The sequence below is a fragment of the Lasioglossum baleicum genome, chromosome 10 (genome assembly GCF_051020765.1).
Source record: "Lasioglossum baleicum chromosome 10, iyLasBale1, whole genome shotgun sequence".
Lineage (NCBI taxonomy): Eukaryota > Metazoa > Arthropoda > Insecta > Hymenoptera > Halictidae > Lasioglossum > Lasioglossum baleicum.
In genome coordinates this window covers 13567426-13855783 of record NC_134938.1, presented here as the reverse complement: position 1 = coordinate 13855783, position 288358 = coordinate 13567426, and the positions used below count along the sequence as shown (strand labels likewise).

Genomic DNA, 288358 nt, shown 5'->3' with positions numbered 1-288358 from the left:
CTTGCAGCGTGTAATAGATTGCATCCGCTCCTACGCAGTATGGATTCTTGATTTTTTGGGATATGGAGGTCATTTATGGCGGTAAAACGTTTTGGTCGGAACATAGCGTTGATGCGGGGGAAGAAGGAGTCGGAGTCTCGGAAGTCTATTTTTTTTGTCATGTTGGTCCAGTATTGTTCAGTCGATTTTCGAAGTTCAGATTGGAGTTCTGTGGTGGTTGTTTTCAATAAGGATTTGGTTATCTTAGAAAGCGGTTGTTTGAGGTGTGGGTCCTGTCTGCGTTGATCATGTAGTAGGGAAACGAGGGAACTTTTTGTTTTTTGGAGTTTTCTGATTCTATTGTTTAGGTATTTTTGGATGCTGTTGCACGGTTTAATTTTAGGGGTGTTCTTGGAGATGGCTTGGGAAATTGCATTAGTGATTGTTTCGAGATGATTGTCTATTTCCGGTATTGTTAGGTTGCGGTTGGTCGGGATTGGGTGTTTGTAGGCTTTGGCGAGCTTCTCGGTGAAGCGAGACCAGTTGGTGGCTTTATAGTTAAATCTGAGAGACTCATGGATCGGTGGCCAAAGGGGGGTGTCGGCGGTGGGTATCTGGAAGATCAGTGATAGGGCAGAGTGATCGCTGTCATATGGGAGGGTTTGAGCTTTACCATTGATGTCATTAACTAAGGTGAGTCTGGCGTCGGCAATGCATATGTCCAGGAAGGATTGGGCCGGCTTGAATGTTGGGAGAGAAGGGGTTATTATTTTAGCTTTATATTTTGTGGAAGAGTCGTCTTCCCATTGACGCATATACTTGCCTCTCTGGTTGTCGACTCGGTCTCCCCAGGCTTTTCTTCTAGCATTTAGGTCACCCGCGGTAATAAAAAAGTTGTTTGCAGAATGGAGTTTTAGTTGATCGAATAGTTTATTTATTTCTGTGATAAATAATTTTCTATTGTCAGTGTGTGCGTATGTACTTATTAAGAATAGGTTATTGTTGTTGCTGAGCCTAATTTTAATGGCTGTGCACTCTAGTATTTCAATTGATGATGGCAGTTTGATGATTTCTATTGGTATGTTTCTTTTGATTATAATGGCGGTACCACCACCTTGCTTGGAGTTGGGTCTGTCTGTTCGGATTATATTGTAGTCTTTGAAGGAGAGTTTGTGTATGGGAGTGAGTTTTGTTTCTGAAAGGAAGACCGCGTCGTGGTTGTGGGTCTGTAGAAAGTGAAGAAGTTCGAGTCTCCTATGGTTTGAGACTATAGAGTTAACATTTATAGCTGCTATCCTGATATGATTTGGTGGGTTGTTGAGGGGAGCGTGTTTTATTTAGCGCAGATGGAGTTTAATATAAACTCTATTTTTTGAGTATTGGCCGCGACTTGGGTTGCTAACGTCTGGAATTGGTTGTTGAATAGATTTATAATTTCACCTTTGAATTCCTGCACCCATGTTGGAGGTTGGGCGTCTTGGTGAGCGTGGAATTGATGGTCGGTTTTTGGACCAGTCCGCTGAGTACCTCTGGGCAATGGGACGGTGCGGTCGGTGGGGAAAGCCTGGTAGTCTTCTGTTGTGAGCGGCCTTGAATTCCTGGTGGCTTGTGCGTAGGAGAAGTTGGTTCTCACTGCTGCAGCTAGGGTGTTAATCCTGGATGTATTGATTAGGTGACGTGTAGAGATTTGCTCTTTTTTCTTTTGGAGGGCAAACTTGATGAAGGGGCAGCCTTTGTATGAGGCAGGGTGTCCTTCTTGGTTGCAATTGGCGCACTTGAGAGCTACCCTTTTCTCATTTTGTTGGATTGCACAGTTCCCTGGTTCGTGTGATTGAGCACATTTCACGCACCTGAACTGTAGGAAACAATTCTTGCTAGAGTGTCCGAGTCGTTGGCATTTTCTGCACTGGAAAATGGGGGGTTTTCTTAGTTGTTCCCATCTGACTCGCTGGTGGGCCAGCACTTTAATTTTGTATAATTCCTTGGGATTACTTTCAGGAGTAATTTGTATAAGATGGTGGTGACGGTCAGGTTGGTTTCTGTCGAATTGGAACCGGGACAGCTTTATTATTTCTATATTAGGAATATTTAGCTCCGAAATTTCCTTCAGGATCTCATTTTCGGTGAAATCGCCTTTGATCCCTTTTATGATGATTGATCTGGGTCTTAGCGATTTTGGTGTGTATGTATAGTGGGGTATTTTCATTTCTACTAAGTGATTGATTGTTGGTTGGTGGTGTTCAATGTTGCTGAGGTATATGGTGTGGTTTTCCTTGTCAACTTCTTTGACGGTAAAATTAGTAACCGGGATGTTAATCGCTTTGAGGGTGGTGATTAGGGTGCCCAGATTGGAGTTGGTTGTGTAGATGGGTGGTGGTCTGAGATGTTCCCACTTGACTCTTTGATGCACCAGGGTTTTGATTTTAAAGAGATCTGCCGGTCTGCTGTCGGCTGAGATCTGAATGAGGTGGTGGAACCTTTCTGGATGTGCTTTGTTGTATGTAAACTTTGTGAGCTTCAAGATCTTTACGTTTTGTAAATTAAGCTCGTTGATCTCAGTTGTGATTTCATCCAGTGTGAAGTCTCCTTTTATCCCTTTGATAAGGATGGATTTCGGTTTCAGGTGTTTCGGGGTGAAAGTATAATGCTGGATGTTGATTTCTTTCAGTTTGCTGATAATTGCCTGATGCTGTTCGGTGAGGTTTGCGTAAATGGTATGGCTGCTATTGTTTATCTCCTTGACTGCATAATCGGTTTTGGGGATATTAAGGTTTTTGACGGTGGTTATGATGGTTTCCAGATCTGAGTTGACCACAAATATCGGAAGAGGTTTAGGCGATCTTTTTGTGACCGATCCCTGGGTTCCGGGTTCTTGATTCTTTGTTTTTTGGTTTTTTGCCCCAGGAGCGTTGTCTGAAGTGTTTGCTTGCTGTTCATCTGTCAAAAACTGAAATGGGTTTTGACTCCAGTTTATTTCTGTTCCTGATGATGATTGCTGTTCCTCCTCCTTGGGTTAAGTTGGGACGGTCTGTTCTATATATGACGTGGTTTTGGAATGTTATCTTGTATTTTTCGGTCAGTTTGGTTTCAGACAATAGAAGTACATCGTGGTCGTGAGCTTGGAGGAATTGTAGGAGATCCAGTCGTCTTGCATTCGTGATGATGGAATTGACGTTGATGGCGCCAATTCTGATTTCGTTTACTTGTGATGTTAAGAGAGCCATTTAGTTAGCGCATATAGAATTAAGGATGAATTCGATCTTGCCTGTGTTGACCTTTGTTTCGGCACCGACCAACGTGGTCGGAAGATGCCGGCGGCCGAAACCACCCAGAAGTGAGCGCGCGATGGTAAATCCACGAGGAATGAGGTGTGAGAAGAGAATAGAGCGAGACGCAGTTTATATTCCTTCTTTCACACCCACCTTGGGCACTGCACTTTATTCCAAAGAGTCGTGGTGAAGACATGCGAGTCAGTGAAACACGCAATACGATATGAGCGTGGATCGATCGCGCACGAGGATTATGAGACGCGTGTATCTGTGTTTGTTTCGCGTAGTTTCGACTGTATACGTTTGACAATGTATCGCGTGTAAAAGGAGAGAGCACGCTGTCGTACGGTTTCACCGAGCGTCGGACTAGACTTTAACGTTTGGTGTAGAACAATGATTGACTGACCAAAATGTCGAAGAAGAGAAACGAAGGCACCGCGGATGCCTTAAATAACACGGACAGGCGAATGTGGAGCATCGTGATTGGAGCTCACGAATCGGATGATCCATGTTTTCGTACATTTGAAGGATTCAAGCTGGAGAATTTCGGCCAATGATAGTGATCCGTGTTGCTAAGCGCCGCCGAACTACGGCGATCCGTGATCCATCCGCGTGTTTACGTATGTGGCAAAAACGGGTGACAATGCGAGCACCGGTATAGCTAACCGAGACCGAATTCCACGGCTTGACAGGTTGCCGAGTTTGTTTATGGCTGATTGATGACGGGTTGTCGCTTCATCCTTCTTTTTCCGTAAGGCAGTTAACGCTTGTTTGCAGTTAACGCATTTCAGCACTTGTCTGTTTTCGTTTTGTGTGATAGTGCATTTTCTTGGTTCGTGGGATTGGACGCACTTGACACATCGGTATTGAAGGAAGCAGTTCTTGCTGTAGTGTTCCACTCTTTGGCACTTCCTGCATTGGAAAACGGGAGGTTTTCTTAATTGCTCCCATTTGACTTTCTGGTGTGCTGGGACTTTGATTTTGTATAGATCTTTTGCATTGCTGTCTGACTTTACTAAGGCTAGGGGTTAGGCTGATTGGTCTATAACTGGCAGGGTTTGTAGGGGTTTTTTCTTTTTTTATTATTGGTAATACTTTGGCTTTCTTCCATATTTTTGGAAAGTAGTTGTTATTTATGGCATTATTAAATAATACTGCTAAGTTTGTAATCATATTGTCGGGTATGTGTTTTAATGCGATGGGTGGAATACCATCTAGACCGTGTGATGTTTTATTGGGGAGTTTTTTTTAATATGTATTCTACGCAATAAGGGCTACAGAAGGGCGGAATTTTATCATCGGTTGGGGTTGGGATTTTTGCATTGTTTTCACTGTTAAAGTGTGTGATGGTTGCGTTGTTTTGTCTTTGTGTTATGAATTCTTGTATTATATTATTAGCTATACTCTATCTACAATGGCTTTAAGGCGTGTTCCCTCGTTTAGGTAGCGTGGAGAATTAATATATTCGTAGTGTGCTCCAATTGCGTTAAGTTCGTCAGTTGGGGTGGTGAGAATGTAGGTGTCATTATGGGTTTTGCTTGTTGCGCAAGGGAAGAAAATGAGTAACAAGAAGAGCATAAACACTGGTTATTCGAAAAAAAAGAAAATAACCCGGGGGACCGGAGAAAAAAAAATATATATAATATAATAACATAAAAAATAAAATATAATAATAAATAAAATTAGAAACAGAAGGGAGAGGGAGGAAAGCATATTTATAAACAAAAGAACAATAAAGGATGCGGTCCACGGCATGGGGCGGGGTGGAGCCCCCTGCCCCCTCCCTTTCTGGGAGGGGATATGATTTATGCTCTTCAACCAGGTACTCGTACGAACTGCATAATTGACACTACAGATGGACAAAACAAGGGGCAGAAATTTATAAAATTTTAAAGAGTGAATACGATATATTTGTTATCAGATAACAAGATTAAATACATTACGCGCAGACAGGGTCAGTAGTCAGGGACAATAGAACCATGATTGGCTCTCGCGAATTCCCGAAACTTACATGTAAGGAGCAACAAAGATAGGTATCGTAAAATACATAAGAATAAACAATAACAGAATAAGAATAAATAGAGAAATCATCTTAATCAATAAACAGAAATATAAGGTAAACATGGGGCCGCGAAGCATGCTCATTAGAAGCTATATCAATTCATTTATCTGTACATATTGGTAGGATCAACAATGGATTCCGGATTAGGGAGCCAGGGAGGGGAGCTGGAGTCAGGTGTGGAAAAGGTTAATGAGAGGGCTGAGCGTTGCGCGTGCAAAAATGTGGCATATCGCCATTCTCCCGCGATGGTCGTTATCAGGCAAGCCACCTTCCTTCGAGCTTCCGTGTACGATACGTACAACACTGGACAGATGCAGAGAGATTATTAAATATTGACGTGGACAAAAAAATGATATCGCCCAACGTGGGGCTCGAACCCACGACCCTGAGATTAAGAGTCTCATGCTCTACCGACTGAGCTAGCCGGGCGAGTTGGAAACTCGTTGAACATCGTCATAGAACAATCTCACGATCCCCTGCCAAGATCTAGAATAAAATTTTTTTTTTACTCATTTTTGCATTGTTTCGATTCAACTTTTGTTAGAATATTCGTGACATTTTCCTGATTAAACGGAGCCCAAGCACGATACAATTCGAAATAATATATTAGCATGCTGAATCCACGACACAGTAGAACCTCCATTATCCGAATTGCTGATATCTTTGGTTTTCAAACTATTATAACTTTGGAGCAAAATATCGTAGAACGATGGGACTGGTCTCATCTTAAAGCTTGAAACCTCTACTTTCAGATGGCTATAGCAATTTTTCCAAAATGTTTCGTAAATATTAGTAAAAATCGAGAGTGTGCATCGCAGTACAACAATCCAAGACTAAAATTTGTACGAATTCAAATGAGTCTGCACAGGCCACAAAATATTTTTTTAGAGATTGAAACTACCACGATTTTGAAGATCGAATCTTTCTCTTTCCAACGATCCCAGGAAATTTCGTGTCCAATTTTTTTTTATGGAGTTATCGAGCTTTGAATGGAAGGTGGAGAAGGGTATTTATAATATATATTCTATCGAATGAAACTGATTGTAAATACCTATTCTCTTGTTACAGGTAAGACAGCAATTCCAAGAACCAGTCATAAACGATGCATTTTGTCGTAAGTAATTATTCGTGAAATTTTTAGAATTTCATTTGCTATATCGTGCAAATCTGTGTGTAAGACAACAATTCGAAATGTGTCCAAGTTTATCGGAGTACTATTTTTCCTGAGGAAGTTATGACTAGACAGCGGATGTGATGCAATTATAATAAAATAAATAAAAAAAAAATAAAATAAAAATGAGTAGGTGTAATTTAAAACAATACAAACATTCGAGGAATTTACAAAATACTTTTATCAGTCGAGTTGCAATTCAGGTAAAAAATTATTGTTTTACAATAAAGACCCGCTTGTCTGGTTATGACAATTTGAGCATAGGCTTCAGATACTGGGGGTTTTACACTGCACTTGAATTTCTCATGACCGAACCTGAAGCCTGTAAGATCCCTCCTGTTCAAAGGGCCGGGAATTTGGTGCTCGCAAGACATCGTTCGAGATGAATATTGTACGGCCTGTTTACTTTGTCTGTGATTCATTATCCGATTCACCTACCAGCCCGAAAAGGGCCTCGCAAGGGGATTCATTTTTCGTCTTATGGTAACCCCGACAGTGTTCCCTGTCTCTTTAATAAATAATGCGCCTTTGTAGGCGCTAATCCTATCAGTTGTTCGACCCTTTGCTCCGCGAGCTTAGCTTAGATCAGGCATCGGATAGTAGCGAGGCCATCAACACTGGTTATAGAATACATCAATAGAAGATTCAGTCCCTTCCCGTTACAAAAGGATTCATTTCTCATGTAACATTTAACAGATTCCACGCGAACACCTTATAAAGCTTCTAACTAGAAAGGGTGAATCGTTCGTCGCATCTCCCTCTCAATCTGAACCTCCGATCTTCCAAGATTCAACACGTTCACTGTCATCCTGGTCATTAGACTACGAGTCTTTATGCATTTATGAAGAAATTGGGCGAAATATAAAACAGTAAAAGATTTTAAAATATCAAAAATGTTGTGATGTTGCTTTCAATGTAACAAAGTCGTTAAGGGATGAAATCAATTTTTATGTTATTCCTGATTCTTACGATCAATGCAAAATAAAAATTTTCTTCGTTAATTACAGTACACAGACAAGAATTCGCTTTATCAAGCTTCAAGAATGAAAGAGGTTAACAAAAGTGGTTAACAAAGCGTCAACAAATGTTGATACTGTTCGGACCATAGCACAGTGGTCGATTTACTCCAAAACGTGGCCAAAAATTTAAAAAATGAATTTTCAAATCAAGAGTTTTGTATACGTGGGTTGGCTTCCCTGATAGTTGGGCTATTGGATGGTTAATGGGAAAAGGGCCTGTGACCTTTCCACCTGAGCGAGAAATTCAGTCTGAAAGTGATCATCGTTCAAGTAGCACAGTAAATCGTTGAGTGAGAAAAGTGCCCAGTAGTGAATATATTTGTATTATATCCTACTAATTTTTATTCTACAATATGCAGGGTGTCCCTGGAGATAAGTAAACCATGTTTATACATTATATAAAATGCAAGTAACAATGGATAATGTAACATACAGTGACTCCCACTATTATTCGGACACTCTTAAAAACACCATAACTTTTTTAATATTGGTCTATACAATTTGAATTTTTTTGGGAAGCTAGAGCAATTAGTTTACTACAGAATGCGAAAAGAAATTTTTTTTAAAATTTCATTTGGTCACAATTGTAAAAAAAAACTAAAAGCTGCATTTTGTAACTTTTTTATGCAGGCCTATATTGAAATTTTAAAACATACGTTTTGTAGATCTGTGTCAATTATATGCACTGTGAAAGTTTCATAGAAATCGGTAGATGCGGGAATAAACGACACGCATTGAAAGATGTATGAAACCTTAGAATTACTGCAGTTGGAGGCCGAAAATCGTGATAAACTGCATCAATGGCTGAACGGTTCCCTGACATTTGATCTAATTTATAACCTTCCATTCTTCAAAACACATATTTAAAACAAGAATTTCTTCTTCTACAATTCAATAATTAGCCGGCTACTTGTGTTCTTTATATAATTTGATATTAGATTCACATTTAACAAGACAAAAAATCTTGACGTATCAAATTTCAGCTGTATTTAATACTTTCTTACTACGTACATCCGCCATATTGGTTCCGCCATTTTGTTTTCTGTTCTTTTAATTCCAGTTTCATAATTAACGACTTCAGGAACCCCAAAACACCAAGTTTTGTCCCATTCTGACAGTTTTCATAGGTTCAATCTCGATTTTACAGCCGCCATTTTACTTTTTTGCGATTTTGATTTTAGATTCGTAATCAGCGACCTCGAAAACCCCGAGATACCTAGTTTCGTATAAATCAAAGAAAGATTTGATTTTTGGCCACGTTTTGGAGTAAATCGACCACTGTGAATAGGTACTCGGGTAATCCCTGATGCAGTGGAACCTCGATTATCCGAACTGCCCGATTTGGGAATTTTTGTGAAGAATTCGGACGACTCTTTCGCAGTCAGATTTTGTGTACATATTTTCTACTATTTGGATTGTGTGCTAACATTTTTTGAACTCGAAATTCTTCGAATTTTCGGAGTTATGGTACCTCGAAGTGTGCGACATATATTCGTACTCTTAAATTCGGTTCACATGTTATGTATTTATATTCTTTTGTACACTTTAGCAGAGTCATGTTTAATCATTTTCGAGGGCCCAGCGTATTTTTGTCATTTGGTGTGAGGCTAGCATTAACCGCCTATATTTGCAATTCGCCGGTGCTGGCGCGTTTCCAAGGGATGCGAGCTAGCACGATGAGATTTTTAGAAACAGCCTGCTTCCCCTTCCTCATCCCAGCTCTTTCTCTGTCTTTTGTGAGAGCCTGTGCATGGGTCGATGCACGATCATCGGGCTTTCTGGGTTAATCACCGAGCATTTCGACGTACGCATAGAATCGTGTTCTACGCTCCCGTATCATCGACGCTTCTCGATTCTATCTTGATAAACGCCTCCACTGTTCTTTGCTCCCATTTTATCGAAATGTGTTTCTCACGCATAAACACTCGTGTTGCATTCGCGATTTTTACTATGAACAAGAAATTTTTTAGGAAAAATTACTCTAGCTATCTGAAAGTATAGATTTCAAGCTTTAAAATGAGACCAGTCTCATTGTTCTACGATATTTTGTTCCAAAGTTATAGCAGTTTGAAGTTCGAAGATATCGCCAGTTCGGATTATCGAGGCTCTAGAATTATCGTGGATTAAACAAGTAAATACAATCCAGATGGTATCGTGTTTAGGCTCGTTTTAATCGGAGAAGTGCTCCCGATATCCCACCCACGGAAAATACTATTGTCAACGTGTTTTCAATCATGTTTCGTTGCTTTTTAGCAATAAATTATTAGTTAGAGGACAAGAAAGCAGGTTCGTTCGTTACGATGCAAGATGTCAACGTTTTGCTCTCGACTGTAAGCACAGGAAAAGGGAGTGAAAGCTCACGACAAAGATTCTCCGCGTTCGTGCGTGACTTCTAATATTGAGAACTTGACACATCGGGAAGTTAGTGGCTAGCTGCCAAGAATCTTTGCTTCGGGGAAGCCCCCCACGCTCGTTCGCTGGACGACGACCCTGAATCACTCGTATCGTAATGCTCCATCCACAACGATACCACTTGCCTTCGATCTCGTTTTCTGTTCGGGCTTGGATGGACTGGAAAATCGATCTGAAAACTGTCATTGTAAACTGTAACTTACTACCAAACCGCGAATACTATACAGTGGTAGATCACCTTGGCTATCTAAAAATTTCCAGTCTCCGGAAATTTTCTTAGGGATAATTTATTAGCGAAAAAATCTGGTTCTTTACAGTGACATTTTTTGCGACCAAGTTATTCGCCATTTTTGTTACCTAACCTAGATCTTGACTGTCCAAAAATGTGCCGCTTCCGGAAATTTTTTTTGGGATAATTAATCGGTGGAAAAATCTGATTTTTTACAGTGATGTTAGCACAATTCTTTACTTTATTCTCCATTTTTTTCAAAAGAAAATATTTCAAAATGACTAAGTTATTTACCATTTTTTGTAACCTAACTCAGATCTTGACAGTCCAAAAATGTGTAGTTTTCGGAAATATTTTTTGGGGGGATAATTATTGAGTGAAACAATCTCATGTTTTATAGATGATGATTACTGAAATATTAAAAAATAGTAGAGAAAAATTACGCACAACGATGGAAACGTACTAAATGAACAATTCTTTTAACACTCGATCATTCGCAGGGATGGCAGCTAAATATCAATAGTTATTTCATTAGCGATAGAATTATATTAATTCTAGTTATCAAAGTTTTTCAATGTTGTTTACATAATAAATTCTCCGCTTTGTCGTCGAAGCGTAGATAAAACAGTAGCACAACATCCTAACGAGCACAATATTAATTCTTTTCGACTTTTATAACCTATTTGTCTTCACTTCGCAAGCCTTCAGGCTAAAAAATCACAATTTTTCCTTCATTATGGTGACACTGATATTATCCTTGCACTTTGACTCGTGGGTAACACTGAAATTCTGCTGCTCCTATGAGACTGTATCAAAATTAGGACTAGTCCAATGAAACGTGACAATGTGTACGTAAAATTTACAAAATTTGACTATAAAAATGTTTAACTATCCATAAAATTGATTCATCCATTTTATTCAATTGATTATTTTTATAATCTAATAATTGCAAATTAAAAAATTCGGGACCCGTGATTTAGACAGGTCCTGTAGCTGTGGTGAGAACATTTTGATTATCACATATATGCACAACGGTTAAACGACAATTTAGTTAAGCCGAAGCAAGCATGTGATGACGCAAAACTTGTAATCTTTACAACAGCCGAATGTTTTCGGTGAGCCGAGCAAATTTTCCGTCATCGACCTACGATTAGAGTGTCTCGATATTCGTCACGGAAATAATGCCGGTTCATCATTCGTCGAACACTGTCTCCGAACAGTGAAAGCGAAAGGAGATTACGCATTTAATTAACCGACGATAATTCGTGGATCGAGCGACACTAATTCTTTACAGCACGAGGAGTCCCGTGTCAAGGTTGCGCTTATCGCAACTTTCCCCACCTCGAATGTTTCATTTTCCCTTTTTTTTTGCTTTTAGTTATTTTTTTATGAAACTCTTCATAATATATTCGTGACAGTTTTCTGATTGAAATAAGCCCAAGCACGACACAATTCGAAGCATATTTCGTTGATTAATCCACGACTCAGTAGAACCTCGATTATCCGAATTGCTGATATCTTTGATTTTCAAACAATTATTACTTTGGAACAAAATATGGTAGAACGATGGCATTGGTCTCATTTTAAAGCTTGAAAGCTCTACTCTCAGATAGCTATAGCAGTATTTTCCAAAATATTTTGTAAATATTAGTAAAACCCGAGAGTACACATCGTAGTAAAACAATCGAAGACTAAAATTTGTGCAAATTCAAATGAGTCTGCAGGCATCAAAAAATTTTTTGAGAGATTGTAACCACCACGATTTTGAACATCGAATCTTCCTCTTTACAACAATCCCAGGAAATTTCATGTCCGATATTTTTTAGTCGACTTATCGAGCTTAGAATGGAAGTTATTCCAGCGTTTTACTTCATCGTAATCTGGAATTGTAATCATAAGAGAGAGAAACTTGTTACAAAACAAATGGTTTGATTACGAAGTATGAAAAGACCACAATTGACTAGAAACTAGTTGATTTCAAACTCTGTTATCAGCACGTTGCCGCCGTGCCGGGAGCAGCGATAAAAATCGATCGCACGCGTATTAATATTTTACTACAAAACTCTATGACGCTTGCAGCTGCGTCTTCGATAGACAACCTTGGTTTTTATTATTCGCGGTCGCTTCTCGTACAAAACGAGTCGAACGATTGATGTTATAAATTATCGTTCGGTTTATAATTATCTTGGGCTCGGTTGACGTTAATTTTCTACTGACAATCCTGCGCGTGATGTGTTACAGCTCGCTGAGTAATCCAAACAAAAGACATTGAATAATATTTAAGATCGACGGTGTCAAATCTGCTATTGTCATTATGCCGTGATCAGCTTTAAAATAATTCCGTTAACAATAATAACAATCACGTCCTAATCCAATGATTCTGTACGTACAGAGTCGATAACATCTCTGAGAGAATAACAACAAATTGTACCTACAAATAGTAACATTATTTGAAACGAAATTAGTTTAATATGATTTTTTATCTTCCATGGAAGAAATATATGAGCTAGACCACTTTCATAATTATGGGCACATAAGGGAATAGTTAAACAACTGATTGTGAGTTGAATGACATTAAACACACAGTTGAATTGAATAATATGGAGCAATAGAATAATATTCATATCCGAGAAATCCAGTGCTGAACACCACCAGTTAATGAATAATTTGCAAAAACAGCACACCGAATATTATAACACATTATAACAACAAATTATAACAAAAAATTATAACAACACATTATAACAACATGATATAACAACAAATTATAACATCACATTGTAACAACATGATATAACAACACATTATAACAACCGAATATTATTGTAATTGAAGTAATGAGTAATGGAGAAATTTGTACGTAGTGATTTACGGAACGATGATGTACTGCCCGTATTGCCTTGGTCTTCAGTGCCCGGATAGCTCAGTCGGTAGAGCATCAGACTTTTAATCTGAGGGTCCAGGGTTCGAGTCCCTGTTCGGGCGATTTCTTTTTTTTCTCCGGAATATATATTTTTTACGTATGCTCTCTTGAACTGTTACGCAGTGGACAATGATTTTTAATATTTCGGACAATATATGCGCATATATAATGAATTTATTTAATTTTTCTCAGCTCGAAGTTCGCACATGCAACACGGATAACGATGCATTTCTGTTTTATAGTATATTCCGCTTTCTAATACTAGCTCGTACACAATCTTAATATTTTAAAATATACATGTACACACATATGTATATATATATATATATATATAAATTTATTTATTTTTTTCCGGCTAGAAACTCGTACATAGGATACAGGTGATTGTAGGCCGCTATCATAACCTCGCTAAATGCCATAATACTTGAAAGCCTTTCTCGTGTATTTGCTACGGTAATACGGAATATAATTGCACACCACTTTCCACTCGGTCAGCGAACATATGAACAATATGCCAGCTGCTCCGTATGCGAGCGCTGAAACTTTCCTGTGTAGGGCAAAGTAATCGATTATGCGAGATGGGCGAGTTGTTATGTGATACGGTAAACATTTTCTTTTTACACATGGATTTTAATGAAACCTATTCATATAATTATCAGACAGTGGATTTTATGCATTCATGGAGACATTATTCTCAAACAATTACAATTATCTACAAAAGAAGTAAATTTTTATTGAGCTCCATTCCATAAAGATCCGCTGTCTAATAATTATATAGAATTACGTAGAATATAATTTACCAGACAGCAGCTCGTTCCTTAATGATTGGCCATTTCCCGTAATATGATAATTTCTTTCCGTATTTAGCATACATTATTTATTGTTTACACATTTGACGTGAATAAATATATGGTGCTACCGTAGCTGCGAATGTGAAACAATTATAAATCGCGATTCATGCTGCTTGCGGAATGTTCAGTATCATACTGAAATAAATAGATTTATATAATAAATAGATTAGAAATAAATAGAAACTCCATAAATAGATTTTTTGGAATTTTCGAGGCTACGAATCATTTCGTATATAGTGACAGTTTACTCTGGCAAATTAATTACAGTTGTGTAGTGTGCGATATTGTTCGCGTTGGGACGGGGCCCCATCGGCGTGCTGTACGAGCCTAGCGAGCAATCGTGGCTTGTTGTTGATTCGGACGTCCTCTTGTTCTGTGATGGCAGCCATTAGTTCTTTTAGTTTGTATTAAATTCCGTCAAAACACTCCAACAGTTCAGCTAATTCATTTTTATTTCAATAAATATTTGACGTAGTACTTTGAACGGTTCGGTCGGAGTATACTTTTTTTTTGGTTCTATCTCAATCATGAAATGTAAATACGTACGGCTATTTCTACGATCCGTAATCTCGCTGTTCAGGTTTTATTTATTCCATCGAGCAACATCTTGATTAACGATGACGCGCAGGAACCGCCGACGACTATTATCGTGATACTTATTCAGAGTGTTTTCCACCGTTCGTGACGCGCTCTTATCGAAAACACCCCACGATGGTGACGCAATAATTCCACTCTCGCATGTAATCGTATCAATTTCGCGCTCAATTTCGGTTTCCGAATTCCCATTGAAAAAAAAAACCACGAACGAATATAACGTTCGTGACTAGACTAAGGATTTTATGGATTTATGACGAAAGTAGGTGCAATTTGAAATGGTGAACACTTGGAAAAATCTTTAGAGTATTGACATATTATTTTTAAATCATTATATTAATTTAATATAATTTCATATTTCGACTTACGATTTTGCATAAAGATTTTCAGCGAAGGTCCTCTGTTATTTGGCGATTTTAATTGTTAACTAGGGAAGACAATTAATTTTTCTTGAGTTTCTGAACGTTTGTGTAAATTGTTCATTTTAAGTGAAATCCCATTTCCTCTTTCTCGAGGAAACATTATTATCGCAAACTTTATTCGATTCTATTGAACTTTATACTATCCGTTAAAAACTTTTATGAGGCTATAAATGTTAAAAAATCGGCGATCTAGTAATCAGATTATGACAATTACCTTAGCACTGTGTGCTTATACAGCGGATTCTCAGAATCGATTATGTCGAAGGTCGAATAAAAAACTCCTTTTACATTTCATTCTATTTTGCATTCCTCTGAATAATTTAAAATATCAATTAAAATATATGTAGTAATGTATGAAATGATTTAAAAGCTGATATATGAAACAAATGTATAAATTTTATATTATACATGTATTTTATATATGTATCTATCATACATCAATTTTATATACATATATATCTACTATTCATGTATTTTACATATGTTTCTCTTATACATGTATTTTGTATATGTATTTCTTATACATGTATTTTATATATTTCTATAAATATTTTATATATTTCTATGACGTATGTACTTCAGAGAAATATCGAAACACAACTACAGGCAGTGGTAACCTATAATAAACAGGTGAACCCCAGCTTCCACTCGGGACCACTGATTAATCCAATCAGAAAATTCGTTTGATTCAATCGCACGCAGCTCAAATGAGATTTCCTGCTTGTCTCCGCGTGTTAGACAACTTTCGACCGATTTTAACACTGGAACAAGTTATGCACCCTGTCGAAAAAAATCCATGTGATAGCTTCGCCCGCAATCGCCGATCACTGTCGACAGTTTCGAATCGGCGAAGCATAAACGAACGTTCCAGTCTCCGAACTTTTCACGTAACGAGCCGATACGCTCCGTGGGAAAAAATTCGCGACACGATTGCGCAACGAGCACACCAACGCGATTTTGCTAAAACGCACAGTTTTCCTTTTTCCCTGTATGTAGAACAGTCTAGTCAATCATTCGAACGATTGAATAGACTTTCTTAATAAAAATTGGTTTTTTTTTACAAACATTGCTATAGCCGTCCGAAAGTAGAGGTTCCAAGCTTTAAAACGAGACCAGTCTCATCGTTCTACGATATTTTGTTCCAAAGTTATAGCCGTTTGAAGATCGAAGAGATCGGCGGTTCGGATAATCGAGGCTCTAGATTATCGTGGATTAAACAAGTAAATACAATCCAAATGGTATCGTGTTTGGGCTCATTTTAATTAGGAAAGTGCCCCCGATATTCCACCCACGGAAAATACTATTGTCAACGTGTTTTCAATAATGTTTTGTTGCATTTTAACAATAAACGATTCGATAGAGTACAAGAACTACAATTTTGGGGTGCACGTAAACGCTCGAGTTGCTGACAAATGATCAGCGAAAAATCTTCCAGTGTAAAGAGTACTTTAATGTTTACGAGAGCATCACATACATCACAATACTCTTCAAAAGGTCGTACTATGCTCCGGTGAAACAAGAAAGAACAACGCAAGTGTTAGGTATTGAGAAAACGACTCTCTATTAACGAACGATAAAACCACCTTCTATGAATAAGTATAGGGCACGTGGAGGATGACTGTGCGCGTCTCGACGAATGCATTTATTTTTCCTTCCAGGAATTTCGTAATCGCACCCCCTACTATGGTTTGGGACCCCGTATTTATTGTCACAGGGCCGGCTATTTTTCCCATCTTTGTTTTTAACGACGCCGCTTGCTCGTAAACCCATTCGCTTTGTAACGGGCGCACATTTCCCGAGCTTTTTCCGGCACGTGCTCTCCCGAGAAATCATTTCGACCTCGTAAATCCAGCTAGGTGAACCTGCTCCCACAGTCGCCAGATTAAGACTCGTCCGCCCCCCCCCCCACGCTTCCGCCCGTCACGTGACGCGTTCCGCGTCTGGTGCGCATGTGTCACAATGTCACGTGACTGAAAACTAATTTGAGCCCTGGAACGTCGCAAAATTCCTCCTGGAATATATTCCAAAATTTGGAATACTCACTTTTTCAACGCCATTTGAAATTTATTTTGGAACCTATATGATCCTATCATATAGTATGATCTTCCAGCTTTAATTTGAGCCATCGAACATCCCAAAATTCCTACGGGAACACATTCTAAAATCGTCTCGAAGATCCTCCTCAAACCGATACAATTTCATCTGATCTAGATTTTAATTTTCCAATTTTTTTCCTACACGATTTCCAATTTCTTTTCAAATCTATGTGACCCTATCGTAAAGTATGATCTTTCACCTTGAATTTGAGCCATGGAACGTCCGAAAATTCCTACGGGAACACATTCTAAAATCGTCTCGAAGAACTCCTTGACAATTTCGGCCGACCTAGTTCGGATAATCGAGGCTCCACTAAGTCGTAAATTAAACAAGCAAATCCAAAGCAAAGTGCATCGTGTGGGGTATCATTTTAATCGGAAAAATGTCACGGATACGTTCCTAAAATGTCACAAAGAAATAATTAGAACCAAGGAAGTGCTACGGTGAAATTAGTGTCGTACAACTTTCGTCTGAAATAATTCTGTCGTGTCACTTAGAATTTTCCAGTGATGAAATTTTGTCGAGTAAACGGCCATTGTGGCACGTGTCTATTGTCTCCAGTGGTGTGTCAGAGTATTTTTCCATTATTCTCGAAGGGACTTCGTAGGAATTGCGATGAGCTCATCAGATCGTAGGTGTGATAGTTCTCTGATGCAACATGTACCAGCCGGAGAGCTCGTGTCCTTGGCAGAGAACCTGTGAGGACCGCTCGAGGACACGAATCTTAGAAGCGCTCGATTACGATCAATCAGAGCCGACAACCGGCCGGCTGTCATCATTGTCTCGGTCCCTTCACTGACGAGATTATTGATTAGTCACCGGCCTGGACACTTCTCCATTCCTCTCGTGACTCCGCGACGTGACGAGTTCGCTTTTTTCCGGTTTTTGCAGCACCCCACTCCCCGGCATTCTTTCCGCGTTGCACCAGGTGCGATCTTGCAACAAAAATCGAACAGTTCCATTGTTCTTGTTGTTACAAAATCGGATAAAACATTTCACGACTGCACTGTGTTTGGACACCCTATTCTCGAGAAATTGTTGATATGATCCAGAATAATTAAATAAAATAAGATTTAAAGAAATTAAATTAAATAGTTGGTAAAGAAGCAGGATATATGATTAATGAATATACAAAATTATACCAGAATATACTAGAATGTAACACAAATTACCAGAATATACTATACTATATTTCTATATAAAGAGTGAAATAATTAGTAAAAACCAGGATAGAGATAAATAAAATTAAATTTAGAACATATGAAATATTTGGTAAAAACCAGGATAGTTAAATACAATAAAAAGAAATTAAATAGTAGAAAAAAATGTTTCGCGAAACTTCATTGTCAATCTCCCAATTGTATTCTCGGCGAGAACGAGGAAGAACGTGCTAAGTTGAAGGCTGAGAAACAGTCCTCTTTGAAGATAAGACCGCGGGTCAAGTACTGCCATAATCGCTGGCAAACAAAAACGCACGTCGCGTTAGATTAGAGTGAAGATGTTGTGCCGGGGGGCTGAGCTATTATAGTTTTTTAGTTTGCCATAAGACGAAGAGAATATATATAGCATTACCAATTAGCCTGCGGATATTTATGCAAAATAAAAATTCAAATGGCAACTAATCGCAACGAAAAATAAATACACAAAATATTCTTTGTTTCTTCAATAATTTTAATAAATAACGTCCTAAATTCCGTCAGTCTGCTTACTATTGCAAATTGTGTTTTTATCAGAACTGCATAAGATATGCATTGTAAAAATCTGTTCTGAATAAATTGAAAGTAACAAAATTGGTGGCGAGGAATGTTATTTAGGTGAATTGCACGTGTCCACCGTAGGTGTGTACACAACGACAGCGAAAAGGCAGATAAGAAAGTTAAAAAACATAAATATGCCCGATAACACGTTTGGAAATCGCACGATAAACAACCGTACGTCACGGAATAGAGGCTCATTCAAGAGACCAGCGCAGAGATCATGCATTAACTTATGATCGGTATTCACCGTGCGCTCTGTTTATTTGACCGGAGGCATTTAAATGCATCCGAGCACTTCCGAGAAGACACTCCCGCGATTGAATCTATTCAAGAGTTTGCCATTCGCCTGCCTCTGCACCTTAAGTCGGTCTCACACTGCATTCTATCGCCTTCGCCATGTTCAATTGAAAGGAACTCTCAATTTTCCTTCCTTCGATCCTCTTAACTTTAAAACGAATTACTTATTGCGTATGCAGCACAGAAATTTCCATTTGTTCGGTACTTTTTTATACGACACCCTGTATATTTTCTTTCATATTCTTGTAGAGCATGAGAAGACCAATCCAACGAGTACCATTATGATAGTTCATCCTCGAGATATCCAGTCTCAAAGGTAACATTTTTAATTAGGTTTGTTTCTCCCAGATACGAATATCTCGAGATCGAATGATCGCAGTGGTATGGTCATTATACTCGTTGGATTCGTCTTTGTATGATGTACAAGAATATCCAAGAAAATATATAGGGTGTCAAATAAAAGTCAATCAAGACATGTTTGATCGAGCTAATCGGAGGCTGAGTTTCTCGGGACACACAGCTGACTAAAAAATCGTAAAACTCGTTGCCCCATAAGCCACGATGCCTTGAAAACTGAAACTCGTCACGTCCCGAGCATGATTTACGCTCGCGCCTGAAGAAACCGTAGCAAACGTACTACGCTGAAATTTATCGAGTCGTCGAGCACCGTTCGACCGGACCCTCTTGTGTATTCAGTTTCCTATGCTCCGTGACGGAGGCCGTGCACCGATTTACGTTTCCGCTCGCTCGTAAACCGACTTCCGGCGACACCTGTGCCCGAAACTTGCTATCCGTGTGCTCGAGCTCGCGAATTATGCGTAAATCGCTCGGCGATTCCTTCCATTCCGGTCCATTTGACACCCGGCCGCGAAACTTTTCATCGGGACGAGAATCTCGCGAGTGCGAAACTTCCGATTTCATAGTCGAACAAGCGAGCGAACTGGCGAAGGACTTGATTACAAAATCCTTAGCCATGGACTTTGAAAAACTACGAAATAATTGCGTAAGTACATTATGTATTTATTTCATTCAGAAAACGAAACTACAGCACTGTCTCTGAATGCTAATTACATAACAAAATGTTCTTATTTTCAATTTTTCCTCTACGGAACATTCGTTAGCTTATTCCTGACACTTTTCCGGATGAAATGATCCCAAACACGATACAATTCGGATCTCATTTGCTCGTTCAATTCACGATTTAATGGAACCTTGCTTATCCGCACTCTTCGTGCTTCAGCCCAAAGCGACTTCTCCTGTAGAACACAATTTTAAAAATGGAGAATGGTCTTCAGAAGCAAATACAGAAAAATGGTGGGCAACCAGCCTGCCTCTGCCAACGTCGAGCAACTGCGGGAACCGACGAAAATATATCAGCGAGGACAGCCAGATGAGTGGGCCAGTAGTCGCGTGGAACGTAAACAGGAAGGAAATTAGAACGAAGCGTATACACGGCTAGCCCATTACAAACAATGAACTGTCTGTGTCTTCGACCGAGTCTCTTTCTGCTCTCCCCATGTTTTCTAGTGCTCTTTACGACTACTAAGCGACCGTCCCTACTTCGTGGTCTCTGACCAAATTTAGAATCGAGTCGTATCTCACCAGTCCCCCTTGCCTTTTCGACGTCTCTTCAACCTTCTAGGTTTCTGAATTCTTTTTTATTCGTCGGATTAAACGGAATCACCGATCAATGATGGCTCGGAGGATTCTCCTCGCAGAGATATATTCATTGGTTGCGAAATTGAAATGGAACGGACGAAGACACAATCTTCCTGATAGGAAGAACTGCTTTGTGAATCGAATATACAGGATGTCTCCTCTCGAAGTCATTCTTCTCGTATTACCTTCCGAAATCAATAAACATAACGTCCTACGGACCTCAAGAACGAAGAAATTAATTAAATTGAATAATTATTTTGGTTGCAATAATTATTCGACTATTTTTTTTACACGACACCCTGTATATTTTCTTCGATATTGTTATAGAGCGTCAAAAGACGAATCCAACGAGTACCATGACCATACCATTACGATCATTCAATCTCGAAATATTCAATCCGAAAGCTATTTGATCATCACCTTGATCATCACCTTAATCTCGAGATTGAATGATCGCAATGGTATGGTCATGGTACTCGTTGGATGCGTCTCTTCACGCTCTACAAGAATGTTCACGAAAATATATAGGGTGTCGTATAAAAAAAAGTACCAATCACCTTGAGACAGACATTTTAGATTTAGTTTGGGCACCCTGTACATTTGAAACGGCATATTGGTTTCTTTGAGAGACGCGAGTTCTCGATCGACGCCGGATTAAATTCGCCATCCGGTATCGAGGGAAGGCTCATTTCGCGGACAGGAGGATTTAATATCGAGCGTGCGTCAACGCCGCCAGACAGCGTCGCGAAAAACTAGAAGCTGTCGTGTCTCTAGTGAACTTCAATATCGGTTTTGCCCGGAGGCCGCGAGACCTTATTTCGCGATACGAAAAGGAAGACTGGATTTTAATATGGAAGTGATACCTTCCGCCTGTTTCCATCAATTTTATTTACCACCGTTTCGTTGATGTCAGAACAAACGTCTCCATAGAAGTTGGAAAGTGTACCGGAATTCACCTGGGTGAAATTTAGAAGTCACTGTCCCTCCGTTTTACTGCTCGCCACTGCACAGTTTCGCTGTACAACCACAAATTGAGTCCGCGAACGAAGCACAGAGACCGTGAAGCTTCTTTACGAGGAAAGCAATAACCGAAGTAGCATCGTGGAAACAAAACTCGACGGTAGTTTACCGAAAATTTCGCCTATTCCGCGAGCGTTTGAAAGTCTCGTGAAAATTCGTCGTACGAGAAACTCTTGGGCGAACGCTGTAGAAAGGTTCCAGAAGGGTGGAAGAGAGGGGTAAGGGTATATTCTTCGAGGAAATGTGTCCGCTTTCAACTCCGGAATACGTTTCCCTCGTCGATGAAGACACGACACCACCTGAATTTAGTCTCTTTTATTCAACAAAACTTTGTTGTTTTCAATTATTTCTTTATGACACTTTTATCGGTGTAATTGTGACGTCCTCCTGATGAAAACGAGCCCAAACACGACACCATTTGGATTCTATTTACTCGTTTAATCCACGGATTAGTAAAATCTCGATTGTCCGAACTGCTGATATCTTTGATCTTCAAACTGTTATAATTTCGCGACAAAGCAACGTAGAACGACAAGACTGGTCTCGTTTTCCAGCTTGAATTCTCCGCTTTCAGATAGCAATTTTTGTCAATAAATAAATATTGTCTCGGGGATACGATTTTTGCAAAAATACAATTTTGTACGAAGCATAGAAGATTTCTCAAAGATGATCGCGCGAGTGGACAGCGTTGTGTTGCTAGCTCCGTCGACGCACTCGTGTGTGCATTGTACGTACGCTTCGTGCGTGTTCGTGAACGCTCGTGTTCGCACGAGTCAAGTACCGAGTAGCAATCTCGGCTGGCATTGCTCGCGGGAATACCGAGGTGAGCGGAGCAGACTGCTTGGAGCCAGCAGTCATACGAATCCCTCTGTCTCTGTCTCCTCTCCTCTTCTCTCTCTCTCTCTCCTTCTTCTTCTCTCTCTCCCCGCCCTTCTTCTCTTCGCTTACCGGTTTTCCTTGTGCTCCACCTCCTTTTCCATTGTGCATCTATCTGTTCCTCCTTTTCGGGCCCGTCTTCGCTCGACTCCGAGGTCAGGAGCTAGAACAGCCAAACTTGAAGCTTTACGTAATCTTATCGGCCGACGTAATTGCTGCAATCGTTGCACGATCCACGTGCCGGCTACCGACGATCACTCCTTATTCCTGGAACACGGAAATATACCGAGCATCGTTCCCATATGAAATACGCTTTCCAAAGTATTCAATGCAGTCGACATCAACACTCAAGGTTGGGCAAAAATTTTATTTTTGTTTATTAGAAATATCTATTTTTATTGAAATAAAATTTTTGCCCAACTCTGTTTACACTGAATCTACCACGAGGGGTCAAATGACCCATTTTAGATTTTTTATTTGACAATTATTTTTTGAAATTGTAAAAATTTTATTTAAATGAAATTAAATTTAAATTAAATTTTATTGGAATACAGTTTTGCCCAACTCTCTGTTAACACTGTATCTACCATGAGGGGTCAAATGAAATTGTAAAGGTGTTTCCATGGGAATTTATCGAATAGATTTTTTGACTCCAGTATACATTAGTAGAAAAATCGCACAAAATATAAATAGATTTAATCTTGTTATTTTTATAATACTATACACATCAGCCACTTTTGATGGTCGGCAGGTTTAGTGTTAAAGAATTAATAAAACTGATAACTAGACTCCGTATGTTTATGCAATTTGCAATTTGAGTAACCGAATTTTAAGAATCTCGAATCAAATGAAATCTTTTTTCCTACGGTAGTAGTCTTTTTAGATCTGAAATAAATTCAAATCGTACTAAATTCTGTCGTAGTTTATATCTCAGCATTTTTTGAAAATTTTCAAAAGCGATAATAACAATAACAATAATTACATGCCAATTAACACGAGCCACAGTTCGGAGCATATTTATTCGTGACCTGTTTTAAATAATAGACGTTAAATATTTCTTTTTTTATGAAACATTGACCAAGATTTCTACATTATGCTGATTAAAACGAGTCCAACCGTAGCATAATACGGACCAAGTGTTTCACAGACCAGTTCGGATAGTCGAGGTTCCAGTTCCTTGTGGATTAAACGAGATCCGAACAGTGTCGTGTTTGGGCTCGTTTTAATCAGAAAAAGGTGACGAGAATGTGTTGGTAAAAGATCCATGCTCAATAAACAACAATAAATGTTTCCACTAAACAAAATAATGAAATTCCTAATCGAACACGGTTCAGCACAGATGCTCCCAAACGAGAGCAACGGGGATCTATTTTGAAAATTTGGAACGCGCGATCAGGACACGTGGAAAATTTCACTCTTTCTCTTTCCCGGCATGTGCACGCGTCATGCCAGCAATCGACGCGTTAGAAAATTGCGATTTCCCCGGGCGATCGGGGGTCCAAGCGGAATGTTTATTCTCGAAAAGTTTCGACGGACGTAAATCAGTCGAAACGAGATGTGGAAAGTGAGAGGGTGGGGAGAGGAGAGGGGATTCGCGCCTGGTAACAGAACGAAAGACAGAACACGAAGCTAATTTTGCAGCGCGGCGTTCATATACGCTTAGGGGAGATACCGGGCCGACCTAAATGCATGTGCATACATCGGACCGGTCGCATGTGGAACGTGTACACAATGCTTGCTACCCGTGCATAACATGAATACAGGAGTGACCAACCTGGTAGGACGATCTTGATGCCGCGGATCGCATGACTGCCAATAAACGATCGACGCTCCGCCGCGCCACTCTGCCATCATTGTCGTGATTTATGAGTCGATCGTTATACTTATCGCCGCCAGTTTCCCGGCGTGCAAAGCCTCTGTTCCGTTCGTCCTTTACCAGTGGCAGCTCAAGTCAAGTGGAGGCCCCAACCGGTAAAAATTTTGGGGCCCCCAAACTCAAGTTAGAAACAGAAGCAGAACCGCTTTGCGAATCGAATAAACAGGGTGTCTCCTCTCGAAGTCATTCTTCTCGTATTATCTTCCGAAATCGATAAACATAACGTCCTACGGACCTCAAGAACGAAGTAATTAATGAAATTGAATAAATATTTTGGTTGCAATAATTATTCGACTATTTTTATACACGACACCCTGTATATTTTCTGCGATATTGTTATAGAGCGTCAAAAGACGAATCCAACGAATACTATGACCATACCATTACGATCATTCAATCTCGAGATATTCAATCCGAAAGCTATTTGATCATCACCTTAACCATACTTTATTTTATAAACAAGGATATCTCGAGATTGAATGATCGTAATGGTATGGTCATGGTACTCGTTGGATTCGTCTCTTCACGCTCTACAAGAATGTCCAAGAAAATATATAGGGTGTCGTATAAAAAAAGTACCAATCACCTCGATATTTCGTTAATAAATGTAAAAAGTCAGAGACAGAGACATTTTAGATTTAGTCTGATCTACATGCTGAAAATTTCATCGAAAATCGATTAACGTACCCAAGAGCCACAAGTGGTTAAATGTGGTGAAAGTTTTAGTTTTTCGCAACATTTGGTCAGTTTGTTAAATCAATTTTTCTAATTGCTCAGGAGAAGTCAGGTCGTTTGGTCCGATCATAAGAAAGTTATATGTACAGTGTTAAAGTGCGTTCAAATACTTTCGTGGTTCACTGTATATTCACGTTTTTCCAGAAAGTTTCCCAACATGTGCGCACTCGAGTTTTCCTTGTAGCAGCTACGGTTTCCGGTAGCGGCGACGAGTTCTTTGTATTCAATTCGAGTTATGCAGTCCGGTGACATATTACCGTATGGAAATCCGGAGTTTCGGTGTCTCGATCGTCCCGGGGAATTCATTTTCCGTTCGGCGACCTCGATGAATATTTTTATGAGGCGCGCGGATCCGTTGACTACAGGTGTGCGACTGTATCGCGTTTCGTTCGACGCAACGATAATCGCGGCACATTGTCTTCCGCGGAAACGATCGGGCCCCCACACTCGTAGTTCACCACCTTTGCATCTATTTCTCTCTCATTAACAATATCGAGCCTGCAGCTATACAACTATTCGATAGAAACGTGCGTACAGGGTGTCTCAACTGACTAGAGTCACCTAAACAACTTGTAATTGATACTTTTTTATACGACACCCTGTACATTTACCTCGATATTGTTATAGAGCGTAAAAAGACCAATCCAACGAGTACCATGACCATACCATTACGATCACTCAATCTCGAGATATTCGTATCTGGGAGAAACAAACCTAGTTAAAAACCTGACCTTTGAGAGTGGATATCTCGAGTTTGAATTATCGTGACAGTATGGTCATGGTACTCGTTGGATTGGTCTTTTTGCGCTCTATAACAATACAGAAGAAAATATATAGGGTGTCGTACGAAAATAATAATTGAACATCCTTAGTAACTGGAATATTTATTAGATTTCATTAGTTCCAGATTTATTTGAAGCTTTCATAATTGTTACAGATTAAGTATATTCATTTTATGCGTTCCGGGTTACTTTATTCGGCAGAGCGATAAATCCTCTCGATAAAAGTGATTATTACATTATTCAACACTCTGTAATCTCGATTTTACGTATCATCCGGAGATTATTTGTCCGTCGACTATCGCCTCTCAGCGATCGTTTTCACATAATTTAGCATGGCAATTTAGCAACGGCGATCATCGCTATGCGAAAGTCTCGAAGATTTATCAGTGTTTTATGATTTGATTAAAGCCGAGGGTACTTCCGCCGGGTTCCTAACAATATTTACGATCCGCGGAACTAACTGCTGGCAATAATTTTCAATAACAATACGCGACCGTAGTTTACAGGCATTAAAGACCTCGCTAAGCAAACGGAACGATCCCCGGGCGATTATAAAGAATAATAAGTGAACGATGATAATTACAGCGTTCGCGAGCCGGTAGCGAAAACAATGGCGGGCGGGATGGGTTCAATAAATAATTTCCTACAGAACTAACCTACTCCTGCGAAGAAGAAAAGGAGATTGTTGAGAACCGGCGCTCTCATCTATCCATCGAGAGCACATTAATCAGCCGGTGTGATTGCTTGTTATTTTTCTCGTCCCATTGTGCCTGCCGGAAGCGGAGAGATAAACGTTCCCCACCACGTGTTAACGAAATATGGAAAATCCATGTCCGTTCGTTTATATCGCTCTATTTTTACTCGAGCAACAATCCATCGCCCTGAAACTATAGGTAGTACTCACGATTGTTATTGCAAGACTGCGGATCTTTATGCAAAATAAACATTTTCTTCGTCACTTGCAAGATGCAGAAGTCGTATAAAAATTTCTTCTTGTCCTTTAACAATTGTGATAAATTGAAAATAATGTTCGAAAGAAAATTGTCTCAATGTTTTCACTGCTTTAAATCGATTTCCAGAGAAAATATGGCGGCCAGATTTTGCTCCAGATTGTGAATTTTCATTGTAGATTTAAGAATTCATCAAATCGGCCAGTTCAAGCCGCTTTCTTTAATTAATTAAACATGTGTAAACGTTCATAACGTTGCGTAAAAAAATTACCATTATATTCAGGAAAGTCTACAGAATAATTCCATGTAAGAATCGTTCGCATAGCTTTCACCGTTAGTTCGTAAAAAATTCTTAAAGTTGGAAACGTGCGAGGAAGGTGTCCCACAATTTTTTAAATAAAAATTGTCTTCATAGATTGTAAGAAACAGGATCGATATACAAATATCTTGCACACTTTAAAAATTGTATAGAGTTGAAAATAATATATCGACATCCTTAAATGTTTGTAATCTCTTCACTGTTTTAATCTTTACCGACACTCATGTTTCCCATAAATGCATAAAATCCGCAATCTATTTATGATGTTAGAGAAAATACAGTGAAGCGTCCGGCGCAGTCTACAAAACTGTTCGAGTACAGAATAAATGTTTAAAAATGAACATTTTTGTTTAACAGATACCGGTCACGAACTTATTGTACCCTTAAAAATTGTTTAATTGCACGCGAGTCGAGCCCGGGTAACGGGAACGCTAATATATTTGCATTAATTGCAGCTACGCGTTGCGAACTGTATAATCGAAATGCGAGCGCTTAGGGGAACGCGTCGCGTGAACGAATCGCTTTATTGTTCGAATAGAATCGTGTTACGTTTCGTTGCGCGAAACATGAAAAGGGTTTCGTCAGAGAAAGTACCGTTGTATTTGCACACCGAAACAAAAAAAAAAAAAAGAGAAGAAGATGGAAAAATCGTGACGCACGAGTTGCATCAGTGTAGTAGACGTTTCTCCGATAACGATGACTCACGGTTATCTGGGCCTTGGGCTTTGAAATTCCGGGAAGCCTTTTTGTCCGAACGATTTTCTTAACGAGAAACAGAAACGATCGAACTAGAATAAGATCAATGGTTAATTTCAATGATCTTGAAATATGTTGTCAAGGTCAACATTTTCAAGAACATTTCGCTCTCTTACTTTTCGCAGAAATGGAGGTGGAACACGTAAAATTGAGAGGTATAATTAAATCAGAACCTAATTCATTTAGAATGATTTAACGAGTGCTTTCGTGTTTTAACCCCTTCCCTTACAACATTGTGTCTGAAACGTGATGAAGATTCTGAACAGAGTCTAATAAATATACAGGGTGAACATTACAGACGTATATCTCCAAAAATATTGATTATACGCAAAAATGTTTCAGATGAAAGTTGTTCAGTACCGAGGGGGACATCACGTGGTGGGATTTTTATCTTTCCCGATGCACACTCCAAGGTGATGTGAAGCCACCTTGATTTTTAACTTCCCGATTTTATAGGGAAGTTATTGTAATGACCCCGAAAATCGAAAATCGATTTTTTAGCAGATCTTCACGTTTCATGGTCATTGCAGTCATTTTAGACTATTTTCAGCAAAATGTTCGTATGTGTGTGTGTGTGTGTGTGTGTGTGTGTGCGCGTATGGCCGTTTCTATGTAATCAAATTTTTCGTTAACGTTTTCAGAAAAAGTAACAACGCGATCTGGATGATGAATGATGCAATCGATGTGCCCCGCTGTAACTTAGAGCTGATTAGATTTTGGTCCATTTTGGTCAAGTAGTTTTTTAGTTTTTTTAGTTTTTTTCGAAAGAAGTTCATTCAACAATGCAATTTATACGAGAGAACGGAAAGTTTCCACCGTAGAAACAAACGTAATTACACAAAAAATTTTTTTTCGATTTTTTTAAAATTAAAAAAAAAAATTTTTTTTTAATTTTAAATTGAAAATTAATATAAACTATATGATAACTATTAATAACATTGATGTTGAAAACGGATTGGTTAATGGAGCACACACATGCGGAATATTAAAATTCATTACTTTTCAAGAAAATACTAAAATTCCGTCTATATTGTGGTTAGATTTTCAATTGGCCAGAGTAGGAGTGAAAGTAAGAACTCGTTATCGTGATTATATGAAAAATGCAAATATTCATCAAAATTTAACACCAATAATAAAAATATCGAATCAAGTAAATATGTCGAGTGAGGGAAAATATCAAATCACACGTAGTCAATTTCCAGTGGTTACTGCTGAAGCGATTACGATTCATAAAAGTCAGGGACAAACATACGAGAAAGTATGTTTGGATTTTAAAAAATCAGAAAGACGAACTTTACAAATGTTGTATGTAGCACTGAGCAGAGTTTCAAAATTGAGCGCGGTTTATATATTTTGGGACAATTTAAATTAACAGTATCGAAGAAAACCAAGATCAATACTGCAAACCCGGATAATGATGAGTTGTATCGTTTGCGAAAAACTAATTAAGACAATTTATTTTGCAACATTAGTATGCTATAACAAGGAACCAAGCGAGCAACGAGCTTACGATGTTGGTTTAATGCGACGCCATATAGCAAACATTTTGATAAGTAGAAAACTATTGAATTTCCCTGAAAACGTATAATCTACTTAAAATGTACACTTAATAATGATAATAATATACTACAACTAACTAATCGGGAAGTTCTTTGTGTGACTCTTGGAGAGTCACACACCAAATAACATCCGTACCACTAACCCTCTCGCGAGCTCGCAAAGCGAGCGAGCTACGACAACCCTACTTGCGAAGCTCGCGAAGCGAGCGAGCAACAACACCCCTCTAGTTTAAAATGGAAACACCTACTTTCTGTATCATGAATCGATAGACTATCGAATTCTGAGTAAAAATGTATTGACCTCCATATGTCCTAAATCTAACAGTTAACGAGATATTATCGAAACAATTTTCTTTCTCCTTTGGATAATATCTCGTTAACTATTAGGTTTAGGACATATGAAGGTCAACACTTTTATACTCAGAATTTGATAGTCTATCGATCTATGGTATAAAAAATAGGACATTCCATTTACAAAACGAAAGTTGACCTTCACCTCACTTTGGAGTGTCCACCGGGAAAAATAAAAGTCACACCACATGATGTCCCCCTCGGTACTGAACAACTTTCATCTAAGACAATTTTGCGTATGATCAATATTTTTGGAGATATTCGTCTGTAACGCTTTGTAATGTTCACCCTGTACCTACCAAGTTTTCTCCTTCTTTAGAAAATTACACGAACTACAAAAAAGTTCCAATCACTGAAACCGTAAAATAAATCGTAAGGCAGGGGATTAAGTAACATTTTGGAGATTTGAGCATACTTAAAGGATGTGCGAAGGATCAAGGGATAAATGAAAATGCAAACGTATAAAAATGGAGGATAATTAAAGAAAGCTGTGATCCCAGCAGGAGGTCTTGCAGAAAGCAGTTTCGTCTTCGAACGTTCACAGATGAAACCGGGAAGGTTTCGAATGGCCAAGAATGGTTGAGATGTTTCTCTCTCGGATAATCGGTGCTGGGGAAACGTGTTCGTCTCTCCGGATCGCCTTTCCAGGTTAATTTCTACCTCGACGTTCGCCTTGGAAAATTCCACCAGGCTTTTTGTTCGTCCGAAGAATGAACGCTGCCTTGAGGAAAGACCCTTCTTCGCTATACTATATGCTCATAAACTGCGCCCCTTCTTAGGGGACCGAGGGTACAGGTAGAGGAAATCCTCTATCGAGAACCTTCTGGAAAACCCGATCGACCAAACCAGCATCCTGACTGGCATCTTTTATCTTTGAATTTTTGTCGATGTCCATTTTGACCCAGAATACCACAATTGTCGTCCACTTATATAGTTCACCTGGCGAATTAATTAAATAAATATTTCTGGTGCTTTTGTGGACCAATAAATAAATTAAAAAATTCTAACAAATGTCTAGTAGAAGCAGAACAATTTATGTCGACCTCAGAATACCAAAATTGTCATACGAAATTGTATAGTTCACCTGACCAATTAATTAAATAAATATTTCTGGTGCTTTTGTGGACCAATAAATAAATTAAAAAATTCTAACAAATGTCTAGAAGAAGCAGAACAATTTATGTCGACCTCAGAATACCAAAATTGTCATACGAAATTGTATAGTTCACCTGACCAATTAATTAAATAAATATTTCTGGTGCTTTTGTGGACCAATAAATAAATTAAAAAATTCTAACAAATATCTACAAGAATCGGAACATTTTTTGTTGATCTCAGAGTACCAAAACTGTGATCAAAAATTGTATGGTTCACCTGACTTATTAATTAAATAAATATTTCTGTTGCTTTCGTGGATCAATAAGTAAATTAAAAAATTCCAACCAATGTGTACACGAAGCAGCTTCAGAAATACGTTTGAAAAATTGCTAAATAAATGGTGAATGATCCTCGACATCATTAACTATATATGTAGTCATAAAAATGGCCCAATTGGTTTGCAAAACTGAGAGGTTTCTGGAGTATACGAGTCTATATGGTTCTGTCTGCTGGGTTAGGTTAATGGAGAAGTATAAAAGCAGAGGAACGCGCGTCGTGCGATAAGATAAGAATTTGTTGAACAATGGTATCGCGATTCCGTCGACGTTTATTTAAAGACAGCGTCCCCCCTGATTTTGCATAAATTGTCCGAGAGAACGAAGCAAGCCGGAGACGTTGTTAAATCAACCGGATCAGTTTTCGAGAAAGGTTCTGGTAACGATAACGGGGACGAGGATCCCCGGAAGAGCTTTTCTCCATTACCGAGACTCCCGACTTTTACGGGAAACGAGCTCTCGTACGGTTACGGAGACTTTATCTACCCGGGCAAAATAATGTAAGGGAGAATGGAGCCTCTGCGCGATCTTCGCTGGCGTGGCTCGATTCCTCGGGTTGCACAACATTTCCACATAGTCGTGCAACAATGAGAAACAGTGCACAGTAGGCTGTGGACACGTGTCGGAAACGCAGACACGAAGTAAAAACAAATTTTATTTTCAATTATTATTTAATGCAACTCTCACCAACATATTCGTGACATTTTTCTGATTAAGATAATACCCAACACGATATAGGTTGTGCCATTTAAGCCACGGTAAAATAGAACCTATGGAATTCGGATATCTCGGTTCGAATGGCAGAGGTTCTACTAAATCGTGGATTACACGAACACTGGACCTCCGAATTAGGTCGTATTGGGTGTCATTTCACGCGGAAAAGAGTCACCTAGAGGCTTGTGCAAGTTTCATGAAGATATAATCAAAAACAACAAATGTATGTTAGCTTTTTTAATGGTACTATGGTTTATGTACTTCTTTAAGGCCTGGTTTACGTTGTATTTTTGTCCAGAAGAGTTTAAAAGTTGTTGTATACGTCTTGTTGTTACTGGGAGCTCCAATTCAGCTCGAAATTGTGCTGCATTTTTCCTTTCCTCAGCTGCAGACCTCATTAATATTGAATGCTGTCTCTTTGACTATTTTTTATTACTACCTTTAAGATGATTTTTTCCGTAATTTTCACGTAAATTGATATAATTATTAATCACAGTATATGACCGATTAGTTTTCTTAGCAATTGCGCGATTAGAGCAGCCCATATCTTTTATAAGCATCGATTGATGCTATTTCTTCACTTGTTAGTACTTTTCCTCTCGGCATTCTCATACACGTGAATCAAATTATAACAAACAGGATTTCTGTGAGTTCTAAAACTAATACTTTTAGAATATTCGCAGTTTTCCGTAGTTCTCTGCTCAGAATACAGAGAAACACTAAGTGACTTTATAGAAATCAACAAACATGGTGACATTTTTAAAATATCTATGAAAAAGAAGATGACTTTATAGAAATTTCGACCACTGTATTGTAGCCTGTTAAATGTTTATTTACTCGATACACTTTATGAACTGAAAAGTGTGCTGTATTCCGTTTGAAAAAATGTGCGGCCTGGATATCAGGCTCTGAAACGAAGAAAGCGAAAAGCGTACCATACGTCATCCGACTGCTGCATAAAACATGCGTTCGCGCGATGAATAATTAAAGAGGAGTTATTTAAAATAAATAGTTAGGTGAATCAGCGTGTGCACGCGAGGCGTTTATTTTTCGAGGCTGGACAAAGCCGAGGTATCGCGACGAAACCGAACGAGAAAATTTGTCAATAAATCACACCGGCGCTTTTTAGTTTTCACTGAAAACACGCGAAGGAGCGCCGCGTTTCGTAGAAAGCACGCCTAGATTCTCGCGGAAACTCATCCGCAGGCCGGTGAAAGTTTTCTAGACTGATCGTACGGTCTGACAGGCGTTGTATGTGGAACACCCGGTACATCTGGTCGGGAACGTATTAATCACCGTCCCCGTAATCGTGCAACGGTCACGCCGGAGATCAGAAGCCGAAACTACTTGTCCTTTCGTCGTCCACCGGCACGTGGATACAATTGCCTGGTGATTTTATTGCATCCTCGGTAAGGCTTGGCCACGTACAAGACCGGTTTCGCAAAGTGACTTTAACGCCTCGCATAATCTGGGATCACGGCTACTGACTTCTCGAGCCTCGCAGAAAAATTCGCCGGCTGGTGTCGGTTAACCGCGACTCGATCGTTACGCGCCACAATAATCTCGCTACAACGTCAAAACGAAAAATTTCGGCATCGAAATGTCACTTGATACCTTTACCGACGTAATCCTGGCGTTTTTCTTATTAAAACGAGCCGACACACCGCATAATTTACATAAAATCGAGCCTTGCGGAATTCAGATATCTCGGTTCGGATATGAGAGGCTCTACTAAATCGTGGATTACACGAGCACTGGTCCTCCGAATTAGGTCGTGTTAGGTATCATTTCACGCGGAAAAGAGTCACCTATATGCCTATGCAAGTTTCACCAAGGTATAATTAATAACAACACAGTTGTGTTAGCTTTTTTGTTGCTACCACATGCCAAACTTGTAAGAGGTCGAACTTCTAGGCTTCGGGAATGAAAAATCAAGCAAGCCTGGGTTAGTAGAGATACATTCTCCACAAATATCATCAGTGCACATCTTGTTTACATATATGGTAGCATATTATTGTTCATAAACATCTCTCTCGGAAAGCATTCAGCGTTCTATAAGCCATCCTGCACGTTCCACTAATTTCCTCGGCTTGTCTGTCGGCGAAGTTTCTTCTCGATGGGTTAGGGGGTCAGAAAGGAGAAATCGATGGTCGGTGTCCCGCTGGGCAAGGGCGAGGGACCTCCAAAGGGTTTGTGGAAAACGACCCTCGACGAAAGAGGGTGGACCCAACCATTTGAATGCTTTGAAAGGGACGGAGTTCGATTTTTTTTTTGGCGAGGACGCCGAACATCTTGGCACATCTCCGGTGTTATTCGAGATCGACAGTCTGCTGGCTGGAGGTTTATTATTAACAAACAGCGGATTCGATGCATTTGTGACAAATAAAACATTAGACCATTTTAAAAATACTTTCATATCAGTTTCAACCTATTGAACGTTTCAAGAGAGAAGATAAATTTCTACGTCACTCCGGTTTGTTGTAATTCAGCTGGAAAATTGTTATTTTGCATAATCCGCTGTCTAATTATTAAACATTTCTCCAGGACTTGAGATTGTACACTTTCCGAGGCAACATTGCAATAGGTGCTTTGACAATCAAATTTGCAGTAAACAAATTGCAACAAAAAACGCAATCCGAACACATTCGATAGATACTGGCAGATGTTCCTCCGGAATTCGATAGAATTCGCAGCACTGATTCCGGATTCGTCAGAACGATGACGCGTTCGCAAGTTCCTGCAGCGACAGCGAACAAATTGCAGATCAACTTTGTTATGACGTGCAGCAACCACGTAACCCTCTTGCCAAGCCAGCGGGAGAAGGATAGAAAAATCAAAAGACTACATTTCAATTTGAATCACTCGTCCCCACCCCCCCTCACCCCAACAATGGACTGTTCTTCGAGTGCTCGCGAGAAGAGTGGGAAACCAAGGGGGAATAATCACCCTAACTGCGAATATGGGTCACGATAGAAGCGTCGGACAGGCTGCATGCTGACCGAACATGCATAAAATAAGAATTTTTGTGTATTCCATCACTCGATCGAATTATAACTTGCTTGTTAATGGAGACAGAAAATAATTGATCAGTGACGTATTCGACAGTTTTCCCAACTGTCCTGTAATGTTGATTTTTGCAAAAATGCATTAAATTCAATATTTCGAAAAATAATTAGTTTTCTACAGTTTTATATAAAAATTACAAGACCGAACTTATTTAGATATTTCACAATTTTTACAATAATACGTGATTGAATAAAGAGATTTATTGAATAATTTCTGACGGAAGCATCTTCATAATTTCAATAATTAAAAAATAAAAAATTTGAAACCTTGAAAGAATTTGTGTGGTTCATGTTTTGTAACGTATCGGAGAACAGTTTATTTATTGAAGGGTGCTCTCGATCCGATGATCGTCAGAGGCTCACGATCATTATCCATCTGGTACAACCCCGCAAAAATGCACAATTACGGCCGATTCTGTCTATGTACAATCTTGTATAGTCTATTTACAGCTGCTGACGAAACTCGCTTCCGTGTTGCATCAGGCGACCGATAACCGGCTTTGTTGTTTACCGATCGTCGATAATTATGCTTGTGTTTCTCTCTTTCCCTCGATCCTCCCGCCCCTCCCGCCCCTCCCGGCCCCGTAAGCTGCAAAGTCAAATCTCTCTTGTGAAAACACTGATACCCTCGATTACTAGCCGAAGAACCCCGCCATCTTCCGTCGAATTCTTCCTTGTCGTGCACACTACCGATATCATCTACTGTTCACTGAATCACAAAAAGACACAATTTATACATGTAATATATATATATATATATATATATATTATATATTATATATATATATATATATATGATCGACACAGTTTTTATACGACAGCCTGTATGTTCTCTTCGATATTCTTGTAGAGCATGAAAAGACGAATCCAACGAGTACCATGACCATACCATTACGATCATTCAAATTCGAGATAACCGTGTTGATAAAACAAAGTATGGTTAGGGTGATGATCAAATCCTTACGGACTGAATATCTCGAGATTGAATGATCGTAATGACATGGTCATGGTACTCGTTGGATTAGTCTTTTCACGCTCTATAAATATATCGAGGAAAATATACAGGGTGTCGTGTAAAGAAATAATTATTTATTATTATTTCTTCGTTGTTGAGCTCCGAACCAATTAGGTAAGCATTGAGATGAACAGAAAAAAAAAGTAATAAATATTCTCACCAGTGAAAACAGCGACGAACGATTGAAAAACCCGAGGCCCTAATGGTACCAAACACTTATTGAATTAGGCAACCGACGGGCGCGTTTAACGAACCCGAAATCTGTGAGTTATAATCCGTTGTCCCTGCCATAAATAACGTGTGTTCGCAGTCGTTCAGTCAGTCAATTTCTCTTTTTGAGGGCCATAAAAGCCAGCCGTAGACCGGCTGTGTTCCTTTCCGACCGAAGTATTATTGCTCATGATCCTCGCGCAATTTCGGCAGGACCTTCGTCAGGGTCCTTTTATTATGCCGTTGACACATGGCCTACGATCTCGCACCCTTTCGTCGCTCCTAACTTTTCGACGAACCATAGACGTGTTTAGAATTGTTGTAGGGAGTATGGTCTCTGTTTACGAGCAACCCGAAACCCGGCTTTCATCATCGTGTATCGATTTATCGAGGAATTCGCGCGAGCGATTGTGCCTCGCGTCGATTATTGCCTTTCAACTTTTCTATCCCGGCTCGATTCACAAAGATCGAAATAATGATACTTCGAGAAAAGATCGGAAAAGCAACTTTTACGTTCAATGGTTTAGCAAACGGCTTCCAGGGTTGGAGGTGATGCTCTTTGTTCAGAATTTTTTAAACATTTGACAAAACATTTTTAAACATTTTAAATAATGTTTTTGGGCTTGTTGAAGTAACCAATAATCTCTTTGTTATTTGAACCGCCAAGTAACAAATAAAATTTTATTTATACGAGTAACCAAAAGTTGATTTTATTTTGTGTAATCCAATGGGGGTCGAACGTAAAACGTTCGAGATTTAATCGTTTCCACGAACTTCTTCTTAAATGTCGTATTTTTATCTGGATTTAGGGTTAGAGATAATGCTGAAATTATTTTCAGAATTTTTTAAACAATTTCGCCCGCTGAAAAATTTGGGTTACTTTAATTATTTCAGTAATGTATGGACCTGTTCAAGTAGCCAATAATTTACTTCTGTTTATTGTTCGACCCCCAAAGTAACAAATTTTATTTGAGAATTGATTTTATTTTGTTTAATCTGGGGTTGAACGTGAAACGTTCGAGGCCGAAACGTTCCCACGAACGTCGACGAATAAAATTCATCGAATTACATCGTATCGCGTAGTGATCAGTCTATGGCGTACCCCACCATCCCTATTCCTTTGTCGGCCGAGACACCCTTAAACCGAGCGACTTTTATGCGACAGTAAATTAAGGAGAGTTTTTGGTGGAAACGCCGTGAAACTGCGCGACGGTGGCGAAAAAGTTGCCGGCACGGAGGCATAAACTTCGAGATATATTTTCGTAATGTCCTTTCACCCCTGCGCCAAAACTGTTCCTCCTGCTGGATACGATCTACGATCCATGGGCGGATCGAGCGGGGAACGAGCGCGTGACGATCTTTTACGATCCGAGCATAAAACTGTGTCAAACAATGTATCGCGTCCCTCCGCTCATTTTCCTACGATCGTAACGCACCGAGACCGAACGATCGCGTTATCTCCCTTTTCTCTTTGTTCCGTGGAAAAAGGGCGGGCCCCGGGGAACGTCATTAGCCGACACAGTTCGCCGCGTTCATGCTCGTAAATCGGAAAACTGCGAAAAGTATAAGCGGCATTTATGTTGAAAAATCGGCACCTTTTCTTCATTGTTACCGCTTTGCAATGCCCCACGAACCATAACGATGAAGAAACTAATGGAATGTACCAAATATTTTGGTCACTATCGATGTTCAGTTATTTTTTTGTACGACACCGTATATAGTTCCTTAAGTATTGTTGTAGAGCGTGAAAAGACCAATCCAACGAGTACCATGAACATACCATTACGATTATTCAATCTCGAAATATTCGTATGTGAATACTGAAGTATGGTTACCTTAACTTTCAAACAGGAATATGTCGGGATTGAATGATCGTAATTGTACGTTCATGGTACTCGTTGGACTCGTCTCTTCGCGCTCTACAATAATGTCCAAGAAAATATGTAGGGTGTCGTGTAAAAAAAAAGTGTCGAGACGGATATTTTTTAATTATTACTTTGGTTGAACTATTTTCACGTGGAGGGTAGGTAGCCGTGCGAAAACGGCTTGTTACATAATTCCCATCGGAACACCAGCGAGTAGACAAGCATAATCTGTTTACGAATATTGGCTGGGCCGTTTAATTGCCGTGCTTTCGCTTGATAACCACCGAAACATCTGATAGCGACGCCGATTAACACGAGAGAGCCATGAACCACCGAGACGACGCGTTGCCTAACGCAATTATTGTTGTTGCAGTTCCATCTGTTTTCTCGTCGAAGCGATTTCCTTCTTCCCTCCTTTGCCTCGTTTCGCCGAAATTGGATCGCTGCCAAGCAGATTGGTAAACAGAATATTTTTCGATCCACAAGGAACGCGACTGTGACTGATAACGCGACAGCCAAATGATTCACGGTGCCCTATCTGATTGGTCGCGAGACTCTTTTATCCGGATGTAAATTTATCAAGGCTTTCTTCAAACATTGACTGAAGCGCCGAAGCACGATAGCTGCATAACAAGTTCTTGTTGTATATTTATGCGTTATATGTAGAAATGGATGGTCTGAAAGGTCGCGTTACGTTTGAACAGAGAGATTGAAATTGTTGAGACACCGTTGCGTCACTTGTGTGCGAGTGACGTTATTTCGATTGTTTATTATTGCAGGCCCAAGGTCAACGGACGATTATGATTTACAGTTATTTGTCTCGACTCGTCCCGTCAGTAATAACATATTTATTTGACCAGACTTGATACTTCATTCATTTTTTGCGTTCGAATGTCGAATAACAATTGCAAAGTAAAGAACAGCTTCCAGTCGAAAAATTACCAGTCTTTTGCGAAGTGGTTTCAAAACGATTCCAGACGGATTCCAATAAAAGGCACGGTTTTTTTAATATGCCCCTCTTTAAAGAACTGTAATTCCTACAATTTTAAGTATTTCGAATTCAGAAAATTATATATCGTACAGTCCAAATAGTAGCAAACATTCGTGCAAAACCTCGTTTCTAAATGACTGTCTGATTTCTGTACAAGCATCTTTAAACGAGACCTAGTAAACGACGCTTCAGACAGTTCGGATAATCGAGGCTCCACTATATCGTGGATTACACGAGTAATTACGGGACAAACTGTATCGTGCTTGGGCTCATTTTAATCAGCAAAGTATGGCGACCATGTTCGTGATAATCGTCATAGAGCAATCACTTTTGTTAGAAAGAAAATTCTCGTCGAAAATCCTCGCCTAGAAAGTGTGTGTAAATTGGCGAGTAGGTGGACATACTAGTTTTACCACTTTGTCTAGAGAAAATAATAATTTTGTTTAAACACAGATTTCAATAATAGTTTAATTTTATTCACCGTGCCATTTAACAACTTCTACAGATTTCCAGCCGGAAAAATTTATTTCCCCGGATCGAGATCGACTCGGGATCGATCGATCAAGCCGAGCAGAAAGTCTTCCGCGTAAACCGTGTGGCCCCGGCGGCGGATTACCGCGAATCCCGTCGCATAATGTTTCACTCGAGGCTTTAGTCGGATTTCGGATAACGAGATTTTGAAGCGGGCGCGCCTCGCGTTAACTCCGACGCTCACGGGACACGATAATGCCTAAGAAGTTGTTTGTACAAGCTGTCGCGTTTCATTCGGCCTAACAGAGAGCTTTATTTGCCGGGCGTGATAATCGAGAAACGATTAGAGCCTGTCGGAAAGTGAGATCTTGTATCTGCCGGACCGCGATTGGACTTGGTAGCCGTCCAAGTCTGCGAGCACGGCCGTTCCTCGATGACGTAAAACGTGTCGGAAATAACGATCTCCGAAGTATCGCGAATCAAACATTTTTCTGAAAAACTTGCGTGCCACATACTTGTGTCCCCACCCTTGCCTTCCCCCTCCACGACCATTCCCCCACGCTTCCGGCGCGGCCAGTCACGTGACGCCTTCCGCCACGGCCCAGTCACGTGACGCCCTCAATCACGGCCCAGTCACGTGATGCCTTCAATCCCGGATCAGTGGCCCAGTCACGTAACGCTTTCTGCCGCGGCTCGGTTACAGAGGACACAGCGTGTGTCACAATGTCACGTGACTAATCCCGTACTGGAAGAGAGGGGGTAACTTCTTCCCCTGAATCCGAGTCAACTCCCCTGATCTGGCAACTCCGCGTACCACCTTGAGGAGCAACTTGGGCGAAATTATTATCGGTTACACAGAGCGGTTTCCACGTTTATCGCGACTGATCCGACGCAAACAACCGACGAATTTCGTAAACACTGATACCGGGGACGAACAAATACCATTCTTGCAACATTTTCTAGCCGAATCACTTCCGATTGCGCTCGAGAAATCCACGCGTCTCTGTTGCCCCTACGCGATATCGATGTTTGCACGCTTATCGCCGCCGGTTCGATCCTCTCATTGTTACATCCTGTTCCGAAGGACAATGGGATGTTATACAGGGTGTTTCGGTTAAGAGGGATTACCTGTGTCACTGTTGTAAGGAGAAACTACCTGGCGATGAACGTTGTACTTGTGGGAGTAGAAGGAATCTTTGTTTGAGGTAGTCCATGAAGATTTCGAAAATGATCGTTGCTTTTCTGCACGACACCCTGTAGATTTTATTGGATATTTTTGTAGAGCATGAAGAGACGAGTGCAACGAGTACCATGACTATACCATTATGATCACTCAATCTCGAGATATTCATGGAAGCTAAGGTTTTGCGTTAGGTTTGTTCCTTTTAAACCGGAATATCTCGAAATTGAGTGATCGTAATGGTATGCTCATGGTACTCGTTGGATTCGTCTTTTCATGCTCTGTAACAATATCGAAGAAAATATACAGTGTGTCGTGTAACAAATTCACGGTAACAAAAATATTCATTCAATTTCAATAACTTCGTTCATTGAAGTATATAAGATTTATATAGGTTAACAATGTAGAATTAATGGCAGTTTGAATTGAATCGATGTTCGCGCGAACTGGATTAATTACGATCTAGCAAAGTATCGTTTACCCTCGACCGCTATCGTGTTATTGTCTCCCGACCAATAAGATTCCCCGTGCATTTTCGTTTTCTATTATTGATGCTCGGTCGTCACTAGAGTAGCAGATAATGTGGTCGCGTGTTCGCTGCCGCGATAATGCTCGATGTTTTCATCAAACAAAATGGCCGATGGGATGCCGGGATGACACGGGTATTTGCACTTTATCAGCCACGCGTGTATTGTTATTGTACGCAGTGGCGCACCCAGGGGGGAGCCAGGGGGCCAAGTCCCCCACCAAGAAAAAAAATATTCAGCTTCCAAAATTAAAATCGCGGAATAGCCCTGGGTACCGTTGATAGATATTTTGGTTTAAAAAAAAAGGTCATCACGCAAAACCTAGGGCTGGGTTCAACTCGGCCCCCCCCCCCAAGATTACATCCTGGGTGCCCCACTGATTGTACGAGTCTGTCACACACGGAATCGCGAATTGGATCGATCATCGTGCTCGGAATATCGATGATCGATTGAAACTATCGCTCGGAATCCATTGTTCGATTTCGGGCTATTACACCCAATATTAAGATGTCCGACGCTCATAAATCAATTTCAAAATGTCGTAGACAGTGGAGAATTCAGAAAGCGGTTCGGATAATAGAGGCGCTGCTAAATCGTGGATTACAGAAGGAAATAAGCTTGGATTTGTATCGCGCTTGGACTCATTTTATCCGAAAAAATGTCACGAATATGTTTTCAAAAGTTTCGTAAAAAAAATAATTAAAAACAACAAAGTTATGTTAATATTTCTTCGGTTAGAACATGTTTGTGGGCTCAAAAATGATTATTAGACTGCGGATCTTTATGCATTTATAGGGAAATTGAGTAGATGAAATTCAAAATTGTTGGAAAATTGAAAAAAATTGAAAATATCAATAATTCTCCTCTATTAAAATCATTAAGGGAAGAAATAACATTCAATTTGGTTTTTATTTATAATTCTCTGATGATTATATTCGCAGTGGTGGGGATAAATTCCTGGCGAATATCGTGTACATACATCTCTTTGACATATGTCGAGGCATTACTGAACTCGTTTAGCGATCCGCTGGGGCGCCATTTTGGCCGTTTGGGCCAATTTATTAGTTTCCCCTTTTAACCTCAGTTGTGTTAGGCGGCACATAGTAGACTATTATATTTCGGCCCTAAATTGGAACAATGGCGATACTGTGTATCGGCACGGAACGTGTTACAGAAAATCTTTGTACCACGGCTGTTTGCCGTGATAATGCGAGCCGTGTCGTTCTTGGCTCTTGGTCCGCGAGCACTCGTCGCTGGATCGATCGACAAACAATGCCCGTATCGCAGCCTTTCGATTCGACTTTATTTCAACAGCGAAGGAACAGCCCAATGTCACGTGGTCACCGGCGGCGATAGCCGCGTGGTTATCCTCCTTATTGACACCGAATTTAGGCGATCTAATCGGGGACGCGTGGACACTTTTAGACAAACTGCGATAGAATTGTTCAAAACTTTTGAACAGTTCGAATAATTATTTAACGACATCCCGGGCCACACAAAAATGTTAGCAAAGCTCCATCACACCATACCGAGAAACTCACACATTAACTTGAAATTATTTAAAAATGATTATGCAATTAACAAATTTATCTCGTACAATATTCTTTTTTTATAACAAATATTAACTTGAAATTATTATTAAGAAAAATGATTTATCATTGGACAGCGGATCTTAATGCAAAATAAAAATTTTCCATCTAAATTCCAACTATATAGCTGGAGTGAAATACAAATTTATTTTCTTTCTAAATGTTTCATAATATAATATTATTTTTAAATTCTTCTAATATGTTTACTGTCTTCAATTGTACCAATTCATTTTATCAATAAAGATTTATCATATTTATTGTAATTTGCAATTTGTGAATTGCACGGGGACAGTATAGTTAATTTAATAAAATAAAATTAAATTTCAGTAAACAGAAAATATTATTAAAATGATACCACGTGTCAAGTGAAGACAATGGAATAAATTAGCAAAAATTCAGTGATCCGTAGAACGATGTAAAGACGTTAAAAAAGCGTCGGTTTGTTATCGATTTCGCAAATAAAAAATCGATTGGAGGCGCCGGGCATCGATCCCGGTACCTCTCGCATGCTAAGCGAGCGCTCTACCATCTGAGCTACGCCCCCCGACGAGCGAGACTGGAATTCCGCGAAACTTCGATAACACGTCCCAATTTCCCGACTATCAGTCCTTCTTTTTTGACAGATTCAAAACCGCTAATTGACAGTCGGCGTCGATTAACGAACCGGTTGCATCCGCCACGCCGCAAGAATCGAACTATTGTCCTTCGCGAAATTCGTTTATCGCCAATCTCTCTCTCTCTCTCTCTTTCTTCGTATTACTCACTGTTGAATCATCGTCTATGTGTGTCAGATCGTTGCACCGAACGACTTGTTAAGCCGCGGCAGCTCTTGCAATCGTACGGATCACGGTAATCATCGATCGAAAACGGTCTCGGTCTTTTTATTTCTCGATCAACACTGTTTCCGTAACTTTTTTTATTCTCTAACCTTTCACTTTTATCGGCCCGGTGTTACGATAATTGTTGCGAATAGCTGACTGTTTTATTTAAATGAATTACAGCGAAATTACAAGAATTTTTCTCTCGGTTCGGATAGTCGAGGTTCCAATAAATCGTGGATTACTCGGGCAAATACGAACCGAACTGTACCGCGTTTCGGATCATTTTAAGCACGAAAGTGTGACGAACACGCCAGTGAAAGAAATAATGAAAAACAACTGTGTTATGTCAATTTTTGTTGATGGCAATATGTGATGTACGAACTTGGCACGCGACCTTGAAACAAGAAAACGATACAAACTGTGTGCGATATCTAGCAGGAAGTTTTCTACTATTGAACGCGTGGAAGCATGCTAACAGTAGCATCAATAGATTCGCATATGCATCCGTCCTGTTCAACAATTCTGTTGAAACCGTCGCATAATAGACAGTTAGTCATGCCTCTTCTAGGTATTTCGTATCAAGGTTCGTTCTTTTGTGTCTTCCTTCTCCCTGTAATTTTCGACACAATTTTCAATAGATAATACCGGTCGCATTGTTTCGAGTGTGGTTACAGGGATGCGTCATTAGCGAGGGAATATAAAGATGATCCGGAACACGGGCGCGCGCCATAAAAGCGGGCAGATAACGTGCCAGGCGAGAAATAAAGTCGGTTAGTTGGCAGACTTGAGTCATACCTCGGACAAAGGTACTTTCGATCGGTCGAAATGCCTCCACACAGGTCGAATCGTGCAACAAGTGTGCGCACGTAGCTCTCGGAACCGTGTGTCACCTATGAACGCGATGCTTTTTATAGGAATCCTTTGTCCGCGAGCTATCTGGTCCAACATCTGCAGCGTACAGAATTAGCTCTGGCAAAGACTACAATGCATTTCAAAAATTCACAGTTCAATGTAAAAGAAATGTTTTCTCGTAGGGTGTCCCAAAAATGTTGCACGACGATTGCTGAGGTCCTCTGAAGCAATTTTTTCCTTTTCGAAAATGTTCTCCGTGGCTTCGTTAAGGAGTTATTAGGGCGTGGCTAGTGGAGAGACTCCGCCCCGGCGCTGAGCGGCGCGTTGCCGTTGGCCGAGAGGCGGGGCTAGTCGCCGAGGCGGAACCTTTCGCGTTTTTCATTCATAACTCCTGAACGGAGCCCCGGAGAACATTTTCGCAAAGGAAAAAGTTATTCGAAATGACGCCAGGTAATAGGAAATATATAACATACATATGTTATACATATAATATGTACATACTATTATGTATCGTCGAAATAGTTACTACGGGACGTCCGTAGCCCATCACAAAATGGCAGAGAACCTTACGACCATCGATCCCCCCGCATATGGCGCCGCTATTCCGAAAGGGAGAAAGTGTCGCTCTTGTCTGCAACTTTACGAGCACTCTGAATGGCCAGCGCTAGTTCTCGGTCCGACGATCAACATTGTGCCAGCAACAAAGGGTCGGCAAGCGTCGAGCGGAACGCGGATCCCGCGATTTACTATGACGGACCCCCGAAACCGTTCCCGGCTTCCGGTCGCGTTAGTTTTTCCCTATTATCGGTGGATCGCGTGCCTTCGGCACGTGCACGTCGATCATCCGCCATGACAGCCGTCGAACCAGCAGTCGGGATCGCTCACTCCCGCTATAGTGATTTCGTGACCCCCTTTGCTTTCCGTCCCGAGGAACGGACGTCGTTATCTTTCGCGCCGTGACGAGAGACGCGACGACTTCTCTCTGACTCACCCCTCGCGACTCAAGACACGTACTTAGGCAATTTTCTGTGCGCAATGCCGCGAAATTTATGTACAGGGTGACCTGCCATGCTTGGGTCTCTTGAATGTCCGACTGATGACGAGAGTGACAGAGGAAACATGACTGGGAAGAGAATATGACAAATTTTGCTGTGGGGCTAATTAGTTATAGACGTCGATTAAGTTCTTCTGGGGCTAGGGCAATGTCTTGATGCGTGCGTAGAGAGATACGAAGGTCCTTAAGTTGGTTAGGTATTTTTTTGATATAACTAGTTTGTTTTGAAACATTTCTTTGTAAAACTTTGACCAGCGTGTGCCTGGCACTTTTCTGATTGAAATGATACCAAACACGATGCCATTCTGAGCATGCTGAGGTAGGACCTCTAGTATCCGAACGCTCGGGAAGTTCTGCTTCCTGGTGAATTGAACGAGTACATCGTAACTGTGTCGTGTCTGAGCTCGTTTCAATCAGAGAAATGCCAGCAATACGTTAGTAAAAATTTTACAACAAAAAAAAATGGTTACATTTGTCTCGTTGGTGAAAGTCTTAAAAAAATAAATCTCTTTTGTTTCAGGTAAGACAATCCATTCCCTCATTCGAGATCGTTACCTCTGCGATGGGTAAGTCCGAAGAAAACATACATTTTTCGAAACCATTTCGCTGTGCAACATACCACAGCTCCGAATAATAGATTAACGTTATCTGTCCGATACTATTTGTTTACTCGCTGTCCTCCTCTACTTTCACTCTAACGATAAGAGATCAATGAATAGTGGCTGCACACGATACGAGAGCATGATGCGCGTGCCCTGTTTGGACAACAGAGGATCCACTAAATCGTGTATTAAACGTGTAAATAACTAGTTTGTTTTTAAACATTTCTTCGTGAAATTTTTACCAGCGTGTGCCTGGCACTTTCCTGATTAAAATGATACCAAACACGATGCCATTCTGAGCATGCTTGCCTGTGTAATGCACGGTTCGATAGGACCTCTAGTATCCGAACGCTCGGGATGTTCTACTTCCTGGTGAATTGAACGATTAAATCGTAACTGTATCGTGTCCGGTGTCGTTTTAATCGGCAAGAAGTCCCCTACAAAGCTAGTAAAACTTCCATAAAGAAATAACAATAAACAACGAAAATTTTCCACAAATTCGAACGGAACGTACAGTGAACCAGCCAAGGGTTCTGTACGAGGGTCCGGAAAGGATTCAAGAACATTTTCCTGAAGATTCGGACTTGAACGCGAGAAATAAAGGAAGGAAAAAGACCGATTAGAGGGGATCGCTGGAGCCGAGGGTCGTCGATCAATCATTCTGCGACTCGTCCGGTGTACATTCTTGCCCAACTCTCATTTTTATCGACCGCTTCCTCCTCGGGCCGATCCCACTGACCGAAAGACCGATCGTGTGTAATCGGATTCAGCCATTCGTGGCGAGGAAACGACGAAGAGGGGGAGCGGAGCGCCGGTTTTCATAACTCTCTGGTTCCGAAAACTGTCGGATGATTTCGCTGACCGTTGTAACTGCAAGTAAACTGTGTATGTGTGAGAGAGAGAGAAGGAAAGGCAGTTCTCTCCGTTATAACGGCACAATGCGTGCGACCGGCTGAAAGCTACAGCTGGTCTAGAGGGAGCGGAACAAGCTGAAGTGAAACCAGGACGGAAAACGAGCCCCGCGATCTGCGAAGAGGGAGAGGGGCGGGAAAGTGGGAGGGCAGGGGAGAAAAAGGCGGAAAACCAGAGAAAGAACAAAACGAAGCGACCGTGTTGCACGGTGGCGGCTACAGTACGCGCTGAAGGAGGGGGGATGGGTGGCAAAGGGGAAGAGGGACAAAGGGTTGAAATCTCAGACCATACATGTAAACTTATAGACCCGGCATAGGTACAGCATGTGTACAGGCAGAGTTGGACAAAAATTTTATTTTATCTCTTATATGTATATTTTATATTATTTATTTTATATATAAATATTTAAGCGTCGGTTTGTTGTATTAGGAATTATCTTGTGATGTTACATTTCCACTGGAGTTGGGCAAAAATTTTATTGAAATAAAAATTTTAATAAAACCCACTTAGAAAAACCCCACTTTATTCGAAATTTTTATTTAAATAAAACTTTTGCCCAACTCTATGTATAGGAAAGCCGAGAATCCAGTGAGAAAAAGATCAGGGAAAATGTGACATCACAAGACACTTCCTGATACGACAGACCGACGCTTAAAATGTTGTAAACGTGATCGATTTATATAAAAAAAAATTCTATAACCTACTACATATATTCTGATTCCTAAAATAGTTAATACATAATACGATTATTACTTTATACTTCATCGTAATACCTTAATAAAATATATAGAATAAACATTTGTATCTCAAATATACTTTATACATTGATTAGTTCGTGATAAAATGTCAAATTCTTCGAATTTGAATTCTGTCCATTCTGGAAAAGTGAAGGTCACGATTTTTACATTTTTTTATCTGCGCCTGCAATGAAAAATCAGTTATGTACATGTACAAAGTTTCATCGAGATCGGTTGACGCATGAAGAAAGTATAGGATGTAAAAATCATCGAATTTAGGGTTTGCATCGCAGAATCTTACAATTTTTGCTATTTTCGAACAATCATATCTCGTAGGAACCTTGATCAATATCGGTGAAACTTTGTTAACCGACTTAGATCTACAAAACACATGTTTGAAGTTTTTGTTACAGGCACAGATAAACAATTTTTAAAAAATCGTGACCTTTACTTTCTCCTCCGCAATTTCGACCAATAATAATTAAATAAAAAATATTATTTACACATTTTTTTAGCTGGTAAACCAATTCTTTCTGACGTCTGAAAAGAAACTCGAGCTGTATGGTCCAATTTTGAAAAAGTTATTCGTTTTAAAATGTGTACGAATACACCTTTGGTACATCTTTGGAAAATGTGACGTCACAAATTCAGCTCATCTTTTCTTCAAGGAAATTTATCCGTGCCGTATCTGTAGGTTTATATCGTCTAAGGTTGAAACGGCCAGAGAGGAACAGAGAGAGAGAGAGAGAGACAGAGAGGGAGACTGGTGTTGGTGTAGGGCGTGGAAACGGATAAAAAGCCGCGGATATCACGGGGGCACTGAATAAGAGAAAGCTGTGCGAGAGAGAAAAAGAGAGAGAGGAGAGAGAGAGGCCGTAAGAAGAGAGACAGAAAGCAAGGAGGATGGGGGAGAGCAGCGATGAAAAAGAGGTGGAAAATTCATCGTGAAGGAGAACGACGAGGGTAGGGGGGATCTCCGAGCGACGGGGCCTATAATATCGTATGGCAGTGCCGTAACGAGAGGCGCTTTCCCGAGCGTTGACCTCTTCGCGCTTCCAATACTAACCTCGCCCAAACCCTCCTGCTCCCGGGAATACGAAATAATAGAAACTTCGCCACCGGTGTTATTCGCGCGAACGTCGCGAGACCGAACGGAACTCTCGAGAGGAGAGCACGCGGATCTTCGTGGAACATGCGATCGAGACTAGAGAGATGATGAGAGTGAGCGAGAGAGAGAGAGAGGAGTTCTGAAGCTGTTCAACTAGCTCTGCTGGGCTATATCGGGCTTCCGCGGCTGTTTCCGGGCCCGCAAGCTGCTCCCCGGAGCCCTGCAAATCACCTCCTTCTGGGAAACCGGCAGAGTCAGCCTGGAATCCTCCAGAAAAAATCGGAACCCTCGGAACAGCTTTGCTGACCAATTTTTTTTCGCCTGGGGGTTGCCTTGAAAGAGGTTTTTTTTGGTTGGGGAACCTCGTCCGTGTTGGGTTAGGGTAGTTTTGCCACATGCTGCTAGAGACACGTAGCTCTCCATGGCAGTCGGTGATCACTTCACGCATGATCGAATACGTTCATCTGCAATTTTTAATGTTATACCTTTGCTAACATATCGGCGACGTTTTTCTGATTAAAACGAGTCCAAACACGGCATAATTCAGAGCATATTTATTCGAGTAATCCACGAAAAAATAAAACCTCGGTTATCCGAACCAAAATAGAAATGGCGTTGAACCGATGTTAAAAAAGCGAATGGGATCCGAAGTGTATCGTGTTTGGGCTCGTTTTAATCGGAAAAATGTCACGAACGGATCCATAACGATGTCATGGAAAAATAAGGATGAACAACATAGTTTAATTAAACGGGTTAGGGTAGTTTGCGACACGCTGTTAGAGCCACGTAGCTGTTCATGGCAGTCGGTGATCGGTGCTCGCGTGATCTAAGACTTTCCGAAGTCCCGTTGTTTATCAACGCTGATGAAAAGGCTCGGGACAGCAGGAGAGACTATCGCGATGGCGGTGTAAACGCGAGGATGCTGTGAATGTTCATCGTGGCGAGCATTCGTCGCAACTATTCGGATCAATGAAAGAGAGAAAGAGGGAGTTGGGTTTCTTTGTAACGACGGGGGAGAGATGATGAAGAGCCATTCAGGGCCTTTAAGGTTCCTTTGTCTTCCAAGGACAACGCGATAGAAAGCCTCCGAAGGAAGGGCTCTCTCGCTCTCCCTTTCCGTTTCATTTCCGCAAAACACCGCCTTTGTAACAGCCACGAGTAGAGAACGTGAAGAAACGCGTGGCGGCGGCGGCTAGAGGTCTCTTGAAGGTAGAACCGGAATCTTCTCGCGAAATTTTCCTCGGATGGAGAGACGCGTGACTATACATAGTCGACGATGACTTTAATCGCTATATTTAAAACGACGAAACTTCAACGTTACTGCTGACTTTGGTTACCTTCAGGACTGTGACGCAATCGCTGCCACGGCTGAACGTTTTACTTCTAATTATGCAATCGATCGTTATCTTCGACTGCAACGCCTATCTATTTCTGGGAAAATTCTGATACGTTCCCAGATTCCATTTCGGCGAGCTTAGACTTGGACGGGATCAATCCTCGGTGGATGGGTCTGCACGACCCACAACGTGACTCTGCACCAGAGTTGGGCAAAAGTTTTATTCAAATAAAAATTTCGAACAAAGTGAGTTTAAAAGCTACTTGGAAAAAACCCATTTTATTCGAAATTTTTTTTTAAATAAAATTTTTGCCCAACTGTGCACTGCCAAAAGGTAATCTCCAATACGAAAATATTGAATGCAAAAATTTCTCTGTGGGGTCGCCATATACATTGAAAGGTGCACGAATTCTCAGATTTATTTCAGGCTTAAAATGGTGAAAAACTGCCATCTTTAAACGATTGTAGCTTGTTTGAACGTTGATCTATTGTAATGAAATTTTCAGAATATGTACAATTGACACAGATCTACAAAATGTATTTTTTCAATTTTAAGAATAGGCCCCTATAATGCTTTATAATTCCGATCAATTGCAATTTCTCCAAAATCTCTTTTCCACGTAATGTAGGAAATCAATTGCTGTAACTCCTCAAAAAATATCCAGGTCGTATAATCCGATATTAAAACAGTTATCGTCCTTTCAAAAGTGTCCGAATATTACCGTGGTTCACTGTGTACTATACACTATATACATATACAACTATATACATACTATACAGAGTGTCAGCTGAAGAAGGCCACCTAAATATCTCCCTCATTTTTAATGGCAGAAAAGATATTTATGGCATAATTTAAATAGTATCGAAGGAGGAATATCATAGAAGAACAATTTCTTTTGTCCGGTCATTTTTTCCTAATTTTTCCACGGTCATCGTTATTTTTTCATTGGGAGAACTTATTTTTTCTATTCCATTTTATAGCGGCTGAAAAAATACATGTGAATATGCTTAAGTCACTAACAAGATGGAATAAGAAAAAATAAGTTGTCCCGATAAAAAAATAACGATGACCTTGAAAAAAATTTGAAAAAATAACCGGACAAATAAAAATTGTTATTCCATGATATTCCTCCTTCGATACCATTTAAATTATGCCATAAATACCTGTGTTTGATGGCATTAAAAATACAGTAGATATTTAGGTAGCCTCCTTCAGCTGACACACCCTGTATATGTATACCCTCGGTATCAAAAAACGTCTCCACCAAGCCTTGAAGAAGTTGCATCACTTCATGGCGTCTGGAGACTCTGGCGACCAGCCGTACGCTCGAAATCCGACCAATTTAAAGAAATATTTCAACGACCATTCGAAACTCCCAGCTGTGGTTATTGAAAGGTCGCCAGCTTTAAAGGGACGAGGGGTTCCGTCCATTTAAATGGTCAGGCAGCATTTTTGCCGAAGAGGCAGGCGGAAGATCCCAGGTAAACGACCACAGGGACGCAGGTAAATTTCCTGGGCTTGTAAAACTGCCGAATGTTTCCATTTTCCTGTTGGGCACGACCAGCTGTGAAAAACTCAGAGAGGCCTGTTCCTCCCAGCGACAAGCCGGCGCGGCGTGTTCGTTTACTTTTACCGGCTATGCACCGGCCGTATAATCATCTGGGATCGATATTTTTAGAACGGTTCGTACTCCTGTTGCTAAGGCATCAGCTGATCAAGCCGGCCGCCTGGTCTCGTCCCCAGCCTCGTATCAACAATTTTCCACATTTTCCACATCCCCTCGTCCGCCGCCTAAGACAAACCTATTGCGCAACGCGATGCATTCGCGAAATGTCACGAATGACTCAGAAAGAGAGAGAGATAGAGAGAGAGAGAGAGAGAGAGAGAGAGGGACGCGGCGTTCGCACGATTTTTCACGAAGTTTCTATGAAAATTTTCACCGGCGTTCGCGTCTCGGGTCGGTGGCCGCTGTTGCTACGGCCCTGCCGGCCAATCGCGTGCACGTACGGCCGGCGAGTCTCCCCACCGGCCGCTCTCGCTTCCCCCACTGCGCGCGCCGCGATCAGATGATCGCTCAGCTTGGCTATCGAGGCGCTAGTTATCGTCAGTTAGCAACCGGCTCTCTTTCCGTGCACATCGCTCACCGTAACAAACTCCCCTTGCACGTAATGTCCAGTGTAACCTGATTCGTGTGGATCTTCTCTTCTCCCAGTTCGATTTTATTCAATTATTATATTAATTCTCGAAAGTGGCCGGTGTTTCTACGTGAACGATTTATCATTTGCACATTCACCGCCGTCGTGATCGTCTCAACGTCACCTTCTTCTTCTATCATTTCAAAGCCGGGCTCGTCGTCTATGCCTAATTCATATACCCGCTCGCAGCAAAGGGTACCAGCAATACTTCTGTGATATATTGTATATATTATGACTGGTCATTTCTCGCCGGTGTACCACGAGTGTGACAACTCACGGACGTTCGTAGCCGAAGGAAAACCCACCGTTCAGACTAACCGGTGAAACGGAAACAAGGAGTTTCATCATCTGAGAAGTTGTTCTCACGAATTTTTCTACGAGACAGAGAGAGCTTTAACGAGAAGAAGGGACTTTTTTCTGAAAAAAAGAGGCCCCGAAAGAACTGCCATCTTTTTTTGTATTCAACTCGTATACACACTACCGAAAGTCTTTCATATAACTTTCTACGTATATACATATACATAAAGATAGATTGATATTATATATATATATAGTGTATTTATTATAAATCGTCCAAAATTCCTGTGGCTAACGTGACCGAGTCTTGCCCGAGGGCGGATACAATCGCGAATCGTGGTGGTGCCGCCAACATGGGTCAGATTGGAAATGACGTAAGTTTTTACCATTTTTTTTTTTCTATATTATTGTTTCTCGTTTTCATAATTTCAGTCGCGAGGATCGTCGAGCATTTTCGAGCGTATCGCTGTACGGAGAGTATACATAGTTTGGTATAGTACGCGCTCGCCTGGTAACAGCGAGATCGACCGGCTTTCCAGGCTTTACACGCGTTTCTAGCAATTATGTACGACTCGGTTACGTACACGTGCATACTCTGTTTCTCCATACTGGCATGCGACCGGCGCGTTCGGAAAGTCACCGAGACCTTACGACTCGTTCGGCAGAAATAGAGGAAGAAACTATATGTCGGACAGGGATCACACTATGCTCGAAAGAATTGATAGGTGTTGCGCGAGACGCGTTCGTCACCGCGCGATTTAAAACCTCCGAAAGCTGATTTTTCAAATTCTACTGTGACATGTACGACGCTGAAGACACTGGACAGTGTCGGTTGTCTTTATTTATTGCACCGTGAAGAGATTTCTCAGTCTAAACTTGTGCAAACTACAAATTTCTTAATTAGATTTCAAGGCCATTAGTTTGTCTCGAACGACAACCTATGTTTTTTCTTCGATATTCTCGTAGAGCGTGAAGAGACGAATCCAACGAGTACCATGAACGTGTCATTGCGATCATTCGATCTCGAGATATTCGATTTTGAAATATGAATATCTCGAAATCAATATTATGAATATCTCGAGATTGAATGATCGCAATGGCATGTTCATGGTACTCGTTGGACTCGTTTTCTTACGCTTTGTGATAATACCGAGGAAAATATATGCGGTGTGCCGTGTAAAAAATAGTTTAGCGGTAGTAGCGATAGAAACTGATTTGAATATAATGAATAGAAGAGGTCTGAAATTCATAGTAGCCGTCTATTCCATTTCCGGAACGCATTTATCATTAGTTTGCCGTGATTGGAGTGGGGTAGATTTCTATTACGACCATCAACCGGGCATCGCCGGGTCTCTTCAAATAAGAGACTGCAATAAATCAAATGTCAATGATATAAGTTGTACTAATCGGCTATCACAACGCTATTAACCCTTCACCGACCACTTGCTGTCTGCGAGACTTGCAAATCCTCTGGCAATTCACATAGTCTTCTCAAACTGTTCGCCCATTAACGCATCACTACACACGAGATATCTTCGTCTATACTGGGTGAATAAATTAATTGGTGGCTCTCAATTCGTATTTTTTCCCACCTCATTAATTAATTGTAAAATAGAGTAATGATCAACAGATTAGTGGAGGGAAGGGTTCGAACCTCTCGCGAAAGAACAGCTGAGGATTTGAAAAATTCTTGAAAATGTCGCCGGGGTGTCTGCAAATGATCAACAGATCAGTGGAGGGAAGGCTTCGAACTGCTCGCGAAAGAACAAATGACGATTTGAGAAATTCTTGAAAATGTCGCCGGAGTGTCTGCAAATGATCAACAGATCAGTGGAGGGAAGGCTTCGAAGTGCTCGCGAAAGCACAAATAACAGTTTAAAAAATTTCGTGAACATTTCTGTGAATAATCGATAGATTCGTGGAGGAAGGGCTTCGAACCACTCGCGAGAGAACAAATGACAATTTGAAAAATCCTAAAAAACTTGTAAATTTGTCGTTCGACAGATTCGTGGAGGAAAGGCTTCGAATCACTCGCGAAAACAAATGTTCAATTTGAGAAATACTAAAATATTTCGTGAACACGTTTGTAAATCTACAGATTCGTGGAGGGAAGGCTTCGAACTGCTCGCGAAAGAACAAATGCTGAATGTAAAATATTCTCAATATCAGTACATACCAGCGTTACCGTGCATAGTAATTATAGTCGAGCAAACAAGTAGCAGTTGCACGAATCTGTTTCGTCCGGTTAACAGGTTAATCATTCTCGATGAGTAATCTGCCACTTCCCGTGGTATCGGTGTCCCCAAGGCAATCGAGAGAGAGAGAGAGAGAGAGAGAGAGAGAGAGAGAGAGAGAGAGAGAGAGAGAGACCACGTTGATATCGATTGATAACTTCGAGTGGAGGATGTTATTTGAAACTTTTGATCCAGATAAGGATTGCTCCCAATCTACAGTTCTCTCTCTTTCTGGTTTACGTTCGCACACCTGTCGTGTCCGGTCTGATCTATCACGTTGTTTCGAACCTGTTCGAACGAAACTAACCGAGGGGAACAAAATGTAAGAAAAATGGAAAAACTTGCTTGTGGTGAGATAGGTCACGGTTTCCGAGAACAGGGACCGGTTACACATTCTGGCAAATCGTGCGCGTTCTATTTCCGTGCGTGTTCCGAAAGGTTTCATAACACAGCAAAACGGTTTCCTTCCTTTGACACAGGTAGAGGTACAGTTTAGGATGTCACGTAGAGTGTCCCCTGTTGCGTCAGAATTTTACCCTAACTCCTCCATTATTGACGAGTTTCGTCGTTCACAGACATTTTGTTCTTTTCTAAATAATTTTTCTTTTACAATTTTCTTGTTGTAAACACTCTTACATACCATCCTCTTGCGTATGCACCGATTTAAATTAAACTGTCAAGCTTGCAACTCATAATGGAGAGTTCGGATAAGCGAGGTTCTACTAAATCGTGTATTAAACGAGTATCTGAGGCCCGAATCGCATCGAGTTTGGTCTCATTTTAATCGAGAAACTCTCGCGGACACGTTGCTAGAAGTTTCACAAAGAAATGGTTAATCTCAAAAGTACCACATTAAAATGATGCCATCGACGTTATCCCTTTGCCAATTTTCTCGACGCGTTTCGTCACCCCTCTCGCGAAATCTCTTGCAACTTGTGAACGGCGTTGTACACCTGTGAATCATGCTCTCTTTAGAGCGCTATCAATGTTCATTTAAGCCCGCAATCTCATAAACAATGCGTGCAACATCGTCAGTGTAATTTCTCGAGGTGCTCCCTCAAGCTCGGTGAAACGGTGAAACAAGGTGAGCTCGCAATAATTGTTATTTTGTTACCGTTCGGTGTTATCGCGCGATGCATTGTTCGGTTTTGTCGAATGTATAATTGGCCACGCGCGGGGGACCATTACTAAACAGAAGAAATGAGACACTTAGTTGCCAACTCACGCTATTTATATTGTCGTTCGCATTGACGCGGTTCATAACCTTGCGCGCGTACCCCGACGGCCGGGGGTGCCATTTTCGTCGATCTGCCCGGCTAAATAAACAATCCAGCAGCATTGTCATCAATCAGAATCGGCTGACAAGCTTGTACAATGGTTTTCTTTTTCATTGCAATTCTTCGTAGCCACACTAACTATTAAATCATAGCTATTTACACTCCTGTCCATTCATCACCGGTCACTTATCTTCGACAAAATGGTAATTGAAGAGTACAAGCTTCCAGCCTGACTTCATAGTTTTATTTTGATTAGGTTTATTTTTATGTGAATGCAAAATTAAATATATACACAACAATTAATATTTTCTATCTTTACTTGAAATGTTTACAAACAGCTGTTTGTTTATTAAACAATTCACATTTGTGATTTCTAATCTGTTCTAATCAGTTCTTTTTTTCCGATCCATATTTTCTATTTTTAATTAAAGGGTCTACAGGTAGTTGTCTGTTTAGTAAACAATTCACATTTACAATCTGTAAACTGTTCTAATCAGTTCTTTTTTTCCAATCAATATTTTCTATTTTTTAATTGAAGGGTCTGCAAACAGTTGTCTGTTTAGTAAACAATTCGCATTAACAATCTTTAAACTGTTTTAATCAGTTCTTTTTTTCCAATCAATATTTTCTATTTCTAATTAAAAGGTCTACAGATAGTTGTCTGTTTATTAAACAATTCACATTTACAATCTGTAAACTGTTCTAATCAGTTCTTTCTTTCCAATCAATATTTTCTAATTTTAATTAAAAGGTCTACAAATAGTTGTCTGTTTATTAAACAATTCACATTTGTAATTTCTAATCTGTTCTAATCAGACTGCTTATATTTATGACTTATTTTACAATGAATCTGGAATCTCTCTTATCTCTTACAATCAGAACAATGTTGCTGTTCTATCCTTCGTAAATTGCAGAGCATCATAGCCGTCGGCGTAGCTCGCCTAATCAGAATCAACGGCGAGTAACGCAATTAACGTTCCCGGCTCGTGTCACTTTTATGTAACAATTTCAACATGGTAAGTAGCAGCGACGGCACTACGCTCCTCTTTATCCCTGCTACCTGAATAAACGAAACTCTATATATTTTTCAACGATGTGGCAGACAACCCGCGCACTCAACATACCGCGTATTCACATAAATAACACGTGGAGCACGTCGCTGGCCCTCGTTTATGTTGATTCGTTCCCTCTGTAGAGCTGCCAATGAACGTCATCTGTTTATCGCCGGCTATCTATGCAACTTTATTCTTGATGATTACGCCCTTCCATCGACTCCATTACGCGAACCGAACGTGACTTCTCGCTCGGGATCATTAAAAACATTATTAATTATTCGAGAATCTCGGTTCGGCTGAACGAGCTCCGAGAATTTTCTTTCTTCTCAGTCTGGAGCTATTCGAGCAAGAATGATTTTACAATCTAATAAAATAAACAAAACATAATAAAAATATTTGTATAAATATTTATTAATCAATTTTCTCGTCTTTATAAAATTTGATTTATCATCGTTTTATCATTTGTAAAATTTGATTTCTTATCGTTTTAGTATATGCAAAATCTGATTTATCATTTTGTTGTTTATAAAATTTCATTTGTTATCATCTCAGTATCTGTAAAATTTGATTTAATATCATTTTAGCGTTTGCAAAATTTGATTCATCACAGCATTTGTAAAATTTGATTTATCATTTTGTTGTTTATAAAATTTTATTTGTTATCGTTCCAGTATCTGTAAAATTTGATTTAATATCATTTTAGCGTTTGCAAAATTTGATTCATCACAGCATTTGTAAAATTTGATTTATCATTTTGTTGTTTATAAAATTTTATTTGTTATCGTTCCAGTATCTGTAAAATTTAATTTAATATCATTTTAGTGTTTGTAAAATTTGATTCATCACAGTATTTGAAAATTATATTTAGCATTTTATTATTTGTAAAAATTTGATTGATTGCGTTCCGCGTGCAATCTCGAGATATTTTTCCGCCCCCCTCGGATGTCACGTGTAGCTTCCGTTTTTCTCGTTTAATCGCGCATGCGTGATTAACGATACTTTGTTGCTAATTTTTGCGAGTTCGAGAAGGCGGGGAGATAAGCAGATCGAGAGACGCATTCGAATAATATCAAAGTTCATTCGTCGCAGTGGATCTACCATACGTGGCTCTCTCTCTATCTGTTATGGTAATCGAATACACTATGCCTGTCGATAGATTGATATGAATGCTCTTCGATCGGGAATTGTTGGACGGTTTTTTTCTATTTTGTCGTAAAACTGAGATATCGACAGGACTTAATTTATTAGTTTAAAAATAGTGGCAGAATACATCCATACGTCCATACAAAATAAGTGTTTTATCTTAAGATTAAGTTAATGAGAAACATAATGCACACTTATGAAAGTCAATAGAATTCACAGTTGATAAAACAGTTATATAGAATTTGTAATGTTTAATGATCGAATTTTCAAATGAAATCTTCACTAACATATCGGCGACGTTTTCCTGATTAAAACGAGTCCGAACATGGCATAATTCGGAGTATATTTATTCGAGTAATCCACGAAAAAATAAAAGCTCGGTTATCCGAACCAAAATAGTGGCTTCATTGAATTGACGTTAAAAAAGCAAACGAGATCCGAAGCGTATCGTGTTTGGGTTCGTTTTAATCAGAAAAGTGTCGCGAACGCATCCATAACAATATTATAAAAAATAGGATGAATAACAAAGTTCAATTATTATTAAACAAATCTGTAAACTAGCCGTTACACCAGACGATGTTCTCCGTCATACTGAAGGAACATCGACAAGATATCTCGCACTCGAACTTATCTACTGTTGTCCATAAGCTTGCGACAATGTCGCAAATGGTCACGTGTGTCTGTCCGTGCATCGATTCTCACGACTCGACGAACTCATTGACAGACTGAATGCTCCGAAATCGCAGCGATTATGCTACTGCACAGTCAAGCTCTTGGTAAAGCAATCTGCCGGCCATTACGAGACAAGTTTGCGGTGCCTGTCCGCCGACTTGCCTGTCCCGCAGTTTTGCATTTCTAATGTTTTTCTCCGGCGCACCGCGTTACGCAATCCCATCGGCCACCGGGAGCCAGTTTCAATTCTTACACCAGTCTCGGACTTTTATTATCTCCGCGACTGGAGAATCTCGAGCCTTTTGAAGTCGCTTTAACCCTTGTGCAGTCAACCGGGTATCCATGTACTATATTTCTTTCAACAATTTGTTAATGATCCTCTAAAAATATTACAAAATTTGTCCGAATGTCCATTCCTTTACTCGCTAATATCTGTGGTTGTCAAATTTGAGCTTACTTATTAATTGTAGTGTTTGTGAAAGTCATGAAAAAATAATGCAATCTAACAATTAAAAATTTTAACCACAGATATCTCAATTTATAGCGCTACAATGAGAATTTGTGCAAACATGTGTTAAATACAGAAAGGTTTTAAATAATCTATACATTCCGGTTGACTACGTAAGGGTTAAAACGACCAGCGAAAGAGGGAGTTAAACCCAAGAGAAAGAAAAGAAGAAAGGCTAACGAAAGATCGCTCTCCGGATTATTTTTAACCGGGGGAATCGTGATGCCACACATTGTCCCATTCTTTCTCGCTCTTCCCCTATCTCGTTGTCTCTGTTTTCCCCTCCACCCCTCTTGGATCCTCTTCCTATTCGGCTGATGAGGATATACGCTCCCATCTGGGCACGGTGGCTCGTTGAGACATACGCTCTCGTCGAATCTCTCCACTTCTCTCCCCCTGCTGTTTTCTGTCCTGCCAACACTGTCTGTCCCCCTTCTCTCTCCCTCCCCCCCCTCTCTCTCTCTCTCTGTCCAATTCCCCCGAGATCGAAAAATTGTTTTCCAAGCCGAGAACCGGTTCTGGAGATCTCGGCTCTGGCTCTCAATGTTGTTACAAGCGGTCATAGGCCGCCTTCGCTTCTCGAAGACCTCGAAAAACGGGTCCGGAGAGCTTGTGCACACGAGGCCACAGCTTTTTCTTTTTGCTCGTTTTCGTGTCATCGGGACACATCGGACCTCTGAATGAACCTAACATCAACCTCTTTTGCTCCCCGGTTGTTCAAACCCTGCCAGAGTCCTGGTTCTTAGCGTACTTTCGTTTGGGTACTCATTTTAGCTACTGATGATCATCAGTTTCGGGTCATTGTCCAGTTTTTAATGGGTCCTCGGCGGCAATAACGACTTCAATTGGGAAACGACGAGTCATCTCCGGAGATTGCTCAGCTTCCTTTTGATACATCATTATTGAAAATCTTATTAGTAGGCTTCCGGTAGCCAAGGTGTTGTTTATGGTTGCCCCCCACTAGGTGTATGGATGTTCTGTGGGTTTATGGTTGCCCACTGGGTTCATGTTTTTCCACTAGGTCTATGCTTGTCCAGCAGGTGTATGATTTTCCCCTAACTCTATGATTTGCTCTCTACGTCTATGATAGTCCACTAGGACCATGACTGTCCACTAGATCCACGATTGGGCGACGGTGAAGTGAAAAGTCTCTTAGTCCACTGATGATTAAAACTGCTCCTCCACTTTGTTTGGAAGAAAGGGTCAAACCAGGAATCAGTAAGACTGATAACAGGTTAGGGTTATTCAGGTAGTGCCCTAACCAGTTCGACAAGACTCCCCAGGGGGACGGAGCGTGGGTTATTTTGATCCTGTTCCACCAGTCGAGGGCTGAACCCGGTAGCCGACTTTATCCGGGAGCAGCGCAACACCCTAAGCAACCATAAATTCATGCGCCATGTGCGTACCGGCTGTAATTAGAAATCCAGGTACGGGAAAGCGTGGGATCCTGGGGATAAGGGGAAAGTGATTGATACCTTATTTATGTCGGAGGGACTTGGCAAGCCTAACACCGGATTTATGGACCAGTACTCGTTTTACATTGCAGAGGTTCAACATTAAAATTTTACAGTAATATTTGAAATTACTTGTTTGTTGAAGCAAACAAAATTTTGAACTTGAATTTTCGTCCATGGTTTTGTTTGCACGATGTTACAGTTTTCACGTAACAGACACGTGCTTGCTGAGGAGGTTGTTTAATAGCTCCTCGAAGAATGTTTAAACGATTCCCGAGCCGAAGGCGGTGCGATTATTGCCGGTTGATTGCGCGTGACTCACCGTGGACAGTCCGGTCTTCAACACTGAACGCGAATTTTCAACGATTGTTTTTCTTGGGTAATAGAATTATCGCTTACGCGACGGCTAATCACATATTCAATGGCGATCAGTCGATAGCTGCGCGACTGAAAAATATTTGTCGTTCGCGTGTTGTTGTCGATGTTCGAACACATGTCTAGGTTGTTGAAGGTCATCCGAATATCGAACTTATTGTTTTGATACTCGTCCCGTTCAGCACATACTATATTTATTCAGATCACACTGTATCAAGGAGTATCAAGGAGTAGCTCTGCAGATCAGCATTTTTAATAACCCACCACACAAAGCTTGATCGCAGGATGCTGTAAACAAATTCTCACATTGCCAACGTCAAGGCAGCAGATCATGTTCGAACCCGTCCTGCCACCATATACTATTCTCCACCAGTACAGCCACACTAAATGACTCCCATCACAACCGAGAAGCGGATCCCCGAAGCTCAACATTTAAAACGCCTCTGTATCTTATCGGTCACTCGTTCATTTCCCAGAAGGCACATGCGAAAGGTTAAACGCGAGATCGACTGGCTCTCTCTCGTGTGTGTTCACCCCGTTCCTCTCTCGGTTTTCTCTTCGTTCTTCGGTTGTTCTCGACGTTTTTATGCCCTCGACCCGGACCATACTTCACGACCCCGTTACATACCAACATCTGGAATCTATCAACTCCCTACGATACCACAACCTCGCCCGGGGTCCATGGTTCCAGTCCGGTTAGAAAGTCATTGTTTATGGTGCCACTCGGTGACCGGTCCTCTTCTCTTTCGAGTAGCTGGCCCAGCTGAAGATGTTTCTCTGTCTTGAAGGACTCGCCTTCGTCTTTGTTAGGGCCTCCATATCTTTGCCTTTGTCTGATGAAAGCTGTGGCTTTCTTCGGTTGAGCTAGATCTTCATCTGAGTTAGACCTTCTTCTTCTGAGCTAGACCTCCTTTAGCTGAGCTAGACCTTCTTCTTCTTCGTCTTCACTTGAGCTAGACCTTCTCCATCTGAGTTAAGACCTTCTTCAGCTGAGCTAGATTTTCTCCACCTTAGTTAAGACCTTCTTCAGCTGAGGTAGACCTTCTTCTTGTAAGCTAGACCTTCTTCTGAGCTAGACCTTCTTCTTCTTCTAAGCTAGACCTTCTTCTTCTTCTAAGCCAGACCTTCTCCGTCATCATCCCCGACCGTGTCAGGTCTGCTTCGTTTTTGAATTCATTTAAACTAGACCCTCTTCATATTCGCCTGACTTAGTAAAGACTACGAAGACCTAAATCAGGCGAATACGAAGATCAAGACGACGAACAAGAGCTAAGTCAGGTAAAGACAAAGAAGACCTGACTTAGCTCTTGTTCATCGTCTTGATCTTCGCCTTCGCCGTGTCCTCCTCACCTTCGTCGTCATCTGAGTCAGCCCGGGCGTTAGGTATCTCGAAATAGTAGCAGGCAGACTCGGCAGCATAATTCGCGTCCTTGAAGTCCTATCGAAAACAAGATAAGCAGTTCACACTCGGCTTCCTTCGCGGCCTTGTGCTCTACCCGGTTCAGAATCCGCTGTTCTCTCTTGTCGTTTTATCGCTACCATGTTATCACCTCCAGATATACTCGCATGTACAACAAAAAAAAAAGAATCATTTAAATTCCTCTCGATCCACCAGCTCCACAGAGAGAGAGAGAGAGAGAGAACCTCCTCGACAATTGCGTAATTTCTTCGCGGAAACGGGCCAACAGTTTCCAGATTTTACAATAGAGAAAAGACCTCCAGGTCTGCTAAACTTGTGGCGCCTTTCACGCATGTGCTACGCCACACACTCCCGTCGTCTATGCTCGATAAGGCCAGTGACACTCGAGCCTCGTGGCGCTGTGTTGTTTTAGGCCACGCAAACATGTGCTCCGGTCCCCCAACAGAGCCGAGCCTTATGCTCCCCCCACAGAATAAAGATAAGCGGTTTAAAAGGATGCGAAATCTAGCGTGCTCTCTGATTTCCCGACGCTTTATCGAATTCACACGGTTCGTCTCGATTTTACGAGCCCCTTTCTCAGACCCGACCGACAAATTAACGCTGTCCAACGCTGCCATTCGTTCGTCTACATTCCTCCTGTATCTACCATTGTAATTCCGAGCACATTTGTTCTAAACACAATACGGTCAATTAATTTCTGTGAAACATTGATCAACACATTCCTGGCATTTTTCCGAGTAAAACGAGCCCAAACTTGGCACAATTCGAAGCACATTTGTTTTAAACGTAACACTGAAAATTATGAAGTATTTTTTTTATGAAACATTGATTAATATATTCCTGACATTTTTTAGAGTAAAACGAGTCCAAGCACGACATAATTCGGATCCAGGTGACCATTCTATCATCGAAAAACTGATAGTTCGGATAGCAGAGGTTCTAGTTTATCGTGGATTACACAGACAAATACAAACCGAACTGTATCGTGCTTGGGCTCATTTGAACCGGAAAAATTTGACGAATGCACTGCTAGAAGTTCCATAGACAAATAATTATAAAAAAAGTTATGTCACTTTTTCCCGTTCGACTCGAGGAGCAAGTGATGTAAGCTACTTATATGTTAATTTTGTTGGAGATATCGTTAGTGTGCACCACCACGTTCCTGCGGGGAAGATTGTAGGGAAAAATAGAGAACGTCGGAGGTGTTAATGGCAGAGAAGCGAGAGTTGTCGATTGTTGGTAACGGACGTTGCACGATGCTATTGAGAACACGCGAGCTCCTCGTGGGCTGTTCGAGAATTGATTACCGAGTCGTGAGACCACTTGTTAACTCCTAGATACCTATTCAATAATCTGGTGAACACTTTGTAAGAGGGTCTATCTTGCCTCTTCGTACACCGGACTCGACCATGACTAAACAGACGCCATGACTCCAATACATTTTTGTCATAAATGCATAAATCGAGGCAAGAGAAAATTTATCACTAGACTGCGGATCTCTATGCATTTATGAAGAAACTGGTTGGGTGAAATATAAAACGGTAAAGGATTAGAAAAATTTCAGAATATTGTAATGTGATTAAGGGATGAAATCAATTTTTATTTCATTTTTACCACGCTTATATTAGCTTGCCGAGTTGTCGTCGTCGTCGTTGTTGTTGTTCTTGTTTGCGTCAAATCTTGTAATCGAATTTTAAACCACTTCCCGATGAGCTAGAGACTTGAAACTTTAAACATAGCTCAGAACTGGATGACAAGGCAATATTAAAAAACAAATTTAAAAAAAGAACTGTGCATTCAGGAGAAAAAAATTTTAATATTAACCGTCACACCTCGTCGCGCGACGCTCGGTAGTACGTAATCGCGTTCAACAATCCCCACTCCGCGCGCCAGAGCTCCCTACTCCACTAAGCGAATCATCCCCACTCCAAAGACCCACTTCGCACCGAAGGAGCTGAGTTTCGTTCATTCAGTTTCATTTCGGACAATTTCGGACTCCATCAAGAGTCGTCGTCTCTCGGAATAATCCCTTCATTCTATCTCGCGTATTTCCATATCTTCCGTTTCTATATACATCTTACTATTTCATACCAGTATTACTATATCTGGCGTTCCATTTAAAAAAGACTGAAAAGTAGAAAATAAAAAAATATATAAAAAGAACTTTTAAAATGCACTAAAAAGGAGAAAATAATCTTTTTAGACATTAGTCACTATAAATAAAAGCATGGAGCGCTAAAATATATTGACGTAATCTTCGTGGGCGCTCCACGATTTTATTTATAGTCACTAATGTCTAAAAAAATTATTTTCTCCTTTTTAGTGCATGTTAATATAAGCGTGGTTTTCAAAAAGTCTTTTTTATATATTTTTTATTTTTACCACTGTTCATTTTACGTCGCACAGCTTCACAGTGGGTCAATAATTTTTCATTAAAATTGAGTTGCAATTACTTTCGCATCGTGACCGCAACCATGCAAGTTTAGGTTTCGCTAATTAAATCTGTTTCGTGCGATTTGTCATGGTTTGGCAGTCAACGCGTTAATCATCGTTGCTCGAACCGACCATTTCGCAATGGTCGTTCCTTTCTCCTCGATCGGGAACTTCCAGGCCTCGTTGCAATTAAAGAATCGGTTCGTGGAAACACGCTTTTATGGTCGTTCGAGTGTCGTAAACGTCTCCTCCCCCCTCGGGATCCGACGATCGTTGACCCGCGAAAACAACTGCCGAGGGGGAGAATCGTCTTGTCGCGAAGAACATGTAATACGTCAATTATCATCGTGGAGCGTAAATGGGAAGCAGCCTGTCTCTGGTAAAAGCGAGTTCATACGTTTTACAGTCTCTACGTGACTGAGTAGACTCGCGAGGAGCGGAAGGGGACGATAGAATAATATTAAGACGGCACCCCCACGCATAGCGTTAATCATCATCGTTTGCGGAGAGATACAAATCATCCAGAAATGCGTCCATATACGTGAAAACTCTGAAACTGCTATGTCAATTATTTATGATATTTACTGTTAAACTAATGATTTTGAAATGAAACTTTTACTAGTACATCCACGATGTTTCTCCGAGTAAAATGAGCCCAAGCACGACACAGTTTGGATCGCGTTTGTCTGCGTAATCCACGATAAACTAGATCCTCGACTATCCGAACTAGCCCGTGGAGCATCAGTTTTTTTATGATAGAATGGTCACCTGGCTCCGAATTATGTCGTGCGTGGACTCGTTTCACTCAGAAAAATGTCGGAAATATCGTGGGTACAAAAATTGTAATTCAAAAAGTTTTTCGAAAAATTTTTTTATTTATCGACATATCTCCCCGCAGCCGGGTTCAATAAATTCTGTGTTGAGGGGCGCTATTAAGGTTTAATAACACGAGAGGAACGAGCTGTCGCGACACCATCTGCGTGGGAGTGATATACACGAAATAATATGTTACAAGGTTCCCGGGTGTGTTACCCTGCTCGTTGTTTGTCGCGTTAGGCGCCTTTCTATCCAATTTTTTCGCTCTCGAGGGCTATCTCGCTCGACGATATAACATTGCGACGATCGTGGAACCTTGGGCGCTTCAATTCAGCGATTATTCTATCGCGGCGATTCTCGAACGGCGGAGATCGTTCCGATCGCAAAAATAGCGAAAACGTTTCGGAACGGGACCGAGTAAGAAACCACTCTGGAACGTCAACACGAGAATCAATAATACGTTTGTCGAGCCACAAACATGTCAGATTAATATAGCAGCGGGCGCGTTAACGCATTTCTCGATCCGAACGATCTCTCCGTCGATTTTTCCGTCAAGGTCTTGAATATTCTCGGGGGAACAGCTTTCTGAAACGATCATGCGTATAAATAGAGCGCCATAGCGTTAGCGATCATAAGAATAAGGTTATTAGACATTTTATGCGAAACCAACATTTCTTCATCTCATCATTCCAGCTCCACCAATACCAATATGGCAAATCTCACTGTTATTGCAAATTGCGCTGGTTTTGGCGGAAACCATTTTGTGTGAAATCGGTCCACCATTTCGATACGATGACGTCAAAATCAGAATTTTTTATCCTAATAATTTCAGCGTCACCAAAATTGCCACAAATGCGAAAATCCGTCTGATAATTACAACGAGGGCCATTTTGTGTAAAATCGGTCCACCATTTCGAAACGATGACGCCGAACGAGCAGCATCGCGCGAGCATCGATATTTTATACGACAGCAATTATTCAGACGGGACGTTGTCGATCGATAATCGACTTTTCCGATGATCCCAGGCAAATTTTCCAGCCGGGAGATTCAAATGGCCGTCACCGGGGACATCTCTTCGTTACCGGGGATGAATAATGCAGCGAACGGCGTTAAAACAATCTATATATTCTCCGCACGATGTGTGTGTGTGTGAGTTGTTCACTATAACGGAATCCGTGTATTCGGAACACCGACAATTTCCGGGGAAACACAAAGCCGTATGAAACCTCTAATGGCTCCTTTGTCTGGCCATAGCCACGCGCGATTCGCTAATAAAGTAAACAACGTCCGTGGAACTTCTGCCTTAATAACCATCTTGGATCATTGAACCGAAACTCGGATCGTAATTTCATTTTCGTGCCGGAACAGCTCGACTAAGCGCCAAAAGAAACGGAAAAACGAGGGAAAAAAGTACAGCAGTGCCTCGGTGTGTGTAAAATAAAAGTGTGCAATTTTGTTTTTAATGATATTTTCGTGAAAAATCTTATATTACCAAATTTCTGGCATATTTCCGAGTGAAACGAGTCCAAGCACGACACAATCCGGAGCCCAGGTGATCATCCTATCGTTCAAAAGCTGACGCTCCACAGATCAGTTCAGATAAGCGAGGCTCTAATTTATCGTGGATTAAACGAGCAAGCGTGAACCGAACTATATCGTGTGGGCTATCGTTTCAAGCGGAAAAATGTCAGGAATATGATGGTAAAGGTATAATAAAAAAAATCGTTAAAGACAAGACAGATTTATCGTTAAATAAACATTGTCTGACAATTTCTCGACACTCGACGCCAGCGTTGCGAATGTTAAACACGAGACTGCTTTAGCATACATGTCCCCATGACTCACTACAAATTCTCCCACTCGACGATAAACAATCCATTTGCATAAACAAACGCGCACGGTGTAAAAGTGGGGAGACAGACCTAATGACATGTATCGACTTGGTGTGCAGCAGACGCAGCAGAAATCCGAGAGTCCAAACAACACCATTTTGAGAAGCAATATTTCGTTGGTCAGCGAGTGGGATTAGGTTTGCGTGGCATCGTCGATCAATAAAGAAGATTTACCGGTTCGTCGGACGTGTCGTTTCGCAACGTGTTATCCTAATACGAATCAATAGCGATTCCTCATCCCATTATGCAAGAGAACACACGGAATAGGCGAGGCGTTCGCATAATGCAGGCCTCCGTCCACTATGTTCACACGTGTCCCGAGATTTTCGCGCACACGCCCACGCACGCGGATTCCGTGCTATTCCGGTTCGCCTAATCTTGTTTGTCCGACACGCGAGTTCCTTTTGGAGGACGATCTATATCTCATTCTTGATCTTCTCTCGTGCGAGAGGCACATACGTTGTTGGATCATCTCGTGTGCCGATTGTAATTAGAGGATTACACGTTATTAACCACTCGCACGTTGTTATTTACGGCAGTCGGAACTTCGATGATTGACAACGACTTCTTTGATCTTTCAGCTGGACGGCTTTTTCCTTTGACGTCTCTTTGAAATTTTGTCAAAATCGTTTGATGATCATATATATATATAATATATTTTTACAACGATGTTGGAGAGTTGCGACATGGCTCGATAGTGGTATCTAAATTACAAGTGTTGCGCTGGAAATGTTATTCACAGTTTTCAAAAGCGGGTCTCAAGGTTAGAGTATACTAGTCCCGTTACACACGTGGTGTGTGGAAGCCTGCCATGTTGGACAGATTATGGTCGATGCAAATATGGCGGGATTAGGAAGAGTGGGGGCAGGATTTGTGGACTATTTCTGGAGTGATCGTTGTTAGATCTTTATGTAGAAGAAAAATCGTCCTCGTCGATTGTGGGACACTCGGTAGATCAATTCTGATCGGTGGAAGAAATGTGTCTTACGAAGTTGCAGCAGGTGTCGAAAGACCTTAGGGTATGAGATTAGCATAGTTTTGTGGACTATTTCTGGAGTGATCGTTGTTAGATCTTTATGTACAAGAAAAATCGTCTTCGTCGATTGTGGGACACTCGATAGATCAATTCTGATCGGTGGTAGAAATGTGTCTTACTTACAAGGGAAGGACTCCAAGTGTCCGACTTCGATTTTGATAATTTTTCGAGAGATGATGGTATATGGATCCCCAATTATATATGCAAAATATTAGGTGCAGTTACCCAATAGTTTTAAAGATATAAACAATTAAAGTTTCATACCTTTCCATTAGCCGTGTAAGCAGGTTACGTGATTCACAGGTATGAAAGTTAATTGTTCATATCTTTAAAACTATTGAGTAACTACACCTAATATTTTGCATACATAATTAGGTATCCATATGCCATCACCTCACAAAAAATTATCAAAATCGAAGTCGGACACTTGGGGGGTTCTTCCCTTGTTAGGGTATGCGATTAGCATTTAGGTGATTAGTAGACTGCAGATTTAGTTGTGTACATTTGTGTGTGTGGATTTAATAGTATTTTAATATTGGACGTTCCACGACTTCTGTAAAACGTTTGAGGAAGTCGAAAATTCGGTTTCGTTGCATACGTGCAAGGGACAGTGTGTCATTAGCGAGACGAGGTTGCACTTAAGCTGTTCGAAGATAAGGTACCAATCATCCTAAGTCACCTTCAAATTCTGGTATCTCTGGAAAAGAGGTCGAGTCCGATTCAATCCGAGGAACGCATTTAGGCGAACGATAATGCGTCGTTATCAGAGTTTTAGAAAGCTGTGAGAGACGATTAATGGTTTCCCTTTGGTCAGATGGCGCCTCCAGAAATCCTGGCCGTTCAGCACTGTGCTATAGATCATGCAAGGCTACTATTACAAATGTTTTAAAAATATTATTTAAAACTGGAAAGATTGCAATGATTTTACCATTGAACAATTAACAATTAATTGTTCTCCAAATATATTATAGGATTATGTGTGTCGATGGTCGATTGCAATAGGCCAACAACGCTCCAAAATTAGTCGACCTCAGAAGAAAGGAATTCGTTGGATCCTTATTTAAAAGCCTGTCGGCTCGAATATAGCGGCCACAAATTGTCGCGAAAATTGAGTAAACATAAATACGCGGCATTAAGTAAAATTAGAAACACTATGATTCTCTGAAACAAACCTGTTACCGACTTCGTTATTATAGTCTTCTCTCATCTGGCAAACGACGTTACTGTCAGCACCTATCCCACGCCGTCCCAAATTATTTTGCTCGCATTATCAATTGCGAAGCAGCTTCGAACAATCATTTCAAAACCTAGAACAGTGAGACATTAAGAAATTGATGACCTCAATGTATCAATTGTATAAGCAGAAATTCACAAAATTTCTTGCACCAAACAATCAGGAAGTTCTGCTTCACTAACGTCGGTTCGGATAAGAGAGGTTCCAGTTCATCGTGGATTACACTACCAAATACATACCGAACTGTATCGTGCTTGGGCTCGCTTTAATCGCAAAAATGTCGCGCATCCACTGGTAAAATTTGTATTAGAAAATCATTTGGTTAAACATTAAGAATTATAAATAATTGCCCCTTCGGTCAATGGATTTTCACGGTTTCTGAAGTCTTCGGTTCCACTGTGCTATATTGAAGAAGATGAGGAATTAGATTAAAGAGGGAAAATTGAACTAGTGGAAGTGAACAAAAGAGGAAAAGAAGCAGAGAAAGGAGAGGACTTGTGGCACGAGCAGGAGAGAGGCTCGTCACGAAGTCTCGGGGAGCTGTTTCTCGGGCTCGGTGCCAGCGGATTCTGCCAAAAGAAAAAGAGTTCTCGGAAGGAGGATCTTCGGGAGGGTCTCACCGGGACAATCCGACGGGATCTTGCCAAACCCCGCGTACCGGTTAATTTAGTAATGCTTTTGCCGAGGCTGATGACGCGAATCGGCTATTCTTGAGCCGGGAGCAGCTGATCGACGACCACGTTTCACCCTTTGACTTCCATCGATGACCTCGAATCACTTCTACAAAAACATTCGCTATCGATAGACCGATTTTATGCAGTTCCGACAAAAACTGGGCGTTGGGCAATTTAAAACAGTACGAATGTTCCAACACTCTCGGAACATTAATAAACATTAATAAAACTGCAAAAAAGAACAATTAATTCCTACTGTGGTCTCGTGTCCTGCAAATGAATGGAAATCGCTTCTGTTTTTCCTGAAGATCCAATTATTAGATCAATTTCATAATTATCCACTTTCATAATTACGAGAGAACACGTAATGATTGACAGTTGAATTCGATTTTAGATTTAAATTGGGTTGCTGAGAGCTGAATTTGAATTTAGATTTAAATATAATGTGATTGAAAGTTGAATTTGAATTTAGATTCAAATATAATGAGATTGAAAGTTGAATTTCGTGCATCGATTGACTCCTGGGGGCATTTGGGTATCACTGTTGTTCACGTTAGTTGCCCCCCTCCCACCGCCACGCCGACCACTTCGGACTCAAAACATCTGTACAGTCTTCTGGTTCGACAAACAAGATAATGCTTAAAAATGGCAATATCACGCTATCCGGATTTGCAAATCGGCGTGAGATCAACATCGAGAAAGTGTCGGACAGTGTCAAGCCTCTTCGTGTCTCCCTTATCGGCGTTCGATATCGCGTTATCGATTGCATACGAGCGATTCAGCGATATTTAGTGGGGCCCTTATCGAGAAAGTTCGGTCAGACGGTGATCAGCTTTCGTCAGAGGAACGCGTCACATTCGCTCGGAGGTCTGTTTCGAGGCATAGTATTACATACAGTCTGACAAAAACAGCAACAGTCATCAACATTGTACTTATAAGCCACGAATCTCATAAGTCGTTCGAGGACTCGATAAACACTGTTCTCCAGTTCCAAAGTTTAAAGGCTACCGTTTATCGGTGATCGAGATTTCTCAGGTATGAAGGCTCTCTTGTTCAGCGATTAAAACTGTCTACTGTTGCTATAAAACAGTGCCGCACACTACAACATAGTACACTGCACGTTAATTAACAATCTATCTCGGTTACACTTCGATTTACCAAAGTATGTATAGACCTCGAAGGTGTTTGAAAGAATTGCAGGATGGTAAAAAATTAGTTACGTCTTCGGTAAAACTTGTTTGTTTACAATAAAAGTGGTCCGAGCACATCCGCGACATTTCTCCGATTAAAACGATACCTCACAAGACACAATTCGAATTCCGTTTACTCGTGTGGTGCACGATAAACTGGAACCTCGCTTATCCGAACTGGTCAGTGTAGCTTCGGCGATTGGAACTGAATCGTGGATCGGGAAAGACCGATTTCAATCGGAGAAATGTCACGAATAAGTTAATGAAAATAAATGATTATAAAAAGTATCGTCAGTAAATATTCCGGGTAATTGTTCTCTCGTTTTCGCCACGAGATAGCGTCGTTGTCGCGAAATACTCGAAAACACCTGTTTCAACGAGCGGCAATCCATCGCGTGCTACCCGTGGCATTGCAAAGGCGGCGTTTAGTATAATGCAAACACGGTTCTGCGTGAGCACGAGTACAATATCGATGGGAACTGTTGCCGGGAGGTCGACGACCGGTGCGTACAAATTAAATGGGAAAGGCATTTCATTCCTGGCTTTCGCCATGTGGGGAATATCAATTTATACACGTGCTGATCTAATGGTAATCCGAGGAAGATCATACGGCGAGGTCAGGATGAACGATGAACGTCCACAAAAGGCTGGGAACGTTGGCAAACCATCATTCATCATTATTAATTCTGCACGTAGAACAAAAATAAATAGTTTACAACGTAATAATAATTTTTTAATCATTTAAGTAATTCTCTCTCTCAGCATTTTAACAATAAAAGTGTCGGGAATATGTGTTAATTAAGAGCGGCTTGTGCATCTTTCGTGGGCACCAACGAATCATCCAGAAATGTGTCCATATACGTGAAAACTCTGAAACTGCTATGTCAATTATTTATGATATTTAATGTTAAACTAATGATTTTGAAATGAAACTATTACTAGTACATCCACGATGTTTCTCCGAGTAAAATGAGCCCAAGCACGACACAGTTCGGATCGCTTTTGTCTGCGTAATCCACGATAAACTAGAGCCTCGACTATCCGAACTAGCCCGTGGAGTATGTATCAGTTTTTTTACGATAGAATGATCACCTGGCTCCGAATTATGTCGTGCTTGGACTCGTTTGACTAGGAAAATTGTCGGGAATATCGTGGGTACAAAAATTGTGATTCAAAAAATTTTTCAAAAGATTTTTTTATTTATCGACATCCTCGTGGCCGGGTTCAATAAATCCTGTGTTAAGGACGCTGGGGAATATTAATTTATACACGTGCTGATCTAATGGTAATCCGAGAAAGATTCACAAAAGGCTGGGAACGTTGGCAAACCATCCTCCATCATTATTAATTCTGCACTTAGAACAAAAATAAATAGTTTACAACGTAATAATAATTTTTAAATCATTTAAATAATTCATCATTTTAACAATAAAAGTGCTGGGAATATGTTGGAAAAAGTTCCATCAAGAAATCTAGCTCCACGATCCAAGAACTCTCGCTTCCTCCGAGCAGTTCGAATAAACGAGGTTCCAGTTTATCGCGTATTACAGACGCAAATCAAGTCAAAAGTGTATCGTGTCAGGTATCGTTTTACTCGCAAAAGTGTCACGGATATGATAGTAAAATGATCATGAAGACACAGTGTTGAGAACAGTGCAGTATCAAGAAATATCGGATCCCTGATGTGGCACGACTCGGTCGAAGTAAAAGCTGAAAAGACGTTGAAGTATCGTTTAAATAGGCCAGGTCGCAGCTGTACGAAAGCAGTGATCCCCACGGGATCGAAAAGAAAAACGAGCAAGCGTCGAAAGGGTGTCGCGATGCAAGATCTAAGTATAGCGCGGTGTCGCATCTGCGTTACGAGAACGCCGAAGAGACAAAGAAGAGTAAGACGACGACGCCAACTTGTCTATCGGTTTCACGGCTTTCCACCGCGCATCGTTTCGCCTAACACCGACGACTATCGGCGCGGCACATTCAAAGTCGAAGACAACGAGCGTGTGCTCGGCCGGCTCGTATGACGCAACGCAAACACCTGATTTCGAGGATCTCTTCCGAGTGACCCAGTTGCTCGGTTTCGCGACCGGAGGGCTGGCGAACGCGATTATGTGATCAACGTTTACGCTTGTTACGTGGCCAGACGAACGGTAGGTTATGGCAACGAGACTCGGAAATTCACGCAAAGAGAATTCAGCATCTTCGTGTAAACACCTGGCAAGTTCGTTGTTTTCATAAAAAGACATTCATTTTCTAAATCTGACTTTGGTTTTCGCTCCAACTGTTGAAACCTTAATGTTAGAAAATTCGGGGATACATTGCAATACGATTAAAAAATTCTTGAGGTCATTTGAAGCAGATTTTTCCTTTACGAAAATATTCTCCGCGCCTTAGTTTTGGAGATATTAATGAAAAACACCGACCGGAATCGGAGCGCAGGGGCGGAGTTAACAAAAGACCCGACCCCTTCTTTCGTTTTTCGTTAATATGTATCTCCTAAACTAAGGCGCGGAGAATATTTTCGTAAAGAAAAAATCTGCTTGAAGTGACTTCAGGAATTTTTTAATCCTATTGCAATATATCCCCAAATTTTCTAACATTAAGGTTTCAACAATTGAGCACGTTGGAACGAAAACCAAAGTCAGATTTTAGAAAATTAATTTTTTCTCGCTGCTGTAACCACTGGTCACAAGCTTCTCCGAGATTTTCGGGACACCCTGTGTATGGAGGTCCTCGTAAAGCAACACGTGTGCCAGTCTGTTTTAGATGTCAGTGGGTTTAGTGCTACAGCCGAGAGAGGCAAAGGTTTCAGGTTCTCTTGTTGTTGAACCGATTTTAGGGAGCTCTGGCCAACGACCCAGCCAAAGGCCGGATGAAAATCGGCCGCGGAGATAGAAACTTTCTAATGCTGAAATTTATGGCGTGCGTCGGGAAGCGGAGAGTCCGAAACACGTGAAAGCAATTTAGACGTTAACGATCGCCGAGAAACCCACGCCACACGATCCCTCGAAATAGTTCCACAAAAGATCGACACCGGTGATGTTTCATCCATGTTCATTTTACGCGTTGATCGACGAAACTGTTTTATTCATGATCAACTACTAAGTGGGGACACCATTAGAGAGAAATCGGACGTGTTATTTTTACTGCGTTCGAAAACCCGTGCGTGACACTTGGGAAAAAGTGAACCTTTTGATTTTCGAAGACTTTTTTGTGAAACTTTTACCAGCATATTGGTGGTATTTCTCCGATTAGAATGAGCCCATACACGATACCATTCAGCACGTATGTTTAAAACACGATTGTGTGGAACCTCTACTATCCGAATTCTCGATATTATTGTTTAGTATTTTAATCGGAAACGTGTTACGAGTACGTCTGTAAAAGTGTCATCTCAAAACCCAGCTAGATAACTGTTCTATTATCCGAAAACTTGTATTCTATCGACCAGTTCGGATAACAGAGGTTCTAGTTTAACTCGTATTGTACGAGCAGATGAGATCCAAACTGCGTCGTGTTTCGGCTCGTTTTAACCAGCAAAGTGTCAGGAATGTTTTGACAAACGTTTCATAAAAGAATAATTAAAGACTTTGTTGTTACAGCTGATTTTGTGTACCGAATTTTTCAAATGTGTGCGATTTGTCGTCGATTTCTCGCAATTTTTCTTGTTTTTCTCGCGGGTGTGTCCAGGTTTCTGACTAACCATAATCTTTTTGTGTTTCCAGACTCATAATTTGTTGATGGACGCGTTCCTTCAAAACAACAGACTGGATCATGTCTCCAGAGTGATGGCCTCGCATCCCTCGTACTTGGAACACTTCCTACGTACTCAACATTTCATCCTGAGAGGCGATGGCCCGCTCCCATACGACTACAGACATCTGATCGCTATCATGGTGAGTGCCCTGTCCCCCATTCTTGACATTATACCTCCTCTGTTATTTATGTAATTCGCTCGCAATGGCGAATCTAGTTTTCGCAGAGCGCGATAATTTATTATAGATATAAAAATCCGTCCACGCGGATAATATTATCTCGTAATAGTAAATGTAATGTGCGTCATTGTGATACGTTTTCATCTGTTTTCATTTCTTTGCTGACGGGTCGGGCCACTGGTCTCGATATATGACGAACTGTTAGTGCACACGTGTTCACTGATAACAGACGAAACGATAGCGCTGGCGTGTGGATGCTTCTGGCTCTTGCGTTCTCATAATTAATTTAGCTTTGTTTAGGGAAACTAGGCTCGAAGTTATTCATACATTTTGGTGTTGCTGCAGAAATTAAAATTTAGAGATTTTGCGTGCTCTAGAAATTCAAATTTATATTTACATTTTGGATGCTCTAGAAATTCAAATTTATACATTTTGGATGCTCTAGAAATTCAAATTTATACATTTTGTTGCTGTAGAAATTCAGATTTATAGGTTTTGGTTGCTCTAGAAATTCAAATTTAGAGATTTTCGGGGTGCTTTAGAAATCCAAATTTAGAGTATTTTGCGTGCTCTAGAAATTCAAATTTATACAGTTTGTTGCTGTAGAAATTCAGATTTATAGGTTTTGGTTGCTCTAGAAATTCAAATTTAGAGATTTTCGGGGTGCTTTAGAAATCCAAATTTAGAGATTTTCGGGGTGCTTTAGAAATCCAAATTTAGAGATTTTCGGGGTGCTTTAGAAATCCAAATTTAGAGATTTTCGGGGTGCTTTAGAAATTCAAATTTAGAGATTTTGCGTGCTCTAGAAATTCAAATTAATACTTACATTTTGGATGCTCTAGAAATTGAAGGTTATAGGTTATGGTTACTCAAAAAATTTAAATTTATACATTTTGTTGCTTTATGAATTCATATTTATAGGTTTTGATTGCTCTAGAAATTCAAATTTAGATATTTTCGGGATGCTTTAGAAATCCAAATTTAGAGATTTTCGGGGTGCTTTAGAAATTCAAATTTAGAGATTTTGCGTGCTCTAGAAATTCAAATTTATACTCACATTTTGGATGCTCTAGAAATTGAAGGTTATAGGTTATTGTTATTCAAAAAATTTAAATTTACACATTTTGTTGCTCTATAAAGTCAAATTTATAGATTTTGATTGCTCCAGAAATTCAAATCTATAGGTTTTGGTTGCTCTAAAAATTTGAATCTATACATTTTCACTTACTTGACTCATTCCTTATAATGAATCATGTTCACCAAGCACATACACATTTTCCCTTTCCCCCACATGTTTCTAATCCCTAGCTTTTCATTTCCCAACACGTTTTCATCGAGAGTCCATGCATATTTATCACCTACCACTAATTTACTAGTAGTAAATTAGTGACGAAACGACACGCTCTGACTGACATAGTTACACGTGTACAGCCACCAATTTTATCCGTGTCGCCACCGTGTATACATATAATTGAAGCTACATAATTCGTGTTCCTTCTCACTTACTTTCATATATCTTTACTGTAATTCTTGTTTTCAACTGATTATTTCAGACGAACTGATTATAAAATTTATTGAACTATTTCAGATCTTTTATTTATAGTAACGTTATATTGAATAATCAATTAGATGGGATTTTCTATCCATTAAACTTCTTTATGCATCCATTCGAAATCTCATAAATAATGATTACCTCACTTTTTGCTAATCTTCATCGCATTGAATGTGTATTATACATGTCGAGTCATGATAATCTCTGTACCATCAACAGCTTCTTTCATATATTTTTTAAAAAACAGAATGTACATCTTGTTGCTTCTAGACAGGACGTAAACATAATTGCCTCCCAACATTTTACATATCTATACATCTAATTAAGATGTTATTACAACATCGCTTTTCGTTTTTATCCATTTGTCTTTATGCTGTTTTCATTGCAAGCCTGTCTAGTTATGTATTCATCTTTTTTCTGTGATCATTCTTCTCTTTGCCTACACACATTCCACTAAACAAAACATTAAACATTACCTCTTTACGCAACATATGCCTGGCATTTTTCTGATTAAAACGAGTCCAAGCACGACCTAATTCGATGCCAGGTAACCATTCTATCATCAAAAGACGGGTCAGTTCGGATAAGCGAGGTTCTAGTTTTTCGTGGATTAAACGAGTAAATAAAATCCGAATGGTATCGTGCTTGGGCTCATTTTGCGCAGAAAAATATCGCGATTCTGTTGCTAGCAGTTCCGCAAAAAAATAATTAAAAACCAAAGACTTACCATTAAATTAACATTATCTAAAAATTTAGCATACCCCTCAGACCTGTATGATACAACACAAAACGACATCGTTTACTTTGGGGAATGAAAAATTACTTATAAACACTACATTGTACTACTTTTGCGACCAACCAGCTCTCTGTAAAACAGCATTTAATTAAAAAATAATTACGACTGCGGAAGTGTTGGAGCTGTTACCAAACCACAAACACATTAATTAAACGTGCTCGGGTGAAATACTAGTCTAGCAGGTCTGCGGAGAGGCTCGAAAAATCTTGTTTCCAGATAAGGATGATAAGTTCTGGTCCTCGACAGCTCGGAGATAATGTGCACAGTTGTTCGAAGCCACGTGCGCGTCCGTTAACATCGTTTCTACCGAGTTCCGCAACGGTGAAATCCGACAATACTATTTTCTCGACATGTATATATTGCGTCACACGATCCTGATTTATTTCGGCAAGTATAGTCCGCGAAATCGAATCCAGACGCGGCAGAACCTCGCCAGATGGAATGTTTACCGGCAGGAAAGCTGTTTTCCCAGATATCTTATCGCTTTATCGCGCTGCTTGCCTGGCAATCACTCTCCCAATTCTAGCTTGCTTTCGACGATCGCGACCATAACCCCCCCCCTCCCCCGCGCTCTCGCACACCCGCGGCCATCTGTCTTTTATCGTGTCCGATAACGTGTTTTCGGTCGATCATTTCGTTGCGACAATATTTCGTCTATCGAGCACCGGCGGCACGTTGCGAGCCGATAGCGGGCCAGACGGATCGGATGGCACCGCGATTAGGCGATTCGCGACCTTCCGGGCTACCGCAATTCCAAATCCGAAAAACGGGAAAAATCGTAGAAATGCTGAAAACACTGTTCATTTTTTTTTGGAGATTTTTAATATTTTTTTACGAAGGTGTCGACGCGAAGGGCTGACGCGTGGGGTAACAGCGTCGTAGCGAGGGAAGGGTAGAGTGGGAGACTTAAGTCTTAATTCAACGACTCTGCGACCAGATCGATTTTCCAGTGTGGTTCACGTAATTTTCATATTTCGTAATAACGTCAGTTACGACACCCGGCGCACTTATTCGGTTTCCTTGATAATCTTTGGCCCAACGACCCGCTCGGTGTCGGGGAACTCGATCGAAAACTGTGACGATACCGTGTAAGCCACATTCCAATTTATTACTCACATTGAGAGATTACAACGACGACCATGTACCACCAAGTTCTGCATCAAAATATAGTATATAAACACAGTGTTCCGATTCCTCAGCGCTGGCGAAAACTTGTAAAAAAAGTGCCACAACATTTTTTTTGTTTTTTCATTATTTTTTCGTGAAACTATTACCGACGCATCCCTGACATTTTCCTGATTAGAACGAGCCCAAACACGATATACTTCCGGTCGAATTTACCCGTTTGATCCACAAAAAAACTAGAACCTCGACTATCCGAACGCACCAGTTTTGCACTCCGAAGTACATCGTGTGGGGTATTGTTTTACTCGGAAAAATGTCACGAATGCGCCGGTGGAAGTGTCACAAAGGTATAATTCAGTACACAGTGTTGCGCGACTGAATTAGTATGTCGTACTCGTGGATGGATCTTCTGGGCTGTTCGAGTACGCTTGTCACGTACATCAAGTCATCCCAGCGGTGTTGTACGTCTTCCTGTAGTACGGTTTTAGGACCCTCCCCCACTGCTTGTTTGCCCAATTCTCTGTAGACCGTGTCCCACAAAACATCTCGTTGCCGGAATTCGCAGACATCTGTCTACCGCTTATCGCGATCCTCGAGCCCGATCGATCCGGGTGCCGCATGGTAAACACGTGTATTGTTTACGCTCGTTGGATCGCGTGTCTCCTGTCCCCTGTCCCCCTCTCCCTTTCTTTCTTCCCCGGCGATAGAAATCCCAGGGCATTTGAATTTCTGATGTAATTCCGGTGCGATCACAACAAACCATTAAGAGAAGATCGAGTTCCAACGTGTCCCGGCCTCCATTATCCCCTCCCCTCTGCGACTGGCGCCACCTCGGCCCGCGACCCACCTCCTCTTGCGATTAATCAGCGATCCGCTGCCCCCGTACGCGAGACTATGTCCCATCGCGTTGTTTTTCAACGTCGAGTCTCTTCTTTGTCCCCAGCGAGCTCTAAGCAGACCCTGAAGACGGAAACATCCTCTGAGTCAGTCGTGAAGGACGGAAAACAGATGAAAATACTTCGTTTAATAATTTCAACAATTCTGAACACTAACCGTACCGCGACTGAAATTACAAAGATGCTTCCATTAGAAATTATTTAATAAACTTCTTTATTCGAGCACGTGTATCATTATAAAAATTGTGAAGAATCTAAATAAATTCGGTGTTGTAATTTTTATAAAACAATATAGAGAGTGAATGGTCTTCTTTCGTTTTGCAGGCTGCAGGCAGACATCAGTGCAGCTACCTGATCAATCTGCAGAAGGAGGAGTTCATGCAGGGTGGCGACCCTTCGTGGCTCCGAGGCTTGAAGTCGATCCCAGGGAAGCTGCAAGACCTCTACGAGATCAACAAGATTTTAGCCCACAGGCCGTGGCTGTTGAACAAAACGCACATAGAGGTAAGCAGTTTCGAACATGTCGGGTCTACTTCATGGGAGATGCGAATGGTAAATAATGGTAAATAATGATTATTGCAGAAACTGACTAAGGGCGCAGACAACTGGTCCCTAGCCGAAGTGGTTCACGCGATAGTACTCTTGGCTCACTTCCACTCCCTTTCGTCTTTCGTTTTCTCCTGCGGAATCAACGAGGAGCTGGACAACGTCAGCGGACACCATTACAAAGAGAATGTCCAGGATAATAGCAATAACCTACCAACTGCCAAAGACAAGCTTTCCAGTAGTCCCAAGAAGATCCCCAATGGCGATGGCAAGACTGGTAAAGCCCTGAACTTCATTTACTGCCATCGCTAACCCTCCATTCAAGAAGCACTATCACATTTGTTAAAAATTCACCTTCGACTGTGATGATTTTCTTGTGAAACTCTCGTTGTCTTATTCGTGACATTCCCCCGATTAAAATGAGCCCAAACACGATACTACTCGCCTGATATTTGCTCGAGTAATCCACGATTCAATGTAACCTCTGCTATCCGAACCGACGAAGCCTCAATTCTTATTAAATGCAAGCACAGTTCAATCTCGAGTGACCTACATATAGAACTCGATAACTATTCTTATTCAACAACGAAAAATTGAGATGTCGGTTCGAATAATAGAGGTTCCACTAAATCGTGGATTAAACTAGCAAATGTGCTCCGATTTATGTCCAGTTTGGACTCATTTTACTCAGAAAAGTGTCACAAGTGAACCGGTAAAAGTTTCTAACCCGGCCCGACCCAGGCTCGACCTGCCATTTTCGATTTTCCACACACGCAACGTGCATTTCTGATTGTAACTGTTTGTGAATCGTGCAGAAAACATGCCATCTCCGCCATCCTCGCCAAGCATAGTCGGCGAGCAAGAGGTCGGCGTGGAGGCGCTGATGGAGCGCATGAAGCGCCTCTCCGAGAAGTCCGAATCCTACCAGATCACTCAGGAGGAATTGTCGAAGAGATTCGAGACCGTGGAGACGCAATCCGCGGAGCTGGCAGCGGCGCCGCAAAGGAGTTCAGTTCTCGATTCTGACATCGGTCACTTCATAGAGGACCCCACCTTCATCTACCAGGACTTCGCTAAGGTAGCTATCGCGGAGACATGTTCCGCGCAGATAGAACCGGGAAAATCCGGGAAAATGGATAGAGATCGAAGCGACTCGATTAGAATTTTCATGTTGTTCGATTGGCCAGAACGTACAGTGCCCGAGGTTTACAAGCTCGATTCGAAAGTAGATTTCAAGGCGACGCGAAGCTCACCGATGAATATTTAAGTCCGTCGATTCGAACGCCGTTGCCACTGTGGTCCCATGAATATTTACGACGACAAACGCGCGATGACACGTGTGCGAGTGTCCCGTGGAATCGAGGCTTGTCTTGAGCAAGATTAACCCTTTGGCTTCCAACGCCGAATTAATTAATAATAGTATCGACAGGATTTTTAAGAACACTGTTTCCTTGAAGAAATGTTAAGTGCATATTTTTACGGTTCATTTTGTTCTTGTTGCAGCGTGGTCAGCTGAACGACATACCAACGTTCCGCGTGCAGGACTACTCCTGGGACGATCACGGTTACTCGCTCGTCAACCGACTCTACAACGACGTCGGCTATCTCCTCGACGACAAGTTCAAGACGGCTTACAACCTGACGTACTACACGATGGGCACGCACAGCAAAGTGGACACGTCGCGTTTCAGACGGGCCATCTGGAATTACATTCAGTGCATGTTCGGCATCCGACACGACGATTACGACTACAACGAGGTCAATCAGCTTCTCGAGCGAAGCCTGAAGACGTTCATCAAGAGCGCCGTCTGCTATCCCGAACGTGTCACCAAAAGGGACTATGATCGCGTCATGAGGGAGTTCAAGCATAGCGAGAAGGTTAGTCTTTTTATACGACACCCTATATATTTTCTTTGATATTCTTGTAGAGCGTGAAAAGACGAATCCAACGAGTACCATGACCGTGCCATTACGATCAGTCAATCTCGAGATATTCATGGGAGCGAAGGTTTTGAGTTAGGTGTGTTCCTTTCAAGCGCGAATATTTCGAGATTTAGTGATCGTAATGGTATGGTCATGGTACTCGTTGGATTCGTCTTTTCATACTCTACAAGAACGGCTAATCGAAACACATAAGTTTTCGTTAAAAAAAAAAGTATCAATGACCAGATTTTAGTGGAAACACAATTAACGTAGCTTAAAGCGCGTTTCTATAAGTGCAATTGAGAGTTTTTTTAGCAAAATTGTTCACCATGTTAACGACTTCACCAGTGGCAAAACACATCAAGGACAACAGGCCATTAGTTAAGCCGATAGACAGTATTGTACCAAGCGTTTCGAATAACTTCATCACGAGCCCGAATGAAAAATGTTTTCATCATGAAGCCCCAGCATTTTCTAATTTGTCCAGAGATCCATCGGATTGCGAACAGTCATTAATTCTAACTCATTGGCGGTGATCTCACCGTTACAGAACACAGCATAAAGAAACCGTAGATCCAGAAAACGTTGTTTGTCGCATCGTCGCAAAGACTAATCGCGCTCTCGCGGTGACAACGGACTGCCAAGCAAATATCCACGACCTTGTTTGCGTATGACTTATTTCCATATTTGTACACGTTTTTCAATTTCACGTGTACCGGAAATCTCGTGAGTTGGAGTTGGACAACGGAGTACTGTGCAATCTAATCGTTAATCTAGATCGTGTCACTGTTTCATCCAGATGATGTATAATTAAATCTTATTTTTCTCCGGCAATAATGTGGACTGATCGATCAAGAATTTATTTATTTATCCGGCGATAGCTCCTATCAGGGCAGGAATATAATTGCTCGTATCTCGCTCGATAAGTCTAAGTATATTCCGTTGCCTTTTATTACTTTTCGCTGTATTTCCTGTTCTTTCTTAATAATAGTAATAATGATACAATTGCGGACATGTACAGGGTGATTCACTTAACTGCACTACCTGAAGTTAGCTGAAGTAGGTTACGAGTAGACTGCGGATCTTTATAAAGAATTCGGTTGGGTGAAATATAAAACAGAAAAGATTAGAAAAGTTTAAGGATACTGCAATGTTGTTTTTAATGTAACGAAGTCATTAAGGGATGAAATCAATCTTTATTTTATTCCTGCTTCCCACGTTAAATACAGAACATTTTAAGTTTATTTTTTACATTAAATTCATTTAATCCTCCCATCATGTTCAGTTTCATCTACCTACCTCTGCCATAAATGTGCCAAACCCATGATCTAGCTTCCGGAAGACATAACCTAGGCTACAGCTCCAACAATTAGTTAAAACCGAAGCTAAGCAATCCGATGGATCACTTTGAAATAACACCTGCCCACTTTTCCACCTACTAATTTCTTGCTCTTCTTCTTCTTCCAGGTCCACGTGAATCTGATGATCCTCGAGGCCCGCATGCAAGCCGAGCTGTTATACGCTCTCCGCGCAGTGATGCGGTACATGACCTAAGCGAGCGACGCGCCGCTCCCTTCGTCAACTTGCTGTCAGTCGTCAGCTTGTCGTCAGTTTTTGTTTCGATCGTATCAACTCGCTACACGGACTCGCGGCAGAGTACGGGCGTCGATAGAACGAGCGAACGCGACACCGATGTATCCTCTCTCTTTCTCTCTTCCACCAGCACGCATACACAGCCACACGAGAACACACACCCACACGTGAGGATCGTAGCATTATTAATCGATGTATGTATATCTCCGACACTAGCACACATCTACAGAGATCTACGAAGGAGATCGGGACAAGAAGATTTACTTCCGACGTTGCACTGGGTTGCGCTGGGGAAGAGAAGGGAAGAAACATCAGAGAAGGAAGAATCAAATGAAAGACAGAGGAGGATGAAAAGGATGGTCGAGAACTTAACTCTCTGTGTCCTCTTGCAATTGTCATCCGTGTGACCTGTTGGCAAGGTGTCCGCCGTTTGCTCGTTGTACGTAGCGTTAAATGCGAGAAATCTCTTTGACGAGCTGACCAGAACGAGTCGTCTCTTCGATCAGCCGACTTCGATTAGCTAACTTCCGTCTGTTGACTTCGACGAGCTAGCCTTCCGACGAGTCCTGACGGAGGAACAGCAAAGAAGAAGCTAGGCGAAGAGGATGAAGCTGTGCAAGACGTAGACGAGGATGTGCGTAGACGAAGAACTGAACGAATTCGACGAAGACTCGGACAACGAACGTTGTTCGATCACGAAGAAGCAAAGAGAAACGTCTGGGATGAAGGTGTTAACCTGGAACGAAGATTTTGAAAGGAGACCCCATCGGTCGGGACCGTTTTATTCAGAGAGAAAGAGAGACAGAGACGCGATGATGATGGAGGAGCTTTTCTTTTGTAAATAGACACTCGTATTTTTCTATGTTCGCGGTCGATATCGTAGCAGACTGTTACTCGCGCGTTTTATTCACCGTTTCAGATCTATATTTGTCCCCTCTCCACCCCTAATACGTCTAATCCCCGTTGCGTAAACGGGATTCATCGAGTTTGTTCTCTTCAGTCTCCCCCATTTATTTTTTAATTTTTCTAACGAGACGGGCTATATATTCGGGTTCGCGTTCGCTTTATCCGAAGAGGAGGAAGAAGAAGAGGATGAAAACGTGTTGCGTCCGTTTTTGCGTCATCATGGTTGCAATGAATCAAAGGTGCAATCACACGCGAGTCCACGCCGAGATGACCAAGTCATTGGTTGTTCATTCGCGTCGCGATTCACAAGCGCGGGAAAATTCGAAATTTTGTCCATGTACGACGCGCGCGTGTCTATACATGTACTTTTGTGTACACACGTGTGTGTCCCGTATCGATCTCGTTCAATCCAACGACGACTATCGTCCAACGAGAGGAAGAACGCTATAATATTAACTGACAAAGAGTACCTTCGTTTGTTTTCGCGCGGTATCCGCGCGGACGATCCACCGATCTAGACCCTGAAGAGCGGGTCCGTTTCAGAGAACGGGAACGGGGGAAAGACGGAACGAGTCGTTCGCGAGATCCTTGACCCTCCCAGGATCTAAATGATCTCGCGGGAGACTGGGTTGGAGCAGGAGCGACTCGTTTGGTGTTTTCGATGTTGGGAATGATCGCGTGCGAGAGTGATTGTACTGTCGAAACTGCACAAACATTTTCGGTGAGCCGGGTAGAGGGACCGGAAGTGAGAATCGGCGAGGACCAAGCGAAGGGGCGAAGAGAGATAACCGCGGGAAAGAGGTTAGGGGAGTTCTCCTCCTGAGGTTTCGCGGAGAATCGTCGACGCCTCTCGCCGTGGATTATGACAAGTATAACGTGATCGTCGATCGGGATTGATTGGGATCGCGGTTCGCCCCTTCTTCAGACGACCAACATTGTAGATCAGCGGTGGGCGCGTTTGCTTGCCGCGGGCGAGAAGCTTCCCACGCCAACGTCTTTTTCGTGGTACGCTACGGAACAGTGGTGGGATATAGTGCGAAACAGTAACGTATCTATGTTATGATAACGAGGTAGTGGAGCTCTGGGTCAGTAACATCTGTGGTGTTGCCACGAAGAACGCCGCATATCGCATACTCTCACTTTCGAGACATTGCCGTCTCAAATTTTGATTGTTAATGCTTTGACATAGGACATTGATTGAATTGCATTATTCTTTTCAATACAATATCTCACCACTGCCTATACCGTGCCCATCGCTGTAGTAGATGCTCGCCGTGTACGAGCGCGAGCAGATCAGAGAGGCTGTTTAAACAAATCAAATCCATTTTAAGCCGTCGCGGTACGCGAGGAACGTGGCACAAAGGCGGAGAGAATGAAAGAAAGAGAGAGAAAGCTCTATTACACGCGGAATACACGTGTCCTGTGATCGCATATTATTATATAAAGAATGTCGATGTGTACGCACGTATACGTATACACCTTGGAACATATAAAATACGGATGTGTATTTATACGTATGTACGGGTCGCGGAGACGAAAGGGAGGAGAAGCAAATTGTAAGAATGAATTGTCGAATATATTGTATAAATATATACATACACACGGATGACGCTGACTTATACATTTAAATAGACATATTTGGTATATATATATACACGCGGTCACGTCACGTGGCATATGTTTAAATGAATGTATACGCACAGGAGACATCGCGACGTGTATATTTAAATGAATATATGCAACACACACGTACACAGGCATCTAGACCGTGACATCGCGATGTATATGTTTACATAATATATCAAAAAAAATTATATATATATATATCTGTATGTACACACGGTACATACAAACGCAGAAAAGCGGGAGACCGAAGGGGGGGGGGGGGAAATGCGGACGACAAACAAAAAGCTAAAGCATATAAACAAACGAAATGAACCGCGAACCGGCGGCGGGGGGTGCAGATATTACGTGTAGCGTTTCTAATTACAGTGTCTCTTTATTATGTAACTGTGTATGTGCGCGATCTGGAATTTATTGTATATTCGTATATATGATGCGGAGAGAGAGAGCGAGCGAGCGAGCGAGAGAAAGAGAGAGCCACGCGCGTGTTCCTTTATCAGACGATCGCGATCCGGCTGCTTACATCGCACTGTGTAATAATAACGATTTCTGAGAATTGATTGAATTAATGATCATTGTGAGGCGATTCGAGTCGCTGGATCGCGATCGGAGGTGGGAACGTCGAATTACACGTAGAATCAAGGCGGATACGAGGTGTAGTCGAACACTGTTGTACACAATCTACATACAAACACACACTAGTATACGGGCGTACACTTTTACACACTTGTACGCAGTTGTACACACTTTTATACAGTTGTATACAGTTGTACATTGTTGTGCACAGTTGTAAACAACTGTATACACTTTGATATAGTTGTATACAGTTGTGCATAGAGTTGTACACAGTTGTAAACAGTTGTCCATACTTGTACACAGCTGTATACACTCGTTCACAGTGTTACACGCTTGTACACAGCTGTATATACTCGTTCATAGTGTTACACACTTGTATACAATAATTGTATACAATTGTATGCGGTCGTACACACTTGTTTACGGTTGTACACGCTTGTACACGGTCGTACATACTTGTACACACTTGTACACAATTGTGCACACTCGTACACAATTGTACACAATTGTACACACCTTGTACACAACATTACATGCTTGCACACGCTCGTACACAACTGTACACACTTGTATACTTGTTATGCACACTTTTATACACTTGTACACATTTGTACACACTTGGATACACGTGCATACGGCTCGTGCACACTAGACACAGTTCCACAGACACGTACACACAGACAGGGAGACTTTTCGACCAACAGCGACGCGTTTGCGCAAAACGACGTCCCCACATATCACTTTAAAGAATTTATAGCGGTCTCACGCGTTCTTTTTCGCGTTCAGAGCGAGATCGCCCGGCATCTTTTCGTTCTCCTCTCGTTTCTTCTTCACGTGTTCTCCATTCAGCAACTCGAGGGGTCACCTTACACACACGTTCAAGGTTGCGAGGAGTTGCGCGCGAATCACAGTATTCCATTTTTTTTCTTCGACGTTCATTTCCTCTCAGGACTCCACTTCGACACTTTTCTTTTTTCTACTTCTTTACGGTTTCTTCTTCATCATCATCTCTTCTTCTTCTTGATTGTCTTCTTTCTTTATCTTCTACTTCGCTGAGTCTCTTCTTTCTTCTGGCGGAAGATTAACCGTTTACAGAGCCGCATAAACGCGATTTTTGTAAGTTGTACACCCGCAAGTTTATCGTGTCTCGTAGCATGGAAGCGATCGTCCTTGAGGAGCCTTGCGTTTAGTACGAGTATAGTTGATGTAGACGATATATTTAATTGTATTTAATTGTTTCCGACGTGTGTCGATCCGGCGTGTAAACGGTTAAAAGCGGATTTTCTGTGGATCAGAGGTCTCTCGTTTTCACGATGATTTTAGCTCTGGTTCCGCTGAAAGATGGCGCCTTTGTTCTCTCCGGAGCCACGTTTTTACTGATAAATCATTTTTAGTAGAGAAATCGCGAGAATTAGTTGAAATTTGAACGTGCGGGGTATTTGGAATTAATCATAGCTCATGGACATTTTTATATTTTTATAGCGCAAATTTTTGCAAAGATTTTATTCATTTTAGTCGTTTTATTCTGCTTTTGACGACGAAATAGCGCGGTTGAATAATATTGTTGTATTCAGACAGCGAATTTTATGCAGCTATAACGAAAACAAGCTAGTGTAATTTAATACGGTGAAAACATTAATATAATTTAATACTAACCGACCCAATTATTGAAATTATAAAAATGTTCCCATTAGAAGTGATTACATAAATTTATTTATTCAAGCACATATATGCTTATCAAAATTCTGGGAGATCTAAATTAATTTCTATTCCACTCCAGTTTGTTATAAATCAAGTAAAACATTTTTATTCTGCATGAAGATTCGCTGTCTGGTTGTATTAATCGACGGTCGCCGTTTTGTGATCCACACATAAGTCATGTACACGTAGACAGCGGGTTTGATGCGTTCACGACAAAAATGAGTAGGTGGAAAACTCAAAAACAGTGAAAACATTAGAAGAATTTAAAAAGACTGTCAATACTATGTTGAACCTATTAAACGTATTAAGTGAGAAAAGAATTTTCTATTTCACTCGAGTTTGTTGCAAATCTGGTGGAACATATTTATTTTGCATAAAGATCCGCTGTCTAATTATTAGTTGCTTGGCAACGAGGTTCGCCTAACCGACTCTCTCTTTCTCTCTCATTTCTCTCGCAGTCTGTTCCACCTCTATATCCTCCTCAGTCTTTTCTTTTCATCTTGAGTGATCGCAATTCGCAATTCAGGATCGCAAACAGAATCGATCGGAGCAACGATGGAGAACACTTGGTGAACGTTTATGCGAAAGAAAAAAAGAAGAAAATATCGCGGTGTCCGCGGCGCCAATGTGTGCCCGGACTGATCTCATAATTAATAAGCATTCTAGTAATCAGACAAAGAGGGGGAGAAGAGAGCTTTCTTAGAGTAGCGAAAATAACGGAAAGAAGGAAAGGGTCGGTTCTATCGGAACGGAGAGAAAAGAGCAAGAAAGAGAGAATAATAGTATGCGTGTGTGTGTGTGTGTGTGCGCGAGTAAGAAATCAGTGAGCGCGGCCAAAAGACGATCTTAACAAATTAATTGAAACTTCTTTTTAATGAATTGTTTAATGAATTCTCGAAGCTGAGCCTCGCACGGTAGCAAACAGTTAGAAGCTTTTTTCTTTTTATCGAACTGTCCTCTGTTATCGAATCCGAAGGGAGGCGTGATTGTTTATAATAATGATAACTAGACTGCGGATCTTTATGCGTTTATAGCATCTGAAAGGTTTCAACAAAATGCTAGAACGTCAAGTTCGATGGAATTTATTTATTCGAGATCTGAGAAGGCTACGACCAGTGAAAATAACATTTCATTTAGTTCCATTTTCTTAAAATTTAGAAAACATTGAAATCTCCGTAAACATCCGCAGTCTAATGATAACGATAGAAGCTAAGACGTTATGGCAGAGCTTCTGGCTTTCCGCGCTTTTGTTCGTTTCTGCGAATCTTTTGAAGAAAGTGGGAAACCCTGGAGGTGGTTTAACAAGACACACACACACACTCAGGCATTTGTTCTATACACACAATGCACACACACATACGATTACAATACATTACACGACCATGTATCTTTGTACTCTTTTGTTTTACCAGTTTATTGTTTAACGAGTTCTGGCGAGCTCGAGCCACCTCCAAGTGTCACAAAGCATATTACAAAGAGAGAAAGAGAGAGAGAGAGAGAGAGAGAGAGAGCGAGAGAGAGAGAGAGAGAGAGAAAAGAGTATGATAGAAGAGAGAATTAATAATGAAACAATGTTCGAGGAGCAGAATATTTACATGCCGCCGCGTCGAATACGATCGTGTGATAATTACAAGTGATTTGACTAGGCCCTTCCAAATGGATTCAGTCGGTTATATATTATTATTAATTATTGTGTCAAGCGAAGACATAGGCACGGACGTTTGCCAGCCTCGAATCCGCTAACTCGCGGGCGAACTCGACTTTTCAAACTGTTTTATCCGGTAATTTTTGGTTTCCCTGTGAACGCAACACTTGAACATCCGGGCCCGGAGGATCTCCAGAAGTCCTCGAGGAACTTCTTATCTATTCGTTCTAGAACATCACGGTCACGTTGATTCGATTAAGCAATGCGGTCGACGCCTAATCTTATCATGGGCCGAGGCGAATAGCTCCCAGCCTCATTTATGGGGCTCTTGATTATGGAATTCTCCGGGTCTTGTTGCGTGTAATAGTACGTGGTCTTCTCTGTAATTTGTTGTACCTTTCATGGATGGTTTTTCTTCGGCGGATAGACCAACCGTCTTTTAGGCGTTCGTTTAAATTTCCCAGCCGGCGAGTTAGCAGTGTGTAGATTCGAGCTCGAACGAACGACGGCGTTACGTGAAGGGTCGTATGTGATGTGATTTCTTTTATATCATAACGAATGATGAACACTCTAAGAAATGTTATAGTTTCATATAAGTGATATGTTATTTGTCATTTATTTTATCCCTTAATAAATGATGTTATATAAAAGATTGTCGTCGCTGATTTACGCCCATTTTTCTTCCCATTTTTCTTCCCATTGTAGTAGTTACAATTTTCATCCTAATGTTCCCAAGTCCTCTCGGTTTCTATACTTTAAATTGTGATTGCCCATGTTTCCTACATATAAATCTGCTCCGTAAAATCTCAAAATAGCTGTCCCGCACTGTCAACTTTGAAACCCACCTTAATAAACTGTTAGGAACAACAGAATTTATATTGTCGTTGAGTTGCACTACTGAATATCGAATACCTCCTTCGACATCATGTTCTCCTAATACAAAACTCAATTTTCGAGATTTTCGAAAATTTTCACTAATTTTCGACCGTCTGACCTGTCGCTGAGTTATACTACTGAATTTCGAATACCTTCTTCGACATCATGTGCTCCTAATACAAAACTCAATTTTCGGCATTTTTCGGCCGTCTGACTTGTGGTTGAGTTGTACTACTGAATTTCGAATACCTTCTTCGACATCATGTGCTCCTAATACAAAACTCAATTTTCGACATTTTTCGGCCGTCTGACTTGTGGTTGAGTTGTACTACTGAATTTCGAATACCTCCTTCGACATCATGTTCTCCTAATACAAAACTCAATTTTCGAGATTCTTTAAAATTTTGGCCACATTTTCGACCGTCTGACTTGTCGCTGACTTGTACTACTGAATTTCGAAAATTTTCGAGCGTCTGACTTGTCGTTGAGTTGTACTACTGAATTTCGAAAATTTTTGGGCGTCTCAATTCAGTAGTACAAGTCAGCGACAAGTCAGACGCTCGAAATTTTCGAAATTCAGTAGTACAACTCAACGACAAGTCAGACACTCGGAAATTTTCGAAATTCAGTAGTACAAGTCAGCGACAAGTAAGACGCTCGAAATTTTCGAAATTCAGTAGTACAACTCAACGACAAGTCAGACACTCGGAAATTTTCGAAATTCAGTAGTACAAGTCAGCGACAAGTAAGACGGTCGGAAATTTTCGAAATTCAGTAGTACAAGTCAACGACAGGTCAGACGCTCGGAAATTTTCGAAATTCAGTAGTACAAGTCAGCGACAAGTCAGACGGTCGGGAATTTTCGAAAATCTCGAAAATTGAACTTTGTATTAGGAGAACATGATGTCGATGGAGGTATTCGAAATTCAGTAGTACGACTCAACGTCAAGTCAGGTGGCGGAAGAATTGAATTTCTGTCCAATTTGCAAAATGTTCATATACAGGGTAGGGAAGAAAGAACATTGTAACAGTTATAATTAATATTCTTTATTTTTCATCAAAAAGATTACAATATTAAACGTGTATCGTTAGATACACAGGGACAGAGACTATCTAGTCTGTGTCTGTAATCGTGGATCTCTTCGGTGATCGTGGATCTCGTCGGTGATCATGGTGAGTTTAGAAGAAGTACCCTTGCAGGATCTCGTGGCGTAAAATTCTATTTTGTCAAAATAGGAAGTTACTGCTAGGGCTCGATTTAAACCCTCGATTTCGCACTTCCTGTCAGGGAAGTTGATCCTCAGATTCTATTAAAAGTCATCTTACCTTGAACAGGTGATCGGCCGAAATGAACGAACAACAGTAACTAATCGAGTATCTTTTTATTCCTCGTTTAAATTTATGCAGAATACAGTACTAATCATACACGAGGTGTATTTATACTTTGTGTTTATACGTTTTGTATTTAATATATTCTCCCGTTTTTTTTTTGTTGTTCTTCACGTCTTTTTGTTGTTTTTTTTTTGTTTAATTACATCACATCAAACGGACACGGTGCTGAGAAGTTTTATTTGATTATGTACACATCATCTTTTACGTTTTTTTAACGGTAAATTGTGCTGAGACGAGACACAGCACACGGTTTTATCGTGTACGTACATACGTACCATACGGAATTTCGGAAGAGAAACCAAAAACGGAAATATTCGGTTTTTTCATTTTGTTGTATCCTCGCGTTACATATTTCATTTGTTATTCAACGAGAGTAGTCTTGGTTATCGATCGGTGCTTAGATCCACCATGAGAAACAACGAATGATAATATTGAACGTGTATAATGCTTTTAGGGGGGGGGGTAGGGTGGGGGGATAGGGGCTCAGGGACGTAAGAAGTGTTTTTATCTCCATCTTGTTTCTCGCTTGTATAGTATACAAGTGTATTGTATATATATATATATATGTATATCTGTATGTCCTGCGCGTACCATTTTTTGTTTCTGAGTTGACTTATCTTACGAATTACGATTATTGGTCGAGTATTCTTATCCGAAGCCTCTGTTATCAGTGTAACATTAATTCGATCGAGTCGTCGTGTCACCTTCACAACAATTTCCCTCTCCCTCTTTTGGATACTTTCGAGGAGGAAATCTGTGTTGAGAGGACCATTGTCACACGTTTCCCTGATACAAAGTACGATCACGGACTCGATACGCACCCGTTCGATCTACGAGGAAAGGCCAGTGTTTGTCCAAAGAGAGATCTAAACGATTACAGTGACGGCGAGCGAAGACGACCGGCATGAATCACCAGAAAATAAAGTTTGATGCACGAAGATTAATCAATTTTAGAAGCATCCTACACGACTTTAGCGGAGACCAGGCCTGGGCGTCTTCGTTCGCGCGAGTTCTATCCAGACATGGGCAAAAATGTTATTTAAATAAAAACTTCGAATCAAGTGGGTTTAAAACCCGCTTGGCTGCTCTTTACTTTAACGGACTCAAAATTTCTGCCTTCCTCCTATAAATTATGATGTCTTTCCGATTATGATGAAGTTTCGATTCTGTAGGATCAGTGGTTCAGGAGTTATGCTTGCTTAAAGTTGAGCAATCTGCAGTGTTTTTGACTGTTTGGTTTGTAGTGACGGTCGCGCGCCGCTTACCGAGTTGGTTGGGATTAGGTCGAAGGGGTGACGGCAAGGACTGGCGGTTCGGCTCGGTAAGCGGCTCGCGATCGTCACTACGAACCAATATGGCGGCGCCCTTACCTGTCAAAAACACTGCAGCTTGCTGAAATTTAAGCAAGCATAACTCCTGAACCATTGATCCTACAGGATCGAAACTTCGATCTACAGTCGCCCCGCGTACAAATCTACTGGATTGCATATCAAATACATCATAATTTATAGGAGAAAGGCAAAAATTTTGAGTCCGGTAAAGTAAAGTTCACCCAGCCACTTTATTCGAAATTTTTACTGAAATAAAATTTTGCCCAACTCTGGTTCTATCGAAAAAATGTTCTCCTAAACGCGACACCATGGTTTCAATGTAAATTCTATCACGCGTTTGGCCCCTCGTCCGCTGCAGAAAGTAAAACGTAAATTCGTGCCGGGCACGCGGCGAACGCGCAAAAAAATCAACCGTGAAAAATCGTATGTATTTGTTTGTTCCTGTGTTGCGCGGCAGGCGATCGCCATCGAAACAAAACAAAAAAGGAAACAAATATTCATTGTAATAAAAACAAAAAACAAAAACGGCCGGCTGTCGAACCTTGTGCACAGTCTTATCGGAGTATGACGCCAACGGAATATTATACTTGAATTGTTTGAAACAGGCTCTTCACCCCCGCCCATTCAACACATCTTTTTTATATGTACAGTTAACTTACTCGTAATGAAACAAGGACCGTTTGCCTCGGGACGCTGAACAGGTGTTCTCAAAATTAAAATGATTCAACCCTTAATGATTTCGTCGCGTTAAAAACCACATTACAATATTTATTAGAGAAAGTCTGGGTTAGGTCTGGCTAGGAGTTTGTGCGGGAAACGAATTAATTGAATTAGTTATAGACTGCGGATCTCTGTATGGAAAATAAAATTTTTGTACATCAATTGCAAGCTATAGGAGCTAAGTAAAAATTGATTTTCTTCATTAATGATTTTTATATGTTCAAGATAGTATATCGGCATTGTTAAACTCCTTTAATCTTTCTCCTGTTTTGAATTACACCTACTCACTTTTGTCATAAATGGATAAAATCCGCAGTCCAGTTATAGAGTCGGTAAGGTAGAGAGTGACATCGAAATGGTAAACATTTTTTTTCCGAGTCGCCAAAAATCCTTCTGGCAATCATCATTTTAGTCAAAAAGGAACCCATTCTTAAAATTTCATGCAATTCTGAGCATGGACGTCTTTGGAAGTTCAGCCATGTTCTCATTATTCGAACAAGATTGTAAATTGAAAGTAAAGGTATGTACTTGAATTCGGTAATTTCTGTCTGCCTTTCGGGCCACTTGTTCAGCGTCTCAACACGTACGAGTAAAATCCGAAAGAGATAATATGAAGAGATATTGAACGAAATAAATACAGGACGGATATGTTTAACTTCAGAGTTAGAGACGTGTTAGATCCTATACGTCCTCTACGACGATAAAATATCTTTTTTCATCTTCCCGATAACGCGCGCTTAAAGCTACATGCTTCAGCATCTAATTCTCTGCACATTTTTTTAATCGATGCAAATGATCTGGTATACGCAGGTGATTCGCATAAATTCGCATTATCGTGACACGTTCTCCTCTCTCCTCTCCCTCGTTCTCTCTTCCCTGACAATCGTATATCTACATATACACGTAGCGTACATCGAGTAAACATTTTTGTGATATCTCCATTACATTACATTTACATACATTAAAGCTGCACCTTGGTGTGTATACGAATACACGGTTAAAGTAAGTATGTACAGTGACGTAGCGACCCTTTCTGGCCGGGCAGGTCCGATTTCTCCTGTCCCGATCCTTGCTGACGTAAATAATTTGTTTCCTTTTTAGTCTTCTGGCTTTCTAGTGTTACTTTTTGGAGACTGTGTTATGTTTTTTTTAAAATTAATATTTCGCAAAATTGTTGTAGAAACGTTCTGATTGAAATAGTTGCGGAGAATTTTTATTTCCTTTAACTGTGGCGTGAAGTATCTTTGGCAAATTTTTCGGCAGCATTCGAATCATTTAGGAGAAATCGGACCTTGGAAAAGAAGCGATTGTTGGTCTTTCTTCTAGGTTTCTCTAGCTGGTCGAAGTTTTGAAGAAGCGAATGGAAGCTTCTTGCGCGGTAATCGGCTTCCATTACGCGTGCGCGTTGAGAATGGAACTTGGTGTTACGGGGACTTTCGAAGTCTCTGCAGCACTGTTTTGAAAATCTCATTGTACAATTCCCCTGCCAATACAGAGCATTAAATAAACACCAAAGGATGCTCCAATAAAATCAGTTCGTACAACTCAATTTTTAACGAGATTTCAAATACATTAATACTTTCTTACACGACACCCTATACATTTCCTTTGATTCTCTTGTAGAGCATGAAAAGACGAATCCAACGAGTACAATGACCATACCATTTCGATCATCCGATCTCGAGATATCCCGGTTTCAAAGAAACAAACCTAATTGTAACACTTCTTCACACACGAATATCTCGAGATTGAATGATCGTAATGGTATGTTCATGGTACTCGTTGAACTCGTCTTTTCAAGCTCTACAAGAATACCCAAGCGAATATATATATGGTGTCGTACAGAAAAGTACAAATTCGAGTTTGGTTACGTTTTCAATAGTCGTTTCTGCACAACGAAAGTCTCCGTAGACTATGGAGAAATGTATGCTCGCAAATACACACTAATTGTAAGAAAAACAGGTACGGATAAAGACAGCGTTCCAATGGCAGAACACTATGATGAATCCTCGCCAACATAGTGTCCCCTCACTCACTAGCACTTCGTCGAGGACAGTATTGTGCTCTAAGTACGTTCATATGTTTCTCTCGCTCGTGCGTGCTCGGTTTTCCACTATTCTCTGTTAATTTTAGGCTACGTGTACGTTTTTGGGAGCCTGGCGAAAAAACTATATTTTCACTATGGTTCTCTTGGTGATAGTTACGCAGTAACATGTAGCTATTCGAGATGCCGAGAACAAGCGGAAATCGACGCCTCTGCGATCAACATTGTTCCTATGAGTTTCAATCTACAGTAGATCTTCTATAAACGCAAAAAGGCCGTACACGATAAACGCAAAACCAAAAGGTCCCCTCCACTGTAATAATATGATCTCAGCTCGGGTATATCGGTGTGAACCACTACTAATGCGACGCGGAGAGTCGCAGTCGTCGGCACAGTTGTAACACCAATATTTAATTTTTCTCTCTTGTATATATATTATAACTTATTTTTTTATGAAACTTTCACCAATATATTTGTGGTGCTTTTCTGATTAAAATAAGACCAAACACGCTATAATTTTAACTGTATTTAGTGGTTTAATTCGCGATGAACGTTTCGGGCGCAAGGAAGGACAGCGTATAGGAAAGAAAGCGCGGTCTCTCTTTACACGCGCTGTCCTTCTCTACGGTCGGCCTTTGAAGCACAAGAAAATGGTGTCTCGTCCACGATAAATGCAAACGAATTCCCCCGAGGCTTTTGCGTTTATAGAGGATTTACTGTACTGGACTCGAATTTGTTAATTCGTGGTAAAAATCAGCTCAAGTGCAGCAGTATAATTACAGCAGGCCATTTTGACAGGTCGAGGGCCATTTCCCGGAGCCAGGGCGTCGCAGCAAAGGCGTCGACTTCGCGGCACATTGGAAACAAAACGCGACTGATCGTTGACGAAAGCGTAAGAAAAAACCGGAAAGCATCTATGTACAAATCCGCAAGCGTTGTGCGAAAATCGGAAGATCATGCTAATCAGCGGGTAGACGTTTCGTCGTCTGATGAGGGACACTGATCGGACACGCGAAGGTACATCGATGAGAAAGCGATCAATTGTCGGTGGCGAGATGAATGGAACGTCAGACGGTGACGATGGAACAGGATCACACGTGACAAAAAACACACGGTTCGTGTCGAAATAAGTCGTGGTTCTGTGGACTTGTTGATCGTATGCTTGACCTTCGACGTTCGCTCGAGCATCGGGAAAATACCGGTATCATTTCGGATCATGCAACACGGCTACTCATGTTACCGCCGTAGCCTAAAATTACATATGTTCTTGAAAAACAGAACGGCCCTCCGGATTTTTCATTCCTCGGACACCACTTGCTGCGCTGTGTCACCGTCCTCGCGGTTTTCACTCGCTTTTTGTTGTTCCTGTTCCTTCTGCGCCCTCGCTTCGGCATCTGGAAAATTGTTTATTCTCGCATGAAAAATTGTACAGTACATGCCGGAACGCTATAGCACACGTTAATTAATCATTCTTCTCGGTTACACCACGATTTACCGGGTTACAGTGCTTCGGACAGCTTGAAACTCGAGCGACGAGAAGTGCAGCTCGATAGAAAATTAGTTATATCTTCTGTTAAATATTTTTGTTTTTCATGAAACAGATACTAGCTCATTGGTGATGTGTTTTTGATTAAAATGATACGTCACACGATACAGTTCGGTTCGTATTAACGCGTGTGATGCACGATAAAGTGGAACCTCTACCATCCGAACCGGATCAGACGATGTTTTTGGAAACGATTGTAGAATGTGTTCCCGTAGGACGTTTTGGACGTTTGAGGGCTTGAATTAAAGGTGAATGATCGTACTTTATGTTAGGGGCGATTTGGTTTAAGAGGAATGAAGAATTAATCGTGTAATTACCTCGAACAGCTTGTTCCTTCCAGATTTTCTTGTTTTCAGCCAGGCAAGGGATCCAGGGCTTTCCAATTTTGAATCTCCTGGCCTCCGGATTCGATCCTGGGAATGATTTATCGGTTAAATTGGTTTGAATTAATGATCGCATTTTATAATACCATTAAACCGTGACAGAGACACTCACCATTGTTGGATTCATCTACGCCCTCTTTAGTGTTCAGCGGTGTGAGAACCGTCTCCAACATGTCGCTGCACACTTGCATGCTGGGTTCGACGATAAACTCGATGAATCCTATTTGCGATTCCGCCACCAGAGTATTGTTACGATCGCACAACGGGGAAAATGGCAATCCTAGTGCACCCTCCTTGTCACCCTGACGGAAGAACTCTTCCAACAGCTGCATGGTCCATCTGCATATCAGACAGAGAAGTGACGTTTTCTACAGGCTCATTTTAAACTAAATTCATACAAAATGATGGCACGTTAAAACAAACGGAGTCGTTCAAATTAAAAATTAAAAAATAATTTTAAAAATAACTGGATTGAGTTCGTGCAAGTTGTTCACAATTTGTAGTACAATGACAGCTGAATAAATAAATTCACTGTATTATTTCCGCCGAGAAAATAATTTGAAAATGTAAACAATTGTAGACTAGAAAATGTGAAATCGTTCATTTGAGTGCTGTTTATTGTTTGAACAATTTTGAAGGTTTAAGAAATTGATTATAATGTTTTACCTGTGATGAAGGTCCCATCGTTTGGCCGGATGTGAAATATCGCAACAATGGAGGACAAGGCTGACTGCTTTGCTTTTGTCGACGCTAGGTTCCGCCAGGCTTAGAATATTCTTCATATTCTTCAATTGTTGGAAATGAAAACTCATGTCAGTTGCAAGGACCATGTCGATGACGAGCGAACGGAATTCCCTGAACTCCTCCCTCGACAAATTTTGCAGTATGTTGCATTCGTCCTCCTTCAATATCCTGGAAAATGTCGAGTCGGTTGTACACGACACCGTTGAATTTTCAGTTGCAAGATTTTTATTTTTTCCCCATCACTTTAGTCGGTGGAAAATCATAATACAGACAATTCTAAATATTTTTAATTTTTTATCGAACATACGAGATACTATGCTTCATTATACCATAATATACTATACCATACCATACTTTGCTACATTATACTGTACTTTGCTGTGCTTTACTATACTTTACTGTGCTATGCTTTACTATACCATACTTTACTATACTTTACTGTGCTATGCTTTACTATACCATACTTTACTATACTTTACTGTGCTATGCTTTACTATACCATACTTTACTATACTTTACTGTGCTATGCTTTACTATACCATACTTTACTATACTTTACTATATTTTACTATATTTTACTATACTTACTATACTTACTATACTTACTATACTTACTATACTTACTATACTTTACTATACATTACTACATTTTACTATACTTTACTATAATTCACTATACTTTACGTTACTACACTTTATTTTACTATAGTTTACTTTACTATACTTTATTTTACTATACTTTACAATACTACACTCTACTATATTATACCTTTATATACTATACTTTGCTACAATTTACTAGACTATATTATACTTTTACTATACTTTACTATACTTTACTATACTTTACTATATTTTACTATACTTTACTATACTTTACAATACTATACTCTACTATACTATACCTTTCTATACTATACTTTGCTACAATTTACTATACTGTAGTATACTTTCAACAAATATGTTATACATATACTATTGAATACAACATTAATAGTGAACATTGAATCGTGAAACTCGAAAGAAAATAGGCCATGCCTACGCTAGGACAGCCAATAACCAGCATCGAAATCAAATCACGGCAACGCGACAGCGGCTGTCAACGGGATTAATGCGAGATTGAAGAGTCGGTTAATTTTCCAATGGAAACAGGGTCAGTAATGTACAATTAGCAGCGGGCAAATCGAAAGGAAAATGGCCGGCAGGGAAATTGTAGGCCTTTTCGACGTTGTTCGCACGTACCGGAAACTTGCGGAGATGTGGTGATTTTCCAGCACAGCCCTGTCATTGTATAGAAGCGCCGTATCGCTGCCGGACATTACGTGGAAATTGTTTGTGGTCCCAGTGTGCTCGTAATCGTGAATAAGCGCCGCCACCAGGGTCGCGAAAATCTCCAAGTCGGTCAGCCAATTCTGCGAACGAACGTATCTCAATACACTGTGCATAATTCGAGAGAGAAAGAGCGAGACAGAGAGAGAAGCGATGATTTTGAACAAGAGCACACGGTACATAGTGATAACGGAGAGACACAAAACACCCGGGGATTAACTAAAACTTATTTCTCAGCTTCTGATCCCCGGAGGGGTTTCGCACGATCTCGCGAAACGTTTCGCGCGAAATCGAGAATGGTTGCGGTGGTCGCGGAACTTTTAAGCGAAAAAGTTATCACGACTCTTCTTTTTTTGAACGCGCTGAAAGATCGCGCGCGACGGAATGTCGATGGAGGAAAGGATTTTTCGAGTTTGAACGGAGTTCGTGAATTAGAGGATTAATCGAGAGGTTTGCTTGATTGGTTTACTCTCTAATTCTCCGAGCGATGGAGCTCCGAGATTTATACCAGGAATCTCAAAAATATATTTCCTTGAAAGAGAAGATTCCTCAGATGATTTGAAGCAACATTTTCCTTTACGAAAATGCTCTCCGTGGCTTCGTTAAGGAGTTATCGACGAGCTAACACGGACAAATTAGGGCGTGGCTAGTGGAGGGACTCCGCCTCGGCGCTGAACGGCGCGTTGCCGTTGGCCGAGAGGTGGGGCCTGTCACCGAGACGGAGTCTTTCGCGTTTTTCGCGAATAACTTTTGAACGGAGCCACGAAGAACATTTTCGTAAATGAAAAAGTTGCTTGGAGTCACCTCAGGAATCTCTTCTATGAAGGAGATATATTTTTGGGGCCCCTATATCAATGATGGCATAATTTTGTTTGACAGCTTACCATGAGACCTGTTTGACACAAGATGTAGTGCATCGTTTGTGCGACGTCCGCAGCATGGAGATTATTGTGATAAGGGTTCCGATGCCTGCAATAACCCTCCTCGACTCTTCCCAGAAAGCACTCCAACACTGCAGGAGGTACTTTGAATTTGTGGATCATGCCGTATCGATTCAGTAGATCGTAGCCGAGATACTTCACTGGAGCTCCCATTGCAGCTTCGCTTAGGGAGAACACGTCGAAGGACCAGTCGTCCAGAGTCTTAAACAAATAAATTCAAGTTAAGTTAACAAACAAGTTAATTCAATCTTTGCTGGAATACATTTAGCGTTTCCAAACGACTTAACATGACTATAGCTATGAAATAACTCTGGAGTGCTTTGGAAGAAGCCCAAGATTACAGAGGTTCAAGGGTTCACAGTATAGTTGCGAAGTTCTCGAGGATTCATTATGTCTAAGTACACCGATGGGGACCGAGGTTACAAGTGTTTCAATCTCTTGAGATCCATAACTTCCTCAAATCTCTCGGGACGTTGAGGATCAAGAACCTCCTGATCCCATTAGGTCCGCTAGGACTACTCCGAGTTTCGTAATTTTCCATTTTCAACATGCTACGTCAGCCCTCCAAGGTTGTCGATACTATTTTATACGACACCCTGTATATCCGCTGGGATATTCTTGTAGAGTGTCAAAAGACGAATCCGACGAGTATAATGACCGTACTGTTCCGATCATTTAATCTCGAGATATTCGTATTTGAAAAGAACAAACCTAATCCAAAAGATCTTTCAGATACGGGTGTCTCGAGATTCAATGATCGAAATGGTATGTTCATGGTACTCGTTGGACTCGTCTTTTCATGCTCTACACGAATATCCAAGAACATCTATAGGGAGTACTACAAAAAAAGTATCGACCACCGAGTAAATTGTTGAATGAAGATTCTGCTGTGTTCTACCTTAAGTACTTTGACCACTTCCTGCGGGAACTGCATCATCGCAGTGTTGGTGACCCGTCTGTAGATCCGATCGACGAAGATCCCAGCCCTGATGGCGTGCGCCACCGAACGGAACTTAGGCTTCTCATCAGCCTTCCGTCTGGTGGTCGCAAGTTGCCTAGTGAATGTCGATGCCAGCCATTCCCGTACTTCCGGCGGTACAGCATCCGGTTGAACCTCGGACAGTTCATCGTCTTCGTCGGCCAACCTCCTATGAAAAATCGTTCGCTCGTTATTTATCTGTTCATCGAATAAAACACCGACGCGCGAACAGTCCAATCACGATCAACATTCCTACCTTCGAAAGCTACGCTTTTAAAAGAACAGAGTCGGGTTACTTCCGCTAAGCATTCGTCACCCTTCCGTCTCAAAATCTCATAATCGAGCACAACAGAAAATACACGCATCATGGATCCCTAGGGGCTACGTACTACCCTTGTCTTTCGAAATGAGGATCGAACGGTGAGTGAAACAGCGAGATCCGATTTTTAAAAGTCGTTTCATTCTTTAATTCAAGTATTTGAACAATCCCATTCTCCAGAAATTGCCAACATTTCGACTACGATAACATCGTGAACAAATATACCACGAAAATCAGTTTGGTCTCATTTTAAAGCTTGAAACCTCTATTTTCTCCACCCATCGCTCATTTTTGTTTAAGATATTTTCTCAATACACAGCGACTGGAAAACTGTAGACCCCTTTTTGGTCGAAAATGTTACGGATTGAAACGCCTGCAAAACCATTGAAAAATTTTTCTCGTTACTGAAACCACCGCGGATTTCAAGACCGAATCTTCTCCTTTACGACGACCCCTTAAAAATTGACATACGATTTTTCCTAGTCGATTTATCGACCTTCGAGTGAAGGCCTCATACGACCACGAACTTGTCCCTCATTTTTGTACTATAAAACAGCGGGAAATAATCGTAGAGCAATTTGTTTGGACTCGTTGGAAAGGGGAAGCTTCGATTTTCAAATTCGCTGTGGATCCATTTCCAAAATAAATTTATCAAAGATTTCACAGGCGTTTCAATTTGTGACATTTTGGACCCAAAAGGCGCCTTCAGTTTTCCCGTCTTTGTGTCTGGAAGAAATAACGTAGATAAAAATGATCGATGGGTGGTGAAAGTAGAGGCTTCGAGCTTTGAAATGAGACCAAATTTATCGCCGTTCTATGTTTATTAACGAAGTTATCGTAGGTCAAATATTGACAATTTCCCGAGAATCGAACTGTTCAAACACTGCTCGGTCTCGCTGTGCATGATCGCCGATGGGAGTCCTGTGTGCAAACTGTCAACGGTAAAATATAATTTATTTCTCTTTGATGAAGAGTTTGGACACTCCGTCGCAGACAGGTTAGCGAAAGGTAGAATTTTTATACGCGATCGTCTCGTTGCTTTTTCTTCAATCTCGTTGGGACTTTGCTTTTTACTGTTTTTCTCGTTGGTTGGAGTTGATCTTTATGGCTCGTAATCCATTTGCGGAATTGCGCGGCTGTTCCCCGCGACTTGTTGTACGCGAGAAAAATTGATTGGCTTTTTTTCTGTGACTTGTTGTACACGAGAAAAAATTGATTGGTTTCGATTGGCATTAAAGGATCAGTCGGAGGATTCCGCGTCCGTCATACTAGCAAGATTATATTCTAATCGTGTAGACAGGTTCAACGTGTTTTCGTGAGTGTTGTGATATTTTTTCGTGTACAGTGAAACGTGTGGTCTTAATGTGTTCGATGCAGTGAAGAGCATGGTGCTGAAGCGATGCAGATAGACACACTACGTTCGATAGTGAAAGAATACAGAATACTATAGACAGGGTGTCCCAAAAATGTTCTACTTGAAGACAGCGATTACTGAGAGTATTTGAAGCAACTTTTTCCTTTGCGAGAATGTTCTCCGTCGCTCCTTTCAGGAGTTATTCGCGAAAAACATGGACCAATTAGGGCGTGGCTAGTGGAGAGACTCCGCCTCGGTGCTGAGTGGCGCGTTGGCCGAGAGGCGGGACCTGTCGCTAAGGCGGAGTCACTAGCCACGCCCTAATTCGTCCGTGTTTTTCGTGAATAACTCCTGAACGGAGCGACGGAGAACATTTTCGCAAAGGAAAAAGTTGCTTCAATTAACCTTAGGCATCACCTCTTTCAAGAAACTACATTTTTGGGACACCCAAATGAGTAATGCAACTAAAAGTTTGTTATACTAGATGAAATTTTTACCGTGAATGAATAAGTATGAATGTGAGTGAATGTTTACAGGAGGATCATTAGTTCACGCATCGATTGCAATCTGATCTCGGTATTAATGTTCATTTTCTCGTAATAATAGACAGGTTTTCTTCAATGTCAAGATTGGCATAGTGGGGGCCATGGGAGATTGTACACATTTATGTTGGTCGTATTATTTCAATGCGTTTGGATTCTAAAGTGCGAGTTATGGGGTTCATGGGGTCCGTCGTGGAATTATCAAACAGTTGTGGACTACACAAATTGAACGCTGGGCACAGAGAAAGTATAGTCGATGTTTAATCCTAATATTTATGACAGTACTTTTACTGTTCAATCAGTTTTTTGTTAATTTTAATCACGCGTTTCACAGAGGGAAGTGACCAAAGGCGAAATAGAGCCATTTCCATGAGAATGTTTAAAAATGTCTCACAGTCGATTTTCAAAATGGCACAGCTCAATGGCGTTCCGCATTTGGCTACTTCCTCGAACCTTTTCGAAGGTATTGGATCCAGAAAGATTATTCCTCCCTCCCAGATGTCCAAATTAGGTTAGAAAATCGATACGGGATATTGGTTAGCTTCTTTTCAGACTTCAAGGTTGACCCAGAGAAAAGGAGACAGCCACGAGAGAAATCTGCGACGTCATATATGTACAGATCACTATAGCGCCGGATAATAGATATTACACTATCGACCTAGATGTATAGCGAAGCTACCATCTCTGGATCCAGCGTTTCATTTTTTTGAGTGGCGATTTCAATTACTTTTGCATCCAATTGGCACGAAATTGTAAAGTCGGAATCAATGGGACTCCACTCGACAATAAACGAGGTCGGTGAATTCATTTTTCTCCTTGCTACGGCCATTGTGATTGGTTCAAGCAACATTAACCCATCCAAAAACAGTAGTTGCACACCACATCTTTCGATTGTTCAAGTGGAATGTATCTACATGCGTGTGTGTGTGTGTGTGTGTTAATAAACAATCATGAAAACGATAGAAACAATTGGATAGGTGGTCAGTAACAACGATATAACATGTACTTACTGTATCGTCGAGATATTTGTATATGTATCTTTGCGGAAAGTTTCGAATAGATACGCGGAATTATGTTTGTTTTGTGGTGATTAATGTTCCATGCGGTACACGATGTGAATTGTAAATTCGTTTTAGTAAGCAACGCGAGACTGTAAACACGCGAGCTAGGCGAATTTCGTTTATTGACTTCGCGTGGACTATGGTGGCTCGTGTGGTCAATGGATCATGCTAACCTCTTCACTGGGTGACCGTAAATTATGAATATTTATGAAAATGTAAACGAGTAGAACAAGTAGTATTAGAATATCTTTCTTCATTTTGACAATGTAAAGAATTTTTTGAATTTCTTTTTCGTAAACGTTGTTTCTTGTGGTATGTTCAAGGTCATTGATGTTTTTTTAAAATAACTACTACACAGAATATGTTCTGTGACGTGATCTTCAAATGACCTTGAGCTACGAAGATGAAGGTCAACCTTAAAGTAAATGGGAGACACGTAGTGTTAGAATATCTTCCTTAATTTTGATAAAGTAAATATTTTTTAAAATTCGTTTTCTTTAAAATGTCGTTTCTCGTAGTTTGCAAGGTCACCGACGTTTTTTATTGGAAATAATAACCTTCAATTCCGCAGACGAAGGTCAACCTTAAACTTCGTTTTAAGGAGAGTTAGCAGACTTTGCTAACACCTGTAAATGCGAGACAACCTGTATGACACTGCTGCGAGTGAAGCAAAAATGCGTTGAACAATTTCAAGAAAACAATTTTTCACAGGAAAATTGAGACAGAGTACAAATTCAATTATCTTCTCGGACTGAACCCGTGCAGCTGCGGCTCAAGTAATTCCGTTAAGCGATTGTTGTTAAAAACATGATCACGATATGGACCACCAAAGAAAAAAGAATCTGAGAAAATTCAATCCCCGAATCGATGTGGAAAGACCAGTGTGTTAAACCTCTATGCCGGTCGATCAGACTCGTAATCATTTCAGCGGCGACGGTTTTATCTAATAAATCAAGCAAGCGGCTTTTGCGCAAACCGTCGAAAAATCCAATTGTCGGATCGTTCAGGAAAAACAGTCTCGCGTTGCGCCGAGCCGTGAATTCAAAACGCGATCTCGTTCGTGAGCAAACAAAAGGTTGCTGCCAAAACGAAAAAAAACACCCCAAAGAAGAACGAATACAGGGTGTCTCAAAATTCCTTCAACATCCGGAAACGGGAGGTTCCCGAGATCATTTGAAGCAACATTATCCTTTGCGAAAATGGCGTCCGCGGCTTTGTTCAGGAGTTATTAACAAAAAACACCGGCGGAGTTAACGAGACCCGACATCTTCTATCGTTTTTCGTTAATATCTCGTAAACGAAGGCACGGAGATATATTTTCGTGAAGAAAAAAGTTGCTTCTAATGACAGCAGGAATTTTTTAAGATTTCAACAATTGAGCACCTTGGGGCGAAAATCAAGGTCAGATTTTGAAAAATTAATTTTTTCTCGTTGCTGTCCTATCAGAGCGCGACCTAGACGCGTGTTGGCACAGGCGTGTTTTTCGTTAATAACTCCTAAGGGAAGGGGTGATTCCCTGCGTGATTTGCAGTAACTTTTTCCTTTGCGAAAATGCTGTCCGCGACTCCGCTAAGAAGATATTAACGAAAAACACCGACCAATCAGAGCGGGGTGGGCGGAGTCTGGCCAATGCCAATGGCCCATGTTTTTCGTTCACAACTCCTCAACAAAGCCGCGGACGCCATTTCTGCAAAGGAGAGAGTTGCTTCAAATGATCTCGGGAATCCCCCATTCCCGGATGTTGGAGGAATTTCGAAGACACCTTGTAAGTATATGAATAGGAGAGACAGTGTCGTAGCGATGGGAACACGGTTCGCGAGAACGTGAACGACATTTGCAATGGTATTTATTCAAACAATTTGAACGAACCTACGGCGCACACCCTGACGGCAGGTAGCAGCAGACTCGGCCCGCTCGGCGTCTCTATAATCCGAAACATCAAGAAAAAGGTGTGTCACATTAACGATAGTACACATCGACAGTGCTGTATCTAAAGCAAGAGAGAGAGAGAGAGAGAGAGAGAGATAGATAGAGATAGATAGATAGAGAGAAAGAGAGAGAGATAGAGGTCTGCCCGCGTGTCAAAAATGCTCGAGAAAGTGTTCTCTAGAGAAGAGAAACGTGTTTGTCCGAGGGTATTACACGTGTTCTCTGTTTTCATTCGTTATTTGTTTTGCTTGATTTTCTCTTTTTTTCCGTACGTGTCGCCCGGCTTCACACGTCGTGTTTTCAAGGTCGAGGCTCGAGGATGTTATTATTATTATTATTGTTATTGTTACGGCGATGCTCAAGCGTTCCATGTAAACACCTCGTTCCGAAACAATGCAACTTGTTCGGCGTACACAACCCTAGACGCATGCAGTTGTTGTCGTTTCTTTTTTTGTTTGTTTGTTTGTATAGACGCAGGAAACACAAATAGAGGGACAGTCGACGATCAAGAAGTTATGGCATTCAGCTGGCAAACAGGCAGTCATCCAAGAATGGAGGCAGGTTACACCTAGAATGATCTAAAAAGAGGCTAAGAAGAGGATTTGACAGGCCAGGCAGGTCAAGAGAGTCGTCATGCTGTGTCGGATGTGTTCTGGCGCACTCTAATCGTCCATTTTCTCGTGTTTCTATATATATATATATCATGGAATATTTCGTTCAAGCTCTCGAGGTTCGTTCAACGGTTGAACTTGTACAGAAAAAGTTCACGAACACGCGTCGACTGTGTTTCATTCGTCTTTTGTTGCGGATCATTATGGTTCTGTAATTGTCGCTGTCGCATACTCTTGCCTGCGGTCTTGGAGTCGTTACGATCGTGCACTAGAACCATGTGCGAAATTACGGTACTGGGGGGGGGGGGGAGGCAAAAATCTCGAAGTTCACTATACAGAGTTGTGGCGAACGATCGATATACAGCGTGTACACTACAAGACGTGTTAATTCCTGTGCAATTGGGTCTCTACGACTACACATATCGGTATAACGCTAGAAACTACGGTATTGACAAGAAGAAAACGTATTGTTCCGAAGAATTTTCCGTTCACGACCTTCGGCGGGCGTCCACTTTCGGAGAGCGATAATGTACGGAATTATTTTCGCGTGTAATTTTCACGGACGCTAACGACGCAACTCGACCAATCGTGTTTTAGGTCTCTGAAGTATAATCGAGTTTAATGGAAACCGAATATTCGCGATTCGGTCCGTTGTACATTTTCATAGCTCACCGCACCCGCGTCTCATTATAGTAATTGTTTAATTATATCGTTAAACGAGCACTCGATAATTTACGTTAACGAGCCACGCAAAAATAAATCATACACAACAGTTCAAGGATACTTTTTTACACGACACCCTGTATATCGGCTTCGATATTTTTATAGATATTTTTATAGAGCGTCGAAAGCCGAATCCAACGAGTACAATCACCGTACTGTTCCGATCACTCGATCTCGAGATATCCGTATCCGAGAAGGACAAACCTAATCCAAAACCTCACCGTTCGGACACGAATATCTCCGGATTGAGTGATCGCAATGGTACGTTCATGGTAGTCGTTGAACTCGTCTTTCCAAGCCCTACAAGGATATCCAAGAGAATCTATAGGGTGTCGCGCAAGAAAAATATAATTGTTACACGAATACGAATGTTGCGTTGAGAAAGTTCCGATTTTCGCTCTCCGCTCCGGCCGCACCAAAAGTCTTTCAATTCGTCGAACCAGTTCGCAACCCTCAAACTGTTATCCGGCGACCACGGAAGAAGGTTCGACTCCTCGGTGTGCAATGATCTAGCAAACGACGCATGATCCTGACAGAGACGATGATCACGAGAGAGAAAGAGAGAGAGACAGAGACAGAGCGAGAGATGTATTCGACAGAAACAAAGGGTTGGAGAGAGAATTATACTTGTGTGTGTGGGATGACGAATCGGAGAGCGACAGATGTCGGGGTGGGCGGGTTTGATATTGAGGGGTGGTGATGGTGGGGGGGGGGTGAGAACAGTCGCGTAAGGTCGGAAATCATGAATGTTTCGCAACCTTGCCCATACGGGGGTGCGAAGCTTCCGTTTCTGGGTTACCACCGCATGGCCCTGTGGTCCGTCCGAGTCCAAGGTGCTCCCAAGGGATGATGATGACAGGCCCGCACCCCTACGCGATGACCGAGAGCACTCAACCCCGCCTGAATTCACCCTGCGGTACTGCTTGTTAGTGCACGTGTCAAGTAGAGAACAGAACAGTAGATCATTACAGTTTTTTTTTTTCTTTATATCATTATCATTATCATTTCGGAACACATCACGTGGTACATTCTCTCAGGGCCGCGCTGGTCGCATCGAGGTCTCCTTCAACCCTGTCTTCGGGGGAATCAGGTTCAAAAAAGAAAGGTTAGCACACGTATTCGCTACTGGAAAAAAATAATGTTTCTAGGAACCCTAGACACACAGCTTACTTTCACTAAGATTGTTTCTGATTAATTGGCTATCGGAGACACACGTCGGAATTATAGGCGAGAGTGGATGCACCGCTGCATTTCGCCTGGAAAGTCGGAAGAACGTGCCGGCGACATACGTTTATGTGTGCTACGTATAAACAAAGTATTTCAGAGCATTTTTAAATCAGTATAGGCGTGGTATTTGTTGCTATGGCGGTTGGTCGTGGCTATGGACAAGTGATATATGCAGGCTCTCGTTAAATTGTTGCAGAATAAATAATAGCGAATTAATACAGGACAGGTGGCAAATGGCTTAGATTACTGTCGACATTGGACTTCCTACTTAATTTTATATAATCATATTTTAAATAATTGTCAGTGTTAGAATTGGCACAAATTGTGATTAAATGATTATTACAAACATTAGGAGACTCGGTACCTAAGTATAATTAAATAATTGTCAGAATTAGAATTGGTACAGACCGTAAAATTTTATATCGAAAATATAATCTTATTTTATATAGAAAATACAATTTTATTTAATATAGAAAATAGAATTAAATTATTGTCAGAATTTGAGCTGGCACAGATTCTGATTAAATCATTTTCAGAGTTGTGCCGGTCGTAAAATATTTCAGGAGAACGTGTGTTTGTTGAATACAGTAATAAATTTGTGAAGACCGAATATGGCAGAAGACTATGGTTGTTCGGGGGAGTACAAGAACGTTCTTTGCATGCAGTGGTTTTATCAGTTAACTTCGGCGTGTGTTCTGATCCGTGGAGAATTGAAAATCGATATATTGTCACTCTCGCTTCGTCAATTTTCACGAAAACTGTGAGAAAACTTGCAAGAGAGTTGTATCGTAAAACGAAGGCAGTGGAGTGTGTTCAACTTCTATTTCGTCGCTTTGAGAAAACAATTCTCGTAATGTAAACCGACGTTTGTACGTGAGAAACGTTGCAAGAAAATTCTATTGTAAAATGGAAGCAGTGGAACATATTAATCTTGAGAGAAGAGATCTCTTGTTGTAAGAACTCGTAAGAAAAATTGTATTATAATATGTAAGCAGTAGAATATATTGACCTCGTAAGAAAATAATTTCTCGTTGCAAAACTTGCGACGAAAGTTGTATTGTAAAATGGAAGCAGTAGAATATATTGACACCGCGTAAGAAAATAATTTTTCGTTGCAAAAGAATAATGTTGGTACGTAGGAAAACTTGCAAGAGTAACATATACAATATTATAGTATTACTATATATTTAATAAATAATTACTAATAAATAATACAGTAATAATATAATAATAAAACTTGTGTTATTAGCAAAAATCAAAAGATTAATTCGACATCAAGAATGAAAAATGTCAAGGATATAAATCGTAAGTGTACATATCTACTGTAAAAGAAATACTGTTTTTACATGAGAGAACTAGCAGGGGAGTTATATTACAAAACGGAGGCATTCGAATGTACAAACTTGATCATGTAACAAAATAATTTAGTGTAGCACAAGAATGAATGTTTCCACGTAGGAGAACTTGCAGTCGTATTGGAAAACGAAAACAGCGAACAAGTGTAATCAGTCTTTCATCGTTTTGGAAAAGAATAATTTTGTATTGTGGAAAGAGTTCGATATAACGTTAATATGATACGTTTTGACAGATAATTGCATTTCATCACGAAATAGAATGATCGTGAATTGTATCGTGGAGAAATACGTCCGCGCACGCTCGTCGACTGACAAGCTAAATTTCCACGAAATATTTATCTGAACAATAATGCACGATGCTCGTGGTTTATAGAGGCGAATGTTATTGACAAAATCGAAGCGTAATCGAGACGAAAAAAAAACGAAAAAAAAAACTGAATTGCCTCCTGTGAGGATTGAACTCACGACCCCTGGTTTACGAGACCAGTGCTCTACCACTGAGCTAAAGAGGCGCTCTTGAGGTACGTACGGTTCGAATTCGAGGTCATAATGAACGAGGAGATCAACCTCGCAACGATCCCTATAAACACTATTTTCGAGGCAGTTCACACGACAAATTTGATTTCGCCAAATTAACGATTCGTAGGCCTCGTATGAAAATTGCCCAAGTCCAAGAAAAGTAAATTTTACAGGAGAGGTGAACAAAAACAATTTAACCCCCGAACGACGGACCGTTTTCGCAATTTTACAATTGAGCTTCTTAAGACCATTCTCGGACTTGGGCAATTTTCATACGACGCCGACGATTTTTTCAAATGCAATTCGAAGATTTTCGTGTCTGTTCGCGTTCCCAAGAGTCGTGAGCCCTACAGAAATTGCTTATTAGTATAAAACCTGGCTATCGATTAATTACTAAAACAACGACAATCACACAGCAATATTTTTAACAATATCTCTAAAAGTTATTCGTACATCTTAACGTGTGGATTATATACGGTAAGAAGGGTTTTAATCTTTCGTTTTAGCTGTGGAAATGTTTAATAAATATTTCATGTAGTAATAATGGCTAATTAATATGCATATATAGATACGTATAATAGTGGGTTTGGAATTTGTTGAATGGGGGGATTGCATATCCTATAATATTAAAACATATTTCATCGGCTCTCTGTGACTGGCTATAATAGAAACAACTGAGAGAACGTTATTTAATCGACCGTCAACAGTTATGTTAATTAATGTTGCGGGAAGAACTTACTTGGTTTCATCGAGAAAGACTGCTTCGAGCACGCGTGCTGCGTAGTGCAAGTTTCGTTGGAGCAATTCCGCCGATATTTCGCCATGCTGAAGCTGCCTCAGTAAGCATCGCAATCTGAAATAATAATTATTACATATTCGATTAATAATCGTGTAGCAGTTTCAACAATAACGAAGAGAATTGCATAAAAATTGTACCGCGTTATCTTGGAACATAGTCGAACATTTATAGAAACTTGTAAAACGCTTATACCACGTTAAATATTCTGTATTTTATTAATTGGCTAATATATACTCAGCTCTGAATGTAAAACATTTTTATTTTGCCCAAAGATTCCCAGTCTGATACAGTATACAGTGACTCCCATTAATATTCAGACGCTCTAAAAAACGCGATAATCTTTTTAATATTGTACTATACGATTCAAACTTTTTTCGGAAGCTAGAGCACTTAGTTCACTACAGGATGTGAAAAGAAATTTTTTCGAAAATTGCAATTGGTCGGATTGTAAAGAACAATAGAGTACAATTGTAGAGAAAATACGAAAAGATCCATTTTACAACTTTTTTATGTGGACCTATATTGAAAATTTAAAAAATACGTTTTGTAGATCTGTTTCAATTAAACATATCCTGAAAATTTCGTCAAAATCGGTCGACGTTGCAATGAGCTACAAGCGTTTAAAGATGGTAAAAATTGCAGATTTTCACGATTTTCGGCCTATAACAGCAGTAAATCGAAGAATTCTTACATCTTTCAATGACTGTCATTTTTTCCCCGCATCAACCGTTTTCGATGAAACTTTCACAATGCGTATAACCCACACAGATCTACAAAACATATTTTTTAAAATTTCAATATAGGCCCGCATAAAAAAGTTGTAAAATGCAACATTTAATATTTCCTCTACAATTCCGGTTAAATGCAATTTTTGAAAAAATTTCTTTTCACATCCTGTAGTAAACTAATTGCTCTAGCTTTCCAAAAAAGTTCAAATCGCATAGTCCAATATTTGAAAAGTTACGGTGTTTTTAAGAGTGTCCGAATATTAGTGGGAGTCACTGTATCTCCGTAACTGTCGCACAGTAACAGTTATAGTGGAGGTGCTACATTTCTTTGTTTTGTGCGGAACGTAGAGAAGGACAGCGATTGAGAACGAAGGAGAAATTGAGGTTCGCCCCCCCTGCTTCTCTTTCTGTCCCATTCGCCGACCCTTTTCATCCCTTATTACACGAGTAAAATTATGGTCGTAACTATACCGTGTTTGGTGTCATTTTAATCAGAAAAACGAGACGAATACGATAGGATAGTTTCATTAAAGAAATTGAAAATTATAGAAGTTGCAAATTGCTTCATTTGCTCTCGCTGGCCGGGTAGTCGAGCGTGTGTACCGTTTGAGTGGTTCCAAGGGCCATCCCCCGGTGGTGGGGAGGCCCCTTATTACACGAGTAAAATTATGGTCGTAACTATACCGTGTTTGGTGTCATTTTAATCGAAAAAACGAGACGAATGGTAAAGTTTCATTTTAAAAACTCGAGAGTTATAAATAGACTGCAGATCTTGATGCATTTACAGCAAAATTGAGTAGATATAATACGAAATTGTCGGAAAATTTTTAGAAGATGTATATATGATTTCTTCTCTATTAAAATCATTAAGGGAAGAAATTCAATTTAGTTTCTATTTCTTGCAATCGACTATTTTTATTTTGCATAAAGATCCGGAATAGTTATAAAAGCTGCAATTTTTTATACTCTACCCCTCGCTCGTTTGTACCGCTTGACTGGGTCCAAAGCAGAGTTGGGCAAAAATCAACTAATATTTAAAAATGACTAATAGTCTGATTGATTGTTAGTCAAAACTTAAAAAAGGTCAGTTAAAACTTTTTGATTAGTTAGTCATAACTACATGGCACTAGTTAGTCACAACTCTAAGTAATCGTTAGTTATTGCTTATTAGTTATGATTAATCATTAGTTAGTTTAACTGATCAGTCATCAATCTTTAGACATCAGTCACTATTGTGCGATTAACATACCCTAATATGTATACTTAACCTATATCGGAATTAGCAGTGACCAAACGTGCCATAATCTGTAGTTTATATGTTTATAAACTAATAGGCTATTTTTTTGTTATTATTATGTCTTATTTTAACTTATAACCATTTTTAGTCATTAGTCACAGTGAAATTCTGATTGCGTATTTAGTCATTAGTTATGCCATTATAGTCAGTGGTCAATATTCATCCTTAACAAAAATTTAGTCATTATTCATTAGTCATTACGCTCAAATACTTATGTAGTCATTACTCATAGTCACGCTCAAGTATTTACTTAGTCATTAATTATTAGTCACTTTTGTAGAGCTTATGTAGTTATTAGTCGATAATCATAATTGTGACTAGCGTTTGCCCAACTCTGGTCCAAACGCGACCACACAGTGGTGTGAATAGAATGGTTACAGTTACGGAGATAATGCTGTAACGAATTGATTCGCAGGGATTAATTACCTGAGGGCAGCTTTGTCGCAAGCATCGGGGGTGTCAACAGCAGGAAGCGTGTCTGTCGTTAGATCGACATTGTCAAGGATCTCGTCGAGATCGACGGACTGGCTGGACGAGAGAGCATCGGGGCTGAGCTGGGGCGAAGATCCTTCGAAACTTCCGCCGATACTCTTATTCTTGCCAGAACTTCGGCGTACTATCGTTAGCGTGCCTTGTTCTGCAACACAAACAACACAGAAAACATTTAAGCTGCCACTAGAAAATTCCTCTTCGCTATATTCCCTCTCCTTCCCTTCCCTCTTCACTTCACCGTACACCCTCGACAAATTAATTAATTGAATGAATTTATGTTTTACAAACTGAAATACGTTCCAATAATCTCTCTCATTTCGTATGCACTTTCGCCATCTTGTAATTAATTAATTAATTGTGAGAGCCAGGAATTAATTTGTGCACACTAGGGTGCTCCTTATTTTTCGACCATGAAATTTTCGGCACGCCCCCCCCCCTTAAAATTGTGTTATTGGGTAAGAATCAACTTCATCTTTTGCAGGACTTATTTTCTTACCCAATGGCACAATTTTAGGGAGGGGGGGATGGCGTGAAAAATATCTCGCAAAAAAATTTTACCAGGTATAGCTAAGGTCTACCCTAGTGCACACTCAGTACTGAATATCAATGTTATTATTTTTTTTTAAATTGAAATGGAATAAACAAAACAATATTCGAGGACTAATGCAAACGGGAACATTATTTCACTCAAAGAGGTTCTAATTATTCCAACAGAGAATAGAACAATACAGGAAGTGATTAACGAGACGATAAAAGTAAACAAGTTCGTAATAATTCATGCGTAATATAGTAGACAGAAGAGATAAAAGTTACCGCAAGCGTTTAAATTAATGACCCGAGGAGTAGTGTTGGTTTTAAAAAATGGTTTTCAGAAGTAAGCTAATGTTATCTTATCGGAAAAGTTATTGTTGACACAACAATCATACTCGTTTCGCGTTTATTTTCTACATATATCGCGTTAGTTGAAATTCTAACCCAGGATATACAGTGTTCCCGCGATTGATGTGACTTTCGGGTACGCGGATGATGTGACTTTTTATCCCCACTACTAGGGGGTTCCCCCTTGGGCAGTCGATCGCGCTACAAAAAAATTAAGGTATTGGGGTATTTAAATTGGGGTTTTATGATACTCGATGTGTGTATCATTCTCAAGTATGGAATAGCATTAGTGCAATACAATACAACAATTTCCCGCTTAGCACCGTTGTTTACCCAGGATCGTCGTTTATATTTTGGAAAGGTTATCCAAGAAATCTATGTTCGGCACACACACGTAAAAAAACGTAGTACCATTTCGTTTCCCGAGATTCGATACCCCCGAGGTTCTCACAACAATCGCGGGAACACTGTACATATGTTTAGAGAGACGAACTTTGGGACCAACCTAATTATAATCAATGTTTTTAGCGTTTGTTGTAGGTTTTAAACATTTGTGTCACTTCTGTTTTCTAATTTAATATTTAATATTAATTTAATATTGATACTGATATTAACATATCAATATTAATATAATGGTATTAACATATTGATTTTGATATATTGATATTGATATTAATATATTATGATATTGATATTAACATACATATTATGATATTGATATTAACATATATATTATGACATTGATATTGTATTCTTAATTTTTAATATTAATTTAATATTGATATTGATTACTATATCAATATTAATTTTAAATTTTATAGTGCTACTTACTTGGTAGCTGGCCATTTCGACCAGGCGAGGAAGGATTGTGCGATCTGGGAGACGCTGTACCAGTGCAGCTCGTAGTTGCATTGACGTTTGGAGATGCACCGGGCGAGGACACCGCAATATCATCTTTCGTAGCTCTGCGATCCGGCGGAGATGCAACTGCAATTGAAAGAAGAGATCAAATTAGAAGTTTATATAAGAAAATACGTATCGAAATACACTTGTACAATCAGTCACATAACTCACGTAATGTAAAAATCGCCGAATAATAGCATAAAAAGATTGCAGAAATAATTTTGTCATCATTTTTAATCATTTATATGAATACCTAATTTATATCAAGCCTGTCCAATTTCTGCAACGTCGCGAGCCACACGGTCCCTATCAATCGGCCGTTCCCCCACTACTGAAGCCACTTCTAGTAGTACGACCGTCGACCGAGTCGAATAGTGGGTATTTTCACCACCCCAGCGTAAGGAAGAAGTGGGGGAACGGGCCACATGTGGCTCGCGGGCCGCGAATCGGACAGGCAAGCTATTTTTTGTTGCGCATGTGGTTTGTGTTTACTGTCCTTCTCTATGTTCGGGTAGGTCGCAAAAAATATTGGGTTGGCGAGGAAGTAACTTCTGTATTTTAACCCTTTACACTCGAGCGGCGCACAGTGGGAACTTTCGACCAAACTCGATTCAAAATCAAAGAACTTTCGATATAAATGAGGTAGAGAGATGAAATTTTTAAAAAATTAAAGCTGAAACTTGGCAGAATATGGGAAAAATAGGGAGATTATGGTACGAACGTTTTTTAACCTTGAGAAAATTCGTTAAACTTTCACAATTTCAAGAAAATGTGGTTTCTCCGTTATCACGCGCGGAAAAATTTTTTTTTAACATGCTATATATAATTTCCCGTAGATTTTTTCACGCTGATTTCAAATCTGGTCTCAAAATTTGTCTACGACCTCAGGATTTTGCAAGAAATCGATTTTTTTGAACAGAACTAATGTAATCATTTTTCGTTGAAATGATTTGATAACCCATTAGTTTGAAGGAATATTGTATTCTCATATATAAAACACAATAAAATTAAACATGATGAAGGATTTGAACGTTTATTTGACGTATATCACTTGACGAACGATCACCCGACGTATCGCTGCGATTGTCGCTGGCACTCCTTGTAGGCTATGTGTGACTGTAATGTAATTTAAATTAGATATCTATTTTCCGTGATTATATTTTCATTTACACAGGAACTGAGGTAAGTATTTCATCTTTTTAAGGTGAAATAAACCGAATTTCTTTGTTCAAACGATGAACTTTAATCAATAAAATATTTCCTTGTTTATTCGTTTTGGCAAAAGATCATCGAACAAAAGGGAAAATATTCTGAATCTACAAAACACATTTGAAATTTTTGTCGCTGGCATCAATAAAATCATTGCAGATAGTATAATTTCGACTATTTTTCTCGTGAATTGGATTTACGAAACATAAATAATTTATACGATAGAAAATATTTAGTGAAACTGGATTTATAAAATATTCTGGTTCGAAACGAGTGTTATCAATTATGCGACCGCTCATCAGTTTACTAATGAGCATATTTTACGCGTTTGCGACAAAAAAGTGAGCGCAAAGAAGCGTTGGAAAATGATTTAGTGCTTTCCCTTGCGAAGTAAAAATTGAAAGCTTCATTATAATTGCTCCTGGGGGAGGGGGATATATATACGGCATGGCGTTGTTAAAGGTTTAAGTGGTCCCTCGAGGGCTCGGGGCACGGGAATTACATCGTTTGTCGTTTTTTGAACACTTCTGCGCGGTTAGTTGGCGAAAGTATACCTAAACTCCGCGTTTCCAGCGGAGTTATGCTACTAAAGTAAAGCTAATTTCACTCGACGAATTATTACAGCACCGGTGGCCACTCTTTTTTCAAACATTCATCATGTTCACGACGTTACAGAAAAATACACCATTATTTTCAGGAGAGTCTCCAGAATCGTTCTGGTCAGAAATTATTCGTACAATTATTCGTCAATTAGAAATATACAGGGTGAGTCACTTAATGTTGCCACCTCAAATATCTTTGTTGTTTTTAAAGATACGTCAAATGTCTGAAGGACAAAGTTGAATGGCAAAATGGGCTTATGCGATACAAAAAAATTGTTTGTTTTTATGTCATTTTTTCCAGAGATGTGAACGTCACCTTCATTTTTTTTTTAATGAAATGAGGTATTTTTTAATTAAACAATATAATTAAAAAATATCTCATTTCATTTAAAAAAATGAAGGTGACCTTCACATCTCTGAAAAAAATTACATGAAAACCAATTTTTTTAGTATCGTATGAGCCCCATTTTACCATTCATCTTTGTCCCTCAGACATTTGACGTATTTTTAAAAAGAACAAAGATATTTGAGGTGGCATCGTTAGGTGGCTCACCTTGTATAAACATCCATAATGTTACCAAAAAAAAATACCATTACATCCGCGAGAGTTTAAGGAATCGTTCTATCCAAGAATCATTCCCGTATCTGTCACGATCCAGCCTCATAAAATTGCCAAATTATAAAATCCGATTTTGAAAATGAAAACGATAATGAAAAACGGTTTGAAAATTCTTAATCAGCACACACACATGTGTCACAGGCGCTCGCGCCGTGACCACGGGAACTGTTAAGAAAGTTTCAAAGTGAATACCTACTCCGCGGATCCTCCAGGATTTTACAATAGCCTTCAAGACTTTCGAGACTCCGTAGCCGGGGGGATCCCGAACTTTTCCCTTCGTCGGGTTAACTATCTGATTACAATTTATATTACCCGAGTTCCACCGAGCAGACCGCACTGGGACGCAGCCCCGTGATTAAACATATTCACTGAAACGGAACCGCCAAGGTCACCCAATGAAAAGCTGACCATTGTCAGAACGGATGACAGTCGTAGCCCCGCGTTCAGCCGGCGGCGCGGCGGTGATCTATAGTTTCGTATTCGATTTGCCGAATCGTAAACTCGATTATAATTGCCCGACGGGTATCGTGTGTCTGGATTATGCTCGTATTGACGGTGGTCGCGGGCCACGAAGATTTATCGTTCCATAAAATCGCATTAATAGACTGCCCGCGATCACACTGTACCTTAGGCCAATATTTCCGAACCGGAGGTATCAACGTTTTAACATTGGACATATCGACCAAGTAATACACAGGCAATCAAGAAACAAAAAATAAAATAAATAATGTTAGAAAATAATAAAATAGAAAAATATTTTTATGTGTACTTTTAAAGGTACCTACACATTTTAAATATTTCCGAACCGGAGGTATGAACGTTTTCACAGCGGAAATATCGAGCAAATAATACACAGGCAATCAAGAAACAGAAGATAAAATAATGTTAGAAAATAATAAAATAGGAAAAAAATTTTTATGTGTTTCTTTAAAGGTATCTACACATTTTAAATATTTCCGAAGCGGAGGTATGAATGTTTTCACAGTGGAAATATCGAACATGTAATACACAGTCAATCAAGAAATAGAAGATAAATATAAAGGAAATAATAAAATAGAACAAGATTTTGATGTGTGCACCTTTAAAGAAAATTTGAAATCAGAGCCCCAAAAATGTCGTAGTTCCTTCACAGGGTTCATCAGATCATTTGAAACAACTTTTTCCTTTGCGAAAATCTTCCCCGCGGCTCCGTTCAAGAATTATTAGCGAAAAACACGAACCAATCAGAGCGCAGCTACTAGCGGACCATTTCCGGCACGGCGATTGGTCCAGCGTAACGGCGGGAGTGATTGGTCCGCGTTTTTCATTAGTAACTCATTAACGGGGGGTCAGAGAAGATTTTTGTAAAGGAAAAAGTTGCTTCAAATGACATTAGGAATCTCACATTACAAGCAAGTTAAAAATGGTGAAAATTTTAAATTTTTTGCAGTTTTATTGTATAATTCTCGCTAAAAATAGTTTAATTGTTTTCGACACACGTACATATCTTTGAATGGCCACGTGAATGTCCTTGTCGATGGCAAAGAACACGGGAGGCGAGCCTTTGAGGCTCGCGGAGCATTATACGAGAATGAATTCATTATTAAATTTCCCCGCAACTTGGAAAATTGGATTTTTAGAAGCGCAGGCTCGCTGGAATCTCGTTAGTCCGGTCGCCGAAATAGTTATGCATTTTTATTCCACTATGCCAATTTTTTCGAAAATTTTTGTAACCCACTAATTCTAAAAAAAAAAACAATTCAAGTCGCTGCAGTTTCAGAAAAGGTGTACTGTTACCGATGCCTATAAATAAATAATGGTACAACGTAATACCTTTCCAATTTTTTCAAAAATTTTTCTAACCCAGTATATAATACCCCCCCAAAAAAATTCAAGTCGCTGTAATTTTCAAAAAGTTGCACAATTATTGAGTTGCAATATAAATAAATGATGTTCATTTTGAAGCTATGAATTGTCACGGAGGCTGTGGGAACGTTTACGTGAACTTCAGCTGTGTTTGTATGGTATGCCATGGAGGTCGCGTGGCGTACTGACAGATCATTGTCTCCGCGTTATCACGCGCCGCCATCGATGACCGAAAATTGCGTACGCTGATTGGCCGACGTTACTCCTCCAGTTGGAAAACAACGATTCTTCCTGGATAAGCCACTCATTGGAGTTGTTTGACCTAATTACTCCACCGCTGATTGTGCGAATCGGTACACGCCGATCGCGAAACCTGTCTCTCGGAGGTCATGGTATATAAAGCCATTGTTCCCGGCTTTTGGCACTGCGGGACCGACGCATGCGTTAATTACCCCGTTAATTAAATGCTTGGCCGTTTCAGCCAGGTGACGCGTACGATCCATCCAAATTGTCTACATTTACACTGCGATAATGTGTTAAAAACCGGTCGTACGACAATAAATTTTAACTGATTTTAAAGCTGGAAGTTTCTACTTTCATAATACAGCATCCAATTTATCCTAAGTAAGTGAAGGTCGATGTGAAAAGTTTCGAAGTACCGCGGTGTGTTGGTCCTGCGGGAAGTAAGATTTTCTCCGGCAATGCATTCAAACGCCTGTGAAAACTTTGGAAAATTTTTCTTGGAACTGGGTCCACCACGGATTTAAAGATCGAAGCTTTCTCTTTACAGCGACAGCTCGGAAATTGTAGTACGATTTTTTCCAGCCGTTTTATTAAGGTTTAAATGAGGGGTGTGAACGATTTGGTGCACCGCGTTGGTTCCATAAAATTTTTCTTCTCGAACTTGATTATCCTTTTGGTCCTATAGAACGGTGAAAAGAAATCGTAGATCACTTTTTAAGATCTCGTTGTGAAGAGGAAGCTTCGATCTTCAAATCTGTGGAAGATTCATCTCCGAGACAAATTTTTTAATGTTTTTACAGAGGTTTCAAACGTACCAGTTTTTAAGAAAAGTGGGTCTTCGATTTTCCACCTGTGTAAAGAATTGAAATGAGCTTGGGTTTATTGTTTACTATTTTTTCAAAGAAAATTATCATCATGTCGTTTACAAATAAATTAAATGTTTCCGAAGACAATCTGAGGAGCCTAAATCCGCGTAATGCAGGAAGCGCGCGTCACTAAATCAGTTTAAATAAATCATGGCGGTTAGATTCTCGCTATTTTCGTCGAAAAGGCACACGTACGGTTGTTTAGTGAGCGCGCACCGTGTTGAATCGTTAGTTCTGCTTATTAATTCAAGCGCCAGCAGGTTTTGCCGTTGTTCATTTATGAAATTCATAAAGAATGCCGCGAGACCTCAGGCTCCGGCTAAATTTACCCCGGGAGCTTTTGAGCTTTAAGGTATTTAACTTTCATACGATAAGACTGCACAGAGCCCTTTTGCACCGATGACTTTGTTAAAAATAGTCGGCGAGGAGCGACCGTGCCGTATAATTTTAAATTGCAAATAAATATCGTCCCAGCGTCGACGCTGTTTCATCAATCGACGAGGAGATTTCTTGACGCCCGAATGCAATTCATCACTCGAGTCATTGTTTGCGAATCAGAAATATTGCTTTTGCAGTTTGGTAAATGGCAGCAGAAAATCCCAAACTTTTTTAAAAAAGAATTTGTTTGTTTATGGGAGGTCTAATTATACTGTACACGTACATATAACATATGATTTATCTGTCATCGATTCCTGAAGTCATTTCAAGCAACTTTTTCCTTTGCGAAAATGTTCTCAGTGGCTTCGTTACGGAGTTATTAAAGAAAAACCCGGGCCAATCAGAGCGAGGCTACTAGCGGCTGAGAGGCGGAGCCTGTCGCCGAGGCGGAATCCGCCCGCAGTAGCCACGCCCTCGTTGGTCCATGTTTTTCGCTCATAACTCTTGAACGGAACCACGGAGACTATTTTCGCGAAGGAAAAAGTTACTTCGAATGATCTCAGACATCACCCCTTTGAAGGAAGTTCATTTTTTGGACACTCTGTATAAAGAATCTTGTAACAAACAAATTTATATGTACAAAATATAAATTTTCTTGACTTTCGCAATATTCTTTCTTGTCCCCAGAGTAAAGTGCATTCTGTCATTGTGGTAATTATGTGTAAACTAATTACCCTAACGACAGACCTCGATAGCATGAGTTATCGTAGTTCGACGATGTCTTATGAAGGTGAGTGCTTTGTTAGCAGGCAATTATAAAATTCATAATTTTCTTTGTAATTTACTGCATATTTCTCATGCCAAGTTACTGTATGATAGTCAGGCCTGCAAGTCGACATTTGTCAAATACTATTATCACCTGTCGCGGAATATTTTCGCCAAACGCAAAACCCGACTTCTCCTCAAGTATAAAAAGACGACGGTGTGATCAGGTTCGGCAGAAGACGTGACAACGTTGGTGTGGGTGGTAATTTATACTAATTGGACTGCAAACGCAAGGTAATCAAAGGAAGCTTTGAGATCGTTCAAGCTCGCATGCTGATCGATCGCGAGTTTCCTCCATCAAGATTCTGAAAGTGGTTTCTGCCGAGACCAATTTCTCTGTGTTTGATATAGCAAATAAGCGAGTCACATAGCACTTAAAAAAATTTTTTATATTGCGAATTCCGATCACCATAATTGCCAGAGTGGTTCTTGAAGTAAAATTTCTGTTCGCTTTTCTTTGCCACTTTCCACTGAAGCAGGGATTAAAAAATTCGTAAAGTTTGTGTTTAAAAATTTTTAGAATTTGTGTATGTAAGAATTTTTCAAACATTTGTATACAAAAATTTTTAGAATTTGTATGTAAGAATTTTTCAAACATTAGTATTTAAAAATTTTTAGAATTTGTATTTAAGAATTTTTCAAAAATCTGTATTAACAATTTTTCGAATTTTTATTTCACAATTTTTCAAAAATTTGTAAAATTTATATTCAAAAATTTGAAAAACTTGTATTCAAAAATTGTTCAACATTGTCACTGGTTTTGCGTTGAAACGGGGCGTTTTGTGTGTTTAGGAAAGATGAAGGCGACGATACTGTTTTGTGTACTGTCATTGTACGCAATGACAGTGGATGCTAAGGGGGAATGGTGGAGGTCGATGTCTCTGTACCAGGTGTACCCCAGGAGCTATAAAGACAGCAACGGTGATGGCGTCGGTGATTTGGAAGGTTAGTATAGCACATTCTTCTACGCCATCTTCTTCCACCATTGACATTTCCTTTTACGTTTCTCGAAAGAAGATAGCCGAAGTCGTAATAACTGTCCATTTCATTCCCATGACATGGACCTTCTAACACGGGAGTGGTGTGGACAGCTATTATGATATTAGCTACCATTTTTTAGAGAGCAGCTGGAAGCATTGTGACGCGGCATGTTTACCCTAGTGGATGGGGTAGGCGAACTGACAAAGATCGTACAGCTGGGACTTAGATGAAGAATTACTGTAAATGTCTTCGTATTCTGTTTCTAACGAAGGGTTTTATGATCACAGGTATCACCAGCAGGCTGGATCATATGTCTGAATCCAAGATCGACGCATTCTGGGTGTCTCCATTTTACCCTAGTCCTATGGTCGATTTCGGCTATGACATCTCCGACTATCGTAACATCCATCCACTCTTTGGAACACTGACAGATTTCGAGAGAATGGTGAAGGTTGCTCACAGCAAGAACCTGAAGGTGATCATCGACTTTGTTCCAAACCATACTTCGGACCAGCACGAATGGTTCCAGAAGAGCTTGAAGAATATCCCACCGTACAACGATTACTATGTCTGGCACGAGGGCCGCAAGCTCGACAATGGCACCAGGGCGCCACCAAACAACTGGGTGAGTTCATCATTCTTGACTTTTTTTATGGCGGGAAAATTGCAAAAATTGTCAAAAATGTACGATCCCTGAGGTCATTTCGAGTAACTCGTTAAGGAGTTATTAACAAAAAACGCGGACCAACGAGGGCGTGGCTAAAGCGAATGGACTCCGCCTCGGGACAGGTCCCGCTGAGCGCGGCGTTGTCATTGCCATCCGCCCGCTGTGGGCGTACCCCGATTGGCCACAGTTTTTCGTTAATAACTTAATGAAGCCGCGGAGAATATTTTCGCAAATAAAAATGTTACTTGAAATGACCTCAGAGATCGCCCTTCTAAGAGAAAAAATTCTAATCCTCGCAAATTCTGTAAAATATTCAGAGAGTAATGAAAAGATTATACTACTTGCAAAATGTTCAAACTCCCATTATCAAAGAATAAGTAAACAGTCGTTTCGTTATAATAGAGGATACTGTACCGGAATATTTTAAAGAATATTTTATTGAATAATATGTACACCGTTGGAACGTTTCCACATTTCTGGTTCATACCGATGATTAACTTCAACCTCGCGCGCACGCATTTCAGTTCGTAATTTCCATGCATATCCCGCGAAAAAGAATGCTACTGAATTTTATAAAGCATTCGATTTACGTCGAACATTGAAACGAGTCCAACGTATGGGTATTAAAACGCATATTCGTTGAATTTATTTTTCATCGGAGTACGACTGTAGGGAAATGTGGAAACGCGTTTATTTCAACGAGGTATCGTTATTGCTGCCATATTATTGTCCATTGGGATTATTAACAACCTGTATTCGTCAAACTGTCATTGTGATTTGCAGTACACTGTTTAATATACGTGATTGCATTTTCAGTTGTCTGTGACTTTATATCACAGAAACTTTCTATACAGGGAGTCCGAAAAATGTTCTTTAAAAAGGGTGATTCCTGCGGTCATTTCAAGTAATTTTTTCCTTTGCGAAAATGTTCTCCGTCGGACCGTTAACGAGTTATTAACGAAAAACGCGGACCATCGAGGGCGTGGTTACTGCGTACGGACTCCGCCTCGGCGACAGGCCCCGCCTCTTGGCCAACGGCAACACGCGCAACACGTCGGCTAGGCGGAGTCCGTACGCTGTTTCTTTTCTGATTGGTCCGTGTTTTTCGTTAATAACTCTCCAACAAATCCACGGAGAACATTTTCGCGAAGGGAAAAGTTACTTGAGATGACCTCAGGAGTCACCCCTCTCGAGTACAACATTTTTTCGAGTACAACATTTGTCGAGAACAATTCTTTCCTTAAGCATTTTAACATGTTTAATTTTTTACGCAGCTCAGTATATTCGGCGGATCAGCGTGGACATACCGGCCCGAACGGGATGCTTATTACTACCATCAGTACGTGGAACAGCAACCAGATCTTAACTACGAAAACGAAAAAGTGGTAGAGGAGATACAGGTATGCGATATTAAAAAGATAACATCCAAAAAATATTTTCAATCAGATATTTCCTGATTAAATAACTTTTTCGACTTCCTCCTACACTCCACAGGGGTGTGGTGGGGAGGGGAATTGTCCCGGCCTGCTTTAGTTAACAGTGTCGGTTTATTTGCAGGAAGTTCTGAGATTCTGGTTAGACAAAGGAGTCGATGGAGTTCGAATCGATGCTGTTCCTCGACTTTGCGAGAATCAAACGTTCGCGGACGAGCCACTGTCAGGCGCCACCGACAATCCTAATAAATTTGCGTACTTGACTCATATATATACAAAGGACCAGCCCCGAACTTATGACATCGTGAGAGGATGGAGAAAGACCCTCGACGAATACAAAGGCGACAGAGTGATGATGATCGAGGCGTACACGGACTTACACCACACGATGCAGTTCTATGATGCCGGAGCTAGCTTCCCTTTCAACTTTGGAATGGTCACTGGTCTGAAATCCAATGCGACAGCATCGGATTTCAAGAATATGATCGACGGGTGGATCGAAAACATGCCGCAGGGTGCCACGGCTAACTGGGTGGTAAGTGTCGCCGGAAAAGGTTAGTTAGTAAAAGGTAGGTGTGTCAACTGTGTGTGACTGGCCGTGGCGGAGGCGTGGCGGTACAGCGTCGTAGAAGGGGGCGGGTAGACTGAGCGTGAACAGCTGAAAGTTAACTAGGGCATTTTCCAATTTTTTAATGGTCAGAAACACGTAAATTGGATTTCAGCGTTTAATATAGCAGTATAAGTATAAGTATAATTAGTGTAAGCAGCGCTTGGAATTACTTACTCGCGATGGCCGAGTTTCGAAGGATACTCGATCCGGCCGCGCATCTCGCTCCCCGTGACGGCCCTAGTTCTCTTAGGCGCCACGAATAGCGAATATGGAACGCGCCTGAGGAGCTCCGAACTAGGACCGCCACGGGAAGCAAGACGCGCGGCCGAGTCAAGGGGGCGTAGCCTCCGAAACTTGGCCGTCGCGAGTAAGTAAATCCGAGCGTTGGTATAAGTGCCGCGACAAATGTTTTTACAGACCGGAAACCACGACAACCCGAGATTAGTGTCCCGATTCGGGCCCGACCGAGCCCGAGCGGTAGAAGTGATGGCTTTCATGCTGCCCGGAGTGGCTGTGACGTATAACGGCGATGAAATCGGTATGGTAGATACAACGGTTTCTTACAGAGACACTCAGGATCCGCAAGGTTGTATGGCAGGTCCCGAAGGATACGAGGAAGTGTCCAGGGATCCAGAGAGATCGCCGTTCCAATGGGACAGCAGCGTCTCTGCTGGTGAGCTGTGGGTACTTTAGGGGGGGGGGGTCGGATGTACATTATAAAATTATTATACATCCTCGATGAATTAGAATACTGTGCGATTGTATCCACTATTTACATGTTCATAATTAATATGTTGATTTATACATTATTGCAGGATTTTCCACGAATAGCACAACTTGGATTCCAGTCCACAAGAACTACAAAACTGTCAATTTGGCAGCGGAGAAGAAGGATCGCAAATCTTTCTACAGATTCTACGTCAGCCTTGCGCGTCTGAAGAAATCGCCAGCCCTCAGAGAAGGAGATCTGACTGATAAACTGTTGAGCAAAAATGTTCTCCTTATCGCCAGGTAAATGATGGGTAAATCAGCGGGAACAGCGTACGGACTCCGCCTACCCGACATGTGGCGCATTGCCGTTGGCTGAGAGGCGGGGCCTATCGCCGAGGCGGAGTCCGTCCGCAGTAGCCACGTCGTCGTTGGTCCGTGTTTGTTCGTTAATAACTCGTAAACGGGGCTGCGGAGAATATTTTCGCAAAGGAAAAAGTTATTTCAAAGGGCCTCGGGAATCCTTTTAAGGAACTACAACAGTTTTAGGACACCCTGAATGGGGAAAAAAATGAAATTTCTTTTTCGCAGAGAAACCAAATTGCAAGGATCTGCGTACGCAATATTGAACTTAGGAGGTGAGACAGAGGAAGTGAATTTGCAAGCAATCCAGAAACCGCCTCCCAAATTGAGAGTATATTACGCGTCGGATTCCTTTGGCGTGAAGAAGGGGTAAGTATATTATACATATACGTATATGCATACATATGTGTAGTATGTGTACATATTTTTCTTTTTGTTTAAATTATTTAAAGGTAATACATTTTTCTTTATTCTTACACAATTCCAGGTCTCGATTCTCCCCCGAGAAGGATGTATCTGTGCCCCCATATGGAATATTGGTTCTCACCAAGGCATAGACCGAAAAATGCAATGGGAATACCACGATACTACCAGTGCTACTTCGTTATTAATGTAAAGTGTGAAATACAGTTTGTTCCTTGGAACTATGATGTTGGATGTGCATCCATATTCTGTTGTACAACTTAAATAAATATCAGTGATCATGTATTTGATTTTCCACTAAATCATTTTTTGTTTATTAAAAATTCAAAAAAGGTAAACCTGTAGAAATTCACCTATTACATCGTTGCTACTATTACTACATACTAATTCATTTATTGCAGGGACCAAAGATAACAGTTATTCTAAAATTTTCTACGATAAAAATCATGAATGAAAGGTTGATTATTATTGAAATTTAAGATAACGTACACGAAATATAAAGAAACAAATTCGAAGAACAAAATGATTAAAAAATATCGATTTTCATACTTTTTGTATACGTTTTGTAAAAACCAATACGATTTCAGTCGATGAAACTATGACTTTTTTCCTTTTATGGTTATAACAGTTATGGTCCGTGATTTATCGACTACAATTTCTAAATTTCTAAATTTTCAACAAAAACCTGATCGTTCATTTTTGCCACCCAGTTCGGATACTGGAAGGATTGCACGACTCGAACTTTCAGCAACTAAACCGAAATGTTCGGCTAACAACAAATGGTGTAACTCTCGTCTGCGCGATTCCCGAGGGACCACTTAAATCTTTAGTTACGTGACGCAGTATACTTCTCGAGGGTGCAATTAGGATGAACCCCTCGGAATTTTTACCTCGTAAGGACGAGTAGGTACTAAATCATTTTTCGACGGTGTTCCACTTGCATTAGGACAAATTAATTCAGCTGCATTTCAAAAATAAATCCGTTTTTCGACGCTTGAACGCATAACTATATAACAATACTAATACTGTAATATAATAGTAGACTGCCAAACTGTTTGATATTATGCAATGCTGCCAAGAATAAGTTTGTTTATATCGTTGAAACAAAGAAGAAGATTACCCAGCAGTATAAAATGCCATAAATTTCCACTATCATTTTGTTTTGTCCATTTAACACTGTCCGATCTCTATCTAGACAAGTTGAGGCAATTATGTGCCTGTTGTTTCGATTAAAACGTCCATGTTAGAAAACTAAACGACATAATCACGGTACGAGATCAACATTCAAGATTGGGTGACAAAGTATATCATCAAAATTTTTCCATTAATTCGGTTGATCGACCTATTAATCGCGATCGATCACGAAATGAATGTAATGATAACACTATGCTATCAAATGAAAATCGAACTTATCAACTGTTTAGAGCTTAGGACTATTCGAGTCTTAATAAATTATCGGACTTTGTATTATCCTATTGAGTACGTTTCTCAAGTAATTGTACGTTTATCTCAGCCGCAAAATAAAACTAAAAATTAAAGTCTTTTTATTTAGTAAATAATTATCTTTTAAAATAATAAAATAATAACTTATTTGGTGCATTAAAAACACTGAATAATAAAAAATTAGTAAATTTATAGTGATTTATACAAAATTTAAAATTGAGGGGAAATTTTAAATACAAATTTGAATTTGAGACATTTAATCTTACGTAATGTGTACCACGATAAAAAATGCTGAAGAATTATTATTATAATATTATGGTAGAAACAGCTCTAGGATTGTTTACTTAATAGCGTTGGTGGTGTTAATATTCAATTGAGTTAATTAAATATTCAATACATACATATAAGTCCCCTTTGCTTCTTTATAGAGTTAGCAAATTTATTTAGATAATTAATTTTTTGGGTTATATGCATTAATAATAAAGTCAAGTTGGTAGTTAAAATATTGGGCTGGCAAGAATGTAATTTAAGATGAAGTAAACTCAATTTTTTTTATTCAAGCGATAAACTTTAATCAATACAATGTTTTTTTATTTGTTCTTTCTGGCAAAAGATCATCGAACAAAATGGAGAATATCTCGTTCATTAAAGTTCATTGCTTTGGTGTGCCGCAGCCGGGTACTGAGAACCTTTCCGTGAGAACCTTTTTCTTTATTTCCACAATTACAAAGTGTAAGAATATCTTGGCACAGTTACTCGTTTCTTTCTGCTGGCGTGGGGTTGTGTCCGGAGTTTTTATGTTGTGTGTCTTGCTGACTAAGCATTAGCAGGTCGATTGCCTTGCTGTAGCAATTCGCTAAGGCAACTTTTCGAAGGTTGTTGCCTTGGCCAAATGCTTATTTGCAACTTTCGGACACCACAGCTTGAATAAAAAAATCTCCTTTTTACCTTAAAATACCGAAATTACTGTCTTGCCAACCCAATAGTAGAAAGATCTAAAAAAAGAAATTTGAAAATGTCGATACATATTATTCCCAGCGTGTTAAAATTGTTAAAAAATACAAAAATTTTCATTTTGAATTTTTGTCCTTCTTGAATTTTACTATTCAATCATAAAATACAATTGCGGGCAATAATAAGTTAAGATTCTAAAAAATTTTCAGATACCTATTAGTCCAATTGCAAATATCTAACTGAAAAGATTGACAAGAGGAAGGATGAGAAATTTGTCGTTAACGTGAATTTCTGCAGTATCTTGATGACCTACAGTACCCATATATCAAATTACCGGCCACTGTGGGAGGAACATTCGTCACTTGTGTATGTATAAGAAACTTTAGATAGACCCTACTCCGCTCGAATTACACAATGCGGGTATAAAAGGGGGCCGATGTCATTAGATTTCGCTGTAGTTGTTGTTGTAACGTCGGTGACGGTGGCAGTTCGAACTAATTGGGCTGCATACGCACGGTAATCAAAGGACGCATCAGATTCATCGCTTACGATCGCAGTGCACGTACACGTAGGAATCGATCGCGACATTTACTAACAAAGAGACTGTAAATCAGTGAACAACAATATGATCCGTCTCGTTCAGATCAAATTCTCTTCTCTTTATAGGTCATTCGTTCAAAATAGACATCGCGAAAATTACTGCACAATACGCTCACGTTTGTCAACGTTGCAGGCGATACAATTTATTACAGCATTTATTCACAATTTATTCAAAATTTGTTGACTAGTAGAACTTTATATTTTGTTGGTGGCAATTAAAAAATTGAGAAATTGGAGCACTCGTTCATAAACGTAGAATTATTGTAGGAATTAAAAAATTGTGATGTGGCCATTAGCAAATTGCTGAATAGATGCACTCGTCCACGTCAACGTAGATATTTCTGTATATTTTATTATTAGAATAATATAGAAAACTGTTGAATAGGTTTCACTCACTCACATCAATATAGACTTCTATATTTTATCGGTGGCCATTAAAAAATTGTGAGGTTCAAATTAGAAAACTGTTGAATAGGTGCACTCATTCACATCGACATATATTTTTATATTTTGTTGGTGGCCATTAGAAAATTGAGAAATGGGTACACCCGTTCCCATACACGTAGAATTATTGTAGCCATTAAAAAATTGTGAAGTGACCATTAGCAAATTGTTGAACAGATGCACTAAATCACATCAACATACATATATCTTTATAGTTTATCAATAGGTGTACAGTGTACATGAATAGAATGTTATACTTTATTCCTGACGGTGTTTACAGTACCCAGAGTACAGCATAAAGTCGCGAGTTTTAATTAACTCGACGGATCCACGTTTACCCAAGTGTTTTGTGTGTTTAGGAAACATGAAGACGATAATACTGTTCTGTGTAATGTCATTGTACGCGGTTGCTGGACACGATCAGCGTGGCCAGGAATGGTGGCGGACAATGTCGCTATATCAGATTTATCCCAGGAGCTTTAAAGACAGCGACGGGGATGGCGTGGGTGATTTGAGAGGTAAGCGCGCCACGTTCTTTCCCGGCCATCTTTTTCCCTTCTTTGACGTTCACTCTCCCCCGGTTGCAAGGAACAACCATAATAGCTGTCTGTCCGAACACGAACCCATTATTCTTTATACTCGAACCGGAAGCGAAAAATTGGACTAAATTCTAATAAAAGAATTTAATAAAAACTTTTCTATGGGCAATGTCGAGCTGCATCAAGTAATACAATAAAAATACAGGGTCAGGCACCTCAAACAGGACACCTGAATTACTCGGCTGCTATTAGTGTTAGGAAAAAATGCATCAGATGGAAATTGCTTGGTTTCGAGGGGGTATTAATCTGATGTTAGTAGCTTTTTTGTAAGTGAACGTGTAAAGGATATATGAAGGTCAACTTCATTTTTTAAAAATGGAATGAGGTATTTTTTAATACATCAATCGATGCAGCTGGACATTTATTATAAAAAAGTACTTACCTACGTATGTCGAAAAGTTAGTAGATCAGAAGATATTTCAATTTAAATATCTCCTGAACTACTAACTTTTCGGCATACATAGGTCAGTACTTTTTCAATTTAAATATCTCCTGAACTACTAACTTTCCGACATACATAGGTTAGTATTTTTTATAACGAATGTCCAGCTGCATCGATTGATGTATTAAAAAATACCTCATTCCATTTAAAATAATGAAGGTGACCTTCATATCTAAAAAAATGACATAAAAACAAAAATTTTTTTGGTATCGTATATAGAGCCCCATTTTACCATTCGACTTTGTCCTTCAGACATTTGACGTATCTTCAAAAACAACATAGATATTCAAGATGGTCAAGTTAGGTGAAATACCCTGTATACGAACATGCTCAACCTGCAAAAGAATAATTACCGCCATATTAGAGACCTCCCTGATCCGAGCAACTTTTGTTAATAAAGTTTTTCAATATCTCCAGAAATAACAGAGATATTCAAATGCTAAGTACTGAACCACACTGTACAATCTGGTGAACAGAAACATAATCGCGGTTTGATTTACGTAATTCACGCGCTGACAAAAGCAGCCGCACAATTATTATCAGGAGAACCAAAGCGTGGCAGCGAGAATAAAAATGAAAGTGATGTGCCAGATGCAGAGAACCAGAAAAGAATGAATTAACGTCGATTAAACCGTGACTCTAATCTACGTCCTTTTTGAAGAAACGCGCGATCAGAACGACGATTAGAGAATAAAAATAGAAATGATTTTTCTGGTATTGAAATAGCGCGCGATCAAAACGATGATTAAAAAATAAAAATAGAAGTGTCATCCTGATATTATTCAACGAGGATCAGAAATAATTTTTCTCGTATTGTAAACGTGAAAAAATCGATTTTTCAGGAATCATAAGCAAGTTAGATCATCTGGTTGAATCTCACGTCGACGCTTTCTGGGTGTCCCCTATTTACCCAAGCCCAATGGTCGATTTTGGTTATGACATTTCCAATTTCACCGACATCGATCCTGTTTTTGGGACAATGGAGGACTTTGAGGAATTGCTCGACTCTGCACACAACAAGAACCTGAAGATGATTATGGACTTCGTGCCGAATCATTCCTCAAACAAGCATGAGTGGTTCCAAAAGAGTTTGGAGAATATTAAGCCGTACGATAACTACTATGTCTGGCACGAGGGCAAGGACCTGGGAAATGGCACCAGGGCGCCACCAAACAATTGGGTAAGTTAACTCAATTTTTTAGAAAAATTTCGAATTTGGGGTAAATTGCTGAATTTTAGAAAAATTACTTTTGGGGGAATCTTCTGGATTTTAGGAAAATTACTTTTGGGGAAAACTTCAGGATTTTAGGAAAATTGCTTTTGGAGAAAACTTCTGAAGTTTAGGAAAATTTCTAGATTTGGGGAAAATGATTAAATTGTAGAAAAATTACTTTTGGGGGAAATTTATAGATGCGGGGAAAATCGCTAAATTTTAGGAAAATTGCTAGATCTGGGAAATCTAAATTTTAGGAAAATTGCCAGATCTGAAAAAAATCTGAGGAAAATTGCTAGATCTGAGAAAATCCAAATTTTAGGAAAATTGCTAAATCTGGGAAATCTAAATTTTAGGAGAATTGCTAGATCTGGGAAAATCTAAATTTTAGGAGAATTGCTAGATCTGGAAAATCTAAATTTTAGGAGAATTGTTAGATCTGTGAAAATCTAAAGTTTAGGAAAATTGCTAGATCTGGGAAAATCTAAATTTTAGGAAAATTGCTAATCTGGGAAATCTAAATTTTAGGAGAATTGTTAGATCTGTGAAAATCTAAATTTTAGGAAAATTGCTGGATTTGCAAAATGTCTGCATCTGGAATCAGCTCGGGGAAAGCTGTTGAACTTTATGAAAATGTATGGATTTATGGATTATTATTTGCAGTATAAGTAGTTATAAATTTCGTACCTGCTGTACTACGTTCTAATTAAAATTCTCCATGTAAAACTATTGGAATATCGGCTGGCAGTTCTTGTTGCAGAAAAAGTGATGAAATTCTGCATTTTTCTGTGTGGGTGAACACGAATCTGTAGATCGTAAAATACTCTATTGTAGCTGAGCTAATTAGTTATTTCTTCCGCAAAAAATTTGCTCGGAAAACTTCGTGAATTACCGAATTACTTTTTAATTTTAATATTAACTACATAGAGTACACATTTAGTTATTTTCAATAACATTGTGTTTGCAATCACATGCCAACAGTATGTTCAAAAAATTCGTGTTTCATTTTGCACAAAGCTGAACCGACAATATTAACTGATAATATTGTTTAAGGTAATAAGTATTTAGGTATTGTTCTTCTTACGCAGGTCAGTGTGTTCGGTGGACCGGCATGGACCTGGCGACCGGAACGCAACGCGTATTATTTCCACCAATTTGCACCTGAGCAACCAGACCTCAACTACAATAATGAACTTCTAGTGAAGGAGATGCAGGTACGTACCATTAGAAAAATTATTGCAAATATCATCCTACAAATAATCGCAAAAATAACATTCCTGCAAAAATTAACTGCAAACATCCGCAGTCTAGTGATCGTAATTTAATATACAGGGTGCCTCAGCTGAAGGAGGCCACCTAAACATCTCCTTTATTTTTAATGGCACAAAAAAAAAAAATTTTTTGGCATAATTTAACTGGTATCGAAGGAGGAATATTATAGAAGAACAATTTTTTGTCCGGTTATTTGTTCATAGTTTTTTCAAGGTCATCGATATTTTTTTCGGGAAACTTTTTTTTGTATTCCATCTTGTTAATGACTTAAGCATATTCGAATGTATTTTTTCCGCCGCTATAAGATGGAATAAAAAAAAGTTTTCCCGATAAAAACGTAACGATGAACTTGAAAAAACTATGAAAAAATATCCGGACAAAATAAATTGTTCTTCTATGATGTTCCTCCTTCGATACCATTTAAATTATGCCATAAATATTTTTTGTCTCATTAAAAATAAAGGAGAGTTCGATGAACATTATTGCAATGAATAATATTGAGAAATATGTGAACGATGTTCGACACAAGTGGTGTTAATAAACATTTGTTAACGTTCGATCAACGAGGACCCCGGGCGTATAATATAAATTCGATTGATACAGCTGAATGAGATTAATCTAGAAAATTCATATAATTTGTATTATAAGAATCTGAAGCGAGGTAATTTGCGAAAGCACAGGCACACATACACATACACGGAGGTCTGAAAATTCTGCTTCATTACGCGAGTTCATCAGTCCACTACTTCCAATCAAGCTGCATCATCGGCATAGAGAATTTTCTCGGGAATCGAATTAGCTTCGACCTAGCAATGAAACCCTAATTTAGCTTGAGGTTCCTGCAGCCAAAATTAAGTGGGGAGCAGAAATCGCGTCGCATCCACGTTGACAGGTAGCACGCCGTGCGATACGTTTATCGATTATAACATCGGAATATGATTTACGATATTGATCGCCGCTCGATAGTCCATATCGATGTACATGTATCTATGACACACTACTTTATCTCGCGATATTTGAACTGACGCCAACAGATTGTATTCAATCTCGAATCACTAAGCTGATAGAACTGATTTTTTAACGAGATTATATTGTTATCCGACTAGTGTGAAAGTTGTTTGCCACCTTTTATCCTGACTTTCCGATTTCGCAATTTCCGGTAATCGCAGCTTCGTTGTCTATTGTTACGTATGCAATAGCGAAATGTCCCGGACTGTCGAAATTTTTCAAAATTCCTTCAATTTTTGGGAATGGGAGGTTCCCGAGATCATTTGAAGCAACATTTTCCTTTGCAGAAATGACGTCCGCGGCTTTGTTAAGGAGTTATTAACGAAAAACCACGACTGTGCCAACACGCTAGGTCGCGCTCTGATTGGTCCGTGGTTTTCACTAATAACTCCTTAACAAAGTCACGGACGCCATTTCTGCAAAAGAGAATGTTGCTTCAAATGGTCTAAGGAACCTCTTATTTTCGGATGTTGAAGGAATTTTGAGACACCCTGTAGGATAAAGTGTCCAAATATGGTATAGTCGCCTATTATGGCACCACCTTATATCCTGTAAAGGAGAAGTCTTACTCTAGTGAGAAAATCCTCAAACAATAGTTTACCATGTTACTCAACAGTGTGCATTGCAACCGCACCATTCTATAGATTTTAGTATCGATCCTTTTGTTTGGAGTTGTGTCTCCACGTGTTGAATATTTTTTGTGGCTAGATTTTCGATTGTATCTTTTTCGAGGAAGCTAAGTAATTTTGAAACGTTTGAACATATCTGTAGTTTCAGTTTATTTATATTAATGTTTGCCAACTGTTGGTTTGGGCTGAAATTCATTTTCTCTTTGTCAGTAGCTAGTATTATCAGTCCACGCGTAGTTTCCAATATGCCACTACCAAGGGTTCCGTAATATGGGTATAGCTATACATATATTATATTGACATTCTTGGTGTGGGTGCCGAATATGGCACTAGGTGTCATATTAGGGACTCAAACTGTACCATATTAAGAACCCCTTTCGCTGGAACCTGCAAATGACACACCACAAAGAAAAAATATTTTTCTCAAGCTGTATTAATTTTTGAACAAAATTGACCCCAGAATCTTATAGGGAGGAAATGCATCTACATCTGGTAATTTTTTGGACGAAAAAGAGCATTCTAAAATAATAAAAAATGACATGAACAAAAAGTGGTTCATATTTGGGCACTGTACCCTATACACTGCTGTGCAAAAGAAAGAAGCACCCGGCCATATTCAATACTACACAAGGGTTAATTTTCGAGTTAACATTTTCGATATTTTATTTGACAATTTTGAAATTGTAAAGGTGCTTTCATTGGAATTTACTGTCGTTTTTCTGAGACGAATAAAAGCGTACGTCTTACAATAATATCTTAGTATGATTTAAATCGAATTATCTCCTAAACGACTAATTTTTCAACATAAATAGGTTAATACTTTTTTATAAAGAATGTCCAACAGCATCGATTGATGTATTAAAAAGGTATATTTCATTAAAAAAAAAAACAAAGTTGATCTTCATGTGACCTTAATGCGTTCACCGACGAATAAACTAATAACCCCAAATCGGCACCATTCGATTCTTATCTGAAACACTTTCCGGTAGGCCTGACAGCAGCGAGAAAATCAAGATGTCAAAATCGGGTGAGACACCCTGTATATGATAGTAAAAATCGCAGAAAATATAAATAAATTTGAGCTTGTTATTTTTATAAAACTATACACACATCAGTCACTTTTGAAGGTCGGTAGATTTACTGTTAAAATAGCTCCGAGTGCAAAGGGTGAGCAATTGATTAAAAATTGTTGGGAATTCGTCGAATGATTGTTCTGAAGAAGTGACTGGACGTGTGTTAGAACATTGAATGTTGCTCGGCGTATTGGAGCTCAGATGGATCAGTGTGTTAAGTTCGATGTGGAACACTAATTACACGGTCTCCGATGTCGTTATTGGAAGAACGGTTAGCCAGGGTATCCCTCCTATACGTTGTCTGTCGATGAGCGATATTTCACAAAAAATTGTAGGCTTCTTTTGCCCGAGGAAAAAGCGACAGGCGAACCGTGTTGGATTTCCACACTTCACGTACACGCGAGCATCGTTTCAGTGGCCAGGGGAACGAAAAGGGCTCCGATATGCGGTGTAATGTATACAGGCAGGATTTATTTCCAGCCTGGTAACGATCCCACGAAATTAATCCAGCATCCGTACAAGCGTCCCATAACACCGGCCAGATAAGAGAATTTATTCGACACAGAAGAAAAAAAAAACACAATTTCTCCTCCTCTCATTCGGAACGAGTGCTTAAGTGATTGGACACGTCGGGAAGTGTTGCAAATATTCGAATAGCACCTCGAATTTTTTTCATTAAACATCTAAAGTTCCTCTTGCGGAACATTATTTAACACTAGGTTTAATTTTCTTAATTTGCGATTATTAAGATTGTAAAGATGCTTCTCTGAGGAATTATTTACCAAATTTATTTCCGTATTTGCGCGATCCGTATTTACATGCTGTCCAGTCATTAAAAAATAGTGTCCCTACGCGTCACTTCTTTGTGTAGAACACAGCCATTTGCAAAATAACACGATTTTACTGTAAATGGATTTGAAACTCCGAGGGGAACAAATATTATTTAAAAACAAAAAACCCTGCACGATCAGTCATATTAAAACGAACAACAACGAATGGAGAGTGCTAACAATTACCCAGAGATAGTTGTTACGTCAACGTGACCGTGATGCGCGACCTTGTTTCCTTATCAAATACTATTTACAGAATATCCGAGAATGTGCATCGTTAGGTTGAATCACTACTTGTCGACGTTGAGCAATTTCCACGGTAAGGAAAGCAGCGGAAAGTTTTTTGAATTCTAAGTTGCTCGGTCATCTCTGCGGCGAAACTTCGTTCGAAGAATCATGAATAGAACATGGTGGTCCAATTGTTACACAAAAAAATCTATTTTCTGATGTGCATCCAAAAATCGATAGACCTAATACAAAAGCAAAGGAACAGACGAATATCATTTCCGACTTTTTTAAATAAATAAAACAGAATATATACACATATATATATTTGACTTCCGTTTCTGCTGAAATCACTCTTCAACGAAATCTCGTTCAATTCTTTTAGTAGCAACAATTAACCCACAAAATCCTGGAAAATTCATTTCCGCACATTTTCAATGAATTTTTCTGGAAATAAAAATTATTCCATCCATAGTGAAATTCTAACCTAAAAATCGAAGTCCCATCAACACATTTTCATTTAATACTAGACCCACCGATCATCAAAAGTGAGTAATGTATTATAAAAATAACAAGATTAAATTTATTTATATTTTGTCAAAAAATGTATTCAATCAATTCCCCTCAGCTTTACAATCTCAACAATTGTCAAATAGAAAATCTAAAATTAGTTATTCGACCCCTCGTGTCTTTTTCCCAAAAAAGATTTAAATTTAAAAAATTTCACCGAGTAGCAAAAGTTACTCCATCGATAATCAATTCTTTTTTTGCAGGACGTCCTCAGGTTCTGGTTAAACAAAGGCGTAGACGGTTTCAGAGTGGACGCCATACCTCACCTCTGCGAGGACGCTAGGTTGTTAGACGAGCCATTAACAGGACACACCGATGACCCTAATAATTACGATTATACTGTTAAAAAGTACACGCAGAGTCAACCTCACACCTACGAGATAGTGAAGGGTTGGAGCAAGGTCCTAAAAGAGTACAAGGGCAACAGAGCTATGATGATGGAAGCTTACACAGACATACCCCATACGATGAAGTATTTCTCCTCCGGAGCCAGCTTCCCCTTCAACTTCGGCATGATCACGAATTTGAATGAAAATTCTACCGTCGCTGAATACAAACAATTGATTGACACGTGGATGACGAGCATGCCGAATAGCGGCACAGCTAATTGGGTGGTAAGTATTAATTATTCTGCCGATCGTATGCTCTGATCCAAAAATAAATTGAAGATCTGAGTTACTCACAATATGGTAGCGTTTTGAGAATTCAGATAATTTTTTCAATATTATTCCGATATTTTTAAAAGTTACTCCTTTTTACATTGTACTATTGTCTTTTCTGAAAGTCACATTCTTTTACGAAAAATGATGCTTTTAATAGGTATTATCGTAGAGCGTGAAAAGGCGAGTCCAACGAGTACAATAAGCATACTGTTTCGATCATCCAATCTCGAGATATTCGTGTCCGAACGGTCAAATTTTAGGTTAGGTTTGTTACCTTCAATCACGAATATCTCGAGATCGAATGATCGCAATGGTATGGTCATGGTAGTCGGTGGATCCGATTTTTCATGCTCTACAAAAATATCGAATGGAGAATCTTGAATCTCGTTGAAAATGATCGTGATAAAAGATTTCTTGATGTTTCTGGATGTTTTCGGAACGTGTTGTTTTTGAGAGATGATAGGATCGAGTTTTTATTTGGGTTTGAATAAAGAAATGGAGGAATTCTTGGAGGAGTTGTTGCAGCCATGGGTAAAAGATCGTAAAAATTCTGTGTGCAGGCGGGTAATCACGATAAATCGAGATTGGCGACTCGGTTTGGACCCGAGCGAGCTCGAGCAGTCACCTTGATGACACTTTTATTGCCCGGTGTCAGCGTGACGTACAACGGCGATGAGATCGGCATGGTGGACACTTGGGTGTCTTGGAAAGACACCAAGGATCCGCAAGGATGCAATGCTGGGCAAGATGGGTTTGAGACAATGTCCAGGGACCCTGCTAGGTCGCCTTTCCAGTGGGACAAGACCACCTCTGCTGGTAAGATCTACGTTTTTAAAAAATTATTAGGATGCATAGATCCTAATTGAATTCAATTTTTACATTCCTGATAAAATACAATTTTAACATTCGTGATAAAATTCAATTTTTAACAATCCTAATAAAATTCAATTTTATCCAATTTTAGCATTTCTAATAAGATTTAATTTTATTCAATTGTATCATTCCTAATAAAATTCAATTAAATTCCTTTTCATCATTCCTAACAAAATTGAATTTTATTTAATTGTATCATACCTAATAAAAATCAATTTTATGTTATGCTAACATTCCTAATAAAATTCAATCTTAACATTCCTAATAGAATTCAATTTTAACATTCCTGATAAAATTCAGTTTTGACATTCCTAATAAAATTCAATTGTAACATATCTAATCGTATTAGGATTTCTTTCGCAATTTGACAGAAAGCAATGTCTGACACAGTACAACACAATGGTATAAATCAACGATAAATTTGCCAGTATCCAAAGGAGTAAATTGAGACAATGCTTCCAGGTTTCTCCACGAATCCAAAAACTTGGATCCCGGTTAATGCGAACTACAAAACCGTCAATTTGGAGACGGAGAAAGCACAGAAGGACTCTTACTATAATTTCTACAACAGCATCGCGTGGCTGAGAAAAGCGCCGTTCGTCAGAAAAGGAAGTCTAGTCATGAATCTGTTGAACAAAAACGTTCTGCTGGTCGCCAGGTAAACAATTGACGCCCTATCCTATTTTCGATACTAATACCGTCACAATCAAAAAGTATTATCGTATCTGAAAAACTGTGTACATAGAATAGACATTTATCGAATGTGAATGTCTCCAAAGATCGTAATTATTACAACTGGACTGTGGATTTATAATAAAATTCTTAATAAAAAAAATAACCAGACCAAATATATATATATATATATATATATATATATATATATATATTATAAATAAATAAATATATGTATAAAAAATGTATATTAATATATACATTATAAATATATATATATATCCATTTATACATTATAAATAAATATATATATTTAGAATTTAGATTATGTAGAATATTGTTAAATCATCTTGAATTTAATGAAATTATTAGAATTATTAGAATATGAAATCTACTGTGCCATTGCTTTTGTTCGAAATTCTGTAAAGCTTAAACAATTGCTGCTCGTAAAATGAAATTTCTGGTTTGTTTAAATTCTTGCCGTAGAAGCAACATTGACGGTAAGAAGTGAAGAAACTGGTTCTCGAGTAGCAATTTGTTTCTGTTCGATGGAAAAATTGTAATCGATACGGTGAGCCTTGCGGAACTGCTCATAGTATTATGATTCGCGCTACAGTATATGGTATTCTGTCAACAGGGAAACCGCGGAGAACGGATCTGTTTACGCAATAGTAAACCTCGGAGCCTCACAAGAGTCTGTTGACTTATCAGTGCTCGATAACGTATCGTGTCGATTGAATGTGTATTATTCTACGGTCAATTTTGATTTGACGTCAGGGTAAGTACTGAATTTTTCTCCGTGATACGGCTGCTGTAATACTATCGCACTTATCTGAGCCTTGTCACTCGCGATAAATCGTGCTGTACAATTCAATCTGGAAAAGAATCGAAATAAAATAAAGATAAATAAATTCAATACTTTAAGAAATCTCGCTTCACAGCCTAACAGGCTGGAAAATGTTATAAAAGCAAAAATTAATTAAATTTTAATTTTGGATCGATAATAAATCGATTTTGTTTAATAATCATTTTTTGTTTGTAAATCTAGGTCAGTCTTCTGCCGCACCAGGAACCTGCGCGTGCCTCCACATGGAATAGTGGTTTTCCTCAAATATTAGATCGACATAAGTACACGAATATTGCTATTATATTCAGAAGCAAGCTCGGCACATTGTCAGGTTCACTTCAGTCCAACTAACATTTTCAGTTATTGTACACAGAGTTTACACGTACACGAACCGACCTGATTTTCTCAGGGATTAAACGTTTATACTTTATACGCGTATTAACATTACACTGTATACTCACGAAAATATTGAAAATACAAAATATTTCTCCCCAAGAAGCTGTACTCGTTAAAATAGCTCCACGCCGTTCCTTTTATAATTTTTAGTTGAAATGTTGTCGAATAGAATGTACGAAAACGTTAATAGAAAATTTAGAAGGGAACGCAAGAGAATGTATCTTTGAGATAAACCAGGTTCATCGATCCAGACGATTCAGACAAAAATTCCTCGGGAAGAACCAAGCTCGAGTATTAGAGAAAAAACAATGTAAATAAAACGGGCGAATTATCATATTTTTTAGTTAAAAACATACACATAAATTACAATAAAGTTTGAGAGCTATATTTAATATGATTAGTAAAAAAGATTGATTAAAATAAGATGCTTCTCAAATAGTAGGAAATTGTTGGCAACAAAATAGAAAAATAATTCGGAGTGCAAAGGGTTAATATCCGTTAATTCATCCAACTCGTCGCGTCCCTAATCGAGGTTGTAATTTGTTTTCCCTTCCGGAAGGGGCAGATCAATGTCCAAGCCATCTAAAACGCTGGGACACTCGAAATTCGTGCTAGGATCCCGATATTCGATTACAACCTTTCACTTTTCTCGATGGCCCTAAGAGTGCCTATTGATGGCAGCTGTTTCGGCCACGTGATGGCCACGTCGATCCGCATGTCAATTACACGAGTGATAGTCGTCGCTGAATCTCGAACGTTCGCAACGAATTTCGCTCGTCAACTTTCCAAAGTTTTTTGCGAATGCACGGCCGGCGGCAACGCGAACGTTAAAGCTATGTCCACGCTGACGCAATATGACCGAGACTTCAAGATGCTTGCTACTTTTTTGTAGAACACCCTATATATTTTCTTTGACATTCTTGTAGAGCTCGGAAAGACTAGTTCAACGACTACCATGAACATACCATTGCGATCATTCGATCTCGAGATATCCATGTCTGAAACGTATTCTGAGGTGTTCTGAGATGTTCTGAAAGGTGTTTTGTAGGACACCCTATATATTGCCTTTGACATTCTTGTAGAGCTCGGAAAGACTAGTTCAACGACTACCATGAACATACCATTGCGATCATTCGATCTCGAGATATCCATGCCTGAAAGTCGTTTTGGATTAGGTGTGTTTCTTCGGGATACGGAAATCTCGAGATCGAATGATCGCAATGGTGATCATTTTTTTGCACGCTGTACAAGAATATTGTAGAAAACATATGGGCTTACGTATTAAAGTTGTACATTGGCAGTTGCAATTGTATATTGTAATTGTAATGACACCGTGTGAATCTTTTAAAATAATGGAGATTTTAGTTAATTTCAGTTCTGTTGTTGTGCAATAACTATTTCGTACACTGTAGTTCTGGTGTCGAGTGCATTGTATGAGCCAGCGATTATAAATCACGATAGATTCCGCGCATTTTACACAACGCGGCGCGTCATCATTGTCGCGAACTTATCCTGCGCTTGAATGATAAGGACACGCGAATGCCTATTCTTTTTTACCGTGAAGCACCGTTTATAAACGAGCCGCGTGATCTGGTCTCGCCATAATCGCAACCATGAAGAGCGCCGGCTACATCGTCGTAGTATTGTTCGCGACGCTGACCCTGGCGTCCGCGGAAATCCTCAACAAAGGATGGTGGAAGAACATGGTTTTCTATCAAATTTACCCGAAAAGCTTCAAGGACTCTGATGGCAATGGTGTGGGAGACTTGAAAGGTACGTAACTCGAGAACATCACTTACCAACAATTTTCTAATGGACTTTTCAACGCATTACTTAACACTGTGACTTAATAGTCTCTTCAACATTCTCTACTGACTGGAAATTTTAGATTAGTTTCTTTAACACTTTACTAACTGGCAATTCTGCAATAGTCCCTCTAAAACTCTACTTACTGACAATTTTGTTATGGTCGTTACAACACTACTGGCAATTGTGTAAGTGTCTCTTTAACACACACTCTCCTTACTAGAAATTTCCTATTGGACTTTTTATTAACACTGTATTTACTGGGAATTTCCTAATGAACATTTTAACACTCTACTTACTCGAAATTTCCTAATGGTTACTTAAACACTTCACTTACTGGCAATTATATGAGTGTCTCTTTAACACACTACTTACTGGAAAGTTCTTAATGGTCTCTTTAACACTCTACTTACTGGAAAGTACCTAATGGTATCTTTAACACTCTACCTACTGGAAATTGTATAACAGTTGTATAACACTTTACTACCTGGCAATTCTGTAATAGTCTCTTTAACACTCTACTTACTGGATATTTCCTAATGGTTACTTTAACACTCTACTTACTGGTAATTAACACTCCACTTACTGGAAAGTTCCAAATGGTCTCCTTAACACCCTACTTACTGGAAATTTTATAACAGCCTCTTTAACACTTTACTACCTGGCAATTCTGTAATAGTCCCACTAACACTTTACTTACTGACAATTTTGTTATGGACGTTATAACACTTCACTTATTGGAAATTATATGAGTGTCTCTTTAACACTTTACTTATTGGAAAGTTCCTAACGGTCTCTTTAACACTTTAGTACCTAGCAATTCTGTAATAGTCTCTTTAACACTATACTTACTGGCAATTTTACAACAATGTTTATAACACTCTACTAAGAGGTGGTGAATAGTTAAATTATTCGGTAATTTATTCGTAATAGGTAAATTGTTAGGTGTGCAAATTATTATGTTCGTTAATGAGTTATCTGTGTACTGAGTATTTGTACTGAGTCTTGATAATCACCAGGGTGATTGTTTGATTCTATAAATGTTAAACAATGATTGGCACGGTTCGACTACGTTTTTCAGTAGCGTCTGTTATGAAATAATGACAATCCTCGTTTTCTTACTTATTTTCTCGCGAAGATTACGTGGTATGAGGCGTGAAGAAGCTAACGATGTAATAATGTATAATTACTATACTGACATCCTGCTTCCTTTCTTGGATGTGGGTGACATAACTTACGACAGTCGGAAGTATGATTATTTTTGTTTGTCGAGTAGAATTGACGAGCTAATGTAGGATATTATTGTAGAACAGCGAACCAGTTGAATGGTTTAAAATTATCTTGTTGATTGAAAAAATCTTGTTGATTAATTAATAATTTGTCAAGCGTTCTGCCTCTTTCCGATGATCGATTAATTTCGCGAATAATTACTCACGCTGACAGACGTTTATGGCTGCTCCTGGAATTGCTGACTTACCTGTAACAAAAGAATAGGCACGTTGAATAAAACACTTCGTCAAATGTTGATAGAAATTTTGTTATAATATTGTTGAAAAGAAATCATACAACAACGAACCTCGAGTCATTTCGAAGCTTCGAAATGACTCGAAAATTGGTGATTATTCAAGTCGAGCAGGGACCCGGAATTTCCTGATTACTCAAGTTGAGTCGGGGCCCGAAAACTCGTGATTACTCAAGTTGAGTCGGGGCCCGAAATTCGTAATTATTCAAGTTTAGTCAGGGCTCGAAAATTCGTGATTACTCCATAATGAATTCAATTAAATTAATAGCTCCATAAGACATCAGAACTCCTCTTACATAACGAAGAACGATTACGGTACACTTCCTGTTCGATTATTTACACATATTCGATAATAAATCTCGCAGCAACTATCAGTAAGTAGTAGTTAGTTGGAAAAAATTAGAATCGTTTTATCAGACGGTGGAACTTTTATTTCTGCTGAATACGGCTTATACTCAGGCTGCAACGTTGATAGTAATAATACTGTGATAATATAATTAAACATCATTGGAAAATGAGAATGTGTTAATCATTCGCAATGTACATAATCACATTTATTTCTTTTCTGAACAAGTGTGATAAGCGAAAGATAAAGGAATTTCAATTCTTTGAACAACTCATTACTGTCGTAGACAAATAATATTTATAATAATTATTAGCTGTTCAGAATTCGCTTTTATTTATTTACCACGTTGTAACAGGTATAACATCAAAGCTGCAGCACTTCAAGGACATTGGTGTAGGAGGGATCTGGCTGTCACCAATTAACAAAAGCCCACAGGTTGACAATGGTTATGATATATCGGATTTCAGAGATATTGATGAAATATTTGGCACTCTAGCCGATTTTGACGATCTTGTAAACCAAGCTCATTCGCTCGGCTTAAAGGTAACAATCATGCTTACGTACTGTATTAACCTTCAAGTAGTACAGTGTTTACTCACATTACGAAGTTCGAAATAATGTCTTGATCTAAGAAAAACCCCTCGGGCCCGTGCGGTTTCTTATATCGTGTGGTTCTACTATACTAAATACCTTGTGACCCGCGCAACTTCTTCCCCGCTGTCGCTTCACGACTCCCACTACCCTTCTCCTACACTTCACAAGAATTTGGTGGGGAAGACTCAGGAGTAGGGAGATCCGCAAGTTGCCCAGGCCTGAATTAAACCACTAAATACGGTTCAAATTATATCGTCCATCGTGCCATTTTAAAATTCTCATTTTTAAACTGTAAATGAATATATTAACGAGCAAAGAATGGACATTCAGAGAAGGTTTATAATATTTTTAGAGGAACATAAACAAGTTGTTGAAAGAAATGCAAATGGGTACCCGGTTGGCGCTACACAACGATTAATCAGAAAACTGCCACAAATAAGTTGGTGAAAATCTCATAACGAAATAATGAAAAATAAAGAAGTTTTCTACTTGGATGGGCAATTTTCTTAGACCCTGAAGCTTCCGCTTTCTTAGATCAAGACTGTGCCGTATCATACTAGGACTGTGAATTCTCATGTGAACACGCACAAACGTTTTTCGTCTGGTTTTCAGGTTGTTTTGGATCTCGTCCCGAATCATACATCTGATAAACATGTATGGTTTCAACAAAGTGTGGAAGGTATTGAACCCTACAAGGATTATTATGTGTGGCATGATTGTACAATGATGGACGATGGCACTATAATTCCACCTAACAATTGGGCTAGTGTTTTTAATGGCTCCGGTTGGACATGGGATGATACCAGACAGCAATGTTACTATCATCAATTCTACGAACAACAACCCGACTTAAATTACAATAATACAGCCGTCCAACGAGAAATGAAGGTACAGACACACATCAATTTTTTGATTTTCATGCTGACAACACTTTCTCGATTCAGAAAGTATTCGAATCTCCGAGTCTCGAGTAATCGACAATCTTTGAACTTAAAAAAAAATGCCACGACAATCAATTTGGACCGTGAATCGTTTGTAAACAATATTTCTTGGATCTACTGTACTTCCGAAATTACTGTTTCTATTATTTAAATTATTTATGGCGTTCTAGAGTTATTTAAATTGAAATATCTCCTGAACTACTAACTTTTCGACATACATAGGTTAGTACTTTTTTGTAACGAATGTCCAGCTGCATCGATTGATATATTAAAAAATATCTCATTCCATTAAGAAAAATGAAGGTGACCTTCATATCTCTAAAAAAATGACATAAAAACAAAAATTTTTTTGGTATCGTGTGAGCCCCATTTTACCATTCAACTTTGTCCTTCAGACATTTGACGTATCTTTAAAACCAACAAAGATATTCAAGGTGGTCTAGTTAGGTGAAATACCCAGTATATTACAGTAAAAATCGCACATAATACATATATTTTAACCTTGTTATTTTTATAATACCATACACATTAGTCACGTTTGATGGTCGGTAGCAGGCTTGCCATATTCCGCGCGGTACCAGGCCCCACCTCGCCACGCTACTACGCTGAGCCCGCCCCACTCTTCCCACTAACACTGACGCGTACCGTTAACTTAGCTTGCTCCACGCGGTACGCGTCAGTGTAGTGGGAAGAGTGGGGCGAGCTCAGCGTAGTAGCGTGGCGAGGGGCGCAGCGGTAAGGGGCCTGGCACGCGCGGAATATGGTAAGCCTGGTCGGTAGGTTTAATGTTAATGCAGGCGTGGGAATTGTTGTCTCGATTGAGACAAGACCGTCCCCACCGTAGCGCCTACTGTCCCCCACCAGCATCTGTCGTTACTTGAAGGAAGGACGCGCTTCGTCCGTCGCAAGCAGTGCGCAGGCCTCGGCCATTGGAGCAGGGTTGCCATATTTTGCGGGTACAGGGTACCCAGCCCCTTACCCCTGCGCTCAACTGCGCGCCTTCGCTTCCCCCACTCTGACGCAAAGACGGGCTCCGCTGCGCAGCTTTTGCCAGGGGCGTAAGGGTAAGGGGCTGGGTACCCTGTACCCGCAAAATATGGCAATCTTGCATTGGAGCCGCGAGGAGTGCCACCGAAAGGAAGCTTGGTGGGGGAAGCAGACGTTTGTGGAGCTCCACCCGTGCCCACGTCTGTGTTAATGTGTTTTGATTACATCAATACAAGCGGTGTCGGCTTTTAAGAAGCTACATTGTATTGCAAAACGGTAGCGAAAGAAATATGAGAAATAGATAGTATATCTCAGAGGTGGGGATCCGCTCGACCCCCACGTGGACACTGCCGGGATAATTGGCATTTGGTAGGTGATGTACGGTCCAGTATGATTTGTTATTTCACTATGTTCTAGGACATAATCACATTTTGGCTAGATAGGGGATTGGATGGATTCCGTATTGATGCTGTGCCACACATAATAGAGGGAGATATTTCAAAGGACGAGCCAACGGTAAACGTTCCAGGTGCTAAGCCTACGGATCATGTTTCTTTCATTCATACTTTAACCAAAGATCAACCGGGAACTTACGACATTATACAAAGCTGGCGGACACACGTCGATAACTACGCACAACAAAAGAACCGGAATGAAGTTGTAAGCACCAGAAGGTCGAACATTCTTCCTCCCGTCACCGCTGCGCGACCCCCACCATTACTTTACTGGTCTCCCACTTCAAAGTAGGCTGTTACTTTTCCGAAGCTTCGACTCTTCGAAGTGCACGAAGTTTCTGTGAAATGTTATATTTGTACAATTTTGAACATTTTTAGAAGCCGTAAATGCACAAAGATCCACACTCTATGTAGTCTTTCCATAGAAATGAGATAGAGCGATGATTTTCTAAAAATTAAAGCAGAAATATTGCAGAATATGGGGAAAATAGAGATTAAATTTATATTTTTTTCAAAAAAATCGATTTTTTTTCGAAATCCTGAGGCAGTAGACAAATTTTACGACCGGATTTGAAGTCAGCGTGACAATATCTACGTGAAATGATATATGACATGTCAAGGGAAAAATCGAATCGAAACGTGGTATTGGATAGATCAGAATTTTCTTGTAATACTGCAAGTATAACAGATTTTCAAAGTTAAAAACGTTCCTACTGTAATCTCTCTATTTTTCCCATATACTTTCATAGAGTACCAGTGGAATGGTGGGGCAGGTGGAAGACTGCACCTTCGGTAAGCAAATATTTTTCTCTTTCCTTGTGTAATCCTGTAGATTTTGGCAAGGAAATGACAAAAATCCAAGTTTGAATCCTAGAAGATCAGTGGTTCAAAAGTTATGAGTATTTAAACTTGACCGATATTCAGCGTTTCTGACAGGTAAGGGCGCCATGTTGGTACGTACTCGGATATCGTCCAATGAGCGGAGCCGCTAGAGGGTTGGTCAGTTGGGTGGAGAGGGCTGGCCCGAGAGACGACGCTTACCGATCTACGTTAGTCAAAAACGCTGAAAATCGTTGAAGTTTAAACAGTCATAACTTTTGAACCGTTGATTCTCCAGGATCGAAACTTCGATTCTTGACATTTCCTCTCCAAAATCTTACGCGAGACAAAGGCAAAAATGTTACCGAAGGTAAAGTTTAATAGAAAGTTGTGCAGATGCTTAAAGAAAATAATCTTTTGCGGAACAGCTGTTAATGACAGAGGCGTACACGAGTCTAGACAATACGATCAAGTATTACAAGTACGGGTCTAACGTCCCGTTCAACTTCAAGTACATAACTGACGCGAGTAGCACCTCTAGTGCGACGAAGTTCCAACAAATCGCGGACACATGGCTACAAGCAATGCCGCAGAATGGTACTGCGAACTGGGTGGTATGTAAATGTACACATAACGAGTTAAATCGAATATGTATAAACGGTATAATACCTTGAGAAAAAATTCCGACAATACAACGTCAAATTAAAATCAAATGAAAATGAAAATCATTTGTCCATTACTAAATTTTGTATAATGCCGAGATATTTTGTTTAGATGGGCAACCATGATAGGAACCGCGTGCCGACTCGTTATCCTGGCAGGGGAGATCAGATGATCATGCTCGAGATGATTTTGCCTGGTGTGGCAGTAACCTACTACGGCGAAGAAATCGGCATGGTCGACTACACCGAGACTGGCCATGGCACCGGAGATTTTCGCGATGGTTGCCGAACACCGATGCAGTGGAATGCTGAGAATAAAGCAGGTGCGGGAAACTTGTGTTTCTGACCCGTTAACATCAACTAGCAACAAATGAAGTAAAATAAATGAAAATCTTCATTATTCACGAGATGACGGTGTTTTAACGAGATTTCAAAGTCATCGATACTATTCGATAGGACACTCTATATCTATATATTCTTCGATATTCTTGTCGAGCTTGGAAAGACGAGTCCAACGAGTATAATCACCATACTCTTTCGATCATTTAGTCTCGAGATATTTGTAACTGAGATCTTAAGGTTAGGTTCGTTCCTTTCAGATACGAATATCTCGAGATCGAATGGTCGTAATGGTATGGTTATGGTAGTCGTTGGATTCGTTTTTTCACGCTCTACAGGAATATCGAAGAGTCTACATAGGATGTCCTATAAAAATATACTGAAAAAAATATTGACAGTTCAGTCGGTGCGAGTTTAAAGATGCACGGAGGTATAGATGGTTAAAAAATTTGTGTATTTGTTAAAATGCATTTGATGTCCGTAATCCTTCTTGAGTTGTAATTTATTTTGGCAGGTTTCACAACAAATACTATGACCTGGCTTCCGGTCAATCCAAACTACGTAACAGTCAACGTAGAAGCTCAGAAGAAGGAACCGACATCTCCTCTGAACATGTACCGTGAGCTAATCAAATTACGAAACACTGATGTTTTGAGGAAGGGTGACGTGACGACTGCCGTGCTTAGTAGCGACGTGTTTGTTGTCGCACGAAACCTGAGCAGCAATACAGTCGCACTGTTGATCAACTTCAACAACAACAACAATGTCACCGTCAACCTGACGAATGTAATCAAAAACGCAGTGCATGTCCGGCTTACCGACACGAAGACCAGGATGACGTTGAAGTGAGTGAACAATGTTCAACTTTTTAATAAGAATATTCAGCAAAATTAATCATTGGAACAAATTCGTTTCGTTCGTTGTAGCAGTGAACGTAGTACGATCCGATTACTAAACTGCGGATCTTTATGCATTTATAGCGAAATTGGCTGCTCTTTTCCTGGCATAACCAGAAATTTTGGCCTTTCTCCTATAAATTTTTGTCTTTTCACTATATTATCTAGTAGATTTCGACAGGAAGATGTGAGAAATCCAAGTTTCGATCCTGGAGAATCAATGGTTCAACAGTTATAAACGTTTAAAGTTGAGCGATTTCCAGTGACCGTCACTACACACAACATGGCGGCGCTAACCTGTCAAAAACATTGGAAATCGCTCTACTTTAAACATTTCTAACTTTTGAACCATTGATCCTCCAGGATCGAAACTTGGATTTTTCGCATCTTCTCGACCAAATCTACTGAATAACATAGGAAAAGTAGAAATTTATAGGAGAGAATACATTCAAAATTGTTGAGATCCGCAGTCTACTAATTACTAAATTCAATAGTACATCGATTAATACATGAAACTCGTTGATATGATTCTATTATTTTCAATGATGGTTTATTGTTTATGTTTTAGCACCGCCGTGAATTTGGCTCAATTCAGTATTCCAGCAAAATCGTCTGTCATTTTGGTTACGCCAAATTCAGCAAGTACAATTGGCTTCTCTGTCGTTTCCGTTTTGTTAATAGCAATAGCTTCGGTGTTCCAGTCATAAACGCGCGGAATTCTTTATCCGATTGTGTTCCTTACGTCGCTTAACCCCTCGCCATATGATTTATTTCACTGTTTCGACGATTGGAACGTCCATTATGATGATAATCAATTTTTCAAAACAAAGAAAATTTTTTTCTATTGTAAGCTTGCAGTTAATCATTTATAAGATTATTCAAATGAATAGATCAAACACACAATAACATATTAGGAGACATCGGAAGGCTTGTAACATATTTCTTGATTTATTGTCACTGTTGAGGTAAAAGATTTCTCTTTCGATTTTGCTTCATTCCTGTCTCTTTTGCGAATGCAATTAAATTATTTTTATCTTGCATAAATTCCCGCAGTGTTTAGTAGATTATTATACATATGTATCCTGATATTATACGGCGAGAGGTTAATCAATTCTTCAATTTTATCATTTACCGTATATAGCAATTGAAAGTGAAGTAGATAATTGTGAAATAAATCTGATAGGGATAAGGTGTATTTTTAATTATTTATTACGACACTATGTATACAGATAATGAAATAAAATAAAAATGAAATGTCACTTCTCTCTTAGGTCTTGATGATTTTAAATCACGAGTCATGCACGCTTTGTTATTTATCAAACGAAGTTAATTCATTAAAATTATTGCACATCACAATCCACATATATTCAATTAGGCCGTCGAATTTTAAATTGAAAATTTAAATTCAATTTTTCAATACACATATTAACGAGTTGTGATCCGCCCAAATTGAGATTTAATCCATCCTCGAATAATGCCGGTCGCGAAAAAGGATACCACCATAGCTGTAAATTTATTAAGCACCTGTTGCATCGAATTGTCTCGACACCGGGCAAGCAAACAATCGAGAATAAACATTTCGAACAGCCATTCTGATCTGAAAGCTCAAGAAAGCTCGATGCTACCGTTCCACACTATTAAAAAATAAATGAAAACTGTGTCATTACAATTACAATGTAGAACGTTAATATATAAGCCTATATGATTCGTCGAATATTCTTATACAGCATGAAAATACGAATCCAACGACTACCATGAACATACTATTACGATCATTCAATCTCGAGATATCCACGTCTGAAAGGTGTCCTGAGGTGTTCTGAAGGATGTTTTGTAGGACACCCTATATATTTTCTTTGACATTCTTGTAGAGCTTGGAAAGACTAGTTCAACGACTACCATGAACATACCATTACGATCATTCAGTCTCGAGATATCCATGTCTGAAAGGTGTTCTGAGGTGTACTGAAGGGTGTTTTGTAGGACACCCTATATATTACCTTCGACATTCTTGTACAGCTTGGAAAGACTAGTTCAACGACTACCATGAACATACCATTGCGATCATTCAATCTCGAGATATTATTGCCTTAAACTCGACAATAATATCGTCGAGAATATATAGGGTGTCTTGTAAAAAAATATCAATGAACTATTACCGCTATTACCGTTTCCAATTGCTTCAGGCGGTGACCAGTGACCACCGTGTTGATAATCAACATTAAACCTACCACGAGGGGTCACATGACCCATTTTCGATTTTTTATTTATTATATATATTTTGATTCCAGTATATATTATCGTATAAAAATCGCACAAAATATAAATAAATTTATTCTTGTTATTTTTATAATAGCATACACACATCAGTCACTTTTGACGGTCGGTAGGTTTAGTGTTAATTAGGAAGACAATGTTTGGAAGTCGAGTCGGTGGGTAAAACGGGGTGCGAACTCTTGCCGCATCGTTCAATACATATTGTCCAATTAACGATGGGATAGGAAGTGCGGTCTGCTATCTCATCACAATGGACATCGCTAAATTGCCGACCTTGTTGTTTCACTAATAATAAAAAGCCATCGGACCAGAGAGAGAGAGAGAGAGAGAGAGAGAGAGAGTGAGAGAAGCTTAGAGAACCAGATGCACACACGCACTGTGCGGGATGCATTCTCCGGAACAAATCCAGTTCGATTTAAATCGGGGTCGAGCGATCGCGAACCGACTAGAGACACTTAGGAGCTATTTTTGATCCCAACGTAACAACAAACCGTGCACCATCGCATCGGTCGCTAAGGATGATTGTTTGTATCGGCCCGGACGCGATTCGTCGACCGCCGATCGATTTATTCGATAAATATCGCACCCGACAGCAACGTGATTACGTAAACGGGAATTTTTCCTCGAAACCGGTAACACTTCGGAATAAACGCGCGCCGACGGTGTTGTCACAACGTCGACATCTTATACACCGGGTGTGTCCCGGTGAAATAAAATTTAAAATATTCTTCTTGTCGGAAATTTCTTAATCGAGATGCAGACTATAGTAGAAATTTCGCTAAATCAGGATAACATTGAAAGGACTGATTCCTGAGGTGATATGAAGGAACTTTTTCCTTTGCGAAAATGATCTCCGCCGCTTCGTTGAGCAGTTATCCACGAAAAACGCGGTCCAATCAGAGCGCGGCTACTGTGAACGAATTCCGGCTCGACCAACGCCGAGCTCTCACTCAAAAGTAGCCGCGTTCTTATTGGTTCGCGTTTGTCGTTAATAACTCCTTAACGGGGACGCGGAAAAGATTTTCGCAAAGGAAAAAGTTGCTTCAAATGATCTCAGGAATCACCTTTTCCAAGGAAGTATACATTTTTGTACTCAATCTCGAACTTTTTCGTTTATTATGAAAACCGACATTTTTCGTATTTGACTTTAGATTTAGTAACTCTATTAGAGTCACCCAGTGGATATTGCAAAATATGAGAAAACTTTTAATTCGTAGGAGTGTGATAATCATCAATGAAAGTATCGTTCTCGCCGCATGATTAATCATGTGCCAACGGCCCGGCTGGTATCTGATTCGGACGTTTCTTTTAAACGCGATTGGATCACACTCCACTGATCGACCTAATTCCGAGTCATCAAATCCATACACTGTTAGTTGTGCCGGTAGTTCGCATGATTCGCGTTTCCGTGCGACGTGACTGCAAAGCAGAAAGTATTGATAAGGTGATCGATACGCCACGTGACACACTTGCAAATTTCTCATTGAATTACTCTATCGCCGTACCGTCATTTCGACACCTTTACCACCCAGTTTCATTTTCCCACGAAATGTGTTGATTAAAACGAATTCTTCTACGCACAACAGGATCTGTGCATTATTAGAAATCGTCAAGGTAATTTATTAACACGATTTAAAAATGATAGGTATTTTTATTAGAGGACACCCTATGTGTACTTTCTTAGATATTCTCGTACAGAGCATGAAAAGACAAGTCCAACGAGTACCATGACCATATCGTTGCGATTATTCAGTCTCAAGGTAATCGTGTTTGAAATGCAAGGTTTTTTTCTTAAGATTGTTTAAGACTCGAATATTTCGAGACTGAATGATCGTAACGGTATGGTCATGGTACTCGTTGGACTCGTCTCTTCATGCTCTACAATAATATCGTAGAGAATGTATAGGGTGTCTTGTAAACAAAAATATCAATGAACACGAAATATAAAAGAATTATTGCTATATTACCGATTAGCTCGACAAGCCGTTTAAAGTGTAAAGTTTCGTTGCTCATGAGACGAAACGACGTTAATGTGAGTGTAGACATTTTTCTGAGACGGTCGTGCCAGTGAGCATAATCTGGAACTGGCATTATTTAGTTTTGTTTTTGCTCGAAACGCATGATCCTCGGCCAGGTTTCGCTGAACTTTCAGCTGTATATCGTGGGCTTAAATAATTACGTCGCGACAGCGACGACGACTCCGCTTTCGTGATTGTTGATTTATCGGGGCTGCATAAGCGTAAACGCAAACGACGCGGTCATCTGCGGGGAAACTTTCTGTCCACGTTAAATTTTACATCGTCGTCAACTCGAATTTTTACGATTTCGTTCCGCTAGGTTCTTCAAATTAATCTGTAGCGACATCAGATTTCTTGGAAATACATGGATTCCGTACTAGCTGAAATATTGGGTTGGAAGGAAAGTTCGTGGCGTTTTCAAATTAAGAAGGAAGTTTTCTCGAAAATGGCAAAAAGTAATAGAACAGAATGGAAAATATGTTAGTGAATAAATCTACGAATAAATATCTGAATTTTAGCTTTCAATTTTAATTTACAAACGCTACGAACTTTCGTTCCAACCGAATACAATGTTGACAATATTTCTCATTGTTACTAATTTTATTGAATAATGTTTGACAGTGCCCCTGATGCAGAGAAAAGCAGGAGTGTCATTCTAGAGTGAACAAGTCAAAAGATCGTCTTAATTAACGTTCGTTTGTCGACGAATCAGTGGAACAAAGCTGCCCAGAATTTTCATAGGGCACGGTGACATTATGCATCGAGGATCGTGGGTGATAAATCATTGATTTATCGCAATAATACGCATCAAACGGCTCGTATTCCGGCGGCGTCGATAGTTCAAAGAGAATGCATAATTCATCCCTCGAAAACGGCATATAGGGATCGCGTGATTCCACAAAACCGGACACGCGCCGGTCTCTGCTTTCCTCGTTGGTTCCCGAACGTCAAATCGTGGTTGGCAGTAGTTTGCCGCGAGAGAGCGACGACAACTATAAATTCAAAACACGGTCGATACTTTTTTTTAAGGGACACCCTGTATATTTTCTTAGATATTCTCGTAGAGCGTGAAAAGACGAGTCCAACGAGTACCATGACCATATCGTTCCGATCATTCAGTCTCAAGGTAATCGTGTTTGAAATGTAAGGTTTTTTTCTTAAGATTGTTTAAGACTCGAATATTTCGAGACTGAATGATCGTAACGGTATGGTCATAGTACTCGTTGGATTCGTCTTTTCATGTTCTACGAGAATATCCAAAAGAATACATAGGGTGTCCTACAAATAAATATCGATCACTTAAATTAAAAAAAAAAATCATTCTCTAATAATTGTTTTGCCACAAGTGCATAAAGTCCGCAGTCATAATGCTTATGCACCGTTCAATACATCGGTCTGTATTAAAGCGGCGTAAGTTTCTTGAGAGACACCTTCGCTAAAGGATCCACCGAGTATTGGGGCGGAAGTGTTGAAAGGGCAGTGGGAAAATTTAGATTAATAAACGGTGAGACGGTCAGAGAAGCGAGGAATCACCGAATTCCGGCGGAAGGAGAGCAGCTGCGGACGGTGTACTCTATAGTTACGTTCCATTTCTCGGAGCTCAGTATGTGGATTGAGGTGTCGACGGAAGCCGGTGAAAAAGTCGACGGAAAGACGGAAGACGATAAAGGAGAAAAGAAACCTACCGAATGGGGAGAGTTAGAGAGAAAAGGTGTAAAGGTGCAGCGATGTAATCTTCTCCGGCGAAACATCGGCTGTACAGACACCAGCACATCCTGTATACATATACATGTATGTATAGTGCGTGTAAGTCGCCCACACTTACCGTTCTTGCTTTAAAGGAAAAGAAAGCCCCGTTTTGCAGCATTCTTTCGCCGTCGGTGGAACGGGTCACGCTCGTCGAATTTCGAGAGGCAGCCTTTTAAAATCTCGTTTTTCAGGCATAGCGATTGCGACGTCTAGTCGAACATGGCAATTTTATATCTGAAACGCGAGGGATTTCTGTTGTGCTACAGTTTTAAAATTTATTCCGGGTTTTCGTTGCGATTCGATCGTTTCCAGAGAGAACACCGTTTCATAGAAATTCCGCGTCGCCGAATCTAACCAACACGGCGCGACGCACTGTGGTCCAGGCGGCCAATCCAGCTGCGCAAAATTAATTTTTACGAGTCCATTGTTAACGGAAGACTCCAATCTTTCAATCCCTAGTGATTTGAGTCGCGGAAGAAATTTTAATTGCAAAAATTAAAAAAAAATACATAAAAAAGCTTTTGAAAAACCACGCTTACATCATAATGCACTAAAAAGAAGAAAATAATTGCATTGTCATCCAGTTCTGAGCTACGTATAAAGTTTCAAGTCTCTAGCTCTTCGGGAAGTGGTTTAAAATTCGATTACAAGATTTGACGCATACAACAACAACGTCAACAACGACAACTCGGAAAGCTAATATGAGAGTGGTAAAACAAAATTTTTAGCTGCAACAAATTACGAAACTTATTTATTTTTAACTTATAAAATTTACTAAATTGCAAGTATAATAAACTTATTATATTTTTATTTATAACCTCGATTTCTCACAAAGATTTGCACTTTCAATGTGTTTCGTTGATTTTTGTCAGAAACGTACAAAGTCCGCAGTTTACCGTAAAGACGTATGGTCGTCTGCATTGTCCCGTGGAGAGCTATGCAAAACACTCGCGAATCGATATCAGATTCCTGAAATTGTCGATAAAGCTTTTCGGCCGGCGCGGCGCGGCGGCAAGCCTACCGAACCAATGCGACGCGACGCAGCGATATGGCGTTCGTCGCGTTGCTAGGAAATGAAACGATAGTCAGCTCTCGCACATCCATGCTCTGGAGTGTCGTTCAATCATGGATACATGGAATTTCCAATTTAATCTCGAACCTAATATCTACGCGTGACTAATTGATTGGCGCCCTTGGACCCCTCGTCGAGCTAGCGTTCGAACATTCGAAACGGAAACGAGAAGACTGAGGCTCATCATACGTGCTGCATCCTATCGAGAAACTATTCGAATTTTGAAAACCACTGTCGAAGTACTGCACGGATTTCTCAATTTAACAATGTCAATTGCAATTACGATAAATCAATAATAATAAGAAAACAATTTCTGCATTCTTCAACTCAAAATTCCTTCAACATACGGAAACGGGAGGTTCTCGAGATCATTTGAAGCAACATTTTCCTTCACAGAAATGGCGTCCGCGGCTTCGTTAAAGAGTTATTAACGAAAAACACGAAAGTGCCAACACGCGTCTAGCTCGCGCTCTGATTGGTCCGTGTTTTTCGTTAATAACTCCTTAACAAAACCGCGGACGCCATTTGTGCAAAGGAAAATGTTGTTTCAAATGATCTCACGAATTCTGAGACACCCTGTAGAAGTTGTCAAACTATTGGGTCGGGCGGTGGGGGGGGGGGGGCGGAGTAAAATGGTTTGTTTGTAAAATGGTAAGTACTGTATAATTATGTTTTATTATACATACAAACGTTCGAATTTGAGGAACATGTGCGACATAATTGAGCGGAACGTGTACCTACATCCGTAGTAATGGAAACCATATCCTGATGATAAACATTATCTGCGACTTTAAAAACATTTTCATTCCAAACACTTTTCCATCCTATTACATACTCTGCTAAGAGATACCATTTAGATAGCTTGTGTGCACAGCTGTTATATACGTGATAGTTTCCCTTTGAAATTTGAAAATCACTGCTCGCTTTGCAATTGCAAAAATTACCAGCTTCATTTCAAGACAAAGACGCTTGTAAATAACAATAGTATTAAAACTGCGTAGATATTATTAGAAGATCATGCGAGTGTGGTGGGCAATGAAAACAGTTCATGAAATTTGTTTATTTATAATCATTTGTCCGTGAAACTTTCACCAGTATATTTCTGACGTTCTTCTAATTCAAACGAGTCCAATTAAATTGAGTATTGTTGAGAAAATATTTTCAGTGTTTATTTGTTTAACGCTCGTTTATTGTGGAATCTCGATTATCCGAACTGATCAATGGAAAATAGGTATTCGAATAATGAAACGGTGACTTGGTGAAGAGTGTTAGATTAAATTTTTATGGATCTGTAAAATGAATCGTGTTGTATGCAGTTTGCTCTCGAAAGTATTTGTAAATAATAAATAAGAATTCAGATATTAATTTTCATTGAACAAACAAACATGCTCGGAACCGCATCGCGTTTGGACTATTTTTAATCAGAAAAACGTCAGGAATATGTTGGTGAACGTTTCGTATAACAAAATGATTAAAAACAAACAAGTCTTCTCACCGACTTAATATTGTCTCTTGTTTTTGTAAAGTGAAATGAACGCGTTCCAATAGCTTTCCCGGTGACACAAGGATGAACAATTCTTGCAAATTAACGAATGGGACAGAATGTTGGTAAGAATCCAAGAGAATTATTTCTCTTTTTGACTTCTCTTTTACCAAGAACTATGTCCCGGTGAGTGTACAATTTTTCGACGAAAATGTCTTTTGCCCGAGCAACGATCAACCTCAAACGAAATGATACATACACCGTGGACCAGTCTCGGCGTTCGTGCCGGAATAGTTTCAGTTGAGTGCATCAACTCCCTAAATTGAATCCGACGATAAGGTCTGGGGTTAAGACAACGGGTCGCGAGCACCAGTAGCCTCTAATTTAATCCAACGTCCGCAGTCGTTGTTTAGTAAATTGATCAGTGGCCTTGAAACGTGGCCGCACGAGAAAATTAATAAAACAACACACGGCCACCGTAAATTATACCATGGACAATATAGCAGTTGTCTCGAAAAACCTGTGAAAACTATCTGCGACAAAAATAGCACCGAAGATTTGTTTCAAATTTGATGATGATACCAATCCTAAAACGTGAAGAAAATTTTCAAAACAATCACAATTAAAATTTTTTTTTTTTTTTTAATAAACTGGGGAAATTAAAAAATTTACAGGAACTGATATTAAATAAGATTTGTTTTCTTTGACAGTTGGTAAAAAGTTTTAGAATAAATACAGAATCATATTCAACGTCACAAATTCATAAATTGTCAGTTTTCATATTATACGTATGTTTCAGGAAAACCACACAATTAAATATCTTTTTAATATAAAATTGGGGCAACACAAAATTTAGACGAATTGATACTAAATGAGATTTGAATTCTTTGACGATTGACTAAAAATTTTAGAATAAATACAAAATCACATTCAACGTCACAAATTCATAAATTGTCACAGTTTTTATATTATATGTGTTTCAGGAAAAACCACACGATTAAAATATTTTTTTTAATAAATTGACATCTTTGTCAATTGATTAAAAATTTTAGAATAAATTCAAAATCATATTCGTGGTCACAAATTCATGTTCAACATCACAAATTCATACTCGCGGACACATGTTCGAAATTTGATATAATAATAATATGATAGAACATTCTAAATATGTGAATATTTATATCGAAATACAAAGATGTTTTCTTTCAACTCCCACAATATTTTATAAATACTCAATACGTCATTCGACTATTTAGAGACTTTTTCTTATAAATATTTTCGATCGCTTAAGTTAATTGAACGAGAATTACTTGAAAATTGTGCTGTTGAATATTATAGTGTACGTCAGCTTCACTAGCACTATATAACTGTATTAGTACAGAACGAAAGCATATACTTTTTAGATTAATAACGCCACGGATGAGACAGGCACACGGCACATCGCGTGATAATCACTCGTTTTTGCTTAATCCCTAATAAACAGGCCCATGAATCCCGTGTATATTACTGTACTTCATTTTCCTCCTTAGTCAATCACGAAACACTTTATTACTTTATTATTCACGGCGAGTAATTAATCCAGAATATTCATGAAACCACAATTATTCTCATTTTTCAGAATTATTAACAAAGGTTCACCTTTTAAATAGCGGCAAGAATAAATTTTATATTTTTTTTACATACACCGGTTGGAAATTGTTAAATAAATGTTATTAGTGACCGACCAAATTTTAAACTTGTTGGAAATGGTTGAATAAATATAACATTATTAACAAAACCGGTAAATGTAAAACTTGTTGTATACTTGATGGAAATTGTTAAATAAATTTTACTTAAATATTACTAATGATCGATCGTGTTCATAACGGACATTAAGGTTCATTTTCAATCGACGACAAGAATAAATTTTACGCTTGTCGTACACTTCTTGGAAATCTTTGAATAAATGTTATTAACAAAACCGGTAAATGTAAAACTTGTTGTATACTTGTTGGAAATTGTTACATAAATATTACTAATGATCGATCGTGTTCAAAACGGACATTAAGGTTCGTTTTCAATCGACGACAAGAATAAATTTTATGCTTGTCTTACGCTTGTTGGAAATTGTTGAATAAATATTATCGATGTTCGATCACGTTACAAACGGACAGTAAGGCTCATTTTTAATCGACGACACGAATAAATGTCGAACGGAATGTTATTAGACAGTCGATCGCGTTAACAGCGTACGCTGAACATCCAGCTCAACTCAAAATCACTGTGTACGGATCTACGTCATGATTTTTCGAGCCATTAAGTCTGTGAATCCGTGCGAAAGACCGAAAGGTATTACGGAGTAGATCGAACAAAAACAAGCGCCCGAATAACTGCAATCGTTTAATGCAGGGATGCACAATCAAAATGGCGCTGACCGAATAAACTGTACTCACACTTGAGCGGTTAATCAGTATCGAAATTTAAACTCTCTTAATGTGATGTGTCCTACGGGTGAATCTACACCTCTGAATCGGTGGACATTTGTAAGAGAAACTTGCCGCAAAATTGTTTATAACAAAGAAAATGGGTAAACTTTACTTTACCGGACTCAATATTTGCGCCTTTCTCCTATAAATTATGATGTATTTGGTATGTAATCCAGTAGATTTGTACGCGAGGCGGCTGCAGATCGAAGTCTCGATCCTGTAGGATTAATGGTTCAGGAGTTATGCTTGCTTAAAGTTGAGAATTTTTCAATGTTTTTGACAGGTAAGGGCGCCGTTGGTTTGTAGTGACGGTCGCGTGCTGCTTACCGAGCAGAACAATTAATTAGTGGTAAGCGGCTCCCGGTCATCACTACAAACTAATATGGCCGCGCCCTTACCTGTCAAAAACACTGAAGATTGTTCAACTTTATGCAATCATAACTTCTGAACCATTGATCCTACAGAATCGAAACTTCGATCTGCAGCCGCCCCGGGTTCAAATCTACTGGATTACATACCAAATACATCATAAAGAATAGGAGAAAAGCACAAATTTTGAGTCCAGTAAAGTAAAGAACGGCCCATAAGAATATTAATCCTTGGTTATAAAATACTAATGTGTAGGTACTTACAAATTTCTCAGAACCTTTCGTTCCTCCGTCGGATTAACGGAGCACTGCCATTTGTGCGAATACGTCCTAATAAGTGTGCAGCACAAAACAACACATTTTCCAAGATCGTGACAGCGAACAGGGAGAGGTTACTACCGCGGTCAAAATAGCATTGCGGTTGTCACCTCGGTTTTTCGTGAATGGTTATGGGTGGATTTAGGTGGGGAAATGTTGCGTTTGTTAATTGGACGGAGGTTTGTCGAAAGGACTTTAGGCTGAGAAGTGGGAAAACTGTCACAGAAATTCCTTTTAGTATTGTCTGAGGTCGTCAATAAAACGAGATTTATAAGGGTAGTCCGCTCATCGCTTCGATGGGTCCGTCGCACGTGTTGTCCATCTGTTGGGGTCGAAGATTCGCGTGCGTTTTTTGCCTGCTATAACGACTTTTACAGGTATATCGCCTAATCCGCTGTAGAAACGGTGAGGTACGGTAAAATTTTATAATACGGGATTAAATATTCTTGTAACAATGGATATAAGGTATTCTTTCATATTTTCCAACTTTTATAAAAATGAATTGATCAACGATTTTTACAAATTTTAAAACATGAGCCAAAACCATGGAATTGAGAAAAATGGAAACAATGCCAGAGCCAGTTAAAAATGATCGTGGTAAGTTCAGATAATCTGAATTTGAGCAACTCCCCTCCTTCGCATAAAGCGATCAATCATAGGCGAGGTAGTTTTACACATATCAACAAAACAAAGGCGGAATAATATATTTATGTATGAATCTCTGCGGGCTCCCCGATGAAATATAGTCGGAATTTTGATTAAGCTTTTGAATACGAGTGGCCAATCTTTCTGTCCACCGTCGACCTATAATGTCACTTATATATGTTTGTAATAAATGCTGTTCAACCTACCGTATTATCTGTTCCCCATCGATCTTTCTATTTTTAGACGGAATAATTTATATTTAATTACCGTTCAATAGAAATAATAGCTGCCGCCGATGCTTGCAATTGTCAGAACAAAATACATCATCCTGTTTATCGTATTTAATTTACGAATCCCATTTTAATATGTCTTGCAAGTCGATTACTAATGACTGCAGTGCTTCGTGCAATTTTCCACATGCATGGCAGAAGAACAAAGCTAAAAATGATATTTTTTAATAATACAGGATGTCCCAAAATTACTGAACATCCCGGAAATGGGAGGTTCCTGAGACCATTTGAAGCGACATTTTCCTTTGCAAAAATGTTATCCACGGCTTGGTTTAGGAGTTATTAACGAAAAACCACGGACCAATCAGAGCGCGACCTAGACGCAAGTTGGAACAGTTGGCCTATCGCCACGGAGAATATTTTCGAATGACCTCAGGAATCACCTCTTTTCGCATGTTATCCTCATTTCGCAAAATTTCTATTATAGTCTGCATCTCGATTAAGAAATCGATTAAATAATTTCCTTGAATCAGCCCTTTCAATCTTTTCTCACCCTGTATACATATTTTCTAAAATAACTTTGAAATAATCTTTTGCCGACAGTTCGAAAATGGAACGTCACACGGTTTTCAATATTTGCTGCAGCAATAAACACACTCGCGCCCGCAATTATTAAAGTAAATTAAAAAATCCCCCTATTGTTGGCGGCGTCAAAGCGCGCGGAAAAGACCCGTCGTAATTAAAAGTTTCTGGCGGAAGTTTCGCGGAAAAATACATCCGAAGTGTGCCGGAGTTATCGGCGTAATTATCTCTTTTGTTATGGAGCGGAAACGCTGGGACAGCCAGATATCCACAATTATAACGATATCATAAATTGCGCGAGCGCATACGTAGCTTCTGTCTCTCGCCTTAATTAATCGGCGCGAAGTACAGCGAAGATGCAGCGTGGGAAAAAACGCTATGCAAGCTTAATTAATTGAGAAAGGTCGGCACGCTGGTACAGGTGACTGGGAACGCCTAAACATCCATCAAAAACATCCGACAAACGTCCGACATCCATGCGTTATCGACACGTCCATTTTTCGGGAAAATTTCGGGTAACCGAGCCTCGGGCTGCTCTTTACTTTACCGGACTAAAAATTTGTGCCTTTATCCTATAAATTATGATGTATTTGGTATGTAACCTTGTAGATTTGTACCCGGGTCGACTGCAGATCGTAGTTTCGGTCTTGTAGGATCAATGGTTCAGGAGTTATGCTTGCTTAAAGTTGAGCAATCTGCTGTGTTTTTGACAGGTACGGGCGCCGCCATATTGGTTTGCAGTGTTCCGCGGCAGTTACTGAGCAGAGCCGCTAGGTAGTAGTTGGTTGGTGATTAGGTCAGCGGTAAGCGACTCACGGTCGTCACTACAAACCAATATGGCGGCGCCCTTGCCTTTCAAAAACACTGCAGATTGCTCAACTTTAAGCAAGCATAACTCCTGAACTATTCATCCTACAGGAGCGAAAATTCGATCTGCAGATCCGGTAAAGTAGTTTAGCTGAGCCTTGGGCCGGGATTCCGAAAATCTGTGACATTTGGGTATCCGAACATTATTATAAATTTTCAGGTTCCCGACCCGATTTTGATTTCAGGCACCCACTATCACATTTTCTTTCATTCTTTTCCCCTAACCCGAAACTTTCGGGTACCCGCCCACCCCTAATCGTTATACGTATATCCTGGACGTACTAACGGAACATCGAAAAAACAAGCATATCGTTGAGCTTCTGTTTGTTGGTCGTTCTCGATTATTTGCTCCGGCTGAAATTAATTCCTATTGTTCTTGCGAATCAATGACGCTCGCGGTACACCGAATATCTGTTCGGCGAAATTCGTTTTGCTGCATTACGGTGCTCTCGCAGATATATTCTATTCAATGAACTAGTTGTCTACGAACTAAATTGTTTAATATCTTGAGCCCTCGTTTCAGCTCGTAGCATTTGTTATTCCGTTTTTATTGTATTATCTCGCGACGTTTATTATTCTGTTCAAAATTTTTTGTAGATAAATCTTACGGAAGTGGTGCCAAATAAAATCCTATTTCCATTGGTAATAAGTAGACCGCGGATTTTATGCATTTGTAACAAAAACTGTTGCATAGAATTTAAAGCAGTGGACGTATTTAAAAAATTTAAAAACATCATCGTATTAGCTTCAGCTTAATAAAATAATGAAAAGAAGAAAGATATTTTTATTTAGCTTCTGTGTGTCCTTGGAGTCGACGCGAAAATTTTTTATTTTGCATAAAGATCCGCAGTCTAGTTATAAAAGTTATTACCATAATAATACCGTAATAATTACCATAAAAATTACTAATAACATTTGTGGGTCCAAAATAAACAAAAATTGCCGTAAATTCTGTCGAGTTTGATACTCCAGCATTTTTTGCAAAATATATAATAAACGCATAAAGATCCGCAGCCTTGTCATAAATAAAAATAAATAAAAAAGTAAATAAACATGGTCTGCTTGAATAGTTCTTTTGAATTCGTTGGAAAAAATCGTCGCTCTTTCTAATTGCAACCGAGTTTCATTCTTAAATCACGAGCGAAACTTAGGATCGTTCGGTTTTCGAAAATTACGTCCGTTCAAGAAGTTAGGGCACATCCGGCGTACAAGGCAATTCCGACGAGTAGATAGCCAAGAGCAACGCGCTAACAATAAGCAAGCTCCCCAAGAGTCATAGGCTCGGTGGTGGGGGTATAATCCGTGTGCGAGGTACTATTGTGATCGCGACCATACTCGACCGTGTATTCTCCACCACCGTACTTCCCTGCATCATCAGCGGACTCCCCACTCTTTTATGGCGTCCGTTCACTTCACGTGGCTCGAAGACAATCCGTTTCGCTCCCACGTCGACATGCCTACCCTAACACCCCCTTTGGCTTATCATAACTCACGTGGCATGACAGCTTTTATATCGAGAAAGCATACCATAAACATGACACATGTCCAGTGCGATGTGTCTAATGTGACGTGCCGGCGAGTTTTATGTCCGCCTGTTGTCAAAATACTCTACTTTGGATCAGCAAAGGTACGCATTCAATCGCCCTCGAAAGTTGTCTCAATATACGGAGCAAATATAAAAACTACGTCACAGCTTCTTAATTCTTAATCGTTTATTTATTAAACTTTCACCGACGTATTCCTTGCATTTTCCTGTTCAAAACGAGCCCAAACACGACATAATTCCGATCATGTTTACTTCACACTAGTGTTCGCTCAGCTGTGCACAGGGCAGTTCGGATAGTCGAGGTTTCACTATTCCGTGGATTAAACGAGTTAATAGGACCCGAACTGGCTCGTGTTTGGACTCATTTTAATCGGGAAAACGTCGCGAATGTGTTCGTGGAATGTGCCACACGAAATCGTTATAAACAAATGTGATTTATTTATAAATTAATGCTGTCTCACGTATATTGTCCCACGTTTTTGTAATAAAAACATTGGGAAATGGTTATTATTGAATAAATGCAGTGCAGGAACGTTTCAGATCGATTGTTTCGAACATATTTTCGTATGTTTATTCTTCGGTGTGTTGTCGATTAAAAGCATCGGTTACGAAGTCCTGCGGAAGAAACCGAGGGAACCGCGAGCGGGCTTGAAAGCGACGCAGGTTCGTTGTAACGCTTTAACTCATTTAGAGTTCATTTACATTGAACTTTGTTCGAAGCGAATCTATTTACGACCCATCGACGTAACGCGGCGCGTCGCGCGTAACTCACGGTCCGTCGCCCGACGACGACCCCGAGGATTGCTCATGTTGTTCAAGAGAAAAGGAAGAACCGGTGGCAGGAAATGGTCGTCTACACTGTTACAGCGCGTCGAAAACTACGAGTTGCCCTACAATTAATTATTTATTATACCACCTAAACATTAATTATTTATTACACCACAGTACCAGTTTCTCTATTTTATTTAGTGCGTTTATAATAAAAATTTTAAAAGCAAAGGAATTAAAATATACTAAGTACTTCTGTTTTGATTGAAAATGCTGTGTTTTCAACGTGTTCAAAGTTACAGGTTTTTATGCAGTCATTTATTTCAAATTTCTACGATCATCCAGTTCATTCAACAATGCTGATCGCATTGAAACCACATTAAGAATTGTGTTAAAAAAATTTGTAATTTTTAGTTTGCAAGATTTTCAAATGTGACGGCATTTGCTGTAACGCAGTAGCGTTTAATTAATCAGTGAAGACCCGTACCTGAAGAAGTAAACAATTCCGTCGTAACGGATAACCGTTTCCGTTTATACGAAGGGAAATCTCACTTTAATTACACGATTCGTTAACGTCTTATCTTGAAATCGGAGAACTCCCCGTTTTCATTTTTAATCTTGTCCTGCTAATTGCAAACTGCTATCTCGAAAATAATCATTATTCCCGAAATAATGACGTATTTGAGCCGAAGTAATTATTATTCTGTAAATTCATTCGAACTGAGCGCTAATCATTATTCAGGAACGAATTATAGGTTTCAGCGAAATCATCATTCAATAAATAATTAAACATTGAGACCGAGATGATTGTTATTCAGCGAGTACCATCAAACGAGTATAAATAAAATAGTTGTGAATTATGTTGGAAATTTCCGTGGTACAAGTTCCTCGTTTCGATCGCGTAATCAAGACGTGACAGTTATTCAAATTACATACACGCTGCGATAGTTTCGAAGAATCTTCCTCGATCAAACTTCCAGACAATCGTCGGGGGCCATGGGTATTCTTGACGCGCGTCATGCGATTTTCTTCATCTCATCGAAGCCGGATGCGCGAAACTTCGAAACTAAAGTGTTTACGCTCGTCGAACGTTTTCAGCGTTTCAAGTTTCGGAACTTGCGATTCCAGTTGCTACTCGAGCGTTTCAAGTTTCGGAACTTGCGATTCCAGTTGCTACTCGAGCTTTTCAAGCTCGCGAACTTGTTAACTAAATTATCGTGATTCGACGAGCTTGGCAACACGGCGGAATTTCACCCCCGAAGCAAACCATAATCAAGCTCCGAACTATCAAGGACTGTCAATCGATCAAATCAAAGAAATTTTTTACAAAAAAATGCTCCACTGGAACTAAACTTTACTTTACCGGACTCAAATATTTATACCTTTCTCCTATTAATTATGATGTATTTGTAGATTTGTGTAAACCAATATGGCGGCGCCCTTACCTGTCAAGAACACTGCAGATTGGTCAACTTTAAGCAAGCGTAACTCCTGAATCATTGATCCTACAGGATCGAAACTTCGATTTGCAGCTGCCCCGGGTACAAATCTACTGGATTACATACCAAATACATCATAATTTAGTAAAGGGCAGCCCTTAACTCAAATGAAAAACTGGAAAATTCACCCCTGTATTGAGAAAGAAAATTTTCCATTTCGCAATCGAGGTAAAACATTAGCATTTTGCATTAATATCCGCGGCCCAATTTGTAACAAAAATATTTAACTGCTCCAATTGCTAACGTATGAAACGAATTGTAAAAATTCAAGATGGTCACGTAATTTCCACAAAATGGAGAGTTGACCTTTGCATAGAAATAAAATGTTGCATGTCGCAATTGAGATATAAAATTTGCACTTTGCATAAATATCCACGGTGCAGGGATTAGCATAAATCGTAATTAATCCAATATGGAGCCGAAAAACGTGGAGAACGGTTCCATAGGTGGTTTTCGTGCGGAATATCGCACGGGAGGACAGTCATTTCGAGAACTGTCTTCGGTGTAGTCGCATATTTCCGTTTGCTTCAGGGCAATATTATCTCTTCCTTTACTCGCGTCGATATTACGTGGAAGAAATCCGGTTAGCGCAGCCTTATAAAAGGATTTTTCACCGGCGCGGCGACAAAGTGGAAAACCTGTGCAATACCGACAGAAATTCCGTTGAACTTCCGTGGGGCATTATCGAAATGTCCCAGGTCAGTTTCGTCTGGCTAGAAATATACCGAGTATTTCGAAGATGCGGGACCTATTTCCGCGCATCGAATCGATGGCCTAGGAATCGACCGCAGACCGAATACCGCATGCATTCGACCCCCATAATACCAACTTCGCATCCAATGCGAAATTCTGACTACAGGTGGCCACTCTTTCATGGGGTAATTAATAGCGGAATGCGATTGGGTTGACATTTTTAATATGTTCGCCATTGAACATTATTTTTCCTGCTCATCTTCACTGCTTAAATGTTTCATCAAAGGTAGATTTACAAACAACGGCGATACAACATTTTATATTTTACAATTTACCTAATTTAAACCAAAAACTGACAAAATTGCGACTCTATTTTTGATATATTTGCCATTTAAATTTTTTTTCTTGGTTCCACTGTTTAAATATTTTATCAATGGCGAAATGCCAAGATTCAATAAAATGGCGGTCCAAATTTTTTCCTTATAACCTACATTAAGGAATGACAAAATTGTGACTTTGTTTTTTTAAATATTTTCCATTAGAATTTGTTTTTTTTGCTGGTCTCCATTGTTGAAATGTTTTATTGACGCTCTAGAGCTGCGCGATCCGTCAAAATGGCGGTTCCAAATGAAACAATAATAAATCGATGTCAAAATAAAAATTCTCGGTTTTCGAAAACCGTTGAATAATTAAAACGTAATCTCCGCGATAATCTCCATTTCCCTCGTTGTGCAATATTGAATGTACAAATCATTTTTCAGTGGCCGAAAGCAAAATTCTAAACAATAGTTCACGCCGACGCGTTGAAAAATTTATCAAAGCATTTATAATTCACCGGAAAGCTCCACTAAATCACGAAAAAAACAACGGATTTTCTACTACGCACTCAGATTCGGAAAAGTACTTTTGTTTTATTGCGTTGAACCGAAAAGAACAGTAATTTGTGAATTTCGATAGAATGATACAACGAAATGATTTTTGTATAACATTCTAAATTTCAATTTTACTAACGAATTAAATTGTGCATTTTTTGGGTCACCCTGTATATTAAATCTCTCGCCGAGCAAATAGAAGCGAAAGTAACTGGACCAGCGGCAGAAAAAAAGTAATGATAACAAACGAAATCAATTTCCGCATGTTATTATCTAGACGAATATTAAAAGTTCGCCCGACAAGTTCTTTTCGTGGGAGTTGTGGAACGGGTCGTTTATTACGCTATAAAATTAATTTTTCCAAGTTCCGACGAATCAACAGCAGCATAGGGACCCCATAAAAATACACTTTGGAATGTTACTGCGCCACTTTGATGTCGACCTCGTTTCAACAATGCGAATTCCATTTTTGTGGGGGCATAAAAGATAGACGGACGTTTTATAATCGGGAGACAACGTCACCGCGGCAGCATATGGAGACAATATACTAATGGCCGAGTTGCCCATAGAATATGTCAGCTATTGTTTCAGATTTTTCATTTTAATTCATTCAATTTATGAATTCTCTTGCTCAGAGATATGTAACTCTGATTAAATATCACAGAAGCTGCTCGTAGTCGACGGTTTCAAAATTGATTGTTGTAATTCTATATCCTGTTAACAAATGAAGGCAACAGGATATCAAAACTCGCCGTACGTATTTATGTTACAACCCATTATTATTAATATAACAGCTTGTGTAGCGTATTATGAATGTTCAACATGACAGTAGCCATGGTGCGTAAAATATTGTTATAGTCCATACTTATTTGTTTAACGAATTTTACAGTGCTTACTTCATATTACTTGGTAATAAAAATCGCATAACTTGTTTGAAATTGGTCCAAAGGACTTGAATTTTTTTAAGATGATCGACCGACTAGTTTGTCAGAGAATCAGTAAACAAAAATTTGTTTAGATTGCAATGACTAAGAATCATACAAAATTTTAAAAATTATTATTCATCAACTTTCTTATCTGAGCCTGTAAGGATAATTAAAAAAAATGCGTTTTGTAGATTCCTGCCAATTCCTGCAAATAGTCGGTCTAACATCTTTAAAAGCTTCAAGCTCTTTGGACCAATTTTAAACAAGTTATGCGATCTCTAAGAGTGTTCACTTAACAATTGTCCCAGACTATAAATTGCACATGATCGCGAAAATTTTCAAAAGCGAGTCTGAGCGGCGGAGTGACTGCAATCCAATCAGCCAGGAAATTTGAAAAGATCAGCAAAAGAGGACCTGAAGGCGCGAGGGTGTACGTAGCCGCGCACTATAACGCCGATAATACTTCGCACGCGCCTTCGAGAGCGGAAGATAAGAACTCCCTCGACTACCCAACCCCTTCCCTCACCTGTCCCCCACCTGTCCCACCCGGGGGTTGTCCGATAGCAGTTGAACTCTTATCGCTGGGATCCCGTCTACTCACCGATCACGTAGCTATAGCCGTCCAAGGTGAGAACACACTTGCGTGTGTTGGAGGAGCTCGGAATGCCTGGCACAAGTCTCCGTGAAATTCGCTTACCAGGGCTGCAAGGAGTGCCGGCGGCACTCACAGCACCTGGGTCCGAGTGGCACTTCTGCACGGGGTCTTTGCTTTGTCTAGACATCATCGTTCTCTTCTGCGCCACTTGTACCGCGCGGCTCCTCCACCAGAAAAGCCGGAAGAAAGGACGCCTACTTCCGCACCATTCCCGAGCCAGTCCGTCTACTTAGCCACGCAAAGATCCCCGAAACCCGTCTGGGCTCTTCCGATCCCGGGATACATCGCATTCTACGGAACCGACACTCTTTGGGCCTGCTTTCGACACCACCCGCACTATCTTCTGCTCCAGGTCGGAATCCTTTCGTTGATCCTCTTCGTCTGCCAGCCGACAGACATCCTCTTCTTCGCTGTTCTTTCACCCGAACTCACTCGCGACGTTAGAAAGTCCCGAAGTCCCTCTTAGGCTTCTAGTCAGCGAGGCTTCTAGCACTATCGTTTGGTCAAGCACTCGAATCTTGATTTTCCCAAACTGTTACTTCTCATTTGTCAACCAGCTGGCATCCCCTCCAGCTTCTGCAAAGTCCCCCGGATGTAGCAAGTTATCTAGTTTATAGCATGATCTAAGGATTTTAGCGAGTCCTCTAGCTTCTGGCAAGTCCCTAGCCCCTAGCAAATCCCCGGGATTCTAGCTAGACCTCTAGCTTCTCAAGTTCCTTGAGCCTCTAGCCAATTCCCTGTCCTCTAGCAGGTCCTCTGGTTTCTAGCAACTCTTCCACCTGATCGCCTGCCAAGTCCTCTAACTTCCAGCAAGTCTCCTAGTCCCAAGCAAATCCCCAGAATTCTAGCTAGACCTCTAGCTGCTCAAGTTCTTTGAACCTCTAGCCAATTCTAGTCAATTGTCCTCTAGCAAGTCCTCTAGCTTCTAGCAACTCCTCCACCCGATCGCCTGCCAACTCCTCCAACTTCCAGCAAATGCTCAAAATCACCCCGCAATTGTACATGCTAGCAAAGCAAGCCACTTCAAACCTGCAAGAGCAGTGTTCAAGCGTAATCTCAGGTCCTTCAGCTACTGATTCAAGCTAGACGAAACACGGTAGCAAAGGATCAACGACGAAACGGTCGGATAAATGTTAATCTCTCAGTCCGTAACCGTAATCTTGATAGTAATTGCGCCGGTATCTTTCATTCAGCTGACCGAATTACAACATCTCAAGCTTTCCTTCGAACAGGATTAGCTCTCCGTGGACAACGACGGATCCCGCGGATTTCGATGGCGACACGATCGCAACGTTCACGCGGATACACTCAAGACAGTGTTCTCATCTATCAAACCGAGCTGTTTGACCATGTCTTCACTATGTCTCAAGGTGTGTACACTTTCGTTAATTAAGAAAAGACCCGGAACCTGACCCTTTGAACTTCCTGAAGCAGCATCGTCGTTTGGAATGTGCTATCATTGTTTTCCGAATGGACGGCCACATTCTGATGAAGGTTCGATCGGGGAACTAACTTCGGGTTTCAAGCCTGAACGGAGTTCGGACAAGTGTTTCTCGGTGGGGGAGCTTGTTTATCTTGGGGGAATTGCTTTTGGTCTTCCCGATTGTTGTTGATGGGCCTAGACAATTAGAAACTGCTACTTGGAAACTGTTAGTTGGAAACTAAGAACAACAATGCACCTCTATGCACCCTGAGCTAATGACCCAGTCAATGATCCAACTCTTTTGCTTCGGAGCCAGCTACAACTCTTTCCAAACAGCTCCGAAGAGCTTTGCTCAGCGTACTGGGTCGATTTGTAATCCAATCAGCGTCGCACACCGGCGGATGCAAAGCGAGAGAGACCCTTGCGACGCTCTCTACCTATCTCCGTTTAGCTAACGATCCCTCGAATTAATTCCCTCCGCTGATCGATCGCGTTCCATCCCCTAAAGTATCTATCCAGTCTATCGATCTCTATCAGATCTCAGAAGTCCATTCATCTTTAGCTTATTGATCCGGAAGATACCCAACAGTTCAAGACCCGCCACTTGGCACGGATTCCGCGTTTAATCACCTTCCTGGGAAACCTCTAACTACGAACACCAAACAAACACGCCGGGTTCCTTAAGACCACCTCAGAGGCTTCTTTAAAAAATGCTTCTGCCGACCTCCTGATCAGCTCTAACCTCTAACGATCCACCACGCGAATCCGACGTCTTTCTCGTCACGTACCCGCGCGAAACTACCGGCAAACACCGTGTACCGTGAGCGGAATACCTTCTTGCACATCGTCTTCAAGAAACTGCCACGATGACACTGTCCCCGTTGAAAATTCTAACGTCAATCTATCCTCTATCGAAGCAGACTCTTGCGAACCTTGCTTTTTGTGAACCTGGCGACTTTGTGCGCCGATTGATCGACCCTCGACCGCTATCGACAGCTTAAAGTCGTTTGACGCATCAAACTCCAGGGTAGATTGGCTGGATCAAAGATTTTAGTGACATTTTACCAAAAAATGAACATTCTGAAATGAATTTTCTTCTATTTTTGAGGTCAGTGGATGAAATAGCTCATTTCTAAAATCTTCGATCCAGCCCACTGCGAGGCGTCTTCGACGCCATGGGATCGTCTACGATCCAGAGAGCCTTGCCGAAGATCGAGGACTCGTTTTCGCGGGGCAATTTCGCACAACCCCGGAACTTCCCTAGCAGATTACCAGCGATAGTTCAATTACCTTTTTCCCCCTGCCCCTGCTGACGGTTGCATAGGTGCACGGTCACGTCAAGCCACGGGGTGCATAGAGCGGCAGGTAAGTTCTCGTCCGCGGATCGATTCACGTTACCATAACGTTAAATTCAGTTTGCCCGCTCGTGCAACCGGCGCGCCGGCACTCTGTCTTGAAGCCGGGGCACGCGCACCGCGCTATCATCCGACTTCGATCGATCCTCCCTCGATAGCCGTCGATCATCGGAGCGGGATGCACACGGTAGACCGGATCGGTTACTCGATCCTCGCTATTGATACAGAGGAACGTAAACGGTCGGCTGATGTTCCTTGGAGGATCCCGGAGGCACCGTCGTTGCATCGGCGTTTATTAATATCGCGCCGCCGGATCGTCGTACTTCCTCCTCGGTGCCGCTATTTGCGTTGCGATCGAATCTACCCTACTGTGACACTGTCACCTTTTACTGTATTCTAGACACTCTTCGATGGACACCGAAGCTGCCTCTCGCCCTCGTCAGCTGTGGATTCACCCGTGTACAGGAATATTAGATTTTTAGGAACAGTTTCTATCCGCCCCTGAACGATTCCAGCCACCTGGTCTTGTTGACGAGCATCGGTAGCTAGCCACAGATTAGTCACAGTTGGAGAAAGTTAGCTTCCTCTGCTGATGTTGGAGGATCGAGGCATATTCGGAGGACTTTTCTGGGACTCCATCCACTCCTGAAGGATCCTGGCCACCTGGTCTTGTTGACAATCGTTGGAAACCGGCTGTGAATTGATCACAGTTGGAGGAAGTTAGCTCCTTTCGCTGATCCAGGAGGATCGAGACACTTTCAGAGCGCAATGATGAGGTGTAAAACTCTTGTTGTCGAAAATCGCAAGATGCTAGCCGTGGATTGTTTGATGATGTTTAGGGTATAGGACACATTTTCAGGATTCTATCCAGTCTCGCACACTTCCGGGGACCTCTTCTTGTTAACAATCACGAGGAACGAACCTATGCGTAGCTACCTCCGCAGCAGCGCTAAGATCGAACTACTAAGCGTTCTGATGATCTTAGGCGGATAGTTTAGAGTATCAGGCTTAGGTTCTTCACCACGACCTTGTCACCTTCTCTATTCGCTCTTAGACATTTTCAGGCACCTCTTCTTCAGCAGCCATGCTTAGATCGATCACGGTACACAAAAGTTTGCTTCCCCAGGTCTAGCTACTCCCGGAGAGTTTTGATGAGTTTTAGGGTATGGTGCTTAGAATATCAGGCTTAGGTTCTTCACTATCACACTGTCACCTTCTCTATTCACTCTTGGACATTTCCAGGCACCTCTTCTTCAGCAGCCATGCCTGGGGATCAAGTATTTTAGGCAGTTTATCGGGGTGTAGAACTTAGAGTACCGGCTTGGGTCCTTCACTATTCACGTTCTCTGTTCGCTCTTAGACCATGCTAGGTACCTCTTCGTGATCACAGTCTTGAGGAACCATGCTTACATCGATCACAAGCATTCGACAAGTTTCGCAAGCTAGAACTTAAGCTCTGACTTGGGACCTCGATTATGACACTGTGAGGTTCGCGGAAAAATCTGCATCCTCTTCTCGAGTTGGAAGGGGACGTAACGGACAGCGAAGCGAATGTACGCGCAAGTGAAAGAGCGCGCGGTTCGGTCAGCCGGCGACGAGTAGTATGGTATAGTGAGTGGCCCGGCGGGGTGTTGCGGGGCGAGGCTGGCGGATCGGTATGAGGAAGAGGGATCGTAGTACTCGCGGGTACAGTGATCGCGCGCGCGAACGATCAAGACACGCGAGCCACGCGACAAAGCGGGAGACACACGTGCGACCTGAGCCGCGGTACCGCTACAACTGAACCATTCGGAACCTCCACCTCTCTCCGTGCTCCCTCCTTTCTCTCTTTCTCTCTCTCTCTCTTGTCCTCTCTCTCTCTCTCTCTCTCTCTCGCTTCTCTCCACTAGCAAACCCTCCTGCCAGACCCGCCACGTCGCCCTCTCACTCTCTCGTTCGAACGTCTCTCCTGACAGTGGATCATCATTCTTTCTCTCTTTCGAGAGCCATCTTTGTCTCACGTTCGGCTCTCCGTTCTCTTTATTACACGTGTAGACCGCTCGAGAGGTTTGTCCCGTTCTATCGTCGGTGGTTTGTTCTGTGTCATCGGTTCTCTCCCCCTCCCCCCCGCCCCTTCCGCCGGAGTTTATTCTGCTCCCAACGGTGTGTCCCTCTTCCGATGGGTAGTCTTGTGTTGAGGCTACCCTCGTGCACGATAGCACCCTCAGGTAAGCATCGGGGACACTCGTGGTCGAATGAGAAGGTTCGGTTGATCCCGATCGAAGAATTTAACGCCGGTTCTCCTGGGATTCAACCTGCACTGAAGTCATCTGTGTTTTTTGAATCCGTTCAAAGAGGACCTCTCTTCGCTGGACTATTCTATAGATAGGGTACGATCGTAGCTTCTACAAGAGTATTAATGGATCCGTGTCATACTTAGGGTATGCAACGATCACCCAGCAGTCAACTTAGCCCATCTGCATAATCAGCCACGACATTCCCATTTAATTATTCGAACCCAACTTCGCGTGTATTACGAGCCGTCTAACTTCTTCCGCAGTCGAAGTTCCACTTCATTGATTCTATACCCACCCTCTCTTTCTCTCGCTTATCACGTTGCACTGTTTAAATGTCCGAATGAAAAGTAGTAGATACCTTGCACTCAAAGTTGGATTAGTCGGTTTAAAAAAATCGTGTTTCAAGTTTTCTGGGCTTGTTTTGAAGGAGAGGCTTCGATCTTCATATCTGTGCTGGATTTGTTACTGAAAAACTTTTTTGAAGGTTCTACAGATGTCTTAATATGCAACATTTTCGAGAGCATCTTCATTCAAAAATCCCCCTTATACAGGGTGTCCCAGCTAACTTGACCACCTTGAATATCTTTGTTGTTTTTAAAGATACGTCAAATGTCTGAAAGGCAAAGTTGAACGGTAAAATGAGGCTCATACGATACCAAAAAAATTTTTGTTTTTGTGTAATTTTTTTTAGAGATATGAAGGTCAACTTGATTTTTTTTAATGGAGTGTCCTATTTTTTATACCATAGATCGATAGAGTATCAAATTCTGAGTATAAAAGTGTTGATCTTCATATGTCCTAAACCTAATACATAGTTGACGTGATAATATCCGAAGAAGAAAGAAAATTGTTTGGATAATATCTCGTAACCTCTTATATAATATTTAGGACATATGAAGATCAACACTTTTATACTCAGAATTTGATACTCTATTGATCTATGGAATAAAAAATAGGACATTCCATTTAAAAAAATGAAGGTGACCTTCATATCTCTAAAAAAAATTACATAAAAACAAAAATTCTTTTGGTATCGTATGAGCCCCATTTTACCATTCAACTTTGTCCTTCAGACATTTGACGCATCTTTAAAAACAGCAAAGATATTCCAGGTGGTCAAGTTAGCTGGGACGCCGTGTATAAAACAAAAATATTTTTGACAAAAATGAAAAATGCAGTGCGAAAGTAGAGGCTTCAAGCTTTAAAATTAGCCTAGATTTGTTGCTGTACTATTTTTTTTAACGAAGTTATGATTAATTGGAAAAATTGTTTTGTGAAAGAGTAAAGTAGATTGTTGTTATTATTTTTGCACGAACTTAATGTTATTAATATGTTGAATGTGTATTTGTGCCACGATGCACTATAGACAAAACTGCAGTGGATTTCGAGGAAATCCAAGTTTATGAATTTGAAACTATCGGAATCTTTCATCGGGGGCGTCACGCGACAGTTATATGGTGCGGTCGTAAAGTCGGGCCTGGGGTCATAGTTTCAAATTTTACGTGATCTGATGGGCGAATTGACGGGTTTACGAGACAATAGTTTCCTGGGACCTCGGCCAGGATTGTGGGACGAAATATTTAACGCGGTTTTCGGAATTTTAAACAAAAATTGGTCAAACACACACACACAGATCTTTTAAATAAGAATCAAAAATCATGAACAAGAATAATTGTCTTTCATTGACATCGAAAAAATTCCATCGCCAATCGAAAGACACAAAGAACGGTAAACAATTTAAAGAAAAATATCGCCTGGGGGGATAATCGATTTTTAATCTTTCGTAGCTGGGCTGCTCGAAAAACCACTCTCACGGACTTCCCAGAGTTAATTTACGACTTCATCATACCGTGGAGCCCGCTATGTGTAACCAACTCCTAGTATATTATATAATAAATTTCTCCAGGTACCAAATTTTATTTATCTTTTTAGAAACATGATGAGTTCGAGAGACATTATGGGAACGTCGTGGTCCAAGCCGATCTAGCAGTTCATTAAGATTTCAGCACTATTTGCAAGCTTAAGTGTATAACAATGTATCAGCTATAACATTATGAAGTGAAAAATATATATTGATTTTTAAAAATTAAAGGTGACCGACTTTTTTATAGAATAGACCTTCCCAAAAAATATTTTGTATTGAAATGTCGATTCACTTCTGTTTAAAATATTCTTTTGTTTCGTCATCGGAAAAATCATGTTCGGTTTCGAAATAAACGATAATCTACAATGGTGTTCGTAAAACGTTGATTTTTAAATGCTTGTACAATTCTATATAAATAATTTTTAATAAATCTTGAACAAAAACTCTGAAAACAATAACAATTCCCGAAGAAGGACAAAGATGGAAATGATTCTCGCTGCAAAGAAAACTTACAACAAAGAAAAGTATAGTGAAGATATTCCAATTTTGAAAAAATGCGGAACTATTTGGAACTGAAAAGATATTCCATGTCAAAGGGAAATAACTTCGACAACTTTCATTAGTCCATTAAGAATTACTTATTTAATAAATGACCAACTGTAATTATTCCGAGGTATGCATTTTCAAGGTAAACGGAGCTTCATTAAAAAAAAGACAATTTTTTAAAAATATTAAATATGTTCGCAACAGAAAATGAAAAAATCATATTCACAAAGATGTTCATTTTTAAATGCTTCTTCTAATTAATAATTTATATTAAGTTTCATTAATGGCGTCATTTTCATAACTACATTTTTTTAGATTATGTCAATATAGTTTAGCGCTCCAACGCTTTCATTTATATTAATGTCTAAAAAAATTATTTTCTCCTTTTTAGTGCATTTTAATATAAGCGTGGTTATTAAAAAGTTCTTTTATATATTTTTTTATTTATCTCATACACCTAGATCGCTGCGAGTCGGTTCGTAAATTAGGTTGTAACGAAAGATTCGAAATAATTGCGTCTTCATTTCCGGAGCAATACACCGGCGAGTTATTCGCGATAACTATTCGCGAACAATGTTCGCAGCCAGTTCGTGAGCTTTTTATAATCACTGCTCGGACATAGCTGGATGTTAGGCGAATAGTTTGAGAACAGTATGCGGACAAACCATTTCTGGGGAATCGAATTGGTCGAGTGGATGTGGTGCTCCGCGAAACTGTTCGCGAATGCTGGTGTGGAGACGCACCCGAAACATATTTACGATTATTCAATTTGAAAGCTCGCCCTGAATGCAGAATCGACGTTATTACATTTCAAATTTGTTTGTCTTCAGTGCCAGAGGATGCGTTAACATTGCATCCGCTACGTGTTAATTATTGCATAATTGATGTCATTTAATCTGCGAGCTAGCGCTTTCCCTCGCACTCGAATTATTTAGAAAATCTGTTGTCGTTGCTTGTTTTGCAAGGTTGCAGAATTTGATAAAACTCAGAAGATTTTTAAAAATTGTCTGAAAGTGTAATTTTCAATTTTTTGTAATCTTCTCTGTTTTGAAATTAATTAAAATTGTTATGTTTGAAAATCTGTTCGAGTTTTTCCATATTCATTTTTACTTTACTTTATAATAATATTGTTGAAATCAAATTAGAAATAACTAATGATTTTCGAACTATTTTCGAAACTTGTCTGGAAGTGTAATTTTTAATTTTTTTGTAAATTGTTCATATAGCATGTGTTTATTCTTTTTTTTTTAATGTGTGAAGATCTGTTCGAGTTTTTGCATATTAATTTCTGTTTTATTTTATAATAATCATTAAAAATAACTAATGATTAGAATTCGCAGAATGTTTATAATTCTGTCCACAAGTCAAAATGAACCCACAGTTTTTTTCGGTTAACAAAGTTACCGAGTGTTTTGCAAAGAATTCGAGGGCAGTGTACATTTTATTTTCGTTCAATCGATGTTTTTGCATTGTACGTGTGCACTTGTAAGCCACGTAGAGCCCACTCACTATTAATAATACGCTGTCGGTGGGGTTGCCGGTGTGTTTTCCTTGCCACGGTGTTTTCCCGTGCTCCAGCCCTTCAGGGTCCACTTCGGTAAACTAGTTAGGCATATCGGAATTTATTTTAGCTGACGATAATTGCTAGTTTGCAACACGCTTCTAGATTAATCGCGTGAAACGCAACACTTTCGTTCGGGCACGTCTCCGCCGTACATTGGTAAAAATCCGTTTTACAACAAATTACAACCTTGTCATCACTATAATATAAATGTATATTATCACTTCTAACGATTTTTGATACGTCGGTGTAAAGAAGACATTACACTTGAGGACTGTTCAGAGAATCTGGTTCATCAACGTGATTTTTGAGTGATCGGTATTTTTTTAATAGACCACCCTATGTATTCTTCTAGATATTCTCGTAGAGCATGAAAAGACGAATCCAACGAGTACCATGACCATACCGTTACGATCATTCAGTACCGAGGTAATCTTATCTGAAATGTATGGTTTTTTATTAAGATTGGTTACGACTCGAATATTTCGAGACTGAATGACCGCAATAGTATGGTAATGGTACTCATTGGACTCGTCTCTTCGTGCTCTACAATAATATCGTAGAGAATATATAGGGTGTCTTGTAAAAAATATATCAACGGACTCGAAATATTGTGTAGACAGTTTTCTGAGACAGTCACATTTTCTCTGACACTCCACAGGAGTGGGGAGAGGACTCGTTTTCCGATTTATTTTCTGAGCTTAGCGTTGCATCAATGTAGAAAAAAGATTAATAACTAACCGGATAATTGGAGAATTTTTTGCGGCAAGCTATTCCATATTTTTTCCGCACGTTTCGTGCTACCTTCGCGGCTCTCATTAGCGCGCATTTTCCTCTGAGTCTTTTGGATTCGAACCGCCATCGACTTTTTAATATCCGGTGCATTATATATTTATTTATTTATTGATGCTGCAAACCATGTTTGGTTTATATAGCATACATTAGTATATTATTTTACAAATAATAATAATGAACTACACTGCTGTGCCAAAAAAAACATGCAGTATAAATATAATCGTAGTATTTACGATAGAGGAACAGTTCAAACAAGTGTCCTCGTTCTGAATCATGCCGGTAAATTATTTTGTTTTTGTTGTTCGTGTCGCAAAAATTCTCGTTTTTAAACTATTATTAACTGCGCCCGTCCCCTGGCTATGTTTACGGAGCCGCGGAGTAGCGCTATTGTTAGTCAGTTTCAATCGTGTCGGTTCTAATTGGAACCAACAATCCGCCAATTGACCGTCCCGCAACGTCATCCAACAACCGTGAACCGAGAGAAGTTTTTAGTTGAAAATTGCATTTCGATAGTGAACAGTCCACCGTGAATATTCGCGGATCGTCTCGTCCTCGACGCCGCTGAATATTTAACCCCGGACGTTCACGCTCACGCTAGAAGCTTGTTCTTATTTCGTGGCTCCGGATTTATTTACCGCTCGCCAGCTAGTACCTTTTTCTATTCCATTTCCAGCGAATCCTGAAAATTTCATACGTTTAACTCCGGTTCGCCGCAGACGTCTTCCCTATTTTCAGGGATTTTCCCCGGAAGAACTAGTGAACTTTCGGAATCGAGATTTTCCGCATGTATTTATGGTTAGTTGATACTAGTGGTCCTAGCTGGATATTAGTGGTTAGTAAGAGTGAAGCAAAGTTGCTGCAACAATGGAATTTTACCAAAAAAAATTTTCGAATGAATTACTTGTCTCCGACTCTGCTTTCCCCCCTCTACGACGCTGTCACGTGGCGCCCTCCGCCACAGTCGTGCCTGCGTCACAACGTCATGTGACTGATCAATTCCGTGGCACGCTTTCCCCTTTTTAACAGACGGTGTACTACGAAAAACTTGGTTGAATTTTTAATTTTCTCATTTACAGGCACCAACAGGCCCGCAATTTATGAATTATGCATTGCAATCGGGCAATCTAATTTCAATCGTTATAAATCAGATAAGATTACATTTTTCCCGATAACATAATCAGAAATACGTGGAGGAGGGTGGCCGGTGCGCGAGGGTCGATAAGAGTGTCTGGCCGGTGGCAAGTTTTCGGACAGATAGCAATACCCCTAATTCAATTCGTGCGTCGCAGATGTAGATTAATGCGTTAATGTACCCGTAATACACACGGCATAAGTAATCCTATATCTCCAGCGGACGATATCGCGTGATACCGCGAGCCCGTAGTGCGAACACACATAAAATATATTTTACATTCGATACGAGGCAGTTCTCAGTTCGGAACCCGTTGATAGATAAATGCACGCGTCGGATTTAGGTCAAACGCGGGTTATAACCACCGGCATCGCTCCTTCCGTGTTGCTATCAACGATCTGAACCCGATGTTGATCCAAATGTCTCCTAATTGTGCTCTGATCCCTCTACGGAGCGCCTCAAACACCCAGGACCGCTTCAAATCTACTAGTATTAATAGCATATTTTCAATTTTTGCTGTGATGCAGAAACATCTTGTAAAAAAGTATTATAGTATTCCGAAAGTAGAGATTTCACGCTTCAAAATGAAACTAACGCGATCCCCCTACGATTTGTCGTTGCGAAGTTATGCCAGTTCAAAGATCGACGATTCGTGGGCGAAGGTTTGGAATTTCTTTAATTTTGCGTGTTACTGTACTTGCAAATTCGAATTTGCAAACGAGATCACGTTAACTTTAACGGCGACCTTTTCCTGATTCCAACGAGCCCAAGCACGATACTGTTTGGATCGTGGTTGCTCGTTTAATCCACGATATAGTGGAACCTCGATTATCCGAACCCTCCTGTTGCGCTGGTAGTATCGTGGATTTTTCGAGTAACTATGGGCCTCATCGTATCGTGTTTGGGCTCGTTTTAACCGGGAGGATTCCGGAAATAATATGGTACATGTTGTATAAAAAATTATTAAACAGTACATTTACATTAATTTTATTATAGCTGATAGTCGACTGACTTTTATTAATTTTTATGTTATTTCACGATCATATTTGTTGAAATCGACGACCTAATTAGAAATAACCAACGATTAACTATTTTTTTAAACTATTTTTTAGTGGACCACCGTGTTTGGGGCAACCTGTAGCTCGGCCCGAAGGCGCGGGAGCATTTCAAATTCAAACCTGCAACGCGGATACATCTGTTTTACACAGGAGGGTAACGCGTGCGGAAACCTCGGCTCTCCAAGGGGAGTTTATGGAGTCTCATCGTATCCTCCAAGCTGTCCCTAACCCTCATCGACACTGGCTTCCTCGACGTTATAGACCCCTATCTTCGTCACGCCTCACCACCGACCTTATCGTTCCTATCTATCATTCATCTCACCTCTCTTCCTCTTTCTCCGTCGCCCTCTCTCTGTTCGTCTTTCGACCCCTGTGTAACGTATTGGGCACACCTCCGAGTAGCTATATTCTGAAATGTCCATAAAGCTCGAAAGGGTAGTAAATTAGTCACGAACCCTTGCTCCTTGCAACACAAACTTTCCTCGGCTAATGGACGATCTACGTATTTAAATTTCAAGCACCGAGACAAAAAAGACATCAGCTATGCTTGCAAGATGCTAGAGGATCAGGAATTGCTGAAGAGGATGCTGTTTTTCGCCTGCGAAATCGCCTTAGCGGCTGGAGAAAAATCGAACAAAAATAGGAAAAAGTTATTAGATAATAAATAAAATTATACAGGAGGTCCCTAAAATTTTATATTTCCTTGAAAAGGATTCCTAAGGTTATTTCAAATAACTCTTTCCTTTACAGATATCTTCTGCGCGGCTCCGTTACGAAGTTATTATCGAAAACACGGACCAATCAGAGCACAGACTCCGCCTCGAGGGCGGATTCCGCTGAACGCGACGTTCTCATTGGTCGGGGACGAGGTCCATTCGTTTTTCGTTTATAACTCCTAGACGAAGCCGCGGAGAACATTTTCGCAAAGGAAAAAGTTTTTCGATAAATGCTTTTCAATTGCATGAAATATTTTGTAATTTAAAAAAAAATGCCAGAGGTATGAAACACTACAAAAGAATTGAAGAAATTAGGAGGAAGTTGGCACGTTTATACTTCGAGAATGGAATTGTAGTAAATTAAAGCGGAGAATTAAACAGCTACCGTTAAACTCTGAAGTTAATTTATGGTACTTCGACAAGACGAATTGCAACTAAATGAGGGGTGCACAAGGATTAATTTCGTTTCTTTTTTTTGAACGATGAACTGGGTTGAAAGATTGCAATAGCTCTGAAGAGGCACTCTGTTTTCGCAATTCATTCAACTGTTTGGCGAGGTCCTCGACTCCACGGAAGCGGAGCTTAATCGATTCTCATTCAGCCTTCATTCGCGGTTTTTAAAGCAGATAGTACTCGTCAAGATTTTTTGCATTATTATTTAAAACACCGGGTATATATGTATACTAGAGATATTGGAGAGTGACCCGATTTCCGTGCAACGAGAGTTCTAACAAGTGTTTTGTAATGAAGACACATTAAAAAATGTTTCAATTGTTAAATGTTTTATTGTTATAAATAAATGTTCGTTACCCGCTTTATTCTTTAATCTATTCAATGTCTTAATCTTTCTGCTGCATATATAAAACTATATTACAAAAATAATAACGTAATTATAATGATAATTATAATAATAAAGTAACGAAAAATTCTTCACAGTTTGACATACGTAGAAGCGTGTAAACAAATTGTAGCTTGTTATTTAAAAAACCATGAATTTTAATGAGGATTTGTTGCTAACTCGCTCGGATTTAGAGTTAAACACGACCTGTCCTGGAAAATGCTAGAGTTTCATATTATTGCTCAATTCATATTAATGTCCCCCTATACAAAATCCACGAAGCTTATTGCGAGCATAACGAGCGTATTATAGTATTGCAAGAATCGTCTCCACAATCGTTGGATTACGTTCGGCGTGCTAGAACGGTGAATATTTTTCAACTATTCACGTCCAGATTACTTTCTCCTCATCCGATGGCCTTTAATCACATCCTTGAACGACACCATTCAAATTCAATAGACCTTTTACCGGCCAGTTCGACTAGCTGACACTCCATTCCAAAAAATTCTTCGCATTCTCCTCGAGTACAAGCGTCTTCGAACGTGTGCACATGAGATTTCATGATTATTGACATTTTTTTAAAAGACACCCTATATATGTTCTTTGATATTCTTGTGGAGTATGAAAAGACGAATCCAACGACTACCATGACCATACCATTTCGATCATTCGCTTTCGAGATATTCCTGTTTAAAAGGTAAGGTTTTTAATTAGGTTTGTTCCTTCCATGCGGATACCTCGAGATCGAGTTATCGAAACGGTATGGTAATTATACTCGTTGGATTCGTGTTTACATGCTCTAAAAGAATATCGAAGAAGATATACAGGGTGTCGTGTGAAAAAATCATACCAGTAACAAATTCTAAGATCCGACGTTTCCTTCTTACTTTTTCGTGCGCTAAAAGCGGAGAAACGAGTAACAGCGGGATAGTACTGTATCTATTTTGAAGGGAGACGGTTTGTGCCATTATGGCGAGAAAGTCGAACTACTTTTTTCCGTTCCCAGGACGGGGTCCATAGAAATTCTCGAACAGATAACCGTCAGAAGGAATCTCAAAGGAGGCGGTGCACGCTCCCTGAACGATTTATCGCAATGTCGATAACGAATTTCTAGGTGATGAATAAGGAGTTATCCGGCTTGAATATTCGCAGTCGATGGAGACTAGAAAAATGAGATCGCTAAGGCTCCGTGATACCGCTAAGCTTCGCGAAGTTTCTTCATCGTGGAAATAACGTCGATGGCTCTCTTTGTTCGATTCAAACAGGACCCTTAGTTTTTCTTGTAGAATTTATGTGACCGACTTGCTGTCAGTCACAGAAACATTTCTGATAGACATCTGAGAACGCCGGAATTTAATTAAATCTCTCGCAATTTTTATAACGACATGGATTTTGAATGGAGAAACTAATTTAATAGTTTCCAGTGGAAGCGTCTTTTTAATTCCAATAATTATTAAATAACTAATGTTCATTTAATATAATTTTCATTTGAAATATCAATTTCTACGTACGAATTAACGATAATTGGGAACAATATACGTCACACGATACATAACGTGACAACTATTATGGAAATAGTGTATAGTTACATACAGATTTGAAATTAGCTAGTGGGAAATTCGAATCCTAGTTAATCCTAACGACTGTTTAATGCTTCAGGTGAACGATGAATTCTTCATTGCTTCGCTGGCATACTAATCGGTCATTAAACGTATCTCTCCCATTACTGCTACTGCATAATTACTTGAATATAAATTAGAGTAGAAATTATTGTTCGTCTTTTCACGATTAAGAAAGTTGTACGCAGGTCAAATTTTAAAGAGACACCCTGTATATTGACCAATTAGAAAACTTGTCGATGTAATGTATGCGCCAAACTGGACGGACTATTCGTCACAATGACACATTCAGGTTATTCGAACTGGAATCAAGCATGTGAATTTGAAGGTCAAGCATTAAAAAGATCAAGAGATTGCTAAAGATCATACGTGAAATGTGTAATATATGTAAAACGTGTCTAAAAGCATCGAACAAATTTGTCGTTTTGTAAATTCGAAGATTAAATCTTTTCTGCAAACGACGTCACCTTAATTCAAGACTTTATCCAATTTAATTTAACCAGAAATCAAGGAAACATTACAAATTTTTAAGATCAACCATTTAACAGATTAAGAAATGGCCAGAGAGATGATATCCCAGCGAAAGTAATTTTTTACTCACTTTAACAATGTTTCAAATATTTTGTTAACGATACCTTACGCTTCCTCTTAGATATTCTTGTAGAGCATGAAAAGACGATTTCAACGAGTACAATCACCATAGCATTGCGATCTTTCAATCTCGAGATATTCCTATCTAAAGAACAAACCTAATCCAGAACCTTATCTTTTAGACACGAGTATCTCGAGATTAAATGATCGAAATAGTCATTATATTCGTTGGACTCGATTTTTCAAGCTTTACAATAGTATCCAGGAACACAATGTTTCCTTAAAAAATGTCAATGACCTTGAAATCTTGTTAAAAATGCGACAGTAACATCTTGAGACTCAATGATCGAGACACTATGGTCATGGTACTCATCGGATTCGTCTTTTCGAGCTCTACAACAATATCCAAGAAAAACCATGAGGTCTCGCATAAAAAAGTTACAGTGGCCTTGAATTTCGTTAAAAAATGCAGGATTAAATGAGACAAATAATTCATTGATCCCATTCAGTTGAGACACCCTAATTTTCAAGCTCCCCTTTCGAGACAGCGCTGCACATCCTGATTTACGATTTCATCACAACCTAATCCCGCAGTAACCGATCATTCGTTTAATTCGCCCAATGGAGTCTGAGATGGGCTGCCAGACGGTGGCTTAAAACAAACGAACTTTTCTGTATTAATCACTCGACTTAACCTCCTTGGGAGATGAGGATCATAATCCTTATGGTAACCAGGAAGAAGAGAAACACCGAGAACGAGATTGGAAGCTGAGCCACGCAAAGATTGAACAGGATTACTTTCCGTTTAACACGTGAATATTCCACGAAATATACCTTCAGACGAAAAGAAAAAAGAAAAAAGTGATCAGAACACTTTGAAGGCTTGGTTTCGAATTATTCGCGTGAAAAATTCTTTCTTGCTAACAGTGTAAAGTAAACTCCGCGCGAGCTCGGGTCGGAGAAAAAAAAATTCGTATGTGCGAGTTCGCGGTACTTTGTGTATACCGGCAGAGAGATGTCGCGTGTAAAACATCCACTTTAATTATAAAAAATCATAATTTTCTGGGAAATTCCGCGGAGTCTGGAACACGGTAAATATGAAGAGGTGCTTCTCCTCGCCACCTACAGTGTATTCGAATGGTCGTTTGAGTCTCGCTGTTAAAATGCGAGTAAATCAAATATATATGAATGGTAGCAGATCGTTAAATAAAATATTACGCAAATGAATACAATAATTTTTTACCCGAATTGCAACAAACTGGAGCGAAATCTATTTTCTTATCTAATATGTTCAATAGGTTGAACATCATAGCATTTTTTAAAATTCTTGTAATGTTTTCCTTGGAAGGGGTGATTCCTGAGGTGATTTCAAGTAAGTTTTTCGTTCGCGAAAATGTTCTCCGTTGCTCCGGTAAGGAGTTATAAGCGAAAAATAAGGACCAATCGGGGCGTGGCTACAGCGCACGGACTCCGCCCCGTCCAATGACAACGCCGCGCTCAGCGGAGCCTGCCCCCGAGGCGGAGTCCGTCCACAGTAGCCACGCCTAGACTGACCCACGATTTTCGTCGATAACTTCTGAACGAAGCCGCGTAGAAGATTTCCGTAAAGGAAAAAGTTATTGTGAATAACCTCAGTTTTCTAGGTACAACATTTTGGGAACGGCCTGTACAGACGGTTCATCGAAACTGCTATTTACGGAATTGTTTTTTGTGGATTGAGTACCGCCTAAAAATATTGCTCGTTACAGTGATGGATACCGCGGATAACTATAACTCCCGAGGCTGTTACATTGATCCGAATGTTTTCATGGTCCGCGATAAAAGGCACGTTTGTGCATTGCGGATCGTTTCTCCATTTATGACGAGCCCTGCTTAATGGAAAGTATTGTAGCCACTATGTGCCCATCAGTTAATGCTTGTGTACTCATTAAACAAGCGGATGTGAAACGCAACGATCCGGATTAAACGGACGCCGCCATTACTCGCATATACATACACGCGCGCCTAAATAGATCAATTCTTTTTTTACACCTGTTCTCGACTTGTTGGTGACGCCGATATATTCTGCAGTTGTAAACATGGAGCATCAAAAATAAATTCCAAATTACTGTTAAAAAGTTCTGTGATCGAAAGCTTTATTAAAAACTTCTATTCGGAATAATTACTTATTATATTGTTACGTTACTGAACTGCAGATTATCTTTATGCAAAAGGAAAATTTTTCAACAGGAACTAAAGAATTTTAGTGGATTATAATAGAAATAATATAATGGAGTTCGTCCGCTGTGAGCGCGCTCTGATTGCCAGCGTTTTTCGTTAATAACTTCGTAACGGAACCGCGCAGTAGATCTTCGTAAAGGAAAAAGTTATTATAGATAACCTTGGGAATTCTTTTCAAGGACATATACATATAATTTTTCGAACGTCCTGTATATAATTGACGTGCATATACAGGGAGGTTCCTGATATAATTTGAAGCAACATTTTCCCTTGCAAAAATGATGTCCGCGGCTTTGTTAAGGAGTTATTAACGAAAAACACGACTGTGCCAATACGCGCCTAGATCGCGCTCTGATTGGTCCGTGTTCTTCGTTAATATCTCCTTAACAAAGCCGCGTACGACATTCTTGCAAAGGAAAATGTTGCTCCAAATGATCTCAGGTACCTCCCATTTCCGGATGTTGAAGGAATTTTGAGACACCCTGTGTAATTATTTTATAAACTAACGTTGCTTTATGTTCCTTCATTGTTTAAGCTGTTCGCAATAATACTGTATGGTTCATGCGCGTTAAAATGCATGGTATATGCAGTGACATAAGCGAACAGAGTCCTCAATATTTTGCAGAAACAGAATACTGTTTGCACGGAAAGCACTTTCGCATATGATCGTAAACGAAATAATACTTGCTTGACCCTATCGATCCTGAAAAAGCAAACCTTGGTACGACAACCGGACAGCCTCCAGATGAATAATGTTGATTGCGAGTAATATTGAGTAATGATGCGAGCAGAAAAATGTGAAATGCGAATAATACTGCGGGAATTTCATCTAGTCTCCATGACATCGCTTGGAAACGGGAAATTGGCGCGAAAAGGGAACACAAAAATGTGGACGAACAACTCCGCCATAATAAATATTCACAAGAATAAATTTCGCCTTTTAACTCGCAAAATTAAATTTGAGATATCCCCGTAATAAAAATACGACGTATTATTTCTGTGAAACATCATTTATGTAACTCTCATTATGAATTATTAAATTCCCCCTTACCGTTCCATTTTAATATAAATATTATAAATTTTTGTATATTATTGTATATTACTAATTGTATATTAGTAACCATTGTATAACATTACATACAAAATTGTAGTTCCACGTTTTGCAATATTAATCGTTTATTTTGAAACAGTCTTAATCTATAAAATTTATGTAACACACTAATTTGTTATTAGTCAATATTTATGTATAAAATTATATACAAAATTGTTGTCCCACGTTTCATAATTTTCATAATTTATTTTTATTTATTCTATTTATGTGATTCATTCATTTTGTTGTTAGATTCAATTATGTACAATATTATATAGAAAATTGTTGTTCCACGTTTTACAATATTAATGGTTTATTTTTAAACAGTCTCAATCTGCAGTATTTATTTAATTCACTCATTGTGTTGTTAGATTTTTTAATGTGAAAACTAATGAAATTGTTGTTCGAAGCGTTCCACAATGACCATGAGGAGCATTCGTGTTTAATTATTTTCAAACGGAATGCCTAAAAATGGGCACGTATGATTTGATTAATTCCGTGAGAAGAATATTAAGAACTAAGTAAGGATGCGAGACGTGGAATACCTTAATATTAAAATTTGATGGGGCAGTGCTGCAACGTTGCTTGCGTATGCCAAAAGAAGTTACGTCCTTTTTAGCTGGCCTGAAGAAAATTCATTCCGGTACTTGCGAGGTTGTCAATTTTACGAATTTGTTTATACTGCCCTGCACTTCTAAAATATGAGACTGTGAGAAATTTCAGTACGAGATTTAATTTGTAAAATGAATTTACACTTGATTAAGTTTAAAATTAAAGTACTACAAGAATTTACAAGAATAAATTAATTCATTCAATTTTGCAAATTTCATCAACTTACAAAGAACATTTTAATAGCAGAATGTACGAATCCGATGAAAGAAGATTTTTCATCACGTAACTTTTTATACAGAAAATCGGTGTGGCCCATAAAAGCATAAAATGAAATATTTTGTGAGGCTTCTCAAAGGCTTTGTGAGTGAATGATTGAAAGAATCCTTTCTACAGGGTGTCCCGAAAATGTTGTGCTTCCTTGAAGGCTCCAAAAATATATTTCCTTCAGCGAGGAGATACCTGGCGTTACTTGAAACAAATTTTTCTTTTACAGAAATATTCTCCCAAGCTCCGTTAAGGAATTATTAACGATAAACGGACGGACTCCGGCTTGGGGGCAGGTCACGCTGAGCGTGGAATTGTGATTGGCCGGGGCGGAGTCAGTTCGCTGTGGCCGCGCTCTGATTGGTCCGTGTTTATCGTTAATAACTCCTCAACGAAGCCGCGTAGAACATTTTCGTAAAGGAAGAAGTTATTCCAAATAACCTTAGGAATTACCATTTTCAAGGAAATACATTTTGGGACACCCTGTATAAAAGAAACGGCAACGTGACATTTAAAAGTGGAATGAAATCGTTTAACCGAACGACACGTAGTGTCGATTACTGCGAACGTTATTTAAATAAACTAATTAAGTGGTATCCCGATGGTGTTAGCTGAAAACGAGAAAAAAGTATACGGTGCAAGGTAGAATGCAATCAAAGAGCTGTAAAAGGTGAAAAAAATCCCATATGGTAGAGTGCACTCGTGCTGCAACCGGCTGCATATTCTGCTCGATAAAAGTAAGTTTCCGTTTGAACGCGCATGCGACTGAGGTATATAGATATGCGTGCTCGATGCAGCATATTAATGTCGTAGTCGATGTCGTACAAATTGAAATAAATAAATATTGCTGTTCGCATCCGTACGTGAGATGGGTACGGCCATCTGCGCACACAATGTCGTCTTGCGTCAATTGAGTTGTTGACTATTTCTTCTATTCGAATATGCGAACGTCAGACTCGTACAGACGTTCGGAAAAATTGTGGAAAAAATATTTACAGACATCTATGTAACTCCATTTTTAAAAAATCAATATTTAAATACACAAGTATCAAATTCTTATGCTACGTCGTCTAGAAAAAATAATATTCATTTTTGTTAGAAATGTTTATAGAAATCAATATTTAAATAAACACAAATATCAGGTTCGTATTCTACTTTGTTCAGAAAAATTGTTAGACAAATGTCCATATTTGATGGGTCTTTATGAAAATTAATATTCAAATAAACAAACAGTTTTGCTACTTTGAATATTTATTTATTTGAACATTGTCACAAAATATAAATATGAAATATCTAATAAATAATGAATTTGTTTTCTGAAATAATTTTCGTATCTATAGAATTTTAATAAATTGAACTAACTGCTCCTTTAAAAACAATGAACTGGAACGGTTGTTTTTTAAATTCATGTTCATTGTTCGAAAAATTGTCAGGGTACCGTCCTTTGACGAGAGGTGAAAATGGCGTCTGAACACGATAGATTGAGTAGATCATCGACCGAGGCGTTTGGCTCTCTAATCACTTTGAATAATTAAGGATCTATGTAATAGTCAAACAACCGGTAACTATACTCTCGATCCAATTTCATTACGTTGAGCACATACCCGTGTTTAATGTAACAGAGTAAATATCGCTCTCGAGACGTGTTCGCGAATGCTCAAGCTTTAAAACGGATATACTCGCTTAGCATGCGCGCGACGAGTCGACATAAACGCGCGCTATACCTATTCTGCTTTCAACGGTGCACTCACAATATTTTCAGATTTGCATGTTGACGCACGCGAAATCTCGACGGTACCGAGGCCGACGACCACTATTTCCAAAAATAATTGCGTTTGGGGATTCACCGAATTTTCGGAGCATAATTATTTGTTTTCGTTCATTGTCAATTTAATTTGTTCATAATATAAAAATTGGAATATTTACTCTACATCCATAGTTGACATATTACCGACCGCTGATTATTACATAATGTTGAAAAATCTATGGTACGTGGTTAAATACTTTTTAATGGAACCTTCAATAGCAACAGCAATTTTCATTGTGAACTAAGAAGTCACCCTCAATAATGTTATCTGATTGCGGTAGGTAAAGTGTTAATTTAGTTAATTTAGTGTTACCATTTGTTACTGCCGTCTATCGCTAGATGAGGGGAGGGAGCACGAATCGAGGGGAAAGAGGTACCCCCACTCTGCCAATACCGGACAGTCACGTGACTCGGGGCGTGGCGGAAGGCGTCACGTGACTGCGTTACGTCACGTCGTCGTAGAAGGGGAAAGTAGAGTGGGGACAATTAATCTGGCGACGCTAACGAAATTGAAAAACACCTTTGCACACGACTAAAAACATTTTCCAGTGAACAAGCTAATAAATTTTTGCAACGAAGATTCTGGGGAAAAATCCGTTAACGTCGTCGTAGACTGACAACCACTGTCAGACAGACATAATCGACGATAGAAATTTTATTGCGCTCGTCGTCGAGGCAATGAATCGCAGAGGACGCATCGATTTCTCGAAATTACGACTTCATCGCGATGCCGTGTGCATCTCTATGCATCTCGGAGATTATGTGCTTATGAAATAGCGTAAGCAAGTTATTTCCGGGAAAAATAGAATCGTAACTACGGGGCAAAGATTTATGATTGCCGTGGGTATTAAATGTCGAATGCAGTCTGCGCCGCTGTCGTAAAAATTCTGATCGTAACAACGATTCAGCCTCTCTTTTCTTTTTTGAACGTTACTAAGCTTGCGAGCACGATATTTATAAACTACGTCGTGGACATTTATTTATAATCATGGACAATTGTTCATTCATGTGTTTCGAGGAGTCAGTGGTTCGATTACAATTTAACTATGTACTCTCGAAAATATTATATGTGGACATTACAGGCTGTTAAAAAAAAAATGTTACTCCACCTTGAAGGGAATGATTCTTGACGTCATTTGAAAGAATTTTTTTCTTTACGAAAATCTTCTCCGACGCTTAGTTCAGGAGATATTGACGAAAAACACCGAACAATCAGAGACTCCGCCTCGGGGGCAGGTCCCACTGAGTGTAGCGCTGGCATTGGTCGAGCCAGGGCCTGTTCACTGTAGCCGCGCTCTGATTGGTCCGCGGTTTTTGTTAATAACTCCTGAACTAAGCGTCGGAGAAGATTTTCGTAAAGGAAAAAATTCCTTCAAATGATCTCGGGAGTCACCCTTTTCGAGCGCAACATTTTTTAAACGCTCTGTATAAGGTTATAAACTTCGTAGTTTGATATTTCTGCTATTTTATAATTACCGTGATTATTTTTGTAACAATAAGTCGTTTGTTAAGGTTGATAAACGTGTGTAATTGATTAGTGCGATATACTGTTCACTTAACCTTAATGAACAATTTCGTTTATTTTCGTAATCACTTTCTGAAATCGATGTTGTGGAACGGCTCGTATGGGATTAGCGTGACTCACAAACAATTATTGCATTTACCTCTGTTACATTATAGTGCGTCGCATGAGCGTGACACTGTACATTTGTGGTGTTCATTGAAACCCACACTGTTTTCTTTCGATTCTAAATGTACCAGTACGAAATAATATTATCTGGAAATTTTAGAGGATTATGAAAGTATTTTCTAATAGATTCTTTAAAAATTAAAATTCATAACAATTTTGGTTATTCGTTGGAGATTCAGAATAATTTTTCTGTATTCAGTTCATTTTATATATATTTTGATTAAATACTGGGTGAAGGTAATACACGAACGATATCATATTGTTTAAATTAAAGGCCAACTTTTCCCATCCTCGGAATTACGAGCACGTGTAAACTAAACACCACGCTCGCATCAGATTGACGTCAAGAGTATCTGATTTCATCTTCTCTCATTGTTCAACGTGAACTCTGAAAGAAACTTTGATGCTTTTTGGTAACAAGCTGCTGGAAGCTATTCGATCGATCAGCTTTGTGTACGCTCGCGAAGAAAAAACATGGTGCATCGGTTTGTGAAAATACAGTGAACGTTGTGCTCGTCAAAATAGTAACACGCAAACCAGTACACGATAAAATACAGAGGAAAGCATTCTAAATATTTCAATTGAAATAAATCAAACACAGAACAGTGAAAGCAATTGTAAAATAATGGTGGAGCATTTTCTATTCTTTAAAAATATTAAAAATGAAATAAATTGTTTATGAGAGCTTCGATATTTTTGCAATAAATGCAGACAATTTTTACTCTGTGCATAAAAATCTGCAGGTTCTTAATTGCTTTATGGAATAACAGATTAGATAATAAAATAATAATAATTGTTGGTTAATATAATAATAATATCAATATAGTGTAATCATATTAGTATGGTTAATATTTGAGTATGTATGAACTAACAACAATAATAATAATTGCAAATATACAAAAGCTGTTCTATATTTAATTGTAACTCGTCAACACTTTCAATTTTCAAATTGAGGACTTACACTGGTTACATAATTAATGTTAATAGGTGTAATATTCATGTTAATTTTAATGTTATTTGCGAAACGATTGTGTTTGATTAATTCGTCGAATTAATTCGAGGACACGTCCCGATGATCGATAGAACGACTGCGAACGGGGTTGATAAACAATTATCAACAATTCCTGTGTAGTTTCCTGTAGTACCATTGTGAATATTCCTACGGGGTTCCAGCTAGAACCGCGATTCACACGGAAAGCACGATCAATCTCGCCGTATTTTCTGTTTTACCGACTTCCAGCGGAAATTACCGCAGACTCCGACATTTCCGGTTAATCTTGCCCCATTAACTGAAGGGATATTAAAGCTCGACTGAATTAAAAGACGGTATTTCCTCGAATTAACCATTTTTCCAGGCGTTATTACTCCGGCTTCAATACTTTATCCACCTTTATTACATGAAACCCTCTATTTGATCTTTTTCTTTGTTATAAAGACCTTTTTATTTCTTCTCATGCGAGAAAATTAAAAATTTGTCATCAGTCAAACATATTTTTATTCTTAGTTTTATTACGAATTGTGAATGCATGTTACTTTATCATTTTAATTCGCGAAATTGATTGAATTGGTACACTTGCAAAACCAATTCGTTTGTTAATTTGTTTTATTGTTAAATTCTGTGGCCACTGATTCACTGGCACATCATTCTTCAGTAAAATAATGCGAATTTTTTTAAACAGAGACACTTGTTAATCATTTCCAATTTCACTTTTTTACGAATATCGCAAAATTTAACCATTCCCAGGCAGATTTTAAAATGGAACGAAATTGAACATGAAAAATGAAGAATAAAATGGGAAATTGTGCAGTTTCCGCAATGTTATATTTTGAAGGGACATTGACTACGAAAATATAAAATTGCTGATTACACTAATTTCTTCCTGTTTAAAAGTTGTTGAAAAAGTGGTAGAAAATTTACTGCACTGTCCAAAAAACTGTGCATTTATTTCTACAAAAAATAAACTGAATAAAGAATTTATTAAATTATTTGTTTCGAAATTTCACTTTTAACAGAATCTTTTAAACAATCTGAGTAGTTGTTAGGAACGCACCGGACAGGATCGATACTGAAAGGAGACACGCCGAGCCGGGATCGATATAAACGCATTAGCCGCCTTTATTCCGCAATAAATCGTTTGTGCAAACTTTTAAGTAGAGGGACGCGATTAATGAAGCTTTAGACGTGACTGTAAACAAAAACAACGGCTCATGTATCCACAAAACACTGTACGCACGCGAGCAGACGTATTTGTACACGTGGAATAAAAAAGACGTTGTAAATGAATATATACACTAACGATAAAACGTGTTTCCGATTGGCTGAAAATGGGTCAATGAATGGATCGATTCGAAAAATAAAGGATTCGCTATGAACGAGAAATTCATTGGTCGCTGGTACAATGGAAATACGTCGATAAGATAATATTTCAACCAATATACAAATCGTATGAAACGTTGTACGGAATACGTAAATTTTCCAAAATTTTGCAAACACATTTCAGGTCAGGAACAGGCGGTTACCGCAACGTAAAAATCGCCGAGCAGTCCGAAGCGCTTATCGGTAACACCTGCAACATTTCAGCAGTGTTTTATGCGAAATCCATTTATATGCATACTGAGATTTCCTATCGGAACTGCTATTCTTCAGAGCGCGGGATTTATACGGTTGCCTTGAGCCAGCGTGATAAATGTATGAGGAAAAATAGAGATGTAACGAGTTTCCCTCTTGTACTAGATAAACGTGTACAGAACTATACATCTTTCACGTGCAGTATCTTTTAGCACATTTTTTCAAGAAAATTCGTCGACGCGAGGGAAGATTGAAAACATTTTATCACAGCATGAAACGAACGTTAAGCAAAAATGTACGACGAAAATAGAGGCTTCGAGCTTTAAATCGAGCCCAAGTTTGTTGTCGTACCATATTTTTTTAACGAAATTATGTCAATTTAGGTATCAAATCAGAAATAACGAGATGTGTCATCAGTTTCTCATCTGCTGTATCGTGGAAAAACATCTTGGGCATAAATGAACAGTTCAGTGTGAAAGTACAGGCTTCGAGCTTTACATCCAGCCATATGTTTGTTGTCGTGCCATATTTTTTAACGCAATTATGTCAGTTTAGGTATCAAATCAGAAATGACGAGATGTGTCTTCAGTTTTCCATCTGCTGTATCGTGCAAAAACATCTTGGCCAAAAATGAACAAGGCAGTGCGAAAGTAGAGGCATAAAGCTTCAAAATGAGTGCTTGTTGGTTATTGTACTATTTTTTTTAACAGAGTTATGGTAGTTTAAACCAGGGCTGGGTAGGTTTGCCTCGATAGAGACATTGAAACTGTCCCCACCACAGCGGCCCACGGTCCCCACCGTAGGGCCCACTGTCCCCACCACAGCGATCCACTGTCCCCGCCGTAGGACCTACTGTCTCCACCACAGCGTCGTTACCATGGAGACGTCCGCGTTTCGTCTGTTAGATAGAGGTGGGGGGGGGGGGCGCTTGAGGGGTTTCTACCGCGCCTCTTAGTATTCAAATCATTTTTGGATCCATTTCAGGCCAATTTGAGAGTTTACGGAAGAGAATTACCCGATTAGGACGCAGGAGACCCGATACGATGAGTCGCCCACCACCACGGGAGTAAATGCGAAGAGAAGATGGGTGGGGATATAAGTCCCGTTCCCCCTAATTTCCATCTAAGGGGGTGTCGAGCACCACACTATCCCCCGAACTTCATCTTAGGGGGTGTGTGCGTAACAGAATTTCCCCACCGCCCAGAAACGAAAAAAAGGCCAATTTGAGAGAGTAACACTATAGTCTGATTGCACACTACATACATATAGTCTCATCACAGGAACTTGGCTCGAAGTTCGTCAGCCTAAAGGACACACCTCGTACATAAACGTTCCACGGAGCTCCTGTCCGACGGACAAAGTCGTGAGTACTCTAAATGGATGTTGCTACGTACGGCTAACAACAATTCAATAGACCGGTGGTATCTAATTATCGTCGTATTCGCAACCGGTTATATTCAACGGGCTTTTGTTGTCAGGCTAATTAGTATAATGTACAAACTCTGGTTCAAACTGCAATTCGAGGAGTGCATTTTGCAGAGTGGCTCCCCAATTCGTTCCGTGTCACTTGCCTGACGTGTTCCGCCGGTCATAAGCAGTCGAATTAATTAACTTTTCACGTACGACGGTATCCAATTATACTTGTAATTGCTTGCCAATGTTGTTACCAGACTCGAATAATTTTATTTCCCTGCCGGCTGTTCGAGCACCCTTATAAATATCGATCACGCCGCGAACGACTCGCAGACGTACGCGTTGCCCATGCCTACTGTCATTATTTTTTTATAATAACTTGCAAACAATTTGTACAATTTTCACAATTTCTCTTCAAGCGTACTGCGGTGCAGCATTATTTATCATAGTGACTCTAGGGAAACATTTTTCAAAGCGCTTCCTATCAATAGAAAGGCTAGAACCATAACTCCTCAAATTTTGAATATTTTGACATCAAAAAATTCCATTGTACAGTCCAAATACTGAAAAATACGTATGCAAAATCTGAACACGAAATAATCGTCGGTTTTCCTTACAGAAATTTCCAAAGGGGGCCTGTTTAGACGGTTCGGATAAGCGAGGCTCTACTAAACTCGCGCATTGCACGAACAACTAAGCTCCGAAGTGTATCGTGTTCGGGCTCGTTTTAACCAGAAAACTGTCACGGATATATTGGTCGAAGTTTCGTAGAAAAATAATTCAGAATCAAAGAGTTCTGTCACTAGATGTACCTTGAGAAATGAATTTCTATTTCAGCTTGTTGCGATGCAGGTAGAGGATTGTTATTTCGCATACAGCTCGGTCTACCGATAAACTGTTCGCAGCATTCGAAAAAAGCCTCCCGTTCAGTTGTATCGTGGCTGAGTTCGCATAGCGAGCACGAATAATCCAATTCGATAACCCGATTCCGTATTCTTGAGGAACGCGGCGAAACGAAAGTGTGTCAATAAGCACAATGCGTGTTGTATGCCCAGTATGTTTGCGGTTCCGCCGGGATAGATAGCAGCCAGCGAAAAGAGTGGGCAAACAGAGAAGTTTTTGCGGGGAAGACAAGTGTCGCCGAATGGGGGAAGAGTGACAATGCTTGCGTTTAGGCTTAGCTTGTCAAAGTTCAGACATGACAGGGGTATGGGAGGGGGAGTTTGGCCTTTTGCTAGCCAAAGGTGGCTTTCTCCTAACCCCATCACGATCCAATCGATACCACGCAGCACGGACTGCATACCAGTTGGTCTCTCTCCTTCTCTTCAGGGTAATAGTTCCGCATAGTGTTGCATCGATGTGTAGTTAAGCCGTTAATAGCGCAGATTTCTCTCATCTTTGGCTGCGTGGGCGACTTACTGCTCGAAATTAGGCTGATCTGAATCGGTCCACGAAATGTAGATAATGGGAAGCATCATCGACAACCATAATCGCGGTACCGACACCCCAGAAGCTTCAAACAACCACGCCATTCAATCTTAATCAGATGAGAGCATTGACGAGATCTCAAAATAGTTAATATATTTTTTTTTGAGCGACACCCTGTAAATTGTGGTAGTCTCGTAAAGAATGAAAAGACGGGTCCAACGAATACCATCACGATACCATTACGATCATTCGATCTCGAGATACCCGTGTCTGAAAGCTAAGGTTTTGGATTAGGTTCGTTCTTTAAGTAGGATTATCTCGAGATTGGATAATTGAAACCTTATGGTGATTATACTCGTTGGATTCGTCTTTTCCTGCTCTACAAGACCATCGAAGGAGAATATGTTTTTCATTAAAAATTGTCTAAATAATTTATTACTTTGTCGATTTTAAAGCTTCTATTAACAGAAAACCTGTGTGTCTAAACATTGTCACAGCTCCCAGATCGGGGATCGGTATATTTTTATTGTTTTTCATTGTCGCAGTGGCCATTTCGGAATGGGTCACCTGGTAGACGCACAGCACTAAACGCGAAGACAAATATACAGAGTGGCAGCAATTGCAGTATCGCATTTCTATTCACCGTCCTTATCTGAGTCTGGCGAATGAATCTCCGGAGGAAATTGTTCTTCAATTGCATCGATTGTAAAACACAAACAGTCCGGTGTATCGCGGAACATTTACAACCCAATTTCATTTCGACAGAAACAACTGCAGAAACGGTCCCATGCCACGTAACATGAATGCAATGCGGCTGTTAGATAAAATCGTTGTACATCTATTATCGCAATTGACTGCCACAGCGAATTGCCGCAATAAATTTGTTTCTACAAAAAGTTATCTATATCGTAGCGCTGATCTTTGTCAATTTCACGTTGAATAATTTTCTCTCCACAAAGATCGAGGTAATTGAGGTATACATAGCGATACAAACTATACGAAACTAACGAGGCTATCGAAACAGCTTCAGGCCCAGTATCCTGTCGGTTTCATTAAAAAAGAATTTACCGACATCGAATCGAGTAGCCGTCAGAACCATTGAAATTCGTTTGAAATATTTTTTCGTGGGATCAATAGTTGCACCATAGCTGCACAGCCATCTGGAATAACAAAAAAAGAAACGCAAAAAATATTTCACCAACAGCAAGCCAAGAGAATTGTTCAATAAATGAACGAAATAAGATATATTTCAAAAAAAGGAAACGATACCTAAAAAACCGAGCCCCAACTGATTGATTTTTTAAAATCCTGAAATGGTATCCTGGGGTCTCTCATGACCTTGATAGAATTTGCTGGAGGCAGGATGGTCCATTTCAGATTTTTTATATTAAAACCACAGTAATGTTTATCGTTAAACAATCAATATTTTCACTGTATAAAACAAGGACTTATCTAGTGTCGCCAGATGACGACAGTGTGACGTGATCGCGTCACGTGACCGGGCTGTAGGAAGCGTGGGGGAACAGGGACGTGGAAGGGGAAGAGAAGAGTGGGGAGTTTTAATTTGGCAACTCTGGAGGTATCAGGAAAAAATTGGTACTTTGCTGATTCGCAGAATTGAAGACTATAAATATGCTAGTGTCACTGAAATTGTTTTGCTAACTATTTTTTGGACAATTTTTAAAATTGCCTCTCGCGACTGTTCTTAGCATGCTGTCTTCGACCAAACTCGAAGCAGCTATCGATTTCCTTAAACGGACGTCGAACAGCATGATCGCAGGTATCTATAATAGAATCATGTCCATCCGTTGACGCTAACAACTTGAACGAGGCCTTGTCCCTCCCGTTCTATTCCTCCGAGAGAGGGACTTCGTGAACCATCGCGAGTTCAGAATAACTTTGCACGTATTAGAGAATTGATCTCGTGCCTGGAATTGAATGACAAGAGTGGTGTCATGTACTATTGGGGGCATAAATCATTTACTGGATGATATCTCCAACGAGACCTCCGATTTCTATCAGCGAAACTCAATTTACCTTGACATAAACTCCCGTTCCCAAAATAAACCAGGGACCATTGACCCAGAAATTTTTATCTCAAAAATCCAGCCAACATAAATTCGCACAAACTAACAAAATCAAGCATATTAATCACCAGAAGTTCATGCAATTTTCAATTCGTCGACGTGAGGGAAGATCGAAAACATTTTTTCAAGACATTCTAATAATAAAATTCTAATAACCATTCTAATAAAATCTGATCTTCAGTGGTAATAGCCTTTGTAAATATGAAATAAATAAAAATCGAATTTAAAATAATACATATTTAAAATAATTTTTAAAAAATCGATTTTTGAATATTTCCAATATAAACATAGAAGAGACCAGATTTATTGTAGCAATTCTTATACCTTGTATTAGGTCCAACAAAATTTTATTTGCTTAATATATTTTGATGAAAATTGATTTTCATGCCGAACAAAATCGAAAAGCTGTTTGTCGCCGCGAGATTTTGCCAAAGGATGTTCAAACATGAACGTAAATATTTCCCCATCGATTTTTGCTATAAATAGCAAGTCTGAAATACAGCGTGCGATGATGTAGCTTTAAGCATCGAGAAGGCTGTACCATCCTGAACGATAACATTCAAGATAAAGTATCCGACGATGAAACCGAAATGTCGGTCATTGCGCTTCAAAGGGGACAAACTTTTCCTTCTTGTTTTCGTATCGACGGTTTTCTTCCGAACTTTGTCCCGGCGAACTTTCTGCTCGTAATCTTATTTTTGCAACTACGCTCTGCCTCCGAGTACCATCCCTCGTCCTTGTTTCTTCCACTTATTATGTTGGCACGATCGTCCCTGCGCCATTTTCACTCGCCGAGGGAAAACGCGTGTTTAGTTTTCGTTCCAGATTTCTTTCCGGTCTCGTCTCGTTCGTTTATTCTTTTTGCTTCCGCGAAAGAGTTTCCTTGGATTCCGTAAAATACATTTAACCCTAAAGTAGTGTGACCTTATATTTTTTATATTAAAAATTTTAATATAATATAATTTTAATGTCAATCACAGCATCCAGCACAACCAGCAATCCAACAAGAATAAAAAACCCTCAACAAAGTATGTGCTCAATTTCAGTAATTTTGATATAAAAAATCTGAAATGGACCATTCTGACCATTTTTGTAATTTTAATTCCAATCAGAACACCCAAGACAGTAGATAGTAGAATCCAACAGCGCAACAAGAATAAAGAAACTCTCAACATCAATGCTTCTGTGCAATTTCAGTGATTTTATATGTATAAAAAATCTGAAATGGACCATTTTGACCTAACCTATTCTGGCATTCGTAATATCAATCTGAACACCCAAGATAATAGAAACGAACCAACGATGTAACGAGAATAAACCTCAACAAAGTATCCTAGCAATTTCAGTGATTTTATCATAAAAAATCAGTAATGGACCATTTTGACAATTTCACTGATATCAAATTCAGCACGAACGACGAATTTGTCCATTTCAGCTGATCAGTAACTAAGACAAAAGTTAGACAATTTATGAGACACGTAAAGCATATCAATTTTTATTTATCAATAAAAATTTGTATCAGTTTTTATTTACCTATAAAAATTAGGAGAAAAATGTCGTGATCGAACGAAAACGTGTTCGGTGTCGTCAGGATGTTGGCACCGATCCGTCGGCGTACGGTGAACGGGGAAAACCCAGGCATTAATTGAAATTCGCTTATGTAAAATCCATCAGCGGCAGAAGCGTTCGAAGTGGATGACGTCAGTTGTCGTACGTAGTGCCATTCGTCTTATCAGAGAACCTCTATTTGCTCTTGATTCCTAGCCAAGCCACTTCCATGATATTTCACTAGAATTTATGCATGGTGGCCCGGTAACGCATCGTAAACTTCCTCGGCGAGCATGTCGCAAATAAGAAATGAAAAGAGATGGCACTCGTGGTCCCAACTAACAAATCCCAACCGTTTTTCACAAAGAATCCAGCCGGCTGTTTGTCAAACCAACTTTCCTCGACCCATAAACGGTAATACTTGCATATGTTTATGCTTTAAGCAGAGACTTGTGTCCCCACTCTACATTCCCCTCCACGCGACGCTACTCCCCTCCTTCCATCCTTTCGAGTCTGTCGTGCTTGTGTCACGTGACCAATAAAAAAACTTGCAGAGAGGAGGTAACTCTTTCCCTCAATTCGCGAGCCAATTCCCCTCATCTGGCAACCCCGCATTTTTCGGACCATTTATCATTTTCATCATTTTTCCTTGTTACTAAGTACGAACAGCGGTACAAAGTATTTATGGCAAATTTAATTTGCTGGAAACTAGCAGTTCGATTATTTTTATGACTTTTATTGATGCTAGAAGAACCAGAATGGCCAAAATGGTCCGTTTCTGATTTTTCATACTAAAACCACTGAAATTACTAAGATAGTTACAAGGGAAGGACCCCAAGTGTCCAACTTTGATTTTGATAATTTTTTGTGAGTCGATGGTACATGGATCCCTAATTATGTGTGCAAAATATTAGGTGTAGTTACTTAATAGTTTTAAAGATATGAACAATTAAAGTTTGATATTATTCGTATTAAACAAAGTATGAAACTTTAATTGATCATATCTTCAAAACTATCGAGTAACTACACCTAATATTTTGCATACATAATTAGGGATCCATATACCATTATCTCACAAAAAATGATCAAAATCGAAGTCGGACACTTGCGGTCCTTCCCTTGTAAATTGAAGGTTTTTATTCTTGTTGTTGGTTGGTCTCTGTTAAAAATTACCAGAATGGTCAAACTGGTATCATTTCAGATTTTTTATATTAAAATCACTGAAATTGCAAAAACGCTTCGTTGAGGATTTATTGTTGCTCTGTTATTGGTTGATTTTTATCATTAATATATCTTCACTGTGAAAAACAAGGACGTATCCAGCGTTGCCGGATCAGGGGAATTGACTCGAATGGAGGGGAAAGAGTTATCCCCTCTCTGCCAGTACTGGATCAGTCACGTGACCTTGTGACGCACGCAAGGCCGAGACGGAACGCGTCACGTGACCGGTGACAGCATCGAAGCAGGTGAAGGTAGAATGGGAAGATTCTACGGAAGGTTCTATCGTTTCCGATTTAATGTGGAGATTGGTTCCATTGGATTGCTATTCGAACCATAACTAGTATTAACAATCGTAAAATCAACGGACAAATGTCGGCACTGGTTCGCCGTGAAATTTCCCCGGGAAACTTCCAAGCATTCGTAAGGAACATAACTGGCTCCTTAATTGAGTTACGGCCGCCTGTCGACTGGGGAGCCGAAACAATTTCGAGGACCATAACTTCCTCGTTACGACAATTTGGAAATGGCAGGGAACTTGACGGAGTATAGTTAGCTGTACACTCGGAAAAGATATAATGTTGTGGCGTGTGTCTGCGGGCTCATAAACCTAACTACGTTTAAATTTCAATGGCGTAATCAAGGAACGACGAGGAGGAGAACACAGTGTCACATGAATTTGTTTGGATATCGACAGATTGTTAATTGTAACATTGTTGTTACAAGTTTTTGAAAATATTCTGTTGCAAATGTATCTTTGATCAACGCGAGATTGCTTCGGAGAAATATTTTTGTAAAATTAGAATGTATTTGTGAATTCGTTTATATGCTATTTGACAATTTTTTCAATTAAATGTTCAATTAAATTGAAATTTCAATTAAAAAAAGGATAGTTTGTTGTAAATTGCATTTTTAAATATGTCCGTATTTTATTTAACAATTTTGTGATTCGATTGTTAATTCGAGTTGAGGAACTGTTCAAATTGCAATTGTTCATTGATTTTCCAAGTAAATACTATAATTGTTGGTTATGTTGTGTATATATATATATATATATATATATATATATATATATATGTATCGATAATTTCTTGATTTTTCAAGTCGCATTGTCGATGCAGGTGTCGGAGTTGCAGTTTTCGCGTCCACAGTATACCTCACGAAACCATTCATTTCTAGGCAACGCATCTGGAGCGTGTGATTTAAATTTTGCAGAAGGAGATCGTGGTTACCATTGAAAATGCGAATAGTACTGCGGTTTATGTCGGTCAGCGCAATTCGAACGCAGTGGGTGTACACCCGCATTCCGCAACCATGTTGCTTGTGCCAAACTTCATAAATATTATTTTTATGTGTGCGAACTTTTTTAAGCGTATATTCCACTAGAAAATAACTCAATAAATTTTTAAATTTGATATTACGTAATTAAATTTTTCAATAATTCAATATATTTTTCAATAAACAACTCAATATATTTTTAAATTTAATATTACATAAATATGTATATTTTTCAGTAACTCAATATATTTTTAAATATAATATTAAATAAATATGTATATATTTCAATGACTCAATATAGTTTTAAATTTAATATTACATAAACAGTTTTCAATAATTTAATATATTTTTTTTAAATATATTTTTCATATATTTTATAATATGTTTATTTTAATATATATTTTTTAAATATATCACTCACTACATTTTCATTAAGTCACTACATTTTTCTATAACTCAATATAGTATTTTCAAGTTTAATATTATAAAATTTCAAGGTAGGCAAGTCTGCGATATGTGAACAAATCGTACGTTTACATTTTCATTATAATAACATAGTTTATCGAACGATAATATCATGATAGCAGTATAATAAAAATATATCGTCGTTGTATACTATCCGTGGAGTTTATCTGCTGTGCTATACATCAGCTGACCTAATTTTCAGGAATACTTTCACTCATAAAAATAATGTTAAACCGATACCTTTCGCTTATACGTGGTGTTCGAATATCTTCATCTTCGATTTAAGTATACATTTCCGAATGGACCATTACACAACATATATATGCACGTGCAAACATGAGGAAATAAAATAACGTTAATTTAAATTGCAAATTTATCAACATTGGAATTTCCAAGTATTTTGATTAGCATGATCGAAATGATCGTTCAACGTTAGTGTTTCTAAAAACAGTCATCTTTCTAAATGCGTGTTTCTGCAAAGTTATTAATTATTAATACATGGAGTCTATGATTGTTTAAACATTACGAAAAACAATCATTATAAACGGGAGTTTGTTGGATTACTATAATTCAAGAAGAAAAACATAAACAGTCATAAATAATTTATTGTATAATTAATAATTAATTTATTAAAATATTGTTTCGCTAACAAAATTAACCGAATGCTTCTTGAATTTAACATTTTCACAATTTCATAGAATGACCATTGAAGAATGTCTTTTACCAAACAACAAAATTGTTTATATCGATTATGTCAACCTGGGAAGTATCTCAAGCGTATCGCATCGTATTAAGCCCACATCTCCGATAATCTTAACGCGTCGCCTTAATTACATCGACGTAAGCGATACTGCAGAGCAGAGAGCATCCCCTAAGCTGTCTTATTATTAAAAACTTATCAGCGTAACTATCACTGATAAGTTCCCTAATTCGTATTTAATCCTCTCTAGATTCACCTCGCCCTAATTAATCTCTCTCGTCAAACTAAATTCGTTATAGTCGTCGTCGTCTAGTTATTGAGGTATGAAAATTTCATAGTAGTACATATTACCTTTTACCGATTGATGGGTATAGACTTCTGGGATTTACTGTCATTATCATGAACCTTGTGAAATACTGAGACAAATGGGGCTGAAGATACTGCGTGACACTAATTGTTAGCTAATATTTAATATTGATTAAAATTGTTCCAACGATTATTTTAAATCTGTGAAAATTAATGCAAAATGAGATCTCGAGGAATTTAATCATCATAAATGGTGTGCAATACTGAGGCAAAACTCAGAGCGTGCGAAAGATAGTACAGTAAATATCCCATCTAAGAAATGAGAAGTTTACGATCTAAGAAAATTGCCTATCCACTGCGGGGCCCAGGAGCTCGAAGCTCAGTTATGACACTTAAGGCGAGGTAACTAGTATTAACTATTGATTAAAATTGTATCAGTATTTTTTAAAACCTTTCAAAATGAATGCAAAATGGGAACTTGAGCGATTTCATTATCATAAATCGTGTGCAATTCTGACACAAAACCCGGAAAGTGCCAAACATAATAAGGTGAATCTAAGAAAGCCAAAACTGTACGATCTAAGAAAATTGCATATCCCCTCCACTGCGGGACATAACAGGGGAAGGGGACCATGAAGTTCGAAACTCAGAGAGTGCCAAAGATACTGCGTGACACTTATGGCGAGGTAGCTAGTATTTAATATTAATTAAAATTGTTCCCACAATTTTTTTAAATACGTGAAAATTAATGCAAAATTAGAACTTGTGGGATTTAATTGGAAGTTAATTTAAGAATCCAGAGAAAGAGAGAGAGAGAGAGAGAGTTTAACGGTCTAGCAACGGGCACGAATTAGAAAGACCTTCGGCATTTAACAAATCGCGGCTCCGTTTCTGAGATATTGCAAATTAAAGGTTCAACTTCCGGAGCGTGCTGTGCAAACCCGTCAGCTGTGCGCTCAGCCACATTTACACGCGAGCACACAGTCAAAACCAAAGGGCAATGATCCCGGCCCGTAGTTCTCCATTGACCGCCCTACTAAAATTTTTATCTTACTTCCACCAATCCCTTCCTTCATTTTTCCATTTAGGAATTGAATGAAATTTTAATTCGTTCAACTACTCTTTTTCCTTCTTTTATCTAACACTTTGTCGAATTAAAGAAATAGAAAATGTACCCTCAAGGGTCTTTTAGTATGGTTTTTGCACTACTTTTTGTTCACCGATAAAATAACTATTCGTTTCTCAGTTAGAACAAATTACAACGACAATTAAGAAAAAATGAGCTCTTTCCTTGATTATCATATCCACTACGAAAAAGTTATGCTACAGCTCGGAAATTGCAACGCGATATATTTTTAAACCTTAAGAATAGCACGTCACTGGTAAGAGGCATTGGAAATCAATATTTAAGCCCATTCTGAAGGTGACGTGACTAGGCTGGATTTGCGTGCGGAAAGAGATAGATAGCAAGAATTGTATTCCGGAATAATGCTTTCTCTGTGCATGTGTGCGTGTCTGTGCGTGTGTGCGGTGGACATATTTAAGGACGGACTATCTATAATCTCGAGGATCCTCTCTGGTTTGATATTCCACCACTCTTTTGCAAATCTCATTATATCGAATCTCCCACAACTGGTGGTACCATAATAAACAATATTTCTAAACAATATTTCTGAATAAGCATACGAATATGTACAAAATATTGTAAGCAAATGTGTTGCTAATGACCTTTGATGTTGAAGCAACATTAAATAAATAAAAAAAAAACTTGTTCTTTGAATATGTTCATGTATTATACCGCGGTATGAAGTATGAAATTGTTGAAACAGAAATACGAAGATCTTAGATACAAAATCATTATTACATATAAAATAAAAATCATTGTACTACTAAAGTTGAAAGAGAAAAAATCAAATCCAAAAATCATTGTACTACTGCAGTTGAAAGAAAAAGATTCTTAAAGTACAACGTCGACTGAAATTTGACAAAATAATTTATTCAAAAATTATGGTTCGTCAAAGAATCGTACATAGACCTCGTGATAATTTGATAATTAACGTGTCGGGCTATGCAGTTCTGTGCAAAAGCATGCAACAGTGAACCTTTTTCTCCTGCGTGTATCGATTGGCATCAGTGGTAAAATGCACGGACTAGCAACCAGGCTGACTAGCACCGCTGCCTGACCAACTTCCTGAATCACTACTGCGCCCCCTCTCTTCAACGTAGAACTCGTGCACGGATTCTACCCGAGAAACTTCGATAGTTATACGGAAACCGAAGGGAAAACGGATTTAAGTGCTTCATGCGATCAGCCAAATCACCAATAAAACTGTTTCGTTTTACACAATCGATAAAATAAAAGTCCCATGATCCGGTTCTCTCAACTCAATTGCAAAAATAAAAAGTGTAACTCAAAAAATTCGTGGTCGTTGCAATTTATTAATTGTTTATTAACTATACTGTAGTTTATCAACTATACTAGTTATATTTACCACATAATAATAGACAAATAGATTTTATGAACCGAGATTTACATTTTACAGTCACCAAATAGATTGTCTCCGCATCTCTTTCTTTCCCATACGCTGTCCTTCCTTGCGCCCGAAACTTTCATCGTCAATTAAACTTCTAAATACAATTGAAATTATATCGTGTTTGGTCTTATTTCAATCAGACAAATGCCACGAATATATCGATGAATGTTTCATAAAAAAATAAGTAATAATAAAACAGATTAAATATTGGTGTTACATTGTGAAGACGTACGGGCCTCACGAAAACTACGACTCTCCGCGTCGCATTAGTAGTGGTTCATTAGCAGTGGAGGGATATTTTTTTGCATTCATCGTGTACGACCTTTTTGCGTTTACAGAGGATTTACTGTATATTTTAATTTCCGGTAAATCTAGTGTTAAAGAAAAACCTTCAAATATATCGAAAATTTACGAAAAAAGTTTTGGCAGAGAAAAGCTGCTCATGTATGAAAACTTGAAACGAGATGGAACTGGGATCGGTACGAGATTAAAATGAGAGACACCTGGTGCGCCTGCAGAGGAGAGCCCGATGAGTCCGTCCGAACTCGAAGTTCATGAATTCGAATTCTCCGGAGCTCAACGAGCCCGGACCATTACATGTTCCCACACGCAGCGAAAAAGGGGATGGTGATTTATGGGGCTGGTTTCCGAAATCTGGGGGTTTCTAGCCGCAACGTCTACCGGGATCGCTTGTAGGTTGACGCAGCAAATCGCCCTAAAATCATTATTGGCTTTCCGGATCACCTAACATGCCACTGCGGACATTTTATTCCGAGCCTCCTCGGCCATCTTTCGATGTCCTCAGCGATCATCGAACATGATTCACTTCTTAATGGAATGGTTGCCGAACAAACATAAACAATGATCGATGAACTGAATTTTTATGCGGAATAAAAATTGCTCGAATTAACTCCAGCAAACAGTTTTATCATTTCGAGAAGTCGACGATAAGTTATTTCAAGTAACCTGCAGATTTTTATGGAAAATAAAAAATTTTAATTTTTTTTTTTAATAAAAAGTCGAAAATATTGTAATACAGCTATTATAATTTTATGAATTCTATAAATTATTTTATAAATTTATGCATTTATGGCTTGTGAAAATTTTTAAATAATGCTACAGTATAAAATTCGATAGAATTTAGTAGAATTTCTATTTGTTTTGGATCACAAAGGCTGTTTCCATGAAAAATAGGACTCTATCCCACTCCACTTTATAAACATCCGCAGTCTAATAATAACGTCTTCATTTAATTTTTATTATTATATATTTATATTTATTATATTTTAATTTTGTTTGTCACTATTAAATATCTATGTAAATTTCCTTTTCCGAACGTATCAGGTACAGAGTCACAAAACTTGTCTCCCACTCTACCCTTCCCCTTCTACGACGCTATCCCCCCACTTTCGCCACGGACCGGTCACGTGACGTGATGGCAGAGAGGGGGTAAGAGTATTCCCCTCAATTTCCCCTATCAGACACTAGTCAGGTGTACAAATGAATTCGTTGCTCGATAACAAGATGACAACGTGGGGAAAATGGAAAAGATGTAAATTTAGATTATTTAAATATTCGTGGATTATACAGTCGCGCAACGATAAATACGAGACGAATGTAATCAAGCCTTCTCCTGTTTGTGACCCGGCGTCGTTACCGGAATTAGAAACGTTGCAAACGGCTGCATTGTAATTCTTATTCAGAGAACGTGCGACTCGTAAATTACAGAATCCCGTTGGAGAGAACGAGTTAAATGGTTTCGATGCAAACGGCACAGGCGTAGGATATAATAAACAAAACAAAAATTGGCGGAAGTTATTACCAGACATCGATTATTTAAAAATTGATAAAGGAACCCACATGAAATTGTTTCTCTTTTATTGATTCATCGGTTTTTTTCTTAAATCAAATAACGGAGGTACGACCATAAATTGCTTCGTGTTCACGAAATTTCTTGAAAGAGGAAATTCAATTCTGTTTTATTTCTAACTTTGGTGACTGTAATTATCTATTACTATTTATAATTATAATATTTTTAAGTCTATGATATTTATGATCGCATAGAACATTTGAAAGTTGTTATTATCAATTATTATCGTCGGCATTAATTACAGTGAATTCTCGATCTAAGGAAAATCCTGGGGACCGTGCTGTTTCTTAGATCGTGTAGTTTAAAATATAGTTCAAAATTAGTTAGTATCAGTTCTTATCTTCAGTATTAATTATAGAAGTGTTTTTGTTCGAAATATTTTTCAGTAACAATTTGCATCCTTCGGAGAAGTTCGCCAATCAATATTCGCGAAGCATGCAACATTCGAGTTTGAACCATAGAACATAATTAGTATTGTAGCCAGCACAAAGGTTTGGGCACCATCTTCTGACGAAGTTTTCGACCAGTCATGCAAGTAGTGCAAACTTTTTGGCAACCCCCCACACTCTGGAATTCTCGTGTGCCAAAGTTAATGGTTTCTCGGTGGTTATAAACATTTAATCGACAACGCTTCTTCACCACAAGAAACTCATTTATATCTGTCTACATAGATAATTATCTCTCCAACCATTAATTAATCAAATCGAAATTCAATTTAATTTGCGCATCGATGAAAACCAGATACGTTTTTATGGTAAATTAAAATGGCGTTTCAATTGCTTTTAGGAGCTCACAGAATTCAATATTTGCTCCTACCGGTTTGTGAAGAATAAATTAACCTAACTCCCTCCAAACTTGTTCTCAGAATCTCAAAATGAGAACTTTCATATTAATATGTAAAAAATCTCAGTGGAGAGCACATTCTTTATCGTTCCTTTTTATGCCACTCAATTTTCTTCTACCCGTTTGAAAACTTTCTTATGATTCCCATATAATTACATTCGTATAATTGCATTCGTACAGCCACCGAGAACTTTTTCAATTTATCTGGAAAACTTCTCGTGTTAAGTAATATTAAACACGGATTCATTTCGTTCAATAGGATCCTCCAACGTGTTTCTGTGTTTAATTATATGGTCGTAGCGATGGTGAAACTGTGAATACTGTTTAAGGACTTAAAAGGCTTCAATCTTAAAGATCTGAAAAAGCTTAAATTCTTTCAGCTTTAAGAGGATTAATCTTTTGACTGAAAAGTTAAGGAGATAAAAAGCTTCGAGCTTTCTCGATAAACGTTATACTGAATATTTTCCATGATTAAATTGTGTGAGGGAGGGGGCTTTTGACTACTTATGGCAATCATCCCTGCGAATCTCTTTTATCTAAGAGTAGGTTCAAAAATATGGGAAATTGTAAAACGAGGAAAATTGTTAACAAGAAGAAAATTGTAAAATAGTAAAAGAGAAGAAAATTGTAAAATAGAGGAGGAAAATTGTAAATAAGAAAAAAATCGTAAAACAGTAAAAAAGAGGAAAGTTGTCAAATATTGAAAAGCAGGAAAATTTTGTGATTTTAAATCGTAGAAAAGAAGAAAATTGTGAAAAAGAAGAAAATCGTAAAATAGTAAAAAAGAGAAAAATTGTCAAATATCGAAAAGGAGGAAAATAGTGAAATTTCAAATTGTAGAGAAGAGGAAAATTGTATAATAGTAAAAAGAGGAAAATTGTCAAATATCGAAAAGGAGGAAAATAGTGAAATTTTAAATTGTAGAAAAGAGAAACATTGTAAAATAGTAAAAAGGAGGAAAATTGTGAAACCTCAAATTTGAAAAAAGAGAAAAATTGTAAATGTTAACTTTCTTGTGTTACACTTAATATAGCAAATTCGAAATAAATATCGCAAATTGTTTTTCTGGACAGGACAATGAAACATGAAAGATAAATTGAGGAACAATTTTTTAGCATTTCCTAGAAATCTCGACTACCATCAGCTCCTGTGTAATACCTTCGTTCAAAAAGCTGTCGAGTGTCCTGCACAAAGGATTGTTGCAGCTATTGTCTTTCGCTCATTAGCTTGCCTAATTGCAGTCATCCCGTCGTATCGGCAGCAAAGGGAACAAAGCCAAGAAATACGTGTTTCGGGACTAACCACCGAATTATGGACGGAAAAAATTGTGTTGGACACATATGTATTTATAAAACCGCTTTCTTTCAATAGAATTTCTCCATGAAATATTATTCGATGAAACAATAATTATAATACTCACGGAAACTCTCCGTACAAATCAAAGAAATTATTGCCAATCTTCATTTTGGTTACCTGCAACAAACATAAATCATAATATTACATTTGGATTACAAAAATAATCGAAGACACAAGAATAAAAAAGTTGTACCTGTATCTCACAGAAAAATTAAGGGGAATAAGTAATGTAAAGAAGTAATAATTAAAAAGAAATAATTAACTTATATAAGTGTTCTAGTTTTAACAAATCCATAAATTAACAACGTCACAGGCTAACATTCCATCATGTCGGCCAGGTGTGCTACACTTGACCTCGAATCTTCATCTTCAAAGTGTCACAAGCTGGGTCACTTCTTCAAATTCAAGTATAGATCATTATGCACGAGAACGCGCGTCAAATGCGCCATCTTGTGCGGTGTAATTGATTGCGGCATGGCGGAGAAAAATCTCCCTCCATTTTATATATATTAAATTCCACACTAAAAAAGTCGCCGCACAAAAAATTTAAAACAGCACTGCTTAAAATTCCACATCTTTTGTACATAATCATTCGGATTTAAATTGTTTGAAAATTGTTTCGTTTCGTCTATTATTTCAATCATTCATTCATGCATTACATAATTAATCCTTTTCATTAAATATACTTCCTTGGACGAGCTGATTCCTGAGATGATTTGAAGAAACTTTTTCCTTTGCGAAAATTTTTTCCGGCGCTTCGTTCAGGAATTATCAACGAAATACGCGGACCAATCACTCACGCCTTTACGTTGGACAGGCCCCACTCAGGCCAATGCCAGCGCCGCGCTCAGCGGGCCCGTCGCAGAGGCGGAGTCTCCACTCTAATTGCGCTCCGATTGGCCGGTGTTTTTCGTTAATAACTCCTGAACGAAGCGCCGGAGAGAATTTTCGTAAAGGAAAAAGTTTCTCCAAATCACCTCAGGAATCACTCCAACTACATTTTTGGGACATCCCGTATAAAATTAACGTTTTGCACTCGGTTGTCCCCTCTGAGAGACTCCACTAAAAGTTGCTGTACCATTATTCGAAATATTGTTTACATTATTAAATGTATCGGTATCTAATCAATTACTAAACATTTAGGTATTGTATGAGGTACTATAAAATAGCTCCGAATGCAAAGGGTTAAGTCTAAACTGTCTGAATAAAAGTTAGTAAGCCGTCTAATCGAAAATTCCCTTATACCACGAGCACGTTTATGCCTGAATGAATTTTTCGCGAATTACATAAATTCGCTTGGCATTTGGGGAACGAGCATTTAGGTGAATGTCACCGAAATTCCATCGAACGGATCGAACCCTTTGACAATGTAGCTCATTGTCCGAAATACGTGACTGGAATCGCGGTGAGCTGTCGAGAGAAAGAGACTTGCGAAAATTCCTGCAGACGCCTTTCGCGTTCCGTTTTTCCGCAGATTTCATACGGAGAGTGAGAGAGAAGGTAGTGGAACTTGGCAAGGACAAGCAGAACGACTTTGTGAGCCGTGTTCATGGATCAATGAACGTAGTGAATCTTGTGTACGAGGCGCGCTGACGTGCAGATGCACACGCATTGAATCGGAACAATTTCCTCGGAAGAGATCTTATAGGTATTCGATAGCTGAGACACGGCGGCCATTCAGACACAGGCGAACTTCTGGCCTCAGCTTGCTCGCCGCTGTATACATTAGCAAATGAAGAAGACTCTGTTGCACGCGGATGCACTCCACCAACACGCCGAATAAACGTCCGCCAATTTCTAATATGCACTCTCCAGAAACCAAGTGGATTCAAAAAGTTGCATCGCCATTTTTATTGTTCTCTCCGCCGCGCCGAGGGGAATGGCATACCGTAATATCTGGTCGGTTTTAAAAGGACTATAACTTTTCTAATATCGAAACGTAGCACTTGAATTTTTTTGGAAAGTTACAGGAAAAATGAAAAAAATAACAATTTATGGAAAAATTGCAATTTGTCGCATTTACAGAGAGAATGCTAACAGTTAGTGTTTAGAATTTTTCATGTCAGCCTACATTGAAGGATTAAAGAATACAGCTTTCGTTTGACAATCGAAAAAAAATTTTGGAAAAATTGAAGATTTAAAAAATGCAGCTTTCGTTTGATGATCGAAAAAAAATTTGGAAAAAATTGCAATTGGTCGAAATTACAGAGAAAATACTAAAAATTGTTGTTCATAATTTTTTCATGTTGTTTCAAATTTTGTTATAAATATATAAAATCCGATTTAGAATTTTGTGAACATTCTCGGATTATTGCACAGTGATTTTTCCATTTTCCTGATTAGGCGCCTCACTTTTGAACAGCTGTGTATGCTCAAGGACCACCTCCTGTCACGAACACCTTAATAGGTTTCTATCGTCCCGGGATACCGTGCAATCGATTAATAACAATCAACTAACGTTTGACTAGCCTATATTTATCGTGCTATTATGGGCGTTACATTTCGACAAATACGGTGAGCGTTCCTTCTCTCGACCTTGTTTCTTTTAATAATTATTTTCATCCACGTATCATCAGAAGTCACAAATAAATAGTTTCTATTACAATATTCCAAGTTTGAATAAAAAAAAATAATTTTTCAAAATGTATTTTTAAGATTCGGTGGGCACCATGCAACTTTTATTTATAATAATATCATTTGTTGTTCCTAAGATATTTAAAGAAATATTTAAAGAAATATTTAAAGAAATATTTAAAGAAAATATTACAATTTTCAAGGGCTGATTTCACCCCCATTGTGTGACAAAAAGCACGAAAAAGAATAGGTTTGTAGTAGGCGTGACTTACTCTACTTGCGAGCTAAGTTTCATAATTTTTTGAATTTGTATTAACATTGTCTCAAAGCAAGCACTATAGCAAACAATTACCTATAGTGTACGTTGCGCCGTCCAGTTGGAAAGTTGCACTCTTGCACTTCTTGAAGAGCTTTTGATGCGGATAGGGCGGCGGAAGTGGCGGAGGCGGTGGCCCCTTTGATTCCTGTTTGCTCATGATGTTCCTCACTATACCGTTTATTTTTTGTTCATGAATTATTTCTTATCACTGTTACCAACGTTCCACTCGCGAATGACAATTGTTTAAACAATTTATATATAATCGCCGATCGATTATATTGCACCACCCCCGCAAGAACGCATAATTCAATTACGAATCATGTTTACCACAGCAAACGAAATTTTTAAACGTTGTTACAGTTTAATAATTGTTTAAACCTAATTGATTTGCATTAATATTCAGTCTAGAGAGAAGTCGCCATTCAGTACAACGATTTAAACAAAATACAGTGAAGTCTTGATCTAAGAAAATGGGAGCAACACGATCTAAGAAAATTGCCTACCCCCTCCACAGCTTTTTTTAGATTAAGGTTTTTTCTTAGATCACAGGCTTTTCTTAGATCAAGATTTTACTGTACTTGGAAAGCAGAGATATAAAATGAGTGAAAAAGAGTAACCATACCGATTTAAAAAAGTAGAACAATTATAAATAAATATAATTTATGGTAGAATTCGAATTATATTATATTAATTTAAAAAATTGCTGCTGGCAGTGTGCACATTTAAAACAGAATATCATCCAATTAAATTGGATTGAAGTCAAGTCAATTTATTATTAGTTAATTCTGCATAAAATTAATGAAAAACGGAACCATAATAATAGGGAAACTATAAAACAATTACAAAAAAAATTGATTATGGCAGCATTCGAATAAAAAAAAATAAAAATCGCTTATTGAATCCTTTGTGCATAAAATCAATGAAAAATTAGCCACATCGATTCGAAAAATGTTAATAATAAAGATTTTTGCAGGTTCTGTTTCAATAAAAGAGTATGTACCACGTCCAAGGTAAATATCATGTTTCAGATCTTTCATATAACAATTACCTTTTAGAACTACCCGCGAGAATAGGAAAAGAGCAGTATCGAGTTTAAAATTTCACGGGTCACTGATCCGCGATATTAATGAGATTGAAATTCATTTCCGACAACGGGGGCGGCTCCCATGAACGGGCTTGATGAAAAAGCGTTTACTATAAGAGCCGCCGGAAATCCTGTTTTGCAGAGTATTGTTTTCATAAAGAGCGCTCTGCGAGAAGTTCATTTAAATAGCGCAAAAATGTGTTCTATGAACTTTGATAAAACAGGAGGTTCAACGTTTAGCGACAGTGACGCCCACGCGCATAAATGAGAGATTCGCGTTCGGGACACACCGATACACCTTTCCGTTCCGCTTTAAGACGGTCAGGGAAGTCTCGGAAAATTTCATAAAACGCTTGAGAAAGGTCACGTGATTGCAAACGTAAATTTCCTTTTGCTCTTTCCTACCTGGAAATAAGTCTACCATTAAGACGTGTCAGTTTAGATTACTAAAAAATGATTTTTTACAATAGTTTTTGCGATAAACAATTTTTTCAATGCACATATTTTTAGAATTTAAATATTGGTAAGATAAACAATTTTTTCACGATTTTAAAATTTTTTACAATTTATCATACAATTGTACAATTTTTAAATATTTTACAATTTACAATTGCACAATTTTAAAATTATTTACAATTCATAATTTTAAAATTTTTTACAATTTACAATTGTATACAATCTTAAAATTTTACTAGCCACGTGTTGAAAAGTGACAACTAGTCTTCACAAACAAAGAAAAGCGCGAAATCAAAAGTGATACCTCCCAAGGGAAGACTGTTCACTGTTCATTCGTTTTTGGACAATTATTGACAAGAAAATCTGCAATAAAGGTCCCTGAAATTTCCTAATGATTTTATAAATATTCATAACGCCCCAGTAAACAAGTTTACTCATATTCCCAGCTTCTCACTCGTTTCTAAAGTCCGCGATCTCGTGGGAAATAAGTTTCATGTTTAACTTTGCTTTTGGGGGTTAAAGGGCACCTGAAGTACCCTGCCCCGTTATACGTGTTCGAATGCATTCGAGGGTGCATACAGCATAAAAAGAAGAGGAAGAAAAAACGAAAGATTTCTGCGTCGGAAAGGTCACCGTGGAGATAAAAATATTCTTAGTAGCGCACTCGTCTTTTCATACCATTCAAATTGCGTATAGCACCGTGTGTGATATTGTTCGCATCGTCATAACTGAAAGAATTTCTTCTACGTACGTGTTCTTTATACATGTGTAGAGTGACCCGAAGAAAGTATCACAAACTTTCTCTAAAATCAGTGTTGTATTTTCATGAATTTATTTCAGGATAATCAATTAGTGAAAAATTCCAATATTTTACATCGATATCAACAGCATCGCTGACTGTGTTTTCTATTTTTTTCGAAATAAAATAGTAGAAAATGGTGGACGACATTTCAATTTAGCAAGGGTTGTCATCCGTCGATGTACTCATGGACAGAACAGGGAATAAAAAAAATCATTCATGCATTATTTAATTAATTCTCTTCATTGAATATACTTCCTTGCACGAGCTGATTTGAAGAAACTTTTTCCTTTGCGAAAATTTTTTCCGGCGCTTCGTTCCCTAGGAATTATCAACAAAAAACCGCGGACCAATCACTCACGCCTTTACGTTGGACGGACCCCACTTACACCAATGCCAGCGCCGCGGAGCGGGGCCCGTCGCAGGGGCGGAGTCTCCACTCTAATTGCGCTCCGATTGTCCGGTAGTTTTTCGTTAATAACCCCTGAACGAAGCGCCGGAGGGACCTTTTTCGCAAAGGAAAAAGTTTCTTCAAATCACCTCAGGAATCACGCCCTCTACATTTTTGGGACATCCCGTATAAAATTAACCCTTTGCACTCGGTTATGCCCTCCGAGAGGCACCACTAAAAAATCTTGAAATTTTCCATTAATTAATTACTGTTAAAAGCTGTACATTTTGAGTAGTCGGGGTGGTCTGGGTTAACGGATAACTCCGTCATTCTGTAACATATCGTTCCGCAAAAAATTGAGAATACAGCTGGTAGTTGTGTTAATACCACTGTAAAAGACCAGAATTTTTCGCTGTTTATTTCCCAGTTAAAAAAATCCAGAAAAAGAACAAAATTTGTTACTTTCTCCCTGAGTCGTGTTCGTCGGAATTGCGAAGTGTCGAACGAGGTTAGGACAATTCTCCCGGTGATTTCAGCGCTCGTAGAACACGTTCGCGAATTGACCCGCGACGGTTAGGTCCGGGGAACAAGCTTCGCGAAAATAAATGAAAAATTCCCAGCGCAGCAGTAAAACTTCCGAAGCAGTAAATTCTTGATCGCGTTTTCTGGGAAACCAGGCCATGGTGCAGAGCCGCAGTAAAAATCTCTCGAGCAACCACCGTGTAACACTTCATCATGATCCCTCCGGAGCGAGAGAGAGGAGGAGAGGGGATGAGGTTTGTTTTCTGTCAGGGGGTGTCGGTTTGCCAAAAGCGGCAAAGGGCAAAGTTCAATTCCACTTGGTAGACCGCGGCCCGCGATGAAAGTCCGTCAAACAACACGGCGAATTAGCAGGCTGCGCTGTGCCCCATGTGTGTGCACAGTGTCCGGGTATGTGTGCATGCAATTTTGCCGAAACTCGGCTACTGGTACAGTGAAATCGTCGTTATTTCCGCGAGTGTCGACGATTTCGCACGTTAACGCCTTGCTAATGGGAATTATTGCGGTTCGCGGCCACGAAATTGCGAACGAACGCGACTTCGCGGTTCTTCCGAATTGCCGATCGATCCGGTTCAACATACTGTACAGTTCTCGCGATATCTATAGTGTGATCCGTCACGTCATCGTACATCCGGGAAAACAAATCGAATTAATTGAATACATGTCGAAATTACAGTGAATACTCGAGTTAAGGAAAATCCTGAGGACCGTGCTGTTTCTTAGATCGTGTTTGAAATATACTCAAAATTGAATCCTGATTAGTTTTATTACAATCAGAGAAATGCCACAAGTACATCTGATGACGAATTCGAGGAAAACTATTTAAGCACAAAAATTGTAAGTTATCAATGTAAAACACTCGACCAATCGGAGCGCGTCAACAGTAGACGGACTCCACCTCGGAGACAGGTCCCGCTGAGCGCAGCGCTGTGATTGGTGAAATTTTTTCCATTGCGAAAATCTTCTCCGAGGCTTCGTTAAAGAGTTATCAAAGTAAAACACGGATCACTACGAGCGCAATTAGAGCGGATGGTCTCCGCCTCCGCGACAGGCCCCGCTGAGCGCGGCGCTGCCATTGGCTGAGACAGGGTCCGTCCGCTTTGAGCGCGCTCTGATTGGTCCGTGTTTTTCGTGTATAACTCCTGAACGGAGCCTCGGAGAGCATTTTCGTAAAGGAAAAAATTCTTTAAAATCACCTAAGGAGTCGCGCTATTTAAAGAAATGTGGGAAACAACATTTTTCAGAAACTCTGTATACTTATTCGAGTTGCAGAGGTGAATTTCGATGATATTGGTGTTTCCTGAAAGAATATTAGAGGTGCGTTTCTTTCTCGTCGAGAATTGCCTCCGCACCAATACGCCGGAATATCGACGACGCAGGGTGAATAGCTGGACACGGCCGAAAACAATCCTGGACTAAAATTCATCACCCAATTCTCGAGGACCCGGACGGGAATCGAAGCTATGGATGAAGAGAAAAGAGAAAAGGGAGACGGTGGAGAGCACGGGGAGAGCTAGTTTGCGGAGCAAATACCTCTCGAAATCTATTTCGCCGATATTCGTTGACGCTCTCTCTCTCTCTCTCTCTCTCTCTCTCTCTCTCTCTGTCCCGAAGGTATTTGCGATTTTAAGCCAAACAAACGGCGCGACGGCGCGGCACTAAAAGAATCGAAATCGCACGGCGCGGCGCGGCGCGGCGTTAAAAAGTAAAGAGTGTTTCGACGTGGTTGAATCCGTCATCAGCGGTTTTTCGCGCAATTTCCGCGAGATGGTGAGGAAGCGGGTGTCACCCTTTTCGGGGCGGTGGCAAACGAGACGATGCGACTGCCCTTCGACGATGGGGATACGTCACGATCGAGGAAGTGCACTTGACAAGGCCACTCGGTTCGGGAGTCACGTATACCACGCGAACTATTAATTCACCGAGGCCTCTTGAACGAACAAGGCGCCGCGGAACGAAGACAGCGAACTCTCCGGCGAGCGACGCGAATGCTAATTCCGCGGGGAAAGATGAAAGGGAACGATTAGCGGACCCCGGTAAAATCCGAAATTTGCCGTTGCGATTTCAAATGATCCTGTGACACGTGATCGCTCGACATATGTCCGTTCTTAATGTTAGTTTATAAAAGTATTGTATAGAAAAAAATGAAATTCTTATAAATAATTACGAGAATTTACTAGAACACGACACATTATACCAAAATATACCAGAATATACTAGATCATATTACAATATTCTAGAATATACAGTTAGGAGCAAAACTGATCATACTCACTTTAAATCAGAATCAGTTTTTTATGAATCGACCAAACGACTTCAATTTCTCGCTAGAAGAATTAGTTTAATAAGTGACGTTTAAAAAATATGTTGAAAAAATGCATTTGGTCAGAATTGTGAAAAACAGTAGTAAAAATTTATTTTTATGACTTTTTTTTTCATTTGAACGATGTGTTTGGTCACACACACACAACTTGTATAAATTATGTACGCTCCGAAAATTTCATTGAAATTGGTTAATTGGTTTACGAGTTATAAACGATCAAAAGTGGTAAAAATTGCAATTTTTGAAGATTTTTGGCATTTCTACCACTGTTGATCGATTATAACTCGTAAACCAATTAACCAATTTCAATGAAATTTTCGGAGCGTATATAATTCATGCAAGTTGACCAAACACATCATCTACATTTTCGTTATTGGCCCAGCTAAAACAGTCGTAAAATGCATTTTTTCAACATATTTTTTAGACGTCACTTATTAAACTAATTCTTCTAGCCTTCAGAGAAATTGAAGTCGTTTGGTACATTCATAAAAAAGTTATTCCGATTTAAAGTGTGTGTGATCAGTTTTGCTTCTAACTATAATAGAATATACTGGAATATCTTCTTCGAATAATTATAATCGTTTAAACAAACACAATACGAAATTAATTTATGGTAATTTTTACAGTGAACCATTATACAGAAGGATTAGTAAATAATATCTGCGAGCGATCAAAGAAATATTCCACTGGACATTTAATGATAATGATAATGATACCGTTCGAAGGATTAATATAACATACCTGGAAACGATTAAAGAAACACGTATATTCCGGGGAACGTTTAAATGATAATTTTGCATTGACTGCAGTGGTTTAATAAGCACCGCATCGTTCGCAACGTCGATGCCATAACAGACCCAAAATGAAGCATAGAATTTCGCATATGCGAATGGGAAGTGGGTCAGGAATGCACCCGGTTTGTTCGCCAATCAGTCGAACGTCGAACAGTTTCTGTTCGATGCGCCCTTAATGCATCTTAATTGTACAGTTTAATAATGACGGCTTACGCTTACGCGGAGAAGTTGTTCAATCAGGATTACGTGTTATGGCGAGTTTGAATCGTGTTTTATGCAGTGACGACATTATTAGTCGGCATTCGCCGGGAAATGGGGTATGGAAAGCGCGTTAAAATACTCTGTAACGAGCAGGAAAACATTTTGTCCTCTTTTGCGCTGAGAGAGAGACGGTTTAATGTTTTCTGCGCCCAGCAAGGAGCGAGTGAATTTAAAAACTGGAATATTCCCTCGTAATTTCGTCGTTCCAGGTACTTCTGTTATTATTTGCTATGCTGTTGACCGGTTGTTAACGTCACTGCTTCTCGACAATTATTGCCAATACTTTCCAGATGGGAAACTTTTTTTTATACATTCGTGGTGGGAGCACATCTTTTTACAAATAGGAAGAAAGGGAGTAGAATTTCACGGAACTAAAATAAGTGGACTTTGAAAAGGACTTAAAACGAGTAGAAATTTATACAGAAACATATATTAAAAGGAGCTGAATTTAAAAAGAATAGAATTTATATAGGAATTAAGAAGAATAGAATTTAAATAGAAATTAAGAAGAGTACAATTTAAATAGAAATTAAAAAGAGTAGAATTTAAAAAGAGTAGAATCAAAAAGAGTAGAATCAAAAAGAGTAGCATTAAAAAGAGTAGCATTAAAAATAGTAGAATGAAAACCAATAGAATTCAAAGGAGTAAAATTAAAGGGTGCAGAATTAAAAAGAGTAAAATTAAAGGGTGCAGAATTAAGAAGAGTAGAATCACAAGAATTAGGATTAAAAAGATTAGAATTAAAAAAAGTGAAATTGAAGGGTGCAGAGTAAAAAAGAGTAAAATTAAAGGTGCAGAATTAGAAAGAGTAGAATCACAAGAATTAGAATTTAAAAAAGTAAAATTGGAGGGTGCAGAATGAAAAGGAGTATGCTGAAAAAGAGCAGAATCTAAAAGGGAACTGAAAAGAGTAATAAAATTTAAATTAACCATAATAAACCATAATATTGAATCGTGTATTGCAAATCTACGTATTGCGACTGTGTGTATTGCGAAGAACGAGTGCAGCAATTTCCAACAATTTGTGCCATTTAACCGTCGAAAATCAAAGAAACAATTTGCCCCCAGTAAACCGATTTCACTCTGCCGTGGAGACAGTTTATTGAATGAAACGTTCGACCACTTGCGAACAGTGAGTTCGAAAATAGATTCCGATCTTCTCTTCTTTCAGTATCGCCAGATAATCGAGATCACAGAGTTCGATTCGAGGAAAGAATCGACTGGTTTGAGATACAGATAAAATTCGAACACAGTGGAAAGGAAATTTGATCGTGATTTCAGCAAGCAAATCCTGCCGAATTACCGAGGTCGAAGTGCACCGTGCGAGACAGAATCGATTCGGAACACAGTACCACGAATTCGGGGCTACGGAACCGGTTCGTCGCTTTCGAGATGGATCGATCCGGTGAATCCGTAATCCTTGATTAGTGTCGACAAATTTTCGTTCGCGCAACATTTGAACGGTGTCCAAGCGATTGCGAGCATTCCGCTTTGTTTCCTCGTAAATCGCGCAAATCAAGCCACCTGCAGCCCCGAAATCCGTCGTTTCGCAATTAACGAATTATTGATCGTGCCGAGAGGCAATTTCATCGTCTAAAAATGTTTCTTCTCGTTTGCCAGCAGTAGAATATTCTACTTCCCTTGAATTATATGTGGATAAAAGTATAGTTGTCGCAAAAATATGTTGCACTTCTTCGAACAGATTGATTCCTGAAGTCATTTTGAATAACTTTTTCCTTTACGAAAATTTTCTCCGAGGTTCCGTTGAGGAGTTATTAACGAAAAACGCGGACCAATCAGAGCGCGTTCAAAGCAGACGGACCCCGCCGCGGCCAATAGCAGCGCCGCGCTTAGCGGGGCCCGTTGCGGAGGCGGAGTCCATCCGCTCTAATTGTGCTCGTAGTAATTCGTGTTTTACTTTGATAACTCTTTAACGAAGCCTCGGAGAAGACTTTCGCAAAAGACAAAGTTTCTTCAAATCACCTCACGAATCACTCCTTTCAATTGCAAAATTTTTGGGACACTCTGTATATACCTCTTCTTTAGTTTGAGCAAGTATCAGTGCAACCACTTTCAATAAAATTTGTGTAAATCTGTTTGTTGTGAATATTAATATTTTTATCAGCTCAGCTTTAATGTTGTCCAGGCTGTCGAGTAAAGATAGTGCCCCTGTCACGCAGACAATGCAGCAGCAGAAATTCGTCATTCAACTTTTCCCGCTGTTTTTAATAACAATCCCCTGGTCTTACGTACTGTCCAAGGGGTAGGCTTGATTTTACTGACCTACATTTTCTCCGTCAGAATTAAATCAAATTCCAGATCCACTTTAAGTGAAATCTGTCTGCCATGGTTGAAGGGGGTAAATTGGGTATCTATCCTCGCCCAAGGGCACCGGGATAATATTTATACTATTTTTCTGCTGCCTTTGTCCAAGCGAGAATCAATTCAATTACCAATATGACTCGTTTCTGTCAGAATAATTACTGGACCGCCGATTTTATTTGCATTTCACTTCTGCTTCTCATATTTATACAGATTTTATGCGTTTATGACAAAAGTGTAATTGAAAATAGTGAATCATTCTTCATTGGGAGAATTTGAAAATATTATTTGGATAATCGAGGTTCTACTAAATCGCGGATTAGACGAGCAAAGGAGGTCCGAAGTGTATCATTCTAACCAGGAAAATGTCGCGGCTATATTGATCAAGGTTCCGTAAAAAAATAATTTAAAACTTTGTAGTTTCAAGAAATTTTTTTAACAAATGCAAAGGTGAGAATTTTTTCAAAATTATGATTGCGGACAATAAATGGTACTTTCATCTCCTTTTTATCTGATATCAGTAGCTGTTTCCGACGAGTGTGTTAACACGTTTAATGTCATCGCCATGGATATGTGACACCCATAATCTATCGGTTTACTTGAAGCTAGCCTAATTAATTTCGTACACGTATATTTCACGCCATGAAAGTAAATCTTTATACAGAATAACACTTTTCTGAATCGATTGTGGGAAGCACTTCAAAATTACTTTCTTCTTGACATGATCTTGATAAATTAAAAATTACATACAAAAAACGAAAACCTGCTAAAATATTGCTTTTCATATATAATAAAAAAAATTGTATTATTCACACATGACTATGAAAATTGTCAGTATCAACTCAGGGTCGAATGTTCCTTCAAAACAAGCATACGAAGCTGAAAAATTCCTGTTTAAAATAGAAAAGTGCTCGAAAAACAAAAACCTCAAAAAATATTGTTTATCGCGTACAATAAAAAATTGTATTATTCACACATGACTACGAAAATTGCCAGTATCAACTCGGGGTCGAATGTTCCTTCAAAACAAGCATACGAAGCTTAAAAATTCCTGTTTAAAATAGAAAAGTGCTCGAAAAACAAAAACCTCAAAAAATATTGTTTATCGCGTACAACAAAAAATTGTATTATTCACACATAATTACGAAAATTGCCAGTATCAACTCAGGGTCGATTATTCCTTAAAAACAAGGATACACAACCTAAAAATTCCCATTCGAAAACCGAGAAAGGCGCGAAATTGTTGACCGCACAGCAGCTCAACCAAAACCACACAATTTGGCGCAAAATCCGACGTCCATCACGCGGGTTCACCGAAATCAGGCACTCACATAAATAGCGCGCGTGGGGGGTTCTGTCTCGGCCCCTTTAACAGCAATTCCCGTTTTTATGTATGGGGGAACGGTTCACATGATTTCGTGTGTCGTGGTCGTCGAGGACGACGCGCGGAGCCGCCGGCACTGAGAAGCGGATTCGCGCGGCGACCGAATTTCGCACGCGAAGACGATTTCGCGCGCGCACACGTAGAAACGCGAAACTTCCTCGCCGGAGGAATAGACAGACGTGACTCTCCACGTGTCTCGGCTCGCGGTGCGACTCGAAAGCTCAAAAGCTCGCCTTGAAAGCCGCGCAAGCGTGCCTCCGCGGGACGCGTCCGCCGAAGCCAATCCGTGAAAGCCTCTCTGTCCGGCTCCAGCTGAGAACCGAGAACGGAAACGCGTTCGAAGTTCCCTTTCTCGAAAACCTGGTCAAAAGTCGATTATTTACACCTTTCGTAACAATTTTCGAAACTTGTTCGGACTTCAAACGTTGCTGCGGATGTGGAAACATTTTGCTCGGCACTGAAACCAACGTGGACCTGAAGAGCGAAGCTTCTTCTTTAAAACCAGCCCTCGAACGTCGCTGTACCATTTTTTTAGCCGGTCTAAGCAATTTTGAAAAGTACGTGATATCGAAAAGTCAATTTTTGAAGGAATGTGGCTTTAGTAACATTTTGCAAATTCAAATGCTTCTGCGAAGGTGGCAAAATTTTTTTCGGGACTAAAACCAACCTTGACTTGAAGAGTGAAGCTTCCTCTTTAAAATGAACCGTCGAACGTCGCTGTACCATTTTTTTCAGCCGTTCTATGCAATTTTGAAGAGCATGATGTAACGTGTAACAGTTCGGAAACCTTGATAATATTTTTATAAATTGTTTGAGGGTGTTTCAAGGTCATTCAAGGTCATGAGGTGCACAGGATACCTAACCTAGTTGCGTTCCTGTAAATCTCGAGGAGTTAGTACATATCACAGTGGAAGAAAATAATTTTACAATATTCGGCCTTAAACGAGATTTTAAGGTCATTGACGGTTTTATACGGACTATATATAGTTTCTTCGATGTTCTTGTAGAGAATGAACAGACGAGTTCAATGACTACCATGAACATACCATTACGGCCATTCGATCTTGGTATGTTAGGTCTGTGAGTTAGGCATGTTACCTTTCAGACAGGAATATATCGAGATTGAAAGATCGTAACAGTATGGTCATGGTAGTCGTTGGATTCGTTTTTGCATGCTCTACAAAAATATTTAAAAAGAACATGAAGTACTGTTGAAAAAAAATATCGATGACCTTGATCTCTCATTTGTCAGGAGGTATAACTTTGCTCTGAGAAATTTTTGTATACGATAATAATTATTCGCTAAGTTGAAATAATTTTTGAATGAAAAATTGTTTAATACAAAAATTGAATATTACAAAATTTTCAAGTCAACTTAATTGTTTTTAATGGAACCATTCGGCCCTCGATTAACCGGATCCAGATTATAAACAAATATGCGTTTGAATATGACTATATTAGGAAGGGAAATAAATTTTATTTCGGAATACAATGTACGTTTTAATTATTTCCCTCGGGTCCTGATTATCCAAGCCGGTTTATCGAGGTCCCACTGTATTATCGAAAATATGTTTTGAAACCATAAATCGACCATACAGCAACCACGAGAGAAATTCGAAGTTTTGTAATCGCAAAAGTAGCCGGAACCCCGGGGAATCCCACACGGTTTTCGTCTGCGTCGACCGTGTTTGTGTTCCCATGTGCTCAGATTGCACTAGCACTGCAATTCGGCGGCGAGGACGTTGATTGAACGACGCGCGTTTTGGTTTTGACCCGTTTCGACGGCTTGTGTTCCAGTTTGTGAGCAAGGAAAAAGTGGCCGCCGTCAACGTGTATCGTTCACAGGCAATTTTTCAGACGGATCATAGATGGAACTAGCAAAACGTGACTAGCTTTTGGCCGTTTCCAACTGGGCAGCGCAATATGCACCACATAAATCGAGATACGCCCGGGCAACCCAATTGGCGAAGATTAAACACTGGGTAGGTAGTACTATTATTTCAGTTTTACTACCACCAGTATGACTTCGCGCTATTTATACTGTTTAGACTGGCGTGGGAGACGCTTCCTTTCCCAGACAAAATGGAAATCGTCGGTTTCATCCAACAATATTTTTATTTAATTTAATTTCGTTATTTTGTCGATGTTTCATATCATTGGAATATAATCTCTTATTTATTATTAAACTTAGAAGTCGGTCAATGTTCTTGACGTTGAAAATCTAGAATTTTAATTAGAACTGCATAGAATTGCAGGAAATCCGGTGGAATTGGACAGAATTCTAACATCTAACAATATTTTACGTCAATTTAATTTTGTTATTTTATCAGTGTTTTATTTCATTAGAACTTAATCTTTTATTTATTATTAAATTTAGAAATTAATTAATGTTCTTGACGTTGAAAATCTAGAATTTTATCTAGAACTGCATAGAATTGCATGGAATTGTCTAGAATTGCATGGAATCGTCTAGAATTGCATGGAATCCTCTAGAATTGCATGGAATCCTCTAGAATTGCATGGAATCTTCTAGAATTTCACGGAATTGCGCGGAATTGAATTTTAATGAATTTTAATGAATTTTAATGAGTATCCCGAAATGATATTGCAAACACAGTACGTAAATCCCCATTCTCCTACAAAAATTATCGTCTCGCAATAACATTGAAACTCTCATATTAAAAATTTATCTCTCGCATACGTCCATACTAAAAAAAGAGGCAAATGAAAATGGCGACCGTGATGAGCAGACATTTTGCAAAATTTATGCCGGATGATACGCTCTTGCGATTGCAATTCAACCGCGGCGTTTTTTTTTTCGCACGCGAACCGAGAGTTGTAAAACTAATTTTATTTCCCGCGTTTTTAAAAAGTCCGAAATTAAAGAACTCGCGTGCTGAAAGTTGTTAGAAAAAAGTCTCGCGGTCTCGTTGAATCCGATGGCAATTACGTAGGTTCGTGTTTGGAAATTCTTTGAGTAATTAGCTGTTGTTAAGACGCGATTAAGTAACAATAATAGCTGGCATCAGGGTCTGGCGAGCATTTTCACCAGTTAGCTGGAAAGCATCAACGTAATCTACCGAAAGTTTTCCTATTTGCCAAACGTTTATTAGCAGAACTTAGACTGCACAACAGCTTGGGAAAGTGCAGTCGAACTATGCGATACACTTCTGTACTCGGGTAATCTGCTATTAACAATTCAAATGCAAACTGACGTCGGATTCTATTAGAAACCATTCCAAGTGCTATTGTCAACTGAAGATTGTACTGAATTAATGTAGATACCGTGGTAACATGATGTTGTGAAAGGTTCTGCATGAGATATCATGCTTGCGAGATCTTGATTGATGATCTCCGTTTGAGAAAAAGCATACACTGCGAGATAGAAGTGGAAGACGTTTTGCTATGATCCAGAAATAATGGCCGAATTCTCTCGATGCACATTTTTGCCTGCAGACCATTTTTGTAATAAATCTTGCTGCTTGTCTGGCGTTAGAAAAATCATTTTGAGGAACCAGATTTATTAGAAAAATTATTTTGAGGAACCAGATTTGTCAGAAAAATTATTTTGAGGGACCAGATGAGTTAGAAAAATTATTTTAAGGAACAAGATTTGTTAGAAAAATTAATTTCTAGTAATAAGAATTGCTGGAAAAGTTATTTCGAGGCAATAAGAGATAGAAAAATTATTTCAAGTGACTACAGTTGTTAGAAAAATTATTTTGTGGCAATGATAGCTAAAATAATTAATTTGTGGCATTAATATTTGATAGAAGAATCATTTTGGGGCAACAAGAGTAGTTAGAAAAACTAAAATAATGAACGAGAGAATATTCTAATCTTTAAAAATTTCTGATTCCATATTTTTGGGACACCCAGTACACTTTTCCGATAAACGTTGCCGCATGTTCCACGCTAAAACGTAAAAAAGTTTTTTCGTTCGATACAGCGCAGTCATCGGCGATGTTTGTTTAATTTGTTTGCAGAAGCTGTGTTTGTTAATTAGGGCGGTTGCAAACTACGTGCACTAACACCGTCGATTACTGTGAAATGTTCGTATTTATTGTTTAAACAGCTTAAGCAAATAAATGTAACAAAATTAAAAGTCAGTAAAAAAGAAAAATATAATTTGATGTTTTTATTTTTATTAAATATATCCTTCTTAGTTTCGAAATGTTTTAATTTTCACCGATAAATTCCGAGTTTCAAGAATTTCCATGATTTTATTACTCGACGAAATTTTCCTTTGATTTACAGCGGCGAGTGTACGTTCGTTTTTAGCCGAGTGAATTACTGTAGGGATTTAAATGGATCCACGGTGTTATTTCAAGCCCGATGGAAATTATTAAGGATCGTTGAAAATAGCGTTCGCTATGTTCGGGGAAAACCTTCTCGAATTTTAATGCGAAACTTCATTTTTGGTCCTCGCTGCCGGAGCACGTCCTTCAACAAGTTAAGCAAGACCTCAACCACCCTCTCTCAATATTATCTAACAGTAAACGATTGTATTACGAGACACTTTTTTGTTTCTAGACGTTTTAATTAACATGCTATTCCAACATAGTTGCAGTCAGTGAAGTTTTACAAGTTTCATAATATCGACTATATTCTTGGCGCAGGAATTTTCAAAATTCAATTTTCAACTCACAAAATTAACTTCCGTTTATTATACAGGATGTCTCAAAATTCCTTCAACATGTACAAATTTTTATATGAGAATTCTGTGCATAATAATAAAAAAATATTTTTAAAACGAGACAGTTTATACTATAATTTACATCTAATTCGTCTAAAATATTACTAAATTAATTTTTAAAGTGGGGGAGGTTCCTGAGATCATTTGAAGCAACATTTTCCTTTGCAAAAATGGAGTCGGCGGCTTCGTTAAGGAGTTGTCAACGAAAAACACGGACCAATCAGAGCGCGACCTAGACGCGTGTTGGCACAGTCGTGTTTTTCGTTAATAACTCCTTAACGAAGCCGCGGACGCCATTTTTGCAAAGGAAAATGTTGCTTCAGATAATCTCAGGTATCGCCCACTTCCAATAAAAATTTAAAAATGAATTTAATAATATTTTAGATGAATTAGATGTAAATTATAGTATAAACTGTCTCGTTTTAAAAATACTTTTTCATTATTATACACAGAACTCTGATATAAAAATTCGTACTATTGCCATATATTTATGGCAATGTATCTCCTAGAACCGCTGCGCCCGACGGAAGGTTAAAATAGTATGTACACAAAAGTGCATTGTCTTGAGGTGCACTAACAGCTAAACAAATGCGACAGAATGTGCGTCGCACAGTTTGGCAATGCTCTGAGCAAAATAATGCGTAGAACAAGCGCCAAGAATGTACTCGTCTCGATGTTCATCTGTTATACTCGGGCCAAGAACAGCGACCATGAAATAAATACAGCCTCGAAACGAGTTAACGACGTACATATACAATTTCGCGAGACTGTTTTTGTTATAAAACACAGTTTCAAGTATCAAAGTGGCGATTCTAGAATAAATAAATAGTCAATAGTAAAGGAGAGAAAATTAATTCCAGTCGATTTTAACCGGAAATGACTCGTTCGATAGCTAAGGACCATTTCTGTCAAGTTTCATCCCCTTACTTCGCCTATAAGGGTGGTTACAGGGAAATTTAAGGAGACAGAGAAAAAATCGAACTGTTTAACATATTGAAACATATATTTGAGAATTTTTTTCGATTTTTCAGTTGCAAACTTTCCTTGTAATAAATGGAAAACCGTGGTCCGTGGTGGAAAATTTCAGATTTGTCACAGTATTTATTGAATATTGGCTGCTCTTTGCTTTACCGGACTCCAAATTTGTGCCTTTCACCTATACATATAGTATTTGGTATGTAATCCAGTAGATTTGTACCCAGGGCGGCTGCAGATCGAAGTTTCGATCCTGTAGGATCAATTCAGGAGTTATGCTTGCTTAAAGTTGTGCATTTTTCAGTGTTTTTTACAGGTAAGGACGCCGCCATATTGGTTTGTAGTGTCGCGCACCGCCAGGTGATAGTCGGTTGGTGATTATGTCGGGCGGGGGGGAAGGTAAGCGGCTCCCGGCCGTCACAACAATCCAATATGGCGGCGTCCTTACCTGTCGGAAAGCTGGAAATATGCTCAACTTTAAGCAAGCATAACTCCTGAATCATTGATCCTACGGGATCGAAACTTTGATCTGCAGCTGCCCCGATTACTATGTAATCTACTGGATTACATACCAAATACATCATAATTTATAGGAGAAAGTCACAAATTTTGAGTCCGGTAAAGTAAAGTTTACCCTAGTGATTTAGGGTACATTTTTTGTTTTCTTCCGCAGTGCTGTTGACTTTCTAATTTTCGTCGGAGGATACGCATAATTTAATTCGATAATCCTGTATCGGGTTACACGCCTCGAAAGTTTGATGTCAAGGAAGAGAAGGGGATTCTTTAAAAGTCAGCCAGAGGTCTTCAGAAATCGAATCACAGCAGTGGAACGTATTGGAGCCAATGGGGTGGAAAATTGTTAGCTGAACTACTGAGGATGAAGGGTTCGAGCATAATCCAGAATAAGTATGCGCAGACAGATTGTCAGTAGCGCTGCACATTGTTAAAATATGTACAGTCGGTGATGTTACCAATTGTTTAGAATGTGCATTCAATTATACAGGTATCACAACATCGTCTCCATTCGTTAGAAAAGCAGAATGTCGTAAATAACAAAGTTGAAATTCAGAATTGAGTTCAAATTTTTAACAATGAATTCTAAAATTATACAAAATTATAATATACAGCTTAATCTAGAGAAAAAGGATCTAGAGGTCCTTCTTTTTTACTATTCTTTTCATATTTTAGAAAAGCCATATGTTATACTTAATCAAATATAGTAACCATAAGTACTGCGGCTGAAATAAATGGCGGGTAGCGGACGTGTGAATTCGACAGGTAATAAATCGCGAATCGAACGCGAATCTCGAACCCCAGATTTACAATCCTGAGCGGATTGGAAACGGAATCTGTGTCGTCTTCGGTATCGACGGTACAATTTATGGAATATTGTTACACGAAATGAGCAATTGTAACAATAAGATTTTTTCTAAAATAAAAGATTGAAAAGGATTACTCGTATTTCTGCCAATTAATATTTTTGTGAGATATAAGGGAAATTCAATCATTTCTTTGTGCATAAAATTATGTCTAATTACAAAATATATCTATACGTTTATTATAATGCAGGAATATTAAAGGAACAATTCCCACAAAAAATTTTACTTTTCCAATTTTGGTTTCACCAACTAAATTATTCTAATTTTGCTGAACTTTTTGGAAGTTGGTTTCTGGCAATCAAGGTGTTAGAATTTCATTCAGAATATATTAAGTTATTAAAATTACGAAAACGATTTCACGAGAAATTATACAAATAAAATTTTATAATTTACATTATATTTAAAATTAATTAATAAATATCAGTGTCTAGCGGTAAATTTTGTAACAATTCTTGATACCTCGAGTTTCAAAGAACCCCGAAAGCGGTTAATAAAAAGCGATCGACCGATAACACAATTTCCATCGAACGACTCTAATTGAATTTCTAAATTTTCCCGCATTGGCAAATTAGGTTTCAGTCTGTGCGTCCTTTGTGCGGCTCCCGCCTTTGCTGGAGTATCGATCCGTCACTGCACGAAATGCACCACTTAAACAACTCTCGACTAGTAAATTTCAGTATCGCTGTCGGCGTATATAAGTAGTCTCGCGGAAAGGGCAAAGTCCTGGTTACTACGGATAGTTAGTTGATCTTTCGTGTTTTTGAGGCGCGCACGCGGCTCAATAAGGGATTGCCGAAGTGGAAGTTAGTTCTTCCTGTCCGCGAGAGAAAACACGATGACAAAGCAGAAACAAGGTTGACCGTACTGGCTTCAGTGTACATGACGCCTGCAATTTATGCGGTAACGTAACATGCTCCACATAGTATGACACGTTGCACGCGCAGTGGAGAATGTGATCGGAAGTCGGAAGAATAAACGCATCGATCACTCTCATCGATCACCCGCGAAATATTTACGTCGGCCAGACTTCTAACGTTGTGCAGAAACCTCGAGAATTTTCAACGGCTGCTATTTTCATTCCGATTGTTAGTCGAAAATAAATAATCACTTATTGAACGATCGAATATAAATAATAAATCATTGGGTAATCGAAAATAAATACTAAATCATTGGGTAATCGAAAATAAATAATAAATCATTCAATGATCGAAAATAAATGATAAACCATTGGATAATCGAAAATGAAGGAATTGTTTTTGCAAAGGTGAAAAAAATTGTATAAAACAGCTCGTTCTGAAAAAATGTGGTTTCTCAATAATAATAACAATAATGCTCTATTTAGTTGTAAAATTTATAAGAATTCATGATCTAGTAAACAGTGTGCATAATTTTTTAAATATTAGACATAGAAATAGTCTAGATATAGACAAGCATTTAAAGCTAAAATTTAAATTATTCAAGAAGAAAAATTGAGCAGTTTGAAGGGTGGTTTAAAATGTATATAAATTAAAAATTGATAAAAATTCATGATGTAGTTCTCCTGGGACCTCCCCACCAAATTCCTGTGGACTGTAGGAGGAGCTCGGGTTAGGTGGGGGGACCGGTACCCTGGTAGTGGGGGAAATTTCCCCAAATCCTCCACTTATTTCGACTGCACGAATTTCCGACGGTAAATATGTGCAGAACATAGCGCATTAGCGGCAAATTATACGTGGATTGTCGCTAACGTTTACAGCACTATAAATAAGGTCACGTGTCCCGGAAGGGGTAGATGCGCGGTCATGCAATTCCCAAGTAGAATTTCAGTAATCGTTCCTACGATTGCCGGTGTAATAATACGGAAGATAAGACCGAGGCAAAATGTGTTTCTTTCTGCCCCAGAGAACGTCCGATTCCTTGGAAATTGTTGTTGCGCCGGAGGTAGACGCTTTAATGATACGCTAAAAGCGAAATTGCTGTTCACTGTAGTTTGGGATCGCACCGAAAATAGCCGGAAAATTGCCCCCGACCGATTTTCTTCGAATTTCCCGACCGAATTACCTGTCTTGCAAAATATTTCAGGAATCCTGTTTCGGCGAATTTTTTACACGAAATAAAAATTTGAAATTTAAAAAAGAAATGATTTACATTATTCATAATTTGAGTATTTAAGTGATGTCTCCATTTTTGTCAGACGATATTACAGCACTTTTAAATGATAATTCGTTTTCGTTGAAAAGTCTAACACGGCGCTTTTAAAATTCGTCTGTCGTCTACGTTTTTTCGTTAGAAAGTCTAAGAGTGCTTTTAAAATTCTTCCGTTGTCTTCAGTTTTGCCATAATGTCCGAGAGTGCTTTTAAAATTCTGCTGGTGTCTTCGTTTTCGTCATAAAATCTAAATGTGGGCTTTGAAATTCTTTTGATATCACCACTGTTTTGTTTTCCACATTTTTATCGTGAAAGCATGAAATCCTGATTGTAATATTTAATAAAACTACACGCGTTTAGTTTTCTAACGGTTATAATTTTATGTGCTTGCTTTCGAAGCTTCCACGATTCTCCTAGTGTTCAAGACTAAAAATGAAATGAAATTTCCACAGCGTCACACGATTCACAAAATTCCGGCATTTTGCATCTCTCTGCTACTAAACGAAAAATATATGTTCTGCCATGTATCTACGCTTGTTTTCAGACGGTGGGTTTACTAAACCGTATAGTTCGATCGAGGATTTTGCATGAATAAAACATCAGTTAATACCGAAGAAAAACGGGAATACGAAAGTTTTCCCAGGAGAACTAGTTAGTTCCGTCAAACTTAAACTGATATGGCAACGTGAAGCTCGGAACTGCGGAAACTTGAAAATTCCAAACACTCTGGTGGCCAGTTGTATGTGCCCAAGCCAGAAGATTTGTTTAAAATGATATTTCCATCGTGGACTTACTTGTTTAACTGTTTTCATAAACCTAAACGTTTCTCAAGTAAGAGGAATAGTTCCTGTTTATAGTAATATTGTATAAAATAATAAAGATTGATTGATTAAAATAATAATAATTGATTTATGAGTTGTGATTAACACCAAATATCATATATAAAAATGTTTTTATTTTAAAATATGAAATTGCCTAAGGGCCAAAAAGAAAATAACAAGAGAGAAAATAAAAGTTCTGGTACAATTTGCAATTTCTGGGGAAAATAAAATAAAAGTGAGTTTGCTATGCATGACACTATCAATCGCTATATTCATCCCCATTCTGTGGAGAACATTGGTGTCTCGATTCCTTCCACAGGCCACTCGGTATACTCATTTTCGTGTGCGTCTATATCTATCTCTATCATCCGACCCTCGAATTAAGTTACACCCCAGAAGCCAGAGACTCGAAACCGCGGGCAGACTAAGGGGCAGCCACAACGGGGCTGTCGCGTCGTTTCGTTTCGTTTCATTCTGCTGCCATGTCGTTTCCCTCTTCTCTTTTGCCTTTTCTCTCTTTCTAACTCTTCAACTGCAGATGTTGTAATTACGCCTGGCAGCAATTACCAAGCCCTAAATACTTGCGCGTTTTATCCCTCTGATATTAATCCGGCACACAATGCAACAAACATAGAAATAAACTGAAATCGAAAACTGAGATTCGAAATTGTAATTGGTTTATCTTTCTTAATTATGTCACTATTCTCAATACTCTCACAATTAACATAAAAATTATTACTGAAATGATTGAATCAGTGTTTCTAATCCAGCACGAGTTTTAAACAAAATTGTACACGATTTAAGTAAATTGAGTCTTGTTACTGGATTGAAACTTATATGAGCCCATAATTATGCAAGTGGTTTTTAATCGAGCACAAGGTTTAAACAAAATTGTACACGATTTAAGTAAATTACATGTGCCCATAATTATGAAAGTGGTCTAACTATAAGTCATATATTTTTTGTTTCCAGATATTTAAAGGAAAAGGATATTAACAATAATATTAAATATCAATATTAGTAATATTAAAAAATGAATTCCATGTAATGTTGAAATAACAAGCACTATCTTGTTCATTTATGACAATATCGTAACAATTACATTGAATTAATATAATTTAAAATAATGTGATGTGATCAGCTCATTTTTTTAATTTTGACATGGACCACTTTCATAATTATGAGCACATGTGCACTTGTGACAAAGCATTAAACAAATTTAGAGCATGTTTATCTGACAATTAATCTTGCCATTAATACAGGACATAAAATCCGCCAAGAGCAATGTTTTTAATGGAATGACAAACAATAATTTTGATGTAATAATTTTAATAATTAAAGAGAATAATTCTGTTTATCATTTGCATATTAACAATAAAAACAGACTTCCTGAAGAGGTTATTAAGTTCGTTCATTGTGTATGTATTGAGAATAATTAGAACAATTTATTACCGTTTTCTAAGAAAATGATTAATTCTGTTCATAGTTTGTAGGTCAAGGAGGTACGTACCACGTCGAATGTTATTAATGTGCAACATGTATATTGACTCAAAGACCACCTCAATTAGACTTCATCATTTGTTGCCCTAAGGGAGGGATTTACTTTGCTCACTGGCTAAACGGTTGAATTATGGTATTAGATTGCTTACTTGAAACGTAGTCGAGAGAGAGACGAACATATTAATTAAACTGTAAAATGTAATGCGAGAAATGTTGAATTTATTGAATTACCAAATACTGATGTACTCGACGGAGAAAATATAGCACTCCATAAAAAGTAAAATCAAAAAATATGTAGAAACATTATAAATTTTTCTAAAAAAATTCCACGAAAAATAATAATTGATCGTCAGATTAGGGGAATTGACTGGAATTGAGGGGAAAAAGTTACCCCCTCTCTGCCAGTACCGGATCAGTCACGTGACATGAATAGCGTTGTGAAAGTGGAAGGTAGAATGGGGAAACAAGCTTTAATCTGGTCAGATCTAGAAAAAGTAATTTTTAAATTTTCAATACAGGTCCAGCCAAGAAAATTGTAAAGAACAATTTTTAGTATTCTTCCTGCAATTCCAAGTTGTAATTTTTCCACAATTTTGTTCACTTCCTGTAACGAACTAATTGTTTTAACTTCTCAAAACGGTCCAATATTTAACAAGTTGTGTTTTCAATGTTGCCCGAACGTTATTGTGAATACACTTTCTCAATTTACAGTAACGCACGCAGAGTCAACCAGCCACTCGTACGTGTCTCATAGGACACCATCGTACGGGACAATTGTAGTGCGTAATAAACATTGATATTTGCCGACGGGACAATCGCAGTACATGATGAACATTGAGATCTGCGACAGGACAATCTCGGTGCGTAATAAACGTTGATATTTGCGAACACGGCAATCTCAGTGTGCAATTAGTATTGACATTTGCCAACTATACGTACAGACGCCCACAAGCCTGGAGATCGCTATACAGGGTGTCCCGAAAATATTACATTTCCTTGCAAGAGGGGTGATGCCTGACGTCATTTGAAATAACTTTTTCCTTTGCGAAATTTTTCTCCGCGGCTTCGTTAAGGAATTATTAAGAAAAAACCAGGGGCCAATCATAGCGCGGCTACAGGCCCCTACTCTCGGCGCCGAGGCGGAGTCTGTTCTCTGTAGCCCCGCTGTAATTGGCCGGTGGTTTTTCGTTTATAATTCCTGAACGGAGCCGCTGAGAAAATTTTCGCAAAGGAAAAAGGTACTGCAAATCACCTCAGGAATCACCTCTAGGAAACACAACATTTTTGGGACGCCCTGTATGTATTCTGCGCGTAAGAAATTTTCGTGAAAGTAGGGAAAATGTGGAGAAAACGAAGAAGAAACGATGAGGCCATTTAGGCGAATCGAAATGAGTTTGCGCAGCTATTAAGAGGAGCCGAGGATATTTGATCACCTACGAAAAAATCGAGAATGTGACACCTAGGGTTATGTGCGAACCCTTTTTATAGTACTTAAGTCCTTTATGGTGTTCGTTTGCTCAACGAGAGATTTATGTCGACGAGAAGAGGGTGGACAGAAAGAAAACTAACTGAAAGAAAAAACTGACCATGATTGCAAGCATTATCCTTTTAGGATGATGCTGAGGAGATGCTTTCTTCGATCGTTTGTTTGTCGCCAATTCCTATCTGGACGTCAATCTTTATTTTATATAGTTTTTTCATACAAAATTAATGTTTGTTCATGTCTCTTAATATGTAATTGATACCATGTTTTGTGTGGTCCATGTGAATAATCAAAGGTTAAGTGACAATCGATAAATTCATTTATAACCTCCTTCGGTCTTTTCAATTTTATTCCGAAAGGAAAGAAATGTAGGAAGAGAAAAATTTGGGTGCTTTGGCGAAAATGTTGTTTTGAGAGGAGCATGTTTGCCAAGTTTAGGATCCTCGTTCAGCAAGGACGTCCAAAGTCGATGATGAGGAAGACGGTTTTGAAGCCAAACCCATTTGTGTATTCAATAGCAGCAGAATTATAGAACGTGGCGAAAAATATTGCGCAGAACTATCAAATAAATATTTGTACTATATTTTAATTATAATGTTATAAAACTTTCACCAACTTATTCTTCACATTTGTCCGGTTAAAATGAGTCCAAACACGACACATTTTGCTTCAAATTTGCTCATTTAATCCACGATAGTAATCGACGAAACTGGGGGGTTCGGATAATCGAGATTCCACTATATCGTGGATTATACACGCAAATACGATCCAAATCGTATCGTGATTGGTATCATTCCACTCGGAAAAGTGTCCGCAATGCTGCCAACATATTTGCAATTACACTAACACTCAAAATTAAAGAATCCCCATACCTTCGCTCGCAAATTGTTAAAATTTAAACTGTCATAACTTCGGAACAAAAAATCGTAGAACGATGAGGTTTGTCTCGTTTCGAAGCTAGAAATCTCTACTTTCAGACCACAATGTCACTATTTCCGTAAACATTCCTACATCGTAGTAAAAATGGAAAAACTGTACGACGTTGCAGATATCGGGTACGAATATCACGTAAATGAAACGGGAAGCCATTAGTTGGAGCAAAGTCGGAGTTTCAAAGAGTGAATCGATCAGTTGACTACAGTCCGAACCGCAGGAAATTTTTTTGCCGAGTACTGCTTGGCTAAATGGATTATTCGGAACCATCAGCAGGACGTTTCGTCCGTTCGACGCGTCCACCTTTTCCGACACGCAAAGCAATCGGTGTGACCAGCCCTTTCGTGTGAAATTTAGCTAGGTTACCTTTCGTCACTGTGTGTGATTCTCTCCCTCTGTCTATCTCTCTCTTTTGCTGCAAACTGCAGCCCCTCTTCTACTGTGTGCGGTTTTTTCGTCGCTGAGTGTGCACCACTTCAGCGTGGAGCGAGGCTCTCAACCCTTTTCTACCTTTTCTATCTTCATACCATTCCACGGGTCCTCTTTTTTCTACGCTTTTACCTGTATACAGGCTCTCCACCTCCTCGTGTGGGGGGACCCTAATTTAAAATGCGTCTCAAATGCTAATTCGAACCATTATTAACCAAAAATGAATTTTATTCTGAATTTTATTCAATGTTATAATACATTTTTTTTATTTAAGCATTATCAACCTCCACATATTGCAACTTTATATTTGTGTGATCAATATTATGATCAATTTTATGTTCAATTTTATAATAAATTTCTTTTTATTTCAGCATTGTCAACCTCCATATTCTGCAATTTTATATTTAATTTTGTAATAAATGTTTTTTCACTTAAGCATTATCTACCTTCATATTTTGTAATTTTATTTTACTAAACATAACTCTTTTGCCAAATGTTAAAACAATTTATTATCCATTTTACTAAAACTTTCACACATACTGATCTATCTAATGATTTTAATAACGGTTGTTCACACTTGTTTTTTAACAGATTAACAATTCAGTTCATTTTTTGCATTTTGAAGAAAGAAAAAGGACGAAAGGATTTTCAATTTGATTGGATACATATTCAGAGAGTGTAAAGTTGAAAATTTTGAAATAGTTTCGCTAATTTTATGGAACTCGAAACTATTTAGAATGAAGCATTGCTATCGATAGACTGTCGGTGTGGCTCATTAATTAACTAACTTCATATAAAACAGAATAATTCTAGACATATATACTCATTATTGGATATAATAATTAATTTGATTCGTACAGTCAGACATGTGTATCTCTCTCTCAAAATATGTATGTTCCATTTTAGTTCATAATTGTATAGAAATTGATAAAAGTTCTGATTGAAATATAATTTAGATGTCTATTCCATTTTAGTTCATAATTTTCCATAAATTGATAAGAATTTGGTCTTGTCGAAAAATTCTGACAAAAATGGAATTTTTTATCGTTTCATCGACTAAGATAAAATAAATAATAAATCAAGATTCTCATCTAGTAGCAATAAATACAACGATCTACGTCTGTCTGTATTAGGGCAAAAAGATCCACAGGGGTTATAACCATCACCATCCACGAAATGCGACCTAAAAACCGGATATACTTAAAGTAGGATGTGCCTCGTTGGCTGTAAAAGAAACGAAGTATCTGAATGGCACCGTTCCCTCGCAGGTTCGCGAGGGATTTCACCACGGAACGTCTTCTCGCACATGTTAAAGTGGCCTCGTAAATGGAAAAACATCCGGTTCCCGACGAGCAACGTCGCTTATGCGAACCTTCTTCGGTCGCGGGTACACGATTTTTGCATATAATCGATGCTATCATCGCAACCCTTGCATTACCGGAAATGGAAGGAGAAAATGCAATTTTTTGAAGAAAAAATGATGTAGACATTAAACGAATTTAACAGTAGATTTACGGGACTCGTCAAAACGACGGGTTCTAATATTCTTAACACTTTATCTACCGATAGCCTATTAATAGGCTTCACAGTAATTGTTCTGTACCAAATGGAAGCTGGGAAATCTTCTTTTACTCAATACTCCCGAAGGAAATTATTTTTGTTATGTTTACAAAATAATGTGAAATAGTTATTTCTAAAGCTCCGTAAATCTGGTGTTAAAAATGTTATTACTAGACTGCGGAGTTTTATAGAAAATGAAAATTGTCTAAACTAATTGCTAGATACAGGAGCTGCGTAGACATTAATTTTTTTAAAAATAATTTTACTGTAGGATCAATGGTTCAGGAGTTATGCTTGCTTAAAGTTGAGCAATTGTTTTTGAAAGGTGAGAGCGCCGCCATATTGGTTTATAGTGACGACCGCGAGCCGCTTACCTAATCACCAACCAACTAATTATTATTCTGCTCGGTAACCGGCGCGCGACCGTCACTACAAACCAATATGGCGGCGCCCTTACCTGTCAAAAACACTGCAGATTGCTCAACTTTAAGCAAGCATAATTCCTGAACCATTGATCCCACAGGATCGAAACTTCGATCTGCAGCCGCCCCGGATACAAATCTACTGGATTACATACCAAAAGGTAAAGTAAAGAGCAGCCCAAAAATAATACGTGTATTTTGAAAGGTTTCAAATATTTTCTCGAATTCACTTGAACTCATCTCCTTTTCATTTTACAAAATTTCTAGTCATAATTCCACAACGCGTGCTGAAATGATTAAAAAATGGCCGCTTCAAGTTTCTATTAGCATTGTATGGCCTTTCGCCGTGAGCTGATGCTGCTGGATCAATTTTCAATGACAGAGGAGTTCAAGAAAGATCCATTGAAACATTTGAATGGAGATGAGAGGAATATTGGCGCGACCCTAATCCCGTAAAAATTTCATGCGTGGACAATTGGCGATTCCATCCGATGGTATTTGGCATTTCAGGTCCCGTAATTCCGGAACTTCCCGATTGGAATCTTTAATGAGATTCAATGCCACCAAGCCGTTAACGAAAGTCATTACCGGGTATTTTCTGCAACCTACGCGTCGGTCGCCGTCTGACATTTCGCGGGGAATATCAGTAAACGGTCGGGTTTCCCAGACCGCGATTCTTCAAACCCGTTCATTTCCTGCTGGCGATTTTAATTAATTCGAGATCTGGTTTTAGGGAAACCGAGAGTCACTCGCTTTTAGATCGTTCTACTCGGGAAGGCGTGATATTCGACGCTCGATCGTCATCAAATACGTCTGCATCTTTTATTAGGAACGGCTCTCGTCCGAGTGAAACGCTCGGGCTTGCGAGTTTGTTTCGTTAATCCTGCCCGGAGTCCTACAAATTAGTTCTGGGTCGCTGTGCATCTGAGGCACGCTGCATTTCGAAATTGCAGTTCCAAGTTTCTGGTGAAAGATCGCAGTTTTATTCGTTCCACCGTAGTTGACGGAATTTGCGCGCTTTAAACATTCAGTCCTTGTTGCTTTGCATTGGAGACGCGTCTTGGAGTGCAGCATCCTTTCCTTGATATGTAAACATTTAAATAAGGAATAATTTGTTCGCGTCCTCCAACGATTATTTCATTTTTACAAAGTTGAATAACAATATGATCACTGTCCTAGGACTAATGAGCGGGAGTGTATGTACAACAAGTACTATCAAAGAAATGTTTTATATGTATAAACAAGTTTGTAAAATGTCTCGAACCCCAACATTTATTTCGAAAATTGTCTGTCGTTCAATAGTTACGAGAGGACGAATAAAAAAGAATTTGAAGTGATAATTAACAATTAAAATATCGTTCGCTTCAAAGGAACACTTGTGCCCGCTCTATCCTGGTTCGAACAAGTTTGTAAAAGTGGGTCAGGCCGCAGAGAAAAGTTCGAGAGGGACTCTAGTCTGAACTCGAAACAAGCGTAATTTGCTTTGGTCACACACACACACACACACACACACACACACACACACACACACACAATAATTGGCGATCGAGCCGGTATCGGGGAGAATTTCCGTGAATTGGCCAAAATTGATTGATAATTGAATGGGATACCGCCGTAAACCATAAATAGAACTCCGCTGTCAAACTAATTAAGCGAAGTAATTAACTTCTTTAATAGAACCGGCCCCCGATCTCGCTAATTAAACTCTGCATGTGAACAGTGTTACAGCAGAGTGTGACTCGGCGCGTGATTATTCAAACGTTTTACTGTTCCTGTGCGCCGTTGTAACAGGCTGTGCGAAAATATATTTAATTCTGTTGCCATTACTTAATTCCGAAATTGGACTGTGCACGCGACCAGGTGCACTATTCGACTCGTTTATCCTAATTAGGGATTGGACCATCGGGCTAAATGCATCTCATTGATTTGGATATTTTTACGTTAAACATTAGGTTATACAGGCTGTCTCAAAAATATATTTCCTTTAGGGGGAGATTCCTGACATTATTTGAAATGAATTTTTCCTTTGCAGAAATATTCTCCGAGGCTCCGGTAAGGAGTTATTAACGCTAAACAAACGGACTCCGCCTCGGGGGTAGGTCCCACTGAGCATAGAGTTGTTATTGGGCGGGGTGGAGTCCGTTCGCTGCGGCCGTGCTCTTATTGGTCCGTGTTCTTTTGTTAATAACTCGTCAACGGAGCCGCGTAAAAGGTTTTCGTAAAGGAAAAAGTGATTTCAAATGACGTCAGGAAACACATTAACATTGAATTGTATTAAAGTAAAATAATGTTAATTTAATTAATTTAAATATTAATAAACGAAACGACCAATGAATCTGCAACAGGAGCTGCGATGAAATTATTAATTGTAAATGAAAGGAAAATATTATAATTATAGCGTGTTTGTTTCGCTGTTCTGAGAAAATCAATAACAAAATTATGAAAGTTTAACGAGTCATGAAGACTGTCCGAAATTATGAAATGACAGCATACAAATATACTGACACTCCGAAAACTATGTTAATTGGAAAACCTGCCTCTGCAGGATTAAATGAGATGAAGCGCAATTTCGCTAAGTGGAGGAGCATTAAGGTTATATCTAGGTCCGTTGGATTTTTTAATTAGCAATTGGTATCGGGGACTCGAATTTAAATAATCAAGAGCCTTGAATCTCGTATCAACCCTTGATTAATCCTGCGGATTGGACCGATATCCGTTTCTGTTTCTCGAATCCCGTTTTAACATACCTCGCGATCAATATTACCAAATTTTCTGACATAACAATTCGAATAATTTTTCAATCTTTCTTCGAATGCGTTTGTTAAATGCAATTGCAATTGAATCTGAAATATTTCGAATGGCCATTTGTTAAAATTGGAAGAAAAAATTAACAACAAAACCGCAACTGAGACTTGATTATTACTAGACTCTGGATTTTATGCATTTATAACAAAAATGAGTAGATGCAATAAAAACAGTGAACACATTAAAAATCTTTAAGAGTATTAATATATTATTTTCACTACATTAAAATTATGAATGAAAAATATAAATTGATATACATAGCTCCTGTGTCTAGCGATTGATCCACAAATTTTTTATTTTGCATAAAAAATTCGATTGTTGGTATACAGGAAAAAGAAATGTTTAAAGTTAACTTTAAGATATAAAAATTTAATTTTAAAGTGCAAAATTTTTTAAAGTTAATCCAGAAAAATAGAGAAATAATTCCAAAAATTCTATTGTTTAATAAACCAGGTGAAAATCCGTGTCGCAGTGATATTAATAGTGAAACGCTTTCATGGCGAAAGCGCAGAGACTGTGTGAAGAGGCGAAGCGACAAAGTGGTAATCAGAAGCTTGATAAGGCAGTTTACCAAGGAAGTACACAGAGAGTGCAGCCGAGTTTCAGAAAACTTAAAGGACTTTTCAAGGTAACGCGTTAATCGTACTCGAAGTTTCTTCATTGGCCAGGATGATATCCATTAAGCCGGTGTTGTTTACGCAGCAATTTCTTCGCAGTTTCACTTTCGTTTTCTTAAAGAGGAACTGACGCTAACGAGCTTGGAGAAAATATTAATAAAAAGTACACTTCGTTAAACATCGGTCAAGTGTCTCTAGAATATGTATTTTTGATCTTGTCTCGATGCACGTTGTTCGATACGAGTCTCAACTTATTCCAATTAAAATAAATTGTATCAATTTTAATATTATTACAATAATTTTATTTTTCACTCTACTGCTTTGTGCAGCTTCAACCATTTTCTTGTACTCACAGTTCCTTGATCTTGTTATTATTAAATAAATTAGTACAAGATAGACAAGAACGGACGACTTCTTCTCCACTTTCACTTCACAACCTTGGTAGGGAGGAGCCAGGAGTAGGGGCGGGACCCAGAACTATAGGAAGGAGCCAGGAGTAGAGGGGCGGGATCCAGAAGTATAGGGAGGAGCCAGGAGTAGGGACGGGACTCAGGTGTATAGGAAGGAGCCAGGAGTAGGAGAAGGATCAATGAGTTGGGGTAGGACCCTGCAGAAGGCGGAACACTCAGAAGTAAAGGACTAGGGGAGGAGCCACGAGTAGAGGGTGAACCCAGGAGTAGGAGGAGGAGTCGCTGCGGCTCCTGAGCTCCAAGGAGGCCGTACCTCGTACTTAAGCGAGGGCCTGGACAAACAACCACTACTTTCGCCACCAGTGCTCAATTAATTGATAACCCAAAATTGCAAGGAAAATGTCAAGGGTCTGGAAAAATGGAGACTGACAGAACAATTTCGTAAATTCCGTGGATAAAACCAGTTCCATTTCTTCGACTGACATGCTATCCCGACTGGTGACTCGTGACTTTTCAATTTTGCGACATTTCGTGGTCTGTGTCGTTCGGCAAAAAACCGTAAGTAATACGGTTCCTCAGGATTAAACTCGATAAACCTTAGCCCCGAGGTGAGAGGTCGGAACGAGGTCGCTCGTTCCAAGAAAACGCGTTGTAATCCACCTTCGCCGACGAGGATGATGCTTTTCTATTACTCGGGGAACGTTTCATACTTCTGCTTTGGCGGCAATCGTGCAGCAGAGCTTGCGGCTGCTGCTTGCTGGTATAGATACAGAGATGTGATACGTTTCTAGGAGAATGAGACGTCGCGGATTGAACCTAACTGGCAAACAAACGTGAGCGAATCCTTGTCTCTGTCTAGATAAATATACGCTCCGTGTAATAGGAGAGTTGCAGATTGGATGGGATGAGATAGCACGTCAGATGTAGGCGATTAAGTCAGCTCATAATCATGTCTAATATGTGTAGTAACAATGTCTTGATACACGCGGAAATTTTGGGAATTCTTGGGAAAACAGATTTTTTAACAACTAATGCAGCCATTTTGTTTGTAAAAATTTAGGTATGAAGCTTCAGTTAACATATTCGTGACATTTTCCCGATTAAAATGAGCCCAAACACGACCCCATTCGCAGCATATTTGCCTGTTCAATCCGCGATTTTATAGAACCACGATTATGCGAACTCAGTGAAGCAGCTCGATAATCGAGGTTATACGTAATCGCAGCAAATGGGGTCGTGTTTGGGCTCATTTCAATTAGAACAATGCCAGTAAAATGATGATAAAAGTTTCATAAAGATAGTATTAACTACTCGGCAATTTCATCGAAGGCGACAGCAATTTTATTTTTTAAAATAAAATGAAAGAGAGTGTATAACATTTCATGCAAAATATAGACCTAATTGTAGTTTAATTCTGACGCGATCCTCGTGAAAATAATAAATATTGCGAATGGCTTAGCGCCACTCATAGACGGTGAGCATGAATGAAAAATGAAAAAAGGGAATTATAGGAATACTCTGGGGTAATATTGTTAGACACCACACTCGATATAGCCTGACTTGTCCTGCCTTTGTGTATGCACGTGGGTGTTCCTCGAGTGGTGACAGGAACCCTCTCAAGAATCTGATTATTGCAGCCTTGATGGTCGCGAAGGTTCAACCGACAACCTGGGTCGAATACTTGAAAAGTTTAAGCCGCAAATGAAATCCGCCGATAATCGTTGGCGGGCAGGTTTCTATTAAAATTTCGACACGATCCCTCATTCTCCCCAGAGGTAACTCAAGGGGTGAAATTAGTAAAAAAGTTCAAAAATAAAATTCCAGCTACTCTTAAGCCCAGAAATATGAATCGTTAAATCTAACGTATTTTTTCTTTCGTTATCATTGTTAATTTTCAAAAGAGACTTGAGTCAATGCTAATTCAGCCAATAATTTTATTAATTTTAAAATGGTAAAAGATTCTGTAGAAAAAAAAGAAAAATAATTGTTATACTCTATTTTTTCTTTTTTTTCTGTTACGTTTTAATATATTGGGTGTAACAATTAATTATAAATAATGCAGCAAATGATTTTCAACGCAGCTAGCAAAAATGTTAACTAAGATTGTTAGTGATGCTCTCAAGATTTATGTTTAAAAAGTACTGAAGACATTTTAGGACAAATGCATGCCAACACAATTTTCTTGTAAAAAGGCACATTTACTTTGCTCCCTCCCTAACTAGATTACCCAGAAACTGTACCATCACCTTTAAGGCAACGCGATGGTGGCCTATACATCCTCTGTTCGTAATTTATATTAAAAAAAATCAAATCATACTTCAAACGATAAAAATTTTCTGGATTAATTTATTTCGCGGATTTTATCTTTATAAACCAGCAGCACTGTTTTTTACGCTTACTGTTTATTTTGCAGGGGAAAAATCCACAGCTTTTTGGGAAAAATCGATACTTCAGATTCCGAGTGCCATCATGCTACAGGGAAGTTTGTCTTTCGAAAATCCGAGCTGTTCGATTCTGAATTTTGCAACATGTCAAAATTGTAGCATTTTTGTTTTCGGTGACCTAATACTTAGTGACGGTGGTCGCTGCTGAAAAACATTTTTTGAAAAGAGCTTTCTCCAAAAATGCAAATTTGAGCCAATATTTTGAGAAATATTTGTAGAACAATATTGATAAATATTTAGCACATTGCAGTATGTTCGGTAAACTATTTCATGCATTTATAAATTATAGATTAAAAATGTTTTTTATATTTATATAACAAGTGATCCTATATTGATAATTATTTAGCAAATTGTATAAATTGTGTAAATTATAAATTACATATCAAAAGTATTTTTTATATTCACAACTGGACAATTATCGTGTGAAACAATATCGATAAATATTGGGTTGGCAAGAATATAACTTTTGTATTTTAAGGTGAAACAGAGGCCAGTTTTTTTATTCAAGCAATGAATTTTAATGTATAAGATATTTTACCTTTTGTTCGATGACCTTTTGCCAAAAAGAATAAATAATGAAATATTTTATTGATTAAAGTTCATCGCTTGATTAAAGAAATTCGGTTTTATTACACCTTAAAATACCGAAATTAATTTCTTGCCAACACAATATTTAACATATTGCAATTTTTTCGGTAAATTATTTGATTCATTTATAAATTATAGATTAAAAACATTTTTTATATTTATAACTGGACATTTATTGTGTAAAACAAGTGATCCTATATGGATAAGTATTTAGCATATTGTAGTATGTATTCGGTAAACCATTCATTTATAAATTACAGATTGAAAATACCTATTTTATTTATAATTGGAAGTTCGGAGAAACATATTAGTAGAAACAGACGTGCTATGGTCAGACACCCAGCAGCTGATAATTTACCGACATGCACTGCTCTCGAGAACCCCTAACCGCAGAACTTTCGAAGGAGTACTGGCGCCAACTAGGTAGTCGAGAACGGAAGCTTAAAGAAAATTATTGATTTTTCTTTGCCAGGAACTACGTCTTTCGCTAAAGATAACAATGCTGATCTTACCCAATCACGATAAAAACCCTTTCCGAGTAAACAGTCTTCCCCTCACTAACCAACAAAACGTAGAAATTTTCTTTAAATTATTTTACACTTTAACATACACGAGTGCTTCTTCATAAGAGTCTTTTAATAACGAAGATTTGTTTACAAATGAACTGGAAGACTTATAAACCCAGTTAAAAAAATAACCATTGAAATATCCCAGTTAAAAAATGTTTTTATAAACGACTTGGAAGATTAGTGACATGTATTTGACATTTTCACATACAAAAATGGTAAAAATTCTTTAGAAATAAATTTGTGATTTTATGTTACATTTTAAGTTTCATAATGTTTATAATGTAACAATAAAAGGACATTAGATTCTTGCACCAAACAATCAAAAACATGAAAAATTTCAAAAAATTACAATTGTAGTAAAGATGCGCTTGCATCAATGTCTTTAATTAATTATTATCGTCACTGTGTAGATAAACAATTTCTCGATCGTATAGGAACAGAAATATTACTTCTGTGTAGGACGTGCCAGTAGAGGAAATTTTTATTTTAAAATTAGTTTTGTGCTCTTGAAATGCAAAAATGTAGTGGTCAGTATTTTTAAAAGGGAGCACACAGTCAAAAACTTGCATCTGAGACTTCCATTTTCCGCTTTGTAAGAAAGTACAAGCGCGAAATGCACGTTTCCTCAGACATGACAGATGTTCGATGCATCCCTTTGTATTCAGAAGTGCCCCATTTCTTCTTGATAGTGTTTTTTTGTCTGTCGGAGACCTTGGTGGCCATAAAGAAACTGAAATGTGACAATATTTCATCTCTCGAGATTGAAGCCGTTGTTCTTGAAAGGGGTGAATTTTTTGAAAAAACAAGTTGACGGTAGTTTTAGTCAGACGCAGATATAAAAAATTCTTTTAAAAATTAATAAATAAACGGACTTATTTTACAAGAAGCATTGATTGTATTAAAAATTACTTTTATGTTCTAATGCATTTTTAAATTTTTTAGTATTCGCGACTTCCTCCCCGCGCAAAAATAAATTGAAAATTTGGAACGAGAAAGTAAGCCGACTAAGGGGATCAAAAACGGCATTGAACCTAACCTTTTTCGTGATCGGAGGGTAGTTACAGGGAAAAATCGGATTATCTGTTTTTTTTTCTATTTCCCCTATCCAATATCCTTCCAAAATTTCGAAGAAGCGTTTTTCAATTGCCGAAGCAGAAAATAGAAGTTTTCGATTCTGAACCTCTCCTGAAGAACAAAATCCGAAAAGTTCAGATTTATCATATTTTCATAACAAATTTTTATACTATTATTTATTTTGTTCAAACTTTTTATTTCTGCTCTTTAGGACTCGTTGGTGTTCTTTTCTCAATACTTTTCTGTTTCAATATTTTAGAATTTCTATTTCATAAAAATTTTATTAAATTTTTTATTCACATTCTTCAGTACTCTTTGGTGCTCTTCTCTTAATATTTTTCTGTTTCGATGTGTAAAAATTTAATGGGTAAAATATTTCTGTTTAGTAGGAGTTACGTGTGTCACCCTATATTCTGAAGACACGTAGCACGAAACTTGTGCACGCCAAAGACATAACGATGAGGTGCTCAACGCCAGTCCCGCTTCAGCCATAAGACGCGTTACACGTGCATTATTCTGTTGGGAAATTGCTTTTGTAAATTTAATAGAAGTTAGTTATTTTCCGGCGAAGCGAAGTCATTTAACGCTGAGCCTTTCATCGTTTCCCCATGGGCCGGCAACAACTGTGCCACAGTCGTTATCGAATAATCGGCAAAATACCAAGAGAATGGTTAGAATAACGGATGTCTCGCAACAATTAGCGACTCTCGCGGCGACCATTAACAGCTTCCTGTTTCCAGCGAAACAAACCTGCAATTTGGCGATTTTCCTGCACCTCCTTGTGAAATGGAACAGTCGCTATGAGAATCGATTTGTGGACAAAAATATTCATAAAAGAAAATTGAAATAATTAACAAACGTGTGTGGCACTCGATTTCAATTGAAATCGAAAGCTTCAATCTTCAAATTCACTATTTTTCGAATTCCAATATTCAAAATTTGTCAAAATTTTCAAAGGAAATCAATACGTTGTAATTATTGCCGTATTTAAACAGCCGCGGATAATTTCGAGAGCTGAAAATAATATTTCTCAACTTATTTCTTAATGCCTGACGTCATTTTAAATAAATTTTTCTTTTGCAGAAATATTCTCCGAGGCTCCGTTCAGGAGTTATTAACGAAAAACGGTTGGACTCCGCCTCGTGGGCGAGTCCCGCTGAGCGTAGCGTTGTCATTGGCCGGGCGGAGTCAGTTCGCTGTAGCCGCGTTTTTCGTTAATAACTCCTGAACGGAGCGACGGAGTGCATTTCCGCAAAGGAAAAAGTTGCTTAGATTGACCCAAGGAATCACTACCAATAGTTTTGAGACAGCCTGTAGAATAGCCAAAGTTTCAGCCAGCATTCAATGTAGACTGCTACGGACAGTACCTAGAAGTTGAACCAGGCTAACTAGATGAACCGTGCCGCTGGAAATGCTAATGCGACCGAAATAGTCCCGGAGTCCGCCGCGCCGCAAATGGTCGAATCTAATCTAAAATTAAACACAATCAGGATACACGCGAAATTAACTACAACAGAGGTGGTTCTCTAACCGTGAAATGCGTGGCCGCGTGTGGAACAGGAAAACCAGAGACCGCAGTCAAGACAGGAGCGGAAAACGGTCGTTAGCAAATCGCTTCGCGAAGAGAGCCACTTCGTACAGACTGTTAGACGCTTAATAGTCGTTAACTTGTACCGTCGGGATGCGATTACGCGGTTTCTGCACACGCGCCGCCATTGCTTCCCGAGATAAGGAGAGACTCAAGTGGGGAGACGTCGCCCAGCGGCAGACAACAGCTTCTTATCGAATAATTGAGGCGTAACAACAGTACTCGATCAGTCGAAATCGTGAACAATTGGAGAAAAAAAAGTATAGATAACTTTTACAGCAATTGTGAGTTGCAACAATCTGTACAGGTTGTCCGAAAAATGTGGTTCCTTGAATGGTATGATTCCTGAGGTCATGTACGATAACTTTTTGCTTTGCGAAAATGTTCTCCGCGGCACCGTTGAGGAGTTATTAACGAAAAACACGGACCAATCACAGCGCGGCTAACAGCAGAGGGACTCCGCTTCGGGGCGGTCCCGCTGAGCCAAGGTGGAGTCCGCGAGGTGTGGCGCGCTCCGATTGGTCTGTGTTTTTCGTTAATAACTCCTCAACGGAGCCGCGGAGAACATTTTCGCAAAGGGAAAAATTACTTCAAACAACCTTGTGCATCACACCTCAGGTACTTTCGAGGACGTACAAGATTTTTGGGACACTCTGTAGAAGCTATTCTCAGAAGCTAAGTTGGTTCCTTCGTCGTTTAACGAATATATCGTCGCTATCTTCAGCTGTCAGCCAGTCTTTACGCCCATCTTCAACATCACTGTCATATTATCCACGTCTACCCCTTATTTCTGAACATTCGTGCTTACCGTGTCCCCTATTCTCAAGCCTTCCTTTCTGGATGTGATTCTATTATCCTGTGTCTCAGCCCTCTGCTAATCCCCGTCCCCTTAAAGCCCTCCCTGAAATCCCTTCATCAACCGTATCAAACGCCGTCCTCCAACCCACGATTGTTGTCCTCGGTCTCTCTCTCTCCCTTTCTCTACCTTCTAGCCAATTGAATACATTGACAGTGTCTATTACTCTGATTCCCTCTCCGGGAGCCTCGCCGAGATCCAATGTTCAACAACGAACGCTTTCATTTACTCTGTTGGGTTATTCACTAACGCTAGTTTAGCTCTGTTTAATCCATTGTGCTGCAAAATCTCCATTGTTATTAATCAAGCGAGAGATGCAGCAGCTGAAATATTTTCTGGACTGTGGTAAACCAAATTAGATGGGGACAAGCAGCAATAAACAGAAATAGGAATAAATTGAAATAGAAATAAACAGAAATACAAACGAATAGAATTAAATGGAAATAAATAGAAATGAATAGAAATAACTAGGAATAAAAATAAATAAGCATAGAAATAAATAGAAATAATTAGATTTGATTGCTGGTCGGGTCTGCTATTAATGTAACAAGTTGTGTTCAACAATATTTTCCCGAGCTGCAGCGAGCTTAAACGCGGGGTGTAATTTAGTGGAACATTTGGGGTCTTCGAGAAAGGCGTCAGCCGAATTCTTCGGCCAATAAAAAGGCACCGAGAATTCTGAAAAGAAGCACTGACCTAGATCCACGGATCGACGACGGCGTCTACAGGTTCGGTTGGCCAACCCGCAGATAAGCCCTTTTTTTCAAAGAATGCAGATTAAGTACCGATATTTTTATAACCCTCCCCCTCCACCCTAAAGGGAACCATTTGAGATTCAGTCCACGACTGTTAAATAGGATCTCCGAATCACTTCCCGTTATGTTCGTCTCGACTGAAGTTATTCCTACTCTCTTTTCCATCGATCGTAATTGCAAATCGACTGCGCCGCCAACAGAAATGTAAAACTCGATTAAAAAATCTACGATTTGCATTCCTTTATGTCGCGGAAAGCCTTTTGCACAAGCTTGTAAAATGTCGAAAGTATTGATGTTTATAATCGTAGAGATGTATGTATATATCATTTGTAACGAACATAATCGTGTGCAATTTAACGCAGTAAAAAAATGAAAAAATGTGTATTTTCAGGTTTGTGAATATGCCAGAACATACTAGAAGGAATCACAAATTAGATATTGCAAATGACGGTCCAAATTCCGGCCAATATTGTGTCATAATCGGAGACCCGATGCACACGCAGTTCAGTATACTATGTGGTCCCCGGTTCCTGTAATAACTGTATTGCGTCGTCGCTCCGTTCACCGCAGACCAGGCTTGCGCTATTAAGTTCGGCAAATTATATAACGAGATTGGTAATGCACAGTCTGTTATGGCGAACTAGTTAACGAAGCAATTAGTACTAGAAGAAACGCGGCGCGCTCGCAACAGTAAATTAATATTGCATGAGAGCCTCAAAACAGCAGTCTGCACAATTAAATTTGCTTCTTCACGAAACACGCTACGACCGACAATATTAACCAGTCTCTAAAAATATGACAGAAAATTATTTCCGATTTTTTCCTGTTTTTTCTGACCAATCAGAGCGCGTGCTAGACGCGTATTGGCACACTCGTGTTTTTCGTTAATAACTCCTTAACAAAGCCGCAGACGCAATTTTCGCAAAAAGTTGCTTCAAATGATCTCATTCTCACCTCCATTTTGTGGAGTCAATTTTCCTTCAACATCTGGAAATGGGAGGTTTCCGACATCATTTGAAGCAACTTTTTCCTTTACGAAAACTTTCTCCGAGGCTTCGTTTTCGAGTTATTAGCGGAAAACACGGACCAGTCCCGTTGACTCCGCCCACCGCGCTCTGATTGGTCCGTGTTTTTCGTTAATAACTCCTTAAGGAAGCCGCGGACGCCATTTCTGCAAAGGAAAATGTTGCTTCAAATGATCCCAGGAAGCCCCCATTTCCGGATGTTGGGGGAATTTTGTGACAACCTGGATTTACCTTTTCCAGAATTCACAGTTATTTTATTAAATTATGAATTTTAAGACAAAACTGAGGTGTACTAAAAAAAAAGAAATATTAGAGAAATTTCAAAATACTGTAGTAAGCACCTATCGAAAATTAATTTGTATTCCACTCCAGTGCAATTCAGGAAGTTTTCATTTTGTCTAGTTATCACTATTGAGTTACTTTAACTCTCAATTGTTATTTATTGAAGAGATGAACAACTGGATCTTTCACTTGACGAATTCAATGAAACGTTAACTGCACCCCCAGCCTAAAGAAATACGAAACCATGATCGACGTTCGCATTCCCAGGATAGTACGACTGTACAGGGCAGAGTATGCTCCAAGTCTCGTGTCATCGTTTGACGTCACCGGTCTTAAACGTGAAAATTTCATTCATTTGCAAATTCCTGCTCATACTTTAATTTAGCACGGTCGTACTGTGATGTACCGGGACCCTGAACACATTTATATTCGTTCATCATACTTCTCATCATAATCTTGTCTGGCGACCTTCCTCGTTCTACTTAATTCTACTGATGCTAAAATCCAAGTTTCAGCTTTTGTTATACAAGAGATGTACGTATAAATTGTTTACGGGTAGTTCATAGCAGAATCATTTACTTCTGAAAGTAAATCATGACGCAAATAGATTTAATTCTCGTAATACAACAATTTTATGTATTTAATTGTTAATTTCAGTTCCTGTTCAATACTTTTATTACCTTTTGACCCGTATATTATTATATTATATTGTACTAATATTTAATCCCATGTATTTTTCATTTTATTTGGTTTAATTCGACATTATGAATGACCATTCTCTCTGTATAATAACCACATTTACTGCTGTAACATTTCGCTTTTAATACAACCTCATAATTTCATGCTTTTGTTTCTCGATTTTATTCGGCTTCTGTTCAATCTTTTCATTAACAGTAAATTAATTTATTACATTGTAAAGTAAATGAAAAGCTAAAAAGTATTTTATTAAATTTTAAAGTAAATGAAAAGCTAAAAATTATTTTATTAAATTGTAAAGTAAATGAAAAGCTAAAAATTATTTTATTAAATTGTAAAGTAAATGAAAAGCTAAAAAGTATTTTATTAAATTGTAAAGTAAATGAAAAGCTAAAAATAATTTTATTAAATTGTAAAGTAAATATGAAAAGCTAAAAATTATCATATTTGATTAAATTGTGAAATAAATAGTGAGTCTGTGATTTGATTTGATTTTTGAAATAATGATTGAAATACTAGATGTATATTGTTGTTTGTTTAATCATGCAGGTTTGTACTAGGAAGTATAAAATAAAAGGGGAAAATGTGAGGGCAGATGCTCGAGACAAAATGAATTCCTTTGTCAAGAGTAATACTCGATAGCAAGCGAATATAAACTGACAACCAGGGGAGTAGCTCAATGTATAATCAGCCGTCTTTGAATATGAGTACTGTAGTCACAGGCTGAAGTACGTGGAACAAATAATCCAATAATCGCGGAATGAAGCCGACCAGCCCTCTAAGAAGCTTAGTTTTTACACGGGGGTGCTTCCATCTCGGTAACCTATGTGCGCTTAATTGGTTTTTTGCTCGTATGTTTATTAAAGGCCGATACTACCGTCGGTGTCATTTATTGAAAAGCTGGATCAATCGATTGGAACTCGACAAATTCACCGGCCTAAAAGAAAGAACATATTCACCATGAAATCACATATGAAAGAACCAAAAGGTGACCGTTCAATAATCAACTGTTGTAATAATTTGCAAAATGGAACCGGTGGAAGTGGAATTATTGGATTTTATGCGCTTCTGGCAAAAATGTGATTGTTGAATAATCAAATGCTGTAGTGATTTGCAAAATGGCAATTTTAAAAATGTCGAAACAGTACATGGGCTTAAACAATTAAAAAATGTATTATTTAATTCCTGTTGGAATTCTAAAAGAATGACAATTTTATTTGGCTCCTGGCTTTTTAATTCGATGCAGACAATTTTTATATTAAATATCAGCAGCCCAATAATAATTGTTTATTATAAAATAATTAACTCTCTCATTATTTCTAGTAAATACTTAATTCTATAATCATACAGATTTATATTATTTTTAATAATACAATTTCTTATTGTTTTTAAAGATACAAATTTTTAATAATTATTAAAGAAGTAGAATACTTTTAATACAATAATTATTGGTATATTTCAGCGGCTGCCATAAACGCCTCTGGTGTCAGTGGAGCATACTAACTCGAGCGCTTATAGTATTTGAAAAGAAATAACTTCCTCGAAATTGCAAGAAACGAATTGAACTTTGCTTGAAATAATGGAAAAATTAATTTTGTTGATATTTTCTCAACATGTGCTTGAGAAAATGAGTTTATTTAATAAAAAATTAAGAATCGTTGCTTCTAAAATAGTAGATTATAAATATAAATTAATGTAGTATAATAATATATGTATATATGATATACAGGGTTCCTGAGATCATTTGAAGCAACATGTACCTTTGCAAAAATGGCGTTCGCGGCTTTGTTAAGGAGTTATTAATGAAAAACACGACAGTGCCAACACGCGTCTAGCTCGCGCTCTGATTGGTCCGTGTTTTTCGTTAATAACTCCTTAACAGAGCCGCGGACGCCATTTTCGCAAAGGAAAATGTTGCTTCAAATGATCTCAGGAACCTCCCATTTCCGGATGTTGTAGGAAATTTGAGACACCCTGTATGAATATAATGCAACCTATAAAATATAATGTATTAATGTAAAATTCGGTTCTCCCAATGTGAATTCAGAAGTTTTTAATTAAACAATTTCACCATTAAATTACGTTAAAATGCAGAATATGATTAAACATTAGTCGCATATATATTTTTTAACATTGAGCACGTAGAAACATAAATCCAATACAATATAATTTTTTTAATATACAATTTAATGAATATAATATTATAGTAATATAACATATGTAAATTATATTTTGGATATTACGAAACGGAAAATTGCGTTCGTCAAACGCGAGCACGCTGACAGCAAACACGTTAAGACCATAAGGGGATTGTAAATATTCATGCAGCTTTGGGAACAAATTTTCCGATATCGACGTCGAATAGAAAATGAGTTTGTAAAAAATTTCATCGGATTCGTAATATTTCGTTTCATCTAGTTTTGGAAAGCACTTCTTGATTTGAATAATGCAGAACGAGAATTAAGAGATAATGAAAATAGGGTCGTTAAGTCGAAAGTTAAATTATTATAATGACGTCTATAATCATAAGATTTCAAGCCCAACACATTCGCAGAGGCGATTGAAGAGCTCCTATTTCGCTGCGGCTTTCCGATATTCCTTGGAAATACAACTCGTTACGATTCGTACGGTCGACGTATTAAAATTGATTTTTGTATTTACACGATAGCAATATTCCTCCTTTGATGGATGAGATCGGATATTACTTTGCGAGGAAAAAAATGATTTGATCCCTTATACCGATTATATGAAGTCCAGCCAGAGAGACAGTGAAAGAGAGGGGGAGGGTGGAAAATGTTTATTCATCTTCAAACAAATTGTGCGACGTTTGCATGGGTTAAAATAAATGTCAGTTCTTTCACAGTCACGTTTAAATCGTAGTTATTCATTGCTATGGCTAGCCTGTGGAATATATGAATTTACGACAAAAATTTGAAAATGTTCAAACAATTTCAGAATACTGTTTTACACCGTATAAAATTATGAAGAGAAGAAATACATGTCTATGCAGATAATTGTTAATAATAATAATGCTCACAATAATCATATTATTTTTTAACAGTTTTCCAATAATGTTGGAACACTAACTTCCCCATTTTGGAGAAACTATCGATCTTTAACAAACATAATAAACCGTATACAATAATCGAACTACGATAAATCTGCATTTTAAAAAATTGAATTTTGTAGGTGTTTTTTTTTTAAATTTTGATTTTTAAAATCCACCATTCATTTCTTTTCGAAAACGTTCTCTTGTATGTATAGATGGAAAATCAAAGCAAATTTTTTTCAATGAAGCAACACTTTCAAAAGTCTCTGTAAATATTGGAAAATTTTTCTCAAAATTAGAACTATCTCAAATTTGAAAAGGGAAGCTTTTTCTTCAGAATGATCTTCAAAAGTCCATTTGGCTTATCGATGTTGCAATTCGAGAGAAGAATTTCGCGACAGACGTCGACGGTGTTCTGTTTCACTTGGAGATGGCAACCCATTTGATCTAAGCCAGATTTAAGCTTGAGATTTGTCAACAGCAGGGATGAGCGAGAGGCATTGCAAAGTGGGCTAAACAATGAAAATAGAGCGTTGAATCGAGGCTGGTGGTAGACAGTAAGGTTGATAAATTTCTATAGAGAGTAACGCTGACAAATATTATACTGAATTGAAATAAATGGCGACGTCACGATTCAGATTCCGTGAAAAATGATCACAGAATCTCTTTCCAATATTTACCGATGCTCTGTGAACTTTAAAATGAGAATATTAACCCTTGGACTTTCTCTCTCTTCTGCCTATGCCGGGGTAATTTCTGATCCACGCCGAGTAAAACTGGTCTCCCACTCTACCTTAACCCTTCTACGATGCCACCTCCCCACTCCTCGGCGTCGATCATCCCCACTCTTCCTCCGCGGCTCGGTCACGTGACGCGTCCAGCCTCTGTCGCGTATGGGCCACAGTGTCACGTGACTAGTCAGGTACCGTCAGAGAGGGGGTACCTGTATTCCCCTCAATTTCCCTGGCGACGGGTCACAAGCGACTCGGGATACCGAGCGTGAAATTATGTAAATTTACCACGGATTTCATACACTTATCTAATAATAATTGTCTCGCGACCGAAGCAAAGATAAGTTATGCAATTTCCGACAACGCCGATTACAGATTCCAATTTCAGATTCGCAAGCATCGCGATTATCCATTTAACAGGATTCCATCGAGAAAAGTAATTTCAGTACACAATCATTTAACCGGTCGCTGCAAATTATCGCCGATCAAAGATCACACTCGAATTTAAAATAACGATCGAAGATGAACGGAATACTTACGACCGGCAACACACACACACACACACACACACAAGCCTAGTGAAATTCTAAATTATTTGTTATTAGATTCGTTTTATTTGTTATTGGAATTCGATTTTAGAGATGAATTCTGATCGAGATTCTTAACAAAAAAAATTCAGGGACAAGTTCCTATAAAAATGCAATTTTGTAATCGTAATTTACATTGTACAGTCAAATTTTATAAAAATAAAAAGATATTGCTGTAAATATCTAAAATATAAAACAAATGAACCACAAGAAGAATTAAAGAAGTCGCTCTAGACACTCGCCTAATTAACGATCATTTGGAACTCGATCAGCAGGGTTTGTCAGCGTTTTATTCGCCTAAACTGGGCACAGATGAATCGGAGGAAGCGGTTTGATTCGAAGCCATCGCGTCGGCCTGAATCGATCCCGTTTCCGGAAACGAGTTTCGTTCGCATGTTCCCGTGGCATGAGCACAGTGATCCGTACATCGAATTCGGTCATTGGTTCGAATTTATTCAGCTAAAAACGCTGACAACCCGACAAATCCCTAGACACGTCTCAAACCTGTTCTCTCTCCCCCTTCTCCTTTTTTATTTTTTATTTTTGCGAAATTAGAATATTAACCTTTGTACTCCCGCCTATGCCGGGGTCATATCTGACCCACGCCGAGTAAGATTGGTCTCTTACTGTATCGTACTCCTTCTACGACGATCTTCCCCCACCTCTTCTGCCTCGGTCACGTGACGCCTCCCGCCTCCGTCTTGCACATGTCATGTGACTAATCGTAGTGGCAGAGAGGGGGTACACCTGCATTCCCCTCAATTTCCCCGGTCTGTCGACTCTGTGTATCGATCATCGAACGAACCGATGAGGTCGCAGACGAGAAAGAAATAATCTACGGTCGCTTGTGTGTCCTTTATTGGAACAACGCATCGACCATTCTCCTCGTTTTCGCCATTCAGCCGCGTTCAATCGCCGATTTCGAGGGCCGCGCGAGAACGTTCCACCTTTCAAACATCACAACATCCGATGAATCCCGATAGTGCAGCCTACCAGTTTCAAAACGAGTCTAGCTGCATTGTTCTACTATTTGTTTTCGCGAAATTATAACAGTTTTAAATGTCGAACGCTTCGGAGGACGTGTGTCAGTGACAGAACTCGTTTATCGGATTTGAAAATCAACTTTTAATGCAATTTGTCCCGCGAAACGAATTTTGTTAGAATCTATCAGGCGTCGATAAAACATTAAATTAAATTGTTGAGTAAGTGTTTTTTTAGTTTTTTAAGTGCTTTTTTCATACGACCAAAATTTTTATTGAATTTTGTAAGTGATTTTTTAATACCACCAAAATGTTTATTCAATTTTGTTAGGGTCTACGAGGATGTTGCAAAAAATTAAATTAAATTGTTAATGATATTTTTACTAATGAGTTTTAAGTGTCCTCCACGGGGAGACTGTTGTCTTGGGGAGACTGTGAACACGTTAAAAAAATTTTCTCACGACTGAATCCAAAACAGATTTGAAGATTGTAGTGCCCTCTTTACAACGACATCTTGAAAACTCCTCTACTCTGCTCAGGAGTCTAGAAAGTGTTATTCGTTTCTTGGTGTACCGAGCGCGGACACTTATCTGTTTTAGCTAGTTTCCTCGTGACTTATTCGTCGCATGAAAAAATGTTTTCGACAAAAGTTGTTTGGCATCGAACGAAGAACAAAACGTGAAAGTTTAAACTAATTATAACAAACAGTCAAAAATTAAATCAATTATAACCAACATTCGAAATTTCCCTTCAACACAACAGCTTAAAATTTGATGTACAATTTTGCTCTTTAATCTTCCATTTAACTAAAGAAATAATGTAAAGGACCCCACATAAATCATATGGAAAATCTATCCCGTTTAAATCAGTTGGATTTTTTATATGTTGTAGCTTAATGGACACAAAGTTCAATAATGGACAGTTATCGAGTTATAATCAGTCAAACATGACGAATTCGAGCTGCCGAATACTCAAATCTCGGGAAGTATTTATTTTTTAGAAAAATGTTTGAAACAAAAATAGTAGGGTTTCACAAAATCTCTTAGGTGTTGTCATTATTTTTGAATTTTCAATGACCTTGAAAAGGTCTGACGAAGGAGTGGGGTGACGGGAGTGGGGTGGCGGGAGTGGGGGTGCGGGCAAGCGTGTAAAGTAAATATACTTCTCGAGATTTGAGTATTCGGCAGCTCGAATTTGTCATGTTTGACTGATTATAACTCGATAACTGTCCATTATTGAACGTTGTGCCCATTACATCTTTTGTTCAGTAAATCATAAGCTACAACATATAAAAAATCCAACTGATTTAACCGGGATAGATTTTCCATATGATTTGTGCGGGTTCCTTTGCAATCGCGTTTCTAAAACCAGGTTGTCAGCGTGCAAAAGGTCGTCAGCTGCAGACTCAACGAATTAACCTAACCCAGACCATGCTACAGTCCTCCGTCACGCGAAAGCAACAGAAATTGACGCAGAAAAATGCTATCCCTCTGATTTAGTGAGTTTTAGTGAGCGACGAGTTTGTAATTTTAGAGGAATGCTTTCAGCCAAATTGACAACATTATAAAAATGTTGAAATATAGATCGGAAGTAAGGAAATACCGGGTCAGTGTTTTTACGTATATTTCATCACTCCTCCTCTCCCTGTCTTCGTCTTTTGTCCGGCACTTAACGAACCCATTATCGCAAGTTCTTTGTTGCGATAGAACCAAGGGTTTTTCTTTCCCCTCCCGGGCTCGGTGAAACGTTAAATTTGTCTTCTCGTCCGGAGACTTCATCTTTTTGTTCTAACCCTGATTGGTTTTTTGGAAAATAATAGCTCCTCCCCTTCATTCATTTCGTTTATCTTGAGCTGGTATTCATTACTGGACTTTGTGCATTTATTACAGAGATGAGTCGCTGCAATTTAAAACAGGGAAAAGATTCCTGGTCCTCAAGAATATACATTTAATCTTAGATTTAATTTATTTTAAAGTTTAAATTAATTTTTGAAGAATTTTCATAAAAACCTATATTTTTATCGATTAAACATTAGCTACAGAAAAAAGAATCTGTATTATTTTCAACATCTTAAAATTATTAACGAAAGAAATAAACGTTTACTCAGCTCTCGTATCTTGTAACTGATGCACAAAACTTTTCTTTTGCATAATGCTTGTTAATTACCACTGCCAGCGTACTGATCCCCACACTACCAACTATTTCATGTGTGTGTGTGTGTTGCCCCTCCCGTGCTGTGCCTCACGTGGTGGGGAGGAGCGAGGACACTCCCCATATGGCGGGGAAGAGAAAGGACACGTCTCCTTATGGCGGGTAAGAGCAAGGACACGCCTCTTAATGGCGGGGAAGAGCAAGGATACGCCTCCTTATGGCGGGGAAAAGCAAAGACACGCCTCCTTATGGCGGGGAAGAGCAAGGACACGCCTCCCTATGGCGGGGAAGAGCAAGGAGACACCTCCCTATGGTGGGGAGGAGCGACGACACGCCCCATATGGTGAGGAGGAGCGAGGAGTGTGGAGATGAGTCGCCAGGCCTGGTCTAAAGCCTAAGCTCGAGCAAGTAGATTAGGTACATCCTGTAGCCAGACACGTAAAATATAGATAATCAATCTCCGATGAAGTAGAACTACGCTCACGACGATATAAGTGTAAGGTATAATGCATGTATTATTTAATATATTGATTTTTTCATTGTCCATACAAGTCACGTGGAAAAATGAAAGGAAAATATCGGTGATGTCTATTCCATGACGCTGAAAAATTGAATCACTTTAGGATTTAATCGAAACTTGACTTTATAACCAACGACCGCGAGATTGACCGTGAGAGAATATAATTCCAAGAAAATTGAAATTGAAATGTCAAAGTAGAAAATGCGCCGTGCGGTTTCCTGTGACAACAAAGACATTAAAACGTTTCCATAATGTTGCGCGTGGCCATTCCCGCTGTCCGAAAGGAAATCCACCGTTGCATACAAACGCAAAGAGATTAGCTTAATGGAATTTTAGTCCGATAAAATGCAGTAAATGAGCTGGATCCGGTATATGTTTAATGCTCGAAAAATTTAACCGGTAGCCGAACGAATTTGTCCGCAATTAATTCACGAACCGTACGAAACATAAAACGTGCTGCTTCGAATTTTTCACAGCATGTTTACTGGTTTTGCTAATCCATGTTTCACACTGTCATTTTACAAATCACTATTTTATTTTTTATTTTATTATCTTTGCAAATCACTATTTTATTATTTTGCTAATCTCTAGGTTATTATTTTTAAAAATCACTATTTTATTAATTTTACAATTCCTCATTTTACTATCTCCAAAAATCAATATTTTATTACTCTCACAATGTCTTAGATTATTGTCTCTACAAATCACTATTTTGTTACTTTTTCTAATCTCTATTTTATTATCTTTAAAAATCACTATTTTATTATTTTTGCTAATTTATAGGTTGTTATTTACCAATAATACCAATAATATTAAATAATATTAATATTATTTACCAATAATATTAAAATGTTTACCAATATTTTATTATTTTTGCTAACCCCTAGGTTATTATTTCTAAAAATCACAATTTTATTTATTTTTGCAATTCCTTATTTTACTATCTTGAAAAATCAATATATTATTCCTTTCACAATTCCTTAGTTTATTATATTTACAAATCACTATTTTATTATACTATTTTTACTAATTCCTATTTTATTATCTTCGCAAATCACTATTTTATAATTTTTGCTAATCTCTATATTATTATTTCTGCAAATCACTATTTTATTAATTTTACTTAGTTTATTATCTGTACACATCACTATTTTATTATTTTTACTAATATCAATTTTATTACCTCTCATCAATCTATCATGAATCCCTATTTCACTATTTCCAAAAATCACTATCTTATTTTTTTTATCACTATTTCATTATTTTAACAAATTACAATCTTTACATATCACTTTTTGAGACAAATCCATAAAAAAACATGATATTTTTCAATTTTGACGATACAGTTTTTCGCAATTCTTTCCAGAATAATATTATCAATATTAATATTTCAGTAATTAATATCAATTTAATTGGGAAAAGCTCGTTTCTGCACCTAATAACCAGCACAAGTCTCAAAATAATTTCCGTGAAAATGCAGTAATATTTCACGTAATTAAACGGTGTAATTAAACCTGGAAGGCGAGAAGTTAGCAAATCTGGAAGAGGCAATTCTTTAATTCCGCTAAGACAGACGCGTTTAGTAGGTTGAAGGGAAGGAGGTCGTTGGAGAAGTTAAGACAAAAATTCCATCCCCGGCTAGGTAGTAGCTGCGCTCGTATTCTTTTGCCTTTCTCAAAGGTAACGGAAAATTAGTTTCCAGGAAAAAAACTTCGGTCTGAAAGTTCCTCAGCATTCCCAGCAAAAATATCCGAAGTTTATAAATGATCAGCATCGCGTCTTTACGTGGCACCAATCACGGGAACAATGGAATCAGAAGATAAATGCTTCTTCAGTTTGGTGTCGAACAAACTGTCTCTGGGCGCAATTAATCAATCACTTGTCATTTATAAATTTTACGATCAGAACGTTCTATAAATTCTACGATTTACCAGCCTCAATTAATCAAACACATTTTTATTAGAGCGAAAGTAAATTTGATAATCAATTCATTTTATTTTATGCTAGTACGACATTTTCATATTTCAATTTTTTCACTATTAAGTTTTACAGAATCTTTACAATATTTCAATGTTTAAGTTTTTCAGAATTTTTTCTTTTAAGTTTTACACAGTCTTCACTTTTAAGTTATACAACTTTCGGGGGCAACAAATACATAAAACTTGAGATTGAATAGAAAATTGATTCATCTATCATCAGTTTTATTCATACAATAATACTATAAAAGCACTGTAATATGCCAGCTCAATTTTTCAGTTTATTGTGATCCATACCCCAGTGGTAAATGCGGAAAATTCGCAGTCTGTTGATCACGCCTCATGAAACATGTTTTATGACTTCGTACGTGCTGTCAGTCAACAAAAATAAAAAAAATCCGAATAAAGCTCTAAAAATCTTCGCTTGAAACACAATTTTAAGTGAACTTTCACTGACTTTACCATATAACGATTACAATAAATTGAACAAATCAGCATTTATTTAAAATTTTATTTTCAATTTTATTCAGAATAATTTTATTTCAAATTTTATTTTAAATAATCTTATTTTAAATTTTGTTCAAGATAATTGTATTTTAAAATTATTTGCACGAAATTCGCATTTCTGCACGATATGCCACTTCTGCAATATTAAAACCATTTAAGAACTGAAGAAAAATTAAATAACACTGTTGTGTTAACAGCAGTAAACTCTTTAAACATTAATTAAATACTTGTAAACATTCACAATGCTGTGAATATTTTTGTGGTCTCGTTGTATAATAAAAGGGAAGCAGTTGGCCCGAGGTGCAGAACGATAATTACAGGTCTGAAGCAGCAACTATAGTGATAACAGGTGAGTGCACTACTGTCGAACAGACACTCCGACAGGTAAAATCGTTCAGGTTTATTGAAGAACCTTATCGCACGTCGAACAGAACGAAAACGACGTCGTTTTTCGCAGAAAATTCGCCGCAACACAAAGATCTCGGATTTCGCGGAGACGATGCAATTCCGCGATATTTCATTTCCCGTTGAGTAATAATTTCGCGGGTTTCGTCGCTCGGAGTAATTCGCGGCGAAATTCGCGCTTCTCGCAGCCGACTCTTTTATCCCACCGCGCGTTGAAAATCCTCTTTCCGTATCTTTTTTTCCGTCTGCTCCACTTTCTTCCGCAGACATCGGAGAAACCTCTTCCGCTTAAAAGCGCTAATTCAGTTAAACGGGAGCTCTGGGTTAACTGTTGACCCCGAAACCTCTCCGTGTAAGATTTTCCACGGATAATTGCTGCTTTATCGCCGCGAACCCCGTTCCACGTTCATCGTTCCTATTCCCCGTTCCTCTGCGTTTTTGGCTGGTTTTTCTCCAACCATAAATTACACTAATCGACGGCATTTTTGTCGCAGACCATGTTCCGACGGAGTTCCGCGCGTTTTAATATCCGCTGTGCTTTATTTTTCAATTTTTTTGCCAACAACTCCCCACTATGACTGCTACTTTTTTATTTGAAACAATTTTGTTTATTAATTTTATTAAATATTACTCAAACTTTGTTGTAATTGCCACGCTTATATTAGCTTGCCTAGTCGTCGTTATTGTTGTTGTATGCGTCAAATCTTGTAATCGAATTTTAAATCACTTCCCGATGAGCTAAGGAATTGAAATTTTAAACATAACTCAGAACTGGATGACAATGCAATATTAAAAAACAAATTTTTTTAAAAAATGTGCGTTTAGGAGAAAAACAATTTAAATATTAATCGTCACACCTCGCCGCGCGACTCTCAGTAGTACGTGATCGCGTTCAGCGATCCCCACTCCGCGCGCCAGTGCTCCCTACTCCACTACGCGTTCCCACTCCGACTCATCCCCACTCCACTGACCCATTTCACATCGAAGGAGCTCAGTCAGTGTGGTGTTCCGATCATTCAGTTCCATTTCGGACAATTTCGGACTCCATCCAGAGATGTCGTCTCTCGGAGTCGTCCCCTCAATCTATCTCGCGTATTTCCATATCTTGCGTTTCTATGTATATATATCTTACTATTTCATACCAGTATTACTATATCTTGCGTTCCATTTAAAAAAGACTAACAAGTAGAAAATAAAAAAATGTATAAAAAAAACTTTTTAAAAACCACGCTTATATTAAAATGCACTAAAAAGGAGAAATTCATTTTTTTAGGCACTAGTGACGATAAATAAAAGCGTGGAGCGCTAAACTATTATATATAGATGTAATCCTCGTGGGCGCTCCACGCTTCTATTTATAGTTACTAATGCCTAAAAAAATGAATTTCTCCTTTTTAGTGCATTTTAATATAAGCGCGGTTTTTAAAAAGTTTTGTTTAATATATTTTTATATTTGTGGAACTTATATCTGTTTTTAACTAAAAAATAAAACAATTAAATAAATCAAGGAAAAACCAAATACCTACAAAAACCCGTTTTATTCTAGTTTTTATTTTTTTATAACTTTGTGAATGTTCAAATATTTTTCATACGAGGCTCTATTTTCGAGAACATCGAAACATTACATAACCTTTGTAAGTAGATCTGGTCGGTCATGCACAGACGCATTCACACCGAATTGTCGAGCTCAATTTTCCTGAAAACAGAACCTCGTATCAAGAAATTCTATCCTACATTTTTCACTCCTTTTTGGCTGTAAAATCGTCCCCCACTTCACCAGTTACCCATCACCCGTTACTGACAGCCAAATCAACGCCGAAAGTTCGTTTTCCATCGACGCAACGGAAATTCAGAATATTTCTTTAATTTTTTCCGATCAATTTTTTCCAAATAAAACATTATCGAACAGATGTCGTGTAACAATATGAAACGTGCAGGTTGCGAAAGGAACTTTCGGGACAACCTAATAGCGCCAACTGCGTCGCGCAATAAGATCAGGAACCGAACGTTTCCGAAACCAATTCGAGCAAGTTGCTGTTCGATATTAATTTCGGCGTAATAACAAGTTCGTTCCATCGGCGGAAGATTTAGTAGCCGGGGTCCAATTCATTAGTCTAAGAGTTTAACTGGTTGCAGTCTACACACCGAGTGCCGTGCGCAACGTTAGAAAATCAATTCCCCGATTCAATCAAAGGCTTACAACGGTCGTTCGAATATTCAATTTATGATTCACGGGTACGTAACCTTTGGTATACGTGCGGGATAGTATAATACCGCATCGTTTTATCAGCGTGTCCGAGACCTTTTATATTTCTGGCTTTCGCAGATAGTCCCAGCTTTTTCGTTGTTTTATAGTCGCCGGCGCGGCGCCGCGCTCCCACGGTGATATAAACCCCGTAAATTAGTGCGCTCAGCTTCCGGGAAGTATTCAAAAACCTGTGACGAATTACCGTAGACTCGTTTCTAAACTGCCGACATCTTCGCTAAATAAAACTGTATGCCTTGCATTTTTTTACAAAATACTGCAGCTAATATTAGTGGTATTTTACAGTGTGTTGGTTTGGTACAAGAGTGATTTGTTACATTTTTTGTCCAGAAATTATTTTATATATTTCTCAATTCGGGTAAACTTTACTTTACTCCATAATCCAGTAGATTTGTACCCGGGGCGGCTGCAGATCGAGTTTCGACCCTGTAGGATCAACGGTTCAGGAGTTATGCTTGCTCAAAGTTGAGCAATCTGCAGTGTTTTTGACAGGTAAGGACGTCGCCATGTTGGTTTGTAGTGACGGTCGCGAGCCGCCTACCTAATCATCAACCAACTAATTAATATTCTGCTCGGTAAGCGGCGCGCGACCGTCACTACAAACCAATATGACGGCGCCCTTACCTGACAAAAACACTGCAGATTGCTCAACTTTAAGCAAGCATAACTTCTGAACCATTGATCCTACAGGATCGAAACTTCGATCTCCAGTCACGCCAGGTCAAATCTACTGGATTACATAACAAATACATCATAATTTATAGGAGAAAGGCACTTTTGAGTCCGGTACAGTAAAGAGTAGACCTCAATTCCCTTATTAGACTAAATTTAAATAGCTGATCAATTCAATTGGATGCCCAAAGATGATAATTTACGTCGAACATTAATGAGAAGATATTTCACACAAATGTGAGCCAAATAAAAACTTATTCCTTGTTTTAATAATCATAAGGAGAAGCTGTCGCTGTCCAGGATGGTACAGATGACAATGGTTAGCCAGATTTTAATATTTAATTAATATCGTATTTGACTGAATATGTAGGCAAGGTTTATTCAGGTTCGGTACATCAGAAGTTTAATGAAACAGAGAATAGTGCAAATTCCAAACTAATTATATCATGGTTATTGTTCGTTCAAAGTTTACGAGCCACGATGGCTGCCATAATCCGAAAACGGGTTAAACAAGCTCAATGTAATCAATAGGGATAGTGAACTCATCAGAAACGATTGTCGCGAGTCGCTCACTCGACACCGAGCATACTTGCATGCATAATCGCTCGCAGCTATTAACACGTTCGCTACAAAGTGATTTTCATATTACGCGATCTAAAATTTATGTACTATCGAACCTGCAATATCGATAAATTGCCTGCCACATTCCTAACACTAGATTATTATTACTGATATTAATGAAAATATTGTTTATCGAAACGTCCAAAATTTCTTTATTGTCCACGGGGTGTTCGACCTCCCCAATTTTTTAAATATCATAGAATGCTTATATTTTTTAATATCATATGAAGGCGTGTGCTCAGACAAATTCATTCAACACGCTGATCTTCAAGATCATACAAGGTCACACATGGACGAAGTACTTTGAACACGATTTCATTTTAACACTAAAGCTACAATATCAAATATTAAACCTGCAATACAAAATGGGTGAAATGACCCATTTTAGATTTTTTATTTGACAATTATTGAAATTGTGAAGGTGTTTTTATGGGAATCCATTGAATATATTTTTTGACTCGGGAAGAGAATGGCCGTCGTTTAGAACGACGTATTGATCTCGTTAGAGTATTCTATTTTCAATCTTTAAAGTATGTATTATATTTTCCTCCATTCAACCCTTCTATTATTCTGACACGACTCTCCCTATAACGTGACACGTACTTGCTCTTATTGTTATACAGAAGCAAGAATAGCTCCCTGAGGCAATTTATTTCAAAAACTTTCCCTTTAGTTTCCCCTCAGTTTTTGCGTGATGGCATTCCAATTTATTCGGACCTGTAGATTTTAATTTTATTCGATTTAACACTGTGATAATCGACCACTGAAATTGCTGAAATGCTTAAAAAAATGGTTTGGAGGTTCAATGCCCAGCAGAGGAGGGGATAGGCAATTTTCTTAGATCGTACATTATGCTTAACACTAAACCTACCACGAGGGTCAAACGACCCATTTTAGATTTCTTATTTGACAATTATTGAGATTGTAATGATGTTCTCATGAGGATTTATTAAATATATTTTTTGACTCCAGTATACACTGCTGTGCAAAAGAAAGAAGCACCCGGCCATATTTAATAGAAAAGCGTACAAATCAAATAAGAACGCTGTTTAATTGAATAGTTCTGAGAATATATGTATGTATATGTGTTATTGTGCGGATTATCTGATACTTTAAATGCAATAAGTCAATCATTGTACAATATAATTTCTACATAAAGATATTGTTTGTAATTATATCTTATAATTATACGGGTGATCTTTATGCATTTATGAAGAAATTGGTTGGCCGAAATATAAAACAGTGAAAGATTTTAAAAATTCAAGAATGTTATAATGTTGCTTTCAATCTAACAATGTCGTTAAGGGATGAAACCAATTTTTATGTTATTCCTGCTTCCCACAATCAATGCAAAACATTTTAATTTTGCATGAAGATCCGCAGTCTACTTATAATTATACTGGGTGCTTGTTTCTTTTGCACAGTAGTGTATGTTATAGTAAAAATCGCACGAAATGTAAATAAATCTAATCTTGTTATTTTTATAATACTGTACACATCAGTCACTTTCGATGGTAGGTAGGTTCAGTGTTATTGGGAGCTGCACGATCAGAAACCGAAATCTTTTCATCAATGGTAAAAAATCGGTGGTTTAACCCTGCAACGACTAACTGCCACCTATGACACGAGTTAGACCCCTAAGTTGTAGAACGGTGTAAACAGTGGCATGAAAGTTCTCAACAGCGTAGTTATATCAAGGCTTACGTTGCCCGGAGAAGTGTTGTGCCAACAGTTAACCAAACTAAAAGTAGTTTGAAAGTACGGATATACAAAGTGTATTTTCTTGAGCGGTTCTTTGCCAAGGTTCAGGGACAGACCGAGTTTAATCTGACGCATTCAAGAGCATCTCTGTGGGAGATGTAGGATGTCCTCTTAACCCGTAAAAGACTGACAACGATGTAGACACAATAGCAGGCCAATACTGGAACCACGCACACCGGTGCACACGTAGAATGAAAACTGTGAATGGAATGCATTTCTATGGGGAAGTTGCAAAATGGTGGCAACAACCGGGGGACAAAAGAAACAATATGTCATCTGTTTTATACGGTACTACAAAATCGTGGAGGCAACGGAAAACAATAGAACCGATATACCAGAATTTTTTTATATTTATTTATTCGACGTTTTTATACTGAAACGATTTGCAAATAGAAAATTGAGGAGTAGTAGAAATAATAGGAAACCCTAGGATCAATACACCAGCATTGTTATATTAGGTTGGTGTGCAAAAAGAAAATTAGAAAATAGTGTAAACAGCAGGAAACGATAGAACCAATACACCAGCGTTGTTATATTAGGTCGGTGTGCAAAGTTATAAAATAATAGAAACAATAGGAAACACGAAAGTAATAATGTGTTATCAGCGTTGTATTGGTTTTGTGCAAATTTGAGGTTATGAAATACTAGGAACAACAGGAAACCATAGAACTAATACACCAAAATTATATTAGGTTGGTGCGCAAATAGAAAATTATTAGAAATAGCATTGTTTGCTAGGTCGGTGTGCAATGTTATAAAATAATAGAAACAATAGGAAACACGAAAGTAATAACGTATCATCAGCGTTGTATTGGAACAATGGAATATTCTCCTCTCATTGTATTTTATAGCATATTATTATAAAAATAGAAATAGAAAATATTATTTGCATAAAAAATGGGAAGCAATTTTTTACGAATTTTACAGAAGATAGTTAACGAAATATAAATATTGTAATACACATTTTCAGATTCGTTTCACATTTTCTCTTGCATCATTTTACATTAAAAAATGTTTGATTGCACAATATTGAAATGTCTGCCGACGTCGCATCGGTTCCGCAGCATTTATCCAATTATCAGCGTGATTGCCTGCCATGAATAGGAAAAGCTAGAGTACAGCGACACTGTTCTTGCTCTTTGTGAAGCATTGACCACCCCCAGGCTACCGAACGAGGGCAAATGAACACGGAGAAGAAGCGGCTCAAAGTGAGTCGCAGATGAAGAACCGGCTACTTTGTTCGCTGTTTGCAGCCTGCTGTTACAGTCTATCCGAACAGTATTATAAAACCGTCGATGACACGGTGCTCGTGTGCTCGCTAACAATTTCGTCAGCGAGTCCTGTCAGCGCGTGTATTTTCTGCGGCCGGAAACGTTTATTTTACGATACTCTTTCAAACTATTGAACCGCTTTATCGCTCTATTTTATACGTCCGAGGTTTAATCGTCGTCATAGAAATTGTTGCGTGAACTAGGACAATTAATCTTTAGTATACACTCTGAACAAACTATAGCATTGGCAATTTCTCGATTTAACACTGAACCTACCGAAAAATGACTGACGAGTATAGTATTATAAAAACAACAAGATTAAATGTATTTATATTTAGTGCGATTTTTCCATAATACATATACACTACTGGTGCAAAAGAAACAAGCACCCAGTATAATTATAAGTAGACTGCGGATCTTCATGCAAAATTAAAATGTTTTGCATTGATTGTGGGAAGCAGGAATAACATAAAAATTGGTTTCATCCCTTAACGGCATTGTTAGATTGAAAGCAACATTATAACATTCTTGAATTTTTAAAATCTTTTACTGTTTTATATTTCGGCCAACCAATTTCTTCATAAATGCATAAAGATCAGCCGTATAATTATAAGATATAATGACAAACAATATCTTTATGTAGAAATTATATTGTACAATGATTGACTTATTGCATTTAAAGTATCAGATAATCCGCACAATAACACATATACATACATATATTCTCAGAACTATTCAATTAAACAGCGTTCTTATTTGATTTGTACGCTTTTCTATTAAATATGGCCGGGTGCTTCTTTCTTTTGCACTGCAGTGTATACTGGAGTCAAAAAATATATTTAATAAATCCTCATGAGAACATCATTACAATCTCAATAATTGTCAAATAAGAAATCTAAAATGGGTCGTTTGACCCTCGTGGTAGGTTTAGTGTTAAGCATAATGTACGATCTAAGAAAATTGCCTATCCCCTCCTCTGCGGGGCATTGAACCTCCACCCCATTTTTAAAAGCATTTCAGCAATTTCAGTGGCCGATTATCACAGTGTTAAATCGAATAAAATTAAAATCTATAGGTCCGAATAAATTGGAATGCTATCACGCAAAAACTGAGGGGAACTAAAGGGAAAGTTTGAAATAAATTACCTCAGGGAGCTATTCTTGCTTCTGTATAACTACAAGAGCAAGTACGTGTCACGTTATAGGGAGAGTCGTGTCAGAATAATAGAAGGGTTGAATGGAGGAAAATATAATACATACTTTAAAGATTGAAAATAGAATACTCTAACGAGATCAATACGTCGTTCTAAACGACGGCCATTCTCTTCCCGAGTCAAAAAATATATTCAATGGATTCCCATAAAAACACCTTCACAATTTCAATAATTGTCAAATAAAAAATCTAAAATGGGTCATTTCACCCATTTTGTATTGCAGGTTTAATATTTGATATTGTAGCTTTAGTGTTAAAATGAAATCGTGTTCAAAGGACTTCGTCCATGTGTGACCTTGTATGATCTTGAAGATCAGCGTGTTGAATGAATTTGTCTGAGCACACGCCTTCATATGATATTAAAAAATATAAGCATTCTATGATATTTAAAAAATTGGGGAGGTCGAACACCCCGTGGACAATAAAGAAATTTTGGACGTTTCGATAAACAATATTTTCATTAATTTCAGTAATAATAATCTAGTGTTAGGAATGTGGCAGGCAATTTATCGATATTGCAGGTTTGATAGTACATAAATTTTAGATTCCGTAATATGAGAATCCCTTTGTAACGAACGTGTTAGTAGCGGCGAGCGATTATTAGTGTTGACACATTACCGACCGGTGATTATTGCATAATTTTGAAGAAATCCATGGTACATGGCTAAACGTTTTTTAATGGAACCTTCAATAGCAACAGCAATTTTTCAAGTCACCCTCAATAACGTCGTCTAATAGTTCCATTTAAGATTGCAATCTAAAGGAGAAGTTCTATGCTTCCTTTTGGCCCGGCAGAATTATTTAAAATCCTATTAATAGGCTTCCGGTAGGTAAAGTGTTTAAAGATGTGGACTCCTTTTTCCAGAATTGCAAGGCTGCGGGATTCGCCTTCTCATCTCTCAATAATACAAACACGGGGTTTTTCACTAGTCAAGAATAGTAGATAAAAGATCGATCTAGTGCGCCATGTCCCTCAGAAGTTCTATTTTCATAGCTACATGCTGCCGAATAATGCGAATTACGCCTCGTAAACTTAACAAAATATATAAAAAGAACTTTTCAAAAACCACGCTTATATGAAAATGCACTAAAAAGTAGGAAATTATTTTTTTAGGCATTAGTGACTATAAATAAAAGCGTGGAGCGCTAAACTATATTGACGTAATTCGTCAATATTCGTGGGTGGGCCCTCCACGCTTTTATTTATAGTCACCAATGCCTAAAAAAAGTTATTTTCTCCTTTTTAGTGCATTTTAGTATAAGCGTGGTTTTCAAAAAGTTCTTTTTATATATTTTTTATTTTCTACTTTTTTAAATGGAACGCAAGATACAGTAATACTGGCATGAAATATATATGAGAGAAAGAATAAGGGGATGACTCCGAGAGACGACGTCTCTTGATGGAGTCCGAAATTGTCCGAAATGGAACTGAATGAACGGAACGCCACACTGACTGAGCTCCTTCGGTGCGAAGTGGGTCAGTGGAGTGGGGATGAATCGGAGTGGGAACGCGTAGTGGAGTAGGGAGCGCTGGCGCGCGGAGTGGGGATCGCTGAACGCGATGATATTAACATTCTTTTTTCTCCTAGACGCACAGTTTTTAAAAAAAATTTGTTTTTTAATATTGCATCGTCATCCAGTTCTGAGCTATGTTTAAAGTTTCAAGTCTCTAACTTATCGGGAAGTGATTTAAGATGTGATTTCAAGATTTGACGCATACAACGACAACGACAACTCGGCAAGCTAATATAAGCATGGTAGAAATAGGTCTTTTGAGAGGTATAGCGCCCTAGATCGATCTTTTATCTAGCCTTTTGACTACTGAAAAACCTCGTGTCTGTATTATCGAGAAAAGAAAAGGCGAATCCCGGGCCCTTGCAATCTCAGAAAAAGAAGTCTACCGCCTTAAGATCCGCAGTTGAGTGTTACTTTGCGGACACCAGGTAGACGAGAGGAGCCGAGAACGATCGCGCGGAGGATCGAAGCGGTGCCGGTTATAGCCGGACATAGAAATCAATGAGTACACATCAAACTTGCCTTGTGCATGCCTGTCCTTGTCCATGTCTCGGTGGTATTCGGGTCCGGTAGTCGGCGGAGTGGCGATCACCTCGGATCACTGCATCACGAAACTTTCCAACTGCGATCGATCCGTGATCTCACACGATCAGATTCGGGCTGGCACGGATTACTCCCAAACGTTGTGCGCATCTGTCGCGGAGACTTGGACTTGGGTTGGGGAGGGGGATCGAGCAAATTTTTACACGTTTATCACAAACAAAGAGAGAGAGAGAGAGATACACGTGTGCGACAAAAAAAAGGTGGCCGGAGTGACGACACCTTTGACAAGCAGCGCAGAAAATGATGGAGATCAATCGGCGGACATCCTGCGGTATTTATACCTAATCCAATTAACCAACCGGCGGCTGTAATCCACGTCGCTCAGGTTCTGTCGTCAAAATTCCGCGGACATCGCTGCCCCGCAACAAACCTGTCCTTGGAAAAATCTCTCTAGAAGCCGAGAAGTACTAGCCAAGCCTTCTACAAGCTAACTAGCCTAACCTTCTTAACAATAGGAAATGTTATTGACAAGCTGACCGATTCGAGATCTGTAAAAGTTCGTTCAGAGAGTCTGTTAAGTGTCTCCTGGTCGACGATCATCGCGAGACCAGCCGACAGAGGTGCATCTGGGAAATGGAAGAGAATGTGTGTATGTTAGTGACACAGATATGGAAGATTGGGACCCATGCACAGTACCGGGCCCACTTTCTCCGACCTCCTGAAAATTTAAAAACAATTCACTCGATGCTGCGTGGAAAGGAGCTGGGGATTATGCAAGATTTTGAGGATTACACTTTCGGTTTGGGCATTCTTCCCCTCCACAAACGGAGCACGTGACTCACTGACGACAACCTTGAGCCCACCATTTTGAATTTCATCGGGAATTTCTGCATGCTCTGTGCTCTTAAATCGTTGGCAGAACTTTTTAATTGCAAATGTTATTTTCTAAGTTTTACTGATTTTGTAACGTTTTGTAAGTTTTATAATTTATGATTATTGTGTTAATTCTCGGACTCCTGCCAGTTCTACGCCTGTGCACAGAAGAAGGATGAATTTTTTAAATAATATGAATTATGAACTTTTCAAATAATAATAATAATCATGAATTTTTCAAATAATAATAATTATGAATTTTTCAATAATACGAATTATAAATTTTTCAAATAATAATAATCATGAATTTTTCAAATAATAATGATTACTTCAAATAGTAATAATTACGAAAATAATGATTACGAAATATTTAATTAATTCGGCTCCTGTTCGTAGAAGTGAAGTATTCATTTGTCATAATAATTTTCAGTTTAGCCTATGATAAATGAAGTGGTAAAATTTTACGAGACGTATTTTTGAGAAAAGTTCTATATTAATGCATTAGTGCATCGGGAGAACAAAGAGAGCGTTCGAATTCTTTTATCCGGCTATCCTGTAATAATGAACTGGAAGAAGAAAGGAGCCACGGATAAAGGTGGATCCGCCGACCACAAATTTCTTCAAGGACCTTTTCAGGAAGCTGCTGCCCCGCGAATGCTTTACGTTCGAGGTCCGCGATTCTTTCGTGTGCAGACGTGGAAAGCTTCAATAATCTGGGAAAGAAACACGTGCGTCGTGTTAATGGATGAGAGAACACCTCGACAAATTCACTTTGTTTTCTTGGAGAATCTTCCGAGAAATCAAACCCGAAACCTCGGAAAATATTTTTGCGAAACTATTTTGGAAAAACCTTCTGTTGAGCTGGAGTATTTTTTAAAAATTAGAATAAATGTAAAGTTTAAATAATAGATGTTTTTTTAATCAAGTAGATTTCAGCTTTCAATAATGAATGTTTTTTTTAATTCCATAGATGTCAGTTTTAAATAATAGATTTTTGTAATTCAATAGATTTGGAGTGATGCTTTTTAAACCACAGAAATCGATACAATTTTTATAAATCTTTATGAAACTGAAAGAAACAAATTTTCTGTATTCTCACTATTCTTCTAATGTTTTCCAATACTGTTCTTACTAATTTTAGCATACTATCTCCAGAAAATACAATGTTTCTGCAAAACTTTTCTGAAGAATTGCACAATTATTGCTGGATAGTTCTTGTTGATACTTTGAAAGGAAGTAAAGAAGTAAAGAAGTTAAAAAAAGTTCTTTCTGTCTTGGGCTGTGAGCTGGAATATTTTTCTTAAATCAAATAGATAAAAACAGCAATGCTTGTTAAAAATCTGACTAACTTGCAGCAAATTTTCTGCCTATCTCTTCCACATTCAATCTAATAACTAGACTTCGAATATTTATGCAAAATAAAAAGTTTGTGCATCAATTGCAAGATGCAGGAGCTAAATATAAATTTATATTGTTCATTAATAATTGTAACGTGACGAAAATAATACATAAATACTCCCAAAATCTTTTAATATTTTCACTCTTTTAAATTGCACTTGTTCGTTTTCGTTACAAAAGCATAAAATCCGGAGTCTACTAATAACAAAGAGTTTCCACGTCTCTTGTTCACACCGAAGAAACAATTTTTCCAGAAATGATTTTACACAGAAAATGAACCGGTGTCGTAAGAGGATCGACAGAACTTTCGCGAGAGTTCATTACGAATCTCTCTTTAAGAATGCCTCTCCCTTTCACTGGAAGAGGACGAAACCACAGATAAAGTTGGCCACGAGCAGGACAGCTGGGTGTCACCAGCATCCATTCGGCGGTCGAAGATAAGGGTTACCGTCCTGATGAAATCCAAGCACGCCGAGGAACAATGGCGAAGCTGTACAAGAGATAATCAACGTCACCTTCCGATATATACCACCATGAAAATCGGTCGACACAACAGCCGTTCAGAAAACACGAGCACAGAGACAGAAGAGGAGAAAACAACGTCCTCGTTGTTATTCAGGTGAACCGCGACAACAAACACAGCAAATTCGATCAAATTAGCCGGGCATCAATTTCATAACATTTTTGAAGACGGGACTTGAGGATTTAGGAGGATAGAGCAAGACGAGGTTCAGCAATTACCAAGTTTAGCAATTTTTAGGTTCACCAATTAGTGAATTCATCAATTTCTGGATCTAGTAACCTTTAGTTTCTCAAATTACTAGGTTCAGCAATCTCTAAAATTAGAAATTTTCAAGTTCCCTCAACTACTAGGACCAGCAATGTCTAGGTTCATTAATTGCTAGATTTATAAATGTTTATGTTCAGCAATCTTTAGGTTCACAAAGTACTACGTTCACCAATTTTACTAGGTTCAGCAATTTTTCGGTTCGCCAATTACTAGGTTCTGTAGACTTTAGGTTCATCAATTAGTGGATTCATCAATCTCTGGATTTAGTAACCTTTAGTTTCTCAAATTACTAGGTTCAGCAATCCCTAAAATTAGAAATTTTAAGGGTCCCCAATTACTAGAACCAACAATCTCTAGGTTCACCAATTGCTAGATTTAGACATCTTTAGGTTCACAAATTACTACGTTCACCAATTTTACTAGGTTCAGCAGTCTTTAGGTTCGCCAATTACTAGGTTCTGCAAACTTTAAGTTCACCTTTAGGTGTACCATTTACAAGATTTAGCAAACTTCAACTTCAGCAATTTTCAGAAGTTCAACTTTAACTTCAACGATCTTTAGGTTCATTAATCTTAAAGTTCACCAGCAACTAGACTCAGCTAAGTTCAGCGATCTTTACGTTTAGCGATTGCTAGATCCAGCAATATTGAGATCCACATAGCTGAATTAATAGTTTCACCAATCCTCAGAAATGGTTACAGGAGGTTGCAACAGATCCCAGGTGAAAGAGACTCGAAGGTGTCGTCAGCGATACACATGTGCTTCAAGCAAAGATGGAATTGTTGATGGTAAATCGTTGAATAGGGGTGTTGGGGTGATTAAGGGTTTCGAGGGTGAAGGGGATGAAACGAGGGTCAACCTGGATAGATTGAACACACACACAGGGTGCGCGGGAAAGTTTCGATAGTGTCCCGTGTTTGATTCGCGCGCTATGGACTCGCGTGGGCGGCCGAGAGGTGTACTCCGCGGGCTAGATGCAGCTCGACGGAATGACAGTGGCCTACTGAGGGGACGCCGCGCGGAACGGAACGCGGCTCGAGTGCGAAACCCCGCGAAAATCGGATGTGCGTGCGCAACAAGCGCCGAACCGTCGACGATAAAGTCACGTTCACACCTAGTGGCCACGGGATTACCGGAGATTTATTGTTCTGGAACGCGAGATCCGTTCGGAGCGTTCTTACACACGGGAACCCTGATCAAAATTCATCGGATCTTGTTATCTGCATCGCTACTTGTACAGTGGACTGCGGATTGTATGCATTTCCGACGAAAATGAAAATTTATTTACGTTCGAAAAACATCAAATTAGTATCAATTTATAAATATTGCTAGAAGTACAATTACAGTAAAGCAAAAATAGATGCCACGTCACTTTAAATGTAAAGGTAAGATAAAATTCAGGACGACAATTATGGTGAAGTAGAAATGGATGTTACTTCACCCTAAATATTGAAGGTTAAACAAAATTGAGAGGACAATTATAGTGAACCAAAAATGGATGTTACTTTACACTAACAGTGAAGGTAAGATAAAATTCAGGACGACAATTATGGTAAAGTATAAATGGATGTTACTTTACCCTAAATGTGAAGGTTAGACAAAATTGAGAGGACAATTATAGTGAAGCAGAAATGGATGTTACTTCACACTTAGATAAGATTCAGGAGGACAATCATAGTAAAGTAAAAATAGATGTTACTTCACCCTAACTGCGAATGTCAGATGAAATAGAATGGGACTCTCAGAAGAACGATTATCAAAATAATACAGTAAGAAATTGCAAACATTGCTGACAAGCAACATGATGCATCATGAAGTTACAAGGTCAAAGCTGTCTTTTTAGATAGCTTGTAACCTTTATTGAAAATGTATCGTTGTATATGTATATGTATGATATTTTTTGGATACATTTTTCCGGAAAATTCGAACTAAAAACCCCGTATAGTGTGCATTACGCAACATTAAGAATAAATAGAGAGAGAGAGAGACTGTCGCGTGGTGTGTCTGACCCTCTTACCGGTCGAGTACTACTACTTAGCAGCGAAGAGAAGGGAAGTGTCGACCTTGCAGACACCACTGGCGTTGTTTTGTTCTTCAGTTCAGCCATGATAGACGACGTGATAACGAAGACGAGGGAGGAATTATCTCGAATGCTTGGAAGACAAGCAGACTATCGTGGCTCCCATGTACTGACCTGAACATATTTACTCTAGATTTGTAAATACATAATAAAAACAAACATTCTGCAGAGAACGGAAACAAATTTCGACTTTAACCAATATGTTAATACACTTTCCATCGACTGGAAATTGCAGTGAGTATCTAAAAAATGTTTTACTTCGCTGAAAGGTCAAGGTCATCTTCAACAACAAAGGTCATTCCAATTTTAAATGGCACTGTGCATTTCTGATTCCATCATGGACTAGTTCAAGACGAATTTTTGTGCTATATTATTTTTGTGTTAAACTATAGAAACTCGTGGATTTTTAAATAGTTTGATAAGGAATAATTATTCTAAGAGAAGCACGGTTTAATATCCGCTAAAATATTAACAACAACGCACCCCATAGAGTTTTATTGAAGTTATAACTTTTCATTAAGGACCTTCGAAGGAGTCCACAAGATTTATAATAACTTCGCTAACAAAATTGATTTCCAGAACGCAGTTAGTTTAAAAATTACTTGTATAGAAGATGGGACACGCTATAGAAATTTCATTTTTCCAAATAAACCTCGAGTCACTGCACAAATTAACAGGATAATTTACTTGAAAGGAACTCGGAAACGAAGTTGCTATTTGTTTAAATAATTTGTTAAATTTCGAAGCAAAGTTCCTTCGAATTTCTCTCGAAACTTATTTCTTATTTAACATCCTTTGGAAAGGACCTTCGAGAAGGCAGAGACTAATCGACTATTTACTCCCATGGAGAATTTAATGAAGATGCCCGTCGGATTGCTAAATGTTCGCGTACATTTTCTGTCTCGCAAATCATCATACTTGTGAACTTCGCGCAATGAACGGTACTTTTTATAATCAATACCGTTCAGTGAAAGGGGCTTCG

The 288358-nt window shown here is 39.0% G+C and overlaps 5 protein-coding genes and 4 non-coding genes across 29 annotated transcripts in view; 5 read left to right on the top strand and 4 right to left on the bottom strand.

Moving 5' to 3' along the window:
- The window catches only part of Sesn (Sestrin), a 214447-nt gene extending 123069 nt beyond the window's left edge, over nucleotides 1–91378 (top strand). For 5 of the 6 annotated variants that reach the window (XM_076432642.1, XM_076432639.1, XM_076432643.1 and 2 more), the window contains 6 exons: nucleotides 76077–76247; nucleotides 80980–81159; nucleotides 81238–81478; nucleotides 82017–82279; nucleotides 82705–83079; nucleotides 84592–91378. In XM_076432642.1, the coding sequence (XP_076288757.1) occupies nucleotides 76077–76247; nucleotides 80980–81159; nucleotides 81238–81478; nucleotides 82017–82279; nucleotides 82705–83079; nucleotides 84592–84678 (1317 nt within the window). In that variant the 3' untranslated portion in view covers nucleotides 84679–91378. Of the gene's footprint in view, nucleotides 1–51631; nucleotides 53315–76076; nucleotides 76248–80979; nucleotides 81160–81237; nucleotides 81479–82016; nucleotides 82280–82704; nucleotides 83080–84591 lie in introns of those variants that run through there. The other variant, XM_076432644.1, reaches the window with a different exon arrangement.
- Trnak-cuu (transfer RNA lysine (anticodon CUU)) lies at nucleotides 5667–5739 on the bottom strand. The gene has a single exon. It is a non-coding gene; the product is annotated as a tRNA-Lys (tRNA).
- Trnak-uuu (transfer RNA lysine (anticodon UUU)) lies at nucleotides 13054–13126 on the top strand. The gene has a single exon. It is a non-coding gene; the product is annotated as a tRNA-Lys (tRNA).
- On the bottom strand, nucleotides 43497–43569 carry Trnaa-agc (transfer RNA alanine (anticodon AGC)). The gene has a single exon. It is a non-coding gene; the product is annotated as a tRNA-Ala (tRNA).
- A 2029-nt stretch (nucleotides 91379–93407) lies between the features above and the next one.
- On the bottom strand, nucleotides 93408–286314 carry LOC143213100 (dual specificity calcium/calmodulin-dependent 3',5'-cyclic nucleotide phosphodiesterase 1-like). Of its 13 annotated transcripts, none has more exons than XM_076432653.1 (15): nucleotides 231253–232491; nucleotides 221114–221484; nucleotides 147957–147998; nucleotides 118120–118275; nucleotides 116344–116554; nucleotides 113833–113946; nucleotides 110751–110903; nucleotides 108599–108652; nucleotides 103373–103622; nucleotides 102418–102675; nucleotides 101447–101616; nucleotides 100127–100372; nucleotides 99573–99799; nucleotides 99395–99490; nucleotides 93408–98925 (listed from the first exon to the last, which is right to left on the bottom strand). In XM_076432653.1, the coding sequence occupies exons 2-15, from the start codon at nucleotides 221235–221237 to the stop codon at nucleotides 98828–98830; spliced, it is 2199 nt and encodes a 732-aa protein (XP_076288768.1). In that variant the 5' UTR covers nucleotides 221238–221484; nucleotides 231253–232491; the 3' UTR covers nucleotides 93408–98827. The 13 variants fall into 13 exon arrangements, with proteins under 13 accessions (XP_076288768.1, XP_076288769.1, XP_076288764.1 ...); XM_076432654.1 differs by having other exon boundaries at nucleotides 221114–221458; XM_076432649.1 differs by lacking the exons at nucleotides 221114–221484; nucleotides 231253–232491 and adding exons at nucleotides 175062–175721; nucleotides 177829–180755.
- Nucleotides 113015–113086, bottom strand: Trnat-cgu (transfer RNA threonine (anticodon CGU)). Its single transcript has one exon. It is a non-coding gene; the product is annotated as a tRNA-Thr (tRNA).
- LOC143213108 (alpha-glucosidase-like) lies at nucleotides 124959–130276 on the top strand. 2 transcript variants are annotated; one of them, XM_076432676.1, is made up of 9 exons: nucleotides 124959–125012; nucleotides 125571–125723; nucleotides 126047–126384; nucleotides 127701–127826; nucleotides 127984–128394; nucleotides 128887–129142; nucleotides 129285–129480; nucleotides 129769–129909; nucleotides 130028–130276. In XM_076432676.1, exons 2-9 carry the CDS (start codon nucleotides 125576–125578, stop codon nucleotides 130095–130097), a joined length of 1686 nt encoding a protein of 561 aa, XP_076288791.1. In that variant the 5' UTR covers nucleotides 124959–125012; nucleotides 125571–125575; the 3' UTR covers nucleotides 130098–130276. The 2 variants fall into 2 exon arrangements, with proteins under 2 accessions (XP_076288791.1, XP_076288792.1); XM_076432677.1 differs by lacking the exon at nucleotides 124959–125012 and having other exon boundaries at nucleotides 125540–125723.
- LOC143213106 (alpha-glucosidase-like) lies at nucleotides 132798–144617 on the top strand. Of its 3 annotated transcripts, none has more exons than XM_076432673.1 (9): nucleotides 132798–132876; nucleotides 133764–133922; nucleotides 135288–135625; nucleotides 136747–136872; nucleotides 141469–141879; nucleotides 142488–142743; nucleotides 143263–143458; nucleotides 144110–144250; nucleotides 144521–144617. In XM_076432673.1, exons 2-9 carry the CDS (start codon nucleotides 133769–133771, stop codon nucleotides 144588–144590), a joined length of 1692 nt encoding a protein of 563 aa, XP_076288788.1. In that variant the 5' UTR covers nucleotides 132798–132876; nucleotides 133764–133768; the 3' UTR covers nucleotides 144591–144617. The 3 variants fall into 3 exon arrangements, with proteins under 3 accessions (XP_076288788.1, XP_076288789.1, XP_076288790.1); XM_076432674.1 differs by having other exon boundaries at nucleotides 132844–132928; XM_076432675.1 differs by lacking the exon at nucleotides 132798–132876 and having other exon boundaries at nucleotides 133749–133922.
- On the top strand, nucleotides 146125–155514 carry Aglu2 (alpha glucosidase 2). Its single transcript, XM_076432668.1, has 8 exons — nucleotides 146125–146488; nucleotides 148745–148932; nucleotides 149596–149871; nucleotides 151329–151571; nucleotides 152614–152799; nucleotides 152960–153170; nucleotides 153701–154031; nucleotides 154651–155514. The coding sequence occupies exons 1-8, from the start codon at nucleotides 146329–146331 to the stop codon at nucleotides 154787–154789; spliced, it is 1734 nt and encodes a 577-aa protein (XP_076288783.1). The 5' UTR covers nucleotides 146125–146328; the 3' UTR covers nucleotides 154790–155514.
- Nucleotides 286315–288358: the final 2044 nt, after the last annotated feature.

Coding starts and splice junctions, on each gene's coding strand:
- LOC143213108 (XM_076432676.1), top strand. CDS start 125,576: ATGAAGGCGACGATACTGTTTTGTGTACTGTCATTGTACGCAATGACA. Junction 125,724..126,046: donor TGGCGTCGGTGATTTGGAAG/GTTAGTATAGCA, acceptor TTATGATCACAG/GTATCACCAGCAGGCTGGAT. Junction 129,143..129,284: donor GGACAGCAGCGTCTCTGCTG/GTGAGCTGTGGG, acceptor ACATTATTGCAG/GATTTTCCACGAATAGCACA.
- Aglu2 (XM_076432668.1), top strand. CDS start 146,329: ATGAAGAGCGCCGGCTACATCGTCGTAGTATTGTTCGCGACGCTGACC. Junction 148,933..149,595: donor CTCATTCGCTCGGCTTAAAG/GTAACAATCATG, acceptor TCTGGTTTTCAG/GTTGTTTTGGATCTCGTCCC. Junction 153,171..153,700: donor GAATGCTGAGAATAAAGCAG/GTGCGGGAAACT, acceptor TTATTTTGGCAG/GTTTCACAACAAATACTATG.
- LOC143213100 (XM_076432647.1), bottom strand. CDS start 175,245: ATGATGTCTAGACAAAGCAAAGACCCCGTGCAGAAGTGCCACTCGGAC. Junction 110,904..113,832: donor GTCTTTCTCGATGAAACCAA/GTAAGTTCTTCC, acceptor GCAGTACCGCAG/GGTGAATTCAGGCGGGGTTG. Junction 103,623..108,598: donor CGTCAGGGTGTGCGCCGTAG/GTTCGTTCAAAT, acceptor GATTTTTCATAG/GAGGTTGGCCGACGAAGACG.
- LOC143213106 (XM_076432673.1), top strand. CDS start 133,769: ATGAAGACGATAATACTGTTCTGTGTAATGTCATTGTACGCGGTTGCT. Junction 143,459..144,109: donor AACGTTCTGCTGGTCGCCAG/GTAAACAATTGA, acceptor TTCTGTCAACAG/GGAAACCGCGGAGAACGGAT. Junction 144,251..144,520: donor AATTTTGATTTGACGTCAGG/GTAAGTACTGAA, acceptor TTGTAAATCTAG/GTCAGTCTTCTGCCGCACCA.